The sequence below is a fragment of the Micromys minutus genome (genome assembly GCF_963924665.1).
Source record: "Micromys minutus genome assembly, chromosome: 19".
In the NCBI taxonomy this organism is placed as follows: domain Eukaryota; kingdom Metazoa; phylum Chordata; class Mammalia; order Rodentia; family Muridae; genus Micromys; species Micromys minutus.
The window spans coordinates 30,514,140-30,802,497 of record NC_137954.1 but is presented as its reverse complement, the minus strand read 5'-3'; the positions used below and the strand labels follow the sequence as shown (position 1 = coordinate 30,802,497).

Below are 288,358 nucleotides of genomic sequence, written 5' to 3'. Positions count from 1 at the left end.
TGGATACAAAAATTGTGGTACATTTACACAATGGAGTACTACTCAGCCACCAGAAACAATGACTTAACCAAATTCTTAAAAAAATGGATGCATCTAGAGAATATCATCCTGAGTCAGATAACCCAGTCACAAAAGAACAGACACAATACTCAGTCACTGATAATTGGATACTAACCCCAGAAAGCTCTGAACACCCCAGAAACAACTCACAGACTATATGACTATCAGTGACTGCGTATTGTGTCTGTTCTTTTGTGACTGGGTTACCTCACTCAGGGATGATATTCTATAGATGCTTCCATTTTCTTAAGAATTTCATAAAGTCATTGTTTCTGACAGCTGAGTAGTACTCTATTGTGTAAATATACCACAATCTTTGTGTATCTGGTTTAATGTGGTCATTGAAATTATACTTCAAAAACTGCATCTCAAAGGAGTGTTGAAATATTAAAATTTAAGGAAGTTATTATCTTAAAGTAAATAATTATTAAGGAGAAAAATAAGCCATTCTAACTAATTCATCACAAAGCTTAGGAGAAAATAAGCCTGTAGGATTTTATAGGTGTGATATATTAAAAATTCCACAAAGTAATGTCTAATTATGACCATTGCAAACATTTTGACAAAAAAGTAAAATTGTATGCATTTCAATGTGTATAATATATTCCAATAGTAATACTGATAAACAGTATCTAAAAAGTTATACAATTGTTATATTTGGCATAAAGTTTAAAAGTGTAAAGTTCATTACTCTGAATTGCATTCTGTGTTCATAAAATTATAATTAAATCATGTTTATCCCAGAATTATAAAGGGTAATAAATTCACTTTACAACTTAATGGCTGTGTGATAAAAACCATATGACTTTCTTAATAGGTGCTAAGAAGGCAGTAAATATAATGATGGCTTAACATGAATGTGAAACTAATACAGCATGACAAATAACTTAACAGAAAGTGTGCACATACACACATACAGACATACACATGTACAAACCTACACACATACACACATACACACATATACACATACACACATATACACATATACACATTCACACATACACACATATACACATAAACACATACACACATATACACATATACACATAAACACATACACACATACACACACATACACATATACACATACACACATACACACATACACACATATACACACAAACACATAAACTCATATACACATACACACATACATGCATACACACATATAAACATACACACATATACACATATAGACATATACACATATACATATGGGAAAATATTTGGTAAATATAAAGGCCAATAACATGATTTAACATATTAAATCATTCATTTCTCACTGTTACATAGTAATATACATTTTTTTTCATTCTTATTGCATGTTTATGTACATTTAATTCACTAAAAAAAGTTTTCTCTATGGCCATAACTAAAATTAGTCATTTAGTTTTACAATTACTGAATATGTTTTTGTAATAAACTAAAGAAGTGGTGCCATCATTCATAATTTCTTTGAATAAATTAGACCCAGCATACTATAAACAAGAAGCTTCAGGACATTATACTGAAGACATTGCAGCTGACACTCCAGCATAATAATTACAAGATTTTCTCCTCACTCATGGCATATACCTTTTGTATTTAAAAACTAAACTTCATTGGAAATTTTGTCAATATTATTCAATTAGTCATCTCTGAATATAGAAACGTCTTAATGAAAAAAATCTCATTTCCAATGATCATGAATTTTTTAAAAATATGTTTTTCCATGAAACGTTTATAGATGTATTATAAATATATGCCCTTTATATATATATATGCCCTTTCATTGCATTCAGCACATCTCTTTTCCAACACCAGGTCCATTCCTTTTGATCTGTTTTGAACCCACTGGATCTAATTAGTGCTTCCTATTATGTGTGCTAATATATGGAGCCACCCTCTGGAATGTGAACAAGCAATCCACCACATCCCCAAAGAAACATGGCTTTCTCTGCTCCAGCATCCCGCAGCTGTCAACACATTCTCAGGGAAAGGTGTTGACATCCTCTGTCTTCTGTGTTGGCATTTTAACTGGCTTGCTCTCCTTCAGGTCTTATGCTAATAAACAGAAATACTAGGACATCCTATGTGCAGTGACTGGCTTGTTCCGAAGGTACCATTCCTCAGCGTTAATCCTGTTCTCATGTGTTTCAATTCTTTCTACCCATTATTTTAAAATTCTTTCTGAGCTGTGGATGGATAGAAATTAATGCAGAGAACCCAGCTAACACTGAGCACACAGTGTACTTACTCTCAGCCCTTTACCAGTTACACATTTTCTCATTCACTGCCCACGGTATAAAAACAGAGAAGATTCTTTCAGGGAGGCTGATAGATGTAGGTGAAAAATTACATGCATGTAAATATGAATATTTGGAGAACAGTTTGACAACATGAATTCTTTACCCAACAACAGTGGGCTTCTTGCTAGGACCCATGACCTCTCAAACAATGGACTTTTGATCAGATTTTGAGTACCAAATGTGATTTTACTCATACTGAGCAGGTCTCAGATCCAATCCATAACTAAGTCTTGGCTCTATTGCACAGTGAGTTTCATCTTACTAGGAAGGTCATATTTGTAAAAATGTCCATGCTCGGTAAATTCATTGATGACTTTCTTCCACAGCTGATGGCACAATACACTCTGATACCCTGAAAGCTTGTCAGCAGGGAAAGAACTTTCTAGTCAGCTTAAGATGTGTTTCTTTATGTCGTACAACCAAAGTGTGTGTTGTCTTCAGCAATGACATCTTAGCCATGGAGACAACCAAAAGCAGTGGCAGCTCCCTCTGTTGGTTTGGTTATTGTTGGGGCTTATCTGATTAATAACTTGCAGCCATGTAACCTATTTCTGGTTTGTAAATAGTGGCTTATATAATCTGCAGGCAATGCTATCCACCTTTGTAGCAAACCTCTATCCAAATGCTTCAAGGTTGTTTTCATTCCTCTCTTATTTCTTTATTTAAATATCTTGTCCATTCCATAAAAATATTTTATTTAAATAGAATTACATCACTGTCCTCTTTTCCTCCAAGTAATGTTCCTCCACCAGCCGTACTCTCCAGTTGATTACTACTTTTTATCATTGATGACTATTGTTGTTACATAATTGTGTATGTTGGAATGTATACGCATAGAAAACAAACACACCTCGCTAAGTCCATTTATGTTGCTGAAATTATAATTTGCTTAAAAGCAAGGGAGTTTTTTTTAACAATTTGAAATAGGATATCTTTATTCATAATAACAGTATTTGTTGGCATACATTTAAAAAATGTTTTACACATTTTCTTATTCCTGGCATGCAATTCTTTAGTATTTTTGTTTTTTATTAGATTGGTTATGTATTTACATTTCAAATGTTATCCTTTATTTCCCCTTCCCCTCACCTACCCCTTCTCTCTGCTTCTATGAAGATGCTCCCACCCCCACCTACCCACTTCCACCTCATCTTTCTAGCATTCTCCTAAACTGGGAAAAGGAGCTTTCACAGGACCAGGGGCTTCTCTTTCTATTAAAGCCAGACAATGCCATGCTCTGCTACATATGCTGCTGGAGCCATGGGACCCTCCCTGTGTACTCAGTGGTGGGTGTTTAGTCTCTGGGAGCTTTGGGTGGTTTAGTTAGCTGATAGTGTTGTTTTTCCTATGAGGTTGCAAATAGCTTCAGCTCCTTCCATCCTTTCTCTAGCTCCTCCATTGGGAATCCCATGCTTGGTGTGATGGTTAGCTGCAAACAACCTCATCTGTATCAGTAAGGCTATCGCAGAGCCTCTGAGAAGACATCTATATCAGGCTCCTGTCAGCAAGCACTTCTTGGCCTCAGCAATAGTGACTGGGTTTGGTGGTTGCATATGGGGTGGATCCCCAGTTGAGGCAGTCTCTGGATGGCCTTTACTTTAGTCTCTGCACAACTCTTTTTCTTTGTATTTCCTCCCATGAATATTTTGTTCTCTCTTCTAAGAAGGACTGAGGCAGACACATTTTGGTCTTCCTTCATCTTGAGCTTCATATGGTCTGTGAATTGTTTCTTGGGTATTCTGAGTTTTTAGGCTAGTATCCAATTATTGGTGAGTGCATACCCTGTGTGTTCTTTTGTGTCTGGGTTACCTCATTCAGGATGATATTTTCTAGTTCCATCCATTTCCCTAAGAATTTCATGTAGTCATTGTTTTTAATAGCTGAGTAGTACTCCATTGTGTAAATCTACCTTTTTTTTTTCTGTATATATTCCATTGGTCAAGGATATCTGGGTTCTTTCCAGCTTCTGGATATTATAAATAAGACTGATATGAACATAGTAGAAGGCATGTCCTTGTTATATGTTGGAGCATCTTTTGGGTATATGCTTAGGAGAGGAATAGCTGGGTTTTCAGGTAGTATTATGTCCAATTTTCTGAGGAACCACCAGACTCATTTCTAGATCGGTTTTATGAGATTGCAATCCCGCCAACAATGAAGGAGTATTTGTCTTTCTTCACATCCTTGCCAGCATCTTCTGTCATCTGAGGGTTTTTTGTTTTGTTTTGTTTTTGTTTTTGTTTTATCTTAGCCATTCTCACAGATGTGAGGTGGAATATCAGGGTTGTTTTGATTTTCATTTGCCTGATGACTAAAGATGTTGAACATTTCTCTAGGTACTTCTCAGCCATTTGATACTCCTCATTTGAGAATTTTTTGTTTAGCTCTGTTCCCCATATTTAATAGGGTTATTCGATTCTTTAGCGTCTAACTTCATATATATATATTATATATATATTGGATATTAGCCCTCTATCAGATGTAGGATTAGTAAATATCTTTTCTCAATATGTTGTTTTGTCTATTGACAGTGTCTTTTGCCTTACAGAAGCTTTGCAATTTATGAGGTCCCATTTTTAAATTTTTGATCTGTTTCTCTGTTGGAAGATGTGATCATCATTCTTTTCACAATTACTACATTGATATCTGTGTATGATTTGACAGGTTCTCAGAGACTAGAGATTCCTTCAATATTGTGTGCGTATTTGTGTGTGTGTGTGTGTGAGTGTGTGTGTGTTTGTACATCTGTTTGTGCATGTTGGGGAAAAAGAACAAAAATCCTTGGGAATTAGCACACCTTCATCCTTATGTTTTCAAGAGAAAGGGCACACGAACTAAGGTGAGTGGAGAGACACCCAAGTGCATCAAAAACAAGTCTCATATTGTCTCCCAAATTCTTCCAAGACTGCTAAGTGAGGCTCATTTGATTTCAGAGTAAAAAAAGCAGTTTTGACTCATAACAACCTGAAAAGCTGCTGGTGTCGTTGGATTTTTTTTTTTAAATAGTAAAGACAAACAAGACTCTTGAAACTTGAGATAACAGTTTGAGTTCCTGATCTAAAAGACTAATAATCACAGACATTATCAATTTCAAAGGGCTGGGCTCTAAGGTGCAGTGTTTTTCACAGTGGAGTACAAAAGGTGTCCTGTTTAAGAACATCAGTAGAAATCAATCACAGTTGAGACCTTCCTTAATCTCTTTATCACCTAGCCTCATACACTTCATTTCTCTGGAACAATAAAGTTGACATTTTATTGACTTAGAGGTACTCCTTCTCCTGGCATTTTAATTTCTGGAAGCCAGGTGGAGGCCTTTGTTCTTAAGCAGTGGGTCTCTTTCATACAGAATCATCAGGCTCAGCCATCTTAGGAGAATTGTGAGTTGCAAGAAGACTCCAACATATTCATGTTGCATTAGACCTTTGACAATTAACAGCTACCCCCGAGAAACCTGTACATTGATCAATACTGTCATTTTCTGTGATGTAGCCATGCTGGGGAGTGCTGGCCACTCTACTCAGGAATGTAAAGGTAAGAGTTGCTCATACAGTAGGATGTTCCCAAAGATATAAAGATATCATGCTGTAGAGCATAAGCATGGCAAACAAAAACAAAAAGCAAAACCCAGATTTAATAATATTTACTATCTGTATAATGCTCTATATAATGTTTGCATTACTATATAACGTTCTAGAAACTGAAGAGCTACAGAAACAGAGATGATTTGTACTGAAAACACAACTCACAAAATGTTGGCCAAGTTGTAGCCCCAGACATTCTAATTAATTTGCAGAACTCTGGAAAGTAAACACTTTAGATCTTTCCCTGGTGAGGTTACAACCATAACTTTATACTCGTAATTTTAGAAGTTTTAACACATCTTACTTTTGCAATTGTAAATATTAGTAAACATACCCTTAAGTATTGCTGATATAATATATAATATCACCTATTAGTAAATTAAAGTATAATGAAACTAATCTTATCAAAGTAATGCATTGAGTGATATATAATGCTATTGTCACTCAATGCAGTGGTTTGTTTATGTTAACTTTCTTTGAAGGCCAAATCATGTTGTCTAAGTTCATTCAGGATCATGGATAAACACTGATCATCTCATGTAATGCACAACCGTATTAGGTAAAGCCATAACTTTTTAATAAAAAAATTGGTTTAATTGAGTGGGTAATAGTTGGATAGGGATACTCTAGCAACTAAGAGAACTTCAGATAGCAGGATGCATACAGAAAGCATCTATTACTCCTACTCCAAAGAAATGCTTATAACAGTGTGATGGGTGTATTTTGTCTCTCAGAACTAGACCACAGAATAGGTATGATTTGATATTAATATGTCTATTGCCAGAGAAACAAATTAAATAGTCCCCATCATGTAATGGTCCATTTAATTTCCTTTTTCTGCTTTTCTAGTGTCAAATTCATCCATCATATTAGTGCTGGACTCAATTTCTTTATGTCTCAATCTCACCCAACCAAAAGCACTTTATGAAACCTATGTACCTATAAGGAAAGCAACAACTTCCAGTCTTTCGGCATGGCATAGATTCTGTCTGTTCCAGCACCTTCGTCAACTGTAGCCTGATTTTTATTTACCACTTTAAAATTTAATTCTCTGACTCTCAATTTTAATTGTTACGAATAGAAATAGAGGAAACCCAGTGGCTTCTTATCAATCATATAACATGATACTTAATATTGGGAATTATAAATGTCACAAGCATGAGGATTGTGCAGTAACTGGGTCCCGCTCTGGGAAAGATTCGCCAATTACTGGTTTAATGTTCAACTCTCACATTTCTTAGTAATTTTATGTTTCAGCTTAAATTTGGGAGTCCCAGAGGATAAGGAAGCACATAAATGAGGAGGAAAATGTTGATTTGGTGTACTTGTATGTGGGTACGGTGAACAAGCTGTTGGAACCAGTGCAGCTACATAAAAGAATATCATGTAGAAGGGAACATAAAATAGACACCAGAGGCGGATAGAGGGAGGACACTAGATGGGAGGCAGCATGAGCAGGGGAATCATGATGGAGGTCAGGTGTAGGGAGGGGCAAAGAGTCTGAGAGATAGAGCAGAAATCAGGGGTGGGGCAACTCTGGAACTAGCAGAAGACATGGGGTGGAGGAGGCTCCCAGGAGTTTGTTGGGGTGACTCTAGCTGCAACTTTTAGCAACTAGGGATATAGAAACTGAAGTGGCCTTCTTTTATAACCAGGAAGAACTTCCACTGGAAGGAGGGGACATCAACACACCCACAAAACCTTCAACCCAAAATTTGCCCTGCCTGCAAAAATGTACAAAAATATAGCAGGAATAGAGATTCAGGGAATGGCCAAACAATGACTGACCCATCCCATGGAAGAGAGCAAAACCCTGATACTCTGCTACGATTATAGACACATGCCTAGCATAACTGTTTTTTAAGAGGCTTCATTCAGTAGCTGATGGAACAGACCCACAGCCAAACATCAGGTAGAGCTTCATCAGTCTTGTGGAAGAGTGGGCAACAGGACTGAGCAAGAAGTGCTACAGAGTCAACTAACCTGAACCCATGTTGGTTCACAAATGTGCTATCTCTGACTGCTGTCTGTCATTGAATCCCTTTCCTCTAGCAGGACTGTCTGGTTGGGCCTCAGTGGAAGAGGATGCACTCAGGTCTGCTGGGATTTGTTGTTCCATGGCAGGCAGGTAGCCCTCTCTGAGGAGAAGAGGAGAAGGAAATGTGGGAAGGATTTTGTGATGGGCAGACAGAGAGGAGAGTGGGAGGGGCATGACTGGATTGTAAAATGATTAAATAAAATAACTAATAAAAAGCAGAGACGAAAATGAAGAAGACAAAGATGGGAGACAGGAGGAGAAGGAGGGGAAGAAGAAAAAGAAGAAGATGAGGAGGAGGAGGAGGAAAAAGACAAGATTATGAGAAGAAAGAAAAAGGTGGTTAACCCTACATGCCTGGCCAGAAGTCAAGGGGAAAATCTCTGTGGTTCTGTTATGAACCCTCTCTGAAGAAAACTTATCTGATGATTTGAATGAGAGTGGACACCATAGCCTTAAATGTTTGCTGGGAAGGAGGATTAGGGGGTCCAGTCTCATTGAAGATGTCACCCGTGGGTGACTCCCTGATAGCTGAAAATCAAGATGCAAACACCAGCTACTTCTCTAGTACCGTGCCTGCCTGCCTCCACACTCCCTGACATGATGATATTGGACTATTCCTCAGAAGATGGTGTCTTCTATGAGTTGTCATGGTCATAGCACCTCTTAACAGCAGTAAAACAGTAACAAAAAATATGAAAATTCCAAGACTCACATCATTTTTTTCTATGAAGCCTTTGCCCAATAATACATGAATTCATTAATTTGACTTTTGAGCCCTTTGGACCAAGTAGAATTCTCTTTTGCAGAATGAATATTGGATGTTATATGATTAGGGCTTGGTGATAATTAATAACTCATTAATAATTGGTATGATGTTTGCCTTGCATACACAGAAATCTTAGCTTCATCAATAGCCCTGAATAAGAATTACACTGTGACAAAAAAAAAAAAAAAAAAAAAAAAAACATGTAACTTTAAGATTTGAAGACAGGTTCTATTGGAGGCAAGTTCAGAAACAGCCTAGGGCATAGCAAAGGAAGAATCCTCTTTCAAAATCAAAACTACATGGACTGGGGAAATAGCTCATCAAAGAAGCACAAGTATGAGAACCAGAATTTCCCAAAAAGCTGGGTAGATATGAAGGCCCTTTTGTAATCCAAGTACTCAGAAACTAGAGGCAGGAGATTTCCACCATACACTACCTAGCTAAATTCTCTGAAATCTGTAAGTTCTGGTCTCCTCAGACAATTCTACCGCACATAAGATAGAAAGTGATCAAAGAAAGCATCTTTTGTTGCAGAGAAGGTGTAGTCAAATGGAAATCTTTATAAACCATATTAGGGGGAGAAATTCTGTGTATTGGGGTTGTTCCTGGCTTGCAAGCAATTTATTCTTGTTGAACATAATGAGACACAGCCATGCCCACATCTGTGAGTCTTTTCTTCCCATTGTCCCTTTGTCCTGGCCTGCCACCTGATTCCAGTCACTTTCATGTGAAATTGAACCGGTTTGAATCCACTGGAGAGCAGATTCCTTCCACTTGATTAAATTTAATATTTTTGTGTTTAATTCCTGGCTTCTTGTTGAGTGTTTAAATGCAGGTTTTGACAATATGAATTTCTTCCTCTGCCGTTTGTTTTCTTTTCTTCCCCAGTGAATTTCTTGAAACAGCTGGTGCCACATGTGTAAACAAAATCAAAATATTTGTTTAAAATTCCCTGAGATTTTAGCTCTACTGGACCTGTTTATTTCCAACTTGACTGTGAATGTTGTAATCAAGATTATATTGTCTGGGAAATGTAAGACAATTAAAATGGGGACAATTAAGGAACATCACCTATTAAGACATGATGCTGTAATTATTGAAATAACTATTAGGCTAGGGATTAAAGTTGAAAGGACATGGAACATTATTAATATAGGCAGCACATTATATCAATGTTTTGCATTAGGTAGTAAACTGACACTTAGAGAATACACTATGTCCTATGAGAGTTTGCTGAAACAAGCACACATCTGAGGTAAGTGTATAAGTGGCAAATGGTTTAGGAACAGATTATCTAGTGCCTTTTCAAATTGCTTCTAAATAATGCTCTCCCTTGTCAAAGCTTAATGATCAAAATCTTTCTTTAAGAAAGTGACTGGGTAGAGGATACAGGCAAGATAGAGGATATGTACTGGAAGAGAGTGGGCATTGGGTCAGGTTTCATGGTCACTAGCTGAATTTCTCATGCCAGTTATCTATATGTGTCACACACAGCAGGAATGCCAGCAGAAGGAAAGGGGCTTTTTTTTTTTTTTTTTTTTTTTTTTTTTTTTTTTGTCTGTGAGATTACGTAGATACATATTACACAAGCCGCAGAATCCTGTGCAAAGTGGCACCCGGGGATAATATTATAAAGGAGACTAATACAGTAAGATTGCACATGGTGACAAAAGACGGACTGCCAGGAAGAGACTGGAGGTCTGGACAGCCTCCGATGTATTTCAGCTTCTACATAAAAATCAAGGGAAGGCTTGGATATTTAGCAGATAGTCAAGCTTGACAGCCAATCAGAAAATGTCTGTGTGGAAGAGGACAAAAATTAGGGAATAAAAACAGTAACATTCTTCTTTATATTTTCCTCAAACCCTTGATTTCCCAACCCTAGATTCTAAGTGTAGTGGACATTACCAGGAACAACTAAGAACCACACATTCACACAGACACACACACACTCACAAACACACACAAACATACACATAAACACATATATTCACAGAAACAGGCATGCACACACACTCCTACATACTATCACATGCATGTACCATTTTAAACCTTTCCATTTAAAGATGTAGATGAGAACATCTGTTTGTCATTCATAGAAAATATCCACATGTACCTCAAAGTATGACTCTAGGAACAGCAAGGCCAAGGCTCTCTCTCAGGTCACACAGCTGTTCAGCCCAAGGTCTCTGTGGCTCAAGTGCAAACCTCAAAACAACTTAGGTTGTTCCTTCATTACCCTTGAGGAATCTGGCAGCAGTGCACAAGGGTAAGCCAAGAAGTTTTAAGAAGCATCTGTATCTGTGTCAAGAAATATATAGAAATAAAAACCAACCAAGCACTTGATTAGCTTTTGTAGGCTCTGACCATGGAATTCCATATCCTTGTGACTGAATATTTGTACTTTTTACTAATCAAAAGCGCCTGAGTGGAGGAAACACAGAAGCCATTTCCTAATTGAAAACAGTTTAGCAGTCTAAATCCTGGATTTGTTCTACCCTTACCCTCCCTAAGAAAGCATGTGTAGCTTTCCCAGCATATGGGATAAAGATTAGATACACGATAACATTATGCTGAGCTAACTATCAAATATGCTGGGCAGAAAGGGTGTACAACCCACTGCTTATTCTAGATTACACAAAATGTAAAGTCTGTCTGTGATCAGCTAGTAAAACAAACTGATAATTTGAGCACAGAAATCCGACTATAAGATAACTGAATTATTGGAGAATATACTCAAGGGCTAAACACAACTGTGTATACCTACTGAGTTTTTTCATTAAGCTCCCTTCAGAGCACACCAAGAGTCACAGTCTATGCTAGTTAGCTTCTATGGGCACAAAGACAAATGACACATAAATTTTGCTTTTAAGAAACTTTTATCCAAAGGCAGATGCGAATTGGATTGAAAATAGAAAATTCGATATAAGATTAATTTGAGTTGGTAGGGGTCATGTACTAGCCGAAGATGATTGGCTTCCACTGTGTCATAAACTCAGTAGCATATTTTTTTTTTGTTTTGGTTTTGGTTTGATTTGGTTTTTTGGGTACATGACGTGGTCTCTAATGACTACTTTAATGACTCAGTTGGGCTCTGTTTACAGTACTGATGAACAGATCAATGCCCACATTTCACACATTTCTAAGTTCTCGGAAAGTCAACCACACCAGTTAACTCTGAAGAATTTCCTATTTACTGTACACTGTTCCCCAAATTGAGAACAGCATACATTATCAGACACTAATGTAAAATCATACTTACAAAAAAGAAAGAAAGAAAAGAAAAGAAAAGAAATGAAATGAAATGAAATGAAATTAAGCTACCTCTTCTGCAAATCCAAGGAGGCCTTAATCCGTGTATTATCATTTAATAGCCCATGTAATTATATATAGGAATTTTAATGCTTTTATCCATTGCTTCACACACAGAGCAGGCAAATGGGATGATAAAAAAATAATCATGTTAATAATAATCCTATAGTCATCATATAAACATGACTGAAGATGGAAACTTCCTGAAGAAGTGAAGAGAACGTGCTATGTTAACATCTTTCAAAACATAAAAAAATAATATGAATAATGTTGATGTAGAGGTATCAAACACAACATATCACATTTGTATTCCTAATATTGTTTTCCTGTGAATGCTTCATGATTTATTGGGTATTCGTTTGAAATGTATCAAATGCATAACCTCCAACTTGATGACCCACTGGGTTTTTATTGGAGTCACTAACTTGAGTACGGCTAAGGGAAGAATCATAAGCCGCTGTTTTACAAAAAGTTCCAATCCCATCTCCTTTTATGAAAACTGCAACCCCGAACCTGTCTCTGCACCACCTGCAGCCAGCCCAATACTTTGCACAGATCCCCTTGCCACAGCATAGCTTGTCAATCTCCCCACACCAGCACTTCGTCTTTGCTTTTATAACCTTGAAGACACTTACCTCAGCTTTCTCAGACCCCTGAGTTTATCCCGGGAGCATCCCTCTCCTTCCTGGAAGGAATACTTCTGGTAGCAGAAAACCGCTACAAAACAGGGCTTCACTGGGATCATCTAGACCCAATGCCCATGGAAACAAAGGAAGAAAAAGTGTGCAGATGGATCGCATAGAAAGTCCCTACCTATTCTGAGATGTCAGTACTAACTAACCCGTATAGCTTTGCTCTCTCAACCAGGAAGCAGGAAATTGTGGTCTTCCGGTGGAGGGAGCCAATGCCCGCAGAAGTTGTATAGTGAATCTTTAATTCCTAAAGAGAGACCTAGACAGTGGGTCACGCCATTTGACACCCCTTCAAAAAACCCCTTAGGACATACATTTTTGTGTTCTTCAAGACACACAAACCAGGCTTTTATATCTCATTTCCAGCCATACATTATCATATTATGGTCGTTTTTCCAGACTTAACATGTAGAAAATACAAGATCTGAAGTTTTTTTTTTTTTTTTTTTTTTTTTTTTTTGCTTTCTCCATTTTAACAATGAAGTTTTTGTTCAGAGTGAAAATTAGGACATTACTCTCCTTTCTTCCACTCATCCACTCAGGGGTTTTGATTCCTGGACCACAACCAAAACAAAGTGAGACATAGCATACCCCAGAGCTAAGCCAAGTCAGACCCCAGTAGGCTGCTCTGCCCTTCAGGTTTAGCAGTACATGCTACAAAATCTGTGCTATTGAGAAAGGTGTGGGCAAATATCCCAATAAGACTAACCCCTACTACATTTTCTATTGCCATTCTTTTGATTTAATTTCCATTAGTTTGTTCATACTCTTGATTAAACAGGGATGTGCCCACATTTGTCACACGGGTGACAACATGATTGATTTTGCCAAGATGTTTGTACTTCTTTTATCAGAAAGAAAAGAGAGCTTCAGAATTACATTTAGAGACACACCCAATTTCCTTACATCCAACACTTAGTTGCTCAGTGATACCCTTAAAGAACAACTCTGTACCACACAATAGCTTAAGGGGAGGTAAGAGTAAAATACTTTATTTGGCCTCAACCATGGGACAATTAAGGAACTAAGGAATTTAGTACAAACCACCCCCCGTGTGTGTGTGTGTGTGTGTGTGTGTGTGTGTGTGTGTGTGTGTGTGTGTGCATGCACATGTGTTTATGAGACAGAGACTTACAAATATTAACCCAGAGTCCCAAAATAGTTTGAAAATATCATTCTCATATTTACAATAAACCCAAGTAAATATTTTCAGAAAATGTGACTCATCCTCTCCTTCCTTGCTTTGAAATAACATTTTCAGACCTTCTCCAAACCAGTAGTGTGACAGAGGCTGATGTTTCTGAGTACAGAAATTTACCTGCAAGTACAAGCAATATCTTCTCCCATTTGTTAAAGAAATCTATGAGGGTGGCCCAGTTGTAAGCTGTTTTACTTTTTTTTTTTAAACAGAAGTCTTATCAGTTTCTCTGATTAAAGTTTATGCCTATGTTTAAGTGACTCATGTTTTTCTTCTATGCTGTTCTTCTGAGTCACTTGGAAAGATATCTGCTGAGTTGAAACATTGTATATCAAGGGGCAGGTATTAGGTTGTGAGTACATGTATTTAAAAATGACAACATAAGCATGTAGGGACTGTTTGCTCTTTTACATAACCCCTAAGAACGAATCATTTTCATGATAGCTTCAATTTTCAAAGAAAAGAAATGAAAAAACACAGACTTTATAGTTTTTTTTGGTGTCAACCTCAGCTTTTAAAATTTCGAAGAACAAAAGGATACAGTAACAAGTATAGATGGGGAAATAGGATGATTAAGAAAAATAAAAAGTTAAAAAAAAATTAGAGTAAAGGATCCAGGCTAAATCCCATCCAGCTCATGGCAGGTTACTGCTGTCTGGTCTACGGACCTTTATGTAAAGTCCATGTAGGAAAAGCAAAGGAAAAATAATTGGTGCCAAAATCATTTAGTATTCAAAAAGGCTATATGCCTATGATAAATCTAACCACAGGATTATTTAACACTTATTTATCAGTGTTAATAAGATTTGTGGGAAGCACTCTGATGGAAAGACAACCTCTCTTGAGGGGCAGAGAGCTCAGAGGACTAGGTTTGTTACATGGCTGACTCTTTCTGTGTGCAGTGGTACTCAACCTTCACTCAGACCCTCCTCAACTCCAAGAGATGCCTGAAATTCAGAATATGTGAGCTGTACCTGGTTTCTTCTTTGTTTTCTTCCTGTAATTGGTGACTTCATTAAAAGTTTGACACTGATCAAGTTGTTACATATCTTCATAGTGTAGAAATAGATTAACAATAAACTCTCACTATGAGCTATTTCATTCTTCAGTCTCTGATGTGCAGTGTGGTCTTGGTTTTTTTCCTTACTCTCTTCTTTAGGTCACTATTCCTCTCTCACCAGCGATACATTTACCTCCCAATGCTCTTTTTTATGATTTCCCCCTCCACCCTCTCTCTTTGTATATATGTTTTTCACCATTTTAGCTCTATTCCATTTTTTCTCATATCCAAGTTGATTTTCAACAATATATAAATGCTATCTAAGTGGCAGACAGTTATGATCAGACAGCTATTCACGTCACATGTGCCTTTGTCTTTCTTACACACATGTACGTTTTTATGAAATAAAATCCACCCTCTGTGTGTCACTGATATAACTGCAATCTTTTCTCAAAAAGAAGAAATTCTTTTCTTGTCTTAAGTAACCATTTTTGGCTATCTTTCTTTATATTCTACTAAGCAGAGAAACCTAGGGTCCCAGGTTGATTCTGACTATGTAAAGGTCTCATTAATTGACACCACTCCCATCAAAGCCAGGATCTAAAACATTAGTTAGATCATTGCCCATTTTTTTGTTAACTATAAGATCCAAACAACCTTTCCTTCTGTGGGATAGCAGCTCTAGGCAAGGAAAACAGCTCATGTTGTTCTAGTGCTGGATGAAGATCACAGAACAAAGAGTAAGAGATGGAGATGGAGCACTGCCACAGAGCAGGGACATTCTCTTGGACCACTGGCATCTGCATCTGGTTTGTCTATCAAAAACTCAGAGTCAGCTGTGGACACTGGGGCTGGGAGAAGTAGAACAGAGTGGGCTGACATGCTGTGATGAGGTACATTGTCTGAACCTGAAGAAAATGCAATTAATCACTCCTCAAATTTTACCTTTAAGGTGATCTTATTGAGCAATGTGAAGCCCTTCCCTTTCCTAATTACAGAGTTATTTCTGGAATTGCATCAACAGCTTTATATTACATCCAGCATATCCCAGGGGTTTCTCATTCTATGTTAATAAATTCAAACACTGAGGCATTATTGGCAGACTCAGCACCACACATGACTAACTCAACTAAAACATTAAAGGAGTTGGATCCTGGTAGAATATGCCTATGATAAGCCAGATCATGACACATATTTGGCTGAGATTAGTGGCACTACTCAGGTTTCATTGCATCTTAAACATAATTTCCTTAAAAATGTTGCAGGACCTGACTGGAAAAACTTTCAGTGTTCAAAATAATAAAGTTTATCTGCTACAAAGACATAAGTAGGTCAAGGTATGTGGGAGTCCATGCACCTTTCCAGGTGGATTCAGAGCCAAGCTTGAGTATAATGGTTATTTTATCTTCTCATCAGAAGATTAAGATTATTTTACGAGTGTTCTGTTACTTTGAAGTCTAAGGATTGTTTCCCTTATGAGAAATTAAGAGGGAATCTCAATTAAACTGGTGAGAATACTACAAGCAAGCTTTTTCTCGAAAGACTTCACAGGTCAACCAAGATATTCATACATACACACAGACATGAACATAATCCACACATGTATGCATACATGTCTATATATGCATAATTTATACTGATATGTTTGTTACATATATGATAGATGGACCTTGATATTCTCATAGCTATATCATAGCATAATTTGATTGAATTTATATTAGAAGTTATACCAACCTACATTCTATGTGGTAACTAACACTTATATAGTTTATCTATAGTTGTTTGTGCTGGAGGGAAGATCTCATACCTTATTGGATGGTCCAGCAAGAGTCTAGCCTGAACCAACTAGAAATACCAGAAGTTATATTCACAAAGTACACCAAGACTTTTCAAACAAATATAACACCAACAAACCTACCAACTTGACCTACACAGGGACCCCGAAAAAATAAGGGAGTGACAAAACTGGCCCTCACCAGGGAAAAATACAACAGTTGTTAGTCCAATGACAAACACCCTTGCGAACATACGTACAAGTAACATTATATGAACAGATTACATTATTTTTAAGGAATTATGTCTTTGCATACACATATGAACACATTGACAATTAGTGAAGAAAGAGTACACTGAGGCGGGGTATACGGGAATTTTGCAAGACGTCAAAGAGAAGGTGGCAATATAATTAAATTATAATCTCAAAAATTAAAAAATAATACAGATTTTAAGTGTGGCCATTCAGTCTCTGCCTCCCCACCTGTGGCATACAGTTACCAGGTGGAGAGAGAAAAAAACACTCCTATTCTAGCCAATCTCAGAGCAAGATTTACAGGGTTTGGAAATGTCTTGAGCCCACTCTTACTCTAGGCTTGCTCCCCACAGGACCACAACAGTCAGACCCCACGGAGGTACCTATAGAAAACACAAATACAGAAGAATTTCACTAGCTACCTTCACTCTGTCTCTGATAGGCTCCACTCTTATTTTGTTCATATGTCAAGCTTACCTCACCTTCTCCTTCCCACAACCCCACCATTAACCTTGCAATATAGTCTTAGAAGAGCATTGTAGATTGACCAGACGCATTCAAACAGGACCTTCTTTCCTCTGAACTTCAAAGCTGTGTGATCCCAAAGCATACTGTGTCTGCATGACCCACACCAATTATGGCCCTCCTAAAGCTCTTTCTAAAAATACTTTTTCATGCTTCTTCTAATGTATATTGCAGAAAGACCATAAAGATGCTGTCATGGTGATATACAGAATTTTCTTAATGACAATAAGTAAAGCTATCCTAATATCATGAATATTTTGAGAATTCATTCTTTCTTCAAAGGAAGATTTTTGGCCACATTGTAAATTATTGCATCATGCTTCCTCCAGTTTCAGGATTGATCCTTCAGTTCACTTTTCTCAGGTTGTCAAATACCTGTCAAAATTACAAATGAAACAAGTTAGTGCCATTCTACTGATGAAACACTGTGGTGTATGCAGCTTGACAATCTTAGTTGTGTCACGGTGTAATTCTGAGAGCTAAGTACATGCCCATAATGCTGTCCTATTTTATACAGAGGGTTGTTTGGTGTCTTCGGTAGTGGGATATACTTGTAAGACAGTTTCCTTAACTGAATGATGTAAAGTAGAAAAACCCACCCTACAACTGAATCTTTCCAGTGAGGGAAGATCTACCTTCAATCTGGGCCACATCTTATGCTGGTAACTCATATAAGGACATATAAGAAGGAAGCACTTGCTGCTTACATGGTGACTCTCACTCTCACTGGTGAGTTTGTTCCTTCACTGGTATTAGAACTACTTCGTTGAAATTTTGGCATAATTAAAGAACGACTCAGACACCCAGGTTTGGGGACAGATCAACTACTGGACTTTTTTGACTCTTAATTGGAAACAGCCGTTGTTTGGAATAGTTGAATCATAACCTCTAAAACACTATATATACACATACATACAAATATATATGAAGGAATACACACACACACACACACACACACACATACACACACATACACACACACACACACACACACACACACACACACACACACACACACACACACACACATATATATATATATATATATATATATATATATATATATATGGCTTCTATAATCCACCAGGTCTGCTTCTATATAGACTAATACAGAAAGCTAGCAGAGAAAAGTAATTCTCTAGGGCAGTAATTCACTAGGGCAGGCACTCTGGATATCATAGGACTAAGTCTGTTTGATTGGTTTCACATCCAGGAGACAAACTTTGTTGAAATGCATCTACTCTGTCATATTTACTCCACCCTGACAAATTAATCCATGAGCCTGAAACCAAATAGTCACAGCAACCAGAATAGTTACCAACAGTAGAAACTGTTACCAAGAAGTGGAGTTGTTGCTGTGAAAACCTTGAACTTGTGGTCCGCTCAAAGGCTCAAATCTACCCATTTTTTCATTTCAGCTTACTTTCTAAAAGGATATTTATCTTACATTATATCTTGTTTGATTTCTGGATTTGAATAATTTAATCTTTAGTATAAAAATGCATTGCAGTATGTTTGAATAGCAAAAACAGATTATCAGTTACACCCTAGTATGTAATCAATATTACAAGAAATGTTTGCTATTAAAAGAAATGCTGCAAGTATATATATTTCTATGTCTTTCACATTTGTATAAAATAGATATTTCATTTATTTTTAAAAGTTGTTAATTGAATAATTTAATAGAAGGGAACATTGTCCCAGTACTGTGAAAACCTTCTCAGTTGCAGATTTTCTACTGTCAGCCCTGGCAAGAAGACACTTCCAGTATTTTTCCAGTGACTGCAATCATATGCCCTGTATAAAAGCATCCTAAGATGCCCATGTTATACATAGTTATCTGCCAAACATAACTCAAAACAGAATCTCTGCCACACCTGCTTTCTCTGGTTTCTAGAATGTGATTCATACCTTTTGATATTCTAAAGATAAGTTGTCAATGAAAATTTGAGGGGTATATTTAGGGACCTTAGAGTTGCCTGTTCTAGAGCATCTATAGTGAGAGCTTCCATTCAGATAGTCTATGAATCCAAATAGTCAGTAATTCTTGTAGCAGAGATTCTGTAGTTTTATAAACCTCAGTATTGATACCCAAGATTAATATTTATACATTTGTATTGTGAGCTCACTTCTTATCACTGAATATCTATTTAGGTATTATGCATTTTAAAATGAATAGGAATACATTGTATTGTATTCATTGAAGCATCCTTTGCTGAACATTGTTATTTACAGTAATATTGCTCAATCTAACTCTATGAGTAACATTCAACTGTCTTATTTTTGGCTGACAATTTATTTCTATGACATTTTGAATACGTGATCAGAGCTTAATCTATATTCATGCACATTTTCATTATTTATTTTTACTTTTATTTTATTTGGTATACAATAAATATGTTCACATTTCTTTCATTACCCTCAAAAGTAATAGATGGCCAACTTAATTTACTGAAAAATCAAGGGGAAACGTGTGAATAAAATGTGTTGGCAATGGTCTGACAATAGACAAGAGTAAACATGGCTATTAACTATGCTGTGATTCTCAAATGACAGCTTTAATTTTTTTTTTTTCAGAAAGATGTCAAAGTTTTAAGATAGAGGTGATCTTCACTCCATCCCACTAATTTCTACTTTTCTTAGTGTACGATCAAATTGTGAACAAGCCAGGCAGGACTCCTGCTGTCACCAAGGTTCAGAGAATAAGATAAAGATCGGGAAAGGCGGCTCGTACAAGCTGAGCAACTGTGACCTGGAACAGATCTTAGGAACTTCTGTTCCCACCCGAAGACGACTTCAGGACGCAGAGCGGACCCTGGCCCAGCTGCCACCCGGAACCTGGGCTGCCGGGGAGTAGAGAGATCTCTGCGGAGTGCACACGGAAAGTGTACCAGGGACACAGACCAGATACAAGGGAAAGGCAAGAACATATCACTGACAACAAAATGGCAAGAGGAAAGAGAAAGAGTATATCCCAAGGAAACCAAGACAATCTAGCAACACCAGAACCCAGCTCTCCGATAGTAGCAAACATCGGAATTCAAAACACTCCAGAGAAAGAAGACACAGACCTGAAATCATGCCTCAAGACGCTGATAGAGTTACTTAAACAAAAAGGGAGGAAAAGCAAAAAGATTCAGAAGCTTTTAAAGAAGAAACAAGAAAAACACTCAAAGAACTCAAAGAACGAGACGAAAACAGAACCAAAGAAATAAAAGAATGGAAGAGGGAAATTAAAACAGAAATTGACACAATAAAGAAAGCGCTAAAAGAGATAACCCTAGAGTCAGAACATCAAAAAAAAAAAAAAAAAAAAAAAAAAAAATCAGGAGTCACAGAAGCAAGCATTTCCAACAGATTACAAGAGATCGAGGAGAGAATCTCGGCGGCAGAAGACAACATTGCAAACATAGACAAAACAGCCAGAGAAGATGCAAAAAACAAAAAGCTCCTAACCCAAAATGTCCAGGAAATACAAGACACAATGAGAAGACTGAACCTAAGGATAATGGGAATAGAAGAGGGAGAAGAGTATCAACTAAGAGGCACAGTAAATATCTTCAACAAAATCATAGAAGAAAACTTCCCTACCCTCAAGAATGAGATGACCACGAGCATAAAAGAAACCTTCAGAACTCCAAATAGGTTGGACCAGAAAAGAAATACCTCCGGACACATAATAGTAAAAACATCAAGTGCCCAAAGTAAAGAAAGAATACTAAAAGCAGTAAGGGAAAAAGGGCAGGTAACATATAAAGTCAGACCAATCAGACTCACACCCGATTTCTCAACAGAGACTATGAAAGCTAGAAGAGCCTGGACAGACATCATGCACTCCTTAAGAGAGCACAAGTGCCAGCCCAAGCTGCTATACCCAGCAAAACTATCAATCACCATCGATGGAAAGACAAAGATATTTCAAGACAAATCAAAATTCACACAATATCTGACCACAAACCCAGCACTACAACGAATTATAGGTGGAAAACCCAATACAAGGAGGGAAAATACAGCCTAGTAAAAACAAGAAAACTCCTAAACAAGAAAACTAAAAGAAGAAAAAAACACAGACACAACTCAACCCAAAAAAGCAAAAATGGCAGGAAACAGAAACAATTATTCCTTGATATCTATTAACATAAATGGTCTCAACTCCCCAATAAAGAGACATAGACTATCAGACTGGATACATAAACAAAATCCAGCCTTTTGCTGCATACAGGAAACTCATCTCAGAGACAGAGACAGACACTATCTCAGAGTAAAAGGGTGGGAAAAAAACTTCCAAGCAAACAGCTCCAAGAAGCAAGCTGGAGTGGCTATTCTAATATCAAATAAAGTAAATTTACAACCAAAAGTTATCAAAAAAGATAAGGAAGGACACTTTTTACTCATTACCGGGGACATCTGTCAGGAGGAACTCTCAATCCTTAACATATATGCTCCAAATAAAAAATCACCCACATTCATAAAAGAAACTCTACTAAAGCTCAAAAAATACATTTCACCCCACACAATAATAGTGGGAGACTTTAACACCCCACTCTCACCAATGGACAGATCAGGGAAACAGAAACTGAACAAGGACACTGCAAAACTAGCAGAGACTTTGAACCAACTAGAATTAATAGATATATACAGAACATACTATCCTAAAGTAAAAGAATACACCTTCTTCTCACCACCCCATGGCACCTTCTCGAAAATTGACCACATAATTGGACACAGAACGAGCCTTCATCGATATAAGAAGATTGAAATACTCCCATGCATCCTCTCAGATCACCATGGTCTATGGCTGGTCTTTAACAACAACAAACACAACAAAATGCCCACATACACATGGAAACTAAACAATGCTCTGTTAAACGATAGCAGGGTCAAAGAAGAAATAAAGAAAGAAATTAAGGACTTTCTAGAATTCAACGAAAATGATAACACAACATACCCAAACCTATGGGATGCAATGAAATCAGTATTGAGAGGAAAACTCAAAGCCCTAAGTGCTTCCAAGAAGAAACTGGAGAGAGCTCACATCAGCAACCTGACAGCACAGCTAAAAGCCCTAGAACAAAAGGAAGCAGATATACCCAAAAAGAGTAGACGGCAAGAAATAATCAAAATTAGGGCAGAAATAGACCAAATAGAAACAAAAAGAACCATTGAAAAAATCAACAAAACAAAGAGTTGGTTCTTTGAGAAAATCAACAAGATTGATAAACCCCTAGCCAGACTAACTAAAGGGCAAAGAGAGAGTATCCAAATTAACAAAATCAGAAAGGAAAGTGGTGACATAACAACTGAAACTAAGGAAATTCAAGAAATCATCAGATCCTACTACAAAAACTTATACTCCACAAAATTGGAAAATCTGGAGGAAATGGATGAATTCCGAGACAGATACAAGGTCCCAAAGTTGAACCAGGACCAAGTAAACCATCTAAATAACCCTATAACACCTAAAGAAATAGAAGAAGTCATCAAAAGCCTCCCAACCAAAAAAAGCCCAGGTCCAGACGGGTTCAGTGCAGAATTTTATCAGACATTTATTGGGGATATAACATCAATATTCGCCAAACTATTCCAAAAGATATAATCAGATGGAATATTACCCAACTCATTTTTTGAGGCTACAATAACCCTCGTACCTAGGCCACACAAAGACCCTACAAGGAAAGAGAACTTCAGACCAATCTCTCTTATGAACATTGATGCAAAAATACTCAACAAAATCCTTGCAAACCGAATCCAAGAACACATCAAAACCATCATTCATCATGACCAAGTAGGCTTCATTCCTGGGATGCAGGGATGGTTTAACAAAAGGAAATCCATCAATGTAATTCACCATATAAACAAACTTAAAGACCAAAATCACATGGTCATCTCACTAGACGCTGAGAAAGCATTCGATAAAATCCAACACCCCTTCATGTTAAAAGTCCTGGAAAGAACAGGAATCCAAGGCCCATATTTAAACATAATAAAAGCAATATACAGCAAACCAACAGCCAACATCAAACTTAATGGTGAGAAACTTGAAGCAATCCCACTAAAATCAGGGACTCGACAAGGCTGCCCACTCTCTCCCTACCTATTCAACATAGTACTGGAAGTCCTGGCTGGAGCAATTAGACAGCAAAAGGAGATCAAGGGGATACAAATCAGAAAGGAAGAGATAAAAACATCACTCTTCGCCGATGACATGATAGTGTACTTGAGTGACCCCAAAAATTCCACCAGAGAACTCTTACACCTGATAAACAAGTTCAGCAAAGTGGCCGGATACAAAATTAACTCAAACAAATCAGTAGCCTTTCTATACTCAAAGGACAAACATGTGGAGAAAGAAATTAGGGAAAAGGTACCCTTCACAATCATTACAAAAACTATGAAATACCTTGGTGTGACTCTAACTAAGCAAGTGAAGGACCTGTATGACAAGAACTTCAAACCTCTAAAGAAAGAAATTGAGGAGGATCTCAGAAAATAGAAAGATCTCCCATGCTCATGGATTGGAAAGATCAACACCTTAAAAATGGCCATCCTACCAAAAGCAATCTACAGATTCAATGCAATCCCCATCAAAATTCCAACCCAGTTCTTCATGGAATTGGAAAGATCAATGTGCAATTTCATATGGAATAACAAAAGACCTAGAATAGCGAAATCCATCCTCAACAACAAAAAAAACATCTGCGGGAATCACTATCCCTGACCTCAAGCTATATTACAAGGCAATTGTGCTGAAAACTGCATGGTACTGGTACAGAAATAGGCAAGTGGATCAATGGAATAGAATAGAAGATCCAGAAATGAGCCCTCATGTATATGGTCACCTGATTTTTGACAAAGGAGCATTAACATTCAATGGAAAAAGGACAGCCTATTCAACAAATGGTGCTGGTCCAACTGGCATTCAACATGCAAAAGAATGAAAATAGACCTCTTCTTATCTCCTTCTACAAAGCTCAAGTGTAAGTGGATTAAAGATCTCCACATTAAACCAGATACACTGAAACTATTAGATGAGAAAGTAGGGAAAACCTTAGAACACATAGGCACAGGAGAAAATTTCCTGAACAAAACACCAATGGCTCAAGCTCTAAGGTCAAAGATTAACAAATGGGACTTAATGAGATTGCAAAGTTTCTGTAAGGCTAAGGACATCGTCAAGAAAACAAAACGGCAACCAACAGAATGGGAAAAGATCTTTACTAACACCACATCAGATAGAGGCCTAATATCCAAGGTGTACAAGGAACTCAAAAAGCTAGACACCAGAGAATCAAATAACCCTATTAAAAAATGGGGTACAGAGCTAAACAAATCATTTTCAGTTGAGGAACACCGAATGGCCGAAAAACATCTGAGGAAGTGCTCGACATCCTTAGCCATCAGGGAAATGCAAATCAAAACAACCCTAAGATTCCACCTCACACCAGTCAGATTGGCCAAGATCCAAAACTCAGATGACAGCAGATGCTGGCGAGGCTGCGGAGAAAGAGGAACACTTCTCCACTGTTGGTGGGGTTGCAAGCTAATACAACCACTCTGGAAATCTGTCTGGCGATACCTCAGAAAATTGGATATAGTACTACCTGAAGACCCAGCTATTCCACTTCTGGGCATATACCCCAGAGACACTTTAATACACAACAAAGATATATGCACCACAATGTTCATAGAGGCTCTATTTATAATAGCCAGAAGCTGGAAGGAACCCAGATGTCCTTCAGAAGACGAATGGATACAAAAATTGTGGTACATATACACAATGGAATACTACTCAGCCACCAGAAACAATGACTTAACCAAATTCTTAAGAAAATGGCTGCATCTAGAGAAGATCATCCTGAGTGAGATAACCCAGTCACAAAAGAACAGACATAATATGCAGTCACTGATAGTGGGATGCTAACCCCAGAGGCTTGCACTCCCCCAGAAACAACTCACAGACTGTATGAAGTCCAAGAAATAAAGAAAACAAAAATATACATATATTCACAAAACAAAAAGACTTTGACTATTTCCATGTTGCGTTTTGTTTTGCATGTACTTATTGCAACTAGTACGTTTTCAATGCATACTGTCAAGCCCTTGAAAAAAATCAAGTACTGACTAAAAAACATATTCACATGGTTTTATGTAAAATTTATTTTAATGTCTGAAAAAACAGTACTGACAAAAATGTATAATTTTAAGCAAAAAATGTTTAAAATTTTTACATTTATCTTTGTTTTGCAAAATAAAGTCGTTTTAAAAAAAAGATAAAGATCATCCCTACTGGGTGAACTATAAGATGTGCAGGGTGGTACAGAGCATCTTTTAAAGCAGAAAAGAGGGACTAAGTGATAGGATTCTCAGAAAAAGACAGTAAAAGCATTCAGACCTTAAAGACACAAACCAACGAGGTTTGGCAAACAAACAAACAAACACAAACAAACCAAAAACTTGAAGAAAGGACATAACAGCTCCAAGAAAACAGAGAGGAGATGCAGGACACGGAGAATAACAATGATATGTCCAAACAGAAATAGGAAATAATTATTTTAAATGGATTGCATATTAAAGTTATGGGATTACATTTTTAGCCAAGGATGGCCATGATTTTATTAAACTTTTAAGGAATACTATTAAAAAACAAACAAACAAGCATAGGACATGTATAGGTAGGGAAAATCAATGAATAATGACACTTCCATGAGACCTTGCAACTTCAGTTCAGTTCAACCTATAGAAAACATGTATAGGTGGATAAAGACGACCAGTTCCACAAGATTATCCTCTCACAAAGACTTGTACACTGTGGTATGAGTGTCCCCACTACATACACATTCTACACATAGAATATTTGAAAACTGAGAACTTAAGGACAAATTAAATGTCAAATGAACAGAGTTCCTTATAAACCAATGATATGTTAGGCAGGTATCAATCTTGGTTATTGTTGACATTTTAAAATGTTTGTGTTTTGTTTATATTTTTATTCTTTGTAAAAATCATCATTATGGTATACTTTCTAAAGGTTTTTTTCCAATCTATATGTTGCCATTTGTCCTAGTGACTATGTCCTTTACTGTACAGAAGCTTTTCAGTTCCATGAGGTCCCGTTTATCAGTTCTTAATCTTAAAGCCTGAGCCACTAGAGTTTTGTTTAGGAACACCCCCATCCTCCCTATGCCAATGGTACTTTCCCCCACTTTTCCTTCTATTAGATTCAGTGTATCTGGTTTTATGCTGAGGTTCTTGATCCATGTAGACTTGGGCTTTGTGCAAGGTGATAGATATGGATCTACTTTTACATACAGACTTCCAATTAGACTAGTACCATTTTTTGAAGATACATTCTTTTTTCCATTATATATTTTTGTCTTCTTTGTCAAAGATCCACTGTCCATAACTTTATGGTTTTATTTCTTGGTGTTCAATTCTATTCCATTGATCAACGTGTCTGTCTCCGTACCAATACTATGCAGTTTTTATAACTATTGCTATGTAGTATAGCTTGATGTTAGGGATGGTGATTTCTCCAGAAGTTTTTTTATTGGTAAGAATTGTTTTTGCTATTTTGGGACTTTTGTTTTTCAAGTTTCTTAGTCAAATGAATGGAACCTGAAAATATTATCCTGAGTGAGGTAACTCAGACCCAAAAGGACACACATAGTATGTTATCACTAATAAGCAGATATCAGCCAAAAAAGTACACAGTACTCAGGATATAATCTACAGAACTCAAGGTTGGTTAACAAGCCGAAGGGTTCGAGTAGCATGCCTCAATCCCATTTGGGAGGAATAACAAAGCAATCATAGTGGATAGAGAGAGAGAGAGAAAGACCTATATGGGAGAAGGTGCAGGGAGAGAAAAAGTGGAACATGATCAGGTATTGGGAGGAACAGGACTGAATCCCTGAGGGCCAACAGAAAGAATGGAAACAGGCAACCTCAGATGGTAAGAGGTGTGGGGACCCTCTAGAATGCATCAGAGACCTGGGAGGTAAGAGACTCAAGTGACTCAAAGGGAGGCACCTTAGATGACGTACCCTAAAGTAAAGAGAGGGGAATTGTAGAGCCCATCTCCAGTAGAAAAATGGCATCAAGTGGAGGGATATGGTTGCCACCCCCACAGTCGAAATCTCTGAACTAGAATTGTTCCTGTCTGAAAGAACTTCAGACACAAAAGTGGAGAAGAGACTGAGGAAAAGGAGGTCCAGTGTCAGGCTCAAATTGGGATCCAGCTCAAGTAAAGTTTCAAAGCCTTACACTATTACTGATGTTATTGTGTGCTTACAAATAGTGTCCTAGCAAGGCTGCCCTCTGAGAGTCCCAACAAGCAGCAGAGTCACATACAGATATTCACTGCCAACTAACAGTCAGATACCTGAGACCCCTGTGGTTGAATTGGGAGAATTCTGGAAGAAGCTGAGGCACACAGTGACCCCATATGAAGACTTGCAGTCTCAACTCACATAGATCCTTGGGGTCTCTCAGACATTGAGACACCAACCAGGCAGCTTACAGCAGCTGATATGAGGCTCCTGATACATATACAGCAGAGGACTGCCTAGTCTGGCCTCAGTGAGAGAAAATGCACCTAAGCCTCGAGAGATTTCAGGCCCCAGAGAGTGGGGAGGTTTGGTGGGAATATGGGTGAGGGGGGCTAGGGACATCTTCTTGGAGACAGGAGGAGGTATGAGATGAGGAACAGTCAGAGGGTGGATCAGGAGGGGGATAATGACTGGACTGTAAAAAATGATGATAAAATAATAATAAAATATATATTTTTACCCCCAAACATCAGTCTTCTTTTAGTCTCTATTTGTTGTTACCATGTTAATAATAAACGGAAACCTGAGTCTCCTGATGGTGTAAGGAGCCTTATTCTTCCCATGTCTGAATAAGGGTGCCACACAGGTAAATCACTGTAAACCTGTGTGGGTTTGAGGTTCATAGCAGATTAAATTAGATTGCCAATGAATGTGGATGGTTAATTCAACAATAACAGATGATCACAGAAAGAAACACCATGGGAAGTTCTTCCCGCATAGAAGAAAGTTAAAGAAAACAATCAATAGAATAGTTGGGTTTAAGAACCCATGATCAACTTGGTGAATTGAACAAAAGCTTGGTGGCTGTGAACAAGCTACTAGGGTTTTTTTTTAATTTCTTCTTTCCCTTTTAACAAAATAATCATTTGAAGAGAAAGTCACACAAGATTAGAGTAGTACATGTTTCTTTCAGTTTGAGAATGAAGTTTTTAGGAATGTATGAGATGGTTTGGCGCAATGATAAATAGCTTGTACTGTAGGTGATCAACTAAGTTAATCTGATTTTTCAATTACAAGGTTTATGTCTCCCATTTACTTATATGAAAACACTATAAAATTTCATTGCACTGAGTCAAAGGACTGTGACCAACCTAATATTTATTTGATATGCCATTACTTAGATTTTAATCCTAAGAACTCAAGGTACAATGTTGTAACCAGACGAACAAAACTTTGGCTGAAGAGAAATTGACTACATTAATTATAAAGACTATACACAATGTGTAAATAAATTAATGAGATCTTAAGAAACTTAAAATAAATTCCTTAGTTCTAAAGGGAGGTAACACTTAAAATGAGAAGTCCATTTACATGTTGGAAATAAGAAAGTTTTTCACTTCAGCTTTCTTTGAACTTAGTTATCTTCTTTGCCCCCATCTTTTGTTTCTTTCTTTCTTTCTTTCTTTCTTTTTTTCTTTCTTTCTTTCTTTCTTTTTTTCTTTCATCTCTTTGGGTTCTAGTAAAATCAGTTCATTCTAGTTATCTTGTTTAGGGGGCAGGTTTGGACAAGAACTACATTGTTGCTTCCCCTAGGTCTCCACCCTGATTTCTGCATGTCATGAAGCTTCTCAGTATCCAAAATGTGAATGAACATCTTGTAGTAAATCATTCTCTAGAGTATGCTAAATATAACATGTATGTTGATTAGTGCTAGTTATCAATTGGATTAACAGAATCCAGAGTCAACTTAAAGAAGATTCTCTGGGCTTGCCTTTGGGAGGATTATCTTGATTATTAATTGACATGGGAGGACAAGTCTACTGTGTTGAGAAAATTTCATGTGCTGGGCTGCTGTGACTTTCTACAGTGGTGAATTGGAATTTGAATCAAAATAAATGTTTTCCCCATTAAGTGGTTTTTGTCATTTTATTTTATCAGCCAGACATGAAAAAACTAAGATATAAGATAAGGTAGAACCTTTTTCTTTTTGACTTAATAATGTCCTGTTATATGTGTTTTTAATCAGAAAATAATATTATGGGTCATTAAGTTATTTTGATATATATGCATGTAACAACAATTAATAAAAAATAAGACAGGAATTTGAAGCAGAGCAGAGAGGGAGTTATATGAAAAGGTTTTTGGGGGGAGGGAAGTGAGGCATGATGTAACTATAGTACAATCCATAAAAATGAAATAAATCATTAAAAATGACACCACAAGGATGCTTATGATGGAGAATGAAAACACAAACATTTTAAAAAGTCAACCATAACCAAAATTGGTAATTCTGTCTAACATATCATAGGTTTGTAAGGAATTCTGTTTTTTTTTTTGACATTTAATTTATCTTTAAAGTTCTAAATTTGTAAATATTTTATGTACAGAATGTACATGTGGTGGGGACACTCATACACAGTGTACAAGTCTCTGTGCAAGGATAATCTTGTCTTCCTAGTTGATCAAACTCAAGTTCAAGTGAATCAAGGACCTTAACATAATACCAGATGCACTGAATCTAATAGAAGAGAAAGTAGGAAAGAGCCTGGAAGTCTTTGGCATGGGTAGGGCGTGTTCCTAAACAGAACTCCAATGGCTCAGTCTCTAAGATCAAGAATTGATAAATGGGACCTCATGAAACTGGAAAGATTTTATAAAACAAGCCAATAGGACAAATTGGAAACCTAGAGATTGAAAAAAAATATTCACTAACCCAAATTTGATAGAGGGATAATTTTTATAATATATAAAGAAATCAAGAAGCTAAACATCAATAGCCCAAACAACCCAATCAAAATATGGGGGGGTGGTATAGAATTAAAGAGAGAATTCACAACAGGGGAATCTCGAATGGTTGAGAAGTACTTAAAGAAATGTTCATAGTCCTGAGTGATCAGGGAAATGCAAATCAAAAGGACCCTGAGATTCTACCTTACACCAGTCAGAATTGCTAAATCAAAAACTCAGGTGACAGCACATGTGGCTAAGGATGTGGAGAAAGAGGAATACTCTTCCATTGCTGGTGGGATTGCAAACGGGTACAACCATTCTGGAAATCAATCTGGAAGTTTCTCAGAGAATTAGAAATAGATCTACCCGAAAATATTATCTTCAACAGAATAACAGAGCAAAATGATTTTGCATAGTGAGTTATAATGAATAAACCAGTCAGTATACATTTTTGGCATTGATTTTGCATCTTAATAGCACCAATTTTAAGAATTTCTAGACATTTGATTGTATAAAAATTATTATTTTTACCTCTGGATTGGGAAAGCTCAAGCACAACTGGCATTTTAATTTAAGCATGTCTAATAGTTATATCTGAATCAGGATGTTTAACATATTAGTTCAGTCATCTATTTGTTTTCATTAATTAACTAATTTTACAAATACATATTGAGGAGCCACTCAGAGTCAAATTACAGTCTAATCAGACACCCAATATTTATGAAATAATTTTTAAAAATCATCTCAACATATTGAATTATAGATTATCTTTTGTTCTATTTATTATGGGTGAAAATAATTTTTAGGACTTAATTAAGCAAAAAAGATATATAGGTTAATTTATTTCAATTTATGTGTATACGTGTTTTTTTTTTCTGAATGTATATATGTATACTAAATGCATACCTAGTATCTGAGGAGGTAAGAGGAGGTTGAATCATCTGGAACTGGGGTTCAAGATAATTATAAGCCACCAGGTAGCTGCTGGGAACTGAACCAAGGTTTTCAGTAAGAACACACTGAAGTATTCTTAACCTCTGAGCCATCTCTCCAGCATATAAGCAAAGGCATTTTTGCAGTTTTATAATTTTTAAAAAACTATTTATTCATATATTTTGTTATGACTTCTACCTTCATTTGGTGTCAGAAACCTGTGCTTCATAGAGCTGTCACCCACCTGTGAACACCCATCTCCCTCGTCCCCCTCTAGTGACCTTGCATATAAGAAGTCCTTTAATGTATCTAAAATACTAAGAGTCAGGCCTTTCGCAAGCTTCTGATCTGAAATCAGAACTATACTTTGGCTTCCTTGAGAACAGCTATTTCTAAGTACAAATTAAACAAACAGTCTTCAGTTAGTTACAAATGACCTGTTAATAGCATAGTTTTGCTCTTAGAACTCTAAGCTGCCTACAGTTATAAATAACTAGCGACTGATGCCTATCAGAAAAACAGAGATGAATAGAGAACACTTTACATTGAGAGAGTTAAGTGTGCATGTGTGTGCGTGAACGTGTGCTTGTGTCTCTATGTGCTGATTAACAAAAAGGAAAAGGATCAACGGGTTTTTTTTCTAAAATACTTCTCCTGCCTTAAAAACTGAAAGGCAACAGGAAAGAGATGAGAACAAAAGTTCTCAAGCTAAATGTTTGGATCCGATAGGACTGACATCCCTTGTCCCAGTATAATATATTATGAGTAATTACACATAAGCTAAGACATGCAAAATAGAGTTAGCAAATACATTGATGCAGTTTACTTTTGATAACAATCTTCCCCACCATAACTAATGAGATGATTCAAAAAAAAAATCTGGCATCTTTAAAGAATATATTGATGAATCTTTATGATCACATTTTAACCCACATATAATGACATATTAAGTCTAAGTACTTTGCTCCCACACTCAGCAGACAGAATTCCATCATCCCATCAACAAGGATCTTTAGCATTTAAAACGTTATCTTCTAGCACAGACACACATGCTTGTATCCACGTATTTTCAAAGTAGCAATGGAAATTTAAAATGGTCCAGAAATAGATAAGAATAAAGTAGTGAATAATAACACACTGTCTACCTTGTTTTTATACACCTCTCATGATTCATAAGGGCAAAAGGAGTTAGTTTTCAGTACTCTTGAGTGCACATATCCATGTGCAGAAAATACAGATGAAGAGACATAGATCCTATGATGGAATATCTAAGAGCTTTCTATGTACCTGAGCCAATCTTCTTTGGAGGTACAGTAAAAGGATCCAGACTAGTATATGTACCTGTATCCAAGATGGAACACAAAGACCCCAAGGTAATCTGTGCAGAGCTATATGCAAGTGGCAACAAACCTCCTTGCTTTTTAATCCATTAACATTTGGGGGGTCCTTTATCACTGCAAAATACACTGATCAGTTTTTAATTAATACAAATGTTGATATATAATTTTAATCCAACCATTTGCATAAATCACACCCAAATGTTCACACATGTCATGTAGTGGCAGCAAACTGACTTACACATGTGTGTCATGACAGTTTTTATGAGGACTTCCAGAACTGCCTTCTGAAAGATTTTATTGATGTGGTTTATTTGGAATAATCATGGGAATGGATATTAACTCTGTCTAAACTCTGTTATTTGATATGCCTATGAGTCATTTAAATTTTGATGTATCTAATGAACTACAGTAGCTGAATGTGGCATTTAATTTGCATTTCTGTTGAGTGATTACTTTGTGTGTTTCTCTATTAGTGTCTACTATGAATTTCCTGATGATCTATTTGTTGTGTTTGTTTTAATTTTTAAAATTTTCATACTGATTTCATTTTTTATGTATATGAGTGCTTGTCTGCTTATATATTTGTGCAATATATGCCTGACTGGTGCCTGCGGTGGCCAGAAAGGGATGTTGGAACCCCCTAGTGCTAGAGTTATAAATATTTTTGAGCATCTATATAGGAGCTGGGGCTCAAACTCTGGTTCTTTAGAAAATGGCAAGCAGTCTTAACCACTGAACTGCTTTTACAAGCCTTTGATCTCATTTTTGAGATAGGGTCTTGTGTATCTTTGACTAACCTCAAATTTTCTGAGTAGCTGAGGCAGGTCTCAGACTTCCTGCTTTTGAACTGATCTCTCATCCTCTACTTACTAAGTACTAGAATTACAAGCAAGCAACAGCCCATCTGACTTGGTTTTGATTGTCTCTTTGGTTGGTTTTGGTTTTTTGTTTGTTGTTGTTTCGTACCTATATCTTAGGCTTTATTTAGGTCTTTAAATGTTTAGGATACAAGCTATTTCTCTAAGTCTATCCCTTACCTTGCCACCTGTAGCACTGTTGGTTTTTAATTCCTTTCTTAGTAAAACCTATCCAACTTCAAGACAATGGGATCTTGGGTTATTTAAGAGTCCTTTACCACTCAGTGTTCATTATAAAATGAGGCACACTCTCTCACCAGTTAGCTTATCTAAGAAATTCTATGACATGGTTGGGGTTTTCTTTATGTTTTGTTAAATGATAGTTTCTTCTTATGGCCATTTATAGATATATTTTACTTCTCTTTGATCATTTCTATTCCATACTCCTGCTTCTTCTCTTTCTTTCACAGTGGTCTGCTATTTATGATGAGGCTTCAGTGGCACATTAGGAAACCAGTCAGGCACATTGCCCATATTGTTCATTTCAATTCCATTTCACCCGTCCTCGCACATCTGTAAAAGAATCCAGAGTCAACCAGTTTAATATGGAACTTTTTTGGATGCAATAAGATGCCCCTGGGGCTCCTTCTGCAGAGACGACTGGCCAATAACAGGAGAGGTGGTGTGGGGAAGTTCAGGTCTCCACCCTAAGGAGCTTGTTCCATGCCTGCTGATGAGTAAAGAGGGGCATTATCAATGCAGCACACTATGAGCTCTCTGACTTTCCTGACTTCATCAGGACATCCTTGATCCACAACATCATAAATTTTTGTCCTAGCTTTTTGTTTTTACCCCTCCATTTTACATTTATCGATCCTTTAAAAGATCTGGCGCTGGTCAAATAGCTTAGTGGGTAAAGACATTTACACATCAAACATCCCCAACTTAGAATGATACCTAGAATAAATGTGATGAAATGTGAGAACCATTTCTTCATGTTGTCCTTGGACCTCCGCATGCATACTATGGACACTTTTTATTCCAATGATAGATAGGTAGAGAGATAGATAGATATATAGATAGACAGATGATAAAAACATAAAAACTTAAATAAATAAATAAATAAATAAATAAATAAATGTAATTAAAAAGCTTCATATCTACAATTCTGCCTTTGTGTGTACTTTAAAAAATTTGAGCCCATAACAATTTATAAAGAATGTATATGTTTAAATTATTGTCTTCAAATTTCTAATAGGTGAAAAAAACTTTAGAATGGCTCTTCATTCATCTTCATTTAAAAAGTTACAGGAAGTGAATTTGTAATCAGTTTGTTCATACTAAAAACCTACACTATCCTCAATGACAAGTATCAAAGACTAGCAAAAGAGTTCATGGAAGTGTCAAGTTTGGTACCTTGTTGACTGAAATGAGGAAGTCAACAGGTTTGGGAAGAGAACGAAGTGAATAACAGAAGGTGAACCTGGGTTCATATCTTCTGCTCAGTGGCAGCCCACCTAACCATGTGGACAAGGAGCCCATCTCGTCATGTTTTTATATTTTCTATATATTATGTCGTTACTCCTTCTATGATTAAGGTTTGAAACTGAGAAGAAAATGTTTAATATATTAGACATATGTTAAAATTAATTTATTCTTAATAATTTTCCTCTTTTCAAAGTTATGTCATGAGATGATAATATATTTTAAAGCCAAATATCTGCTGTTTTGTGTGGTATGCACATAACCATAGCACATCAGAAGGCTTGTTCAATACAATTATGAAAGATATTTGAGCAAAAATATTTGTCCCAGAATGTTATTTACATGTCACCCCTCTTACCCCTAAGTAGAGTGAGGTGGGCTAAGAAGTTCTCGATCTCTCCCCTGTCCCCGAATATCCCTAATATAAAAGGAAACATAAAAGAAGGGAATTAAGTTCACACTTTACATTAACAGCATTGTACTTCTTAGCAATTTATAAAATGAAGTAATGTCTCAAAAAGATGTGTAAGGGACCTGCTAAGGTTTGTAAAGTCCTTCCTAACACATATGTTTCTGGTTGGGGTTAGCCCACAAAGCCTTGGGTGTGGCAGTGCCAGTGGACATGTATTCCAACATCATGCATCTGTGCACTATAGATGTGGGCTCCGGAGTCAAGATTATCTCTCCTTGAGGTTTACCTCTGCTTTTCTACTGAGTTCGGAGCTTGGCATCACTTTCCTGTTACCAAATGCTTTGAAGATCAGATATTTCATTCTATACCTGTCCATCATGGTGTTTTGGAAGCAGAAACTAGTTTTGATTTCATAGGTTTGCAGCTTTAGGTAATTTGCCTGTTTTCATCCTAAGAAACCTGGTTTCCCCTCCTCTAGCAATGATTCCTCCATTGAGAGTTTTGTGCTCCACTCTCCTTTCCATGTTGGGAATTTGTGTGGCTTAAGCTTGGACAGGCTTTACTCATACTATCCCAGCTATTGAGAGTTCACATGTACAGTTACCATCCTTTGTATTGAAAAGACTGTCTTTGTAGTAGTCCACTGCCTATTCTTACTCTCTCATGATCTGACTACTTTCTCTTCCTTATTGATCCTGAGACCTTGAGGGAGGATATATGATGCCTTATAGGGGCTGGACTTATGGCTGAAGATTTTTCAGTCTCTTATTCTCAGCACCTGACCAAGATGCCTTATTGAGAATGTTGTCAACTTGGCACAAGCTAGAATTATCAGCTAAAAGAGAAATGTGTTGCACAAAATGCCTCTATAGAATCAGCTTATAGGTCCATCCTTACAGAATATTTTCTTCATTAGTGATTGATGTGTGAACCATTGTAGGTGGGTCCATCCCTTCCTAGGTGGTCTTAAGTTATATAAGAAAGCAGGCTAAGAAAGCTAAGAGGAACACGCTTATTAGTAGTTTTCCTCTATGACTTTTGCTTTAGTTTCTTTTGCTTCAGTCCCTGTATCTATGATCATGCTCCGAGTTATTTTCCTGAAACCCTTCAGTGATGGAGTATAACCTGACATTTGTAATCTATTAGTTATGGTCGTTATTACAGAAATTTAAACCTTAACTAAGATAGAAATTGTTACCAGAACTAGAGAGTATTACTGTGACAGACCTGGTCATTTGAGAGCATGGATTAAGACAGGACTTTGCTAATGCTATGGTATATTTACAGGCAGGAGCCAAGCATAGCTGTTCTTTGAGAGGACCAACAAGCAGCTGTCTGAAACCGACCAATGGACTGAAGTCAGGGATCCCCATGGGTGAATTAGGGAAAGGCTGGAAGAAGCTAAGGAAGAGGGTGACCGCACAGGAAGACCAGCATTCTTAACTAACCCTGACCCCTGAGAATTCTAAGACACTGAGCCACCAACCAGGTAGTATACACCATCTGATCTGAGTTCCCTCCTCAACACATATATAGCAGGAAACTTCTGTTCTCAGTGGCAGATATGCCTAACTCTTGAGGCCTCAAGAAGTAGATTAGCCAGGTGATGGGTGAAGACATCCCTTTGAAGACATGGGAAGGGGGAATGGAATAAGGAACTGTGGCAGAGCAGACTGGAAAGAGGCAATACCTGGAATGGATAAACAACCCAGATATCCCATGACAGGAAAAAAAAATACAGAAAATGTAGTTATTTACACAATGGAATGTTACTTATCCATTAAGAATAAAGACATCCTGAGTTTTGCATGCAAATGGATGGAACTAGAAAATATTATCCCAAGTGAGATAACTCAGACCCAAAAGAATATGCATGGCATGTACTCACTAATAAGTGGACATTAGCAAAAAGGAAGTTAGAATACCAAAGATACAGTCCACAGAACTCAAAAAGGTGAACAAACTCAAGGGTCCAAGTGAGGATACCTCAGTCCTACTTGGGGGGAGGGGATAAAAAAGCAACCACACATGGGGAGAAAGGGAGAGACCTGGGAGGTAAAGGAGATGGGAAGAAGGAGGAGAGCATAATCTGGTATTAGGTGAGGGGAAAGGACTGAAACCCTGAGGGCCAGCAGAAAGACGGAAAACAGGCAACCTTGGGAGACAGAACGTTGGGAGGACCCTCCAGAATGCACCAGAGACCTGGGAAATGAGAGACTCTCAAGTCTCAAAGGGAGGACCCTAGATGAAATGTCCTACAGTGGGGAGAAGAAACTTGTAGAGCCTACCTCCACCAAGAAGACAGGGCATCAAGTGAGGGATGGAGTTGCTATCACACAGTCAAAACTCTGAGTTCTTCTTGTCTGAAAGAACTGCAGTGATGGAAATGAAGAAAAGTCTGAGGAAAAGAAGGTCCAGTGACAAGCCTGAAGTGGGATCCAACTCAAAGAGTGGCCCCAAGGTCTGACATCATTAATGAGGCTATAGAGCACTCACCTAAAAAGGAACCTATCTATGAAAAACCAAACAAGCAGCTGAAAGACTCAGATGCATATAGTTGCACCCAATCAATCAATAGAATTTGCTGACTCCTGTGGTTGAATTAGGGTAAAGTTAGAGGAAGCTGAGGCAATCCTGTAGGAGGACCAGCAGTTTCAATTAATCTGGACCTCTGAGATCTCTCAGACACTGGATAACCAACTAGGCAGCACACACCAGCTAATATGAGGCCCACAACACATACACAGCAGAGAACTCTCCGGTCTGGGTTTATTCAGAGAAGATTCAACTAATCCTCAAGACACTGGAGGCCCTAGGAAGTTTAGTGGGCTGGTAGAAGGGGCTGGGTGGGACATCATCCTCATGGAGACAGGGAGAGAATTGAGGAGGCATAGGGAGGAGGTATGATATGTGGAACAGTTGAAGGGTGGACCCAGAGAAGAATAAAATCTGGAGTGTAAAATTTTTTTAAAGTAATTTTCAAAAAAAGGAGAAAAAGACAGGACTTTGGGAATTTGGTCTAGAAAAGCCATTGAGTGTGAAGAGCTTAATGATCTATTATTAAAGGAACATAGAAAATACTGATTAAAATCACAACAATGGAAGATTGACTTTGGAGGTTTCAGAAAAAAAAAAATCTGGAATTCCTTAAAGAATTTATTGGGTCTATTAATATTTAGAAATAATGATCTTTGGTTCTAGTTATCTGGGGCTGAAGAATTGGCTCTGATTAATAAGAGTCCAGAACTACTGAAGTAAAATTTCTACCTCACTAGAACAATTGATACTGGTCAAGTAGGTCTAAAGAAACAGTTGAGGTTAAAAAGCATCAGAATCATTGAAGAAAAATATTATAGTAAGTGTTTCCTAGGGGTCAACACACAGAAGCCATCATCCAGAGGTTCACAAGTTTACATTGTACTGTGTGCTGAACTTAGCAATATGCTAGAATCACCCAGTGGTATTGGATTTGCAAGCATGAAATGACCAAAAAGAGCAATGGAGGCTTGGTACTGGGAGAAGCCAGGGCACCAGCAGAGACACTAGCATTTGTGAGATGACAGTACCATGCGATGACCATGAGGACAGCAGCTGTTGTCCACTGAAAATGTCTAAATTTGTTGTAATCAAGGATTCTGAATGGGTCTCACAACTATGACAATGACATTACATTGTTAGAGCTTGGAATTTTTTTTTGATTTGATTGTGACTGTGCCCTGCTTCTTCCACTGAGTAAAAATAATCACAAAACAAGAAGACTTTGACTATTCCCATGTTGCGTTTTGTTTTGCATGTACTTTACGCTTATTGCAACTAGTACGTTTTCAATGCATACTGTCAAGCCCTTGAAAAAAATCAAGTACTGACTAAAAAACATATTCTCATGGTTTTATGTAAAATTTATTGTCTGAAAAAACAGTACTGACAAAAATGTATAATTTTAAGCAAAAAATGTTTAAAATCTTTACATTTATCTTTGTTTTGCAAAATAAAGTCGTTTTAAAAAAAAAAAAAAAAAAAGATCAAGTGGAGAACACAGAGTCCAAATTGAAAGCCTTGGTAGACAACCTTTTCTAGATAAAATTAAAAATCATGTGTGATTCTCTTTCAAAAAAAAAAAATAATCAATTTGTCCTTTGTCTTTTGATTTTACAGAAGCCCACAGTTGAGAGAGTTTGAAGATTTTAGTAAGATTTTAGGAATTCTAAAAAGACTAAATTTTTTACATGTTTGAAATTTTAAAGACTGTGGATTTTTCATAAACATTTGAAATGTGCTTCATATTGATATTTTGATATTAATATAAAATTTTGGACATGAATGAGAAATGAAAAGTTATTAAATAGTGTTGGGTGTGTGTGTGTGTGCGTGTGTGTGTGTGTGTGAAGGTGTCAGGGTCCATTTACCTGTTTTGTCAACTTGAAATAAGGTAGAGTTATCTGAGAAGAGGAAACCATGACTTAGAAGCTACCTCAATGGGGGGCATGAGATGGGACAGCATTTGATTTAAATAAATAAAAAGATTGTTCTATAGACAAACCTGTTGATATTTTCTTAAAGATTGGTCTTATTTAGCTCAGTCCATTGTACGTGGCATCACCTTGGGTCAGGTAGTCTTGGGTCAGGTAGTCTTTGGTTGGATAAGAACACAAGCTGAGCAAGCCAAAGGAGTAAGCCACTAAGTGTCATGCCTCCATGGCCGAAATTCAGTTTCTGGTTTGAGTTCCTGCCCTGACTTTTCTCAGGGATAGGCCATGACCCAAGGCTCTTCTTCTGTGACCAACCATCTCCTCTTTTAGTTGCTTTGGTAATATAAAATAGATATGCTATAATAATAGAAACCCTAACTAACAAGATGTATTGATTTTGCGTACAGTAAATTTGGAAAATCATTTCTCTAAACTATATAATTTGATGCTGCAACATTTTTTTCTAAATTTTCTCATTGCATTATCCCTTTCTGTCACATGACTGTGGATATACCTGCATGTTAGTAAACATGCCTAAACTACAAATCACAATAAGAGAATAGGAATTGCTTACCACTCACCTGTTGCTCTTAACACAATTTTATTAGGGTTTGGGTTAACAAAACAAGGAATAGTGATTTAAATGTACTTAAGATGATGAAGAAATAACTGATTTAAAATATGGGGAACTTATCATAGACTGGAATGAAGAGAGTTTGGAGGATGGATGGGGGTTTAGAGGTGTGAATGGTCCTTTCTTATTACATCAAGAGGCAAAGTACTACAATGATCAGTTTAATACCTGGAAGAGCTGGGCTAAACAGTGGCAATGAATTAGATTCCTTTGAAGAAATGATTGTTAGAAGATGGAGAAACACTCAAAAAAGTCAGAGTGCTTTTTGTTCTTAAAAAGGAATCACAGCCCTTGTAACTTCAATTCCAGTGCATACAGTGTACTCTTTTTACCTCACAGGTACCAGGCAAACAAATGATTTACATACATATATTCAGAAAAAATGTTTATACATATAAAATTGACAAATATAAAATTAACAAATCTTAAAAAAGAGAACATGGAAATTTATATTAGCCATATAATTATTATGTAAGTGGTTGAAGAAGGCATTATAGATCATTAAAAATTACTACAAACATATACAATATATCATATGATATATGATATATGATATGTGTTATGTGATCTGTGTTCTGTGATATGTGATCTGTGATATATGGTATATGGTATATAATATGTAATATATGATATGTGATATGTTATATATGATATATATATATAGATACAGATAGATATAGATATAGATATAGATATAGATATAGATATAGATATAGATATAGATATAGATATAGATAGATATAGATATAGATATATAAAATCATTGAGCCCCAAATCATGAACTGGGTACTGAAAAATATTTCATTTATTGACATGATGACAACAGTAAACACTCACTCATTATTTCCTTCAGGTTAGTCCAGAAGAATGATCAGTAGAAAACATGACTCCATTCCACCTTGATAGATATGTTATCTTAAGGCATGGCTTGGGGTTGTTGGATTTTATTCCTTAATGTTCTAGCTTTAAACTAGACTGGTTTTAGGTGAAGATGGAACAAAATGAAATGTCAAAGTGTCTCTATTGTCTTGAGACAGAATCGGAATCATTCTGGTTGCATGACAGCAGGTGCCATGTGGCTGAAGAGTTAAGACCTCTAATACTTACCAGTGGTAGGCTTCAACGTTTCATATGATCTCACAAACAAATCAAGAACTTGAAAGAAGGTATGCTTCTTTTAAGTCTTTTGAACATGAATGTTTATTGTATGCTATTAAATGACACTGAAATTTAAATACATGTATTGAATATACTTATATTCTATGCTATTGACCTTTTACTCTTGCTTCTTTGTGAATAATTATGAGAAATGACAGCAATTTAATTTAAACTATTGCTTTTATTATAATTACACGGGAGCACAAATAAATAAGCACAAAATATCATAAAATATTGTCAATGCACTAGAGAGAAATCAATTTGTTTTCAAACAACATCTGGTTACTTCAGTAGTATCAAAGTACATATATAATTACATATTACCTAAAAAAATCAAGTACAAAAATTAAGAGACATTAAAACATCAGTGTTTATATTATTATGTATATAGAAATGCCTAGGAATACATGAATAGAGAAATCTGTTATCTAATGCTTATTTTCACAAATATTCAGGCACATACCTGACATTGCTAATGAGTTATGAAAATGCAATATGACATTCAGATCTTTAGATATGGTAAACATGTTAGTGTTGGAATGGATGTTTAATGGTTTTCTTTAAAAACCCTGTCTTTTAAAAACATAGTGTCATTATCCACTAAAAAACAGATTCATTTATATCATTTTCATAGCTATGTGTTTCAAATATCTGAAAAGTCGAGGAAGTAAACATACAATTGCTAAATACGTAAACACGCTTTTAGTGCAAGATAACAAAAGTGTGACTGTACTGTGCTTTGATTCTTTTCATAATCACAGTGCACTTTACACAAATTGCTACACTATAAATGGTAAGTCCAAACAAAAAGTGCATACTAAACATTGTCATATATAATATATACAGTATGTATTCTGTATCTGAGTGTGTACATGTTTAAATATAGATGTGCTTTGGGTGGACAAACCCAGTTATATTTGGGAACAAATGATTGTTTTGAAAGATTATTCATAGATTTTTTTTTAATTTGAGATACATCCAACAATATTTTTGAAACAAATCTCCTTAAATCTGAAGCTTCACCATAATTAAATAAAGTGTAGCCAGACAATTTTTCCAGAGTATATACATTTTGTGCCAATAAAAGTGACCCAAATATGAAAGGGCTTTCAGCCATCCAAACCTAAAACCACATTGTTTATATTTAACATGATAAAACAGTTATCATCCTTTTCTGATTTATACAGATAGCAGTACATATTGTAATGTACACATAGAATTTTACATATACACGTATGCTATACTCAGACATAAATTTAGTATATTTTCATCTTTTATTTGACTGTACACTTGACCAGAACACAACAAGAACACTGCATATAAGCACTTAAAGACTGCCAAACATGTGGAATTGTGTATACTATTGGAAAAAACTTGTTTTTCATTTTGAATATACTAATGATTGCATACTCGAGTTCTTTAATTCCAAAGACCATATCTATTTGAATGTTAAACTCTAAGTGTTCCTGAAACTGTATAATTAAATAATACCATGAATTTATTTTAAAAACACAATGGGTTGCTATCAAATTATCCCCATTTTGATATTCTCTAGTTATTATTTCAAATCTGCAAGGTGTTGCCAGCATTCCTATACAATGTATGTGTCGATTCTCTCTTCCAATAAAATTTAGGATACAGTGCATAAAGAGAGAATAACCTATCCTATCTACAGTCCTTTTTCATGTGAGACTTACAGCTCAACTCAAATTTCTTACTCCGTAAATTGCAGGAATATTTATTTTAATGTCAGGTGGAAACATAGTTAATTTCCAGGCCCTACATTGGGGATCTGACTGAGTTTAACATGTAAGTAATATAAAGATTGTATCTGTAGGTACATTATTTTGATGACTTTATTAGAACAGTAACTAGCCTGGACTGTTCAGGTGTGTTGACTCTCTACCTAAGTTGCTCAAAAGACTCAAAGCAAACTCTGGATATAGACAAGACTACACCTATGTCAATATCTCAGTTTTCTAGAAGTAGTCTAACAAGATCTTGTCACTTGTAAGCAGTTCCAAACAGCCACTATTTGAAAAGTGATCTTATGTCCATCCAAACAATTATTTTGCATTCAAAATTATGTTTCATAAATTAATACATGTTTTACCTCTTAATGTTTGCTTTCCTTGCTCAATTACTACATGACTGTAAATTCATTTGCAAAGATCACTTTTTACCTCAGATTTTTGCTTCAATAACATACTTAGGGAGATATTGGCAGTTTCTCTGTAAAGTGTGATTTCTCACGTAGCACTGGCTTCTGTGATGGGGAAAACACAGTATTTTACTCTTTCCTTCCATCATTTCTATAGAAATTTGTGTCTTCTCTACTGAAAAGTATTTCACACATAAAAGCGTCTTACTGACAGCCAATAAAAATCTGTTTCTACAACATTTGCTGCAAAAAGACTATTTGTCATAAGTATGAGTTCTCTTGGCCTGATAACCATGCTGTTATATGATTTGTTCTTTGGCACTGTTAGAAATATGAGCATTATCATGTCATCGTGTGCTGGCTGAAACTTCTCTTCCAGCCAGATTCATATGGTGAAGCCCTAATTTATTGCCACCAGAGAGTCAGCATGATTTTTTGTCCCTCTGTACTAATGATTCTTTTCTCACAATAAAGAGAAACTCTATATAGAGAAGAAGCTAACTATAGAATAGCTAATTGTCACAGTGGACAATTAAATATTGTATAGGCACAGAGTAACAGATCTTGAGACAAATCCAAGTGAAGCTGTTTTCCCAAATAGTCCAACTCTTTCTCACATAGAGAGAGATTTGGAGAAATAGTGGAAATGGTTGTCTAAGTTTAAATTTTCAAAAAAGAAGGCTAACTCCTTTAAAAAATAACACATTTGAAAAAGGAGTGTGACATGTGGCCATGGGCATGATCTTGACAGAATACACATGAATGGCTGAGTCTAACACAAATCACTTTAGTACCTGTTTCCTCTGAAAAAGTGAACATTAACAGTTATCCTCTGCCTAATTCAGAGTGATATGTATAAGATCAGCATTTGAAAGACACACTTAGAAATATACTTTCCTACACTTCAATATCAAGAGAGGGGTCCTATTTACTGCAACAACCAAAATACTCATGCACTAAGATCACAAAAATGCTGACAGATGGTGCCTTATGTTTGATTGGCTTAAATCTAGGAGGTCATCACAGCTCAAGTCAAGATAGCAACTTGGGCCATAAACACTTTTGATTTCAATTATGTTTTTATCTGAAAACGTTTCCATCACCTTTAGATCTGTGCTGTATTGGCTGCTGGGCTTGAACTGCATCGTCTCAATCGTTTCTCGATCTCTGTGGACAGCTGTATTTGCTATTTTGCCTTTGTTACCATCTTACTTGTATAAGCAGAGCTTACAACTTCTGCAAGCATTTTATATATACAGTTCTCCCACTGATTGTTCATACACACACACACACACACACACACACACACACACACACACAACACATGCTCCCACTTACTGTTTCCATTATTCTTTAAGCATTATAATTGGACATCAAAATATACATTAATTATAAAACATTAAAAAATTATGTTATAACATCTCAAACTCTCTTCAAGGAACTATTACTGATAAAGAATTACTAGATTTTTTATCAATATAGATTACAAAAATTTCTTAATTTCTGTCATATTTGGTTTTATTGAGCAGCATGGAGCTATTGCTGTCAATACCCTTCCAAGAAAAACTGCTATGATAACTTCAAACACACCTTTTTCTCTCAGGAATATAATACTAAATTGATTGTTACTGAAGAACCTCATACTGTCCATTTTAGGAAGCATAAATAGTAATTTAAATATACAAAATATATGCGATAGTTTCATTTTTATTTATCCGTGGCAATATTTATATTCAACTAACAGTTTACTTTTAAAAGATATATACCATTTTTTTTCTTAAATTAAATTTCTTAACTTAAATTTTACCACCACATAAAGTTGAGTCCACGATATCCTTTAGCCTTTTCATTTCCTGTTTCTTCCGTAAAACAAAATAAAATAATGAACTGGTCATAATTCTTTGGTCATGGTGTCATAATCAGTAAGAACAGGTACAATAATCATGCACAGAAGATTATGACCCAAAAATGTAATAATTAGCTTTCAAAGATTGCCATGAAACATTTTTCCATGAATACACTTAAATTTCGAGGAAGGTTGGCATGGAGTAGACTAAAATACACAAACTGGGTAAGTTGAATGTGTCTTTATTTCTTTTGGAAAACGATGCCTGAAAAATATTACTTAAAAGTATTGTGTCTATAATGCCTCCACTATCCCTCTCTTGGAAATGGCTGTGCTCTTATGTTTTGAATCTTTGTTACTTCCAATGTCACAGTGAACTCTGGTCTCCTGCAATCAGATCAATGCAGCAAGGTCAAATGTCCCTAAACCATATTTCTAAAAAGTTTTCTGCTGCAGTGCCCCAGTGTATCCTACTCCCTTCCACTGTAGTCTGACTTGGTAATAATAAGTGCAGACACAAAGTTATGAACAAAATCCTTGTGAAGTTACTATAGTAAAGACTGTCCAGGTAACACGGGCATTCAGACCAGTGTCGTGCTTTCAACCACTTCCAATTAGTCCCTCACAGACTTGGAAAGCAGCAGATAATCTTTACACACAGGATATTCAACTTCTGTATTGCTAGCACCAGATCACATATTATGTGTTTAAGTAGGACCTATACCTGTGAGCTCTTCTATAGAAACCAAATGTGGGTGGGAGGACAAAGACATTTTAAATGCAAAAATTAATGAGAAAAGGCATTCAGGGGTCACATATAAAAGAGATAACAAACCAGTTCATACCAAATTATATCATCTAGTAAACTTTTCTAGCATTTCTGCAACGTAAATATGTATAATGATTATTATTTCAGGTGTCACTCGTAAACTAGCAAAATATTTACAGGTTAATATATTCTGGATTCAAAATAATCCAGGATAAGTAAGTGTGCCTTAACTTCAAGGACAAACATATTTTATCTTGGGTATGACACAGTACTTACAGCTTCCTGTGCCATTCCACATCAACAAACAGTATATGGAACAATTAATCATCACAATACCAAGTTGACCTCCCCCTTGAATTAAGCAGTGTGGCGATGGAGCGAGTACGTGTTCATATGGCAGTATCCCAGAATACCGTTTGCTGTTTCGAATATGGTGGAGGACTGTACTTCTTTGCTGCTGCGTTCTTCTTCCAGCTGGGTAGGATTGGCATGCTATCCTGTTTGCAAAGGCCCTTTTCCGTTTTCTGTCTAGCCTTTATTTCTTTGCACAAGCAACGCTTTTTCTCAATCATCTCAAGCATTGTATGGTCTCCATGAAACCACGGCATGCATGCCACCTAGCAAAAGAAACAGAATGAATACAGAAGAAAAAGATGGAATGAAACCATAATTTTGCACTGTGCTAGAAGCTCTTTCAAAAACTCTCAGCTATTTCTACAGATATTTTTTAAACAACGTTTAATGTGCTTTAATAAAATACAATACTCTTTAACAAAGCCAAAATAAATTCACAGATGCTATAAATAAATATTCTATTAAAATTTGTAAACATAATGACATGATTTAGTAACACTTTGGACATAAATACTTCTGAAAATGCTTTTGAAACTTTCAGTAAAACCAATTGCATGGTTCAATAAGCAAGGATGCTTGTATCCAAGACCAATGACCTGCACTCAACTATGGAAAGTCTAGGGCAGGAGAGCTAACACCCATGAGTTATCCTCTGACCTACACAATCATTAATTGTGACATCTCTCTCTCTTCTCTCTTCTCCTCAACTCTTCTCCTCCTCCTCCTCCTCATCCTTCTTCTTGTTCTTCTTCTTCTCTGTCTCTGTCTCTGTCTCTGTCTCTCTCTCTCTCTCTCTCTCTCTCTCTCTCTCTCACACACACATACACACACACTCACACACACATACACACACATGCACATGTACATACATGTACACACACATGCACACACACATAATAAATAAGAAAATAAATGTATTTTTAAGACGACAATATGGAGAAAAAATAACTTTTATTTTTTTCTAAAAAGATTTCCAAATTCCACTTTTCATGTTGCTTCCATTGTGTTACTGTTCCCAAGATATTTAAATTCAAATAGAGCAACTATTTTTTCTATGACATGTTAGAAAGTTGCTAAAGATCATTTTCATTCTTGAGATGTATTTTAAACACTTCCATTTGTTTCTAAACAGAATCAAGTACATGTATGTAAAATAATTCCACGTGCTGAAGTGACTGTGGATATTTATGCTATGTTTGAATACATGCTCTGAAAACTTTTTTCTGGGCTATTTTTTACACTAGTATTGGATGCACCAGCAAACATCTGAGGTGAAATCACTTCCCTCTACCAAAAAGATAAAACAAGCAAGCAAGCAAACAAACAAAATTCTTAGAAAAGATGCGCCCACAGTTCATCAAATCAATTTGGTTAAAAACGAAGGGTCAGTGGGGACTACAGGTCAACCATACACTAATATATGTAATAATGAGTGCTAGTCAGCTTCACATTGAATATAGCCTATTGAAAACATCCTTTAGAACCAAATTTGTCACAGAAAGATAGTGACATGGTAGCCCATCATAGTTTCAAATGGGAAATTTTTGAAGCAGATATCCACCATGATTGAAAAATTAAAATAAGACAAATGAAGTCATCAAACTTGGCATTATGGATTTCGGGTAATATTTCAAACAGGTTCTTATCTAATTTTCTACATCTGATGACATTGTAGTGCTTTAATAACTTAATCCATTTCTCCCTTGCAAAAAATGCTGTTCTAAAATATATATTATATATCGCCATGGTGCAGTGCATGAAGCTTCCTGGAAACACATTTCCCACACCATAAGAGAGATCTGGGTACTTGGAAATCATTCAACTCTCTATGGTTGGAAGGTTGCCAACTCAAAGCCAGATTGTACTGTAAAATGCACTCACAAGCATATGCAGTCTGGTATATAGAGTATTCTTATATTAAATCTGCTGTCAGTCATCTTTCCTTACTCTTTTTCATTGGAAATATTTTATTTACATTTCAAATGGTATCCCTTTTCTGACTTTTCCTCTATAAGCCCCCATTCCACCCCCTCCCCCATTTCTTTGAGGGTTCACCCCCCCCCCGCTCACCCACCCCCTCCCATCACTGGGGCATCGAGCCTTTGCAGGACCAAGGGCTTTTCTTTCCACTGATGTCCAACAAGGCCATCCTCTGCTACATATGCAGGTGGAGCCATGGGTCCCTCCGTTTCTACTCTTTGGATAGTGGTTTAGTTGGATAGGGATCTCTGGTTGGTTGGTATTGTTCTTATAGGGTTGCAAACCCCTTCAGCTCCTTCAATCCTTTCTTTAACTCCTCCACTGGGGATTAAGAGCCAAGAGAATAATGTGAGGATTATACGAATGACTGTGTTATAGAGTGTGATTCATGTGGGAAGATAAACACCTTGATAATTACAGTTTACATAAGGCATGCTTAGGTACACCTTTGAATTCTCACAGTAAAACCCAGTAAAACAGTAAAACCCAGTACTACAGCTGCACACATAAAATCCCCTTATGATGTTAGGAAACTATGTAGTATTGTATATTTATCACATATATAAAATATATGAAAAAATACTACCTCTAAGTTATTTATCAATCTTGATTTATCTTTAGTAATAAAGTCCCTTTATCTTTTTAAAATACAGCTTCGAACTCCTATTCTGTCTCTTCCTCAGATGAATTAACTTTGGGGATAGAGTGATAAATCTAATTAAAAATCTGTGCACTAAAATCATTCTTCTAGTTTAGTTATTTGGTTATCTTGTTTCTTATATTCACTCCAAATATATCACACATATATATATATATATATATATATAGATAGATAGATAGATAGATAGATAGATAGATAGATAGATATGATGATATTACATACTTACATTATATACTTACATACTAGGAAATAATTATAATTATAAAACATTAGTCAAGTTGCTATGACCCAAATCATCTTTGAGGCAAGATTTTAATTTTAATGTGCATTGGTGATTTACCTGTATGTATATCTGTGTTATGGTGTCAGATTTTGGAGTTACAGTTGTGAGCTGCCAAGTGGAGTTTGGAAATTGAAACCAGTCAGTGAGTGCTTTTAACCACTGAGCCATCTCTCTAACCCCTGGGATGGGAATTTTATTAACATTAATCAATAAAGATTTTTGAATAATAAATTCATGGAGTATAATCAAGGGAAGTTTCCAATCCAGAAAAGTGAAAGGGTAATGTTCACTTCTATGTATGTGCCACACAGCAACAGCTGCGTCCTGCAGTGAAGAAAGTCAGTGGAAGTGGACTTCTGGGGAAATCCATTCTTAACCTTAGGAAGTGCCCTCCTTAAATTCTCATATTGAAATATTAACCTCTTTCCTGATGGTGTTAAAAATGAGAACTTGGCAAGAGGTAGGGGAAGATAGTTCCAGAAGAGGACTGATCTTAAAACAAAAGAGAAACTAAAAACCAAAAACCCAGGAAAGCTTCCTCCCTTTCACGAGGTGAAGACACACTAAGAAATGAGGAGATGAATACAAGCCAAAGAGCCTGTGATAAATACTTCATTTGGTCTATAAAGTACAAAGTTTATGAAACGGTTATATTTTCTTGTTAGTATGGATAGGTGCAATAATGAACCATGGTACCCACACATTCCGTACCTCTCCTCCAAGTACACATCTCTGCTAATGAGAAAATTATCAGGTGGACTTCACCTGAGCAACAGGCTGAACAGTATAACAGCAGCACTCGTATACTCCATCAAGGTCATCCAATATCAGTGATCTCTTACTCTTGCTGTCTAGACAAGGCTGAAAAGACCTCCTGACTAATAATAATCACGGTGTATATTTAGAAGGAAGTAGGAAGCAGTTAAAAAAGACATTAGATGAATGATAAAGAAAACAGAATAAAATGCAACCTTTATCAGACTATAATGTATCAATATTGATGCCTTAATTATGTTAAATAAATGATAGGACAGCAAATTACACACTATGTGTGATACAAGAAGTAAGTATTATTCTTGAGAATTCAGCGTGCCTTTTAGTTTTTCTTTACATCTAAAATTACAAGATTTCTTAAGTAAGAGAAACATCTTTCCAAATGCTAGTTCCTCTCTCTACGACCACATGGTAAAATAATAAAATTTAAATTATTTGGTTAGGGTGGTTCTAGCTGTGTCACTGAAAAGTAGTGTATCGATGAATTTTCTATGCGCTTTGTGAACTTCAGTCTATACCATCCCATAAATAGACATGTGTGTTGTATTACTTAACATATAACTCTGTGTACATGGCACATGCATAAGTTATACATCAAATAAACAATTACATGTGTATTATTTTTACATATTTGTAGGGAACACAGAATAACTCCTTTTTTTAAGGAATCATTTCACTTTTTCACTACCCTAGTTACCTTTTTTGGAAATTAAAATTAAGTACTTTCTGAGACTGAATATATTTTCTCGAGTCAAACCAATAAACACAATGTATAACAATTAATCTCTATATGTTTAAAAAGAAATCCCAAATGTGTAAAATATAAAACTAAACAACAAATAACCACTCTGCAATAAGCATTTGGAGCATTTCAACATTAATTAAAAGAGAAATGAGATGGATTATAAATTATGTTTACTTTAATGGCCGTACTAAGTAGCATGTAATATGTTATCAAATGCTTAGGAAACAGAATTCGATGTAAAAGAAGTACCTTCATGGCTATAAAATTGAGTTCTACAGTGAGGTCTAAAGACATGTCTACACTTAACTTCAGAAACAGAGGACATCCACCTGTTTTCATACAGCCACAAAGAAGATTTTTAAAGACATAGTTTGAAAATTTTAAACAAAAGACAAACAAAATATTTGATAGCACCTGGGAATCATAAAATCAAAATGACAGTATCTATAACTCACAATTTTTTAGCACATGAACATGATTATCTGTTGTCATACCATCTATAGGATGGGGTCATTGAGACAGAGACTCTGTGGCTCACCACAGAAGCAAGATTTACAAGTAGTTCATTTGTAGAAATTAAAGATCACACTATATAGGAAAAATACAACAAATTGATACAATAATAAGTAATCATTTTAGTACAAGGAAATTGGAAAGGAGAAGTAAGTACCATGTTACATGTATAAAAGTGGAGTGAGACATGATTAATACATGAACTAAACAAGAGAAAATTGAGGAATGAACCCAAATTGTCATTGTTATGACCAGTTACTGGAATTGGGAAAATGTTTGGTTACTCTCTCATCATACTCTTTCCCGTAGATGCTTTCAAGTTAAAATAAGCGTGTATTAGAACTATATAGTAGAAGATGGAAAAGAGACAATATCAATATTGTTGCTACAAAAGGCATGTGAAACTAAATACAAAGCACTGACTGAGAAAGGTTCATGGTGGTTTTTATATAAATCTGACCCATCCACTAAACCAGAAATGATGAAAAACAGATTTGCAATAACAGTAGAGAACTTCTTTGAGTGTGTTGGCTGTACACTGTGCTATCATATCCTTATAAGGAGAAGAAGAATGTTGCAAGTATAAAGTAGCTGGGTTTAAATTATCTGCATCAAAAACTGATTTTAGGTGATGTCATTTCATTACAGCAAGGAGCCATTTGCTCTCATGAGTCTTGAGATACCAATAGCAATAACAAGCCACCACCTCTCATGGGTCACTCTGGTGATTCAACCTAAGAATAAATGTTTACATTCATGACCTTTCCCTCAATTCTGCTCAATTATTTTGTGACTATTTTACCAAGTATATTTATGAAAAATATTATCAACATTATGAAAAAATACAATAACATAAACCTTAATAAAACTTAAAATCAATAATAACAAAGAGTCCTGGGTTGGATCGGAGTTGTAATTTTCCTGAACTTGTCCATGTAGTCACTGGAAAGACAACATTTTTTCATAGTTAACAAAACAAAAGACTTTCAAAGACTGTCATATTGATAATAAATGTGAATTGATCTTCCTGTCTTCAACAAAGTAATTTGTGATTTGAAAAAATACAGATGTAGCCCAACTTCATAGTGTTTTATGCTAAGTATTAAACCTTGTGACTTTACAGTTGCTTTATGAACCCTATATGATTAGCAAAAGTATCAATGTGGGGCTGGAGAGATGACTCACTGGTTAAAAGCACATGAATTTCTTGTAGAGGAACCAAGTTCAGTTCTCAACACACACAAGTGATTCACAATTGTCTCTAACTCTAGTTTTGGGGAATCTATTGTTTTCATCTGGCTTCCACAAGAATGAGACATATATGTGATTCACACACATATGTGTAAGCCAATATTTATATACATAAAATAAATAATCTCGTTATAAGTATAATATCCAGGGTGCTAAGAAGAGTGTAGAATAATGCCCTGTTTCTTTTTAATTTCATGAAGGCTATAATGAAGCCATCTGAACTGATATCATGAGCATTCTATATCCAAACAAGTAGAAGAATAATTGTTTCACCTCCATTATCCTCAGGCTGATCAAAGGCAATTGATATGATGTCATCGGTTTTGTCCAGGAGGAATGTGTTGTTTTTTTGCCTGACTTATTTTAAGGCCCAAATAGGAAACTGTGCTAAATTTTAGATTGGCATTATTTCTCCGTTTTAAATAATTGTTCTAAGATAGTATCTTACTGTGTATCACAGATTGTCCTCAAAGTTATCATGTATTCAAGGATAACCTGGAAGTATACCTTTCTTTGTCAGTTTTGCTGGAGTTGGAATTAGAAAACAGGATTGTAACCTAAGCATCATGCATACTAATCAAGTGCTTTACGTGGCTTTACACTTTGCCTACACAAATGTTTTCAGTGGGACTCATAAGAGTGGAGATGGACTGCCTTAGACTTTTTTTTATTATTAGATACTCTCTGTATTTATATTTGAAATTTAATCTCTTTCCTCCACCATACTCCCATCCCCCTTCCCAACTCGTCTTTATGAAAGTACACTCCCTCCTAATCACCCTCTCCACCTCATTACCTTGGCATTCCCCAACATTGGGAAAATGTGCCCTCCCTGGACCAAAGGCCTCTTTTCACATAGATGCCAGACTCATTGTGATAGATGAAGATGCTATCTTCACCTATATGTTCAGCTGGAGCCATAGATCTCTTAATGTGTGTTCAATGGTTGGTGTTTTAGTACATTAGAGTTCTGGAGGGTTTGGTTGGTTGATAATGTTGTTCTTCCTGTGAGGTTGCAATCACTTTCAGCTCCTTTAGTCCTTTTAGCATTCATGCAAGCATGCTCAGCTGTATCTGTATGACTCTGGAAGAGCCCCCGAGGAGGCATCTATATCTGGTTCCTGCCAGTAAGTAATTCTTGACATCAGCAATAGTGCTTAGGTTTGGTGGCTGCATATGGGGTGGATCCCCAGGTGATTCAGCCTCTGAATGATCTTTTCTTCAATCTCTGTTCCTCTGACTTTCTAACCTGCTCATGGGACCTGCTTCCTTCTACTAGGTTTCCTTATCCAGCCTAGCTATGAGTGTTTGTGCCTAGTCTTATTTCATTGCTATATTCGGTTGATATCTCTGGGAGTCCTGCTTCTTTCTGAAGGGAAAAGGCAGAGCAATGAATTTAGAAAAAAGAGAGCTGAAGAAGAAGAGTAAGTGGAGGAGAAGGGTAGGGAGAGGAGTCTGGGTTGGGATGTACTGCTTGAGTGAAGAATAAAAAAAAAACAAAGATGTACCCCAAACCCCCAAAAATTTACAGGAACCTTGGCATGCCTTTAAATTTTTTCAAACTTTAAAATGTGTGTGTGCGGTGGAGTTTGTGAATATAACTCTAATCTATTGAGTGTGTGATTCTTAATTATTCCCTTCTAGTTCTTTCTCATTTAAGAACATGTTGACTCAGAAAATGTGTTTTATGAAAGGATCATTAGGCAAGTCTATACCTGAGCCTTGGACTGAAAATTTATTGTTTATTCCCTATGTCTAAACTTAGTTTTGATGTATATCTATATTCACAAAATGATAACCACACCTTCATTTCAGAGCTATTTTATAGTACAAGATCATGGCTACACATTAATTCCTGCTTTTGTCGTTTTAATGTGACTATTCCCCTTGATATACAAATTCGGTCAGCTGCTAAGCATACACTGGAAATTCTGCATGTTGCATCGTTCAATTGTGTGTTTAATTCTTAATTCAACCCTATATGTTTCCTTTTCTGTTTTCTTAGGAGATGGTATAAATGAATAAAATTTTTAGGAAGACATTAATTTTTAAAATCAGTATTTACTATATCGGGCTCTGGTTAATTATGTGTTCTGTCAGCATATGTCTTTGTAAAGTAAAAATAGTAAGGCCTTGTATTGACACACCTGAAGGCAACAATGTGTTATTTAATAAGTCATAGATACCATTGTATGCCTTACTCTATATTCTCTAGATAAAGAGCTTTGAGTGCAAGGACCTTCCTGTTCATTCTGGTACCCTTAACTTCTCGAATAAGAGAAGTACATAATAAATGTCCTTAAAATTAGTGAATGCATGAACAAATGTATAGATACTTTATAATGTTTTCCAGAAAGCCACTTTTGGAGATTTTTATGTAATATTTCACTTTAAATCACGTAAATTCAACAATTTCCTTAATCGTGTTACTTGAATAATATTTTTTTGAGATGGTAGTCTCAGAAACATAGAAATGGGAATAAAAGGTGTTAAAAGGTAAATCTAAATAGCACCATATACCTTCATGGTCTAGTCTTCCTCTTCTCTCATTATTCTACTGTGTATAGAGTGCAAATAAATACTCATTTGAAGTTCTAGGTAGGTAATTTAATGGAATTTTGTCTTGAGAAAACTGTTGTTAAGTGCAGCCCTTCTATGCATGAATTCATGTGTCTGCCTGTATATTTATACTTATGTAAAATTATCATATCCACTCAGAGTAGGATACACCTAGACCTTAAATCATTAATAACTCAAGAGCTAAGAACATAGCCTTGCAGCAATTTTTGGTAGTTAAAAATCATTATGTTTAATCTTTACCCACCAAGAAAACTTAGACCATTTCCATGTTATGTTTTGTTTTACATACATGTTATAAACATTTTAAATAGTAAGATTTCAATGCATACTATCAAGCCTTTAAACAAATCAACTACTTACAAAAATATATTCATATATTTTTAGGCTGAAATGCTTTTAATAATCTGTACATGTGTCTCTGTTTTTATAAATAAAGTTGTAAGGAAAAAATAAATATGTATCTCTATCCATTAAAAAAATTACAATTGTTTCTATTAGTAAAACTTTCCTCAAACAAAGTAAAACAAAGCAAAAACAATGAATGTTGAAAGGTGGATTACACAGAAAGAGAAAATAACACCAATGTGTTTCAGAAGAATAGGAGGTAACAAGGAGCTATAATGACCAAAATACATCATGTACATGTATGAAAATGTAATGAACCTAAGTACTGTGTCTAATTACTATATAATAATAAAATATACTAAAAATAAAGGCATAAAGGTGCTAGTGAGTAACCTATATACTGACAATGTCACTGGCAAAATAGTCATAAAACAAGTAAAATCTCAAATAGTAAAATTTTTGATTGATATAATCCTTTCTGAAAATCGCTCAGGAAAACAAGTTGGTTAAACGTAGTATGTCCCTTTTATCATGTGGCATTGAAGTGAAGGGTTATTGACACTGAGTTAATAGTTCAAGCTATATCAGTAATATAACATAATAATATCAGGAATTTAGTGTCCTGGAACCTGTTTCAAGCAGTTGATGGGCACAACTATATCAATTCTGTAAAGCTTAATAAAAATTAGCCACACATTAATGCTTTTTTAAGTGTTAAGGCTATAATAACTAAATCACAGACCAAACACTGCAGATACTTAACAGAGGATAAGACTTGAACTGAAATTCAGGAGACTGAGTGTAGTAGACACAGATGGCTTTGCCATTAGTATTGCACTACATTGACTCAGAACTAGTTATGGTTAAAGTAACCCACAGCTGCCGTGTACATACAGAGAAGTGTTTATGGCACTTGTGCATCATGAAACCAATGGCATGGGGGAAGTGTACTGAAAGAAACAAAATCAGAGAAGTGTAAGGGTGAAAATTTAAAGGATTTTAATAATAAAATGCCTTGGGGGAGAGGTGAGATTTTCTGCCCATTTCTTATTGTCATGCTCTCATCCTTCCCATTTTAATCAAGGTTGTGAGAAAAATTGCACTGCCAGGCTCTCCCAGTGGGGACAAATTGCTATCACTACTATTCCTTGTTTATTTACCTGCAGTTCCCCATGTGATCACTATATTCTAGGCAAGAAAACCCAATTTAGAATCTCATAAAGTTCAGCCTGAGGAGTAAAGTGGCTGCCTATCAGACAGGCATATGTCTCTCCTGTTGAGTACTTTACCTGCAGCTCATCACACTTGCTTCTGTCCTTGAGAAGGCACCTGTAATGTCTATTGTGTTTGTGGATGGATTTTAGTAGCCAGTGGTTATTATTGGCTCTTCAGTATTTCACTGCCAATGGTTGACTTGTTGGCATTGAAAACACTTCCTGTACTGTGCATCATATTTAAGAAAACTATGTTGGAAGTTATGTTTTTCATATTAGTTAGCCACAGTGCGCTTTATTTCTTAACTTCACAGAAGAAAAAAATTCCTCAAATCCTCCAATGCATGTTTATGCTTCCCCAAGAATAATCACAATCACTGGGACATGGTAATGTCCTGACTAAATTTTACAAATGTGTTAGCTATTTAGAGTTTTATTAGGAGACAAAATCCAGAAGAATAGTTTCATGAGGAAAAAGGCCAGAGACCCATCTCATGTCCCCATGTAGAAAATGTCAGTGGTGATTAGTGATCATTTTACAAACACTTTGCCAGTAAATGTTGTGAGGCTAAAGAGAGTAGTGGGAAGGGGAGATAAGAAAAGTTGATGGTGGGCACTAGGTTGTAGAGAGATGGGAATAGATTCTGGTGTACTGCACAATAGGGTGACTAGAGATAAGTCTGTGTGTGGTGTGTCTGAGATGGCCAGATGAATACAGAATGGTTGGCCATGAAGAAATGAAAATTTGGGATACACATCTATTTATCCTGATTGAAGCATTATAGCATGTGTGTACGTGTTGATATAGCACACAGAACCCTGATACAGCATATTCAATATTAGCTACTAGTTTTAAAGTAAGTGTAAATATAATTTTAAAACTCCGAGGTTTTCTTTGCCTGATAAGAGGGCTCAATGATCCAGAGCCATGACTGCAGTTCCATGGGTTCGACTCCCAGGATGCACATGGTGGCTCAGCATGTTCTACAACTCCAGCTCCAGGGAAACTAAGCCTTTCTTCTGGCCTCTGCAGTCCCCAGGGACATACCTGGGGACAGGTGCACATACAGTCAAAACACCTATACAAATAAATTAAATTTACTTCTTAATAAAAAGGGCAGCTAAATGTTTTCTGCTCCTATTGCATGTAGCTTTTTACTCTCAGAAACAAATTCAAAGTGGAAAGTATGAAGTGTGCATGACTAGACATGCTTTAATATGTATTATCTGGTGATAGGAAGTGATTGAAAGTACAAGAAATGAATTCAGTCAGCCACGAGGGAGAGCTACACTCACAGCCTTACACCCTAGCACACAGTGCCCATGCAGGTATGAAAAGTGTGTTATACTCTGTAAAGGGCAAAGCATGGCAAAGTATTTGAAAAATAACATTACAAGCAAGTCAATTTTGTATGGCATTTTCATGTGTGAAGTCAATTAACATGATACTTTTTGTAAAAATTGTAGTAACTTCTTAAAGACATCTAGTGCAAAAATAGATCATGTGTCGAAGAACATAATTAACCCTTTGGAGGAAAACTGATTTATGCTTGTATATAGAACACATATGTCCACAGACTATATATCCTTAAAACTTATATGATTCAAAATTGGCCATGGTACCATTATAGGATTATACATTTTTGACTTTGGGAAGCAAAATATTTATACGCAAAATACAGTTTCCCAGTAAAGAAGACACAGAAGGATTCTCAAGAATTATGTCTAATAATCACCACAGAAATAATTACAGTTATTAATTGATTAAACTATTTTTTGTAATAAAGGAAGCCCTGAGAAATTTCTGGAATTAATTCGTATGTTTTTAAATGAGCGAGACATTTATCAGAGGAAAACTTTTAGAAGACATTCCCGGAAGGAAAGCACAGTGTTACAAGATAAAATTCAATTACAGGAAATGTATTGATGTTTTCTCTAAGTGTATTCTGTTAATCACCTACATTAGCATTAATTTAATTGCAAGTTAAATTTCATTATAAAATGCTAGCTTTTGATAATTTGTATATACCTTAGACCCAGCAGTCATTTAAGGGTGAATGAACCATAGATAAACAAGTCCTTTATTTAGAGAGAGATGGTTCGTAGACAAGCTGTATACTAATCCTCCAGGAGCTGACTGAATATAACCAATGGACTCTGTAAGACATGCTCATTCTTAAAACTCAGAATGGATCTGGGCAGAGACAATATGTTTTTCTCCATTGAAATGTCCTGCCTGTCACAAGTAGATATACACAGGCCACTGAAAGAGAAACAAGCAGTAACCATCAATCACAGTGATTTACTCTGGAGCCAAACTGCCCATTGTACTGGTTCTGTTGAATTCATTCCATGGGTCTGGGACTCAGGGTATAAGAACTGTAGAGCCCAAAGTGTGCAACAGAAGACTGAATCAGGCTTCTGATTTATAACTGAAAAAATTTTGAGTCCACACAGAAAAACAATAGTGAACTGAGGTACCATATATTCAAGGAAGAAGAAGAAGGTAGTGTGAGAAAGTGTCAATGATGACCAGAAACACCCTGACTTGAGGTTCTTTTGCATATCAGAGTAATTAAGAGGTTTTCAGGAACCATGTTTCCTCTGACTTCCTTAATAGCTAGTCCTTGCCACTCATCCTAGTTGGGGTGTAAGCTCAGTGCTTGGGAAAGGACCCACTGTGACTTTTGGCAACAAAACCTTTTGTATAGTAAAGATATATATACATATATATATATATATATATATATATATATATATATATATATATATATATATATATATCAAAGTAAGAAAAGTAACAACTCCCGATCTCTTTTGAGACAGATGTGGGCACGAGTCTTTATTTCTCTAGCCAGAACATTAGAACAAACACATTTTCTTTTGTTTTGAGATGCACTGTCTAGAAGCTCAAGGTCTCTATTACATCTCAAAAGCCACTACTCACTTCCAAAACAATGTAAATCACACTTGCAATTTCACCTGCATATTAATCGCAACTCCTCAAAAGAGATGATTTTTTCCTTCTGAGTTTATCCAAATATTTATGAGAACTTTAAGGGAATGCACAGGAATTATAAAATTATTAACAACAAACAAATCGGTTATGAACAACTCATTATGGTTCATGATTTACAAGCTAAGAGTTCAAAGGGGAGCCACCTTCCATCTACCCCTTCCTTTCTTCTCTGGCTTCTGAGCTACCTCTTATGTCCCTTACTCAGTATCTCAGAAGACACCGTCAGAATGTCTAACATGAGATACACACCCTCCACCCTGTCTGAGAGATGCTGTCTGTAATATGTGTAGAGACTAGAAACAGGAGTCCTATTCCTGTCATAACTGAAAGCCTTGAAACTTCATCTACAGAACCAAAGGCTTTTATTTCCAGTTGAGCTAGTCTCCTGAGCATGATTGGCTGCGGTTTGCTCAAGCACAAACAACCGAGAGGAGTTCCTTATTTAATGCTGGTGACTGCTTCTGGCATTAAGGGTACAGGCTACTTTCAACACATCTCTTCTAAGGTAATGTTCGCGAAAAGCTTCTTCAGTCATGACATGTGGATACTGTTTGGGTCTGAAAATAATTGAAATTTTTATGGAGAAAATGAATCTGTCATTTTAGGCACAGTTGAGAACTACCTCTCAAAGCACTCCCTATAGTCGACAGTTATATTGCCCCCTAGAAAGAATTTTTCCTCTAGAATTGTGGCCCAGTGTGAAATCAAACATGGGATATATCATTGTAAACTATGTGTTTAAAGAGTGTGCCTGTGCCTTTGTCATATGTTGATTTCCCAGATCAGAGATCGCACTGACATTTCGGATTTTTTGTCTCTGTACCTTTCAGCTGGATGCTAAAAAAAAAAAAAAAAAAAAAAAAAAAAAAAAAAAAAAAAAAAAAAGATGTGATAAGAGAAACATGAACCTGTTGGTCAATGATATTGTATCTACACAATCTAGGTTACTATGGAGACACGACAATATGGAAGCATGAATTTTTACACTCTCCTTGCCTTCAGTGAGTCAAAGAGCTCTTCCTAATATAAAATCTGAGCTCGGGGCTTAGAAGAAGGCTTAGCATTTGAGAGTTCACAGATACTAAGATCTAAGTTCAATCTCCTGTACCCATTCAAAACTCGAGGAATGGATGATGAACTGTTTTATGACATCAGCACTGTGGCACAGGGAAAGAATGTGAGGAGACACAAACTTCCTGAGAGTTGAAATTGCTCACTGGTAGCTTATTTCCTGGTTTAATGAGGAGACTGTGCGTCTCAAGATGAAGATTAACGGGGAAGTAACTCTACTTCAGATACTATCCTTTGTGAATACCTGCAGACATACACATGTACATACACCACATTTGAACACACACACACACACACACACACACACACACACACACATCTGAGTTCTCTCCAACATTTTGGGACCCATAACAATTCTGTTTCAAACAAACAAAAACTTCTTTCAGTTGAGACTGCTAGGTCTTCCCCCTAAAGTGCCTATTTCCTTCACAAATGTGAGGGATTCTTTTTGACAGCTGCTTAGCCCAATTCCTAAAACTCTGAAGAAGTGACCAATATAGCTCTCTGGATTATTCTTTTATAAACACTGTAATGACAAACCTTTCCTTCCAGACTCAGACCTAAAAACCGCTCCAAAATAAAATGCAAGCGGGGAAAAATGAAAATCGGGACAAAGGGGAACAGAGAGGATATGGGTGTTTTGTAATAGTTTGTAGCTTACAGAAGGCTTCAATTAGAGTGAGTCAGCCTGAGCACTCCCAGCCCTCTAAACTTTCATCTATTCCTTCTCATTTCTCCTGATTTTTTTTCATAAAATATCGATAACCCTCAAAGTATTCATTACATTGTGGTGAGAATGCATATCTTGCTCAAAAAAATAAATAAATAAACCTTTCTCTTGACTGTTCTTGGGGCCATCTAGGAAATTAATAAAAATCATATATTTAATAATCATACTATTTTTTAGATTATCTCCCTCAGGACCAATTTACTCTAACAATAAATGAAAATTCTTTTGGAAGTTGGTCAAGAAAAAACTATTCAAACTCATCTCCACCCTCTACTATAATTGGCTAGCTTGCCTCTTTTAAAGCAAAGATAACCAGGGCAGATTTCTTTATAATAGCAAGGATGATTAGAGTGCTAAAACAAGCTACCAAACGCCAAGATAAACTGAGCACACACACTGTCTCATAAGTGACCCTTCACTTAACCTTTTGTCAGTTTTGTAAAGCTGACATTGACATTGTGACCCTCACTGGCTTGACAGAACTGAAGTACGTTGGGAAAAAGAGTAACCCAGTACCATCAGCAGACGTGTTTCCGAACACCGAGTAAGTGAATCCTTGGACCAGGGGTCTGAACTCAGTTTAACTATGTGTGTACACCCCAGCTGTGCTAAGTGAGAGCAACATTCACTGGGGAAGCAGTGAAGATTAGGGTCATTTGATATTATACTCCTTGGAACCAAAATGTCACTGGTAAGTCTCTCTCTCTCTCTCTCTCTCTCTCTCTCTCTCTTTCTCTCTCTCTCTCTCTGTCTCTCTGTCTCTCTCTGTCTCTCTGTCTCTCTATATATCTCTCTCTGTCTCTCTCTGTCTCTCTCTGTCTCTCTCTGTCTCTCTTTCTGTCTCTCTCTGTCTCTCTCTGTCTCTCTCTGTCTCTCTCTCTCCCTCTCTCTCTCTCTGTCTCTTTGTCTCTCTCTCTCTCTCTCTCTCTCTCTATCTATCTATCTATCTATCTATCTATTTATCTATCTATCTCTCTGGGATAGGTGTATCACCTGCCCAAAGCAATTATCCATCTAATTCCAGAGTATGTGTGGCTTTCATGACCTTTCTTCATACAAAAGTTTCTTAGTCCTAAGTTATCTCTGGGACCATCCTCCCTCTTTGTACATCACTGATGTCATCCTGATACTTGTATGTATGTTTACTGTGACCATTGACTGGCGGATCTCTGGTGTCACACATAGCCTCACGACAATGGTATCAATTCAATAGAAAAGTTTCATAGCTATTTCTACCATTCCATAATTTATTCTTACCATAAACATTCTTTGGATTTAAAAAAAAATCAACTTCTTAAGATGAACCATAAACATTCTAGAAATATGTAAATTGCTGAGTTAAGGTGTTCATAAGCCAGTGGCTGAGGGCTGACACCATGAAATATATGTATATGGTTGTCAGAATCCTGCAGAGTGAGATGACACTTGGTTCCTACAGTAGATGAGATTTATGTGGTGGGGAATGAATCACAGCTTGTTGCAAATAATAATAACCTCCCCTCACTTACCACATACTTTTGCACTGACTTGGGATGTTTTCGCAAGGCAGGGCATGCAGGACCGAGAGGTCCAGACACATTTATAAACATGAGTAGCATATCTTTGCCTCCACCCAAGACCTCCTTTTCAAATTTGATGGGAACAAATTTTCAAGTATCAATTGACTTCATGACGTAAGGAACACAAGCCAGCAAATGCTTCCACGATAAACCAACTCTTCGTGGAGAAACTTACACTAGAGATTCCAAGAGCTGAAGTAAGTCTCACAATGTGTTACAAACCAGATGTCTTCAGATGTTGTACAGAATAGTATTGCATTTAGTCTAAAATATTCACACAATCATATTTGCTAAACTATTTAATCAATTTAAATTCACCTTAAAGTAACACCAAGAATAATTTTTACTGCTTATCCACTTTAAACTAGTTAAAAATATTTTCTGATTTTTAATGAATAAACTATATTTCCAGAGCTTGGTTGATTTTTTTTTAAAGGAGATAAACCAAAGCTGATTGACTCTTGAAAGCTGCCATCTTTCTACACACAAACACATGGAAATGTTAATAATACAATATCCTTTAAAATCATGATCTTAAAAACATTAGTACTAACAATTAATATGTTTCATAGTAATTATATTATTCAGGAAATGCTTGAAATTCCTCATCTGCCTGTACAAGATATGTTTTCCAAGGGTAGGGAGAGCATGCGTGCTAAGGGCTTTAAGTGAATAGAGACGAAAAGCGATAAAAATCAATATTAAAATAGACCTTGAAAACAAGTCTGAACATAGAAATACACTCATATGTTTATACTTAGAATATTTAAGTTTTCTTTGAAAATATTTTTGATGGGTTGATTTTTTTAAAAAAATCTTTATGTATATGGGTGTTTTAGCTTCCGAGTGTCTGTGTCGTATGTGAAGGCACTGCCTGCAGACGCTAGAAAATGGCCGGCACCAGACCCCATAGGACCAGAGTTACAGATGGGATGTGGGGAACCAAACCCAGATCCTCTGCAAGAGCAGCTGGTGCTCTTAGCTACTGAGTCATCTCTCCGGATCCTAATGTAGATTTACATAAAGGTTGCATGATTTTCAGATGGTTCTTGAATACTGTGAGCATTAAAGAAAAAGTTAAGAAAAGCCAAGGGAGATGGCTCAGCAGGTAAATCATTTACTATGAAGACCTGAGACCAAATCCCCCGAATCCCTAAAATGCACACAAAGTTGGCCATCATAACACTTATTTGAAATCTCAGTAGTTCTGTAATAGGATGGGAGACAGATACTAAAGAATCCCAAATGCTCTCATGCAAGTTTGCAAAACATATAAGAAGGAAGCAAGCAAGCAAGCAAATAACCAAAATAACAAACAAACAAAAAACTCAAACTAACAAAAAAGAAAAAGGAAAGAAAAACTGCAACTGTTTTAAACTGTAAATCTGTTAGGAGCTAAGGATGGTTTCCCAAAATTTTCCCCTGAGTTCCATTTTGGGACATGTGTATCTGTCTGTGTACAAGCACACAAATCTACTCACAAGTAAATCAAAAACTAAAGGCAATTCCTACATAAAGTAACTGATATGAAACACATTACTCGTTAGCCTTAATTCTTTTCTAGGTCATGATTATGAACTGTTTAGTGTTACTAACATTTTCATTTCTACATTTTTCCTTGACATAAAGTAATTGTTTTCCTGCAGCATTCCTAAACAGTAAGAACATGCCTCTGAAAACTCCTGTTATCATGTCCCTGCTTGCTGGACTACGTATTCCCCAAGCACTTGCCAAATTTCTTATGCCATATATTTGATCTCTTTCTCTACTCTGGAATCAGCATAAAATAATGTATTCTTTGTGCTTTGAGTATTGAGCAATGAAAAGAAAACCAATGGCATTGTTACCCCACTCTATCATAAGTTACCTTTATCATAGCTCATTAAGACTATAATCACAGCTGTCTCAATTACCACCACTTTCCTGATAGAAGCACCAGAGTCAGAGAGGTTAAATAATTTGTCCAGGGAACTCTGCTATGGCATAATTGCATCAGGATAAGACCTAGAGACTGCACATCTGCACGTTAATATCTAATCTCAAAACCCAAGGAGTGGCATCTTTCACAATTTAGAATCTCCCAGCTGGGGTGGCCATGGGCTCCTCCAGCTTCCATCTCACACCTTAGCATCTAAGTCACAAAGAATATAAGTTCAGAAAAGAAATAAAATAAAATCTTCATTTTTAAAGTTTCACTGTTGAATAAAATGCTATATAAGAGTGTAAGGAAAACGTGCCACATTCCCAGGCAATTGTAGAAAAGAACTGAAAAAGACTCAACCTCTCAAGATGGGACCATGATGTGTTCTACATTTTTAAGACAGCAATGAAAACTTTGTCACTGTTAGTAAACATAACTTGTGAAGATTCACTGGCTACCTGCATGAGTGGTGGGAGAAGACATTTCTTTTTGAAGTTTCAACAAGGGAAGTTGTGGATTATCATTAACTCTCCTTTGACATTAAGAATCACATCCTTCCTTTATGGTAGGATATAAAACTGACAATGCGCTCCTCAACTAAAACATTGTTGGTTCTACAATCAGTATGTTAGGAGTTCCAAATGATATCCATGCGTGGGGGCTGCCATGCCATGTTGGAGAGCTTCCCTTGCATGAGGAACTACAGTATACCTCTTCCCAAATGGTACTGGGTTTTAATTGCCTGAATTCTGATGACTATCATATGCTCAGTAAGTATCACGAAATTCCCACACTCTATGGTGACCGAATAGAACCTCAGCTTCTCCAGCAACACACTGTTCCCAGAAGACCAGATTTGGCACATGTAAGCAAGCATATGGTCCAGTTTTCAGTTGACTAACGGCAAATGCTGAGGGTCTTTCTGGTCTCAGATATCCAAAAGAGAAAGGCTCAAAGAGGTTGTGGTCACTGGAGGGCATCTGCTGCTGAATTCACATTACAGGTCTCAAATTTCCCCCAGCAAATCAGAGTCACCCCCATAGCACACCACTTCCCTTTTCATGGAGCCTAGTCACAGTCTCAGGGGGGCAAAGATGAATTCAAACAGTTCCTGTCAATTACTCCCCGAGAGATATCTCTTCCCATGGGCAGAATATGCTTTAGACAAAGGGAAACAAATGCTCCAGACAGGTGGTAACAGATGCTCACTGTTTTTAAGTTAACCTCACAAGTCATTTCATTTGATGACATGGGAGTGTATAACCTTTCTTAACATAACATCTCAGAAGACACTTTAAACCCACATGTTCAGCCCTCAAATTCACACAATATGGAATCAGCCCCAAACTGTGTGAGTTAGACTCTCTTTGAGGGCCACAATCTTCTCATCTAGTTCCCCTAGGGGAAAGGAAGGCTTAGCTTATCTTTCCTTAGCACTACCGAGCAGTTCTCAGAATAGACAGTTAATTACCGAAAGTCTGTTCGACCTCTCTCTGGAGAATTAGATCCTAGGCTTTGTAGCTTCACCTGACTGACTCCCTCTGCTATGAATAGGCTGTCTGTACACTAATGTGACAAAGTACCAGAGCATCATTCTGCAAGCAACCCAGCTGGACCAGAGAAGGCAGGCCACTTGTCCTCCTACTCAACACAAAATGGAGACAGAACTGCTGGTGGTGAAGGCTAAAGATTCCTTTGGTCTTTTCATCATCCCTACAGGAAAGAGGAAGACAGGACCAGCTGCTGGAGCACCAGGGCAGTCTTTCAGTTCTCAAAGGAGCCTCTGCTTCCTGACTCTCCTGCGGGTCTAATACTCCCTCCTTTGTCCTGAAATACTATTACTCAAGAGGTTACAAGACCATGGGTTTGATTCACATGAGACCATGGTGAGGCCCAAACCTCCTGTCACTGCCTGAGAAAAAGTGGCATTTTTCACTGACACATAAAGATCCCCGATCATTATGTATATGGTTACATAAAAATTTTTAGGAGTGTTAATCTTTAGCCAGATCTCTGCCATTCTGCAATAGAGTACAGGATAAATTGCTGCTTGCTGCTTCTTAAGCATGTGATGAGGAACCCACTGTAGGGTTTTAGGAGAAAAGCTGACTTAAAGGAGGAAACACCAAGGCAATACTGCCCTCTTGTGGCAATATAAGATTTTGCAAATGATGTGGCCATTAAAACATGCTTATTGGTATATGACATACTCATGTACAGTAAGTCACTTTTCAAACAACATTTGTTTCTGTTGCTTCTACTCTGATCTCTTCTACCTACTCCCATGCTCCCCTTGGGCTCTTCCCAGCCCGGCAGATCCCTTTCAAATGCTTTCATGATGCCTGTGCCCTTTGGCCCTCCCAGAATGTTAGCCTAGAATAATCTCTTATCTAGATTTCTAGAATATACACATTCTCACAACAGTCAGAATTTGTCTGTGTGTAGAAAAGAATATTTAGTGTTTCAGGTCACCTACAGACTCAAGTTGCAAGGGTCTAAAAACCCACTACCACCCTTTTCTCTGGCCTGGAAAAAGCCCACTGATGTCATTTCAACACTTTGGGAATCTGCCACAGTTCTAAAGGTCCTCAAAAAAGGATTCAATGACCTCACCTTCTGAAATATTCCAGAATTTTCTTGACATCTAATAAAACGTCATTTACACAAGCATGTGCCCATTTTTCTCTAGGCAAATATGACTGTGTGGTTGAAAGGGAAAGCAGCTTCTGCCATTTCTGCTCCTCTATTTACTAGTACAAGGTCAAAGCCAGGGAGACGGGGTCACAGCATCAGCAGCTTGGGTAGAGAGATTAATCACAGTTTATTCAGAAAACCTCACAGTCAGGACCAACAATGCTACATACACAAGCTGAGAAAAAAAATTCTGCACTTGGACAGATCAAAATGTGCAAATTTAACATCTTCATTTGACAATAGAGTCATCTTTGTCTTATGAACGCAGCTCCCTGATGCTTTCTGAGCTTTTATACAAACCCCACTCCTCAAAGGGCATTTCTAACAGCTAGAGGTTTGAATGGTTTTATCTATCTATTTAGCCCTTCCCCTTTTCCCAGGTATGCAGCCAGTAGATGGGAATGAAGTAAAACATTTCATTCTCTTCCTTTGTTACTTGAAATTTGAATATAATTGATTATTCCATACCTCTTTTCATTAATACAAAAGCAGCTTGATGTTTTTGTTTCCATTTTACATTTTCTAATCCCTAATTTCTGTTGTTTTAGTCTTGTAAGATTTGCTTTTATTATTTTTAATAATGTGTATGGTTTCTGTATGTCTGTGGGTATGTTCATATTATTGTAGGTGCCCACAGAGGTCAGAGGCATACAAAATCCATGAGGCTGTAGTTACAGGCATTTGTGACCCATCTGAAGTGGGTACAGGCAAGTTCAATGCCAAAGCACTCTCTGTTCTTACCTGTTGAGCTATCTCTTCAGTCAGTATATTCAAGTACTTTTTCTCAAATGTTTTGGGGCATGGGTATGTATAATGTTTGTAAATATGTGTGTCCTTATACATACAAATGTATGTATGTAAATGTGGGATTACTCATACTATGGCATGTGTCTAGAAATCATAGGGCAAATTAATATGTTAATCTGGACATTCCATCTTGGTTGAGACAGCATTTGGCCTATGAGCATATCACCCTGACGGTTCCAATCCTGTCTGATCTCACAAGGTGAGCAGGGTCAGAGTTGGTTAGTATTTAGCAGGGACATGAAGTCTCTTTATTGTCTTCTTTAGGCTCCCTGGCACAGAGGTTTGAAAGTCTCTCCTTTCTCTTTCTCCTATCTCTTCATAGGAAGTCTGAGATTACAGATCCTCACACTATAATCCTGCTATATGTGGGTTCCATGAACTTGATCTCAGGTTCTCAAGCTGGTAGAAGCATTTTTACCAGGTGATCACTGATCCCAGTGGCTTTCTGCTGAAAGACAATCTTTCTCAGCTTTTGCAATGGACTATAGAAGTCACTTCTGTCCCTATAAGGGATAGAATTCCACTTTATATGTTAAGGCATTGCAGCTTGTCTGCTCTCATCTACAATATACATAAATTAGTATATATGTATATGGATATGTAAGTTCAGTCTTAAAGACTTCCAAATGTCTTTTGAATAAGAATAACATTTTAAAATTGTTTTATGCTCTCTTACTTTCCTGAGAAGGCTAGCTCTGGAATTGAAATTTGCATTCTGTCCCAGACTCAAACATTTTTTTTCCTCCAAAGTATGTATCCTGAGACCAGCGGCCAGCTACCTGACTTTATGACAGGTAAAACAAAATAAAACAAAACAAAAACAGAAAAACAGAATAGTCTTGGAAAAGGCATGTTTTGCAGTGACAACAACTAAGAAGTAGCCTATTTCCTACAAAGATTACGAAATCTGTTTAATCTCTGAATTCTCCGCACATTTTTCTTGTTTTTTGGTTATTGTCTTTAAAGCACTTGTTAAAACATTAACACCCTGTATTTTAGGATTTGTAAGTTCTTTGAGTGTGGTTTAAAAAGAATGTATAAATAATTTTAATTTGCTTTAAGAAACCATGGGTTCACCAGTTGTTTGGAAAATGGCATGTTCTGGATGAGCTGATGTTGGAGTACCATGTGGTCTGATGTCATCTTGGCTAATGACCTACTAGCCATGTGACTAGACATCCTCTTGGCTGGTGACATAAGCATAGAAGCATGACATATGACTTTACTGCCATCTTTGTTAAAATGATCACATGGTGTTCCTCTACTTACCTTTATCTTCTCCCATTTTTATACAAAAGAGGCAATACCAGGTCTCCACAAGGATTTCTTTCATGGTCTCTATATTACAGAGGCAACAGCAGGTCTTCAAGATGTTTTAGATTAACATGCTTTTTTTATTGTATGATCATATTGGTTCAGAGAATGAAAAATAACAAATGAGCAAAAAACCATGAAAAAGGTCTGTGTAACATATATTTGATGCTCCATGTTTATAAATTCCTTAGGTTCTCTTTGTGGTTTTTATTGAGTTTTAACTATTTGGAGAAAGGGAATCATAAAACACAACTGCAATATTTTTTTTGTAAAAGCATATTGTAAAAGGATCTCAAAACTGAGGTTCCCACTTTCTCTGTGTAAACTCTTTTATGGTTTAGAATTTATTTTGACACTAACAGGTCATTAATTCAGAAATTATAAACTTTTAAGACTCAAATGTAATAGGGATGAAAGTCCTAATCTTATCAAAGGTACTAACTTGTTTTAAACTGTTAAAGATAAACTAATATAAACGATTCTGTGGTAAGACATGCTCAGTACAAATATAATTCATTTTCAGAGACAAGCTTGGAGGGACAGGCCAACTTTTATCTTTCATCATATAAGAAGTACTATGCATTATTATCAAAATCAAGCCTAAAGCAAATATTTCAAAACAAGTTAAAGTAAACTTATAGTTTGTTTAACATAAGATAATACTCCAAAATCAGATATAGAAAAAAAAATTGGCTATGAAAGATTATGTGGGAATCCAATTTAAAGGAACAACTAATTTTGCATTATCCTTCTGTAGAACTCTAGTACATGGTCCAGACAGTTGGACAATTGCATTTAACTCATGCTAATCTTAATATAAATGTTTTCATGCAACTTTGTCTCTTAATGTTTCTCACAAAGTTGTATAGTCACCTCCAGACCTGTGGTATAGATCTTTGCCAACTCTTAAGTTTTATCGAGATTACTTGGATGGACCCTCTTCTGAGGAACGCTACCTCTAACTTCAGCTCCTCTCTTCACCCTTCTGTCAGCTTTGAAGCAGTTACCAAGACACTGACACCCCAAAACCCTAAAAGCAGTTTTTGTGACCTCTAAGTGGAGACGAACGGGCCATGGACAACCCACTTTTTTGATCTTCTTGCCACTGTGACCATTGTTTTAGAGACTCAGAACTAAAACAGATGGGCTGAAGCCTCCTATGCATCCGTTAACCTCACTGCATCACAAGTTCTGATCAGATCAGCTTAACATCCATCAGAAAGAGTGTGTCTCCTTAACTGCTGTGGTACTCCAAGATCATAAAGGACTGGATCTGAATACTGGGGGTGGAATGTGTGCTCTCCTCTATGAATCCGCTGCTTGCAGGCCAGCATGTTGTCACTCATTTGAAATGAGGCTTAAGACATGGAGCAAAAAAAAAAAAAAAAAAAAAATTAACTAGAAGCCTTCTCTCAAGTATGGACTTCTGGCATCCTCCCCCTCTGGCTCCCCATCTTGATCACTCTTTTCTTATGATTATCCTAACACATACATTTCTACCCTTTCTTTTAAATCTGTTACTTACTAGACTCTACCATATAACCAAACATCATGTTCCAAGCAAGCTTTTACTATAGCTTTCACCCCACAGCAGGAGCACATGTTCGTGAAACATCTGCTTAAAGACCTTACAGATGCCATGGAGAAACTAGCTAAAAACCTTCATTCTTTTTACCCCAGGTCAGATGCAGTCCTATATCTATTTTCTCTTGCTCCCTGCTTCTGCTAGTTCATTTTAGTGCAACAGTCCTGGTAATGGGACCAGTCACTGTCACCCGAAAACAACTCCATGCTCATCCTCTCCCCTCTGCCCCTCCCTATCTCTGAACCTTCCCAGAAAATCCCCACTTACACTCTGTATCAGAACTACCTTCTCAGGGTCTTCTAATAATAATGTTTCAAGTCTGTTTAGGAATGTAAGACAGCAATCACCTGACCCATCACAGCCAATCAAGTCAAGAGCTCCCCTTGCTACATGACCAAAGGATCCCCTCTTCAATGGACCCAGATATAACCCTTCCAACAAAGACTCTTCTCAGCAGAAAACAGCTGTAACATGCCTGCCTTACAGTTTTTATATCATCTGGGAGTTAGGAATGATAATTTGCCAGTGATGAAAGAATGTGTTTCCCAGCTTCTTTGGAAATTACCATCATCTCATCTTTCTGTATAGGTATTTTGGCTTTCCGCACATCTGGAGGAGAAAATGCTCAGTACTCCCTAAGGTCAGACCAAACCTCTACTGCTTTCTGACTTACATCTCTTCACAGCTGCACTAAAAATAATGGAGCCATAGTTCATTGAGCCATCTTCCTAGCCCTCAACACACACACACACACACACACACACACACACACACACACACACACACACACATGCTATGGGGATTTTTTTGGCAATTTTCAAATGCTAGGACAGACAGAACTCCTTTCCAGTACTTTATGAAGCCCTGTGTTCACGGAAGCACATTCTTTCTTCTGCATTGCCCCTTCAGTTATTACAATTCTTTTATATTTTTTAAAATGTAAGCTTCTACTTTTGTCTTTAGGTAGGATTTAATCTTGTAGATAATAGCCAGTAAAAACGTATGAAGATTGGTTTCGCCCTATATTAGTTCATGGCAGTGAGTTTTAAAGGGATGAATTAAATATAACTATGTTTCACTCAATAAAGATAAAGCTGTAATGCAGTGCCTGGTACATTAAGTAAAGACATAGTCCTCAGAGACATATTTGGGGAAAGAATCTAATTTTAGAGTAATATGATATAATAGAAACCTTTATATTCCCCAATGATTTTTTAACCTTTCTTTAAGTAGGAAGAGACAAGCTTGAGCAAAATAGCCATGATTAATTTCATGTATCACATGGTTTATTCTTGTAGGTTGATGCTATATATTATAAAACAATAAGTCTTCTATACCAGTATAAAATTAAAAAGGAACATAGGCTCATATAACTGTATTTTAGTATACATATGTATTCTTAATCTTGTTACATTATATTTATAGTTAATTATTGTGTAATATACATTTAACTACATTAACATACAAAAGCAAAGGGACACATTTGGGAGACCGTGGGATTTTTATTGTTTTGTAGTTGGTGTTGGCGTGTTTGTTTGTGTGTGTGTGTGTGTGTGTGAGAGAGAGAGAGAGAGAGAGAGAGAGAGAGAGAGAGAGAGAGAGAGAGAGAGAGAGAGAGAGAGAGAGAGAGAGAGAGAGAGAGAGAGAGAGAGAGAGAGAGAGAGAGAGAGAGAGAGAGAGAGAGAGAGAGAGAGAGAGAGAGAGAGAGAGAGAGAGAGAGAGAGAGAGAGAGAGAGAGAGAGAGAGAGAGACTTAAGTTGCAATAAACTTGTGGCAAAGGCATGTTAACTTTGGTGGTCCTCTCTCGCCATCTAGTGGTGATGAACAGAACAGCAAAGTTGCACAAGGCGTTTGCTCCAGAGTGCTGTGGGAAGGGACTGTGGGCAAGGCAGACAGCACAGAGCAGGGGTTCTCAGCCTTCCTAAGGCTGCGACTCATTAATACCGGTTCCGCATTTTGTGGTGACTTCGAACCATCAAGTCATTTTTGTTTCAACTTCATTACAGCAAGTTTGCTGCCGTTATAAATTGTAACACAATTATGTGTTTTCTGATGGTCTTAGATCATCCCTGTGAAAGGGCTGTCGTTGTAACTCACAGACTGAGGATCACTGACTTAGAACATTATACGTAGAGTGAGAAGTGAGGAGATTCAGCCCCTGGACTTCTGTTCCAAGCTATATGAACAGGAGACTCTATATGGAAAAGCCTCCCAGGCAGCCTTCCTGCTAACTAATGTGAATGCAAATCTAGCTGCAATGGAAGTGTCAGAAAAAGCAAAACCAGAAAAGGACAACAACAACAAAAAATACATGCTTTGGTCTGGACAAGGTCACTACATTGAAAATGAAAAACATTCGTGATGGAAGCACAGCTGTGCGCTGCAGGGATTAAGACTGCTTGATGTCCATGCAGAGGAGGATGCAGGTTCTGTTCACAGCATCCTCTCGGTTCTCTCTCGAGCATCTGTTACTCAAGTCTATGTTCGCTTCTGACCTCAGTGAGCACCATGAAAACCCTGTTTTAAAAGTTCTTTATTTAAAAAAAGCAACACGGGTTGAGTGAGAGGGAGAGGGAGAAGGAGAGGGAGGAGTTGAAAGGGGGCCGATTTTGGATACTTTTAGGACTTTTGAGATTGGCCATTTTGAGATTCGAAAATAAGCATTGAATTAAACCCTAGAATCAAATAGTTATCAGTTACATAATTGATTTTTTTTTCTTTATTTTTTAGGTTAGTGGAGGGGTTTAAAGGAATTTTATGACACTGGAATATTCAGAACTAAATTATAATGTGACTCTTTCTGTTAACTATTATGCATATCCCCTCTATTACCAACATTACGAAAAGTGAGGCAAGCAAACACATATTCTTAGGAAGGCCACCCATCAGGGGTTCTTTGGAGCTAACAGTTTCATTTTTGTCACATGAATTGCTGAGCTTAAGGCTCCCTTCTCCAACCACTTTATTATCTGATCCTTAAAGATTATTCGAACAGGAATGAGCATTCCTGTGCTAAGGCACAAGCTCTTGGTGAATTCATGCTGAATATCCTAAGCAGGCAAGATGCTTTATAACAACATGGAGAAAGAATGACTAGTCTGTGTTTCTGGGGGTTAAGACATTTGTTCTTTGTCCCTTCTTGAGTTTTCCCTGTCTTTTCTACCTCAACATCTGTAACTCCCCTGATGCTGCTTGCTTGACTTTCAATGACAAATCACGTAGCTGACAGATCTTTACTCCTTTGCAAACCCGATGCCTGCTGTAACTCCCCCTCTATTGCACACTTAAGTGTGCACACACATGTACACACACATAACTGATCCCCTTATTAGGTTAAGATTCCTCTGAATATAAGGAATCGGGTCAACAGCTTTAGAAGCTAGAATACCTAACAGACCCTATGGTGGCAGCAACTTAATAAGAACCTGTTGGCTGAATATATGAAAACCATTTGTAAAGTCTAAATATTACTGAGAATTACTGAAAAACAGGCTAGGCGCTACACATTCGAGTTATCAAGGCTTTGTCAGTGGCACATAGGAAGCCAGACTAAACAGGAGCTAGTGTGTGGATAATTTTTAGAGTACAGGGATTTAGAATGAGGTCCAAAAATTAAAATGGACCCAGCTTTGCTTTTATCACCCATGCACTGTGTGGAGCTCCAAGTTGCTGGTTTCAAGCCTATGGCACATAAAACTGGTTGAGCACTATTCTGCCCGGGCAGGTCCCAGCATCCTTCAGGGACATCCAGCCAGCCAAGCACTTGGCCTGCCAGACAGTTGCAGAGTGGAAGGAGAAGTAAAGGTAAGGATAAAAAAGGTATATGGCTTCCTCTACTCCACCTTTTGGGGCCTCACTCCTCACCTACTTCTGCACCCTTGTTTCTGGGAGGGGGAGAGGTACTGAAATCCTCTCAACCTTGCTGGGACCTGGACAGTTCTTCCCCACTCACAGAAGAGATGGGAAAAGATGAAGTGTTGTCACCTCTGGGTGGTAGTGTGGCTTCCCTTTGAGTCACACTGAAAATGCAGATAACAGCACAGATGAAACCTGATTGGAGTCTGATCAGGAAGGTGTCACAGGGAGCCACTGTCTGTCTCTGAAATTGCAGTTTTTAAGTTTCTCCATTTGGCAGCAGAAGTATTCTTAAAAATTCTGCAAGCATGTAACGTAGGAGGAACCACCCAAGTAGCAAGTTTTCAAATGCCCGTGGCTGTCCTCTAAGGTTGTGATAGAGCAATTAGAGGGAGAGAGAGAGAAAGAGATAGACAGAGAGAGACAAAGACACAGAGATAAGACAGGAAAGAAAAAATGCAGCTTGAATTACTCTCTCTCTCTCTCTCTCTCTCTCTCTCTCTCTCTCTCTCTCTCTCTCTCTCTCTCTCTCTCCTCTCTCTCTCTCTCTGATAATATCCTGTCCTGAGTTATCTGTGGGAAATGCCCCATACCACCCTATTCTCGGGGACACTGATGTTTTTGTTCAGTGTCAACTGGTCCACATCAGAGATAATGTTCTGCCCTAGATCCACCTCTGTGTCATTTAAGTGTAGAATGACCTTCGATACTGGCACCAGTGAGTCCTTTTATGACAGAGCTCATTAAAAATATGCTTCCTGTTATATTAAAGAATGAGTTCGATGGAGATTTCTTCCCCAGAGGTTGCAGAACTGGTCACCTCTCTCAGTGGGCCTTGCATTTCTGACTTTTCTTGGTCAACAAGCAAATGACTCTCCCATTCACCAGCTGACAGAAGGATGCATGGGAATTCTGACAACCACTGCTGGGAGCTCCCATGCTCCTACCAATCAGCATCACAGCCTTCAGAGGGCTTATCTGTTACACCCTTACCATAAAAATGCCTTCAATACATACTAAGGCAGCTAGAACTTTCTAACTTGAAAATATATATCTGCAGTCTCAAGGAAGATAATCTACTGAAAATACTTATGGCTCCTAAATCTCTAGAATGGCTTTGTCAGAAAATGAAAATGTTAGTATAGTAGAGAAAGGTTCTCTCTCTGTCTCTCTCTCTCTGTCTCTGTCTCTCTCTCTCTCTCTCTCTCTCTCTCTTTCTCTCCCCCCCCCCCCTCTCAGAAAAAATATTGAGGCAGGGGTAGAGAGGGAGGGAAGGAAGGACAAAAGGAGTGGGGACAGAAGGAGACAAAGAGTTATGAGGATTTTTTTTTCACACTTTAGGAACTGGTATTTTAAGTGACAAGTCTCTTTAGGGTACAAGTCCATGACCTTAAGTAAAATCCTTCTCCAACCAATGTTTACTACAAAGCCATTTATGATCGTGAAAAAGAAAGAACACATGCTTACAATAGTAGGTACAGCTTCCTTGAAGGCATATTGAATTTAACCCTGACCAGAAGATGGATTGTTACTTGTGTGAAAACACTAGGAGCAACCTTTGTAGAGAGCCAAGGAGCACAAAGAAGTGAGAAGGGTTCTCTGGTGGGGAGTGTGCAGTGCACAGAAGGACTAGTTAATGGATATGAATAAGTGGTGGCTGGTTTAGCTGAATGACACCAGGACCAACTCAACAGGGCTTGACATGTGTAGAACAATATGACAACCCTACAGAATGTCACACAGGAAAGGGCAGACATAGTCACTCTTTTATAGCTGTTAAAAATAGGCCTGGAATAGAGATTGGAGCTGTAAAAAAAAAAAAAAAAATAGACTAGAGGCAATAGTCCTGTTGTGAAACAGCACAATTTTCTTCCAAATACATCTGGATCCAAGTAAAAGAGACTCAATGATTAAACAGGTGGTGTGGTTCCTGTCTCTCCTTATCTCCTGCCCAGTACTTTCTTCTCTTGATGCAAGCTCAGAAGTAAGAGCTATGTCTTTGCCTTACTTAATGATCAAAGGAAGGACATGATCAACAAAGGAGCAATGGAAAAAGAGCATTACTACTTTCCAACATTCTACTACAGGATATGCTTCCAAATACATCACCTATCTTTGTAAGAATTTAGAAATTAAAACATGTGGGGATTCCCTAGGCAGGTCAACACCATGATGAACACCATGTGAGGGTCAGAACATGCCAAGGGCCCCTTGTGTCATTATTTAGTGTTTCATTGGTAAATGGGAAAGATTGGGGATCTACCCAGAGTGCACTTGAAAGATAAGCAACTTTGGTTTCCTGGGCTTCTCCTGGAAAGCCTTCTTCACTTTCATGTGCAAAGTTGATTGTGTCAGGTAGGATTACTCTTGACACTCTTTGGTCCTTCAATTGACTTCCTCCTTCTCTAGGAACAGAGCCATTAAATGCAGCATTTCAAATACCAAATACTGTCCCTGTCAAAATAGCTGACAACCAAGGATTATTAACAAGCTTGAATGCAGTCTTTGCTTCACAAAAACTAATGCTTTGAACTGACAGTATGGTTATTTTCCCCCCTTTAAAGTGTCTGTTTGTGGGATTGCTGCAGAAATCCAGAAGCCAGGGAAGCCTTAGTGAATACATTATTGTCTGTTGTGTCTTGTTGGCTAAGTCTACATCCAACTCTGGCAACTGATACTTTTCAGTCCAGATGTATATTATGAGCTATTTCTTGTTTTTAGAATATGAAATTTATTAGGTTTTCTGAAGGCATATGTGTGTGTGTGTGTGTGTGTGTGTTTGTGTGTGTGTGTGTGTTCACACAGCACATGCACATGTATGCATATTCATATACATGTAAACATGCACACACTCTGAGCACTTAGGCATGATTTCAACACGGTCAGTTTCTCTTAACACTAGTCTACACTCCACTGTTGGAAGACCCTGCTATTAAGATTGTAGTTCAAAATATATGGATAAGATCTTTACGCTTGGTACAAAGTGGAGGAGTCTCTTTTTTCAGTCGGGCTTCCTCTTCTCTGCCTGATCTTATCTAAAGAGTGTCTCTAAGCACAGGTGTCTGCCCTTATCTAGTGGATGGTCCTGCATAAAGCTTCCCACCATGGCTGCATGACTCAGCACAGAAGAACTGCTCAGCCCTTCCTGCTGTTATTAGGTACTGTTTTATGACCAGTCAGCCTGTAATGCCTCAAACATGTCTGAAGAAATTCACATAGCCTATGGACAGATTTATGGGTTCATCGTTCTCTTTCCTGAGAAGAACCTTCCTGGCATGTGCTTGGAATTCTTCTCATGTAAATGAAGCATTCCTATCGTAGGTGGGCAATAAAGTATATTCACCCTGGAAATCCCCAAGATCTCCACAACCCTTGATCACTGAGAAAAGAGTTGAGCTGCCTCACTGAAACTAATCCTAAGTCAATCCATTCAGGCTTGGAGGTCACTGGGGTCAGCAGCTTGTAGGACTGATGACTAAATTTAGAGCACTCTTGATGATTGTTCAATAGAATGGGATTTAAATGATATCTCTTGCCCTGGAGGGGAATGGCATAGTGAACTCTTGAAAATCTGAAAGTCCACTAACATGTAACTACTTAAACTTTACACGATTACCCTGTAGCCAACTTTCTTCTCTGATACGCTTCAATATCTCCCTTAGGAAGAGTCAGTTTAAAAGGGGTCTACCAGCTACAGGAAAAAATACTGCAAAGAAAATTTGCATGTACGACATTATCAACCAATCAAACCCTCCACAACTCCTATGGACTAAAACAATGAGCACACATGGAGAGACCTATGGCTCCCAGGTGCATATGTAGCAGAGGATAGCAGTGTCTGGCATCAATGTGAGAAGAGGCCTTTGGTCCAGTGAGGGTGCCTTTTCCCAATGTAGGGAGATGCCAAGGCACTGAGGTGGAGAGGGTAATTGAAAGAGGGTGCACATATGAAGGAGGAGGTGGTATGGGAGTGGGACGGAGAATGTGATAACATTTGAAATGTAAAGTATCTAATAAAAACCTCAGAAACAAGCCCTAAAAGAAAAGAAGAAAAGAAAGAAAACTTGCATGCTCTAGAGACTTTAAAAGCTAGGTGAAGCTAATTGTAGTGGTTTGAATTTCCTTGAGGGTCTGGTGTTTGAATATTTAGTCCCCAGTTGGTGGCACTGTTTCAGTGACCTTGCTGACATAAGTCTGAGAGTGAAAACAGACTTTGAGGACTCAGTCATTCCCAGTTCATTCTCTCTGCTTCTTGCTTGCAGTTCAGTATGGGAACTGTCACCATCCTCATCCGACTGATGACTGGCTGCCATGCTTCCTTGCCATATCCCTCTAGAAACATGAACCCAAATAAGCCATCCTTCTATGAGTTGCTTTGGTTATGGTATTTTATCACTATGATAGAAGAGTAACTAATACACTAGCCTGAAATATAAATGGAGACTATGGTCCTTTTGTCTGTCATATACTTCCATAACATTTTTCTGAAAAAAATAATTCTGCCCTTTGAGTCTCTCCCAAGTTCTTTCAATAAAAACCACAGGAGTAGAAATTGAGTCATCTGACAAAGATAGTCACATGGCTAACCCCATTTTACCCTTGAGGATACTAATCTGAGGCAAGGCCCTTCTTAGTTGAAGTCCTTGAGAAATTCATTCTCTTTTATGTACATTTCATTTAAGAATGATAAACACATATGCAAGAGCCCAGAAAATCTGCATGTTTAATAAGCCAGTGAGTGAAAGAGGAGGAAGAGAGTGATTGAGAAAAGTATGAAGGAGGCAGTTGTGTGTACAGCAGGGCGTGAATAGGACAGTCTGGGCTTACACCTTAGCACCATGTGACTAGTCTCAGATTTGAGTGGACAGAGACACTCTGGCTTCAGTTTTATCACTAATAGAAATACTATTATTTCTTAATATATATGATATCAAGAGCACAAAGCACTGATATATGATATGAATATAGCAATGCAGAATTCAGGTAACTTTGGCAGTTGCAGGATGAACACAAACATTGCTTAAGATATCTGCTGTGTATAGCAAGGTGGCTTAACACAACAGGTAATATTTATTTGCAGCACAGAATAGAGGGGAACAAGTTGTGATCTTCAGTGTTTCTTCAGAAAGGCATGCACCCTGGGACTATATTTATTATTCTAATAAGGCAGAGGTTCTCAAAGTCTGAGTCGCAACCTCTTCGAGTGTCACTAATCAGATGTCCTGCATATCTGACATTTACATTACAACTTCTAACAGCAGCAAAATTACAGTTATAAAGTAACAGCAGAATAATTTTATGGTTGGGGGAATCACCACAACATGAGGAACTGAAATGTAGGGTCACAGCACGAGGAAGGTTGAGAGGCACAGGAGTAGAGCGCAGTAAAACTGTGAGCTGTATTATGTACAAACATTTCTTCATATTCCACTGGTCTCCAAAGTCAGAGGAAAGCTGACCCATTAATAAGAAAGAGCTTTTTAATGTGTGTGTGTGTGTGTGTGTGTGTGTGTGTGTATTAAGCTACTCATTTCAAAGATATTGACATCAGAAGAAAAGTTAAGACAGTATTCTTCCATTTATTGGATTAAACTTTCTTCCACAACCCCTGCCATTTTAATTTGCATCTGTTAAAGAAGGGTAACGTTTTTATTTTTCCCAAGACTCGGGTTGAATAGAAGAATTCATACGCTCCAACACAATCAGCTTCATCTATCCATTAAGATGCACAGCACTCGGAGGGGGCACTGGATGTAATTCCTTATTTTCCTCACTCAAAAAGGCATGTTTAAAAGTAAGACACCCCTATTTAAAACTACCCTTGCTTTTGAAGCGCAGGTTGTAGTATACATTTAGGCCGCTAGGGGGTGCCATGTATCTACTTTATTTGTTGAAGTTCTCCAAGCAGTGTAGAGGGGCCTGTTGAAGCCCCATTCATTACAGTTGTTAAAGGCGTTTTTCTACAGTGTGCATGCTGATATTTAAGGAAAACAAGATATTTGAAACTGAGGAGTGGTACATCTTAAAGCAGATTCTGACTACAGTAAAAATATGCCCCATGTTTCTGCATTTTCTTTCTCCTAACCAGAAGGGATGATAGCATCCTAGATCGCTATAGGATTTTCATTGCATGGATTTCTCATGGAATCCAGATAGGACAATAAAGAATTACAGATGATAGGGGAGCTGAAGGGGCTCCTGTGGCCAGTTTCCACTTCTATTGTATCCAAATCACAGTGGTAAGTATAGCAGAAGTAAAAGTCACTACTCTAGCAAATTCTGAGTGTTTCATGTCTCACACTCTTACACAAGGCTGGTAATACCGAAGTGAACCAAGCCAGCCACCTGCATTCAACTGCTTTGTTACATCATTGGTCAGAAGTCTCCTGAGCACTTTCCGGCAAGCAGAAAAATTTAGTATTTGAAAGAGTAAAATGATATAGGGCAAGAAGAGAAAGAATTAGTATTACCCCTAATCCTTCTCATATATGTGTGTGTGTGTGTGTGTATGTATGTGTGTATATTTATATTTAATATGCAATTATATTATATCAATCATAACAATATAATTAATATTTTAAATTTAAAATTATATAAATTTACAGTTCATATAATATAATATAAATGTATATTATATCATATATAACATAAATCTTATATATTTATAATCACATTGATTCTCAACAGTACTACTAAACAAGTAATACTTCTTATGCTCTACAGATAAAATAGGCCCAGAGGAAGAAGAAGAGGGATGGACTTTAGCATTTTAGTTTATAGATTCTAGCATGCCCTAAGCATGATACCCTGAGCAGTTTGTGTCAGTCACGTCACACGGTAAGAACACCTATCTGAGATGCCACAATACAGGAATGCTTAGCACATGTCCATGCGTGCCTGTCCCACAGGCAAGAAGCAGAGATGACAATAAACAGCGTGAGACTGTCACCGTGAAAACTTCACCTCAGATCCTCCTATAACATCTGTGCCTTTCACACACTAAGGAATATACTTCAAGCACTTTATAATTTTTCTGTAGGCCTAGTTTTGACTTTTGATGATAAGGATATAATGGACAGATTCAGGTAGAGAGGATTATAGGGCCAGGCGGTAGACACTCCCAGAATCCTTTGACCTAATTGCTAGCCCATGGGTTTGAGTCTTCATAGAGAGAAATCTGTGTTTCACCAGTCTGCTTCGTTCCTGGTCGTGATAGATAACAAGCTTGTTGGGAACGGGTATGAGTTTGCTGTATTCTGCTCAGGAACGGATTTCTTGAGATGCTGGCTATGAGACTGTTAACTTAAAAAGTGGTCTCTAAATATCTGTCACTTAAAGCATACAAATGTAATGACCATGCAAGTCTTATTATACCCCAAAATAGCCCACGACAACGTTGGTTATAACATGTAATCAGAACCCGTGCTCTCTGAATTCCTTGCACGAATGTAGAAGTCAAATAACTCCAACTTTTTAATATCTGTCGTCGTTTAAAAGGAACCTTTCACTCATTTAACTCTGGCTTTAGTTAAACAGAAAACGCAAGCCTGTGTTTTCTAAGTGGACAGAACTAATGAGAGCAAATAGGAAATGATGGGGATCTTCATTCTTGGATTTTACCACTACAACGTCATTTTAATGTAATTTCGTCACAGTGTAATAGGTTAATCTAGTTGCCAGCAGTCTTATTACTGACATGGATTTATCCCATATTTCAAAAAGTTAGATTCCCATCTTCAACAAATTTCATTGAAATAAACCTTATTTCTGGAAGGTACTCTTTGCTAATACAATTTCTTTTTCAGTAGGAAATGAATACAGAAGAAATAATCCCCCATTGTGAACTGACTCTGTGTAATGATCTTTGTGGCTGTATTGTTGTCCCATAAATACACATGTGCTGGGCTGATCTCAAGGCATACTAACATGAATGGCAGATGCTACTGGCCAAATCTCTGGCATGGCTTAAGGGGATCTCTTCTTGGTGTTCAGAAAGAGGTCAGCATGGAATGGAGAACCACTAGCTCTAGTTTGGTCACTCCTCTGCTTCTGTGTTATACAACATTAAACACACAGTCAAAACAGCTGAGTAACCAGACTGGTGGGCTACAGAGAGAGATGCCCAATTCTGTGTTGGAAGAGATTAATTTCGATATTACACTCTTCAATAGTTTTTCAGTTGAAAGAGATAGTAGAGAAAGGGTCTTTTGTCACTGTGACTTGGAGGAAAGTGTCCCCTGACAACTTATGCTGCACTCAGGATGGCTACATTTACTTACAAAGGCATTTGGTAGTTTAAATTAAGACACAAGAAATCCTAAATGGCACTTGAGATGCATCTGAAAGATGAGTGTTTGCAGACTTTCATATATACATAAATTAAATACTGTGCATAGCTTAGTAAGGCAAAAATGTTAAGAAGGACAGTGTTTCTCAGTACAAAATGCATTTTTTCTACTTAGCGATGCTTTTAAAAGATTCTGACATTTACTATATTTGATGAATGTGCAATTTGATGATCAGGGCTGGGCAGCTTCTTAGAAGATCTTGTCATTGGTTTTATAGCATCCTGTACAGTAGAGCATCATAAAGAAAACACAGGACCTGGGAAGCAGAACATCTATTCTAAATTCCTCTTCTCCTGCTTAATACCCATAATACCTTATGGCAACAATAGCTAAACCTCACCAACTAAGTGAAGGTATTTGGCTTCTATGGGTTGAATTACAAAATGATATTTGCATGTATTGATTTTCCTTGTCCTAAGCTCCCATTCGCAGCCATGCATCCAAATGAGCATCGAAACATAGCCTACTGTGAAGAAATAAGTTGTAGTTTAACTTATGCCTTTATTTCTTATCTCTTTTCTCCAAGTGATAACGAAGATCTCATTCGCCATGCACGGACACTTACATTCTCTTTTCTGAGAACATTCCTGATATTGTTGGTCTATGAGAGAAATGCCATTTATTTATCAGCTTCCCTTATTAATCTACAACTGTTGGTAAATATCTAAATTATCTGGCTGGCTAGTTTGTCTCTATGGCCTAAGGATGAATAAAGATTAGCTGCCGCATTCAATCTGAGGAGTCCATAGATATATGAGTAAGTATAAGAACATCAATATTGACATTGTCTTACAATCATGCTTTAAGCTAAACAAAACCATAAGTAGATTACCATAAATATTACAGTATAGCTCGATAAAGGTTAAAATGTATGTACAGATTCATTGACAACATCTGTGCAAATATTGTGGACAAAACATTGAAAAGAATTTACACAAAAGAGTAGATAAATTTATCAAGTGTTGATAAATTTTCAAAGACAGTATAAAACTACACAGAACATGGAAAAGAGAACTCTTTTTTTTTAAATATCCACGATTCCCATACATATAGTGAACATTTACTACATTTATATTTCAGAAGAATGGAAACCAGAGACAAAAACCATTCAGTAACAAACAGCAAGGAAAGTATCACCAATCACAAAGAAGAAAGACATTCTCTTGGAGATGAAAACACAGATGCTGAACTCCTCCCCTACTCATACACACAGAGAGAAAGCAAAGCAAACTCAAACGTTGTCTACAGCAACACAGGACAGACAGGTGGGAAGCTTTTGGGATGTTGCACCACAGGAAGTCAATCACGATTGGCTAACGATGATGGTACCTGGCTCTGTTGTAGATCGCTGGCTTGCCTGAGAGGAGTGACCGAAGGAGGAGGGACTCCTGATGTAGATGCAGACCGACCTAGCTTGCAGCTGATTTTAGGTTCTGTGAACAAGAGAGACAAAACGATTAGCTGTGGTGGACCAGAGCTCTGCCTCTCCTGCTGTTTGGAGACACATGAATATACAAAATGTTCCTGGTCATGCCTAATAGTTATCCTGGGGATAAACGTTTTTATAACTACTAATTCTCAAAGGCACTTTATTCACAGATGAGCTCCTGAGGTATAGAGTGAGAACCCTTCAAGCCTTGTCTCCACGCACAAATTACCACATTCGTATTAGTTTCCATGGAAGAAAAACACCACGTTCAGGAGAAAAGCAAGTGACTCTGTGACTGATCATTCCTTTTCAGCTGTAGTTCCTATGACTCCACGGCCTCAAAATGTCCTATCCACCATCTCCAAATTCCTCGTCTCCCTTTCTATTTCCCTCTCTTTTTCCTGATCGATCTTCTTTCCTTTCTTTTTATTCTTCCTTCGGTCACAATGCTTTTCCATTCTTCCCTCCTCCTCTCGTTACCTCCCTCCTTTCTGAGATGATATTATGCTTTCAGTACAAGTTTTTCAACTTCTCTCCACTTGCTTTCTATGAGCTGTTTGATGTGTGCGTGTGTGTGTGTGTGTGTGTGTGTGTGTGTGTGCTTACCATGCATGCACCTGGGCATGTATTTGAATGGAAGGCATAGAATAACTTATAGAAATTAGGTATCAGTCTCTAAGTTTGCCAGCAATTGTCTTTCCCACTGTGCCATCTCACAGGCCCTCATTTGTTTTGAATTTTATAATTATCTTCTAAAACACTTACAATCTTTTGAGTGTTCTTTATACCCCTATTAAATAACTATTAACTTGAGTGAGCACAGTGACCGCAATTCTCCTCTTACTGAAAAAGAAGTTGTACTTTCTCAAAGAGCCTAGACTCTACGCAGGAATCGGGTCTCTGACTCATAGAAGCAGTCATAATGAGTCTTCCAAGTGCATTCTGTATACACAGCACAAAACAGGGTGTGTAGGCTGTGTGTTAAAGGCAGAGAGTACCCAGACTCCAAAGACCTTTGATTCCACGAAGGCAATTGCTTTGTCTGCACTCATTGGGTGGCAATTTCTAAATTCATTAGGAAGGAGAAGCACAAGGCACTGCCATTCTTTTCATTTGCACTTCCTGGTTGGACAATGGGAAAGAAACAACCAAAAGGTGCTGCAGAGTAGGTGGCGCAGTATGATATGGGTAAGACTCTAGAACTAAGGAGGCCACTCAGAAATTCAAGACATTTCAGACTGTAGTGCTTCCATTCGCCATATTGCTCATACATCTATGTAAGTAGAGATCAGTAAAAGTGCTGTTTTCAAAGATACAGTTTTAGAGAACAATATTGGCACATTGATTTTCTTTGGTGGGATAAAATACTCAGATTAAAACAACTTAAGCGGAAACAAATTAATTTTGGCTAACAGTTCAGAGAAGTAGGAGGAGAAGCCACTGTCTAAAAGGCTGGAGGCCGCTAATCACATTGTGTTCACTGTAAAGAAACAGAGTGATAAAAATTGTACTCACTTTCTCCCTTCTACACAGCCCTGTATCCTATCCTAGGCACTGGTACTACCCAAGGTGAAGGGATCTTCTCACCTCAACTAACCCACTGAAGACAATTATCCACAATTATGCCCAGAAGCTTTTCTCCAAGGTGAATCCAATCTCATTGAGTTGACAGTTGGGAATAGCCATCACACCTGTATAATGTACATTCCTGGTGGCATTGGCTTTCATTGCCTCCAAGAACACAAATGCCCATACATGTACACATACATTTGCATACTTATGAGCAGTGATCCTCACTTCTATTTCCCTTCCATGTTTCATGAAACTGACTATATTTCTCTTTCCTCTTTCCATCTGTGACATCTCTCTCCATTCTGCCCTGATAGTTCTCTTTGTTCCTGTATTTTCCCCACAGGGCAACATTCCCTGTCTTCTGATACCTTCCCTTTGAGTCTCAAACAGACTCTGGTGCTCTGTTCTCTCCATGGCTCTTGTTTGGTCCTGAGTCTGAGTGCCTTCTGAGTGACTTGTTCATTCTCATGCCTTGGGAAGAAAAGACCAGTCCTCTAATGCCTTGTACCAATCTTCAGCTCCCCTTCAGCCCTGACTTCCCAATGAGTAGCAGGACTACTATTTCCATTTCCCAGGAAAATCTTGGACATTTTCAGTCCATTGTTTCCTCTCTTTCTGCACATGCATAATCCTACTGGAATTTTGGTTTTACTTTGAAATATCTTCTGTTTGCCTTATTCATATCTCTGAGATCTCTTTACTGGTACCCATAATATCTAAGTTCAAACCTACCTTGAAATCCATGTCAGACTAAATTTCCTAGGTTACTGCTGGTTTACATGCTGTTTAAATGTTTCCAATGATTCCATATATAATATCACAAAACACAGAAATTGTTTCAGAAGCCTTCTGCAATCTGATACCATTTAGGAATTTCTAATCTATTGCCTGTTAACCTCTCCTCATTACAACACAGACAAATCTGTCTCTGATTTTGTGTGCATAGTGATCTACCTCTAATCTTCCCCTCTAATTTTCTCAAGTATTAACTTTCCATCAAACCAGGACTCAGTGTTTGCTGAGACTGGGACCCATCATTTCTTTTTTGTTACTTTTCTATCTTCTAAATTTCCTTATGACATATTCAACACTTAAGCTTTCCTGTGCTTTTGAGCATTTTGGGTTGGCAGGAAAAGTAAAGTAGATGTCTAATCATTGTTTTTTTAATCACCAAAGATACTCAAACTCACCAAGATGTGCTCAGCACAACTTCCAAATCTATTCAAATGACGCACAATCTGATCTAGATTCCAGACCCAGCTCCATTTTACATTTGGGCAATAATTCTCACTCAGGAGACTGTGACTCTCTTTTAGATCCATTTCAGAAAGCTTTAGCTTTGTGTGTCTGTGACTTGAAGTTGTTGAAAGCCTCCATCACAGTTTTGGTCAGCAATGTCTCTGTAAGGAATCAGTTTGTCTACATATCCCTTTATTGGGATAGAAGATCTGGTGAAAAAGGATTATTTTAATCTTATAATAAGATCTTGCATATTATTTTTTTCCTTAAAGGTTCCTTTCAAGTTTGTAGTTATAATATTATCTGAGAGACAGAGATTGTCTACATACAATAAGGCCTTTTTATACTTTCCAATGTAACTAAGGTCTAGCTTTCACTATTAAGATTTTTAGTCCAAACCTGATGTAATCAGCATCTTATATAGTCACAATCTCTCTAATATGCAGAGTAAACATCACTACCATCCAAGCAAATGCCCATTTATGAATGAGGTAACCTGGCTTTGCCTCTGGAAGGCAGCCTAGATCATGCCAGGGTTATTCAACCCACTTATATATGTAAGTCACCCACTACCATTGCACATAGCCTTTAAAGCTACAAGTGAGCCATTCTATGGGCCAACTCTGAAGTCAGGTCACATCACAATATAGTCAAATGTTTGATATTAGCTTTCATCATGTGGGTTATGTCTCTCTACCTGCAAATTTTAGTAACCTATACCTCAAATGCACTTGGAATTTATTAAGAAGGAAGATAACACAAATCCTTATGTGACCACCGAGGTTTATGGGAGTAAAGAATTATATATTACCAACTGAAATACTTAGAAAAGATTTTAGCTGTAATTGGGCATCTTAGAGGTTGTCTGGGCTTATGGTGTCAAAACTGGACAATCTCTGATCTTTGAAAATGAAATGCTCTCTCAGAGTTACACGATGAATACTTAACCTTTCATTCTAATTCAATCCAATATGAGATTTAGGGTTCAGGGGAGAAGCTCTACAAACAATGAATCCAGCATGAAAATGTAAGGTGGAGTTGTCCTGCTTCAAAAAGCATTCATTTAATCAAGAGATTAATTATGAGCTGGAGGACAACTATTGTTTTTATAACCGAGGCGAAGTTTTCCAGTCCTTTGAAAACTCTACCAGTGATGCTACCCAAGAGAAGTTGGTGCTGCTTGTGTGATTTCAAGAAAGATCCAGTATAACAAGAAGAACAAAAGCAATGTAGGAGATGTAGAAACAAAAAGCGAAGAAAATAGAGATGGCAAGAAAGGAAGAAGAGGAGGGAGGTCCAGAACAAAAGTCCATTTCCACTCACAAGAGTAAGATGAGTAATGGGTTTTTTGGATTATTTTATTTATTCATTTAATGTATGAGTGCCCTACTCCATATATATTTTCAGGCCATAAAAATGATCAGATCCTCTTATAGATTGTGAACCAGCATGTGGTTCCTAGGCATTGAACTCAGGACTTCTGGAAGAGCAGCAATTGCTCTTAATTGGTGAGCTATCTCCAGTCCCTGAAGTGTTTTTGTTTTGTTTTGTTTTGTTTTGAAACAGAAATAATTCACCAAGTACTTGACTGAAGAAAAACAAAACCAGATAAACAAACAAACAAAACCCCATGTGTTAATATTGACTTGAAAACAGCTTCTGATTCTGAGGTTAACTTTCCTCCCTTCCTCTTCCTCTTTCTGCCCTCCTTCCTTTCCTTCCTCTCTTGTTCTGTCCCTGAGCATTGATATAAGAGAAGCTACAAGAAGGGTCAGCTGTTCCCCTGTGGATTGGTGTTCTATGCTTTCAGGAAGACACGTAACTACCTGCATAGCCTTAAGTGATGGTGAACATTTTCTCCTAAATAAGTAATAGATAAATAGTAAAGGATCTTGCTTTCATCTAGCTTCAAGGAAGAAAAATCAGTCAAATTTGGGGTGCCATCTTTTCTCCATTTCGAAAGTCCTTTTAGTAGAGCATGTACTGACAGAAACAACGTGCTGCTCCCTAAGTCAGTTCCGCGGCCTGAAGCTGCCAATCGATGGCTCAGCACTACATTGAAGTTATAGAGTAGCCTTTCCCCCTTTACCTGTGTTTACTTTAGACTTTTATTTCAGTTCAAGATATTTTTCAAAGTAGTATGTATGTTATTTGAGATAAATTGGTAACTTAATAATAAGAACTTGCAACAATTCCAAAGAGTGTTTAAAACTATTTGTTGCCTATCTTAGAAAAATATTAAGTTGACTATAAACTATGAATTAAATCAAAATTTTATGCACACACATATATAGTAATAATTTTTGATAATACATATCAATTATTGAACTTAAGTTAATCCTTTTAACATGTGATTTACTACTAGGCTAGGATTGAGCTCACGAGCCTTCTGCTTCACCATCTTCAGTCTGTGATTTTAAAATGTGTGTTACCAACCTGTCAAAAATTCTTAAATAATTGGACAATCTAGTCTAGAAAAATTCTCAAGCAGGAAGACATCTTTTTTGTTTGTAGAATTAACTTTTCCCCATGTCACACTTTTCTCAATTTTTACATTCCTGTTACTATTAACGCAGCAGATGTTTTGTTTGTTTGTTTGTTCATTTTGGAATGTGTCACTTACATGATAGAGTTACATTTTTCTTAGTATCTTTGTAGCTCTCTGAGCAGGTGACAACCTAGGTGTCATGGCTATGGCACTAAAGAGAAGACAAATCTGAAATTGTTATTGCCATTTTGTAACCCTGGAGAAAGGGGGAAATGTTGTCAATATGTAAAAAAAAAAAAAAAAAAAAAAAAAAAAAAAAAAAAAAAAAAGTCTTCATGGAGGAAGATATCATCTTTCTGTATATATCCAAGAAAGTTTCCTCTGAGACAACAAGAGAGACTTGTGAATCTTTGAATGACTCCCAGTATCCTGAAGCACGTTACTGCTATGAAGGGTTACAGTACAGTCACTTGGCTACAGCAACTGGTAGGGGTGTCCAAAACCTAAGTACCAAAGAATAGTGAAGTAGCCACACAGTGTGACATGTCTGTGATCGGAGAATGGTTGTAAAGAATTACATAAGAGAAAAAATCGCACATATATCCTGGTAGAACCAGTGTTTAATCTCCTCCTTGTAATGTGAGGGCTCAAATCCCCTAGTCCCCTTTATTAGTTTTCTAAGTTTTTGAGAGAGAATATTAGTCACACTGTTTCCTGTGTGGGGATGGTCAAGATGCTACAGCTTCCTACAGGGTGGAAAACTGGAATGTAGCAGGAACACATTTTCCTTTGTCAGCCTTGTTTCAAGTAATACATGATTTCTAACACACCCAAGGTGTTTACATTCCATCAGATGAATGGAAAATGTTTATTTATTTTAAATTCCTAAGTACATTAATATAAAACAAGATATGCTATCTAATGAAAAATATAATCTTTAATCATCTATAAAAATACCACATAATGCAAATCTACCAGCTGAAACATAAAACTCAAAAGTATATGATAAATTGAATCAGGATCTAAAATATATTGCCAGGTGGGTAGAGATTTCATTTTGTGCTATGAAATTTTAACTATAGCAAATTAATGAATAAGCCATCTCCCTTTAATCTCGTTAATACTGGGGATTAAACCCATTCCAACTATTAGAAATACAGTGTACTCTGCTGCAGAATAATGAAATATGGTAGTACTATAGAAGAAAGTGGCAGGTTTGTCACATTACTTAGCTTGTTGATGCAAAAACTATTTCCTTCTGAAAAACTAAAATATGCTCTAATACGAATGACCTTTTCTTTTTATTTCAACAGATTTTGTAGTGGGCTAATGAGCGAACATGAAAGTGTGAGCAGTTATTATGAATTTTATGCCCTATTAGAAACATATAAGTGGAAATGGAATGTTCTATTTCCATGGCCTGAGCCTCTGTACTGCTATGTTAATAACTATTACTGACCTCAACAGAGGTACCTGTGGTCAACTGAAGTACACTGCATGAGTGTCCTCATTTGACCCAGCTGCTTTAACTGCTTGCTCTTGTTCACAGCAGAAGTTCCAGGGATCCTATTATCCTTTAGATATCAGAAAGTGAGCACAAAATCTTTTTTTATGAAAGTATTCAGAATATTTATGCACAGTGTTGACAGATGCATCAAAACCCCCAAAGCGATGCTCAGACCTGCTGTCATTCAAGCCCGCCACAGCAGAGGTACCAGACTACCCCGTGCTCTTTTGCTTCCTGCCCCAAAGGCTTGGGTAAGGGCCACATATTTTCTTGAAAATTAATGTAACAATTCCATTGGTTCAAAAAGATAGTCAGTAACATTTATTGCCACAATCATAATAGTAAATGAAGCACTCAGGCGAAACAAATTTTAAACACCTGAACCTATCGCCATGAGCTTGAGAGAAATATTTGGATATTTTTCTTGAGATCAGTGTTGGTATTCATGGACGTAATATGTCGATTTTATAATGGAATGCCTCAGGATATGGGAGAACTGTACTTAGGACAGTCTTAGTGAAACAATACTTTCTATGCACATAGTTTATAAATCATGGTAAGTGAATGTTGTGCTTTGCAGGCCAAGAGAAAAAGATGGATTTTTAATATGACAAAATTATGGTAAGTTTATTGATATGCAAAAACCATTACAACTTCCCTTTCAAATACAACTGTTCACCGAGCTTGAGAAGAATGCTGAAGTGCACACAATTGTATTAAAAAAGCACTTAAATACTCTCTCCTCATCAACCACACATCTCTTAGGCTGCATTTCCTTCAGATGTTTAACCCTAGCATGGTAACCACTGGTTTCTGATAGGAAGTCAAGTATTTATGAGACAGATTATTTCAAGTGAGGTGATTATAAAATTTATTTTATAGTTCATATTTATAAAACTGAAGTTTCTCAATTCTTTAAAAGTGTCCCAGGATTCTTTTAAAAAAGAATGCAAAAATATACTGTGAAGCCTTTGAATTGAAGGAGGAGGATGAGGTCGAAAGAACCAGAGCACTCAGGGAGAGGGCTGGGAGGAAAGGAAGAGGGAGGGAGCATTGATTTGGAGTTTGTAGTTCCCCTTTTGAACAGTAGATAGCAGTCAAAACAAGCTTTCCTGTATTAGTTTCAGTGCCTAACAAGTCAGACTGCTATAGTAGTAATGTCTGCTATAGTAATGTCTGCTACGGATTTTCAAAGAAACAGCAAGGGCTTTCTTTGTGAATGGTGTTGGGACAGTATACCCGTGGGGACCTTTTCAAGGATAGCCAAGTGTTGCCAATAGGAGCATTATCAAAAAAGGCATCCCTAGAGGGCTGGGGAGAAGTCATGTGCCAGCACAATGCCATCAAGGTTCTCAGACGGCTCTAATCTTTTACTGAGACAAATAAAATATAGCTACCCTCTGAATCAACTGATGCACTATGTACAGCTGGTTACTTCTCAAGAGACTCCACTAAGATTAACTGGAAATTCAGGATTATTTTTTACAAGGATGAAATTATTATGAAATTGCATTTTTTCAGTATCTCTATGTTGTACCACATTGTGTTCTCTCTCTATTCGTCTCTCTCTATCTCCCTCCTTTTCCCCCTCCCCTCCCCTCTCTCCCCCTTCTCTCTCTCTGTGTGTGTTTTAAATTGGAAGTCAAGTATATGCAAAATATATGCATACAGAATAATATGTGAAGAATTACTTTATCGTTCACATTTATTAAACAGATTTTGTCTGTTTGTTAATGTTTATTATCAGAGAGAGGAGAAAGGCAGAGGGAGGGAGATAGGAAGGAAGACAGGAAGAGGGAGGAAAAGAAGGGCAGGGAGAGCAAAGAGGGGGAGAATATGGTGAGTAGCTGGCTGGCATTACAAAACTGATGAGGTAAGGCTCTAGAGTAAAACCCCAAGTGGCTTCACAGGCCTGTGCTGTCACAGGGACTCACAGATAGAAGTTAATACCGCCCAGCTCTTTGAGTTCAGACTTCTTTCTGGTAGCTGAGATCTTAAGGGGAACTACATCAAACTATGGGAAAACAAGGATGGGTGTCTCCTTTTATAGAATGCTGCTTTTACTGGCAACTCCTGGGAAAGCAAGAATGAGCTCCCAGATGCTATAGACCACCTTATCACCACTGCAGGACCTGTGATTTTTACAAATGTGTGCAGTTCTTATAGATGTGTGGGAAGAGTAAACAACCAACACACATGCAAGAAAGATCCTTTTGTTCAGGCTTTCAAGAATCAACCTAAGATGGTAACACAATCAACCACAGGAATCCTCCACTTAGTGACAGAAACAGAAATTGCACAGACCAAGAACACATTTCTCCTTTAATTTTATAAGACATGTCATTTGGGACAGTAGATTTATCTCCATAATTCTGTTGTTCTTGGTCCGGGAGGATGATAAATTATAGGCTCCTGTTGATTACATAAGCCCTGACTTTAAAATCTATAAATGGCTTCTTGACATTTTAAGGTAAGACTCAAATCACAAATACAGGTCTGGGCTGCCTCTCTGACCTCCTTTTAGCCCCTGTACAATGTGAACCATCCAATCTTAAGCTGTAGCCCTTCCCAGTCCTCCTGCTTGAATGTAATTCTTCCTAATTAGCTTGAAGGCTCAGTCTTGGAGCCATCAGAATGCCAGACAACATGCTCCAAAGAAAGTATTGTGGTTAGACTTTATTTCTGCCATTAATAACCCTTACTCCAGCTTTCCACACATAATGTTGCATTGAGTAAGTCACTGGACAAGTGCCCCACTGAAATTCAAAAACCTGTTTGAAGTCTGTTCCTTGCTTTGAAAATAATACTTACCAAAGAATCCTGAAAATTACATACTTTTGTTTGAGCCTTAGTATTATTTTTAAAAAGATTTAATAACTGTAGCTCATTAATGTAGATTCTTGTGAAATAGATATGACATGATATCAAATGTAACAAATTGACACACATGTGTGTGCATGAACACACAACATTATTTCAAATATGCCACAAAATATCTATAGAGGTAATCAGCTTTGGTTCTGTGATTTGTGCTAAATATCATTGGTAAGGCTTTTATTTATTTCTTCTAATTATCATGAATCCTATTTTCTTTAAAGTAGTGTAACTATTTGTTTAAGCATCACACATGTACAGTCACGTGCACATGCACAGGCATAAAAAAATCCCTTGTACTTACACATAGAATCATACTAATATGTATAACTCACACATATCTAGTGTCTATACATGCGACCAAAATATAATGACATGCAATCACATATGCACAGTGTCATACATATGTATCAGCATTGTGACAACCAGTAACAATAAAGCCACACAAGCACAATCTCACACTCATACAGTCACATGCATGTACTTGATCACAAGACAATCATATGCACACGACCACATGTACAGATCACATACACTCACACACGATCATATCCCAATCAAATATATTGAATTAGACAGAGTTACACACAAACACTCACACATGTAAAGACCTCAACAAATTAAACATACATGGGCACAAACCCAGACAGAAATCACTCCCAGTCACAAAGAAATCACACATATACCATCACACAAATTTCATACATACAAATCACCTACAATATGGCACAAATCATACACAACCATACATACAAAGTCTACTTAAAATCTTGTCTAATACTGGCTTCTGGTTCTACTTCTAATTGCCTTCTTAAGCTACAGATGAGAGTTCACATGAGGACACCAATACTCATTTTCTTAACCTCCTTTGCAAGTTCTTCTGTGATTTGGATCTTGTCTTGGGATATGAGAATCATTATCTTATATTATTTTGTAATTAGCCTTTGGATTTTATATCCTGTTTATTTCCATCAAAACTCTATTAGAAAACACTCTGACCATTTAAGATGTTTAACACACTCACTTTTTTTTTTCTTGTTATTTTCTGATGCTTTCTGAACAATATCAGGAGAAGCTCAAATAATACCATTTCTCTGGTTAATTCAAATTCTGGCAACAGAAACTATAGTTTTCCAGAGAGAAGTCAGAGAATCACTAGGGATATAGCTTACATGACTCTCCAAAGGCTCCACATGAGAATCTGGCCATGTGTTTACCACTAGAATTCTTAATGGGAAAGAGAAACTCCAGAGTGAGGGAAGAGCCAAGCAGCGTGAGCAAACAAATGTTCCCCGAGGAAGCAAGCAAGTTCGTGAGCTGGGAAGGGAAGTTTATGACAGAAGCTATCTTCCGGTGCACGAGCCCACTGCATGGAATGACAGCCTAGAGGGTTGTAAACACGAAGCCACAGCTGTGTGGGGCTCAAGTGGAGTCAGCAGGAAGCCAGTCTGCAACCCACAGCCAAGACCGTGTTACAGTGAGCAGGGAGATCGAGGAGAGTGGCTGCTGTTCTTGTTGCAGAATAGAAGGGGATGAGGAACGTAAGGGACTCGAAGTTCCTTCAAACACCTTATGCTGAAAAGCAAGATGGTGAGGCAATTTCACTTTCTTTACAAATGTGTTAGTAAGTATTTCTGCTTTACCATTGTTTTCCCATATTGTTACACAGCGAATTTAAAGCACTTCATTAGAGAGAAAGTCAGCGAATTAAAAAAATAACATGATGTTTATATCAATTATTTATGTTCACACCCTCAAACCCTGGGACTTGCTCCTCCATTTTGTTTGTAGGTTAGGGAGTTGGCTGGGCAGGTTGTGCCTTTTATTTGATTCTTGTTCATTCAGCCAGGTATGTGTTTGTGTGTGTGTGTGTGTGTGTGTGTGTGTGTGTGTCTGTGTTTGTGTGTGTGTTTGTGTGTGTGTGTTTGTGTTGTGTGTGTTACTTGTGTATGTGTTGTGTTTGAGTTTGTATGTGTGTCTTGTGTTTAAGCTTATATAGATGTGCTTTGTGTGTTTATATTGTGCTTGAGCTTGTGTGTGTGTGTTGTGTTTGAGCATGTGGGGGTGGATTGAGTATGTGTGTGTGTGTGTGTGTGTATTTGGTGTTTGTATGTGTATTGTACTTGAGCTTGTGTATTTTGTGTGTTGTGTTTGTACTAGTGTGTGTCTGTGGTGTTTGTATGTGTGGGGATTGTACGTGTTGTGTTCCTATGGTGTGTGTTTTTGTGTGTGTGTACATAGACACTGATTTATTTTCTCATGCATTTAGGTTGTCTGGCTAAAGCCTGGAAACCTCTGCTACTCTCTTTCCTGGCTTCACAGGGATGCTCATGTGTGGGTGGCACAGTTGGAAATGCTTCCTGGAAATAAGGCCATAAACTCATACCCAGTAACTTCCATCCTATCACGTTGGTTACATAAGACACGAGGTCAACACAGATTCAAGGGATGGGAAATGGACCTGTGTTCTTAGTAAGAAGCTATGGAAGCAGATTCCAAAGACCTGAATGCAGGGCATGGTAAGGATTCCTATAGCCCTAGCATGGCACCAAGACACACTGTGGGAAAAGGAAGAAGATGTTCTGTGGAAATTATGATATACTCACACAACAGTTAATCTTAGCAACACAGAGTTGTCTTCACCCACACTTCTATAAGGGAGCCACAGAAAGCAGCCTGTCTGCATGCTTATCTGCTCCAATTTATGGTGCTGGCTCCAAATTTGATAGCAAAGATTCCAGATGCCCGGAGAATTGCCTTTCCTTTAGCTAGAGGATATCCCCCACATCTAAATTGCTCTTTACAGAGTAAAGAGCAATTTTTTTTCCTTTAACAAATACAATCCAAAGAGAGTGGATGACTGAGTAAATGTCAAGCATGATATTCATCAGAGAAGATATATACATGCATGTATACTATTTCCCTGTGCATATTTCCCTGTCAACATCACTTTCCATTCTGAAGTGCATATGCTATGCCACGGATATGGAAGTCAGGGGCAATTTTAGGAGTCCATTCTCTCCTGCCATCTATTGGGATCTGATTATCAAATTCATGTACAAATTCTTTTACCTCCTAAGCTAAATGATGGTGCAAAATTATTTTTGAGAACTGTGTACAATGTAGAAACATATTGTGGTGCTTGCCTATAACCTTGTTTCTAAATTCCATATGCAGATGTATACTCAGTTGAATGAAAAATAGCTGTGAACATGGTCTATTCTTTTTTGAAACACACACACACAGACACACACACACACACACACACACACACACACACACAACCTAGCTTGGGGTAATGTAACCAGTGAGTACCTGTGTACCTAAGAAAATCGCTTGGATTCAATATGCTTTTTTTCCCAAAGAAAACATTCTGTCTTAATCTTAGGAAGAGAATTCAGAGAGCTTTCAAGTAAAGTTGAAAGGGACTCAAATAGCATCAGTCTATCAGCCACCTCACGTAGGCTGCATGCCAGACATTTCCATGCATTTTTAAAGTCCTTAATGACACAATGAGACTTCTTTTATCTTAGACTTGGATGAAAGCAGAGTGCTATAATTCCTTCAAGTCATTACCATCAATATATTATTTTATTAATAGTGTTACCCTTCATGGTTTTCTTCACGGAACATAGAAAGTTACACGTGTTCATTATAGTTTTGCAGGAATTATTGTCAAAATGCTGCCACAGCCCTTTACCCCATGATTCTCAGGTATGGACCTTCCTGCTACTTGTTTACATGTTTGCACTTGGGATTCTCCTTATTTACCAAAAGGGAGAATCAGGAACACCATTGAGTTCATCAGTGGGGTTTGCTGCCCTGTCCAACATCGCCAAGGGTGGCAAATATCTTATCCATTCCAAGAAGAAAGTGTCTTATTTATAAATCAGTGGATGCAATTCCAATGTTAAGAGCCCTTAGATTCATTGTGACCCCATTCTGCAATCTCGATTTCCTATTACAGATTAATAGGACACCATTGTCCTAGAGCTCCTTCCAGGATTTCTGGGAAACTCTCCAGTATCTGTGCAGTTTCTCAATATCCAAGAATGTTATGGGGATGAGAATGATAGTTGCAGACACCTTATGACCCATGACTTTGGTGTGCAGAGCACTGGTGCAGAAGTGCTCCATCTCCGGGAGGACATCACATCGCTCCTGCCTGGCTGCTCCTTTCTTCCTGCCTTTTGCCTTTCTATTCTCTCTCTGTCTGTCTCCCTCTGTCTCTGTCTGTCTGTCTCCACCTCCCCTCTCTCTCTCTCTCACCCCACCCCCTCAGATTCTGGTCTGTGAAAACTCATCTAAACTTCTTACAGGAGATGATTCTGTCTGCTTAGGTGAGAAGACCTCTGCAATGTCCAAGAATCCACATGAATGTATTTATTCATTGGAAATATCACTATGCTCTAGTAGCTGGATGTGCCTAAGCAAACCCTTTCCTTTCATTCTTTCTCTTATTGATTCATTTGGTTGTAAGACTAGCTTTTAACATCTGAGACATCTTTACATCCACCATCTTTAATACTAAAAGCATTTCATGCCAGATATTATTATCATCCATCTTTTATTAACAAACCTGAAGAAGATGGAGTCTGTCCAGTGTCACTGTCAATGTAAAACAGAATCAAGACTTAAATCCTCACTAGTTGGCTGCCTAACTTTCGTGGCCAACTACTGTATTAAGCACATGTGTATTTTTAATTAATATACAATTCATCCTGCAAATATGATTTATGAAATATAGCAAATTCTCCTTCCTTAAAATGAAACTAGCTCTCTGACTAGTTTTTAATTCTCTGAAATTGGGACTTCTTTTAGATACCAAAGGCAGAATTGTATGTGGTGGCAGAACCTACACCATCCTGGCAATGAGTTCTAAACTAATGACCCTTTCCAGTAGAGGAGAATCTATAATACCGCCCCTTTAATTTCTAGTTCACTATGGTTTTCACAGAAGAGTTTGTTATCCAACACAAAGAGACACACAGAATTCCATATTCAGGAGGGTGAGAGAAAATATAATGTATAAAGTTTAGCCTCAATGAAATTTGAAGGCAAATGTTTCTCCATCAATTATCCCTGTCCATTCAGAGCTCTTGGCACTTTGGCAAGGTTCCATAAAAGACTAGACTGTTGGTGTTTACTATTCATGGAAATCTTGGCCTGATCCTTTATTACACTTTCTCTCCCTACCTGACTATCTAGGGCAGTGGTTCTCAGCCACCCTAGTGCTGTGACCATTTAAGCTAGTTCTTCATGTTGTGGTGACTCCCAACCATAAAATTATTTTTATTACAATTTCCTAATTGTAGCTTTGCTACTGTTGTGAATTGTGAATATCTGTGTTTTCTGATCATATTAGGTAACCCCTATGAAAGTCTCCTTTGACCCCAAATGGTCATGACCTTCAGGCTGAGAGCCAGTGTTCTAGAGCTACATCTCTCTCATCCCTGTTTTTTTTTTTTTCCCATTACAAATTTCCTAAATTACTGTGGTTCCTGGAATATTCAGACTCAGGGGCTGAAATGTTTGTTGGCACTTCTGCTTCTTTGGAAGGTTTTGTGCTGAATGGTAGAACACATGACTCTGTTAGCAGTCAGGCTTGGTATTATCCACTGGAAACCACACATTGACAACTCCCAGGACATATGCAGCTGGAAGGAGGGAGTCATCGGCTTTATAGTTCTGACAACTAAACTATGTTTAAAAATGGGAGCTTTTCCACAATCACAACTAGATCTGGAAATTCTGGATGCTCACTGGCAGAGGCTGGGAAGCTTCTGTCTTCTTAAACGGCTTTATGACCTTAATCATGCCTATCCCTGATTCCTGGGATCCATCAACTTACAGTGACTTTTCTCCTCACTGAGAAGTATATTTCAATTTCTGTGCATTGAAGCAATGTGGAAATATATAGAATAGACTAAAGGGCACCATCCCTCAAGAAAAATGATAAAAACAATTTTCACTGTGAGAGTAATCCATTGTTTGTTGACTTGCTTCAGGTATGAGCAGATTCATGTCTGCTTTAGTAGAAGAAACCACTCCTGCTGTCATTGCTGATATGCCAGCCTCTCCCGTGAGCATCCTTGCTACCATTTCATCCCTGACCCATCCCATCACAGACCCACCCCATCACTGACACAACTCATCACTGGTCCATTCCATCCCTAACTCATCAAAGGCCCATTCAGCCCCCGATCCACCCCATCACTGCCCTAACTCACCCATGACTCATCCCTCACTGACTTCCTGTGTGTGTAACCTGAGGACAGAGAAGCTTGGGTGGTTTTCAAGACCACTGTTCCTCTCATTTATAGCTTTGTTCATTCTTGTCTAGGCATGAATAATTTGTTAGAATCTCTCTCTCTCTCTCCTTCCCTTCCTCTCTCCCTCCCTCCCTTTCTCCCTCCCTCCCTTTCTCCCTCCCTCCCTTTCTCCATCCCTCCCTCTCTCCCTTCCTCCCTCTCTCTCTTCTTCTCTCCCCCCTCTCTCTGTATGTGTGAGTGTGTTGGGGGTGAACAGAGAGAAAAAGCCAGAAAGGAAGATAGATACAGACAGACACAGACAGGCAGAGAAAGAGACATAGAAGCAGAAGGAGAGAGACAGGGAGAGACAGAAAAAGACAAAGACAGAGACATTTTGTTTTCAACTCAAAGATTTTGGTTTTTACTTCTAAAAAATGCTTCACTTAGGTCAGCCTGACAGCACCAAGCCAGAAGCATACCCAGCCTCTCTTTGTATATGTCCTATGTGCAAAAGTGTTCATTACTCAGTTTGTGATAACAATGGACCTTGGGAAAATCTGCAATCTCTGTGTGTCCCATTCACCCCATCATTGTTTTTGAAGGCTTCACATTTTTTATATTTTCAAAATGACTTTTAGATGTACATAGTAGATAATCATAAAAATAATTTATTTTTAGATAGTCAAAGTAATATATTATCAGCAATTCTGTGTCATAATAGAATAAAATCCTGGAGAGCTGACATCAACACATAAAGCCTGTTGTACACAAGCGTGAATGTGACATCCCCAGAAATGGCATTAGGTACAAGCTGTGGAAAACTGAGAGCAACAATAAGGTGTGCGATTGTGTTAATACCATATTTACTCACATACCTTTGCCCACATCCTCTCATTACTTTCATGACTATGTGGGTCCCAGTTTTCCACTACTTTCAGAAATCACCCTCTAGGGATTTTTCTGACTTACTAAACAACAGTAGTTTAATAAACTACTGCAGCAACCAGTGGCACTGTTAATTAGAATTGGGATCTCCTGATATGTTTTCTTTACTTCAGCAATTCCTCCATTCCTCAATAGGGCTGTTAAGAACAGCTATTTCAAGGAGCTAAACAACGTTGGGTAAAGCAATAGTTTATGTGAATATGTGTATGTGCAAGCACCTATGCTGGTAGGTGTATATATGTGTGTGAGTGTGTGTGTATGTGTGTGTGTGTGTATGTCTGTGTGTGTGTGTGTGTGTGTGTGTGTGTGTGTGTGTGTGTTCCTGTTATTGGCATTTCAGATTGCCAGAGGAAAGAAACTGACATGTTAGATAGAAGGGAATACTCTTCCTTCCTATGTGAGGTATGGTATCAGTAATAACCATGAAGGAGGAGGTTTCTGGATTACTCTTCTAGCAATTCTACCAAACCATTACTGGTCCAATGACTTAGCAAATTAAAGAAAATAATGAAGTGTACAGAAGAGAATGCAGTTACAATTAGCTCAATTTCTTCTCTTCCATATCAGCAAGTCCAGAAAGTTCTTTTCTTGCCAATATTTTCTTATTAAAAACCTAAGCACATTTGTGGGAGGATAAGATTGAGGTGTTGGCTAGCTAGCTTGAAAGGTCAAAGGTCAATAGGATTTGGTTTTTATGCTTGTCATAACTGATGCAACTGTGGGGTTTTATCAGGACATATGTCACTTATTTTAAACTCTTGCTATTCAGAAAAATAAAACTTAAAGCTTAAGAAACACTTTTTACTCTTTTTCATTATTACCACTCCTCTTCCCTCCATAAAATAATGGGACAATAAAGTAATTAAAAGTAACAGGTTTTTTGTGACATTACATTTGGAAACATTGGAAATTTTTTAACAGCACATAGACCAACAGTATTGTAGGAAATACAGTCTGACATGGATTCCAAGGTAGGTTTGAACTTAGATATTATGGGTACCAGTAAAGAGATCTCAGAGATATGAATAAGGTAAACAGGAGATACTGCAAAGTAAAACTAAAATTCCACTGGATTCTCTATGTAGAAAAAGGGAGGAAGCAATGGACTGAAAATGTCCAAGATTTTTCTTGGAAATGGAAATAGTAGTCCTGCTACACTTTGGGAAGTCAGGGCTGAAGGGGAGCTGAAGATGGTTGCAAGGCATTAGAGGACTGGTCTTTTCTTCCCAAGGCATGAGAATCAACAAGTGTACAGAAGGCACTCAGACTCAGGACCAAACAAGAGCCATGGAGAGAACAGAGCATCAGAGTCTGTTTGAGACTCAAAGGGAAGGTATCAGAAGACAGGAAATGTTGCCCTGTGGGGAAAATACAGGAACAAAGAGAACAATCAGGGCAGGATGGAGAGAGATGTCACAGATGGAAAGAGGAAAGAGAAATATAGTCAGTTTCATGAAACATGAAAGGGAAATAGAAGTGAGGGTCACTGCTCATAAGTATGCAAATGTATGTGTAGATGTATGGGCATTTGTGTTCTTGGAGGCAATGAAAGCCAATGCCACCAGGAATGCACATTATACAGGTGAGATGGCTATTCCCAACTGTCAACTCAATGAGATTTGATTCACCTTGGAGAAAAGCTTCTGGGCATAATTGTGGATAATTGTCTTCAGTGGGTTAGTTGAGGTGAGAAGATCCCTTCACCTTGGGTAGTACCAGTGCCTAGGATAGGATACAGGGCTGTGTAGAAGGGAGAAAGGAAGTACAATGTTTATCACTCTGTTTCTTTACAGTGAACACAATGTGATTAGCGGCCTCCAGCCTTTTAGACAGTGGCTTCTCCTCCTACTTCTCTGAACTGTTAGCCAAAATTAATTTGTTCCCGCTTAAGTTGTTTTCATCTGAGTATTTCATCCCACCAAAGAAAATCAATGTGCCAACATTGTTCTCTAAAATTTACAAACAATTGTTGTCCCATATTTTTTACTGATTCTTTTCTTCACAATTCAGAAACTTTATCTTTGAAAACAGCAATTTTACTGATCTCTACTTACATAGATGTATGAGCAATATGGCAAATGGAAGCACTACGGTCTGAAATGTCCTGAATTTCTGAGTAGCCTCTTTAGTTCTAGAGATTTGCCCCTATCACACTGTGCCACCTACTTTGCAGCACCTTTAGGTAGTTTCCTGGGCTCTCAAAAGTAAGTGCAAATGAAAGGAAAGGCAGTGTGTTGTGCTTCTCTTTTCTAATTGAATTCTCAAACTCCCAGCAAATGACTATAGACACAGCAGTTGCTTTCATGGAATGCAATAGAAGAACATAGAAACTTGGAACACCATTTACTTAAACTGAGAACTTCGTAGGAAGGAAGATTAAAGTGCTTCAAAGCATAAGGCATATGTTTACTAGTTCCTGTGCAACTTACTGTTCAGTGAGAGTCTGACTGTTCACTAGAGAATTCTATCATTCCCCTTCACAGTCTAGGCAGTTTAAAGTTTTAAAGATGGTCTCTCTGAATCCGTTCTTAACTGCCTTCTTTTTCATGTCTTCTCTCTTCTCCATGATGGCTCATCAACCTATGCTTGCAACCATTCCTACGTTCTCTAGGCTAGTACTGAAGTTCTGCTGAATTTCATGAGGTCCACATCTGCAATTCTAACTCTCTGCTGGCCCTTTGCTTAAATATTAAGGAGTATTTCCAAATTAAGTGTCAGAATTCAAGCTCCAGCTTCCTCAATGATTCCTTGCTCCACATCTCAAATATACTCTCTGTCACACAAAAAAAAGCTCCTCCTGTCACTCAAACTTAAAGTCATCATTGGATGCTTCACAATATAAGATAAAGTGGTTAAAATTGAAATATGATGTGGTAATTAAGTGTCTATGGTTATGTGAGTTCATTATCTCTACTAGAAGTGATCTTTCTCCTTTACTGATAGAAGAAAGGTCTTGCTTTCTCAGGGAAGGCCCTTTCTGTTTCAATCAGCAGTTGGTCTCACAGTCCTTTCCCAGTTCTGAGCAGTTGGATGAAAATGAGAAGACTACTGGGAAATACTGCCTAAATGGCAGTTTTAAACCCAGGGCTGTGAAAAAAAAAAAAAACAATCTTTAATGGAAGCATGGAAGATACATGAGCAGGATAGAGAGCTCCAAAGATAATGATGGCATCAAGTAACAGCTGTAGAAAACCTGTGGCTACACACCTCCAGTCTCAGTGCCAAAGGTGCTAGAAATTAATGTCTGCCACATGGTAGACTCTTGACTTGTGCATTCTGGTAGAAGTGTATCCAACTAATATGAGATCCCTTAGAAGCCCATCTACATTAGTAGATTCTCACTCCATTGTCTACAGTTCTTTACATTAAACACATTTTTTGCACCCTGGAGGTTTTCAAGTTTCATCAGAAAATATGCATTTTCATTCCACTCATTCAGGTGAGCCTCTAGAAATCACTCTCTTTATCAACTAAAACATCTGATCCAAAATCAAAGTTTCCCAGGAAGGATTAACTGATATATATTTCACATTTTAATTTTTATATTAACTTGACTGAGCTAAGGAATGTTCACAAAATTGGTAAAGTATTATTTCTATGTTTATCTGAACGGGAGTGTTTCTTTAAGGGATGAATATTTAAATCAACAGAAAATTAGTCTCACCAATGTGAATAAGCACCATGCTATTCAGTGAAGGTGTAAAAGGAGGACAGATACTATCACTCTTCTTGAGCTGGGAAAATTTATCTTCTTCTACCATTAATATGTAATTGCATTAACAATGTAATTTTCAAAGCTCTGAACTCAGACTGTTGCTTGTGCCTCTGAAGTTATTTGAAGTGCATTATGCCATGGGCTTTCCTGGACCATTTGCTTACAAGATCGGGATCTTTAAAGCTTCCATAATGCATCTCTTTCTAGACAATATATCTATTTGTTCTGTTTCTTTGGAAAACAATGTCTAAAATAAAATAGCTATATTACAGTATAAAGATCTACTTGTGTATCAATAGACTTTTAATAACCAACGTAGGAATATTTGATTGATCATTCTGATCCCTGGCCCAAAGGTGCTGGCTAATGTATCACAGGTTCTTAGATAACATTTTTTTTGTTTTTATAAAATATGTCTGGATTCTAAATGTATTACTCATATAATTTAGGTAGACATTATACAATTTTAGATGTCTATAAAATACGGATAAACTCTAAATTAGTTATTAGCTTTAGTTGATTAGTGTCTGCTATTCATATTTATATATTTTGTTTTTGAAATACTGTGTGATGTAGTCTCAAATCTGTTTTATTTTTGACAGCATGCACAGATAGTCTTAATTTCACTTTTAATTGTTATTACAAATACCTTAACAAAAGCAAATTTATTTTATCTCATAATAGCAGGTTAGTAAAAACTTGAAGCAGCTATTGACAACCAAAGTTTAAAAATAAGTGAATGTATGCAGGTTACTTATCTCACTTGATCTACTCATACAGTGCTCAAGGGCCAAGCCAAGGAACGGTGCCACTCACAGTGGGCTGAGTCTTCCCTTACCAACTAATATAATGAGCACAGTATCCCACAAGCTAACCTGGTGTAGACAGTCCCTCAGTGATACCCTTTCCAGGTGATTCTAGAATATGTCACATTGACAATTAAGACTAACCATCACATGTACCTATGGCCATTTTTTTTCTTTTTTTCTTTTTTTAACCATTTTATTTTAAAAAACAAAGATAAATGTACAAATTTTAAGCATTTTGCATAAAAGCATATAAATACATTTTTGTCCGTGCTTATGTTTTTTTTAAAGGTTTGATAGTGTGCATTCAGATCTTACTCATTACAATGAGCATAAAGTACATGTAAAACAGGATGTAACCTGGAATTAGTCAAAGTTTTCTTGGTGTGTAAGGATTAAGCATAATGGTTTTTTCTTTTCATTTTTTCTTTAACATAAATATCATTGAGAATTTATGCTAAATGTGTAGAATTTTTCTTCTATTGAGTTTTAACTTGTGCTATATGGTAACTTCTTCACAGTGTACATGGGATGGCTCCACCATTAAACTTCACATGGTATTTTAAATCCAAGAGGCTATGGCTGGGTCTTTCCCAGAAACATCCCTCTACAACTACAAAGATAATTGGCTCTCCAAGATTTTAACTTACCTGTGTCTGAGAGTAGACAGGTTAAATTCATGTAAATTGCTTTCCTAGATGAGTATCAAAGTCGAAAAAAAAAAAACATGAAAGGATTGCTCTTTCCTTCACAGTCCTAGTACTCTTTGGAAAATAGAAAATTTAAGTTTCTTGATTACTCACTGTTTACTTTCATTGACAGTTCTCTGTGAGTCCAACATGTAGACGAATCAGATCAAAGCAAACATATGCTGCCTTAACAATTTTTATGTTTAATAATACTGATCTGTTAGCCATGCAGGATTGCATTGCATATTTTAATCTCAAGAAGTGAAATTGAAAAGTACATTAGTGCTTTCTCCCTTGGTTTGGATTTGAGAGCTTTATACATATCACATGCACAGTGACTGTGTGACTAACAATAGCTTCTCCCTCTAGTGCCTTCAAATCATGATTGATATATTTATATCCTCAGTTATGCTACTGTTTGAATTATACCAGTTGTATATTTTTTAAGAAAAGATCCACAAACACTAAATCATGAAATTTTCATAAATTGCAGTGGCTTGAGTTAAGACCTGTAGTTATATTTTAAGACATTTGGTAGAGTTTTTTCTAAGTGTAGACTGCTGCATGAAGCATCCTTTTTTTTTTTTTTGTCATCTCTATAACTAGCTGTATCATGGTATTCTGGGTATTCCTATCCCTTAGTGCGGGTGTTTAGAGTGCTGGTCTGGGTGGACATAGACTGATCTGAGGTGGTGGTTCCCTAAAGGATATCTGTATGTGAGCAGCTTCTAGATTTATAAAGCCATATGGAAGGACAAGGTCATGCTTACCTGAACTGTGGCTTCCTGCCAACAGAGTGGGGCTCACAGAGCATCTGCCCATTCTGCTGGTGACCACAGGTGGACCTGGGGTTCCATCCCATTCTTGAGCTTTCACTGGCTCTCTTGAGGAAGATGCTCCGTGATGACCTCTCTCTTTGCTGTCCAACTTTGGTAACGGCTCCGTGCTGTGGCTTCGAACTTTCAGCTCCTCTGTGGATTCTGTGTATTAACAAAGTTACTTGTGATTAAAGAATTAGATGCTTCCTCACATAAAGTTTAGAAAACATTGGATGACTTTCTAAAGTATATGTAAGATATTGTTGAAAACAGAATTGTATTGGAGTATATAACAGAAAAAAAAGTCCCATGGGGAATTTCCTTTCTCTCTAAGGTGTGGCTACTTTAGTATCACCAGTAAGAAAACAATTTTCTCTCTTGATACAGAACTCCTCAATGACTCTTGGTTATTTTTTATTAAGCTCCTCCTTGGTTTCATCTTTAATAAATTCTTTTAAGAAGCATGTTATATTCCTTCCTAATTCATATTCACTCACTTTTACTTCGGTCTACTCTGGTACAAGTCAACTCAGCCATTTACAAGTACAGCTTTTCTTAAGAAAGTATAGTGAGTTTTTATTAGCTCACATATTTTCTGACCATCAAATCATCTACCACTGGTAATTATGTATTTGATAATTTTCATTAATTGATCCTTCCTTTTCTTTTATTATGTTCTGCATCAATCCCCGCTCTGTGTCATGTGTAATTTTCTTTTTCAAACCATTCTTTATTCGGTAGTTTTCCCTAAGCCACTATCTGTGACACTGTTCTCATTCACTATAGATTATTTGTATGATCTTTAGCTTTCTTGTTTCAACAACAAGTTCATTTAATTCTTAATGATTTTCCAAACTCTTCATCAAAAGATAAGCTTTCTTTACCCCTTAGTTTTAGATTCATTATCCAATGGATGCCTTATAGACAGACATATTTCATATTTTAGGTAATGTACAAATATGTACAAAATATACAAAATAATGTATAAAATGTACAAGGTAATGTAATAAAGCCTCAGATAATGGCTCTTCCTATCTATCCATTCATCCATTCTAAGAAATTACCTGTTCTGGTCTTTAACTGCAAAATATCAAATTTAAGTCTGCCAGTCAAAAGAATCTACTGACTGTTTCTGAGTCTTTTTCTCACCCATCTCTACTTAATATCAAACCTATCTCAATAATCCTAGTTTAAGCTATAATTAAGTTTCTTAATTTATCACAATTGGCTTTCTCAACTTTATCTGTGACACCCCAAGGTACAAGACAAAAAATCCATTTATAATGCACATGTGATCATAAGGTACTCCTGACAGAAATACTTAGAGGATTCTCTTGCTCACAAACCAATGTCTGAATTTATTTAAGAGTCTCTGACACATTGGCCTCTCCTTCCTATCTAACATGACACCCTCACCCAAGGAACAGTGTCAAAATGGCCATGTCCTCTGTCACACTCCTCCATTCCTGCTGCCTTCTTCATCATCAATCTTATTCCTCTGACTAAGTTGAAATGTCTTTGCTCTAGCTGAGCAAATGAACTCACACACAGTGACTTAATCTTAATGGCTTCTGAAGCTTCACCAGTCCACAGGTCATGCCTTCTGGTTATCTGTATTTTAACATTCTGTATTATCTTTCCATATGTCTATTTTGCCTCTATAACCAAGATTTTTGAAAGCCACATGCTTGGCTCTTGGTTGTTGTTGTTGTAATTGTTGCTATGCTGTTGCTGCTGTTTTGTTGGATTTGGTTTTGTGTTCTTAAAACTGGTGCCCCTGGCAGTAAGCATCCTGTTTAATAATTACTTCACTTAATTTACACAGCAGGTTTGTCAGCTCTTCAAATATCTTTCTACTACGTACAGATAATACATTATTTCTAATAGAACCAGATAACCAAATGATAATGAATGTATTAAAGTGGCACAAACTTGGTAATGCTTTTTAAAAAATCTGATCATTTGATGATGATGATGATGATGATGATGATGATGATGATGATGATGATGATAAATAAAACTCATCATACTGGAAGTTTAATTCGTGTAAAGTTTTTTTTGATAAACAATAATTTTAAAATGTGTTTTTGTCTTCATGTCTTAATTTAGCTTGAAATATTCACCAGTTTTCATCAGGATTGATCACCAATGTCATGTTTGGTTCTTTATAATCTTGCTGTATGGGGGTGGGGGGGTAGAGGCTTATATGAATTGAGCAGCAATGGTCATGGGTCTTAAGGCTTAGCAGGGCTTCAGTTGGAAGGGTGAGCAAGCAGTAATTATAGACAGGAAAGGGAAATGGTGGACAGAAATAGCACACCCGGCTATAGGGCCTGATTTGGACACGCTGTGGTAGTTGTAGCCCATGATTGGATGAAATGATGGGTCAACACTCTGCTATTTGCACAAGGGGGTGCTGTTAAGTAGGGGTCCAATTGTTTGCATGCATGTTGGATGATGGGAAAACAGTTGTAGGCCAGATTTCATTGCACATTTTTTTGCTGCACTGTTCTCCCACTCCTCTGCCTGCTGCGCGTGTCTGCCAAATGAAAGCTCTGAATAAACAGCTTCTTTGTTCTCATCTGTCTGGTCTTCTTTCATTTTCTCAATGCTCCATCCTGTTCCAGCCCTAAGAAGCTACACAGCTATATAATTACAAGAACTGCATTGTACGGTAGGAACAAACCAGACGAGTAGTTCAATCTAACAGCAATATCAGGAAGAGGTCATGTCTCCAAAGACACCTGTTATAAGCTTAGATTACAGTTACACTGCACTCAAACATAAGAAGTCAAAATATTTTAATGATAACACATTTAATCATAATCATTAGAACAAGGCCATTTAACCAACACTTGCTATTCAGTACTCCGAGACAAATGGAATTAAATTAGCATCAGACAAGATCAACATAGGCAATTCCCTAGCTGTTTATTAACACTCTCAAACAAAATGGAACTCTGACTTCAGAATATCACGGCCTCAAAACCAAGGGCTCCTCTCTTTTACCTGAATGTAACTTCGACAGAATAATTCATCCTTTGCAGTAATCTGCATATGAGTTAAGACTCCCTTCCCTCTGTCTTTTCCTTCCTTTCTGTCCTTCTCTTTCTCCCCTTCTTCTGCCACCTTCTCTCCAATAACTTGTCACATATACAAGAGCCCCTGAAGTTGGAACTTGCTCAAATCTAAATAAATGGATAAAGATCACAGATTTAAAATTGGATCCAATACTGTTGTTTCAGATATTTTAAATATGAAAGGAGAAGATTTTGGTGAAGGCATCTTTGACAAAGTCAGCCTCTTTGTTCTTATTCAAATCACTCTACTCAGATCTCATAGAGTGTCATTTAGTCCTCATGTGCAACTATTTAAAAGCCCAATACAGATTCGGAAAGAAAGAGGAACATTATTTTTCTCCTCGTGTCTTTCTTTGTAAGTGCCAAGGGTTCGTTTCGGTGAATGTTGGCAGGTGTATTTAGAGAAACTTGAACAAAATGATTGAAGACTCTGTGATGTTCAGGATTAAATGTGTGCACCTTCATGTATGCCTCGTAATTAGATGGCAAAGACCTTATATTAGTGAGAAAATCATAAGTGTATTATTGAACTTTTATTTTGTAATAAATGTTTCTCATGTACATATTGAAATGCTTCCAAAAACCAAGTAAGTTTTCTTGTTAAAATATCGAACTCCTCAAAATTACTGTCAAGAAGAGACAAGTGGAAAATGGACCACCAAATTTATTGGTCTAAGACAATGGAATAAGAACTATGCAATTAAGAAATATTGCAAGCTCAAAAAACTCTATTTAGGAAGTAAGGACAGCTAATCATATCTAAGTATTTTAATGTTGTTTAAAACCAACTGAAACAAGGATTGAATCTAGAAACTTAAATTGTCCATAAGATATTTCTTAGACTCTATATGGAAACTCCTTATAGAATCTGTGTTCTGCACACTGAATTCATCCAAGGAATGCCTGTGTTAATGCTAACCAGGTCATTGACAAAGTATAGATATGTTTTTCTTACATTGCTACAGCCTGAAAGTCCAAGATTGAAGGGCTCACAACTACTGAGAGTTCAGAAGTTCATCATCTCTTAAAGGTAGAATGGAAAGAGAACAAGCAAGAAAAGAGGGAGAGGAAGGGAAAGCAATGAAGAAAGAAGGAAGGACAAATATAGAGAGATAGTGAGAAGCAAACGTACTCTTTTATGAGAAATACCATCTAATTATTATTAATTTGCATGATAATTAATCCATACCTACAACAATCAATCCCTTCATAGTATACACAAAGAAGTGCTGAAAACCTCATCCAACATTACTACTGATAGATGATTTAGGGACATATGCCAATCACAGCAGTATGCTTGTTTCTGAAGCAAACCAGAAGCAGCTTCTTAGCTTCTGATTGATTTGGGTTGTTTGTTTGTTTTAGATAAACACCCAGGTAAATCAATACTGAGCTTACTTGTCTCCCCTTGGTCATGTCTTTGTTACAATACAAATGAACTCTCATTCTGTGTCCCCAATCTGAACTCTAATTGTATGTTACTGTTTCTTTCAAAACAGTTCTGTTTAGAGCTGATTGCTGCAAGACAGAGACAGTTTACCTATGAGTCTAGACAAAAAGGAAGTCCTCCTGTGACCCTCTGTCATCTCAATTCCTGCATCTCTAAGAGAGCAGAGCAAAATCTCTCCTGTCTCCATAATCAAAGGGCAGTGGAGATCAGGGGCAAACTTTTGTTTATCATCATTCCTTCACTCTTATGTGAACCTGTCATTTGGGGTCACTTTTGACATCCCAGGGATGGTTTCTTTCCAAATACATATACAGAAAGATAATAACAGCTCAGATGCCTGAAGATCTGATGTTTTAAAATAAATCAGAAAGTCCAAGTTTGTTTTTAAGAAGGCAGTCAATGTACTACCTTAGTAGTCTTGTACCTGTTGTACAAGAGGCACGTTGAAACATTAGTATGCACCAAAGTCTAATGAGAGGCTGTTCATACAGATGTAGTCTAATGTATTCCATCCATGGTTACCAACCAAACTGCTAAGTAGGCACAGACATTGAACTGGGTGTTCCCACCTCTATTTCTCAAGTGCTGAGATTACAAGTCCATACCATATCAAGATATATGAGCTACTGGAGATGAACCCAGGGTTTCATGCACACTACTCACACTGGATCAGCTGGGCTCGAACCCTATCCCAGCTCTAACCTTCTAAAGCAGGAAAGGCACATTGTACAACTCACCCAAGCTCACAAAATGACAGATGGCAACAACCTCATAGAGAATCAGGATACCAAGACACCACTTAGCTCAGTACCCTGAAACTCAGAAATCAACTGTTCTCTTTCTCATGGGTGCAGGAAAATCAATTTAACAATTATGTCTACTTTCCCAGAAAATTCTACTTATTCTTCTATTTTGGACCATGTTTGTTCTTAAAGAAATTATTTAATTGTACAAGCAGATGATTTAAACCAGTGACAGTTATCCTGAGGCAAAACCACAAAGTTATCTGTATCTAAAAGCCATTCGCCAAAATCACCAAGCAGCTTGGGAGTATCTAATTAGTATGGTAAAGTTTGTCTAAAGAAAGTGTAGCTTTAATAGTGTAGGGCTAAGAGGCAATATGTTGGAATAATGCTACTTACAATTGCCTTTGTGTGCATGGTATGAGAACTAGGAAGATCTCTGGGCAGAGACTACTCAAAAAATTGACTTGCCCTTCTCTCTGACTATGAACTGAATCAATCTCTTCAGCACTCCTTGTAAGAGGGAAAATGACATAACCCTATTCTAGCCAATAGATGCTGAGAGAGTGGTGATTGTTTCTTTCAATTGTGCTCCTGAAAATCCTGCAACATCTTTAAGCTACACCATCTCCTGCATTATGAAATTTGTTGAGGTCTTAAGAGCTCTTAGAGCCTACACATGGAACATCCCATTAACAGGGCCTCATCTTTCAATCCATTAATTGATTGTTACCTCATCTATGATAAATTTTTGGCCTGGAACATGCCTTATACACAAATCCACTGTATTGCATTAAACAATTCATTTTGTAGTTTGTTATTTTTGTGGCATTTAGACTATCCTCACACAGAATTTAACATATTAGTTTATTCTAACCCCTCTATTTAAAGCAGTCTAAATGTAACATTGTTGAATTTCTAATGAAAGAAAAGACTTTTGAAGTATACTAACAGGAAAATTAAAGAACAGTGACAATACATATGTTAACAAATTTATAATTTTTGATTGTTAGGATGGCTCTTTCATCACAAGCCTAAGGCTTAGGTCAGATCCCAGGAACCCACAGGAATGGAGAGAACTGCTTCTCAAATATTGTCCTTGATTCTCTGGACATTTGATATGATAGAGAAGAACACATCCACACATCCTCAGACATTCCATGTCACAACATTCACAGAAAGCTCAATCTTTCAACATTGCTCTCCTCCTTGCCTTAACTCTAGGAAAATGTGTTTATGAGATATATACTCTCTGATGAGTATTTAAGAAGTACTTTAAATGCCAAGCTTTTAATAAATTTATATTAAGTAGAAAATAAATATGTTGGAACAATCAACAGAGAGTTTACATGTATTATGTACAAGAAGCTGAATGAAGGAACTGAGACACCACATGTCCAACTCTTTGTAGTTGTCCATCTAACTAGCAACAAAGAAGTAGTGAAGTGAGTCTGATTTCTGCCATGATAGATGTCAACATAAGATTCTTAGAAAATGCTGAAAAAAATTCAACATTCAATATGAAAAAAATTTAGATATAAGCTACATATTAAGAAAAGATTAAACATAAGATTGTTGTTCCTGTGCTGGTGTCGGCTTGTGATGACCTGTAGTAGATACCCTGCTCAACTCTGGAACCCCCTGTGAATCGGAGAAAGCAATACTGACCAGTTTAGATTTCCTAAATAAAATGATAGAACTGAAACAAAGATGCCCCTAAAGACCCCTCTAATTGTCACATCTCTGTACCTCTACGACAGTTGTAGAGAAAATCAAAGTATCTAAGACTTCAATAGCGCCAAAGCTGTTCTTGAAAATACACCTCCCTTTAAAATGTAAAAGTCTTGCTCCATCTAGACATTTTCAAATCAGGCATTGAGATTTTGATCAATCAAACAATGAACTGACCTCATGAGTACCATGGAAAAGGGACTCTGTAGAATAGAAAAAAGAAGTTATATAAAGTAATACTGAATGACATTCTGACAAGATTCACAAGCCATGTGACTTTATCATCATTTTAAATGACAAGGAAACCAAAACTCACTCAGGTTTTACTACCAAGAAACACCTGACTGGTGAGCAATTAGGGGTAGATGTGACCTACAGTTGGGCTGACTGCAAACGCAGTGTTGACTTTAGTACTCTGGTGTAGTATCTTTTCTTTCTGGGATTGTCTACCTTCATTTCTGGCTATGTTGTGTAATACCAAACAGGGCCACTTTTAAAGTCCATTGCAAATCTCAAGTACTACCATGTTTATTTACACTTACTATCACTTGGTTTAAAGTATTTGATCTGAGGCAGTTACACCTCCTGCCTTGGCATTATCCCATGAGGATTTGACCTCTGATTCCTTTTCTATTGCCCCATCATAACAGTGAAGGCCATCAAGTCATGTGTCCTTGTCACTTCACTATATGTACAACTACACTACTTCTCTTGTTGCAGGACCCAGAATTCCTTGCATGAATAGTTTTGAGATGACTTCCAGATCTTTGACCACTCTTTCCCCCAGAATTGCACTGATGTATGAGAATCAATACCCAGACTCATAGAACATAGAATGTAGGTGAGTAAAAACATGAGAAATGTCCAGAAATATCAAACAGCACTGGTCAGACTTCAACAGTTTGGTAAAGAAGTAAGTTTTGTTTTGCTTTTAAGCTGAATTCTTTTATTTTTATTTTTTATTGATATTTTTGTTTACATTTCAAATGCCACCTTCTTTCCCAGTTTCCCCTCCGGAAAACCCCTACACCACCCCCACTTTCCAAGCTTCTATAAGGATGCTGCCCCACCCACTCCCTCCTGACTCCCTGCCCTGGCATTGCCCTATACAAACTAGATCCTCCAGAGCACCCAGCAGCTGAATCATCAACCAAAGAGTACACAAGGTAGAACACATGGCTCCAGTCACATATGTAGCACAGGACAACAGGATGGCATTGTAGTGCATCAATGGGAGAAGAGGACCTTGGTCTTGTTTTATTTCTTTTTTTTTTAAAGTACTCAATGGGCATGTGGAGGGGAGTTAAGGGGCAGTAGAGAGAGAAAAAATAAAAGAAAGAGAGAGAGAAGAGAGAAGAGAGAAGAGGCTGGCCATGAACATGTGGAAAGAGAAGAGGGAGGGGAATAGGGAGAGAAGGGGCAGAGAGCAAAGAGAGCAAGAGCAGGGGGCAAGGTTTTGGCCCTAGTGTTCTTTTCCTACTAAAAATACAGGTCTATTGGAAGCAGTTGTATCAGAGCTGATATATAAATATGCTACAGGTTTTACATTATTTCATTTTTGATAAACAGGAAAAGATGATGTTATTGCTTTTAAAGAAAAAATGTACCTATGAGAATTAAGCAAAATGAAAGCATGTGGAATTTTCTAAGTCAGAGGCTCATAATCATGTCTGCTTTATTTCAGTCCTCATGAAACTCACAGAAAGCCAAGTGTCTTTGCCTGAACATGAGTATGCCACCAAGTACTAGACTAAGCTTTGCAATGGGTTATGTAGTTATTTCTAAAATGCCAAGAAGCAGAACTACTAAATATTCACTGGTGTTTCATCTTTACACCAGTGTAAACAACTTTTAGTGTTTATATTTAATGCAGGTGAACTTATCGCAATTTGCAAAAGAAAGAATTTTTATTTGTTTAGAATTAGGAACACATCATGGGAACTTAAGTCCATTACAGAAGTCTTATTTTATGTTCATGTCTCCCTACTAATTTCCACTTGCTTTTGAACTAAAATGCTAACCTGTCCTAATCAGATTTTAAAACAATTAAATAATCTCTTTCCTAGACTCTTTAGTCTATTTGATTTTTATATAGAATGGATGTTTGTACAGAATGCTTTTAGCAACTGCCTATATCCAGGACAATCCAGCACCTAGAGTACAGTAGAAACTCTGGAGAAGTAACATAAAGATGAACAAATTAAAAGGAAATATAGGGCTGTAATTTTGGTTATTTTTCTTTAAAATTTTCAAAAATATATGGATTCATTTGAAGAGTTTCTGCTTACTAGTGTCATGAGAAAAACAATACAATAATTATCTGTTAAAAAGAATTCAAAGATTAATTTTTTGATAAGGAAAATTGTAGAATTCTATTGATGCCCCTGTCTACCTTCTCTGTTTTTGTCTACTTCTAAGTGATCAAAGCAGAGGAATCCTTTGAACAGTGGGAGACAAAGAAAATGACTAGGGAATGGAAGTAAACAATCTGTTAAAAATATTTTAAAAGCTAGAAGGAAGGACTTTGGTATTGGAGGGTGATTTTATATATTATCAAGACTATATTATTCTGTATTGGAATTACTATTAAGTATTTATGAATCATAATCAAGATTTCTGTTGCATAGGTTAAGCATAAAATTTAGAAATGACCTAAATGTTCTTAGAGAATATCAAGCCTATATTACTAATGCAGGACAGGAATTAACACCAGCAATTGTGAGAACTATGTGCAAATGGCTTACACCCTAGAAACTTTGATGTGGAGAGTCCCAGCTAAAGCATAGTATAGTGACGATGTTCAGGAATCGTCTTTGGAGCTCTAAGCCCTTAAATATCAGGTTGGACTTAGCCCCTAATTAACATTCAGACCTTTGGCAGACCATTGCTCTATTCTGTGTATCCATGTGCTTATCTGTACATGAAGCATTGAGACTAAAGAATCTTCAAGCCCATTTTCTCAGGATAAGTGTTAGAATAGAGTCTACATTAGATACTCTGATTCCTGAATTATTAAGACTTTGAGCTAGGGTTTTTTGTTGTTGTTTGTTTTTTATATTTTTTTTTTTTGCACTTCATGCTTGCACTACAATTAAATTAAAGTTTCTAGAGTTGATTCTCAGCATGGGTAATTTTAAACTCTTTCTTATTTATAATATTAAGATTCAGAGCAACTGTTTAATATTGTGTAAAATTTTTATGACTGTTTAAGATAGTTTGTATTGTTAACTTGGGTTGTCCTTTTCTTCGATGGTCTTAGCTATTTTTAGATAAAATTATCCTAATTATTCCCCTTTTTGCAAGAGAATGGAACAAGTAAAAACCATAGGAGCTGATCTATTTCACATTTCTAAGAACTTTATTTTTTTACATTAGAAAGTGGTATAGGGAGAGAAGGAAGAATACTTGATTGCTTCAAAATTGAAGATTATCTTTATAATTTATTTCTGTTGTGATAAGCCTTCCAATTCTTACATAAGGCAAGATAAGGCTTCCATATCTAAGAACATTCAAATTCACATAGTGGTGTGAATGGTATCTGATTATTTTATTGGTTGCTTTAGCTATGCTATCTTGTAATAAAAATAAAATAAAAGAACGCAAACCAACTCTGAAAAGAAGACAACTTCATTACATCAATGACAACTATTAGTACGTAAAAGATGCATATGATCTAAGGCAGACAGGAAGCAGCTCGCTTATTATTTCCAAGCATTTTTCTGTCTTGCATGCCCATGCCTTTTAAAAAGAAAGGTCATAGTTCAGTTCTTTAAATTTTGAAGGAAAGACAAGGCTTTGCCGCTGGTGAGTGGGAACAGTGTGGGGAGTCGAATGTATGCACAGGTGCAATGAGATTTAATTAAGCCTCAAATCATTTTAACAGACAGATGGGATTAAACCTCCATCTTAAGAGAATTAGAAACTCTGAAGCACTAAAAATATTAGTGTATGAGAAGAAAAATATCACTTCTTTTCTTCCTGAAAGATGTGACTCTGAAAATACATTCATAAATGTTTCCAAAGCAGACATCAAATGCTAAGAATGGCGCCCACCATGAACAGTACACACAATAAGCACGGCTTCTCAGAAAGCTATCTTCTAAAGTTCCCTAAAGCAAAGGAACAAGTGATACTAGAATACCAATTACTAACGGCCAGATTTGAAGATGACGTTCATATAAAAAAAATCTACAAAAATAAAAATGACCCTCCAATGATGATACTACTGATGTCTCCAGCACCAAAGTCACATAGAATTCCGGATTTCACTGTATCGGTTTTCTAGAAAATGTGGGCGGAGAGTGTATGGGTGTGTTAGAACCACTCTAGGGCAATAAAATATGCCAGAGTATCTAAGAAAATAAATACACATAAGAATCACCAGGGTTGTTAACCTGATTTGATATTTCTCCACAAAAGGACATTTCAAATGAACATATTTAAGAAACAAATCAACCTACTGGCCAAACCAATAGAAATATATAGATACATATGCAATATTTATTTTTCATTATTATAATATAATTACACTATTTTCCCTTTTCTTTTACTCCCTCCAATCTCTCTCATATATCCTTCCTTACTTTCTTTCAAATTCAGCCTCTTTATTCATTAATCATTAATTTTTGGCATATACATGTGTGCGTACATGTATCTATGTGTATATATTCTTAAATGCATAAGTATAACCTTCTCAATGTGTATAATGTTACTTATATGTATTTTTATATGATCATTTGGAATTGGATATCCAGTTGCCATAATATTCTCTAGAGAAGAGTATTTGTCTTACTCTCGGGTTTCTTAGTTACCTGTAGTTCTTTTTGTAGAGTTGAGGCCCTATAATATTAACAATATAATATTAATTCTTTGAAAATGCTATTTTATCTATTTTAATCAAATTTATTCTCCAAGTGCTTCAAGATCAACCCCTATACCATAACCAGCAACTTCATTCTCACTTCCTCTGTTTCTGTCTCTTTCTTACTTACCGTCCCACCCCCACATACACACACGTATGCACACACAAGCACACACAGTCATGGAAGACTCTCCCTTCTGAATCAACTAGCAAAGACCAATAGGTACCCACCTAGGAATAGGCTTCCTGCCCACTTTTTCTCTCCCATGTCACCTTTTGTGTGTGCAGGCCTTGTGTACTCTGTCTAGTTGCTATGAGTTCTTATGTAGAAAAGTCTTTTCCTAGAGGTCATTCTCATATTTGATGTCACTAAAATTTTTAATCCTGTCTTATCTTTCTTTATAATTAGTTAGCAGCAGACATCTTTTTGGGGAAATCACTTTGATTGATAAAAAAAAAAAAAAAAAGGCCTACAAAGGTTCTGTTATTCAGTCTTTGGGATATAAGTTCATAGGTTAAGAAAGAAAAGATTAGAAAAAAACATCTGAAAAGGGTTAAAAAGAAAAATGACATAGTTCTGACAGGATTGAGATACAGGGCTTGCAATATAAAACTTTTTAGATGAGGTCAGGACTATACTCAGACCCTCCTTGTGGATGCAGACATGAGCTTCTGAGTCCAGGAGATGCACCAGGAGATCCAGAAAGATATACTGTAATAAAGAGAACCAGACTTGTTTCTAAGGTGTTTCTTCTTAAGCCACCCACCCATCTGCTTTCCTGCCCTAGTCTGTGCAACGAAATATTTTATCCATTGTGTTTTTTCTCAAAATAGTGTTCTCTCTTTTATAAATACAACTCCAGTCTTCATTTCATTTTTTAAGATTATCTTACTTTGCAATATTCAAGAAAAACATTTGAATAAATCCTAAATGATACATGGAAAGGATATTTGAATTTAGCAATAAGGTATGAGCAACAAAATAAAATAAGCTAGAAGTGGCAGGATGAAAGAACAAGCTGTGGAGTGGGGACATGAGTTACAAGCAGCCTTGAATCTATAAGGACTTAATACTATACTAGGAGCTGAGTAAATGGTGCAGTGAGTAAGAGAATTAGCTGTGCAACTAGGAGGACCTGGGTTCAAATTCCCAGCACTCATGTGAAAAGCTATGCATGGTCATGGATGCTTGTAACCCCAGTGTTGGAAAGAAAAGAAGGGCATTTTAGAATCTGGTCAACCATCCTAGCTCAAATAGATTCTGCTTCAATGAACAGACACATCATTTTGAGGGAATAAGGAAGAGAGTGAAAAGGAAAATCACCCCATGTCCTCTGCTTTCTGCCTATGTGTGTGACTGCATATAGAGCATGCTTACATGCATGTGTACGTGCACACACACACACACACACACACACTATGTACTATGCCTAGATTATCTGTATAACATCCATGACCCAACACACTTAAATGCCCAAACCATACAACTCTAAATGGACAATATCTTGAGTATTGTCTTAGTAGGGGCTTCTATTCTTGCACAAATCATCATGACCAAGAAGCAAGTTGGGGAGGAAAGGGTTTATTCAGCTTATACTTCCACATTGCTGTTCATCACCAAAGAAAATCAGGACTGGAACTCAAGCAGTTCAGGAAGCAGTAGCTGATCCAGAGGCCATGGAGGAATGTTACTTACTGGCTTGCCTCCCCTGGCTTTTTCAGCCTGCTTTCTTATAGAACCCAGGTCTCCCAGCCCAGGGATGGCACCACTCACAATTGCCTGGACTCTCCACCCTTGATCACTAGTTCAGAAAATGCCTTACAGCTGTATCTAATGGAGGAATTTCCTCAACCGAGGCTCCTTTCTATGTGATAACCGCAGTTTGTGTCAAGTTGACACAAAACCAGCCAGTACAAGTATGCATTCCTCTAGGGATGATTTGTTAATAAGGTAATAAATATATACAGAATGATCAGCATTGTTGATCATTATGGAAACTCAAACCTGAAATACTGAGCTTCATAATTGGTAAGATTTTTAAAAGATTAACACGAGATTGCAAGACTTGAGGAATCAAAACTATTGTGCGTTACTGGAGGGATTTCAGAAACGAAACAGAATTGCTACATGACCCAGGACCTTCCTCCATTCTCAAGTGCTGAAGGCTTAGTCTAATCATATTGTTGTATATCCAGGTTCCTCATAGCATTGGTAAAACAATGAGGAGACAGAAGTATCCCATAGGTCCCTGAATAATGTACAGATAACAGTGCTGTATACGCAAATCATTAAGAGAAAGGAAATTGCAAGGTTGAGTCTGGAAGGCATTGAGTTGAGCAACATACTCAGGCACAAAAGAAATAAACTGTATCCTTGCATTTGGGTTAGCCAGAGTGGTCTAAGAAACCAGAACAATTGGAATGGTGTCAAGACAAGACTAGGGATTACTGTTTTGTCAAGTGTTCAGAAAGAACAAGAACAAGAATAAAGCAACAACAACAACAGTGAAAACGTCTCTGGAGATGGTCAGTGGTGATGGTTGCATATTGTGCTAATTTACTGACTGGTATCCAACTGTATTCTTAAAATTATTAAAGTCATAAGTTGAATGTTACACAGAGTTTTCCATAATAAACAGATACATGAGTTTGTACTTATGTGGTGTGTAGGATTGGCATAAGCAGATAACAAGTAATAAAGCTGATTCTTAACTTCAATACTTGCTTTTCTGCTATAATAGAAATTATTGGGCCTTTGAAGATTCCCATCATAGCTGGGCTTAGCAGCTGGATTTCACACTTTCCTATTAGTCTATTAATCTAGATTAATTACAATGAAGTTTAGAGGGAAGCTAAACTCCAGGATCTAGGGCCAAGCATTCATACTAACCCTCTGAGTGCCCATTAACCTTTGATGGGCACCTTACCTGCTCCCCTATATGAGATCTCCTGTTCACATGTAGACACTATTTGCTCCTTAGTCAAGAAGGACCATGACTTTGCCATATAGATGGTACTAATCTTGGTCCTACTCTGAAGACATTGGGACACTAAATATCTGAAAGCCAGCAACAGTATGGCTGTGTGAAAGGAACAGAGGGTTTAGGCCTATGGTCTCCTCCAGTGTCAGACTTAATTAGAAACCACTTCATATGTAGCTAAACTCACAACTCCCAGGGGACCCAACAATTGTGGCATGATTTCACTTCTAGGACTCCACACTTACTGCAGCCTTCTCTTGTTTTACAGTAACATGAAAGAAAGACAGAAGGACAGGGAACAGGATAAAATTAAGGGGTGGGGATAAAAGGGGATGGGGTAAGGAAGGAGACAGAAAGAAGAGAACTGATAACCTAGGTCTGGGAAACATTTACCACCAACACAGATTATGAGCTGGCTGCCTTAAAATGACAGCTGCTTACCAGTTCTCTGAAGCCCTCCATTGATTTCACAAGGAACTAGGTCAGGACTGCTTTTAACTGGGAAGCCTTGTGGTGAAGATTCCACTTAACTGTAAGGTACGAATATTAAAAATTGATGTGTAAAGTAAATCTCAGCTTAATGAGCATCTGGATAAAGTCATAGCAGGAAAAGCCATGGAAGTTAATAAATAAATAAATAAAATAAGAAAATGGACAAGTGTTTCCACAACTGCTTTTGCATTTTGACTTTGTCCTAATAAATATTATTCTGGAAGGCCATTTGTCATAAAGCCTTGGTGGGCCCACTAGTCTGCATTTAAGACTTTAGTGTTAACCCAATGCCTTTGTGGTGGCACATGTGCTTTAAAATAAAACTTGGATATTTGCTAGTTCTGACAATTCTGTTTTTCAAATTTTAAGCTTAAGTCTGAAGAATGGGGATGGGCATTTAATGTAAGAAAATTAAAAGAAAATGAATATATGTCAACTATTTGAAGAACACATCGACAGTTGAATTTCTGTGATTGTCATACTTCTAGCAACATAAGGTTTGGACCTGTATGTAACGAAGGCAGAATGCTTAGTCTTAGAGTTGCTACTTGGAAGGGGTGGTGGTTTCATCTATATGATGAGCATCTACCTCCCTCCCCTCTCCTCTTCCCTCTCTCTCCCTTCATCTCTCTTCACTTCCCTCCTCCTTTCTCCACCTCCCTCCTTCTTACTCCACCTCCCCCCACCTCTCTCCTATTCTCTCTCTACTCTCCCCACTTCTCTTCCTCTCCACTTGCATCTCCTATCTTGAAGACTTAGATTTCATTCAGCATTCTGCAATCAGTACAATTCCTGTGGGTGCAGAAAATGGCTGAGTTGTCTACAATTCCTTATGCTCCAGGATTCAGGTAGCAAGGTTATTCACTTAAGATGTCAGATCCTTTATCCAGTTCTAATTGAGAAGAACAATGCACAGACCATAGCAAGCATCTCTGGCAGATTTCACTCCATTCCATCTTAGTCTCTTACTATGAACTGTATATTCTTTCTAGATAGATCTGGGGTCCTGTGAGTCTCCACTTTAAACCACACAAACATTAATGGTTAATAAGTTACTTCCATGTATATCTTTTTTAATTGTAACAACCTTTAAGGTAAACTAAAAACAAAACAAATAAAAAAAAACATTTGCTATGAAAGTTTGTCTTACCTAAAATAACAGCAGTTAAGTGGAAATCTATCTGTTTTCCCAGGACATTGAAATGTTACTCTTTTTACACACCCTCACAGGCACACACTCACGCATGCATGCACAGATGCACGTGCACACACACAGCCACATATACATGTATATCCATACATATAGACATTTGTACCCATGCATAATTTGAGAGCCCAAACTATTTTAGACTATATTGAAGCAGTTTTAGAACTAGTACAACAATAAATATTTAAACAAATCGATGAAAACGAATATTTATTTTTATCTTATTTTATTTTCATTTTCAATTTTCTAAAATTGAAGCAGTAAACAGGTCATACTCAATGCCACCTGCAGCCCAGCTAAGTTCACCAGTTGCTGAGACTGCTTCCAGCAAACCTGAAAACCTGTGCACTGCTATTGTTGATAGAATTTACCTTAACTCTTATTTGACCTGAGACAGAAAGTACTGGTTTTCGTTTGTGTTGTTGACTGACTATTCCCATCATCTCTCAAAATGTAATTATCCTGATTCCTCTTTTAACTAATAAAACTTTTCCATATTTAGATGTATAAATTATTTGTATGTAAACTGGGTATAAATTTTTTAAGCCTATGTCTTCTATTTGGTGTCTGCTGGAATATCTGGTCCTTCACTATCTTAACTGCTATTCATCTTGTGTCCCTGCTAAAACCTCAGATTTCAATACTTCATAATGATGATGATACTTTAGACTGCTTTTAGAAAGTTTAGATTTGGAAAAAAATCAATAACTCCAATAATGTAATATACATTATATATACTAATATACTGTAAAACGCATTCAAGAAGACTATGCCCAGGAATGAGAAAAGCATATGACCCTTAAATTCAAACACTTGCTAGTAACTTATTCATTCACTATTCGTGTAGTCAGTGAATCATTGGGATCAGCACTCATCTTAAAGATCTCCCTGATCTAGAAAGAGTGTGAGCTCTTACAGTGAACTACTCAGTGTATCCTAATCATACCTTTACACATGCATCATACAACACTGCCTATTTTATGCCAGAATAGCTTATACACATAAGTAGAGGAAAAAGCTCGCATAAAGGAAGAAGAGGTAGAACTGAAAAAGATAAAGGGATGTTCTGTGGCGTGGGAAGTGGCGTAATGTCTTCTATAGGGAATCATTAACAAGGTCAGTGTGTCATGAAAGTTATATTAATCTGCTGTCTGTTGCACTGACCCAAACAACTTGGGTGAGGAAAGGGTTCATTCAGGTTACAACACTATGTCATAGTCAATAATTGAGGAAAGTCAAGATAGGAACTCAAGCAAAACCATATCGGAAAGCTACTCACTGGCTTATTTCATCCGGCTTGATAGGCAACATATTTTATAGTGCCCACACCCACTTCCCTATGGATGGCATCACCCACAGTGGGCTGGGCCCTCCTATATCAATCAACAAGGAAATGTACACATACATGCTCCAAGGCCAATATGCTGGACATAGTTCCTCACATTCTCAATTTCTGGGTTAACATTTCTCTAGTTAGCATCAAGTTTAGAAAGATGAACCAGGACAAGGATTAAGGGAATCAAGATGAAATGTACACCACAGTCAGAAAACAATAGGAAGGTTTGTATAATTTAGGTTGAGTAGAAAGGAACTGAGGTTAAGATGAAATGGGAAAGGGGAACTGTAGACACCACAGAGAGGGCATGCCCTTGGGTGAAAACCCACTTATAGATATAGAATTAACCCTTTTTTTTCTTTCCTTCCTGTTCTTCTTTTACTTTTTTCTTTTATTTTCTACTGAGACAGTAATGACATATTTTATTAACCTATATTAAGGCAAAGTTGATTCTTCAGCATTCAAGGAAAATTAGCTGTAAACTAGTAGAAAAACAATGTGAGGTGATCTGTTTGAATTTCCCACATTTGCAATGCCTCAGTCCATTTTGCCACTGACAAGCTTTTCATCTTCGACAGCTCTCTCTTGATGTTAATCGCCAGTAAGTGGCCTAAAAACTAATCAGTCAAAACACTAAAATTATTATGCAGGTGTAATGGCAAATTTGACATCTAGAATGTGATCCTCGAATAAAGCAATGCTTCATCTCACTTCTGCTCATTTGTTTTAGGGTTGCTGACAGCTAAATCCTAGCCATTTGGGTATTTTAGTTATGCCATGAGAACAAAAAAGTCAAAATGTAAGTACTGACCCACAGTTCCATGGGAGAGTTAATGTTAGACAATAAATTGTTGTCATGTTCTGATTTATACTTGTTTAAAATTATTATTTATGATTTCACTATCATACATATATATGTAAATATGTTTATATCATTCATCATACACATTGATCACATTATCTTCTCTCAACTCACTCCTTCTGAATCCCTTCTTTTTTCCAACAAATGCCCTTTTTGTTATTATGGGGTGTGTGTGTGTGTATGTGTGTGTGTGTGCACATGTGTGCACATGCAGGCATACATGATTTCACTTAATTAATTTTACACAAATGGGCATAGATGTGGGTTATTTTTACTTGAAGAAAGGCAACTTGAAGCAATGACCATTGAAGAACACGACTCCCCTTCCCCAGCCAACCATTAACTACCCAGAGCTTTTAAAGCTGTTGGTTCTTTATTCTTATTCCTTCTTTTTAGTCATATTAAATCCATTCGTAACAGAAAAAGGCACAGAGAAAATAGAAAAATGGTACTGAATGCAGCCAAAAATTGGAGCAGGAGAAAATGTAGGAGAAAGTTTTTCCTGTGTTATCGGTGCACAGAAGAAATGCTCTGCTGTTTTCCATTGGAGTCCCATGTATGTTCCCCGCCCCTCACCTTAGGTCAATTCTTCTGTGTATACCTAGCTAGACAGTATGCACAGATTCAAAATCCACATGACCAATACTTCTCCCTCTCCTCTCACGTACTCATTAGGATGTTCATTCCTTTCATTTGGGAATAGCCTTGGCCCAGATTCTCTAGTTGATTGGTTTTCTAGAAGGAGTGGAATGTTTAATTAACCCGACTTCCATCAGCAAGCTGCAATAATGAGCTTGCTTCCACCACGAATCACCATTTACTGTTACATACACCTTATTAAATTTGGAATTGTTACTCATTTACAAATTTCTGGGAAAGTGATTTTTAGAAAATATAAAAAAATGCTTAGAAAATATTTTATAAGCAAACTCAGTTTTCTTTTCTGAGAGCTCTCTCTCTCTCTCTCTCTCTCTCTCTCTCTCTCTCTCTCTCTCTCTCTCTCTCTCTCTCTCTCTCCCTGTGTGTGTGTGTGTGTGTGTGTGAGTGTGCAAGTGTGCGTGCATGCACCAGTTAGTGGTCCATCACAATGGTTTACTGGCTTTCTGTGTTACTTCTCCTCAAAGAGATGAAATGTCCTCCTTGAATTGGTTTTCTTTCTTCTTTCTATTTGGGTTCAATAAGGCATAATGCTAAGCACATTGGAATTCCTTCTTTAAAGTGTTACTCTCTTACTTTATTTTATAAATGCACCCCTTTAAAAAAATCTAGACATCCAAAAGGGAACAATTTTCACAGCTTGCTCATTTGTCTAGAAGCTGATGATGATCTGACATCCTCAGAATGGCTCACATTGAAATGTTTCATAGTTCTGGTCTTTATACTTTCTTACTGCAGTTAAACATGCCTGGAATAGACTGCTTCTCTAAACCAGGCCACTTAAGAGTGTAATCAATGGATTCAGCATTTGGACTCGCTTCTCTTACTGAATGAATGTATTGATTTCAATGTGACATTTTCTAGGTCATATAAGCCTACTTAAAAAAATGAATGGTTAAACATGTTTTATATAATTTCTTCTTCTTGAGCTCAATTGCCTTCTCAAGTTATAATGCACATCCACTCAAGTTCAATAAAAATATATCATATTTGGTTCTGAGAAATCCACAGCCGACCAAGTATTACAGGACATAAAAGGACTATTAGGTACAGCTTTGTCAGACCTGCCTTTTGTCATAGTAATTTTTTAAATTATGAGACATTAGAATAATCTACAAATCAGTACAGAAGTTCGAGGAAAGTATAAGAAGGCATTTTCATTGTAAAATTCTAAGCTGATGGAGTCTGGGTGAAATTGACACTGTCTTAGGGAGGTATGGCTCTGGCAGGCCTAGCCTTCTCCACCATCTCCTCTGCCTTTCTGAAAGCTGTTTTCATTTCTAAAGCTAGACTCCAAGGTCTACTCAGTTATTTGGCTACTTTATCGTCCTGAGGCTGACTACCAAGGTCCAGCTATCAAAGTATTGCAGTGCAGTAATCTAAAGTCCATTTTGGCTCTTTCAGTTAATTCCCATTTAAAATATACCACTGGATACCACTGCATGACAGACCTTTCTAGCACAGATCTCCCCTTTGTCTCTTCTTCAAAATTACACCTGCAAGGACATTTGGTGCTGTTTATTTTGCTTGACTCAGAAAGTAGCCACCTTAACTTTTCTTCCCTGCATAATAAAGGATCTCTCTGTGAAAACAGGTGCTTGGGTGTGGTTTGTGTTTAAGCAGAGATCCCAAAGGGAATTCCAGCTATAAGCTGTCTCCTTCAGGAGGGCTATTTGGAAGCTACTTCTGACATCTGGTCTTGTTCGAAATCCCTAGATCTATTAGTTAAGAAGAGGCCATGAACCAGGGACTGTAATATTGCACTAGAAAGCTTTTTACATAAATGTGGGCATTAATTAATTATATTTGTCAAAGCTTTCAAAATCCATCTAGTAAGTGAAATCCATATAATAAATTTCCCATCTCATCTCACTGAACAGGAAGGAAAGAAATAAGTTGTAGTATATTTCTCCTGTGTAACTTAGGAAGGACTGAGAGGACCGCTGTAGTTTATTTCTGAATTGATGATGGAACAAGATTTTAAAGTCTAAACCATCAAGGGTTCTTCTTAATGGAGAGAATTGCTGGTTAAATTGCTGACAAGGAATTGCACTTAAAGATTCAGAATCCAGTGAATGTAAACACTAGGGATAAACATGCCTGCTTGCATCCATCAAAGGCAGTGAACCCCCAGGAAGGTGAGCAATTATTTATGAAATTACATTTTCTTCAGTGATTTCGAATTGCAATTCCAGGAAAAACAGCATAAGGAAAACAGACAATGTCACCATCCCAATTAACCAAGGAGCCACGTGAATTTTCAAAATTAAGGAATTTGCGTTATTCTTTGATTAACCTTATCATCCTGAAAAAGAAAGGTTTTTAATTTTAAAATAAGACTGATGAAATAGACCAGCATATGTTTAACATACTATATTGTTTGCTTTCAGATTTTAAAATGAGTAGATGAACTCACAATCTAAAGACAAAGACAGTGGCTTTGGGAGCATTGCTTAAGGGTCTGTTGGACTTCTGTTCGCCAGAGTCAATTTTGGAATCATTTGTTGTGAGACTGTCATGGCCTTTAACTGTGTTGTTGCTGCTTACAAGTGTATGACATATGTAGCGTGTGTATGTGTGTGTGTGTGTGTGTGTGTGTGTGTGTGTGCATGTGTACTTGCAAAGGACAGAGGAAGACATTGGATATCTCACCTCTGTCACTCAATGTTTTATTCCCCTAAGACAGAGACTCTTCACTCCAATGGGAGGTAGGCTGATAAACAGCATGCCCCAAGGATCCTTTCTCTGATGCTCAAAGCATTCACTTTAAAGTGCCTCATCCCAGTCTTAAACATGGGATCTGAATACAGGTTGCCATCCTTCTGTCCCAAGCTCTGGTAGCTGCTGAGCACTTCCCTAGCCACAGCTAAGGTTTTGTATCAGTGTATTTGTTTCCCTTGACATAGTCATAAGCTATTAAGCTAGTGTACACTGGTAGCCATGCTATGGGCAGTCAAGCACAAGAAATGCTAGATTTCTGACGTCCACACATTTTGTGACAGGTCACTACTGAAAACATGACACGTCTCTGTTTAATTCGTGAGGTAGTCTGTGAGGACATTTCTCTTAAGATGTATTCATTTTTATTTTGAGGGTGAGTGTTTTGTATGAAAGTATATGTATGTCTGGTGCTCCTGGAATCCAGGGGAAGGCATCAGATCTCCTGCAATTAGAAGTAAAAATAGTTGTAATATAAATTCTGGAAGCTGAACTTGGCTACTCTTTTCTGTAAGAGAAACAAGTGTAATTGGCCTATCTATCCAGCTTCTGTGAGCGATTTTCTTGGTAGCTAATTGATTCAGAAGGGAACTGTTCATTATGGCAGGCATGCCCCCCATAGGGATGCCTTAGGAGGTAGTCCTGAGATGCATAAGAGTCAATGCTGGTGAAACAAGTAGGCCTTTCTTTAGGTTTCTGCCTTCAGTTCCTGCCTTGACATCCTTCAGTGCTGGACTGTGACCAGAAGTCTAAGCCAAATGGATCCTTCCCCTCCCTAAGTTACCTTTTGTCAGTAAGATTTAGCACAGCAACAAAAACTAAAGTAGAAAATGTGTCTCTTTTGGGCTATTAAAAGTAATATTTAAAAGCACAATTTCTATTTTACATTTCTTTCTTTAACCGATTAAAACCAAAATTGTAATTTCTTAGACTAAGTGCTTTAAAATTGCAGCCTCGAAACCCAAGCACTATTGCTGATGCCCAGAAGTACTTACTGGCAGGAACGAGATAGAGATGCCTCTTTGGGGGCTTTGCCAAAGTCATACAGATACAGCTGAGCATGCTTGCAGCTAGCCATCATACTAAACAAAGGGACCTCAATGAAGGTGCTAAAGAAATGACTGAAGGAGCTAAAAAGGGTTGCAACCGTATGGGATGAACAACATTATCAACCAACCAAACCCTCCACAACTCCCATGGAATAAAACACGAACCATTTAGCACACATGGAGAGACTCATGGCTCTAGATGTATATGTATCAGAAGATAGCAGTGTCTGGCATCAATGTGAGAAGAGCCCTTTGGTCCAATGAAGGTACATTTTCCCAATATAGGGGAATGCCAAGGCACTGAGGTAGAGAGGGTGATTGAGAGAGGGAGCACCTTTGTGAAGACAAGTGGAGGGGAAGGAGGGATGGGAGAGGAGGGGAAAGGGATAACATATGAAATGTAAATATAGAGAGTATCTAATAAAAAATAAAGTAAAAAAAAGGAATAAAACAAATGAGTAAAGGAGAAAGGAAAGAAGATAGCAATCTTAATTTATCCCAAAAATAGAAGCTAATCCTGGAATATTATTTAAGAAAAACTTATACTTAAGTCATGAATTTTTCACTACTTTGTGTCTCATGGTATCAACAGATGCTTACAAACCCTATCAGGCTTGGGTAAAGGAGAGAAGTCACTGAAGGTAATGTGGAAGAGCACTAATGATATTTTTTTCTTGATCACCAAGTAATATTTTTTCTAGTTTCCTCTAAAGTAAAAAAAATTAAATTTGAATTATTTATTTCTTCTCTTCATTTTACTTCTCTCCCATTTATATAGAAGGAAAATTGTCAGGGACAATGAAACTCAGAGTGTGACTTTCTGAAGGGTTGAAACACAGTGACAGATTATGGAAAGGAACCTAGCACTTGGCTCTCAAAGACTGCAAAGGACTCTGGGTCAGTCTTCCATGCACAGACTTTGCTTTGGAAGTATTCTCAGTCCTTTCAAAATCAGACAGTGGTATCTTTGAGACATAGCACATAGAATGATATTAACAAATTTTTTTTCTCCTTAAATAACTTCATTAGTTAATTGTCTTTTTTACACAGGTTTTCTAGATAATTGGCCCAGCTCCCAGCCAGAGGTGTTAAGTGTGCTCTAAGGAGTCTGATAGGTAGGGAGAATACCCGATAGTTCTACCAATCTCCTGTGAAACTCTTAGTAGTCTCACAGAACTGAGTATTTTATATGTAAATCATTTTTTTTATTTTCCTGTTTTATTACAAAACCATTACTGGATATGGATCTACCTTTTGGTGTGAACTAACCCCATCTTCTGTGTTGTAGACACAGCAACATTTGAGGATCAACCAGCAACTTTACATTGTCAAATATCCCCGCAGGCAAAAACTGTCTAAATTCTGAACTACTGCTCTAATAGAATATTCCTAAGAATTGTGTGTGTGTGTGTGTGTGTGTGTGTGTGTGTGTGTGTGAGCGATTTGAGATGTTGAGGTTACATACAGACATAGTTGTGGTTTTGTGTATCTAAGATGAATTATAGAATTCCCCTGATTCTTAAATTCAATTCTTGAAATAATTTAAAAACAATTAAATGCATGCATGTAAGTATAAATGTAAAGCAACCATGTCAGAAGCATTAAAAACTTATGCTTTTAAGTTATGACATAAAAGAATGGGGACAGGAATCATTTATTAATTAATGCATTTATAAATCTTTCCATGACAAGTGAATGAAAGTAAGGTAAGTCACTTATACCTACTAGTGGCTATGGATTATTTGTGGATAACATGTCATCTTCAGCATCAAAAGAGTTGGGGACCTCTTGTCTTCATCTGGTAGAACCATATAAAGAGATAACAATTGCATGGTGGGCTCATTTGACATATGTTGATTAAATCAGTTGAGGTGCCTAACACATTTTAAGTCAAACAGACAAAGCAAAAACTGGTGTGACTGAGTAATCCAGGTAGGAAGAAAATTGATCTGGATCTGCATGAGACTTTTTGTAGAGTTGTGGTGTCAGCCATGTAGGGTCATGAATGGGCTGGGCACCCAGAGACTGAAATTTCATGGTCTTTAAAACTCACTGTGGTAACAGTTTTTACACACTACTGATTTCATATACAGTACACAGCCATGGATCCCAGAAGAGTGTCCTAAACATAAGTCATTGTGAAGGAGCTTAAAGATTTCTTTCGGTGTGTGTGTGTGTGTGTGTGTGTGTGTGTGTGTGTGTGTGTGTGTGTGTGTGTTTCTGTCTGTCTGTCTGTGTATCTGCCTGCAGGCTTTAAAGTAAGCAAGGAAAAATGATCAGGGTGAGTTAAGATTTAACGTAGATCAGCCTGATATTGATAATGTGCTGGGTCAGCATTTCTAGAGTTAGTCCCATATCATGGTGCTGTGTGCTGTGAAGGTAGTGGTGGAGGTAGTGTATGTGTGTATGTGTGTGTGTGTGTGTGTGTGTGTGTGAGAGAGAGAGAGAGAGAGAGAGAGAGAGAGAGAGAGAGAGAGAGAGAGATAGCACTCGCATGCGTGTGTCTGTGTGATATGTAGTATGGTAGTTTGTTGAAGTAATTATTAAAAAATAGAAATTGGTTTATGTCTTTGCTGGCCCTGAGGTCTCACTCCTCAGGTCCAGTTTAGTTCTGAGCCCCAGGTACCTCTGGAGCCTGGTCTGAGCCACCAATACGGCCCAACTCGTCTCTGCAACTCCCTTCCCTGGGCGATTTTCTACCGCCTGTTCTCTGCCTCTGTCTTGGGGTATTTCTGTATCCCCAAATCCCACACAAACACAACTCTACAGCCTGATAGCTTTTCATACAGGTTTATATATTCAATTCCTAATCCACAAATCCTCTACACAACAAGAGTGCATCAAATAGAGAAAGATACAAACTATGAGATATTAGACCTGTAAATCCTTAATGTTCATAGCTTTTGAACACCAATAAATCCCACTTGGGTCCAGCTGGTCCTTGGGAAGCTCCATGTTGCCATGAACTCTAACCTCTGTCTTCTGATCTCCTCCAACCTCTCAGCCCTCTCTACTTCCCTTGCCCTACCCAACTAGCCAGCCCTTCTTGGGGAAGTGGAATTAACATTAAAATACAAACAACTTCAGAACAATGTATAGTAGTTGTCATGGTGGTGATGGTATGTTTGTATATGTACTGCATATTTGCCCATATGTGTACAGATGCCAAAGGCCCTAGAAAAGGAATTAGAGGCAGATGTGATCCACACAATATGCAGGTATTCTTAGCTGCTGAGCTATCTCTCCAGACCCTGCCATGGTGTGTAGTAGAGAACTTGTAAATCTATTCTAGTTGACAGTGAGGTGGAAGCCTGTGATAATATGAAATGTGTAGAGAGAACTATCCCCAACAACACAAGAAATATATTAACATTAACATATAACTTTCAATGCAGGGAAAGCAATCCAAAACTCTGCCCAGTTTGCTGTCCTTGCCACAAGAGTCCCTGACACAGTAAGTTGTCACAATTTAACTCTAAAGTGTGAAGTTCAAACATTGAATAGTTCCCGGTGTGAATTATAGATTCCTCCAAATCAGATCTTTTGCTATGGCATTCCCCATTAATCTTTTTGTGGCCATTGTAAGAATTTCAATTTTAGCCCTAACATATTCCCACCTTTGGGAGGATAGGATGTGCTAGAACTGGGCAGGCTGCCATTCTTCATCTTTGTACCTAGTCCCACTCAGAGCACACTATTTTTTTTTAGCACACCAAAAACTTAAAAAAATATATATCTTTTCAGTTTCACATTGGAATCAAAAGTACTAAGAAGCAAGACCCCTGAGCTTTGCATGTGAATAAGGGGCATTGCTTTGGTTTTGAGATCTGAACCAGACCTGGTTGCCCAACTTACTCTCTGCTGGCTCTTTGGACCTTCGGCCGCTGGATGACTTCCGCAGGAGGCTCCGTCCTGACGTAAAGAGGCTGGTGAGCTCCTCCAAAGGACTGGTGGGTGTCCTGGACCTGGATCCACTCTGTGCACTGCTGTAGGTGTTGACCGCAGCGTTGACCATCTTGGCCCCATCTTGTGACACGGGTCTGGGGGTCGAGTGAGGCACTGAGGGAGAACTCCTTGAGAGGCTGCTAGAATGTACAGCATCATAAGGGGGAGGCCTCTTGAGGCTCAGGGGCGTCAGGGACCTCCCCATGCTGACAGGGGATGGGGAGGTGGAATGACTTTTTGGATAGCCATGGGGTGATTGGGTTCTGTACAAGGTGGATGGAGGTGGAGGGGACGAAGAGAGAATAGACGCTCCAGGAGCAGGACCCAAGGCTCCTGTCTGGTCTTTAGCATGGCTGGAGCTGTGGGATGGCAGTGAGGATGGGCATGCTCCAGGTGGCTGTTTCATGTAAGATACATTTTCTAACACAGGAAGCTTTGTGACCTCTAGAGGGGTTAGCGGAGACTCATCAGAATTGGGAGAGCAGTGTACTGGGGCCGGTGGGAACACCAGCAGGGGTGGTCTGTGAGAAAGCAAGTTGGGGAAGGGCGGGGGAATGTCACAAAGCAGACCCTTAGGAGTACATGGTCCTGAAGACTTGACGAAGTCCAGGTCAGGCACCGTGGGAGTAGCACACTGCGAAGAACAACTGTGATGATCAAAGTCACATTTGGAATCATGGCCCAGGTCGTCGAAAATGGGATATTTCATCTCCTCATACACAGCCTCGCTCTGGTCATCATCTTCCTTCCTGAAGTCTCGGAGAATGTTCCCCACCATCTCGATGTACACAGGCTCCTCTTCTTCCGGGTCTGCCGCGGGGCTGCAGACCTGGGACAGCGATGAATCTCGCGGGAGCGAGGTCCTCCTTGGCACATGCTTTTTGATGTAGGTTTCATCGAAAGACGTGCTGAGTTGAGTGTTAGGGTTCCGTTTCGGTTTTGGAGGGGGGATTTTCTTTGAATATTCGTCACTGTGGGGTCTTGGCTTGGCGGACACTGCAAGGAAAGACAAAAGGTATTGGGGAGTAAAACAGATGATGTAAGTGGAAAGCGCTCAAATTTAACCCGTGCTTGGGGTTTCTATAATTTTTGATGTAAGGAGTAGTCAGCCTCATTCTAGTTCGTCTTTGATTAAAACTTAAACACACAGTTAAACAGAAAATCTTGAGCTTAGAATCTTATTCAATCTCTATCCCAGACTAATTATATCTATCTATCTAACACTGATAAGAACATTGATTCGGGACTGATTGGTTCCCTGCCATGGGATTACAAATGGAAAACTCATAGGTTAAGCTTCTTGGATAATAACACATGAAATTCTAATCAGAAGTTTTAAGTGAGACAGAATTGGTGTAGGGCAGGCAAGGGTATGATGATCGTTCACAGAAGTGGCCACCAAAAATAACAGAAATTTCAATATTCTACTGGTGTGACTGTGATACATCTTGCATTTCATTTAGGATTAAAAAAAAAAAGTCTTATACTGCTGGATTTCAACTCTGTGCTGATACAAATAAATAACTCCTTTAAAGATGTATCCAAGACTTCAAGAGAAAATGTTATGAGAATCTATGAGTCTGACAAGTTAATCTCTAGAACTCCTACTACAGTTTAGGGTTTAATAACTGCATGAAATGGAAAATCTGAGACAGATGTATGCAGCAATGAACCGCCTCCCTCTAGGATGGAAATCTTGTCCTTGCTCCAAAACCATTGACAGAAACCAAACTTCTGATGTCTTTCTCTAAGGTGCATTCCAGTGGAAAATGTATACAATTAAAGTCTCATTTCTTATGTATATTTTTGGGACCTTGTTATTATTACGTTATTGTGTAGACCAATATTTACAATGATTATCCCTTAATACAATGTGGCAGACCTAGTGGCTTAAGTAGATAGCAGCACATAAGGTAAACTTGATATCAGAGTTTATAAATACCAAACCTGGGGACATTAACTAGACTACTCTGTGACTTGTAGACTAAGACAGATGTTAAGCCACAAGGGGGTGACCCCATAAAAAGAGAAGCAGTCTCAACTAGCCTGAACCCTTGGGGTCACTCAGACACTGAGTCACCAACCAGGCTGCATATAGGAGCTGGTCTGAGAATCTGGACACATATTCAGCAGAGGACTACCTGGTCTGGTCTCAATGGAAGAAGAGGTGCCTAACCCTAGAGAGACTTGAGGCCCCAAAGATTAGGGAGGCCTGGGGTGGCGCTGGAGAGTAGAAACATTCTCTTGGAGACAGTGGGGAGTAAGATGGGATGAAGAGCCATGTTTGAGAGAGGGCCAGGGTGGGTATAATAACTGGACTGAATAACACTAAAAGTGATAAATCTTTTAAAAATCTAGAATGTGATAAAAAAAGAAAAAATACTAATTTTTCCTAGTTATGTGACCAATCTGTGCATTCACAGTGTTGTTAACAAAAAGAAAAAAATAAAGAAAACAAAAACAAAAACAAAACAACAACAAACAATAAAAAAACAAACAACCTAATATTCAATTGACTGTGCATTTCATTTGCCTGGGTGATTCACAATTTCAAATATTCCCTTCCACTTGCCGATAATGATGACTATCCTTAGTAAAATCAAACAGCTCTTTGAACATTTTAAAGAATGCATCTGAACTTTTTCTTTAAACCTTAGCACCAAAACCTAGCTGTCATTTCCCCAGGGACTGGCCTGGTGGACCTCTTTTGTCCCCAATGTAAAAAGTCTACAGACATAATGAAGTAGAAACTGGCTAGTCAATTCTTCTTCAGAAGGAACCAGAGAAAGCATCGACATTTCCTTTCATCACCCAACATGGGATGAATTTTATTGTGTTAAAAAAAAATAAATCATATTATTCCCATATACACACACTTTCTCACACAAACACACATTCACAGACGCTCACATATAAACAAACACACATTTACACACGCTCACATATAAACACACATACATCCATACACTCACACACACAGACACAAACACACACACACACACACACACAGACACACACATACACACACACTCACACAAAAATCCAAATTGGAATAAAGTAAAACTATCCATGAACAAGGCAGACTTAGTTCTAGAAGATTTTTGAGAAAATGAAAACTTCACTAAAAGAATACTCTACCCAGTATGTTCCTTAAAGTTTATTTCCTGTTACCTTCGACCACAGGGCATCACTTAAACTAATGATTCTCAGAATATATTTCATTTTGGTTTTTTGGATTCTAAAAGAAGTCTCTGTGAACAAAGAATCCTATGAGCAAGTGGTTAAGCTGAGCTTAGAATTGGGAGGATACTGAGATGGATAATGTCCTAAACTGAGAATAATAATAATCAGCAGAAGGTTTTCAGTATTCTCTCTTAAATCTGTGCAGAAAATGGGAAATTCAGGCTTCATACATTTTCCAATGTAGCAATGTGGACAGAGAATCCTGAAGGCAACACTGCGCTTTCCCATACAGGGCAAAAAAAAACCTTTGGAAAAGAGATTGGGGGAGTTATTCTCTGTTTCCCTCAAATTGTAACCAAATGCAAATAGGAAGAAGGATGAGCTAAAGACCTCTAAGTTCATGAAATGAATGAAGAAATTTCCTGTATCAGAAGAAAATATACTGTAATTAATTAAGCTAGAACAATCACTGTTAAGAAATATGGACACGCCTTTTAAAGCATGGAGGCAATTTAAGTTTGAATCACGTGTAGATACTCTGCACAAGGAAAACAAAATATACTACAAGAGTCTTCTGGTGACAGTGGGATGATCAAAACTGGCAATTGCCATTGAACTGGAGTCCTCTAGCACACATGAAAAGCCATGCGCAAGACCTCAGCCAATATCAACTCTCCAGGCGTTGGCCTGGAGAAACAGCTGGAGTAGGCATGTAAGCTTAGCAGGAGTCTCCAGAGTCAGGCGCCTTGTGGTAATTGGAAGAGTCCCTCCTCTTCTCCTTCCCTGTTATATCAGAACACAGAGGAAAAGCATCCATCCACAAGACAAGAAGAAACCCCTCAACAGAAGCTATTCACATAGTGCCATGATACAGGGCTTCTAATGTCAAGAACTATGGAAAAAGGAATTTCTGTAATTTCACTCATGCTCCTATTTTGTTATGTCACCCTAAGGTAGCTAAGACAAAAATGCATTTATTGACCACTATGTAAATCTGTAAGTACCACTTGTAGCTGAATAATGAGGGAGTGCGTATTTGAATTCCATCCTTTGGTATTAGGATAGTGTGAATACGTCTATTATTTTAAGATTTAATACAGTTCATTTCTGGACAGACTTTAAATTCTTTTTGTCCCTTGGTTTACAACATCTCACCTTCTTCAGGAGAGCATGTTTTTGTTGCACATGGCACTATTCAGGGCAAATATCCACCTGCAGTTTTCCACTGCCAGGAGGATAATAGTGATGGTTCCTTGTGATATGACCCTCAGCCTCTAATTTATGCCCATACATAGACTGCCCACCTCTGACCCACTTTCCAGATGTTTGCTGCTTATAGTTGATGCTTGTTTAACACATGTAGTGCCTGTGCTTCCTCAGCTCCCTACACGATGAAGTTGTTAGCCTTTCCAGGGACAACCCTCATGTATCAGGAAGCAAACTTCTTCCGTGGCCCCTTTCCTGATTCCTGAAGACTGACTAACTCCAGCAGATACATGCAATTCAGAGAATTCTTTCCCTGCTTCTCCTAAGTAACATTGTATACAAATATTCAATTGGGAGAATAAGAGTTTTTTAGAGAATAAATTATTACATAACTTACAAATAATTAAATCCATTCCCTCTAAATTGAAGGGAGGTAATTCCTCCGCTGCATCTTTATCCCATAAACCCCTGAATTCTCATAATTTATTTGGAAAGTATGATCAGAGGCTTACTTATAACCTAAGGTTCTAATTTTTCTCTTCATTTGTCTGTGTATCATTGGGTAGACCAATGATGCTGAGTTTCAACTGGTATATTTTTAAAGTTTGTTTATCTATGAAACAGTCTGAAATTCTAGGTAACATCCCATAATTTATTCTACTTTAATCTCTTTCTGGTAATAAAATAGTATAAAAATAATTCTTAATGATATTTTTCTTAAAACCCTTAAAATAGTCTTGAACCACACATATAGATGTAGAATTGTTACTAAAGTTTCTCTCTCTCTCTCTCTCTCTCTCTCTCTCTCTCTCTCTCTCTCTCTCTCTCTCTTTCTCTCTCTCTCTCTCTCTCTCACACACACACAGACACACACGCACACACACACACAGAGAGAGAGAGAGAGAGAGAGAGAGAGAGAGAGAGAGAGAGAGAGAGAGAGAGAGAGAGAATAAGAACTGTACTGCATTTTCATCATTTAGCTGAATTTAACCATAAGAAAGGGGTGATTTTATCACTTCTAAATGAATTTTAACTTGTTTCTAATAAGCCCAAAGATAGAAGCAATATACCCTGTTCAGCTTCAGAACACAAATCTTAAAGCTTAAAATAGTATAATTACAGTCTCACTGAATGAGCAGAAAGTGACATTTTGAAATGAAATACCTGAGCACAAAGGTTATGCATGGCTTTCAGTCATGCCTAGATGCTCCGTCTTTCACAGTTAATTTTGGAAATTCACCATGTCGCTTGTCAACTTATCCTTCAGAAACACGTTTTTGTGTTTTTTAAAAGGACTAATATTTAAAATACGCTTTAGTATGTGTCAGTCTGCAGAGCTGGTGAGATTAAAAAGTAGCACAACATGGGTCAGCATTTCTCTCCATTGGAACACCCTGTGGCCATAGAATTCCAGAGTTTGAAGGACAATCATAGATTTTCAGCCCAGACATTCATTCACTTAAACTCCTCTCCTCTCCCTCCCTCCCTCCCCCCCTTTGTGTGTGTGTGTGTGTGTGTGTGTGTGTGTGTGTGTGTGTGTGTGTGTGAATTGTGTGTGGGTGTACTAATAGATTTTTAATTCGTTCTTAGACAATCTCACATGTCTATATAATTGTCTCCATTCTTACCCAACTCTTTCACACACTCTTATCTTCCATGCCTAATCACCTCTTCCGGATTAATCTCTCATGTTTGCATCTGTTTATTTTGTTTTGTGACTCAATGAGTCCATGCAGAGTCCTTTGTGTGGCCAGGGGCTAGAGATACCAGTTAGAGCTTGGCAATGTGCACACAACTGAAGGCAATGTTTCCCCATTCCCCAGAATCTATCAGTGACTACTAATTCAAGAGTAGGACCCCCTGGAACCCTCCTCATTCTAAGACTGGTTGTCAGCAGAGTCAATCTTCTGTGAATCCAGTGTAGTTAACTATATATGTCTGATAAGAAAACATGAATTGCATATTACCTATGTCTTTAGAGTAGAATATCTCAAGTATAATTTACTATTTTATACATTTTAAGGCAAGAAAAGCCATGCAGGAAAGCTATATAATTCATTGATAGCTATGGTGTACTATAATATATTGTTTAAATGGTACTCATCCATATGATAAGCAGAATCACAGGGCTTTATGTCTTGCTGTAGAGATTTACTTACACAATAATTTAACCTGGGAAATAATGTCCACACTGTGTGACTCTGGCACAGGTTGATACTGAAGGTGAGAGACACATTTCCCACTTTCAAGGAGAATGGTGCTCACAATAACTCTCTTCACAACTCACAATTCAACAGCTTTGAGAGATATTTTTATTTTTACAGTCACAAGCTCCAAAATACTATCAACAATATTTAAGGGATGTGTGTTAAGGGATGGAAGTTTCGATGTCTTTGGCCTACTTATATGAGGGAAAATGAAGCATGGTAAAGGGACAGAGCAGACCAAGTTTGAAGTTGCAGGACCCATGTTACAGTTCTACACAATATGTCAAAACAAGCAGAGAACTCAAATTATCATTGGAGTGGATAAAAATAAACCAAGACTGCCTACTGGTTTAGCAAAGCATTCTGACTTTTAGAGACTTCCAGCCCAGTGATTCCTGAGAGGCCTGTCCTTTTCTGAAGGGAAACTGAGGAGGAATAGGTCTCAGGAAGAGGGAAAGTAGAGAGAGGATCTGGAAAGAGAGAAGGGATGGGGAACTGTGGTGAGAATGTAATAAATGGGAGATGAATAAAATAAAAAATAAATAAGAAATTTAAAAAGAATCTTGCTAATTCATATTCTCCTTTCTCATACATATCTCAAAATATGTGTGTACATAATTTTGCCAAAAATTGTTTTTCTTTGCCTAACTCCTTAATCTACTTGTAGGAAAATAGACTTAAGGTTTATAACTTCCATTTAAAGTGTGAGTTCGTTTCATATGACAAGAGTCAAGGTTGTATTTTGAAATCATAATTCTCACAGTTTGTGGTGAGAAATATTTAAAGAATATAAAATTAGAGGAGAAAAAGCTATGTTTGATAGCCTCCAATAACAGTTTCCTTTAGTTCTATACACACGTGGTTTTTTATTTTGTTTTGTTTTTGTTTTCTGGTCTGCAAAGTGTATTTCCACTGTCTCTCAAGAAATCCAGCCACCATGCAACATGACACCAACCCTCTTTGAGATCATTCTGCTGGAAGAAAGCCCAAGCTATATGTTGAGGAAAATTAGGACCAACAATGAAAAATCAGCTGGACGAGCTTGTCTTGCCCCCACCTCTGGATTATTCCATTTAAGACAGAATTCGTTCAGTTATAGAAAAACAATTCCCACGTGGCCTGGTGAATTTCACCAACAAACCTACAAGTAAATATGGTCATGTTTGTATTATGACTAATATAATACAGTAATGTGGTCCTCCCAGCCCTTGTAGATCACTGGCTGACATGATTCAAGTGGGCAAAGGGAGCAGACACAATGATGAATGGAGGGTTCACAGCCCTTTTAGTACATATGGTAAAGGACTACAACAGAACAGATCAACTTTATTTGTGGTGATTCAAGGTTTACAAACTTTTGGAAGATTGAGGTTATAAATATCCAGGATGGGCTGAGGGCTAAGAGTATCAAAATGCCTCATTCGAATTAGGAAGCATTTCAGGAACCTCAGATGCAAGCTGAACAGGTTTTGATCAGGAGAAAGGAATTTGATCCTGTAATTTAACTGAGGATATGTGACTTTCCTCAAGTAAATATATATGTGTGGGGATTTTGAATTTAACAGACAAGGTCAAAGAAGGAAAAATCCTGTTAATAAAAGGAGTACCCCCCTATGCACTGAGCCCAGAGGCTATCTAATCAATGGTGGACCTCAACCTTAATTAGCAAATTTTCCCCACACAATAATATTATTATATCAGGCATGTTTAAGCTGCTGTCTGTGAACGGCAGTTATCAGAGGTTAGGAATAAAAACAGCACACTAGAAAAATATAATTTTACTTAATATCTCCTGATTAAATTTCACAATTCTTCAGTGTGAACTTTGTTGATGACAAAAGTATTTTCTAACATTGTCAAACAGATACATGTGATGAGGATAGTATTTTATCCAGTGATGCTTAATATAATTGATACTTGAAATGAATATTCTGAGTGGTTCTGGTTTGGCCTAACCCAGCTTTGGAACACAGAGCCAGGAGAGGCTTGAAGGACAGTGTGTTGAAAGGCAGCATGATTGTAAAGTGCATTGGTACAGAAGGTGTGAAAATGTGAAGTCTGTGCTGCATGTTGGGGAAAAATTAGTACGATTGTTGTCCACTATCAGATAAAAGCATGAAATGTACATAATGAAATTAGAGAGAGTTTCAGAAGGATGTAAAAGCATCTGTGGGGTTCTTTTAGCTACACATGAGTAAGGACACCAGCGTAGATGGATGCTGAAAATGAAGCTACTATATCTTCAGTCAGACATGAAGGAGATGTTTTTGGTGCTATATTTTGTCTGAAAGACTATTCTGGGAAGCTAAACATTTTAAAAAGAAAAACAAAGACTCTTGAGGCTAATATTAAGTTCAGAGCTGTGCCAGCAAAATCTGACCACGAGAATAAAAAATCACAACCCACTGTTGAAAACTCTAAAACATCCTAGCCCATGATATCAGGTATATTAAGATTTTACAAGCATTTTAGAATAACCTAATCTTATTATCATGTAGAGAAGGGCTTAGGTCAATATGTTACTTTACCTTTGATTTAATGAAGTAAGAGCTACTTTCATTCATTGAAAGTTCCTTAAAAATATAAAGAAGATGTACAACCAAGATTTTCTGGAGACAAATAAAAATGTAAATAAAAGTATATTTGGGGAGCTAAAATGTGTAAAGACTGAAATTCAACAAAAACCTATTCATCAATACCAAGGGACTTCTTATGAACAGGTAACTTGTAAAGAAAATTTTATAAACCAGGGTACAAATAAAAAGCATAGAGATCTTAGACCTAGTGTAAGATCTAAATATCTTATGATCTCAGGGTATAGGCAATGCTTACAAGTTATTTTTGAGATGCCATAGAACTTTGAAGTTTAGTACCTCAACTTAATTTTTGCTAATGTTTATTCATAAGTATATATGGTAGATTACCTGCTCCTGATATGCCATTAGGGTGAGTTCATATTATACAGATAAATTTGGCTTTTTATAGTAGGAACTACAGTCAAGCAAGCATCTCTTCCTGAGAAGCTGAGGCAGAGGAGACTGGTTTTCAAGTCCATGTACTAACACAATGAAAATTCTAGAGAAGTCTTGAGAATCCTCTAGCCATTGGCACTGTAAACAAGAAGGCAAACTGTGGGAAATAAAGTCTTCATATATAGCCATGTTTACTTAATTTGCCCCATCATAAGCTGGACACAGACTTCCCTTGACCAATAGAAATTGGCAAATGGAACTTATTGCATCTCAGACTGAAATACTCTTTATTCTTCCAACTTGGATCCAGTGTCATATAAGTATGATCAAATAAAAGGCCATAATGTCACACAGATTAGAAGAATCATTTTTATAAGTCAAATCAATCTCAGAGCAGTGAGAAATAATGAATTATTGTCTTATCGGTGGAGTTTTGGGTCTGCATAGCATACAACAATTGTTAAATAAAATAATCCAAAAATTAATATCCTGTTCATGGAGATATCTCAGAAAAAAAGAGGACATTTCCATTTTCATAGAACTAAGGTACATACTATACTCTGAGGGTACAGAAAGCACTCTTCCTGAATATAGAAATTAAAGAAGTAAGATTCCTTCCTGAATATTATCAAAATTACTACAGGGTGATTCATGGAAGAAATATGAAAAGAACCTACATACTTTAAGAACCAAAGGCCTAGATTAAAATCAGAGTAAAGAGATTAACATAAAATCGAAAACAAGTCAGAACAGGGTTAATTATCCATAATGAATGAAAACATAAGACACAGAGCAAAGCTTGGTGGTTCAACAGAAGTTTTCAGCAGTTCTGAATATTAACCTTACTTATGCTATGGGCACAGGATGCTGGCTGAGACTTAAGTAATTATCTTTATAATTTTTCTGGGGCATTTGCTCCTTAATTTTAGTTTCCAATGTGGATGCACATGTATTTGATTTTAAAACTAGTATAGTCAAATTCTGCCTTCATACAGCCATCTCTTTCTGAGTTTAGTTACTGTGGTTAGTTGAATAGGCTTGGCCCAGAGAGTAGCACTATTTGGAGATGTGGTTTTGTTGGAGTATGGATGCTCTTGTTAGAGAAAGTATGTCACTCTGAGTATAAACTTTAAGACCCCTGTCCTAGCTGCCTGGAAGCCAGTTTTTTTTTCCTATCTGCCTTTGGATGTAGTATTCTCAGCTCCTCCTGCACTATTCCTGCTTGGATGCTACCTTGGTGATAAAGGACTGACCCTCTGAACCTGTAAGCCCACTCCAATCAAAAGTTATTCTTATAAGAGTTGCATTGGTCATGGTGTTTGTTCACATCAGTAAAACCCTAACTAAGACAGAAGTTTGTACCAGGAACTGGGGAAATGCTATGATAGGCCTGACCATGTTTTGGTTTAGAACAATGTGGACTTCAGGACATTGAATTGGAAAAACTATGAAATGCTTTAAATGAGACTTAATAAGCCATCTTAGTAGGAAAAAAGAAAGATTATGGTGCTAAGGGTGATTTGAACTATTTAGGCCTACTGGCTTAAGAGGTTTCAATGAAGAAGAATGTTAGTATGTGAACTATATATTGTTTTTTTGATATTTTGATGAAGAATATGGCATTTTTTCCCCATTTCCCAAAGGGTATTCCTGAGACTTAGGTGAAGAAGAGATTTAGATTAATTGTTTGACAAAGAAAGTTTCAAAACAGCCTGGCATAAATTCTGTTGTGTGGTTACTAAAGTTTACTTACATGAAGATCATTTTTAACAAACATAGGAAGCTTAAAAGGAAGAACTATAAATTGCATGGTTGAAGTACAAAAAAATCAGTACCAGGAGGTGCAATAAAGATGAATCCTATGTTTAAGGAGATAAAAAGATTAAGGGAGTAGGACCAGCCCAAGAAAAAGAAGCTTGTTACAGTCAACAAAAATGAAAAAGAGTTGGAGAACTGAATACTGTTTTGACCTCACACATAAAAATGCAGAGTTTGGAATTTGCCTATTGGTTTCCTGCATTGCTTTGGGGATTAGAAGTAAGTGGTTAAATAAATCCAGAAGACTTTGAGATTTGGACTTTTAACATTGTTGAGACTGCTATAGACTATTAGGACTTTGGAAGTTGGACTAAATGTATTTTGCATTGTGCTATGTTTAGGTATAGACATCAGAGACTCATGTTTAAACATGCCTATTGGGGCCAAGAAGTGGAATGTGGTGGTTTAAATATGCTTAGCCCAGGGAGTGGCAATATTTGGAGGTGTGGCTTTGATACAGTAGGTGTGTCCTCGTTGGAAGAATTGTGTCACTCTGGGCAAGGGCTTTAAGACCTAAAACCTAGCTGCCTGGAAGCCAGTCTTCTCCTGTCTGCATTTGGATGAAGATGTAGAATTTTTAGTTCCTTCTGTACTTGCTTGAATTCATCCATGTTCTCAGCTTGATGATAATGGACTGAACTGCTGAACCTGTAAGCTAGTACCAACTAAAGGTTGTTCTTATAAGAAATGCCTTGGTCATACTGTTACAGCAGTTAAACCATAACTTGGAAGCTACCATGACTTACTACTGACTGTCTGTAGCTTTTACACCATTATAAAATCTAAATACTGTAAGTGGAACTATATTGAACCTAAACATAGCTGATTCATTTAAATGTCAGCTCTTTAGAAGACTTTTCATGATTCCCACACTAGCTACCAATGGGAGTTCTATTAATTTCTTGATTCATTAAAGTAAGTTAGACATGACTATGCAAGTATTTTTCCTTACTAGGTTTAATTCTACTCTTTACAAGGCCATGAATGGTTCTATGTATGGCATAATCTCTGTGCATTCACTAAGATAAATAGGCTGGGACAATTACAAGCATGTCTCCAGTAGTATTTTTCACTGCTGAGTGAGTGTGAGACCTTTGACACTCCTATACTCGGCTTTGGGACTTCAAGTGTTCTCTGCTGACCTTAAAAATGATGAGCTCCCCTAGAGTATGCCATTTGTTTAGGCATTGTTTAACTTGATAGGCAAGACCATAAGACTTATGAAGAGTAATAACATTTTCAAAATAACTACATGAGTGAAAGATGTGTCACTGAGGGAAAACTTAGATTATCCACATGGCAGAATAAGGAGGGTTAAGTGTTTTATCTGCCAAAAACAATGGATCGCAGGAATGACAATGCTCATTTTCCTCAATCACCATTAGACTCAAGCAAACTTCAGAGAGAAGTATGAAGATACAGGATACAATAAAATGGAAACCAAGCTGGATTCTGTAGTGTAGAGGGTCTAAGGATTTGTTAAGCATTGTCTCGGGACAGGAATCAGGAGTCCAAGTGGCTTCCTGAAAAAAACTCTCTGTTATCATAAAACTGAATTTATTCAAACTACTACAAACAATAGAACCAATGTACTATATATGCCATTATAGCTGCCATCCTATGTGTGAGTGTGACATTTTACTGGAACCTGTGTACAGTAGGAAGAATAATAGAGAGCATGCCATCACCAACAGGATCTTTGCTTAACTAAGAGCATGGCAAATAGCTAACACACTCCTCAGCTAAATCTTTTGGGTTTTCACAGACATTGTTTTATTAATCTTGTGTCCTTCACATGTGCTAAAGGAGGCAGCCATTTCTTTATGCTTCTCAGCCATGTGTGTTCCCACTTCACTCACTGATTTTCTTCTTTGATGTCTTCCTGAGATGAAACCTTTTCCATTCTCTAAGGTCCAACTCAAGGGATACCAACTCCTCCCTTTCTATTTTTATAAATTCTGCTGTTTCATTTATGTTTCCTTCTCTATATTGTACTAGAACATCAGCTTCCCTTTTCTAGGCAGTATAAGTATTCTGACAGCAGAATTAGCTAATTTTAAGAGCTCCCATTCTTAACACAGCCCCAATGGTCAGTTAATTAATAATTACTACCAATAAGTGTGCAGTCACTGATAATTGGATACTAACCCCAGAAATATCTGAACACCCCAGAAGCAACTCACAGCCTATATGAAGTTCAAGAAAAAACAAAGGACAAAAAGAAAAAAGCAAATGAAAAATCATTATGCTTAATCTTTACACACCAAGAAAACTTTGACTATTTCCAGGTTACATCTTGTTTTACATGTACTTTATGCTCACTGTAACTAGTAAAATCTTAATGCACACTATCAAACCTTTAAAAAAATCAAGTACTGACAAAAATGTATTTGTATAATTTTATGCAAAAATGCTTAAAATCTGTACATTTATCTTTGTTTTTTTTAAAAATAAAGTTGTTCAATTTAAAAAAAAGAGTTCACCAGACAATAAACTACAGATAGATTCTTATTTTGAAGTTTCAAATTCCCTTTTCTTACATATACCTTCAAGTTTTCTGATTGTCTTCCATCTTTTGTTTTAGAAATAAAATTTTATCTTCCAAAAGTTTTGGGGTATACTTAATCTTAAATGGAAATATATTTAAAAACTGTTTTTAATAAATATTTTCACATATTGTTACAGCTTCTCCAACTAAAAGTGCTGAAAATACCTTTTTCTCTTAATACAAATGACCTATACCCAGGAGCCATCCAAGTACTAGAAACTTTAAGTTAGGAACAACACACACATTGAAAATTTAGGGATATCTGGGTTATTAAATCACTAGTCACATGTCTTCCCCCCCTTGCTTTGACCAAATACTCTTAAGCCATCCACTCTTTATCTCTATAAATTGACATTAGCTATCATTTACTGCATCTCTGCCTGCAGTGAAAAAAGTCACCAAATAAGTTGATTTCCTGTCTTGAAGGGAAGAATGTGATACCATCAAAGTGCCCATGGAAAATGCATGGTGCTGAGCACCCAATAGACGTTCAGTTAATTTGGATTTCACCCAGGAGGATATTATGTTAAGGGAACGTTAGATGGAAGAGAAATCCGATTAACGATTAGAACATTTCTCCTGTCCCTGGGGCGGCCAACCCTGTAGAAGCCAAGTCCCTGCAGTTCCACAGATATGGTCCCCTGGGGATTATCTTTTGTAAGTTTGTCCTGGTTGCGATATAAAGATAGAAATGTTTGTGATCTTTGTAAGTATGTGAGATCACAGGGAAAGCAGCTTGAATTTCCAAAGCTGCGAAGCATTTTTTTTTTAACCTCACTGGAGCTGTGCTGATGTTTGCTAACATCTGTAAAGGAAATATACCTTCAAAGATGAAAGCAATGCCATTAATATCATTATCATTGCAGAAATCATCAACTTGATACCTTATTTCTATCAAACAGTATATTTTGGCCAGATTATTTTTTATAATTCTCATCAGATCCCCATGCAGTAGACACTAGAGTAAACTTCATTCTTTTCTGACATTAAAACTTAGTTATTTAAAAAATTTGAATGACATGTCCAAGTTCGGAATCTGTGCCTTCACCCAGATTGTCTAGCTCTACTTGTCCTATAGTCAAAAGACAACTTCCTATAAGGATGCTTCACTTTAGTTTTACAAATACAAAGATAAATAATGTTATGTTGATTTTTCTTTCTAATGAAAACATTCTCAGCTGTTGGGTGGTTAGGGGCTTATAGGACTCAAAAAGCAAATGACATTTATGGGAAGCTTGTGCAACGTTGAAGACTTGAGCAGCTTACAAAATTCTAAAATTCAGAAGGATCCTGCCCAATATTATAAGAATAGTAAACACAATCTGGAATAGAGGTGAGTCTTCAATAGAATAGACTACAAGTTGGACAGAGTGCACCAAGAATGCCACCTTCATAAGCTGTCATTCATGTTGTTTTTGGCTTTTCTGCTTTACAGCTGCCTCTGAGATGTTCATATTCTACAATTATTTTTACATCCATGTTCGTATAAGTGACCCCAGGACACATATTGGTTCACAAACTGAGACTATTTTCTCAGTCTGCTGTTGATGTCCTATCTGTTACTAACAGATGTTTGTTCATGTCCCTAAGAAAAGCAGGAAGGTTTGAACCACTGTTAACACTGGTCATTTATGAATTGGATTAGTCTTACTTTGGATCAAATTTAGCAGTTGTATTACCTAGAAAAAGCAAAGAATGAATTCTTCCAGGCTCATTGAATTCAACTCTCAAATGAAGTTGGCAATGTTTCTTTATATGGATATGTGAGGATGGTAAAGGTGATAGAAAGTATGTATCTGTCATATTGTCTGGGAAATAGGAAAGACTCAAAACACAGAAGCAGTATCTCTTAAATTATTGCCACTTCCTCTATAAAGCTCCTCTGGCCACATAAAAATTGTGCTATGAGAACGGGTGCTTTCACATATACTGCATAATTGCTTAACATGGACCTATAAAAATTAATGGTGCCAGTATCAAAGTACCACGAGCTCCAGGAAATTGTAAAATGAGTGATTACACAGATAAACATAGATTTTACGTTCATTGAACTGTCAGATCAATATTCTGCTTTATTTATAAAATAGGTTTCAATCCTGTGGATATCCATATTTTAGAACTTGGTTTATGTGGAAAAGTAGGATATTCTTTTGAGATTATTTGCTGTCAGAGTAATGTCAGGGTTTCCCATCTTTATTTTTCTCATCTTGATGTTTTTGTTTTTTGGTAAAATGGAAAATAGAATTAAATATCATTATAAACATTGCCACACAGATTCTTGATAAAGGTTTAGAGAACAGGGCACAGCAACAAAAGAAATATACAACTCTTACTAATTCTTTGACAATTTCATACATGTGCAGAATTCATTCTGGTTACTTCTTTCCCTCTCTTAACTTTCTTTGCTGCCATCATCTCCCCTTCCCCTTCCATGCCTGAACTTTTCTCAAATTCATGATTTCTTGGCTTCTTGGGACTCATGTAAATCAACCATGGTTATCTGTGTCATCGCAGGACTGGGGAAATTTTTAGAGCTTCAATGCTGTCATGGGATGATATGAGATCTGATCTTTGTTCAAATAGTCACAATGATTAAATTTGCTTTTACTCAGTAGGAGTTTTACATTCAGGATTTAGTCAAGGGAATAAAGAGGATGAAATGAAGGAGCATGGGAAGCCTTAATGGACATGAATATCAATGGAGAAGCTGCTTTTAAGATCTCACCATTCAAGTAAAGTGGCCTAATAAGAGTATATAGAAGATCATATGCAATATAAAAGAAATTTAGAATAATAGTGGGACCTAAAGCTTAACAAGAGATGGGGACAGAGAGACTGAGATAAAGAAGGAGTAGAGGATGAGCTAACCAAAACCAAAGACACATGAAGAAGGCTTATTAAACTCCTTTACTTATAAGCTAATTAAAATATAGTGTATTTAAAAGTAAAATTACTTTGAACAGAAATATATATTGTGGTTTAAAACTATTACTAGGAGACAGGTTATTAAATGGAATTCCCAGTACTGGACAAGAATTATCTTTCTATTAGTTATTGTCCTAGAGGCCCCAAGGTACTCAAAATAATACTGCCTGTTTCCATTGCTCTTGGTTGATCATTATCAGTAGATGGTAAGACCTTATTGCTGAAGACACCACACATTTTGCTTTCCGGACACAAAGAAATCTATTTTAGACTAAGCAAGAAACTGTCCCTGTTGACTAGATTACATATTGCTAGAAGGTGCTTTTTCCTGAAAATAATCCAAAAATGATCATATACAATAAAATAAACACTGTATGCTACTATGTCAATCTGCCAGGCAAGATGTGCTCATTGAGACAATCGTGGCAAGACTTTTTATGGGCACAAAACAACTGTCCTCTTGACTGGAATTGAAGCTTATTTTACAGTGGGGAATTCATGTCTGGAACTAAAACCAAACAAAGTATGAACATCATGGGCCCTCGAGGAGAATGTATTGATATTGGTTTTATTAATGGTCATAGTGTCAAATTTATATACATAGATTCGTTCTGCTCTAAAACTCATTCAGAGAGGTCACAAATTATAGTGGATTAGTTAATAAAAAGATGAATTGCTCTTTAAGTGCTAAGAATAAGCGACCTTGAGGGGTCTGCCAGAAATGGAACATCTATAGTAATGCCTTTTAACTAAGACTCAGGAAACAACTTGAAAGAGGGAAATGGAAGGATAAAAATACCAGAGGATGGGAGCGTATAATGTTTAATGCCATGTTCTGGACATGACATAGCTCTTTATACAAAAATCCACATAGCAGTGCTTACCTGCACAAGACCTGCATAAGATCAGTTAAAAGTTCCAGCATGTGCTGGAGGAAAAGAGAGGTAGATCCTGCCACTCCATCCTTAGCTGAAGAGCTCCTGGCAGTTGATGGAGGCAGCAGTTACTATTTTTGTAAGATTATGGACACTGCAAGGTTATCCATACCGGATCGGCGGTAAATGTAAATTTTTATAGTAAGAATTAGACACATTGTGCTAAAAATATATTTTTTTAAAAATTATAAAATGATCTGAAGTTAGCAGATGATTGCTGTCAAGAGTTGAAAGAGGGAGGAAGAAGTGAATATGAAGAAGATACATGGTATTTATGTGTGAAATTTTCAAAGAATATCTTAAATATCACAGTAGGTACTCATTTATAAGGAAGCATTAGATATAATGTACAGGAAAACCAAGCAACAATTCACAGATCCAAAGAAGCTAAGTACCAATGATGGTCCACGGGAGAATGCTTGAATCTCACTCAAAAGGAGAAATAAAATAAGCATTAGAGGTAAATGGATGATGGAAACGTGGGGGAGGGTTCAGGAATAGAGATAGCAGGGAGAAAGAACAAAATTGGAAGGATGGCATCTTGGTGACATGGCAGTGACCTGAGAAAGGGAAGTCTCCAGGAAGTTTAAAGGGTTGACCCTAGACAAGAGTCCCAGCTATGAGCGATAATGAGCTTGAAGTGTCCACCTCCTGTCACCAGGCAGGACTTCCAGTAGAAGATAAGAACACCAATCCACCCACAAAACCTTCAACCCAAAATTTGTTCTGCCTACCAGATGTAAAAAACAAAGATGGAACAGAGATTGAGGGACTCATCAACTAGAGACTGGCTCAACTTGAGATCCATGCCATAGGAGAGAATCAACACCTGACACTATTAATGGTATTCCTCTATGCTTGTAGATAGGATCTTAGTATAACTATCTTCTGTGAGGCTTCATCCAGCAGCTGATGGAAACAGATGCAGAGACCCACAGCCAAACATCACTAGGAGCTTGGGGAGTCTTGTGAAAGAGTAGGGCAAGGATTGAAAAAGCCTTGGGACGGGGGTTCAAGGACAATACAAAAAAATCTACAGAGTCAACTAACTCTGGTCCATACAGGTTCACAGAAACCAAACCACCAACCAAAGAATATGCATAGGCTAGACCTAGGTCCCTTTCACATATGTAGTAGATATATCGCCTTGTCTTTATGTGCTGCCCCCCCCAAACTGGACCTGGACCCCTCTCTGACTCTGATGGCTGCCTTTGGATCCTGTTCCCCTAATTGTGCTGTGTTGTATGGCCTCAGTGGCAGAGGATGTGCCTAGTTCTTTCTTTTTTTTTTTTTTTTTCTTACAACTTTAATTTAAAAAAGGAGCTACATGTACAGATTTTTAAAAGCATGTTGGCATAGAACTCGATGAATATATTTTTGTCAGTACTTGATTGTTTTAAAGGTTTGATAGTATGCACTGAAATCTTACGAGTTACCATAAGCATAAAGTACATGTAAAACAAAATGTAACATGGGAATAGTTAAAGTTTTCTTGGTGTGTATGGATTAAACATAATGATTTATAAATGCCAAAAATTGCCACAAGGCTATCTTCTTAGTTCTTGAGTTAATGATTTAAGGTCTAGGTGTACCCCACTCTGAGTGCGTGCTATACACTTGCTGGGTTTTTTTGTTTTGTTTTGTTGTTGTTGTTGTTTGTTTTTTCTAGGAAGGGCTGAGGCTTCTACTTTTTGGTCTTTCTTTTTTTTTTTTTTTTTTGAGCTTCATATGGCCTGTGAGTTGTTTCTGGGGTATTTAGAGCTTTTGGGGATAGTATCCAATTATCAATGACTGCATATTATGTTTGTTCTTTTGCGATTGGGTTACCTGACTCAGAATGATAGTCTCTAGATACATCCATTTTCCTAGGAATTGGTAATCAGTCTGGCGGTTTCTCAGAAAATTGGACATAGTCCTACCTAAAGACCCAGTTATTCCACTTCTGGGCATATACCCCAAAGATGCTCCAACATACAATAAAAACACATGCTCCACCATGTTCATAGCGGCCTTATTTATAATAGCCAGAAGCTAGAAAGAATCCAGATGTCCTTCAGTAGATGAATAGATACAAAAATTGTGGTATATTTACACAATGGAGTACTACTCAGTTATTAGAAACAATGTGCCTAGTTCTACAGTGACTTAATGTGCCAGGATGGATTGGTAAGAACGGGGTGCCACCCATGAGTGACTGAATGTAAGGAGAGAAGAAGTACTGTAACCTGGATGCAAAGTAAAGATAAATCAATTGATGAAAAAACACAAAGATGACATAAATACTCAGTCTCAATCATAAATTAGAAAAAGTCATGTCATACCTGGACTGCAATACTGTTCCATTATTCTTTTCTGGTCTGTCCCATCTTAGTCACATCTTGGACTTCTAAGTCAATACCAGGTTTAACTATTAACACCAAGCTTAAAGTTCAGTTTATGAACATTTGATCAGTGGTGAAACTATAAGAATATGAGTCCAAATTTAATCTCAACACATAATCCCTAAATCATATAGGTGCACATATCTATATTTATGTTTTATTTATGCAAAAACTGTTTTCCGTGTGCTCATTTAGACATAGAGATTCTTTGTAAGATTGCAATTGTTCTGTTAAGTTACCTCTAGCTGGGTTGTGAACACACTGCATAGTTCACACTTAGCAACACCTTGGACTAATGTTTTGACCACCAAAAGCCTTTTGTTAAAGGATTGGGTACAGACCCTGGTTTCATCCCAAGGTGCTGGTTCTATTAAGAACTGGGATCTATTAGAAACAATGACTTTATGAAATTCCTAGGCAAACAGATGGAACTAGAAACTATCATCCTGAGTGACGTAACCCAGTCACAAAGAAACACACATGCTATGCAGTCACTGATAATTGGATACTAGCCCCAAAAAGCTCTGAATACCCAAGAAACAACTCACAGACCTTAGGAAGCTCAAAAGAATAAAGGCCAAAATGTGGAAGCCTCAATCCTTAGACGGGAGAACAAAACACTCAGGACAGGAGCTACAGGATCAAGTGGAAGAGCTGGGATTGAAAAGGGGATATTTCAGGGGCTGCCTCACCTGGGATCAAGCCCAAACACTATAGCTGACGCTCAGAGGTGCTTGCTGTCAGGAACCAGATAAGGGTGCCTCCTCAGGAGTTCTGCCAGAATCATGCAGCTGAGCAGGCTTACAGCTAACCATCAGACTGAGTATGAGGACCCTAGAGAGGCTACTGCGGTGGAGGGTGGTGGGGGGGGCGAGAATGAGGGAGATGAAGGGGGTTGTGGCCTCATGGGAAGAATAAAATTGTCAACCAACCAAATCCTCCACATCTCCCATGGACTAGATCAGAAACCATCGAGTATGCATTGACTACCTATGGCTCTAGTTGCATATGTAGCAGAGAATAGCAGTGTCTGGCATCAGTGTGAGAAGAGGCCTGTGGTCCAGGGAGGGCACATTTTCCCAATGTAGGGAATGCCAAGGCACTCAGGTGGAGAGAGTGATTGAGAGCTAGTGCACCTTCCTGAAGACAAGTAGAGGGAGAAGGAGGAGGGGAGCAGGTTGGGCAAAGGGGATAATACTTCAAGTGTAAATACAGAAAGTATCTATTAAAAAAAAAAAACAAAGAACTGAGATCTAAGGGAAGGGAGCTAGGTTATTTGGGGGCATATCTTTAAAGATATCAGGACTCTCTCTTTCTCTCTCTCATTTTCTGACAAGCACTAATTGCAAAACTTTCTCAGACACATGCCACTACTTCGATGTAAACTGTGGCACATAATCACAGACCTGACTCCCAGGAACTGTGAGCAGCAGTGCATATTTCCTGCTTTTGAAGTACTGGGTCATGGTGATGGCAAGCGGACTGTGATACCTTTGCATAATAGAATGAATTAGGGCTTCCACTGCCTTCCTCAGCCAAGGCTCCCAGAGCTTGCTTCCAGGGTAACACCACTGCAGACAGAGACTTCTATGCTGGGAAGTCAGACTCAGGAAGCCCTTCCATTCAAGTGATCTTCCAACACCACAGACTCATAAGCCTCTTTTCCTACTTAGCCTTTCAACTGCAGGTTGACTTTCAATCAAGGACTGCTTCCTAAAGTCAGCATAAGAACAATGCTCATTGGGATCACTTTCTGGTTTTTTGGTCACCTTCTCTAGAGGCACAAGTGTTGTGTTACTGCTGATTCATTGACCTTCTTGTCCTTTAAACACAATGTCCCTTCCTTATCTCTAGAGCCCCACCTTGTCCTTGGCATCTGCTTTAAAACAGAAATGGAAATTATATAAAGGAACAAATAACAAAATATAAACTGTCGCATTACTGCTGCATTCTCAACACCCTGGCATTAATGCTAATATAAAAACAGCGCTTAATGAGTGGAAAGGTAAGTATCTTATCCAATGACTAGGAGCCCTATCTATCCAAACAATAAATTTATCACAATGAAAATGAGGAAAATATTCAGTCAAGTAGAAGCTGAGCCTGCTTCACGGACACAAACTAAACAGAGGACTGCGGTGCTTGAAAAGTTTAGTTGGAGAAGAAATTTGCCTCAGTAGAAACAGGGTATGGGGTGATGCCTTGGGCTGCTGCACAGGTACAGCCTACACAGAACAAACAGGCACCCAATTTAATTGACGTCTGTACTGCCTCTTCCATTTCTGAGACTCTGAATGTTCCCAGGCAAATTTGCCCCCATAATGCTTTCCAAATACCAAAAAGACTCACAGAAGGAAGACAGACTGTACTCAGCCAATAATAAGAATTTAGTGTTACCGTGGAGCTAGAAATCCTTTTCAATCAAGTCTCTGTCCTCAAATTCTTCCACAATCATCACAAAGAACGCAGGATTTAGACCAGAGAATAAGAGCGTTCTAAAGGCACAGCACAGCAAGAGGGTTGAAACAGTAACAGAATGTCCTGATGGTAGGGGATAATGGAAACGTTGGGCACATATGGGGAAATGACAGGGAGCCACAGCCTCTAGAGGTCTGGATTTTCAGTGCATTGCTGTGAACAGATTCCATTGGGAAGATTTGCTTTTGCTCATCTGTGTATAATTTGTCATACACCCATAGGAGGCAATACCCAGCAACTGTTCTTTTCCCCCAGTGAATTTACCATTTAGAAGAGAAACAAAACACATAGAGTTCTTTGCTATCTATCAGCAAGTGAGACTCAAAACTGAGGAAATGAGCAGCAAGGAAAACAATCCGAGAATTAAGGTACTTAGTTTTGCCTTGCATTCTGTAGGTAAGTTGGTCACCTTGCAGCCCTACCTAAAGACGTCTGTTTCATCCAGAACATCTTCAATGTGATAAAATCTAATCTCTGCCCTTGCTGGGCTCTCCCCTGGAATACTAACCCCACAATGGCTCTGTCTGACTTCCCCTCACTTATATACTCAGAGTGTAGTCTGAGATTTCAGCATTTCAGGTGACTTAACATACATGTTGAATGGATGGATGTAATGACTCAAAATATGTGATACAGACTCTTAAAACCCTGGGTACAAAATAAACCCAATTTATCAGTCCTGTTTGCTCTTCCAAGTTCACTATGATCTAGTCACATTAGTTTTCTACTCATAACTGCCATCCTTGTTTTGGTCTCAAAATCTCAGTACTTAAGGAAAACACTCCCTCTACCTGGTACATTGATTACTCCTAAAAATCTATGTAATGTCCTTCTTTACTTTTTTGATATTCTGATTAAATGTTACCTAATTATTAAAGGTTTCTTTTTCCCTGATTATCTTATTAAAAATGGTTGTTTGCCTGCCCAACTTGCAGGCTAACTTGCCTGCTGCCCGCTACTCATAGATTTATTGGCTTTCCCAGCATCCATCTCTAATTGCCTTCTTATTTATTTATGTTTACTGGCTTCCCTCCACTGCAATGTAAATTCCCCAGTGGTAGAGATTGGCTTTTAGACATGACTATAATCCCCAGGCTGTTAGCAGTACCCATCACCTACTAATTGCTCAACATAAAGATGTGATAACATCATGAGAAACAATACAGAAGAATGCTTTGGGAAGTTACTTTGTTGCCTTTATGTCTTCCGTCTCTGCTTTGTACAAGCATTCATGTATAGAAACTAACTTGAAATATGTAGATAACTTATAAATAACAAACAATGGGGGACTAGACTGGGACCACCGCCTCCAACAACAACGACATGTATTAAAACCACACCAATCAATTCTTTGTCCACATTCACAAAATCCCTAAAGTCTGGCTTAGCAATACATGTAAAATTGTGCGTACATTACAAATCTCTTTCTAAGTCTTTCTTGCTCTAAAGAGCTTCTATTCCAATTGAACAATTACGCCTGCTAAAGCATCCCAATCATCTGGATGCAGATGCAGTATCTGTTGGGAGGATGAATGCCACTCAATTCCTCACAGAGACATTTTGCTATAATAATGGGTTTCTAAGAAAAAGTACAAATGTGTTGATGTACAACTTGCTGCAGTAAATATTAAAAAATGGATGTCTTATCTTTGTATTGGCCCCAGAGGTCTCATTCTACAGTAAACTGCTTCAGTATTGAACTGAACTCACGGACTCTGTCACTTGGTCCACAAGCTGCCCTCGCCACATGATTTCTTTCCCGGGCAGCTCACTCCGCCCTCCCTGCTGCTTCTGTTCGGGTAGAATTACCTCAACAGCATTTTCTTTCCTCCCATGCCCATCAAAAGTATTACTCCATAGCCAGGTTGTTTTTCATTATAGGTTCATATAATTAATTCTCAATCCACAAACCCTCTATACAGTAAGATTACATCCAATGGACAAAGACACAAACTGCCTTTCTATATGAGATAAAATGACCTACAGAAACCCTTAAAATATTTATACCTACTTATTGCTGATTAAGTCCACCTGGAACTAGGTCTGCTTTCTCCAGATCCATCTTGATTCTTCCTCTCTGACCCCTCTTCCATTTTTTTTTCTTTTACTTTTCCTCTGCCTATCTCTTCGCTGTCCAATTATGTATCACCTTAACATCAATCCACACAATGCAGATCCACTTTTCAAATTTATGATAAAATGTACTGTTTGCTTTCAAAGTATACCTGCAGGCATGGACTTCAAGGAGAAATTCATTTACATATGAAAATATGGCCAAGGCCGTATAAATTCTTGAACTGTTAAAATAAAAAAATAAGTTTAAAAGAACCCTTACAACTGTCAGGTATTGTATCTTTAAACTATGAGATACTTATAAAGAGATAATGATATATTTTATAATGGAAACAATGTTCTTATAATATGCCAGTTTTCAGCAAAAGTGGTTATGCCTTTCATATATATAAACCTGTGTGTGTGCGTGTGTGTTTGTGTAAGTGAAGAATGCACAACGAAGTACTGACATTTTTTAATAGACCATAACACTTATAGACAGTGGGCAGAAGTTGTTTATATTATAATATTCATAACATGAGGAGGTTCTATTTTTAAAAGTAGAATTATAGGAATACAAAACTGGAGAGTACATAATCCATGCTCCTTGAATTTATGCTATACGCTCTTAAGTAGAAAAATCATTGCACATGAATATTAGTTCTTGAGGGAGTATTGAACTATATTATGCTTTTGTGCAAAGCCTAAATATGCACATAGCACATAGATGGTCATTAAAAAAATAGATCTTAAGAGGCTCCCAATGAGATTATTAATAAAATATTGCTGGGAATTTTTTTTTCATTGCAGTCCAAATATTTAAATCTCATGTGTCTTTGATTTATTTTGCATCCAGTTGTCCTCTTCATTTCTAGTAAGTCCAAATTCAATTTCAAACATAAACCCCAAAGATTAAGCCATATTAAGGAAGGCAGTCACTGGATCACAACTGACAAGAACCTTGGGTTAAGGAAGTGTTAGTCCCAGTATCCTTAATCCTCTTCAAGCCCCTCAAAAGCAATCCTTCAAAGTACCTCCAGTGTTTTCTGATTGAGGCCAGACAATGGGAAGCTGTTTTCAATCCCCAGATATAGCGCACGCCTCTTTGGTTTTGGCATTCATACAGCATTTTCACTTAAGAGCACCTGCCCAGTGATAAGTGAGTGCTAAGCTTGGCAAGCCTTTCTTCCAAGACTCTCATATTTCAGGATTGTGATGTAACAAATAACATTATCAAATACAAAGCCCAACTCAGTTCCTGGAGTGAACAGAACTGAAATTAGAATATTTTTGGAGTTTCTTCACAAGAACAATTTGAATCCATCTCAAGGATAAAAGCACAGAACGCTGAAACACAGACACACACACACACACACACACACACACACACACACACACACACACAGTGTTATTTGAATTGGTTTTCTATGTATTGTAATAATACATTTCTCCAGTTCATCATAAAATGTGCTCAAGAGCTGATTGAAACCCCACTTACTAAAGTCCAAGCAGATGGAGTTTTATTCAAAGCACTCAGCCATCACATTTTCTGATTTCTTGTTTGGAAGCTAATTGATAATATCATATTACAATATTTTTGTTCTTTCTGCTCATTCTCCATAATCAGCTCCATTATCACAATAGTAGGGCATATACTCATATCAAATAGAAGCTATGGTAGGTAGAATAATAGCAAAAAGAGATGCTCATATCCTTGAATCTGGAATCTGGGAACACACTGCTCTGCATGGGAAAAATGGGACCAGGGGGACATGATAAATTTAAGGACTTTTGAGAAAGGAATAAGAGCCTGGAGTATCTAGTTGTGTCCAGTCTAACCACTAGAACCTTTACAGGAGAGAATCATTTCCTTGGTTTTGAACTCACTAAAAGATGGGCAAGAGAACTGGGGCAGAGAGAAGTAATATAGGGACATTATCAGATAGTGCCAAGCTCTAAATACAGAGGCCACAGATTAAAGGCTATGTGTGGCTGGTAGAAGCCAAAGCCCTGAAAAGGATTCTCCCCAATGTCTCTAGACAGATAACAGCTTGCTATGCTGACATCTTTATTTTAGTTCAGAAAGACTCACATCAGACAAATAACTGCTATTTTAAGTTACTCCGCTTGAAACATTTTACTGCAGCAGTAAGACCAAACAGTGACAAAGCTAAGGGAAGAAATTCAAAATAATCCATTATCAACATTTTTAGTTCTTAACTTTCTATGATTCAACCATCTTGAATATTGGTTAACATAGCCACCATCCTTTCCCCCTTGATTACACAACCCCATTGGAAGAACATATCACAGAATCAAACCAATCAGAACCTGTGTAGGTTTTGCATTACTAGCACAGTCCCCATGATGAGATGCATGAGACAGAGTAGTTTTGAAGGCTAAAGGCTTCCTTCTTGTTTAATTTGGAAAGCTGAAGTCCTAGAGTGTGCACCCTGAGGAAGTCGGCTTACACTTTGGACTATACCTGATAGCATCAGAGCAAGAGTAGATTGGAATAAGAAACAAAGGAAATGCCTTCTCCACAACAATTCTCTTATGAAACACCCCTAGTGAACTAAGAATTACCATGAAACTCCATCATATATGATGTGGGTGCAGTAGATTGAACACAGGCCCTCTGTAATAACAAATGCTCTTAACTGACAATCCATTGCTCCAGCCCCTGAACTGTATCTCTTAAATTTCTATTATTTCACCATCCTTCCCATTGAGGATTGAATTCCTTTGAGGGAGTCTGTAGTAAGAATGCTAATGAGTGTAACAATATGAAAACATCATGATCAAGAAGTCATATTTTTCTCTTTAATTATGTACAAACTGATAACTAAAAAGCCATTGAAAAAGTGTGACTATAACACTTAAAAAAAAAAAACAAAAAAAACCTAAGAACCTGGAATATCATGAAGTGCAAAGTTACACAAGATTCCCAAATACCATTCTTGAGACAAATAGCTAACAACTGAAACTTCTTTGGTAAACCACTGGAATTTAAATGTCAACAGCTGGATTTATTCTACATAATATGGTAAGCATATATAAAATATTATATGCAAATACTTATTATGGAATATGCCCCAAATTATTTTAAAACCAGAAAATGTTTCTATGATTCTAAAGGGATTTTCCTGAAAGAAGTCATCACATTCAAATACACATAGGATTCTAAGAATATGTTTGATTTAAGATAAATAGTACAAAAGGAGATCAAGGGGATACAAATCGGAAAGGACGAGATAAAAACATCACTCTTTGCCGATGACATGATAGTGTACTTGAGTGACCCCAAAAATTCCACCAGAGAACTTCTACAGCTGATAAACAAGTTCAACAAAGTGGCCGGATACAAAATTAACTCAAACAAATCAGTAGCCTTCCTATACTCAAAGGACAAACATGTGGAGAAAGAAATTAGGGAAAAGGTACCCTTCCCAATCGTTACAAAAACTATGAAATACCTTGGTGTGACTCTAACTAAGGAAGTGAAGGACCTGTATGACAAGAACTTCAAACCTCTAAAGAAAGAAATTGAGGAGGATCTCAGAAAATGGAAAGATCTCCCATGCTCATGGATTGGAAAGATCAACATCTTAAAAATGGCCATCCTACCAAAAGCAATCTACAGATTCAATGCAATCCCCATCAAAATTCCAACCCAGTTCTTCATGGAATTGGAAAGATCAATGTGCAATTTCATATGGAATAACAAAAGACCTAGAATAGCGAAATCCATCCTCAACAACAAAAAAACATCTGCGGGAATCACTATCCCTGACCTCAAGCTATATTACAAGGCAATTGTGCTGAAAACTGCATGGTACTGGTACAGAAATAGGCAGGTGGATCAATGGAATAGAATAGAAGATCCAGAAATGAGCCCTCATGTATATGGTCACCTGATTTTTGACAAAGGAGCAGTAAACATTCAATGGAAAAAGGACAGCCTATTCAACAAATGGTGCTGGTCCAACTGGCACTCAACATGCAAAAGAATGAAAATAGACCCGTTCTTATCTCCTTGTACAAAGCTCAAGTGTAAGTGGATTAAAGATCTCCACATTAAACCAGATACACTGAAACTATTAGATGAGAAAGTAGGGAAAACCTTAGAACACATAGGCACAGGAGAAAATTTCCTGAACAAAACACCAATGGCTCAAGCTCTAAGGTCAAAGATTAACAAATGGGACTTAATGAGATTGCAAAGTTTCTGTAAGGCTAAGGACATCATCAAGAAAACAAAATGGTAACCAACAGAATGGGAAAAGATCTTTACCAACACCACATCAGATAGAGGCCTAATATCCAAGGTGTACAAGGAACTCAAAAAGCTAGACACCAGAAAATCAAATAACCCTATTAAAAAATGGGGTACAGAGCTAAACAAATCATTTTCAGTTGAGGAACACCGAATGGCCAAGAAACATCTGAGGAAGTGCTCGACATCCTTAGCCATCAGGGAAATGCAAATCAAAACAACCCTAAGATTCCACCTCACACCAGTCAGATTGGCCAAGATCCAAACTCAGATGACAGCAGATGCTGGTGAGGCTGCGGAGAAAGAGGAACACTTCTCCACTGTTGGTGGGGTTGCAAGCTAATACAACCACTCTGGAAATCTGTCTGGCGATACCTCAGAAAATTGGATATAGTACTACCTGAAGACCCAGCTATTCCACTTCTGGGCATATACCCCAGAGACACTTTAATACACAACAAAGATATATGCACCACAATGTTCATAGCGGCTCTATTTATAATAGCCAGAAGCTGGAAGGAACCCAGATGTCCTTCAGAAGACGAATGGATACAAAAATTGTGGTACATATACACAATGGAATACTACTCAGCCACCAGAAACAATGACTTAACCAAATTCTTAAGAAAATGGCTGCATCTAGAGAAGATCATCCTGAGTGAGATAACCCAGTCACAAAAGAACAGACATAATATGCAGTCACTGATAGTGGGATGCTAACCCCAGAGGCTTGCACTCCCCCAGAAACAACTCACAGACTGTATGAAGTCCAAGAAATAAAGAAAACAAAAAAATATACATATATTCACAAAACAAGAAGACTTTGACTATTTCCATGTTGCGTTTTGTTTTGCATGTACTTTACGCTTATTGCAACTAGTAAGTTTTCAATGCATACTGTCAAGCCCTTGAAAAAATCAAGTACTGACTAAAAAATATATTCACATGGTTTTATGTAAAATTTATTTTAATGTGTGAAAAAACAGTACTGACAAAAATGTATAATTTTAAGCAAAAAATGTTTAAAATCTTTACATTTATCTTTGTTTTGCAAAATAAAGTCGTTTAAAAAAAAGATAAATAGTAAACACAATACTAGTAATAACTGAGTATGTAAAAATTTTGCATAATTTAATTTTGCACTCAGATTTAATGCATATTTTGATACTAGAGTTGAAGCATCTCAAATAAAATTACTGTTCTTCTAGAGTTTATATACTAGTAATATTTAGACAATAGGGGATGGAGAAGTGGATCAGTGATTAAGAACACTTGTTACTCTTGCTTAGAACCTTGGTTTTGTTCCCAGGTTCAACATGGCATCTCAAAACTATATGTAAGCAAATTCTGAAGGCTCCAGTGTGTTCTTTTGGTATCCATAGCCACTCAACACACACATGAAACATACATGCATGTATTTACATTGCATATGCATGTACATGTGAATGTGTATGTACATGTAAATATATTACATAAATCGTGTACATCACAGACACATACTTATGCATACATATACACACATATATCATATACACATACATATAATTACATAGGTGCATATGCAGTTTTAGTTATCTAGAGTGGGTACATATAGAAGCACTTATGTGCATCTTAATTCTTGGATGCACTTTGTAAGACAAGCTTCTGTGTGCTAAGGAACATTTCTTCCATTTTTACTTGCATGCTGGCCACGGTTTTAAGTTTATCATTTACTATGAGCAGCCAACAGAGAGCACAAGTCTGGCAATTTTAGTGTTACCTGTTAAACGTTATGTGATGGTTGAGACTATGACTAAAAGGTTTGACAACATGGAATCTGACCGTGATGGCAACTCTATGAAAGGGTCTCTCAGTGCTGATTAGTCCAAATTCAGCAACCTTTTTCCCATATAATTTCAAAATAAAGCAAGTGAGAAGGATGTAAATTTTAACTCAGGTGCACAAAATATATATTTAAAACATGAGAAACAACATATTCGTCTTTCTCCTCCCACCCATTGCTATATTTATTTTGTCTGCTTATACCACCTTCCAAATGTCTTGTAAAAACACAGGTTCTTCAGGGATATCATTTGAATATGATGATTTCGGATCACAAATTATTCTGCAAACAGTATTTTAAGGCAAGCACAGTGGCTCAGAGGTAAGAACGCTTAACCATCATGCTTGACAAATGTAATCCAATTCTTAGGACCCGTATGATAGAAAGAGAAAACAGTGAGTTTCAGTCTGACCTCAACGTCTGTGCTGTGGCATGCACGTGCCCACTCAAGAATAAATACATGCATAAACAAATTGAACAATCAATAAATGTGAAGATGCATAAATTGATTCGAAACCCATTAGCCCATTTTAGACACAAATTAATTCTAGATGAAAGATACAAAAAAAAATACTACAAAATGCCTACAGATTCTGTGTGTTGCTTTTCTGTTGGGTTTAGAAAACAGATTATTTTACAAATATGAATCAGACTTCTCTTAACCTGAACACTAGCTGTTGTCAAAATAAACATATTCTGACTACAGTTATAGATTTGTTTTTGGAATGGGGATTTTTTTATATATACTTTAAATACTTGATTTTAAGATCATAGTTGGAAATAAGAAATGTTTGAGCAACTTTAAAGATATATTATTTAGCAGATTGATGGTAATATCAGTTTGAAATAAAAATATGGATCACAAAACAAATTTTTTGTCATGAAAACAAGAAGTAAAATCACTGTGGTTTTCTAAAATGTCTAAATGATTCAAGAATTTTCAATTCTATGTGGCACTTTTATGTATCTTAAATTCTGACTAAACATTGATTTTCTTCTTCAAATTATCATAATCCAGTAATATAAGGAATGGATACTCTTCACCATTGGAACTTTTTAAAAAATTGGTCTAATTATAAACATAAAACTGATAAATACAGATTTAGACATTTTTAGATGGTGATGTTGAGGCAAAGGCTGCATCATATAAAGTCACAGAGACAGGTCCCCCTTTCTCTTTCTTCCCTCACAATACCACTGAAGAGAGAAAGTACAATGGTTATAAAGACCTCTCCCAGTTATTGATAGTTTATTACTGGCATTCTGCCTCCCCTTCCTATGCTCAGCCCTAAGACTCTGGGTTTGCACCCTGGACATCATGAATCCACTTGTCTAGAGTTCAAAGAGAAAACAATGGAAGAATGTAAACTCCTGTTAAGAGAGAAAAACTTCCCATTTCTCTGTGATGTGCTTTTTTTTTACCAACAGAAACTCCTGCCTCTATTTTTCAGGGCCATTGCAGTCTTCAAACAAGCTCCATCATGCTTAACAGACAGTGGCAGCATCAGCCTCCAGGAAGTACCATCCTGACCTCCTCATATCTGATACTTATACTGGGCTTTTATGATTTAATACAGCTAATTCTTTGCTTTGAAAAGGCATACTAACTTGGCCTGCTACAATAAAGAACTGTAGCCTGGGTGAGATCTGAAACCAGGGTTACAACATTGTCATCATTCTGTAACAAAAAATCTAAGACTTTTGCCTACTTACTCCTGGGATTGCTGCCCCAATGTTTTGCTTCATCAGGAATCATAGAAAACAGAATTTGAAAGGGGCTTTGTTTCACAGCTCTAGCATCTTGTCCTTCAGGCTCCTACAGTACATACAGTTTCTCCATGTCTACACCATCAAAGTTCTTTAAACTTAGCGTCTGAAATATCCCAAAGGCCTTAGATACATGCTGACCCAAAATCATCTTATAGTGGAGACTCTCTAGTTTAAAATTTCTGGCAATGCTCTTCTTCCAGTGCAGAGACTGGATTTCTTAATGTCTTCCTCAACAATGGCTTTCCAACAAGTTCTATCTGCATAACTCCTCCATGGGAGATGTCATTCCAATCCAGGGATTCACATTAGTGCCTTCTAAGATGATCTCATTCTGAGAACTGAGCTGAAGGTTGCTGTGTCTCAGCCCTAGGAACAATGATACTTCTTACATATTTCTCCCTTGTATCCTTTTCACCTTGATTTATGTTCTGCTAAACTGGGATCCCTGTTACCCAATCCTCAGTTTCTTCACAGAAAAATTTCCCTTTCCATCTTACTCTAAACCTTTTCTCTCCTGGTTTGACTTTACCTGATGCAATGCCTTAGACCAAATGTCATATTACAAGGACTTTCAGTCTTTGTACTTAAAGTCTGTCCTCTTTATTTGTAAATTCATTTCCCTTGCTCAGCATTCCTCTGCTTTATATGTAGAACATGCATTTCCTTCCAACACATAAACACATTTATAAATCTAATGTGTTTTTATTTATACACTCTTTTACTTCTGATAGGACATGCTCAATAAATTACTACTGAAAGGGCAATCATGTGAATTGCAATAGCCGATTCTGAAAAATAATTCATTGGTCTCAAAGAGCCTTTGACTTATTTGTACTGGCATCAGCCTGTTTATGCCCTTTGGGGATAAGAAAGAGGCTAATCCTTCTATTTATCCTGGATTGATTACAGGAACCCTTATGACACAATCCTTTTTTTTCCCCTTGCACCATACAAAAATGTTGTCTCAACACATTCAAATTCAGTTGACTATTCCATCCAAATCAGTAATTCTCTATTCAGTTGTTTTGGAATGTGGCAATTAATTTTACATGTAATTCCATTACATTTACAATCTGTCAAGCTATTTTGTCCATGTTGCTAAAGCAAGAGTTTACAAACATGTAAACAGTGGCACATTTCAATTAAGGCACAAATCTATATTTTTTTGCTTCCTTGATTTGAAAGCAAATATATAATTCTTCTTGCAAAGCAAATATATAATTTCTTCTTCAAAGTTATGTAGTATGTAGTGATCATGGCATGATTCAATAGCCAGACACAATTACGGAAAATGTTTAATTAAAATAAATAAAAATATGGGACTAGAAAGATGGCACATAGGTAAAGCCCCTAGTGTTCAAACATAAAGATCCTTTACATCCTCATTAACCATGTAAAATTCAGGTGAGCTAGAAAACATCTGTAGTCCTACTGCTATTGGATGAAAGGTGGTGACACTCATAACCCTGGAGCTCACCAGCTAAATAGTCTATCCAAACCAATGAGTTCAATGTTTGCTAAAAGACTATCTCATATATTAAAGTTACAAAAAATCAAAGAAGAACTGAGCTTTTGTTTCCAGTTGCATGTGTACACAGATGTTAACATATGTGCATGTCTTAACACCACAATGCATAGATAGACACAGACATATATGCACACACATGTGCACTCGCCCTCGTGCTCATACACACACGCACACATACTTTTTGGTACTATGTTTTGTGAACTCTATGGAAACATCTTTGAGTTTAAACACCAGTCCTGCTTAATCACAAATTGACCTCTCCAGACTAATAACAGGAGACTTTAATATCCCAGCTGACAATATACAGGTCATCTAGACAAAGATTAAAATGAGAAATGAATTTTACTTACATTACGAACCAAATGAATTCAACACATCTTTATACAATATTTCACCCAATTACAGAATACACCTTCTTCTTTGAATGCTGTGGATCTTTCTCTGAGACTGACCACATACTCAGATAAAAACTAAACAGATATGAGACAGCTGAAATAACATCATGCATCCTATCTGAACATCACAGATTAAACATGGATTATCAACAACAGAAACAAAAGAAATTTTACAAACTCATCCAAACTGAACACCTCACTACTGAATGAGAAATGAGTCAAGATTAAAAATTTAAAAAGAAATTAAAGACTTTCCAAAATTGAATTATAATGAATATATAATATGCTCAACAATATGGGACACAATAAAGGTACTTCTAATAGGCAGTTTCATAGTACTAAGTGACTATTTTACAAAAAAAAAAAATAATTGAAGATATATTTCTCATATTAGTATCTAACATTTCACCAAAAAGCACTTGAACAAAAAGAAGAAATCATATCCAAAAGAAGCAGATGGCAAGAAATAATCAAACTCAGAGCTGAAATCAATAAAGCCAAACAACATATATAAACAATAAAAAAAGCAACAAAACAAAGATATGGTTTCTTGTGAAAATCCTTTAGATTGACAAATTCTTATTCTAACTAACTGAAAGGAAGAGAGAACAGATACAATGAACAAAATTAGACATGAGAACGGGGACATAATAACAGACACCTAGGAAATCTTGAGAATAATAAGGCCTTACTTTAAAAACAATTGGCAGTGCAATAAATTAGAAAATTCAAAAGAAATGATTTATTTTCTAAATACATAGAACTTATAAAAATCAAATTAAGATAAAACAAGCAATTTAAACAGACCTACAATCCCCAGTGAAAGACAGTCATTAAAAGTCTAACAACCAAGAAAAGATTGGCCATATGGTTTCAGCTCAGACTTCCAAGAAAGAGTTAACCCTAATACTACTCAAATTACTCTACAGAATAGAGACAGGAGGCACATTGCTTAACTTGTGTTACAAAGCCACCATTAACCTGATACCCAAACAACATAAAGACCAAACATCAAAGAAAGGGAATTACAGACCATTTTCTCCTCATGAAGACAAATACAAAAATTCTCAATAAAGCACATGTAAAACAAATCCAAGAACATATCCAAAAAATTATTCATCATGATCAAATAGGCTTCATTCCACAGATACAGAGGTGGTTCAACATACAAAAATGAATATATGTAATCCACTATATATGATCATCTCATTAGACATAAAAGAGGCCTTTGACAAAATATATTACCAGCTCATACTGAAATTGCTGAGCGAGGCCTGGAGAGATGATGACTCAGTGGGTAAGAGAGCTAAATCCTCTTCCAGAGGACTTGGTTCAGTTGACAGCAATCACATGACACTCACAACAGTCTGGAATTCCAGTTCTAGAGTTTCCAACACACTTATGTAGATATACTTGCAGTCAAAATACCAATGCCCATGAAATAAAATTAAATCACTAAAAGTTATTTTTTAAAAAGTGCTAGAGAGATAAAGGATACAAGGGATGCATCTCAATAGTAAAGATAGTTTACAGCAAGCCTATAGCCAACATCAACTTAAATGCAAAGAAACTTAAAGCACTTGTCTGACATCAATGGGAGAAGAGGCCTTCATCCAGTGAAGGCGCATTTTTCCAGTGTAGGGTAAAGCCAAGGTGCATTACCTGTAGACAGGATGGTTGGGGAAGGGAACACCTTCATGAAAGCAACTGGAGAAGAGAGGGAATCATAGTGGTGGATAGATGATAACATTTGAAATGTAAATACAGAGAATATCCTATTTAAAAAAGCACTTGCACTAAAATCCAGAAAAAGAAAATGCTGTCCACTCTCCATGTCTACTTAATACAGTACTTGAAATTCCAGCTCGTAAAATAAGACAAATGAAGACCAAGAGGATAGCAATTACAAAGGAAGAAGTCAAAGTATCTTATTTATTTGTAGATTATATGATTTTATGCATAAAGACCCCAAAATTCCACCAAGAGATTCCCACAGCGGATAAACACTTTCAGCAAGGTGCTTATCAATGCTCACAAAAATTAGTGGCCATTTTATGTACAAATCATAAATGACTGGGGAAGTATTCAAAGAAATAGTACTTTCACAATAGCCTCAAATAATATACATTGTGATAACTCTAATCAAGCAAGTAAAAGACCTGTATAATGAAAACCTTGATGCATTGAAGAAACAAGATAATCAGAAGATCTCCTATGCTCATGGACTTGTAGGATTAATAGAGTAAAAGTGGTCATCCTGTCAAAAGTTGTCTACAGACTCAATGCAATCCCCATCAGAATTACAATATTATTTTCAGAGATTACAAAAAGAGAATCTTCAGCTTCAGATAGAAACACAAAACAATTCTATCTAGAAAAATTCAGAATAATGGAAGAAATGTTTGATGTATTAATAGCCCCATCCCCATCTTCAAACTGTACTACAGAGCTACGGTAATAAAAACAGTATGGTACTGGCAAAAACCAGACACATTGACCAATGGAACTGAATTGAAGACCCAGACATAAATCTACAAAGCTTTGGACATCTGATTTTTCATGAAGAAGCCAGAAATGCACACACACTAGAAAAGAAAAATGGTATCTTCAACAAATGATGTGGGTCAAACTGAATGACTGCAGGTAGAAGAGTACAAATAGATCCATACTTAATATCATGTACAAAACTGAACTTGAAATGGATTAAAGTCTTCAACATAAAACCAGATACACTTAGCTTGATAAAGGAGAGAGTTGGACATAACTTTAACTCATTTTCAGAGGAAAGACTCTTTCAATGGAACACCTTTAGCACAAGCACTAAAATCAAGAATGAATAAATGGAAACTTCATGACACTGAGCAGCTTCTGTGTGGTTAAAAAACTGTAATTTGGACAAATTGCAGCCTACGCAATGAAAATATTTCTTACCAATTCCACATCTGATAGGGGAGCAAACCTCCAAATGGCGCAAAGAACTCAAGAAACTAGATATCAAAGAAACAACACAATTAAAATTTGGGTGCAGGTATAAAAATAGAATTGTCAAAAGAGGAAACTCAGATAGCTTTGGTATAGGAAGGTACTCTGCATGCTACCATAGGACAAAACAGAGACAACCTATTTTCCAATCCTTTTATCTGTACTGGTATCCTGCCTGCCATATATGTTAGGACAGTGGTGGCACAAAACTTGTGGAGTAACAAACCAGTATTTGATTTGACTTAAGTCCTACTCTATTAGATGGAACTCATACCCAATATGGCTTTGGTGATCAAGAACTTAAGGCTAAAAAGTCCGGAAACAGGAGATAAAAGAAATATTAATGTCCTAATAAAAGAATGTAGCAATAGGTTGACTCCAAATGACATTCGTCTATACTCGTAGATCAGCATTTTGCTCATCCATCATCAGAAAAGATTCCTCCTGCACCAAATAGGAACAAACACATAGACCCACAGATGTACATTATGTAGGGAATGAGAGACTCTGGAACATTGAACACTAACTTCCATCAGATACTTTTAGGGGCTCAGGGAACTCTTTAAAATAGGATGCAGTGAAAAAGTGTAAGAGCCAAGAGGGATGGAGGGCACAGAGGAAACAAAGTCCATTAAATATAACAGAATGGACACACCTATAAACTCAGAAAGATCAAGGCAGCATGCACAGGGTCAGCATGTGAAAGCACAAGATGGGATCCTAGAGGTTAAAGGAAAAGTAGACAACCCGCAAACTGTCTTCAATTAATAGCCACTTGCAAATGAAAATTTAGTTTTCTCCAAGGAAGTATCACTGGGGAAACATACTACTCTTAAGGGTAGATGGCGAACAGAAAACAAACACAACAGCATCTTTGAAGGTTCCTTAATTTCAATTTCATGTCAGAATTTTTAAAAAATTATCTAATTTTTTAACTTTTATATTATATTATTTTATTTATATGCTACATATTCTCTCTCTCCTCCCTCCCTCCCTCCCTCCTTCTCTCTCTCTCTCTCTCTCTCTCTCTCTCTCTCTCTCTCTCTCTCTCTCTCTCTCTCTCTCTCTCTGTGTGTGTGTGTCTACACTACAGTTCTTTTAGATATATGCATTATGGCTTCCAGTTTAGTGTTCTTATGGGATTCCTAAATATGCCAAAGAGTTCATTTCTAAGTCAACACCTCCTTCTTACGTCCTGTCTTAAACAGTTTAAAATTTTATTTATTTGTTTTGTCCTATTTGGACATATTAGTTTTTTGTTTATCTTGTTATATTTTGTTTCATTTTATAATTATCTATTAGAAACTGGTTTATTTTCTAATGAGTGTGAAAAAAGTGTGGATCCTGAGGTGGCAGGGAAATGGGGAAGAACTGGGAGGACTAGAAGGAGGGGAAACTGTAATCAGGATACATTATGTAAGGGCAAAAATTAATTTGCAATAAAAGGAATAAATAAATAAATAAATAAATAAATAAATAAATAAATAAATAAATAAATTTTGTAATGAGCCAGGATGGCTTAATAAAATACTGAAATAGAAGAAATAATAAAGTTAATTTCTAGCAGGCATCTAAGGGAGAGAAATACCACTTCTTTGTAATGATGTGTTAATTGAGAAACACATGGTTGTTTTGGAGGTTGTAATGGTACAGGTGAAGCATTCTTTGATTGCATTTCTCAGTTAGACTAAAAGGTACGTGGCAAAATAAGTAAACTATTACAGCATGTCAACCACATATTCTGCTGCTACCTAGATGAATCTTATCAAGATTTAGGATTTCAAAACACCAAAGGAAATGCAAAGTTATATAAACCTATGAGTGTGCAGAAACAATCTCATCTTCTAAATCATCCTGAATGGCTATTATATCATATACAAAACCAGGACTGAGATATTGATGGAGGTGCCGTGAACTACAGGTTTGAGGATGGTGACTCACCTTGCCCTTCCTCTAAGCTCCCTAAATGCATGAGTTTCTTTATGTAGTAAAGATGTCTGAAAAAAAGGCATTCTTTTTTTTTTCAGAGCAGTTAATCTTCCAGAAGACTTATTTGTGAAACTGAAACTGAACAGAATAGAAATATATCACCATTCAGAATTACCTGTGAAACCAGACTGTGTGGTAAAAGATACACAGAGATATGTACAATTGTGGCCCTGTCTCCCCATCCCTTGAAAATTGTATTTTAGATTGTCTTCATATAAGTAAATATTTTAGAAAACCACTGTATTGTTTTATACTACCCATCACATAGTCCATGATTTTATATGTCTTTCCCTGTGTATCTTGGGGTTGGGGTATGGCTCATTGGGTAAGGTGCTAATGGTGTAAATTTACATCACCAGACCCTACATGAAGGCTTGTACTGACAGACATTTACTTGTAAATTTAATTTTTTTTTGCAATCTTCATACTCCTTTCAGAAAATGGGAGACAGACATGTCTTGAATCACACAAGCCAGATAGCCAGGAGAAGGTCAAAGACCGACACCCAAATTTGCCATTTGGTCCTCAAATGTGTTCTTAGTACATGCATACCTGCACTTACAACAATAGACATGAAAACACACACACACACATACATACACACCACATTATATGTGCATATAATATAATATATTAATTTTTAAAAAAGGATTAAATATCTCTAAAAGAAAAGAGTCAGCTTTTAGGTACTTGTCTGCTATCTTTGAAAAAAAAAAAAAGCAAAGTGCTGTGTATTCCAAAATTGCATCAAAGTAAATTTTAACATGACATAAGATTTGGCATGGACCCTAAGCCTCAAGTGAGTCCCTGGATCTTGTTTGTATCCTGAACAACATAGGGGATTCTGAAAAGATTTATATAACCAATGTATACTGTGAAATATTAATTAGGTGTTTTAAGCCACAATATTTAAACTGATTTGTTCCCAGCAGTAGAAAGCCTCAAGTTTGTGTCAAAAAAATACAGATCATGAGTCCTGCTTTGAGTCTTAGCAATGGAAATGTAGACTCAGTAAAAGGTATCTGATTAGACCATTAATAAGGCAGCTAGTGCTTTGTATTACAGCCCCAGTCATGACAAGAACAGTGAGTAAAACACATTACACAGGGATCTGTCTTGCAACACGTTTCATTCTTGAGCCTTGAAGTTCATTCAAAGAGCAATTACACATGGTAGTTGTACAGCCCCATTTCTATCTGAACAGTGCCTGTTTGACAGATGGCTTTTATTCTCGGAAGCCAAGCAGCATGTGATTCTGCTAACCTGGAAAGAGAAATCCAGGAATGGAGGCCTTCCATGATAATCTCATGCTTTCCACACTCATAAAATGAATAAGAACTATTCTCTTCTAATGGATGGAGAATTCACTAAGGATTTTTGTGTGTGTATGTTTTCTTACTGTAGGCAACATGGGTCTTAGTGCACTTCTTAGAAGGACACCAAGGACAGGTGCCTCCTGTTATTCATAAAAAGATATTAAGATGGCCAGAAGCAGTTATCTGGAGGAGGCAATCAAAAAGCTACTTCTGTACCCCGAATAGGAGCAAGTGTCCTTGGGAATTTTACAGGCTTTTCCAAATTTTTGAGTTTTGGGAAACTCAGTCCCAGACAGACAGACAGAGAGAGAGATAGACAAGAAGATATTAATTTGAGAAGGGATGTGTCTAGAAGCCTGAAATAAGGTGGGTTAGAAAATGGGAGCACCTATGATACAAATACATTGTGTACAGTATGAAATTTCCCTAATAAAACAAATTTTCAACAGTTGGAGTAAAAGGAAAGAAGAGTATGTAATAACACAATAAAAATTACTGTAAATCTGACAGGGATCCAAAGATAATCTGAAGGCTTCAGCATCAGTGTTTTCTGAGTCTCTATGTTTACAATTTATTTCAAAGCCCAGGAAGACTTGGTATTAACCAGTCTCTGCTAATAATGTAGCCCCTTCTGAGGGAGGAAACGAAGCATGGCTGCATTAGGAGCACGTGCCTTATTATGAGTCTGGCACTCCATGAACCCTCTTTCTCTCACTTCTTCTGCCAACAAGTTTGTAAGATGCCTATTTTCCTGTGGCTGATTAATAAATCATAAATTTGTCTGCTTTAAAAAGAAATCAATGTTTTTTCTTATCTCAAACTGCTACAGACCAGGACCCTGGGGACAATCAAAAACCAAAGGGCTAAGCTATGTGTTCAAAAACAGGAATCTTTAAATTGCCAGCAGCCATGGAGCAACAAACACAGAGATTAAAATGTGTGAAACTATTTGTTCACTGGTTAAACAAATGCAAAAAGAAAAAAAAAAAACCTTCTGTGGCTGTCATGGGAGGTTTTCTGGTTTTCAGAATCCTTCCTTTAATTATAACTCGGTCTGTGATTGGATCAAGTCAAAGAGACTGAGATGAAAAATTAGAAATAAAGTTGATGACAAATAATAAGGCTACTTCTTTTGGTTGAATCCACCCAATACAAGATAGTAGACAGACTCAAAGTATTTGCTGATTACGAGGAAGCATGAAAAATAACGTTATGGAAAGCTCTACTTTCCTGTGTTTAGATAACCCAGTGATGGGCTTTGCTTGGTTCTTAAGACTCTGACGAAAGACACGTCCTCATTCACTGGGTTTCTGGGTCAATGCTATAGTGGAGATCATTAGGAACAACTTAACAATATTGTAAGAGGTAGATTCCACTCCCATGTGTGAGTCAAAAGAAATATTTCCCACTGGGTGTGGAAACCCATGCCTTTAATGCCAGCATCTCCAAAGGGATGGACGTACTGCAAGGTCAAAGCTGTCTGTGCTCACACATAGAGCTCTAGGCCATTCCACAGTACATTAGATTCTGACAAAAGTAAAATTCAATGAGAAGCATAAATCTACCAATTGTTCATGAAAAAAAGCATCAGAAACTAGGATAGCTGTGCCAATTCAGAGCTGTTTTCTCATGGCTTTGTAAAGGAAGAGTCATAACGCCGTAAATAAAACATTAAAAACAACTTGAGGAAAAAGGTAAATGGACACTAAAGAGATTGAATTGTTTAGGGTGGTGACTCTAAGCCTGAACATCATGATGCCTTTGCAGACCTCTATGCCCAAAACCATATATAGTATAATTTATAATTGTAGCAAAATTACTGTTATGAAGGGTTGAATGTAGGATATAATATGCTGTAAGATACCAAATGAGATGATTAATATGACTGACTCAATGTTGGTAGGTTTTCATGGTAAAAATACTAACATCTGGACTGAGAGACTACTCAGTAGTTAAAAAAGTACATGCTACTCTTGTAGAGGACCCAGGATCAGTTTCCAGCACCCATACATTTGCTAACAACCATTATGTCCAGTTCTAGGTGGCTGGATGCCTTTTTCTGGCCCCTGTGGCATCGCACCAAGTGTTGCATATATATGTAATTAAAACACTAATATACGCTCATAAAATAAAAAATACATCTTTAAATGAATAAAGTAAGACCTACTACTTTCGGTGCTGTGTAAAAATATACCATAACTGACTTACAATTAATTAGCAGTGAATCCCTTTTTTGCTATTTACTCTAATAGTATCTCCTGGGAACAGTCACCCTATTCTGCTTCTGTTTGGTCAGTTACAGTGCCTTGCACAAATAAGTGAGTTGGAGTTGCACTTGTTTTTCAGTGATTACTTTATTTAGCTTAACATATTATCTTTCAGATTTTTCCATGTTGCACGGAAATGTTAATTGTTTGGTGGGGGTGGGGATTCTCTTGTATGTATACACCCTATTGTCCTTATTCATTATCAGCTTCCAGTCTTAGGCTGATCCCATAGATTGACAAGTATGAGCAGTGATACAATAAAGGTGTTGTTCTTATGTGTATATTCTGTACTGGGAATGGTAGATCCTGTTGTAGTTTTATTTTTAGTTTTCTGAGAAACTCCCATGCTTTTCTGATAATATCCACAGCATTTAACATAACCAGCAGTATATACAAAAAGACCCTTCTCCACATTTTGCCAGCACTTTTTATCTTTCATTTTTTAATGTGATCTTTGCTTGTTTCATGGTGAAGAGTGTGTGAACTCATCTCCTCTTCCCCTTCCATCTTGTTTGGAATATTTGTGACATGTCAAGCCAAGCACAACCCTGGTGTTCAGGACGGCTAATGGCATTTAGTGTTTTATTGAGCTTATATTTCTTCAGCAACTTATTTTTACCATACACACCCTTAACACTGATGCACCAAGTTATTGTAAACCTAGGAGGGTGGAATAGTAGCATCTTGATTTTGGGACTGCAGGTGTTATCTCAAAGGTAAAGAAACTGCCATTTTGTCACTCACATAATGTCAGAGTTTGCCTCTTGACTTTGTATAGAATTCCATTGCAATGCCCAGGCAGCATTTCATTGCCTTTAAGGAAGAGCAGGCTCACCAGAATAAGAGGATGACTGAGGGAGGCTTCGTAGTACATTCTTGGTTGAATAACACACAAGAAACAGCTCATGTGACACATTGTTCTTTATAGAGAAGTCTTTTTCCTGTTATTTCATGACAAGAAACAACTGCCATACCACAGATAGACAAAAAGAAAACCCAGCAATCTAAATATTTATGTGTTGATGATTGCCAGTTTATGATATCCACTGGTAAGTTTAAAGGCATAACTTTTGTAGAACTTAAGCTGGAGTGGCTAATGTAAATTTGAACGTGGTAGAGCAATAAATTGTAAAAGTCAAATTTTACTCTTCCTTGTTGTGTGGATTTTGTTTGTGCGTGTGCATGTTCATGTACATGTGTGTGTGTGTGTGTGTGCGTGTGTGTGTGTGTGTGTGTGTGTGTTTGTGTGTGTGAGTGCCAGCATGTGTGTGGGAGTCTATGTATATGAGTAAAGTATGTACGTGTGTGTGCTTGTGTATGTGTGTGTTAGTATGTGTATGTTGTGTAGTATATATGTCCTTGTGTGTATGTTTGTGTGTGAGTATGAGTTTATGTGTATGTGATTTGTGTGTGTTCAAATTTCTTTCCTTTTTCTTAATTCTGAAAGGCTATCTTGCTAAATTCCACTTCCTTTTACTTTTATCCACAGGGAAGTCATAATCCTCTCTTTAAATAGCAGCTGGTTACCATGGAAATCATTCTAATAACCCTGAATCAATATTTTGATTTTGCTGACATTTCAAGTAAAAAAGTAAAAGAAAAGACAAGCTAAGATGTATAAAAGTCACATTTTTTTTCTGTTATAATGTTGACAGCTTGGAGTTGGTAAAGAAATCATGAGCTGTATAATAAACTGCAGTTAGCTCCTGATTATAACAAACTGCAGGTTCATAAAAGGTCAACGTACATTTTTCAATAATTTTGGATTTGAGTGTGGATATATGTGTACATACACTGGGACTCCAGATTATTTCTCCCATCTCTGAACTGGGCCCTGATTCAGCCCTGCCTTTATTATCCTCATAACTTACTAGAAAACAGTTGGCAGTGTATGGCTTTGCAATTGTCCCTTTCTTATGAGATCTAAAGAGAAAGGTAAATTTGCATAGAGAATGCTGTTCTGTGTTTTATTGAATTCTAAGCATCATGCAGCCTATGTAAGATCCGTGTACACACACACAGCTGTAGGCTTCCTGGTTTATCCTGAGAATTCCTTTCTAAAGACAAATGTTAAATTTGGGCCTGGTAGTCCATAAGTTTCAGGACAAGTAATTTTAACATCGAAGTCCTTGTTACATGACCTGAGTCATTTTTCATGTCTGCCTTAAAATCAAAAACAAAAAAAAATTACTGAAGGGCTTATTTCTGTGTGATAACTAGTTCTGAGGAATCTTTGATGCTTAGTTGGTGAAAAGACCTGAGAAAATAAAGGCTTTCAGGAACTGACCACTCAATAGACTATAAGTAGATGAAAATCTGTTGCATTTTAAGTGATTGACAGCCATCCAGGTGTCTTCTGAGAGCAGGTGATCCTGACTGTGGTCCTAGTTTCAGCCTTTGCATTCCATTTTCCTTTCTTCATAGTAGGGATGCTCTATAGATATGGATCTCACACTCCTTCTAAGAGTTGGCTGCAAGGTATGGTCTGTAGCTGAACCTTTACCATCACTGTAGCTTGAGTTCTCCTAAAGCTTTCTTTGTAGCCCAGCTTGTCTTGAACTAAGGTTCTTTCAATCTGTCTCCAAAATGCTGTAAGTACAGGATGTTCCACTATGTCCATGCTGAACTGCAGTCAGGCCTCATCTCTCAAAGATTCATGTCCGAATTCAATAATTGTCTTTGGCAAACAACCTGGTCTACTTGATCATGGAGGCCAGTAGAAACAGAAGATGGTTGATGTTTGGGCACAAATAATGCAGAATAAAGAAAAATGGAAGGTGTCATGTTTAAATATTTGAGAAGACTTAAGAACAATGTTTAAAACTTAGAGAAGACCAGTCACAGCCTATATTAATAAGGAAACTCATGGTCTGTTGTTTTAAAAGTGTAAATGTGGAGTGTTGCAAGGCTTAAGACACACTTCCAACCCAGAACCACAAAAAGAGCTCCAAATTCTTATGGATGCTAAGAAGATAAAGAGAAATGAGTTTAAACACACACACATACACACACACAAACACAAACACACACACACACACACACACACACATACACAAAAAAACAGTATAACAAATGCCTGCTAACTTATTCTTTCCTATAGCTAATCAGGGAGGCTGTGCATTGAGGGTGACCAATAAGATAGACAATAAGTAAATCCTTGTGATGTAAGCTTTTCTATGTAGAAATAGTGGTTTTTTGAATTGGATTTCATGGAAATGAGCCACAATATAAACAATGATAATATAAGACCAGAAATGTAATGAGCAGCCTGGGCTGTGGTCTCAAACTTTCACACTTGTGTGCACATGTGGTTTGCTTTTTGCATATATATATATATATATATATATATATATATATATATATATATATATATTCACACAGACATCTAGATTTTAAACACAAACAGAATATTAAAGAATTTCTTCTTTAAAACAGAAGAAATTGTTCCCTTTTCAGGTATTTAGCTGTATTACTTATTAATTTACGGAGACTATCTCTAAGTAGCAATAAGAAGAAAGAGGTGAGAGAGGTGAAGGGGAGGTAGCCAGCTGTCCACAGACATCTTATGTCTCACACTGTGTGTGAACTGGGCAAAGAGTCAGACCAGAACCTACACGAGGAACTAGAAATGTCAGCTGTCAAAGAATTATCAGGTGAGAAAGGATGACATGGCTTCTTCTTACTGCAAACAGGTGTGAAATGTGATCTCCAGGGCTCGGGGAAGGGTGGAGCTGACATAAGACTAAACCAAAGGTTTTGGCAGAATTCTGCTCTAGACTCACCACTGGCCACTGGCAGCACTGTGGAGCTTAAGGGATGCCTCACAGCTGACAGCGGTATTTGATTGTTGTGGAACAAAGGACATAACGCTGTGTCCCTCGACAGTCAAATGCTGAAAACTTAAGCTTAGTGTGATGGCATTTGGGAAGAAATGTCTTTGGAATAGAATCTTCTGAGACAAGATTACTTAGCCTTTTTATACTCCCATCACATACAAAGAGAAAATATCAGAAAACAAGATTACAAAACCTGAGGAGAGATTTATTTGAAGATCATACTGGCTCAGAAGCTTATCAACAGAGCTTGAAAAATGAGTTGCCACTCTTCATAAACCAGCCATCAATGACAATTTGTTGTAACACTCTGCAGAGGGGGATAGCTGTGTCCAAGCTCACTTATGGCTCTACTCCAGTCAAACAGCTTTTGGAAAAAGCTCAGGTAATCTATGGGCCCTTTATTCAAGAAGGACTAAGGAGTTTGTGAGATATAAGACTAATGGGACCAAAATTGTGTTTATAACCCCAAAGTAGCTATGTTTGATTTATGTATAATGTAGAGGACAAAAAACTACAAAAGAAGAAACAAGACTTGTGAAGCTAGGACTGAAATACTTAGCTGATACAAATATGCAAAGAATGAAATAATGTCAAATGTGGTTATTTCTAAAAGGTATGATCATAAATTTTTCTTCATATATTGTTGACATTAAAATCTCCCCATAAGACCTAATGATTACCTAATATGTCTTTCAGCTATGTAAATTGGAATTTGATACAAGTAAGAAAATATAAATAGTAGATATACTTCTAGCCAAAAATAAGTTCTAAATTGAGTCAAAGCCTTAAATGGGCTATAAAGTTTATACAATGCCGTGCTTAGTTTTGTTTTGTACTGAAGACTGAATTTGGGGCCCCATAAATACTAGAGCAAGCATTCTGACTTGTCTGGATTTTCTGATTTTGCATATTAAGTGAGATTGGGCATTATTTGACAACACATTACAATTCCTCCTACCCTTGATGTTTCTTTCCTGGGACCCAGGGGAAGAAAACAGGTGTCCTGAAGTTGAAGCCCTTGGAGGTGAGTGGGAAGTAGGCACGGTGAATTTACCTTCTGTCCTCTCCAGAGGTCTTCCACTCTTACTGGCTGCAGTGCTGTTGACTGTTTCAGATGAGGTGCTAAGCTTGGTGCTGGGGTCTCGCTTGGGCTTGGGGGGTGGTTGTCTCCGTGATCCACAGCTGCCATCATCTTCAGTGCCCCCGACAGAGTGCAGGGACTGAGATCTCACAGTGAAGCCACTGGAGCAGGGATGTGGGAGTCTATCCTGAGGTGCAGGCATTGTCATGAACCCCATGCGGAAATGCTTGCCCACGTAGCTGGCGTCCTGGCTTCGGCCTACTTCTCCTCCTATCCTGTAAGACAAAGCACAGACCACCTGTGAGAAGGAAAGCAGCCAGGATATATATGAAAGCACAGATATCACCAGCCTGATTTTAAAAGTTGAAGATTCTCACTGATTGACTTACAGACCAGTCTTAAATGGCATAAGAGGAGGAAATAATCAAAGGCTGGGGAGGGGTAAAAGCCAGAGGAAGGGAGAGAGAAGGGGGAGAGAGGGAGGAAGGGACAAAGGAAGACAGAGCAGGAGAAGAAAAAGACTAGGAATGAAACCTGGGGTGGAGACATAAGCAGACAAAGACAGAGAGAGACATGGAGATAGAGCAGGAAGAAAGGAAGAAGAGAGTATGGGAAGTTAGAAACAAAGAAAAATGGAAGAAGGAAGAGAAAGGTTAAGAAAGGAAGAACACTGAATGGAGGAGGAAGAAGGAAAACAGGAACAGTAGAAGTGGGAAGAAAAATATTTCAAACTGATGACTTAATTGTCATTTCATTTTTTAGAAACATTACCAACCAATGATGTTTCAAAGATGGTGCCATTAGGTAGCAACCCCCACCTCACAGAGTAAAAGCATTTAAGGAAGTGTAAAACTTACCTGATACTGGTAGACCTCTGCTTTCTGAGGAGTGAAGTTGTTAAAACAATCCAGATTTAATATTGTTTGGGTTTCACATGGAAAAATATTTAGGTCTCACATGGAAAAATTTAGAAAGGGGTAACCTCAGTTTGAAGTTCAGATAATCACAGAGGAAATACTTCTTAGGGTCTCTCTCTCTACTGTACATAATGGTCACTCTTTATGAAGAAGACATCATGAATACATACATGACTTTTGAGAAAATACATTTCACTATTGCTTTTCCTCTATCAAGTTCATTCACTAAAAGAAAAACCTAATAGAAAAATCATGTATAGAATATTTACCTTTTACTGAAATGTGGCAATTGTGGAAAAAAACCTCAGAGTATATGAATTTTATAAACTTCTTGAATCTGCCTTTCTAGTATACAGGATTTTTTTTAAGTATTAAATGTTGATTTTATTTTAATTTCCATAAATGATGCAATTCAAAGTAAGATTTTTAATTCTATTTGCTGTGTCTCTCATAGTATACAATATTCATCATGCTGTATAATATTAGGGTTGCAGATATTATCTCACTCACTAGTCAATAGATGAGGCCCTGGGTTTAGTTTCAAACAGCAAGATATAAGCAAATAAATGAATAAATATGTAAATCAATTTTTTTTAAAAAAATATTTATTATATGATATATATGAGCATACTATAGCTGTCTTTAGACACAACAGAAGAGGGTATAGGATTCCATGCTGGGAATTGAACTCAGGAATTCTGGGAGAGTAATCAGAGCTCTTAACCACTGAACCATCTCTCCATCCCTAAGTAACTCAATTTAAAAAACCAAAATCCAATAGGATCAATAGGAAACAAAACATTTTGTGGGTTGATGTCTATATATATAAGATGAGGCAAGGTCTGTGATTGGGTAGTGAAAAGGAAGGGCAGGGGATGAGATTTTGAGAGGCAGGAGAGATAGAACAGAAAAAGAGGAAGAGAAGATGGTGGAGGAGAAGAATGACCTAGGCCCGTGTCATTTTTAAATACCAGCCGATAGCTATGAATATCTTAGGAGGAATGAATAATTGCAGGAAAATTTTTCTTATCTAGGTAAGCAGTTTATGTTAATTGGCTCTGCATTTATTGTGTGGACATTTTGTGGGGTGAGAATTTACTGATATAAATCTGACTAATAAATTGCAAGCCTCAAGAATTTTGATTTTACCTCAAGATGCACAGTTGTTACATGGGGCTGGCATGGTGGTGACACATTATGGGAAGTAAATGGACAGCTGATAATTGATTGAGCTAGCCATGGAGGCAAGAGACCACTGGGTACAGAGAGTAATAACTCCTAGCATGGAATGGCAACCATTATATTGTATTAATATTTACTGCTACAATGTTTTTCTTCTCCAAAATGAGAATTACCTCTGTATTGTGGGGAAAAGCCAGAAGACCCAACAAGATCTTGACAGTTTTATTCTAGCACTTACACACAAAATAATTTGCTACTCCAACAAAATTTGTATGTATGTCATATATGTGCACTTAATATATTTTGTGCATGTTAATGTCTAGGCACTACCCATGGCATCTTAGTACCATGGGCAGCAGTGATAAAGATGGGCAATGGACATGTGAAACATGTTGCTCACGTGACCTCAACATGTTGCTCAGTTAAATACAGTTTCCTATAGAAACAGGAAGCATCCAGTTTAATGTCTCTGTGCATTTTAATTTCTGCATTTGTTTCAAGAACATCAATCAAGAAACAGATGAGAAGCTTTCACAAAGTGTTTTGTGGAAAAATCATTAACTAGTACTCGGGAAATGGGCTTAGTGGTTGGGGAGGGGGAGTCTTGACAGTAAGAAAAGATTTTAGTTTGTGGTGCTTTGATGTTCCCCATAGAAAGTGAGATATTTGATTTCATATAACTTTGCTTTAAATTGTTTTTCATCTGTATGCCTCTTCCTCATTTCTGTTGTATCACTGAAAAAAACTCCTTTAAAGATTTATTTAGACAGCTGCCTCTTTGCCAGGAACATGCTCACCTAGGGAGATCTATGCATGTGTTAATACACATAGGCATTTATGAGACAGCTACTAGAGCTAATTGTATCAGCAATTTATTTGTTACCTTTGACCTAAATAGAACCTGTACCTCTTCCCAGACAGAAAATTAGCTCTGCAGCTTCATGTCAAGATTATCTTTTTATCAGCACAAAGCAATTTCATGCAATGCTGCTTTTGGTCATGAAGTTTTCTTTTATACACCGTAACACCGCTTGCAAGTGAAATACAATGTGTGCTTCAAACAACAGCTGGTAAAGATGCAAGTTGAGTTTGACCTGGCAGGAAATACATAACAAAAGTGTGGATGATAATGAACTATATGTGCATAGGTCTTTGTTCAAGTCATAGTTGAGGACAACAGCACAACTAATTTTAAGAAATTTGGAAGCATCGTGAGTCTAAAGCATGCTGATTGATGATCATGGAAGGAAGGATATAGTCAGCCTCTGAATCTGCTGAATATTTGAGGGTTTTTAACAAAATATGTTAATTGCAAGATATCCCATCTGAAGTGTAGGTGTTTGTAAATATGACCTGTGTGTCTATACCTTCAGAACATTATCTTGGGTTTCTACTGTTCACAATCCAGAACCCTGGAGAGAAGGTTTCCATCAAAGAGAAAATAGCTGTTATAAAGAGTTGCCAGAAACAAATGCAAAATGACTCCGACTTATCAGTCAGATCTTCTCAGGTTATCAGAAAGTGGCAATGATTCATTAGCTTCAGTACTAACTACATGTTTGTTCATGTGTGTTCTAACTCACACTCTGTCTTCATTCTACAGTCAGCCCCTGGTGGGTTAAAATGCTCTTTTCACATGAAAGAGTGGCCATGACTAAAAATACATTGACCCATAAGACTTAGTCATTTAAGGTGTGTAAGTTTACATTTACAATCTGCTAATTACAGCAGGGAATATACTTTGGAACAGGAAGGTGTTACAAGTTTTACTATGGTATGTGGGTATGTATGCCCCTCTTATAAGTAGGGGATTAAAGAGATCATATGACAGCAATAGTGGTGTGTGTGTGAGATCTCACATGATGAGAAAACTTACAATTATAGATGAAATTAATTGAGGAAATGACCACTTGCCCACTGGAAGACTTTTTGTTTCCAATTTGTTGTTGATTGGTTGCATTCTCAAAAGCACATGTGTGTTAGAAATGCAATCCCCAATTCAACTATGTTGGAAAGTATAACTAAATGGTAGGTATTTTATCAGAAAGTCTATTGAAAGGGTTTCTAATGATTATAAAAGGGTTGAAGGTTTGCAATATAGCATTATGTGCTCTTTTTCCCATGTGGCTGTAGATATAATGAAAACAGAAAGCCCTCATGATATGCAGCTCTATGATCTTGGTTTCTCAGTCTTTACAAAAGTAAACCAATTGTTGTCAGCTCCAGATTTAGGGAGAGATTGTGTCTCAAAGAAAGAAAGAAAGAAAGAAAGAAAGAAAGAAAGAAAGAAAGAAAGAAAGAAAGAAAGAAAGAAAGAAAGAATCACTGCCGGTTCCGACTGCTTAGTGTTTGTGTTCCCAGCTCTGAAATCATGAAGGATGTTCCAGCCTTCTTACAACAGAGGCAGAGCTCTGGGCCAGGAAAAGCTCCCATTTGGTACTGTTTGGCAGAGCTATACATGAAGAAGTTGTGGTATCAGTTGACAATTCACGTACTTGATTTTTTTTTTTGAAGGACCCATGCTTTGCTCAAGGAGATAGTTTCATTAAGCTTTATGAAAACTTCATCAGTGAATTTTAAAACAGGGAAAATAAATCCTTTGTTCCTGGTAGAAATAATTCCTCATGTGGTTAGACAGATGGCTGATCCTAATGTGGCTCTAACTTTTCTGGAAAAGACTCGTGAGAAGGTAAAAAGTAGTGATGAAGCCATCATCTTGTGTAAGATAGCATCGGTGCTCTAAAATTAAACATGGAAATCTGCAGGCTACAAAGGAAACCACTGAAGATGTTGAAGAGATGCTCAAAAATCTCCCTGGTATGACAGTTCACAGTCATTGCTATGGTTTCTCCAGTAAATACTATCCAACAATTGGAAAGCACATGTCCTACTACAAAGATGCTATACTTTTTCTTGGCTGTATAGATATCAAGGATCTGCCAATACCAGAAAAACAAGAGAGAGCCTTCACACTGGAGCTGACTGGACTTCTCAGAGAGGAAGTTTTTAACTTTGGAGAACTTCTCATGCACCCTGTGCTGGAGTCATTGAGGAACACTAACCAGCAGTGACTAATTGACACCCTGTATGCTTTCAATAGTGTTGATGTAGACAGGCTCTAGACACCGAAGTCTGCCTAGAGATGACTTTAATATGGTCTGCCAACTACAGACAACTTACTTTTGAAGAAATTGCCAAAAGGGCCAAAATCACTGTCAACATGGTAGAGTTGTTGGTGATGAAGGCACTCTAGGTAGGGCTGGTGAGGGTCAGCAGAGACGAGGTAAAGTAGCAGATTCATATAACATGGGTGCAGCCTTGAGTGCTGAATTTGCAGCAGATCAAGGAGATGAAAGACTGTCTGGAGCTCTGGTGAATTATGTGAAGAGCATGAGATGCTGGTGGAACACCAGCCTCAAGACATCCTCACCTAGTACCCCAGTGTCCTGCATACCCTGCCTCACCTTGCAAGGCAAGGTGACCCCTGAAACCATCAGCAGATATCTGTATTCATTTGGAATAGAGTTTGGAATTCTGCTAGGGGTGGTAACTGTTTTTGCTATAAAAGCAGAGATCTGTCACTGATGGGAATATGAGGACTTGGAGAAGGTCTTTGTAGCCTGCAAGCAGTGAGAGGGGAGCTTCAGAACTAGGTGATGAGGAAGGGCATGAATGGGAATGGAGACAGAACAGTCTCCACCAAAATCCACCAAAGTGGACCTTTCTTATTCTGGTCTGAGAGTGCTTTTATAATAAATGCCTTTGTATTGTATAAAAGAAAGAAAGAAGGAAGGAAGGAAGGAAGGAAGGAAAAAAGGAAGGAAGGAAGGAAGGAAGAAAAGAAGGAAGGAAGGAAAGAAAGAAAGGAAAGAAGAAAGAAAGAAAGGAAAGAGAACAAGCAGATACACAGTGACAGAGGAAAACACCTGATGTTGACATCTGTACTTCATAGATCCAAGCATAGGTGAGTCTGCATATATATATATTATACACAAATAAATAAAATGAGAAGCATCCTCTTAATCAATAAGAGTGCTGACCTTGATCATCAGGAACAGATAGGATGGCTTTTCCAAGCAATAAAAAAAAATATAAAACGTGGGTGATAGATAGTCTGTGGTGCTTCTGGAAGTTTGGGTTGTGAGCCTTAGCCTTTAATAGCTGAGGTATCTCTCCAGCCATTTTCAGTGTCTCTTGATGTTCCCTTGCTCACTTGTGAAGTTGAGAGGTCATGTGCATCAGACTTGGGTCATAGAGTTCACATTCACAGAAATTTCTAGCTTCCCATGAAAAACACTAGTCTTGTGACCACCGTAGCCAGCAAATGAGTATACAAGGATACAATTTATTAATGGCAATGCAAGAGGGGTATTGTGAGTGTAAACTGCCACCTCTATTCAAGCTGCAGTAATTGTGACCATAATTTACTGCATTGACTGAATTTCATTTTTTTCTTAGGATGAGACAGATGTGAACCAGCAAACTACTGGAGGGGTCCCTTCAATATTGTTCATCTTGAGGACAATATGTGTGAATCACAGATATGGGTCAATAGAAAATCTTCTCAGAGGTGAGCAGTTGACTTCCAGCATCCAGCTATAATATTCAAAATATACCACAGCCTTCTAGTCTCTGGAAAGCTCCCAGCCAATGGATAGACATGTGAGCTATGGGAGTTTCTTCCTACACCATATGGGGTATCATTGTCTCTGGGTTCCCATAGTTACAGCAGATTCTCAGGCTCTTCCTTTTCAAATGTCTGTCCTTCCCATTCTTTTGTAGATAACAACTGCACCAAGGCTGAGCTTGTCTCTCCACCTCTGTATCTCCTTCCTTTCTATCTCTCTCAGAAAGGCTCCTCAGTAAAACTCAGTTTCTGTATCCTTGGAGACCCTAACCTGACATATGACATACCAAAGCCAAATATTCTTCAGACCAGATGGTTTTACATAAAGCCTTACAAAATTAGCACAATTAAAAACATTTTGGAAAGAAGAGGGCTGTAAATATCTCTGGCCCTACTAAATCAGACCAATGACACAGGCATAGAGATACTCCAAAGTGTCTATGGGTGATGTATTACTTGTTATAGAAACTCAAAATAAATACTTTTATTTATGTATATATATTTATGCATTTGTGAATTAATGTATTTATTTACTTTTGTTGTACTAAGCCATAAATATAAGGCTTTACACACACTATGACAGCAGTCTACCAATAAGTAGGAGCTCCAGCCCTCATTATAATACTAATGCACACATGCCTGGGTGGAGGGTGAAGATGCTAATGATACATGTGACAATGAATTTGAATGTAGAGCTATAAGAAACAGCAAGTGCAGAAAAGTCCACACTAGACAGATGAGCCACCAAAGCCTTCCCAATACAACCCATAAGCACTGGCATTTGTACAGAATTATCATTAGACCCAGAAGTTTCTCTCTGTGTGCTGAGCCTTCTCCTACCTTTACCTAATAACCTGCTTCAGATGCAACAGGCTGTGTGTCTGTATTCAGTTTCTTACTTGGGGACATAAGAACCTGGAAACCCTCTGAGAGACCTGCTAAAATCTAATGTCCACTATTAGTAATCCAACCCATAAGACTCAGAAGCCAAACTAGTCACAACAAGAAAGCATAAAAACAAATGTGACACTCAAAAGGAAGAAATGCTCTTGTAAATAGGTCACTCCCCTGTTTCAGACTGAACATATATGTGATGCTGAGAAAGTGAGAAACCAGTTCTACTGTAGAACTACTTGGCTCAGAGTGAAGGCTACGTGGGTTGCAAAAAAAAAAAAAAAAAAAAAAAAAAAGTCATTTGCAGTAAGACTTCAGCACTCAAGATAGACTAAGCCTGACACATGTTATAAAAATAAAAACAAGTTTCATAATCTTGAATTTAAACAGGTCTGTTTCTTCTCACACAGTGGAAGTAAGGAAGCAAGATCAAGTTGTCTTTAGTCAGAATGACCACCATAAAATGCAGAGAATAAAGTGTGGCTTAAAGCAAAGGGTAATAGGTTGTTCTAGATGTAATGGGTCACATACTTTTTAAGCTTCTACCCTGTGACCTTTAATCTTAATTGTCAACTTGACAAGACTTATAATCACCATAGAAACAATTCTCTGGGCATGTTTGTGAGGGAGTTTCTTGACTATGCTGGTTGAAGTAGGAAGACCCATCCTAACATATGACTAGCACCATTCCTTGGGCTGGAGTTTCTTAATGAATAAAACGTAGACTGAGCTGAACAATAGCATTCAAGCATCTGTTCATAAATTGAGACATGAGTGACAAGCTGCCTCATGCTGCTTTACTGTGGCCACAAAATTCCCTCAATGATGCACTCTACCTAGAACTATGAACTGAAAGAAACCCTTACTTCATCAAATGGTCAAGTATTTTCTTACAATAATAAGATTAAATGGCTAACACATGTAATGAAGCAGATATTGTCTAATGCACAGGCCTAAAAATTTGAGCAATATACATATACATATATATATATATATACACACATACATACATACATACATACATATATACATACATATATATATATATTATACAGTATGTGTGTATGTTATATGTGTATGATATGCCTAAGTGTGTGTGTTCATTATATATTTTAAGATATCTCTCAGTAACTGAATATCTTTAGGTTCTGAATTTTTTGTCACTTTTTAAAATTTATTAAATACTTATATTGGTCCAACTAACTCATTGCCTATGCCAGAGGGGACCTCTAAGTTACCTATAGCATAAATTTGATATATGGCACATAACTGACCTCTTAGCTTTAAAGTGTTTTCTTTTAAGCTTTGTCCTACTGAATTCTCTTAAGAAGATCTCTACTTCCCTGGTGAGTCCACATATGTAAAGCACAGCATATGGTAACACAAAACCACCCCCCCCCAAAAAAAAGAACCCTTCATGCAAAGGAAATTAAAACAAAGTCTTATATTTAACTGTAAGTACCAAGACATCCTAAGCAAATAGAAGCCTTCTGTTCTGAACATTCTCAAAGGCTTGCTTAATTTTCTCAAAGCACTTGCAATTGTGATTGAAGAAGGAAATTGAGAAATATGAACCTTAAAAGTGTTCTGATCACCAAGATGCTCTCATCTGCCAATCTGTCCTGATTGGTATGTTTGAGAATGGCTGATTTTCAGATAGAAACAAACTTTTGGGAAAGGTTAGTTCCTGGGATCAGAAGTCAACTTTAAATGTGACAAAGGCATATGGCTTCTATGAATAATTTCAAAGCAAACATATCAGTATTTCATAATAAAGACATATTTGGTAACAACTGGTTTTAAAAAAAAGAAAAAAAACAGTTCTATTCTCTGTGCACATATATGCATGCATCTTTTTAAAAGTCTGTCTAAAAAAACCAGTAGGCAAACAGAAGAAGAGCTGCCTGTGTCTTTCCTAACTTTAGTAGATGCTTTCAGTTGCGATTCTGTACATCTAGGCTCAGAAATTCATTTCTGGTACTAATTCCAAATCTAGTGTATTTCTACCTATGCGAACTATTGAGGCGCTGGAACATTCTTTTCTATTTGCTTATCTGGTAACATAAAGTAAATGGACCATAAAGTAAATGAACGCATTTGAAGTAAAAGAAGAGACAATTCTGTAAACAACACAGTTAAGTTTGCCTGTGACCAAGTTGATCATTTGCCCTGGTAAACCCTGGGCTCCTTCACATCCGTATTTCACTGTGAATGAGTCACAAAGGCCAGGGTGCCAACATTCTGACTTCATTTAGGAAAAAAATTCCTATAGAGTCTGTGTTGGAGGTGCTCTTCTTTTTGCTTTCTATGTGCAAGAGTAAGTGCTGACCTCTGCCTCATTCTCAAACACTGCCCAGCCGACACTAACTGGAGCCTCCTGTTAAAAAAACAGAGCCCCTTCCTGTTATGATGTACAGAACTACCGTTGTCTATGTTTAGGAAAACTGGGCATACAAAGATTCATGAGGCTAACACATCATACATACGCTAAGGTAATAATGCCTTAAGTTGAAAGTCAGAGAGAAATAGGCATGGTTACTCATGGCTGGCTTAATGTTTGTCAAGTGATAACTGTAAAAATAACATTTACATACTCATAGTATGTAGTACATGTAATACTATATATGTTTGTATTACATATATATGGCCAGTCAGGACTAGTGAGCACAGTGGCTGTTCTTGGTCCCTCAACTCTAGCTGTGAGAGGACTCTTCTCTTCTATAGCCACAGCCATCTTAGCCTCTTCTGTTGTCATGATTTGGTACTCTCAAGAAATCAATTTCAGATGAAAAAGGTTTATTCTGACTCATGACTAAAGGTTCATTGATGTGGGGGAGTTAAGATAGTTGGAGCTCCAACATACAACAAAGACACATGTACCACAATGTTCATAGCGGCTCTATTTATAATAGCCAGAAGCTGGAAAGAACCCAGATGTCCTTCAGTAGATGAATGGATACAAAAATTGTGGTACATTTACACAATGGAGTACTACTCAGCTATCAGAAACAATGACCTTATGAAATTCTTAAGAAAATGGGTGCATCTAGAGAATATCATCCTGAGTGGGATAACCCAGCCACAAAAGAACAGACATAATATGCAGTCACTGATAATTGGATACTAACCCCAGAAAGCTCTGAACACCCCAGAAACAACTCACAGACTGTGTGCAGTTTAAGGAAAAAAAAGAAAAAAAGAAAAGAAAAAACCATTATGTTTACTCCTTACACACCAAGAAAACTTTGACTAATTCAAGGTTACATCCTGTTTTACATGTACATTATGCTCATTGTAACTAGTAAGATCTTAATGCACACTATCAAACCTTTAAAAAAAAAGCCAAGCAATGACAAAAATGTATTTGTATACTTTTATACAAAAATGCTTAAAATTTGTACATTTATCTGTGTTTTTTTAAAATAAAGTTCTTCAATAAAAGAAAAGATATTAGGAGCTTGAAGTTCAGACCCATAATCAGGTAACTGAGAAAAATTAATTCATATTAGGCATTTCCACAGGGAAAGGCTAGACCCACAATGAGTGGGTCTCACCCATAATACATAGTCAATACAATGAGCACAACACTGAAGGCATCTTCAGATACAACCTCCTAGGTGACTCTAGATCTCATAGAGTTCACAATTACAACTGGTCATTATGCTAGTAAATCCTTACTCACTGAAGGTAAAACAAAGAAAGTAAGTCTACCTAAGAAATAGTCAAATGGTGGATTTCTAGAGTAAACATACACCATTATTTTTAAGAGACAGTATTCTCCCCTACACAACTTGGTAGTAGAGCTTTACATCACCATGACTGGCAAATATTTCGTCTTGGGTAGAAAATGGTTACTCTCATGCACTGTGTTAGAAATTTAGGCCTTTTTGTGAATATGAGAGTTATTAATGGGTTACTGTGGTACAGCATTCTCCAGACCCTGAATCTAACTATGCTGGAAACTAGATCAAACCCAAGACACTTCAAGCATGTAAACTGCTAAATGTTATTTGTTTTGAAGCAATGTGAAATATTGCAGCATCTATGTTTCAGGGAGTCCTAACTGAACCAAGATGATGTTTTTCAGGCAGTTATAAGAAAGGAAAGGCTGATAACTTGACAGGAAAGGCAACTTGGGTCAGCATGATATGATGCAGAGAAAAGCACAGCCTACTAATGTATTGCTTTATCATTCTTATTTTAATACTATGCAATGAAATAATTAGCTATATTGTAATATATATAATATATGTATATTTATATATCATCATACAATCTATTCTGATATGGAAATGTGGCTCCTGTAAAATTAAGCTGTGTTCATATTTTCTCCCAAATTATACACACACCATTAACTATAATGTCATCCCTGAGCCCCACTTGCTCTTTCAAAGCTTTCCTGCCTTGGGCTAAAACATTCATTTCAGCACTTCATATCCTCTATGATATCTGTTTTCTGCTCTTTTGCTTCTAATATCTTCACCCTCCTATGTTCTTTTCCAGACATCAATTTCCTGTGTCTGTTTGTCTATTGATGCTTCTTGGAGGCTTATGCCAGGTGTTAAAATGTGGTTTTTATATATCATTTCATTCACTGTTGTAATAAACTATGACAGAAAAGATAAGATACATTAAAAAATGAAAAATTTTCTCCATTGTTTCCATTCATTCCACGTGTTGTATTTAACAGTATTAAGCATCAAATTTCCTTCTCCTTGCTGAAATATTTCAACTACATCTAAATATTTTGTATCATGAAAAATAAGAAACATGAAATTACCTATATATGACTGTCTAAATTTAGGTAAGAAAAAAACCTTTCTCAGTTCTCAATTATAATTATTTAAATAATGGTCAAACACTTATCGAGGGTATTGCAATAAATGTAAGCAGCACAAGAAATTTAGAGGTTATCTCCCAAGATGGCTGATAATAGGTGCTTACAGACAGAATGTTTTGCCCAATTTCATCTCACCAAACACCAGAGTACAGGCATGTGGAAGGGCTGTTTGGGAGAGAAGTATACCAGAACATAGATCTCTTATGTATTTATGTACTTACTAAAGAGAACAGAACAGGTCTCCATCACTGCTTCTGCCACATGAACACACAGTTATATGCAAACTCTCAGTGATCCAGAAAGCAGGTCATCTGTAGACCAAAAAACAGGACCACTCTGTGATCCAGGAAGCTCTTTGTGGATACTACTTTGTGAATCTACTACGAGAATGATGTTGGGTTCCCCAGCCTTCAACATTAACAAACCTGTTATAAGCTACTGAATCTTGTCAGTGCTTGTTTTTTTTTACCTCCTCCCCTATTTTCTCTCTCTCTCTCTCTCTGTCTCAGTCTCTCTCTCTCTCTCTCTCTCTCTCTCTCTCTCTCTCTCTCTCTCTGTCTCTCTGTCTCTGTCTCTGTCTCTGTCTCTGTCTCTCTCTCTCTCTCTCTCTCTCTCTCTCTCTCTCTCTCTCCCTCTCTCTCTTTCTCTTCCCCCCCATACCTCCCCTCTCTCTCCTAAGTGGAATAAGAACCTATGCATATATTATATAACTCTAAAATCTCCTTTTGCTCATTCTAAATTGCTAAAGAGGCAGGCCTATGATATGGTGCTTATTAAGACCCAAACAAATTTTACTCTCCTTAAGATTTATTAATTCCTGAACAAATTCCATCATCTTTATGACTTACTTAAAATATGACAAGTGCTTTTAAGATTAACATATGTAATTACCTAAGGTACTTTAGAATCTAAAATTAAAACATTTATTTCAATACACAAGTAAGATCTCCATGCTCTTTCAAGTGCTCTGGCTTGGGGAAAGAAAGGTACATAGAAAATAAGTCATGGTGTCCTGATTCAGTTTAAATGTTATTTATAGAAGTTCATACTGTGGGAGACCTTTTCCAACAATTCAACCCAATATGAGGAAGTTCTGGAACATGTTTTATTATGTCATGAAGACAAACTTTGAATTAGAACCTGCCAAGTTTCTAGAACTGAGCCTAGGTAGCCATATGTGGCTGTTTTTAGTTTTGTTTTTCCATTCTAGATGTAGAAACTAGAAAGAAGATGTTAATATAATGGCTTTGAACTTCCTCTGTGAAAGGGACTAAGTAAAGTCTATTTGAAGTACTACAATTGGTGTCTTAGCTAGGGTTTTGCTGCTGGGAACAGACTTCATGACCAAGGCAACTCTTATAGGGATAACATTTAATTCAAGCTGGCTTACAGCTTCAGAGGTTCAGTTCATTATCATCAAGGCAAGAGCATAGCAGCATTCCAGGCAGGCATGGTGCAGATGGAGCTGAGAATTCTACATCTTCATCTGAAGGCTTGTAGTGGAAGATTGTCCTCCAGGCAGCTAGGAGTAGGATCTTAAAGCCCACACCCACAATGACACACCAACTCCAACAAGGCTATATCTCCAAATAGTGCCCCTTTCTGGGCCAGCATATACATACCATCATGACCGGTTTGACTTTATAGAGCATAATTCTTTTGTTTATTTGTTTTACTTTGCTTTTTAATTTTGTTCTGTTCTAGTTTTCTTTTTTGAGATAGACCTCTCTTTATAGCCTTGACTGTCCTGTCACTCACCCTGTAGACCAGACCGGCCTAGAAGTCTGCCTCCTGTGTCTTGGGGATCAGATGGGGAAACTTTACTTCAGAAGTCATTCCAGTTGCTCACTAATTACAAAAATAAAAACTAAAGAAAATCCAGGTTACTCTCAACTGGACAATGAACAATGCTGATTGGCCTGGCCAGTGGCCTCAAAGAACAATAGATTCCAGAGTTATCCTGAACTCAGCATCATGTGGTCAGGGGTTTTGTAATAGGAAGCACCATATTCATACAAAGAAAGTAAACCTTGGGGCCTTAACCACCGCTGAGGATTCAGGAAATCTCATGACAGGAAGTAGCTTTTCAGCCCTTGCAGAACATGAGTGAGGCATCATGAGATGAAGGCATTGAGTGCTGACACTTGGGATCTAGAAAGCTCACACAATGTGACAGAGCTAGTTAGGCAGAACTTCATGGGACCTTGTTTCCTTCTGGCTCCATTGCTAGCCCGGAGTTTGGCTCAAAGGGACAGCTACTAAGAAAACACTAAATGGATGGATGTGTGTGTACTTATTTTTTAATAGTCAAGAACTTAAAGGAGTCTTAAGCAATGAACTGTGTGTTTATTTTACTTAATGATGTTCTTCATTTCTCCCTTTTATCCAGTTGTCATTTTCTCCATTAATGATGGAGAAGACAGAGATCTTTAAATACTCATACCACTGACTTAAATGCAGAGATCTGCATAATCCCCTCATCCACATCCCTCTTGTCCTGCTTTAGGATTACAGAGCTCATCACTTCTAGGCTAAATTAGTGTCACTGCCTCTTAGCTAATCTTTACCCAGTGATGAAAGGCTCATGCTTCCAAATGCAAATTTGCTCATGCCACTTGAAAAAAGACCCCTTGGAGACGTTTCTGGTTTTTTTTTTTTTTTTTTTTTTTTTGGACTAATACTTCACACTGTTCTGTGTGATATTAGGGCTCTTTTCAGGTCTATAGATAACCTATCTTTTTCCCATCCTGACCCTAAAATATTTCTAACAAAATATATTCCCACTCTACCACACCTCCAGATTAGAACATTCAAGAGCAATAAGATGACGAAAGGGGTTCAGCCTAAAGCAGAAAAGGTCAGGTGACTTATGATGTCAGCCAGCAGTCACATACCACTCCCTGGTGTTCCTTTGGCTAAATCACATGGAAAAGTTTTGTCCCTGTGTAGTTTCCTCTGAGGAAACTTTCTATCACTAGATGGGTTTTAGCAAGGCTAGATTCAAAGTTCCTTCTCCGCTGTCAGAGGATACTACTTCTCCTGTCCAGAGACAGAAATAATCCAACGATCCCCGTGCCATTTCTCAAGTTCTTTCTCTGGGTCTTAAATATTAACACACAAACCTACTTTACCTAATCTTTAGTTGATCACCTTCACTGATCATCAATCCCTCAAGGGCATTAAACCATGAATAACTTGCAGCAAATAACCAGGAGGAAAAAATGACAGAAACAAAGGGGAGCCATGGTCTCCTGAGGAAAAAAAAAATACAAGCTATTTTTCAGAACCTCCTGGTTTGAAATTCTCTTGGCCATTGCAGTCTCGCATCATCACTGAGAAGAAACTTCGAGGACTCTGATAGACAGGCAGAATTAGCCAATCTTTATTTTATTATGCAGGAGTCCTATCTTCACTTGCTCTGTCCCATGTCCCAGTAGCCAATTTGCAAATTCAACACACCTAAATTACAAGCTCTGCTACTGACTAGCTATGTGTCTTTGGGGAATTTTTTTTTCAATGTGACGTTTCTTATCTCAAAGTGGAGACTCAATTTTGCCTGTCATATGGTTTTTATAGATAATTTAGATACCTGAAATGACATAGTAGATTTTCTAAACACATCTTTGAACCAATCTCTAGAGTGGATCTCATTCTCCTTTAGCTTTGTAAAGTATCTTAATTGACAGCCATGGTATTCTGAGAACAGCAGTCAAGACTCGGCTCCTTGTTCTTCCCACACACTTATACTCTGAAGATGAAATCATACGCTTATGAGAGAGTCAGTTACCTTTGCACTCAGATCTCAAGGCAGCTTGCATGCGATCACTGGAGCAAGAATACACTCACCTGATAGAGCTAACGTACAGAGCAATGCCATGGATTCAAGGGGAGACCAAATGGAAGTGCCAGATATCATGATCTTCAGCACAATTTCACTATACACTATTTCCTCAGCAGTGTCACCTCCAATAAAATGGCATTTTGTAACTTTCTAAGCATAGATCATTTACAACATGACATCTGACACACATCACAAATAAACACCTCTCCATAACATCATGACAATCATCATAACCATCACCATCACCACCATCATTGTCACCATCACCACCACCATCATCACTACCACCATCACCATCACCACCACCATTGCTTTATGAGCAAACTAGCAAAATATCTACTGTATTTTGCATAGTCTGGATTTCCCATAATCTTGGCAGGAAAAGGATTGGTATGACCCAAAGTTATTTCTAGCTTCACATTTCACAGCCAGGAAAATGAGTTATCTTGGAATTTGTAAAGCTCCCAATTATACTGCCAGACATTCATTGACCTTCTAGCAGAGAAATGGTATAATTTGCCAAATAAAATCATAGGACTGGAATGAAGCAAGCTTTAATGTCAGTTCTGTCTCAAACATAAGGTGTCTGCCCTTCTCAGACCTCTGAAAGATGTGCTTCCTGAGACCAGAGTGTCTTGGAACACAATGGCCACATCAAATTTCTTGGTTGGAAGCTTAAAGACTGTGTAGAAGGCACAAGGTTACTTATTGTGCTTAAGCATGGTGAAATGCTACTTGCTAAATATTCTGATTAGAGTTCAGGGAATATTTTTTAAACTTTAAACCAAATCATGCAGGAGAGGGAAAAATGTGCCTCAAAAATAAAGAAACCATGGACATGCATATAAAAATTAACATTGAAATATGGCACTATTGAAGACTAAAAGTGTACCAGTTTCACCCAAAATAACCCAATGTCTCTCTAAAATACTGGTGTGACTTAAGATATTGACTTATAGTTACAACATTGCTATAAATCTAAATGCTCAATCCTAGTGATGACTGAAAGTTTCAAGAATAGTTAGTTTAGTTAATTCAAACCATAAGCACTTCAAAGAACATTTCACTGAGAAAAATACTTTGTTCTGGTCCCCGTCACTACTCTTGTTAACCTTTATTGAAACTGTCTTCTGTAGCATCACCATGCCCTCATTCATGGAGTTTAAGAATTTCTAAGCTTTTGCTCATTTCCAAAAATTTGGTACCTGTATTCTAGTGATATATACTTGACCAACATATAATAATTCCTTACTCTCCTATCAAGTATTCGCACATGCTGCCTGTTTTCCAAGCTATCTCCAAAGCTTTGCTATATTGCTTGCCTGTGGACAATGTATTGATTACTTTCATCATTTCTGGGGTCAAATACCAACCAGGATGCAAGTTAAGGGCATGAGAGGTTGTTCTATCTCATATGTAAAAGGTATTCAGTTCATCATGGTGGGGGGTGACTACAGCAACTGGACATGGTTCTTCACATCATACCCATAACAGACAAGCTCCTCTCACTGTGTCCACAGTCAGGAAGCAGAGCTTGATGAACTTGGGCTTAGGACAAATTTTACTTTATATTCAGTCTAGGGCCACAGCCTATGGAATAGCATCTTCTTCCCAAATCTTTCTATCTTTTTTTTTAACAACTTTATTTTCCAAAACAAAGATAAATGTACAGATTTTAAACATTTTTTGCTTAAAATTATACATTTTTGTCAGTAAATTTTTTCCGATTTTAACATAGTTTTTACGTAAAACTATATGAATATATTTTTTAGTCAGTACTTGATTTTTTTCAAGGTTTAATAGTATGCCTTGAAAACTTAATAGTTACAATGAGCATAACGTACATGTAAAACAAAATGTAACATGGAAATAGTTAAAGTTTTCTTGTTTTGTAAATATTTTTTGTTTTGTTTTGTTTTCTTTATTTCTTGGACTTCATACAGTCTGTGAGTTGTTTCTGGGAGAGTGCAAGCCTCTGGGGTTAGCATCCCACTATCAGTGACTGCATATTATGTCTGTTCTTTTGTGACTGGGTTTTCTCACTCAGGAAGATATTCTCTAGATGCAGCCATTTTCTTAAGAATTTGGTTAAGTCATTGTTTCTGGTGGCTGAGTAGTATTCCATTGTGTATATGTACCACAATTTTGTATCCATTCATCTTCTGAAGGACATCTGGGTTCCTTCCAGCTTCTGGCTATTATAAATAGAGCCGCTATGAACATTGTGGTGCATATATCTTTGTTGTGTATTAAAGTGTCTCTGAGGTATATGCCCAGAAGTGGAATAGCTGGGTCTTCAGGTAGTACTATATCCAATTTTCTGAGGTATCGCCAGACAGATTTCCAGAGTGGTTGTATTAGCTTGCAACCCCACCAACAGTGGAGAAGTGTTCCTTTTTCAAATCTTTCTATCTTAATTAATCTAATTAAGATTATCCCTCACAGATGTGCCCAGGAGCTAGCATCTTCAGGAATTCTAGATTCTCCTCAAACTGACAAGCAAATTAACCACAACAGCCACTCACACAGACTCTCTTGGTATTCCTCAGCATTGGGAAAATACTCCTAAGAAAGAAATAGGATGAAGTCCTCCTCTTTCTTTACAATCTTTGGAATTATCCGTAAGACAGAGCAGCTCCCTTGTAAGGCAACAGAGGCTTTGTACAACCCAGTCCAGCCTTTTTTTGCATTTTATTTTCAACTAATATGACCCTGCTGTGCTGAGGTCTCATCTTCAGAATACATCTCCATTCAAAAAAATGTATCTGCAATTCATCAAAGCCTATAATGAACACCAGCCTAGCTCTGAGACATCCATCAATTACTATTTTCTTCTACAGTTTGAAGGTCGTATCTATCGTCACCTTCTGTTTTCATCATATGTATGCAAACTTAAAATTCTAGAATTCTGGAGGGAGAGAATCAAATAATATACAATCCTTTGTCTCTTATATATCTAACATGCTTATATAATATAAAAATGTAACTTCTATGTGATCAGGAATTTAAATAAAATTCAGATCCACATTAAAAAAGTCTAAGATTAATAATTTCATACATTAAAAGGTTTCAACCTAAATGTCTAAAATGCACCTTCAGTAGTATAAATAGATAAAAAGCAAAAATAATGTAAAACAGAAACACAGAAGGAAGCAATAGGGCAAGATATAAAGAATTAAACGCCGTCTCAAAATCCCCATTTCTAAAGAGCGCAGTAAAGCCACTCTCTTTCCAGGAAGAAGCTTCAAAATGGAAAAAGTAAGTAAATCATCTGTAATCTGTATGTCTGCAGACAGGAGACTATTGATTGCTCCCCCCCCCCACTCTCCTTCTCTCTCTCTCTCCCTCTCTTTCCCTCCATCCTTTCCCCCACCCACTCCCCCTCTCTCTTAAACACACACACACACACACACACACACACACACACATTATGGTGCCATACCTCTTCTCTAACATATTTTTCCTTCCTAGTTAGAAAATTTTGTTTTGATTCTGCTCTTTGGATCGTGTGTGATGATTAGTTAATTCATTTGCAATAAAATTAATTTATTTATCTAACAGGGCTAGTAATCTCCTACCCAGCCATACCTCAGGATATTTGTGAGATTTAAACAAAAATGTAAATGAAGGTCAGGTTGTAGTCAAATTCATTTTTCCTATTCAAGAACAAAAAGTATTTTGTAGATCTTTTTATTATTTTACACATTACCATGGTAAACATGAGAGTTGAAAATACTTCCTGGCACTCTTGAAGTCCATTTAAAAAAAAAATCATTCATCTAACTGGAAAACCAAAATCTCCATCATTTGTCCTAATAGTCACTGACATGTAAATATGAATCATAGGAGATGCTGCTTAAGAGTCAAATATTTATTTGTGGATGGATTAGTTCCTGTAAATGGACCAATGCCCCATCTTTATGCACAACAGGTTCACATCTGCTTAATGTTCTCAAATGGAGTAATGGGACAGACTGAAATATAGATGTCACAGACAGCCTAGTCAGGGGCCAGAAGTCTGGCGGCCCGTTTTCCTGGAATGGTTTTCCGGGAACAATGCACTCTCCATGATTGCTTTCCTTTAGACAAAATAATTGAATCTAATGCTCTTGTGTCAATGAGAGCACTGGGATTATCCTCTTTATGCAGCAGTCGCTAGGGGCTCCAGGACCTGGTGTTAAACCTTGCCTTTGATTAAAGCTCCTCTTTCCCTATACATCTTTATCCATAGCAAATTAAAAACTGTTATCAGAACATATTAGCCAGAGTTTTAATATCCACAATGCTTCTAAAAATAAAACAAGGCTCCTTTATGATGGCTTCAGTATCTTAGTTGGCCTTGTTATAATATTTATCATCTGTTATATGTTGCACACAATAGTACAGCAGGCCAGTACTAAACAATATATAAAAAGATATAACCTCTTTGGGTCTTATAGTATAGTTGAGAGCAAATTTAAATTTAAAATTTAGTCTATTAAGATATAATGCTCCTATGCAGAGGATCAGGGAAATGTAAATTTATGGCTGTTTAATTGAAAGTGGAATTTCCTATCCACTACAGCATGGTTCAACTAAATAAGGACAATTAATTAAATGATTTTTTTTTGGGGGGGGGAGATTTTTAGGTTTTCTTTTACGTATAATTTCACTTATGAATATCTGTTTCATTTTTCTCTTAAATAACATTCACAAATCCTGGAAATACTGAAATTGAATCTAGCAACTTAAAAAAATAAATTATTTTTACAACATACTTTCCTTAAAAGAAAATAAAGCTTAAGATCATTGTGTTCTCTGGAAATACAATTTTGTAAAAAACTTATCTTCAGAGACAGCTTTTGCTCCCTACTTTGACCACAACACCAAGGTTGTAATGTGAACTCTGGGGTTGCCCAAACTTTACCCTCTCCAAAGCTTCAATATTAAGCATCTGTATCACTGATCGCCAATACTTCTCTCTCCAACTCACTTCATTTCATTGTTCAATTCATCTTTGCTATTAGTTTGGAATTTCTGTCTTTTCCGTGCACCTCAATGCTACAAATCTTGTCCCTCTCTGTGTACCTTACATTTTACAGTCAGTTACTATTGTCACTGCCCAGCACATCCTCTTAATATCCTTCTCCTTGTACTCCAGGCTCACTCATGGGATAAACACTATTGTGTCTGCTGCAGAGGTCAAGATCGGCCATTTCTTCTCTGTACAAAATGGTCTGAAGATGTCAAGCGATTGGACAGCTCTGAAATAAAACATTCCCTTGGCTCAGATTCAAACAGCGCTTGAATAAAACGGTTTTACTATATGCTGATGCTACACATGTATTCATTTCCAATGTCTATTGGTGCCCAATAAAGACACATCACATGACTGATGACTCAATAACTGGTTAGGTACTTTAAAGTAGGGCAACCTGTGCAAAGTGGTGAACTAGGCCATTATCATTCAGCAACCATGAATAAGATACGTTCTCTCAAAAGCTTGGAATGAGGTGATTAAAATCCCCATTATTAAAAATAAAGTAGATAGAAAGAGAAAAGGACGAATTCCTTTTTTAGATGGGAGAATGAATAAAGGATGCATTCTTTGGGTACAAGATATTTTTCCATTTTTTCACCTCTTCTAAAAACATGGAGTACATGCATCTGCTTGTGGGGTTTAGCCTCTTTGGGTGATAGTTTTCTTTATATGCTTCTACTTCCTAAGCTTCTAGACTTGAAACAAAAATGGATTCCCTGTAAGTCATTTATTACCTGTAGATGCCAAAGTAAATATTTTTGGTCTTTTTTTAAAAAATTGCTTGTTATATTTTTAGATGTTTCAAGCTTGGTCTATAACTTCTGGCCTCATGTGAATCTCTTGTCTCAATTTCCCTGTTCTGCTGTTACTAGAATGCCAACAAACTGAAATAACCATGATTCAAACTGAGAAGAATCGATGATTTTTTTTCCTGACAACTATTTTAACTTTTGATCATGGAAAATGAGGCTTAAATATCATAACTGACCTATTAATATTTACTCATTACTTTTTAAATTATGCACACATGAAAATTTTGCAAGATGGAAGCTTCATAAATTCTACTAATTTCATTCAGTATGATACTCAAACATACTGTTGTGAATATATTAGTGAAATTAAGAGTAGACACAATGTTATGATTTTTAGTTAGTATTATTTTTTTACTAGGAAAATAATGAGAACAATACATAAATAATATCTAGAGTCTTCTTCTGTCTTATATATTAATATTTTTGTAAAATCCATGAAACTAAGATCTTACACGAGGACAAAGTTTTTCAACTGATTTGGGAACACAAACTTTCCAGATAAGCACCAAACTATCCCACCACTTCCCACCGCCCCCAAATCCCTAAACGTCTTTAAAAATAAAAATTACCCAAAATAAACTACAGAGTTGAGAAAATAATACAAAGAGAGTGCATTCTACCTTGACATATTAAGTACATGCAAGACCTGTTTGCAAGCCAGCTCTCCTAAATATTCTTCAACTCTGAGAATAATGACCTAGAAGAAATAGAATTGCATACCTGGTATCTTTCTTCCTCAAACAAAAACCAAAAAGAAAAACAAAGTAAAACAAAAATCCAGCCAATCAAAAACCAGGAGATCTGCTGTGGACGGTTATTTGGGATAAGAGGTTGAATCTTGCAGGACTAATGGCCACTTCAGAGTAATGTATATGTGACTGATCCTGCTCAGTTAAGAGAGATGGATGTGATTAACTGTCTCAAGGCAAATGATTCATTCTTGCCACTGTAAGTCATATTTAAAGTCAAACAAAGCAGTACTTCCTATTTCCCTTCAGTTATAATGGCCATTCACAGTAAATCAGGTGACAGAGACTTTGATTCACATCCAGTTTTGTGGGGAAGACAGAGTCATTGAGTAACTGTCTAGCTCAGTAAAAGACTGTGTCACATTTTCTCACATCAAAGGAACTGCCAGTGTTCCCACAAACCTAGATTTATAAAAATTCGCTCCTCAAGAGTGCCGATTGCTCTCATGCATCATATATGATGTATTGCAATGGATGCAGGGCCATTTTACCATTCAAGTCATGGAATAGTAAAGAAGAAAAGTAAGCGTCGAAGAACTCACACTGGTAAGGAGAATACATCAGAGGTAACTTAAAATGTGAGTTTGATTCACTGGCATTGCAAAGACTCGAGTGGCCACTGGGAAGATTGCCAATTGTGTGCATATGCCCTATCACACACACTTGGCAGAGAAGCCTGGGTGCCTTTTTCCAACCAACACCAGTAAAATCTTGAAAATAGCTTCTGTGGAAATGAGAGAATCCAGCAAAATCCACTAGTCATATTTCTCTCTCCCTTTGTCTCTTTAAAAGGCAATTCTTGAATGTCTTGGTTGGTTTTAACAAAATAGTAACATCAACTAAGTGATTTCCAAAAGTGACTAATGGAAGTAGAGAGTGAGACCCCAAGTGAGAAGCTGAATCAGAGGCTGATGAATTAACAAACACAAGTGAGAGCTTAAACTTAGCTAGCAGTGGGAGAGGAAATAGGGAGTTCACTCGGACGTTTCGTGCTTGGTAGACAATTCCGTTGGCTTCTTTGGAAAAGGATAAAACCCCACATGTTATATACAGTCTCCTACTCTTTATGCTGCTCAAACTGTATGTACAAAGGTAAACTGGATTGTAGGAAAATCTCTCTTTGCTGATCTGAGAAGATGGCCCTCTACCGGCTCTGATTTGATGCTGAGACAGTGACGAGAGGGGCTGTTCTTTACTGATGCATATTTGTAGTGTGCATTTAAAGTCACTTTCATTTATAAAGGAAGATATGCTGATTTTATTTGAAACTATGGCAAACTCACTATGAAAATAATACCTAACAGAACAATGTGCAAGCACATGAAATGCATTTTTTTCTTCATGAAATAATATTTGTTACAATGTCCAAATGGTTATCAAGTATAGCCTTATTTTATCCATTTATGAAGAGGAAAAAAAGCAATGTGGTCTGTAAGCAGAGTGGGATGGCGTCAATTTTGAGGCATTTCACTTCTAGAATAATCTACTTCTTTTGGAAGATTCATGTAACTCATTTTTGTAAAACAGAAACAAGGATCCAGATCATTGATTTTATTGTATAACCCAATGTAGAGATTACATTGTTCATATTAGTGATGATAGTAATAAGAAAACAAAAACCATCCATATTTAAGGTACTACCTGATGTGTACACAAACCAAGAGACTGTGGTTATCTCATTTTGTTATTGGAGAGATGAATTGTAATTAGCCAGTTGCTTGTTACAAAATCTGATAGGTTAGATTTGGGTATTTTCTGAGCATATTTGCCTAATCCACTGCATTATTATTGAACATATACGTTTTCTTATTAAAGAAACAACTTTAGGGATAGAGTATTAGAACATTTTAAATTCTATTATTACTTGAGATTATAACAATTATATTCTCCCTCTGCCTTTTCTTTCATCCCTCCAAACCTACCCATATATCTTGGCTGTCCTGGAACTTGCTCCATAGACTGACTTTGAACTAAGAGATCTGCATGCCTGTCTCCTAAACACTGGTATTAAAGCGTGGTCCTACAAGCCTGGACTTAAATTTTTTTTCACCTAGAACTTTCTCTATTCTAGGCTGTCCTTGAACTCAGCCATCTGCTTGTCTTTGTCTCCTGTGATTAAAGGTCTGTAATACCATTCCTAGACCTAAACTTAGCTGGGTGGGTTCTTGCCCCAAGGTCACTACATCCTTAATTCAATTTCATATTCCTGAACACAAAATTCAGTTCCATTTCATATCCTAGTGTTCCTTTAATATTCAAACCCTATATTTTTTTCTTTCTTGCTCATTTTCATAAAAATGATCTTTGTAAGAGTGAACTTTAGTAACCACACAACAGAATTAACACCAGGCTATTTTGAGACTTCCTTTTTCAAAGCAATTAATCTAAATCTCTTTACTTTAGCCTCAGGCAGAATCTCTGGACACTGGCAAAAAGCAGCCACATTTTTCTCCAAAAATACCACAAAAACAGACTCTAGGCCACATTCTGAAACCTCTTGGGCTAGGTCTGCATAGTTCAAATTACTCATAGGAATAGTTTTCCATATTCTTTCTATGATAGCCTATTAAGTCCCACTTACAGCACTCATTGATTTCCAAATCCAAAGTCCCAAAATCTACATTCTTCAAAACAAAAGCATGTTCGGGCCTATTAGAGCAATACACCATTCCCTGTTACCAATGTCTGTATTAGCCAGGGTTCTTTAGAGTCACAGAACTTATGGCTAGTTTCTAAAGAGTAAAGTAATCTGTTATGATGATTTACAGACTGTAGTCCAACTCCTAAACAATGGTAAACTGATACAAGCATCTAATAGTTGCTCAGGCCCACAAGGCAAGCAAGCAAAGAAGAGCAAAGCAGAAGGTGTGGCCCAGATTAAAGGTGTGTACCAACATGCCTGAATCTGGGACTTGATCTCAGAAATCTCCTTGCCTTAGTCTTCTGAAACAGGAGCCACAGTGTCTTAAGATCTCCATGCCGAGATCCAGGTCAGAAAATTGTATCTCCCAGCCTCAAGATTTAGATTACAGGTGAGCCTTCAAACTCTGGATTATAGTTCATTCCAGATATAGTCAAACTGATAACCAAGAATAGCCATTACAGCCTGTGAATGTGTGATTGCTTTTGTTCCTATTATATAAGCCCACATAGATGCCTTTCAAAGCATCTCAAAGACATGCATTTACCATTGGCTTCTTTCACCTTGGTTGTAGACTCAGGTCACACCTCTATGGTCCATTCCACCTCTTTTACTTCAGCCTAACAGAACCCAGTTGTAGACTCAGATAGAAAGTAGAGTTCTAGACTTGTACTGCTGGATAAGAAGCAGACAATGCATAGAAAAAAAAATAAACATGATAAATGGTCCAAGCATAAACTCTTTACAGCTCAGGAAATTGATTATTTCTTTTAAGGAAGTATCCTATAACCATTGATTTTATAGGAGATGAAAAGTGTCATGTTTATATCAGTCTACAAGTATCCATTACCAAGATTCATGGCAATCATATCCCATGGCTTGAAACAGCACTGAGCACAGGGATAAGATACCTATCAGTCAACTATAGTAGACAGTTCTGCAACACAAGTGTAAATAAGATAGCAACTAATTCTTTCCAAAACAGCTCATTACTGGTTAAAAATATAGAGAACGTTTTTCATAACTGTATTATGTTTCCATGAATTTTCTAAAATGCTGAGAGATTACCAATGCTTAGCAACTTAAGGTGTGATTTTTAAAGCCATAAAGAAAGAAAAAATCAGCAAAGGCAGGGTTAATAGACAGTGTTTAACACAAAATGTGATCATGGATAACACCAAATGATGGGCTCAGGTATATAGAGGTATGTAGAAATTCCACTAACAATAGGATACTTTCTTTCAATACTGCCATACTACATGGCTGCTAAGTAAAGTAGGGACTCAATCCTATGTCCCTGAATCACACACAGCTAAGCACTCAGAAAGTTGTCATAATTTCAGCTGGCTAAGACCAAACAAGTGAAAGAGCTTATCTTTTCAGAAGTGCAGTTGGAACTGGGCAAGCTGGTATTGCTAATAAGAGGGAGCCTGTTCCTTGCAAACATACTAAGCTACCTATCATAGGAATGCAAATCATACAAGGGGGAAGCACACTGCCAAGATAATGATATTTTATATAGTCTAACATGTAGAAGCTTTCTTCCAGAAGCAAGGAATGTAGTAAAGGTGTACTGTAGAGTATCCAAGGAATCTTTGCCTAGACCACCTGTACTGAATGCCTCTGAGTCATCTTGTCAGAACAGTAGCCACTCTTTGTAATCTCTCCCTGGTAGTTCAGCCACTGTGGGATATCTGACTTTTTAAATAAAGTATTATTCCCTGTTAATTTCTCGGTTAGTAAGAAACCTTACGTCTTCCATTCCTCCATTGATTGTATGGACTTATATCACTGCTCCTGCACAGCTGGACTGTGGACACACGATGATAAATGGTGAAGAAATGCACTAGTTCTGCAAAGGACAAGTTCTTCAAAACTGGTTCTTGTATCTCAGAAAATACGCCACACTTTGCTTATATAATTAACCTAAAGATACTATTCTATAAGTAACACCCTCCTTCAGGTAGAAATTTTATGTAACTCATTTTTTTACCTTTATTTAAAAGTTCTATATTAAGAGCTATTTAGGCATCATTAGGAAAGTACACTCTACAGCTTAGATCGTATTTAGAAGACTTCAAATCATGTCCATCATGGCTTATACTGTATCTCCTGCATCTAATACTACTTGGAATATAGCTACCTTCATAAATTACTAGGTAATCAATGAACCGTAAGAATAACTTCATAACATCAGTCAAGAATATAATGTTCCTTCCAGATCAGCAAACTTAAAAAAAATAAACACCTCCATCTATCTATATTTTGGGTACTCAACCGTACTCAAAGTGGTATCAACTACTGCTAACAATTAGGACAACCTCTAGTAATTCCATGTTGAAAAAAGGCAAGTGTGCATCCAACTTGCATGTTATACTGTTACCTCGAGAGACTATACCTATTCCTCTAGACCTCTGCTCCAAGTTAACAGTGCCCAGACCCCATTTGAATCTCTGGGCTGGTAAGCAACACTGAGGCCCTTTGTGTTTACTAGTAACAACCTGGCATTTTGCTTGGTCATCATTTCTTCTACCCAAGAATCATACCTGAAGAACGGTAGACATTACTGTTGAAATTTAATTTAAAAAGAGAGTCAAGCAGATTTGTTTACATATACAAAGGAAACCCAGTTTTCTTCAAAGATTGTCTGTTCTTTCATATAGCAATATATGTTTTGGACCAATGATTCTAAGCATCATCTATGGAGAAGTCCTGGAAATTTTTTTCAAAGATAATGATTATGGGTCTCATGCATCCTTGCTAATGGAGCCAGCCGGAGTCTTTATGTTCTAAATATTCAAAAAAACTACCTTTGGGTATTACTGAAAGCTGAATGCAAAACAACAGAACAGAATGGAATGAAAGTTAAGTCTCAGAATTAGACACTGCCCAGAATGTCTAATGCATTTAGTTTGATAATTCTCTGAACTATTCTGGCAAACAAAAACTCCTGTAATGGTTAAGATATTAAAAACAGCAGCTTCATGGTTAAATTGGCAGGTTCCTTGGCTATAAGTCATATGGATTAACAGTATACAGATATATGTTAATAGCCAAGAGTCTGTTAAAGTTTTCATTATTTCTTATATATTTTGGAGGCAAGAATCTCATACATACATATTTATCTTCTGGGAGAAAGACTTGTTATTCAGTGGTCCTTACTTATGGCTGCACATTGGATCCACAAGGGGTAATTTTAAAAGGATTTCCTATGAGATGCATCACCAGAGAATTTTTTTACTTGGTCTAGGTCAGAGTTCCAAAGCACTAATGGTCAGCCTGTTTTCTTGGGCTCTGTATCAAAGCAGCCAGGGTTGAGAAGATAACTCTTGTGTGTGTGTGTGTGTGTGTGTGTGTGTGTGTGTGTGTGTGTGTGTGTGCTCCTAGCCTGGTACTTTTAAGAGAAAGATACCTTGCTTTATTAAACATCAGACATAACTAGAAAATCCTGTATTTCTGTATGAAATGGGGATCTCTGGGTAAATCAATAGTGCGATGGTTTACATATGCTTGACCCAGGAAGTAGCACTATTAGAAGGTGTGGTCTTGTTGGAGAAAGTGTGTAACATTGGAGGTGGGATTGGAGACACTCTGCCTAGCTGCCTGAGGATGCTCATTCTGTTCTTGGTTTCCTTTTGATGAAAATGTAGAACTCTCAGCTCCTCCAGTACCATCCGTGCCTGGAAGCTGCCATGTTCTCACCTTGATGATAATGGTCTGAACCACTTAATCTGTAAGCCAGCTCTAGTTAAATGTCATTTATAAGACTTGCCATGGTCATGGTGTTTATTCACAGCAATAAAACTTTAACTAAGATAAATAGCTCTTACTTATTTATTAAAAGAAAAATAAGTTATTTGATATGATTTCAGTGGACAGGTATGGATCTATATGATTATGAATATAGATCTATTAACTACTCAAAAACCCCAGAAAGAAAACAAACAAGGTAAAATAGATGGAAATAGAATAGATGGGGAAAGACTAACTATCATATGCTAATAAGGACTTGTGCTAGAGCTGGGAAGGCAAAGGAGCATGGCAAAGCATTTCTGTTGAGACCAGATTGTCTGTTACCATGCATTTTATAGGCATAGCTGAAACAGCTCTTCACCATAGCATCTCAACAAGGCAGGGCTGGGAAACATTCATTTCCAGCTTAGAGGCACACTTCTCTGTTCACGGTATGGATTGTATAGCTTTGAGCTAGTTTGTCCCTAAAAGAAAATCCCTGTCTCACTGCCACCACCAATAACATATTTGGTGGCCACAATGATAAAATTTGTCTGTGGCAGTTGAGTCATTTAATTCTGTTGACTCAGAAAACATACCCAAACCAGCTCCATTAGAGAGAAACAAAGAGGAAATTGCCTACTTGGAAAGTTTGAGGAAATAAAGTCCCATCAAAGAGATAAAATTAAAATATCATTAAGTTCATATTATTGACTTACAAAGTGAGCAACTTAACTTTTCCTCTAAATTAAATAAACAAACTCTGGCTCTTGTATTTTTAAGGCCAAGGATTATTATTTCTGGCATTTATGGCTTCATCAGACATAAGCTACAAAGCTTATGTTTGTTTGCTTGTTTGTCTCTCCTTTGAACTGTGGAGAACAATTAATATTTCTTCTGTTGTTCTGTTACTGAAGTATTGGTGGGGTTATAAACTGAAAAATCAATAAATTTTGATTCAACTACTATAATGGCCAATAGGTCAGTTGGAAGAAATTTCCAAGAAAATTAGAGAGAAAACCTTGTCCATACTGAATCTAAGCATTCTTTGCTACTTACAAATGCAACCCTTCCTTTCCCCTCAGATCAAGTACCCTTTCCATTTTATATCAAAACATAATTGATACACAGAGGAAGATAGTTTTCTATTTGTTTACAGTCACTACAGAATAGAAATGCTGCTGTTTTGTTGACTTGATCACACAGTTCTTTTGTTTCAGATTATGTAACAGTCTGTTAAGTTAAAATGTACCTGTAAGGACAACAGAAAGGAATCTGCAAGCTAAAGCTAAAGTCATGGGGAGCTGTGAAGTGTATCCTGACTCTAGGATCGGTCTCTCAGGGTTGTTCCTTGTGTATGAATTGTTAATTCCCTTTGGTTCTTACCAAAACTGGAATGGAATGGTGGTGCCTTTTCAGACTTTATCCCAGGACAAGACAGAGAAAACACCACTGTTCTGAGAATGACAAAGAAGTCACCCTTACCCTAGAGGGTCTAGGGGTGTGGAAACCATTGGAGTCAGAAGAAGCTGGCAGGTGACATTGGTATATAGATTTAGACTGTTGGACTTTTGTTGTACTAGTGATTTTAGAAATGCTTTTCATGTTTTCCATAACCCAGGGCTCTTCTATATGTCACTAACATGCTCTTAAGAGTAAGGCTCCTGAGTTAGGGGAAGAATTGAAGGAGCTATAGGGGTTTGCAATCCATAGCAATAACAACAGTATTAACCCCCCAAAACAGTAAGATTCCTTGTGTTACATTTTATTATTTATTTGTTTGTTTATTTAGTATCTAGGGAGCAACTGGATATCAGGCGTGCATGATGGAATGGATAATGGTTAACCTCGGATAGTTTACTCTAAAGAAGTAGGGCATGGGAAGCTGAAATTTAAAAGAAAGAACAGATTCTCCTCCAGCCACCTTACTTCCAAAAATAGACCCTTTAACTTAACGATGATTGCTTTGATATCAGATGAGGAGTTTAGGTGAGCTGTGTCCAGATATACACCCAGAGGTTTTATCAAAGATCCTTTATGAAAAGAGAATGTCTCCATGGAGAATGTTAGTGGCATTTGGAAGTAGAGATCATATTTGCCTGATATCATAATCCCAGCTCCACAGTGGCTCACAGACTACCAGTAAATACTGTTGATCCTCTGCTTACACAGACCTTCAGAGAATTCTCTGCAAATCAAAGCTTGCAACATCTACCACCCACAGAAACGTTAATAACTGGCAGTTTTCTATTCAGCTCATCTACTTCCACAACTTGGCTATTTTTCCAAAGTGAACTGTTGCCAAGAGAAGAGCACTAAATGTCCTCTAGACATCGCTCAATATTTCTCACTTCTTAGTTCTAGTCCATAAAAAGTAATGATGCTTCTCAAGAAGCCAGGGCTTTTTTCACTGCTCCGAGTCTTAAGAGAATAGCAAGAAAATGAGGCTCAGAAAGTAAGGGCTCCATCGTCTCTAGCATCAGTAATGTTAGACAATACCAACCCAAAAGTTGACCTGCAAAATGGGAATCAAGGGAAGGAATATTCAAGGTGCCAGTTCTCAACCAAAGGAGAGAAAAGTCTTACCTTCAGGAGACATTAATCAATGGCTAAGGATTTCTTTGATTGTCATACTTTGTAGCAATGCGTACTACTCTAATCTACAGATGAGAGGTCACCAATTCTACTAAACATTCTGAAATATACAAAACCATTACCACACAAAGAATTATCCAGTCCCAACTATCAGTTCAGTCTGTGTCTCTGCTAACTCTCCAGCATAGGCTGCCATGGACATAATGTCTCTCTTCAGTGTTGCCAAAGGCCTTTAGTTGTCTCCCTGGGAGTCAGGTCATGCTGTTCTGTTAAGAGAGAGCTGCAAGCAAATAAGCTCATTATTCTTTTCCTTTAAATCCTGAGAGCAACTTAACCTTTCAGGCTGTTGATCCTACTTCCTTCTTAGATGAGCTTTCAGTCAAGGTAAGTAGAAACTTGACTTTGAAGCAGAAGTTATGAGGCTTTTTGAAAAGTCACTGACAAAATGGTGTAAGGATGTCTATGTCGGTTGGAATCAGGCTGGTGGTAATATGTTTCTGAGAACCAAAACTCACCCAAAAGGTTTGGTAAAAACAGAACGTGATGAGCTTTTGCAATTTTGAATCACTGAGACTGAGCCCTAATGACAGCACAAAATAACCACATAAAATGCTGTGTTCTTAACTAAGTACTGTTTCTCGTGGGATTTATAAAATGGAAAGAAAAACTAACATTCCAGGCATTCAAAAGGATGCATCCGATAGATAAAACGCTAGCAAAAAAAAGAAAAAGATTAAGTTTGAAAAAAGCTTGTCATTACTGCTGGCTCTTTAAGATTGTCTGAAACAGGATTGGCTGAGATGGCTGAGTGTGTAGAGGTGTTTGCCACTAAGCTTGGCAATCTGACTTCCATGCCAGGAACCACGGGGTACAAAGAAAAAAACAACCCAGCCAGCATTCCTCTGATTTTCATACATGCACATATGCCACACATATGTCTACATATAGATACACACACACACACACACACACACACACACACACACACACACACAGAGGAATTAAGAAAATAAAAATTAAAATGTAAGGAACAAATACATCTCACAGATAAATGAATTCCATATGAAGTACCAAGTTATAAAAATAATTTTTATAAGTATCTACAAAATTAATTACTGTGATGGCCAAGGAAAACAACACTCTGCCAAACACAACCTCCAAAACACATCTTAACACATGGAATAACTCTTACAAATAATATGGAATTGTTATATAATTACATGGAAACTTATAATCAAGTTGCCTATGTTTATTTATTATTTTTCTCAATCCTTATGGAAGAGGAAGACTTTCAACCATAGTACAACTTCATATTATTAAAATTTCACTTTTCAGGAAAAGAACTTCCTGATCCTAAAATTTTGAGACAAAATATAACATTGTTCCATATTACAAATTATTTCATCAAAATACTTTTTGTCATCTCATTCTGGGAAATTAAGTGTAATAAAATTATTTCAATTATTTGTGTACCACTAAAACTTAGCTAGTACTTTGAGAACTAAATTAAGTATTGATTTAGTGGGAGTTTTCTGTTTGGTATACTTCTAACACTATTTATTTACACTGTATTTATTATATACCTGAATATGTTAATGTATTGGCTTTATATGTCTATATACTTTAGGCACAAGTAAAACATCATTATAAACAAAGACACTTTCATGGAGCACTGACATTTCATCACCACCTCTGGAGATGGCCAAGAAGTCGCAATTTTTCCACCTTAATATCTCTTTTCACACTAGGATGGGAGCTGTGTACTATGATTGACTAATTTGCCAACTGTGATTTTTAAATCTAATTTGATTTACAAAAAGCTGAACACATATAATTCCATAATTTAGACTTGGGTGACAATGGATTTATTCTTGGAAGACGAATCTATCTGTGACCCTTCCCTAATCTCTGAAATATCATTTGTCATACTTACATTTCTGATAAATACATCTGACACAAAACTATTCTCTTGACCAGATTTTCAGATATATAATATAGTGCTATTCACTGTAGAACAGTGCTATTACTTAGTTTTAAAACATTTGCTATGAATGAACCTTGTATTATTCATTGTTTGCATATAAATTAACAATGTATAAAACCTCAAAGGTAGACTATAGCAACACCACATGTACTAGACAAACAAAACAGGGGCTCTCCCTGGAAAGAGATAAAGTATTTACCCACTGTCAGAAGAGGTCCTGAACAGTCCACAGAATCCCTGAAATAATGGGTCCTCGGGCTTCACTCTTCTGCTATGGAGAATTTTCTCCATTTCTTTTAATCTCTTGTTTTTCCCATTTTCAGCAAGACTGCACACTTGTTTACCTAAGTCATTTGCTCAGGGTAGGGATGGCTGGGGACAAAGGCCCCTAGGGAATGCAGCTAGGAGACCAAGCGGAGGGAACTTGATGATGCTATATGGGGAGAAAGAGATGGCAATGGAGAGACATCAGGCAGCTAAGCAGCAAGAACATAAGAAAACATTCTGAAAAGCTTGGTTTCCTGTTACATTTAAGTAAAGAGAGAGAAATCCATCATGGGATCTCAGCATTATCTTTCCACTGAAATAATGGCTCTTTGCATTGTTTGTGGCTGTGGTTTCCTCTTTAACAGTCTCAGGCTTACTGAAGCCCTTGTTAAATATATTTAATACTAAAGATCTTAAAGAGTACCTTATTGATGGGACGCACATAATCTTTTTTAGCAAGGTAAGACAAGGAAAATCTACAGAAGGATGCAGAAGCAACAGAGAGAGAAAAGACTATCACACCAGCTTGGCATCCTGTATTTAACCATTTCTTGTCTCCAGCAGTCATCCAGGACATTCATAAATGCAAAGCACTTAACAAAAGTTTAAATAAATTAGAAAATAAAAGAATTATTTTAATAAATAACTCTCAAAGGGAGGGAGAAAGGGAAGAAGGGAGGAGAGAGAGAGAAAGAGAGAGAGATAGAGAGTGAGAGAGAGTGAGTGAGAGAGAGAGAGAGTGAGAGAGTGAGAGAGAGAGAGAGAGAGAGAGAGAGAGAGAGAGAGAGAGAGAGAGAGAAATCACACTGGTCTCTTAGAGTACAGTGCATTTGGACAAAGAATGCATCTAATTTTATCTACTTTACATATTAGTCTTCAAGCAGCAGAACTATTGCTTCATATGATTCTGGAAAGGAGAGGGCTGAGTCAGAAGCAAACATTCTTACTTTCAATCCTTCAGCTGAGGTTAGAAAAATAATTAACTGGTCATTAGCACTGTGGCTGCATTTTCATACTGTTGTTTTTTAATTTGTTCATTTCTTTATCAAACAGCAAAAACTTTGGTGTGCTAATTTAACTTCAAAATTTAGAACAAAAACTAAAACACAATGGAGACCTTGACTGAATGTAGAATGGTATTTTTACTATAGAGATTTGGCAAATGAATAGAAAATTCATTGAATTAGTTGATAACAACTAACTAGAAAAAGAAAGGGTACTTACTGTAGCCTGTCCATTTAGTGAGAATAACTGACTGTAGAAGAAAATACTGATATATCAAAGCCACCTATCTATCTATCTATCTATCTATCTATCTATCTATCTATCTATCTATATCTCTATCTTTTTCTCTCTCTATACACATACACATATATATGTACACACACACACACACACACACACACACACACACATATATATATATATATATATATATATATATATATATATATATATATGAAAAGACTGAACAAGGAATAAGTACCCTTCAACCAAAGTTCCACAGGCCTAGACATTATGTCATAAAAATTAAGAGTAATTCTGAGATGAGAAGAACCAGAGAAAGTTCTGTTCTGTGGCAGACACCACAGACAGTATCAATGAGCTGGAATACACGACCTAAATTTAAGAGAGTTAGTGCTGTCACATGGTTTTGAACTGAACTATCCCAACTTTTTAACAACTAGACACATTAAATATGAAAGATAAAAATCAAAACCTCATCATTCTTTTTCTAGTCATGCCAAACAAGTTTTAAGTCACCTTTACAGACATAGCTATATGTTGAATTCTGTTTATGGCTTAAATGTCCTCTTCATATAGGCATTCCATGTTATAATAAAACATCTACATCCAGATTCAGTTTTTATGATGAACATTTAGAAATCAGAGAAAAAAAATATCTCTCTCATTCTGTCTCTCTCTCCCTCCCTCTCTCTCTCTCTCTCTCTCTCTCTCTCTCTCTCTCTCTCTCTCTCTCTCTCTCTCTCTGTGTGTGTGTGTGTGTTTTCTTGGTTCCTAAAATATGTACTTGGCCAACCCTGCTTTTTCCCTTAACTCCTGTAAATAATATCTATTGAATCTATATATAAAATTAGCAAATTTGTACATGTCAGATGATCAGAAACAATGTTCTCAATTAAGAATTTACCATTTTAGAGCAGTTTAGACTTTGTTAGAACATAATAAGTACTTCGCTTTAACTTTTGCCAAGGTTACATGGTTGAAGTCCAAGCCTCATCAGTAGACAAGTTAAGGAATTAGAATTTATTAATATATATTTCCCTTTGGGACTGGTTGGAAATTGAAAATGGAATATGAAATGATATTTGCATTAGGAAAGTTCTTTTACACAAAACAGGGCTGGCGGAAAGGAAACCACAATGGGAAAATTTGGGTGAAATTATTCATTCTGAGAGGAAATGAGAGACTTCCATACATTAACAACTTACCTTCGACCTCTGAATACTTGAAACGTGTCTTTAGAGAAACACTGGTCACACTGTGTTACATTCAAAGTGGTTGCACAAGCGAATGCATTTGGGTAATTGCTAGTAAATTAAGAAGAAGGAGGAGGAGGGGAAAACAAAATACTTTGGAATTCTAGGCATTTCCACAGTCTGTTGGAAAAGATTCAACAAAGCTATTATAAGTTATTATTCTGGCTGGACTATGAGTACCAGCAGAAAGCTGAGCCTTTGGCAAACTATACTGTTTAATTAAGAAACTATTGATAAGCATAAAGAAACAGTCCCTTTTAACTCTCCCATGGGTTACTTAGGGTAGTTCAAACTGTCTGGACATTTTTCAACAAGTTATTTACTAAATCGCTAGAACATGTTGGTGTACTTCTGATATACTGAGGTTTTCTGTTAATTTAGGACAATATGTATGTTAAATTGGGAACAAATGACTACCATTTACAAAAATATGAGACTGCCACGCAAATTATTCTGAATTCAGATGGATGGGTTTGATAAGAGTGGACTTGCTTAACTGGCTGAAGGGTAAAGAGAGAGTCTGTCTTTTGAAATTTCTTCTGCTCTTTCAACACATGGTTGGATGTTCTTTGAATGGTTTATAAATATATTCCTTTCCTTTGAGTCTTTTCACATTTGCTACTGAAAGTTAAGGTATATCCACACACCAGTGCTAGATCTTTGATTTCCTATTTTTCTCTGTCCTTTTTCCTCCTCCTCCTCTTCTTCTTCCTTCTAATTGCATCTCCATTGTTTATCTTTAATGACTCCAATTCCATATTACTATAACTAGCTTTCAGGTCCTATGCATTAAAAACAAAACAAAACAAACAAACAAAAATATCCCCTCCTTTTTTCCCTCTCCTTCCTTTCCTCTCTCTCCTCCTCATGCTCTCTTTCTCTCTCTAACTCTTCTTCCTGTTCTAGAATTGAACCCAGGGAAATTTTTTCTACTCATAATCTATATTACCAGAAAATTTCTAATGTTTCTCTTTAGACAAGGTTTCACTAAGTTCCTCAGGCTAACTCTCAATCTACTCTGTAACGCGAGTTGGCTTTGCAGTTGAAATACCTCTACCTCAGCCTCCCAAGTATGCTCTTACTACACCTGGAAATCTATATTTTCAAAATCGAGATTTCTCCCCAAAGTTTGAGAGTTAAGGTCAAGGTCAAACTGCTAAGAATAATAACAATAAGACCAAGGATGTAGAAAGAAATAGTCCATTTTCAAACGTGCCAGATTTTTTTCTAATATGTCTGTAGTCAAGTACTCAGACACATGCACACACACACACACATAAACAAGTGTAGTAACTATTTCTGTAGCTTAACAGATTTGTAAACTGAACCATTGTATTGTCTCATTAGTTATGTGCCATCAGCAGTTGTGTATTTTAATCACTTCAACTTTGAGAAAAAAAATGGATTAATAAAATTTACATAGTTTGTTTGCATACCACACATTGTATTTCCTAATTATTTGACCAAATCTACTATAGTTTTGATTGTTCACCTCTACCTGACTTTCTGATATATTCACAGGGGATACTAATTCTGAGTGCTTTTGTAAATCCTCACATCTCCATGGTGCAGCAGGAGCTCAGCAAGAATGTGTTGCCTGATTTCAACAAATGAACACATTCCATATAATTTAGTCGTGTGTGTATTTGTGTGTATGTGTGTGTGCTTGCAAATGTATGTAGCAGCATTGTGTTATTTTTCTTTAATTTACTATTCTAAGAAAATTTAAATGGCCTTATTTTGTATCCCAGAGTCATAGAGTACAGCATGGAATTTTCGTATGAATGGAAAATCAATAAATGCTTTGCTAATTGATTAGCCCATAAAAAAATAATCTGACTGATAGGCAGGAAGAAGTCTTTGACAGTGTCTTCAGAGGTATTAAAAATTAGCATAAGGTTATTTCAGCCAAGAAAAGGGGCTATGGAGATAAAAGCCAAGCTGAGGAGATTGGCTGATCAATGCTTTGTTCATGTCAAACAAAAATTATCTCCATGGTATGAAAGATTAGAACATCTAGAGGGATAAGAACTGAGATGCTATCTAGATTCTTGCTCCTTCAAGCTCTGATTTTTCCGAAGTTCTCTCTGTTTTTGTATTTAAATAAATATGTGCTAAACATTGTTTTAAACAGGAAAATCCTAAAAGCTATTCCTGCTGCCTAGGTTCTCACTTGGCATAATTCCTAATCAGCTTCCCAATGGGGAGCAGAGCAAGTCTCACACCTGGGGCTTGGAGCACAACAAAGGATGCTGGAAATAAGAGAATTTAAAGTTTCCTGTTCTCTATTAATATCCTTATCCAAGTCCTCATTTTATCCCCTAAGTGGTGCCAGCATTCTCATTTTCTTAATCCTAAAGATGAAATATCTGGAATTTTCACACATTGTTCAGGTCACTCCCCCTCCCCTGCCCCCAAACACACAAAAGAGCAAATAAAGATATTTGCAAAGCCCTGTTCTAAAAAAAAAGGGGTGGGGGGATAAAAGTACAATGTCTGTCAAGAAGGCATAAATCTTTGGTAAATGTTTAAAGGAACAATGTTTTGGGGAAGTGGTGTGTTTGAGAGGAACGACAAAGGCTATATATAGACTAGTTGAGTTTAGTGTTGTTTGCTAGGAAAAAAAGAAAGCTTAGGCCATTAGCCAGGACACTATTTGCTCTGTAGATTAATTAATTGATTAATTAATCCAGTGCTTTCCACTGTGGGTGAGTCTTAACACGTCTGCAGAATAAGAATAAGGCGATTTTGTGCATAAGGAAGAAGTGAAAGCTGAAGAATATAGGAAAGCTTAGGAACCCCCCCAAGGGGAGACGTGTCAGAATGTGCAACAGTAGAATGAACCCACAGGTCATGACTGGGGGAGTTTAGAGTTTTGTCCTTTGTAGTATACTCATGGACTATCAGAGCCACTTTTTATGTTTTGAGTTATATACTCCATGACACAGAGCACCATTTTAGAATACACAGAGACCTAGAAAACACCAAGTACTATCAATTACTTCACGAGTCTGACCAAGAGATAAATCTCCAGTACTTTGAGAGGCTGAGGCAAGGGGATGAAGTTTGAAAGTGTTAAACTAGACTACTGTTAACATTCCCAAGGCTGGTCTCAGCTACATAGTAAGACACTGTTATAAAAGGGGAGGTGGAAGAGATGGCTGAGTGGGTAACACACTGTCCAAGAAATCAGGAGGAACTGAGTTCAGATCCCCAACAGCCACATGAAATCTGGACATAACAGTGCATTTATCTATTCCCTTAATGCAGGGAAGAAGGATCTCTAGACTGCTGGCCAGGTTAGCTGAAATGGCAGTCTCCAGGTCCTGCTAGAGATCCTGACTCATCAAATAAGATAGAAAGCAAAACTGGATAATATACTAAACCATACACTCTCATGAATATAACCACTACAGATATGTATGCACATGAAGAGTAAAAGGTTGTCAAAGGACACTGATTCCTTGCCCTAGGGATTTCCTCTGCCGCTCCCAGGAAATCCCACTTTCTTGAGATTTGAGTTCCCAAAATACCACAGAAGGTCCGGATGACCTCTGTGGAATGTCCCAACGCCCTAGGTGTGCCTGGGGGTGTACTGATAAAAAAAATGTATGATTCTTCCCCTTATGAATTTCCTCATTCCCCCTGTCCTCCCCCTCCTTTGTGATTTTTGCCTTTATAAGCCTGTTACAAGTTCAGGCCGGGGTCGAACTCCTCTACCCCTGCGTGGTGTATGAGTCTCGACCCCAGCATGCTGGCCTGAGATCTCACTCTTTCACTTTCAATAAACTTCCTCATGCGATTGCAGCAAGTCTGGTCTCGGTGCCTCGCTGGGTGCGCGCCTCTCCTGAGATTTGAGTGAGGGTCTCCCTTCGGAGGTCTTTCATTTGGGGGCTCGTCCGGGATTTGCGCGACCACCCAGGGGCCCTAGACCTACTTGGAGGTAAGGATTTTCTTTCCTTTCTTTCTTTGTTGTCCTGTTGTGACTCTGTGTTTGTGGATTGTCCAGATTGTGATTCTGTGTTTGTGGATTGTCCAGATTGTGATTCTGTGTTTGTGATTTGTTCAGAGGTCTGGTGCGATCGCAGTTCGGTATTCGCAAACGCTCTAACCGAGTCTGCTCTTCCAAGGGAGGAGTGGAGTGGACGGGGATAGACGTGTCCAGGGTCCACCGTTTGCTCGCCCTGGGAGACGTCCCAGGAGGACAGGGGGAGGACCAGGGACGCCTGGTGGACCCCCACGGGAAAAGTCAGGAGATCAGTTTTTCTCCTTGACGATCTGTGTCAGAGGGCCAATTGTGGGCCATCTGGCTCTTTTCGGGATTTCGGGTCGACTCGAGGTCGGCGACTGACTTTGTCTCTCTGTTTTGTAGTATCTGTGAGTGTTTTGTGTGTGTGTGTCAGAACTAGAAATGGGCCAGACTGTGACAACCCCACTAACACTGACTTTGAACCATTGGACGGACGTTAAGACAAGGGCCCATAATCTTTCTGTTGAAGTTAGGAAAGGACCGTGGCAAACTTTCTGCTCCTCCGAATGGCCGAGTTTAGCCGTAGGATGGCCTTCGGAGGGAACTTTTAATCTATCTCTCATCTCCGCTGTTAAGCGAATTGTTTTTCAGGCTTCAGGGGGACACCCCGATCAGGTTCCATACATCATCGTGTGGGAGGACCTGGTCCAAAACCCGACATCCTGGGTGAGACCCTGGACAGCGGGGGCAGAAACGGCAACGGTGGCCGTGGCCTCGAACAAGCTGGCACCTGCTCCATTGGCCCCCACGCAGATCTATCCTGAAATTGATGATGGTTTTCTTCTCCTCGACAACCCTCCACCCCCATACCCTCAACTGGCTTCTCATGCAAGTCCCCCACAGGCGCCGACTCCCACTGACTCCCAGACGGCCTCTGAAACAGAACCAGCGGCCGGCCAGGACCCGAAGCCCCCGGGTTCGAAGCCCAGGGGGAAATGGCGCGGGGCTTGGCTCTGCTATTGCCCTACCATTACAGGCTTATGGACCCGCCCCAGCTCCGGGAGAAGTAGTCCTGCTACAGTATTGGCCGTTTTCATCAGCCAATATGTATAACTGGAAAAATAACCACCCCTCTTTTTCAGAGGACCCCTCGGGCCTGACGGGACTCCTTGAGTCCCTGATGTTTTCTCATCAGCCCACTTGGGACAACTGCCAGCAGCTTTTGCAGGTCCTCTTTACTACGGAAGAGAGGGAGAGGATCCTCCTGGAAGCTAGAAAAAATGTTCCAGGACCAGATGGGACCCCCACCAATCTCCCTAATCTTATAGATGCAGTTTTTCCCTTGATCCGCCCTGACTAGGATTACAACTCTGCAGAAGGTAAGGAGCGTCTCAAGGTCTACCGCCGGGCTCTAGTGGCAGGTCTCAAGGGAGCCGCAAGGCGACCCACAAATTTGGCTAAGGTAAGAGAGGTTCTTCAGGGACCTGTTGAGCCGCCGTCTGTGTTTCTTGACAGGGGTTATACCTTGACCCAACCTCTGAGGGTCAGCAGGCAGAGGTGGCTATGGCCTTTATACAGCAGTCAGCATCAGATATTAAGAAAAAGTTACAATGGCTAGAGGGGTTCCAAAACTATACCTTGCAGGATTTGGTGAAGGAATCAGAGAAAGTGTTTCATAAGGAGGAGACTGAGGAAGAGAAGCGAGAAAGAGAGAAGCAGAAGGCAGAGGAAAGAGAGGACCGGAGGGTAGTAGACAAAAAAGGAATTTGTAGGATTTTGGCCACAGTAGTGAAGGGCCAGGGAGTTAGGAATCAAGTCTGGCACTAGGAGGGAGCCTCTTGGCAAAGGTCAATGTGCTTACTATAAAGAAGAAGGCCACTGAGACAAAAAATTGCCCCAACAAGAAAAAAAGGGGACACCAGCAACAGAAGCCCCGGACATGTGGCTCCAAAGTTTTAAATATTTATGGACTACCCGAAGATCTGTGGATCTCGGAGTGGGCCGGGTATCCCACTTATTCATTGTAATGCCAGACTGTCCCTGCACCCCGTTGGGGAGAGACCTCCTGACTAAGATGGGGCACAGATTCACTTCCACTCTGATGGACCACAGGTTAGAGGTCCAGAAGGGGAGCCTGTGCAGGTTCTAACCATCCAGTTGGAGGACGAGTACCAACTCTAAACAGTCTGCCTCAGATCAGACGGACTGGTGGCTGCAGGCATATCCACAGGCCTGGGCGGAGACTGCAGGAATGAGAGAGGCTAAGAACCAGCCCCTGCCCATATGGAGCTGAAAGTCCAGGCTAGTGGTGCGTTAGTACCCCATATCAAAGGAGGCATGAGACGGGATCAAGACACTCATCATTCGGTTACTCCAACAACTTCGTATGTGTCCATCATCCTGAGGTATGCCTCTCCTACTGGTGCGAAAACATGGAACCAACGACTGCTGGACAGCTCAAGATCTCTGGGAGGTAAACAAATTGGTGGCAGAACTCCACCTCACAGTACTTAACCCCTATAACCTGTTGAGCTCATTGCCCTATCCAGGACCTGGTGTACAGCACTGGACTTGAAGAAAATGCATCAATGGACTCATCTAGAGGTAGACAAACTTGTAAAGACTTGTCTTGAGGTCAAATTCTTTTGTGCCAGATTTGACTAGATAACTGTGTGCCATGTTAGAAAGCAAATGTATGTAGAAGGCTGGGAGGAGAGAAGATAGACCTGAGGTTTACTGAGAAGTGGATTTTACAGAACTGAGCCAAGAAGATATAGATATATAAGTATCTATTAGTCTTTATAGATACATTTTCTGGGTGGGTAAAAGCTTCCCCACAAAGAGAGAAATGGCAGCAGCGGTCATAGCTAAGAAGATTCCAGAAGAGATCTTCCCTAGGTTTGGCACCCCTAAGGTAATTGGATCAGACAATGGGCCATCTGTGTTGCCCAGGTAAGTTAGATATTAGCTTGTTTATTGGGGACTAATTGGAAATTACATTGTGCTTACAGACCCCAGAGCTCAGGACAGGTAGAAAGAATGAATAGAACTCTAAAAGAGACCCTTACTAAATTAGCTATTGAGACCGGCAGTAAAGACTGGGTGACCCTCCTCCCCTTTGCGCTTCTTAGAGTCCGAAACTCGCCGGGGCGTTTCGGCCTTACCCCTTATGAAATCCTACATGGGGGACTGCCCCCCTTAACGGAGTTGTGTGGGATATTGGATCCTGGCACTAACTCCCCCTCCTCCTCTGCTCTATTTGCCCACTTAAAGGCCTTAGAAGTTATTAAAACACAGATCTGGAGTCGAATCAAAGAAGCCTACACTCCAGGAACCACCGCGGTGCCCCACAGGTTCCAGGTCGGAGACTCAGTCCTGGTCAGACGACATCGCGCTGGCATGCTTGAGCCCCGGTGGAAGGGACACTACCTGGTGCTGTTGACTACTCCCTCGGCAGTCAAGGTCAACGAGATTGCTGCTTGGGTACAGTGGCAGCTGGTGACAATTCTCTTAAGCTGCACCTTCGTCGTAGCCCCAACCTTGGGTAATAACCCCCATGCCCCTCAAAAATTAACCTGGGAAGTGCTTAATGAAGTGGGCGACATCGTGTGGTCAACTACCCCTTGGACTTGGTGGCCTGATCTTGCACCCGATGTCTGTAAGTTAGCAGCCGGCTCTATGGCCTAGGATCTTTCCAGTTATACCAATTTAGAAAAGCCACCCCCAGAAGAACAGTGTGTCCCTCATGGCATAGGGATCACATTGGGGTGTTCAGGACAGTTTTACCGAGCCAACCTTCAGGCAGCAGACTTCTATGTCTGCCCCGGACAGGGACACACCAGGGAAATGAAGAGAGGGGCCTCAGACTATTTTTGTAGGAAATGGGGATGTGAGACCATGGGAAAAGCCTACTGGAACCCTTCCTCCGCTTGGGATCTAATTATAGTTAAAAAGGGTCATAGGCCAGGGGAGCTAGAGAAAGGGGAAAGAGATCCATCCAAATACCTGGCTTATAGGACTGGGTGTGCCTCTGAAAGCTCCGGTAGCCCTCAGGGACCGTGCAAAGACAGTTATTGTAACCCTCTGAATATCAGCTTCTCCCCATAGGGAAAACAAGATCGTCAGTGGGTAAGAGGAAACCGTTGGGGATGGAGAGTCTATACTGGCAGAGGGGACCCTAGATTCATTTTTGTTATTAAGATAAAGATAGAGAGTCCGCCCACATGACCCGTAGGCCCCAATTCGGTGCTTGATAACCCTGCACCCAGGCCTGAGAGTCCTCCTTGTCTCACTCTGTCACCAAAGGAGGACTCGTATCCCCTTTTGACCACACCCTCCTATCTCCCTATGAGAACTGAGGACCGCCTGTTCAATCTGCTTGATAGTGCATTTGTTGTTTTAAACCGCCGCTACTTTGACCTTAGCTGTCTTGTTAGGACTTGGAGTGGCAGCAGGAATTGGAACAGGGGCAGCTGCCCTCATCCAACAACCTTACTACTATAATGAACTCAGAGCAGCTATGGACGGGGACCTGGGAGCATTAGAACAGTCCATAACCAAACTAGAAGAGTCATTGACTTCATTATCAGAGGTAGTGCTACAGAACAGGAGGGGATTAGATCTGCTTTTTCTAAAGGAAGGAGGGCTCTGTGCTGCCCTAAAAGAAGAATGTTGCTTTTACTTAGATCATTCTGGTGTCATAAGAGATTCTATGGCAAAGCTTAGAGAAAGACTAGAAAACAGAAAAAAAGAAAGAGAAACATACCAAGGATGGTATGAAAATTGGTTTAACCGGTCACCCTGGTTCTCTACCCTAGTCTCTGCTTTAGTCGGGCCTTTACTCATTTTAATGCTAATCCTAACCTTTGGGCCATGCATCCTCAATAGACTGGTGACTTTTATAAAAGAAAGGGTGAGTGCTGCACAGGTAATGGTCCTAAGACAACAATACCAGATATTACAAGAAGCTGAGGGATCGCTCTAAGATTAGAGCTTTTTTACAAAAAGAAAAACGGGGGAATGAAGAGTAAAAGGTTGTCAAAGGACACTGATTCCTTGCCCTAGGGATTTCCTCTGCCGCTCCCAGGAAATCCCACTTTCTTGAGATTTGAGTTCCCAAAATACCACAGAAGGTCCGGATGACCTCTGTGGAATGTCCCAACGCCCTAGGTGTGCCTGGGGGTGTACTGATAAAAAAAATGTATGATTCTTCCCCTTATGAATTTCCTCATTCCCCCTGTCCTCCCCCTCCTTTGTGATTTTTGCCTTTATAAGCCTGTTACAAGTTCAGGCCGGGGTCGAACTCCTCTACCCCTGCGTGGTGTATGAGTCTCGACCCCAGCATGCTGGCCTGAGATCTCACTCTTTCACTTTCAATAAACTTCCTCATGCGATTGCAGCAAGTCTGGTCTCGGTGCCTCGCTGGGTGCGCGCCTCTCCTGAGATTTGAGTGAGGGTCTCCCTTCGGAGGTCTTTCACACACACACACACACACCCAAAGAGAGAGAGAGAGAGAGAGACAGAGACAGAGAGACAGAGAGAAACAGAGAGAAAGAAAAAATAATGAGGAGAAAGAGGACAAGGATGATGATGATATCAATAATTTTAAAATGGCTTATATAATGCCAAATTTTCTTCATAAATACACAAATATAACCTTAAAATAAACTAAAGCTATTCAAAAAACAAACATAGCATTTCAGTGAGTGGTCAGCAGAAACCAGCATATGTAACAAACAGAATGGAGTCCAAGGTCTCCAGCTCCCTATGCATTCCCATTGGCCATCTATTTCCCTTGTAAACAGAGAAACATCTGTATCTCCCACACTGCTCCCAGCCTGTCAGAATCACTTATGAAAAGCAGCATACAGTTTATTGTGGCACAGCAATATCTTGGTCATACTCTGATTATTTCCAGAACCAGAGATTCCACATTAACAAATACTTGCCTTGGTCCTAATTCAAAGGACCCAACAATGGTGAGTACAGAATTCTTCATAACAATAATGATTGTGGGGAAACCCTCCTAATTAGGTTGAAGTCATCATGTCTGGATATCTACTCTGATCTCAGCACAAAATCTAGGAGTCCCTTTATCAGCAGGGCTTCCTCTTCTCTGCTGTTTTCTAGGGAACCTGACCCCCCACAGCCTGTACTTGTGAAAGATCCCCCAGCCAAGTTCAAGCTGTTCTTACCTGGTAAGAACCCTTTCACCAAATACCTGAAATTCCTGGAATGCCTCTCCATACAAATGAGGGAGGCATCTACAGTACTTAAACCCCAGGCAATGATTTTATTCACCCTAAAAATGTCTCTCTCTTCAAAATTCATACATAGCCCTTGTCCACACAGAATAAAGTGTATGCCTACAAGCCCACCCTGAATAAAGCTGTGCACATCAGCTAAGATCATCCAGGAGAGCTGCATTATTAAAACCATTGGAGAAGGTCCCCCTTCCACACACATTTACCCTCCTCCCAACCCTGAATGGGATTCTGCAGACTCCATCTATTTTGGACTCAGCTTCATCCTTACAGCCTAGTGTGTAGTGTTGTCTGGATACCCTGAGGGAGGAAACAGAAGATATAGTGAAAGGAAATTAAATTCAAGGTCTAAAAAAGAAAAAAAACTCATGTAAGTTGGGGCAAAAAAAAAAAGCTTAGTTTGTGAGCTTAAAGGCCTAGGACTGAGAACTTTGTAAAACAAGTCCAGGCACGCCCAGCTAAACCCATTGTTAAAACATTCCTGTCCAGGCTGTCTTTTACAACTGAGTCCTCAGTCAAATGAGCCCCACCCAAGTTTATTCAAATGTAAATTAGATGACTTAGATAAGCATCCACCCCACCAGTCTCCTCACTTCCTAATTGAACATAGGCTACCCAATGAATGTTGGGTAAACTTTGTAAACTTTGTACTTCCCAGCCCTCAACCCTCTCTCTAAACACCCCCCACCTATAAAATCCCCCAGCTTTCGAGCCTCGTGGCCAATACCTCTTTCTCCTGCGTGAGATACGTAGCAGCCCGGAGCTCCATCATTAAACTACCTCATGCTTTTGGGACAAGAAGGTCTCTTGTGTTTCATTGGGTAACCCCATGTCCTGAGACTGGAGTGGGGGGTCCCCAGAATGGGGTCCTACAATAGGACTACAGCAGGACCCCCACGAAGCATACCAGAAATGAGACCTAAATTAAATATTGATGAGACCTCTTCATGGCTCAACTGCTTTTCAAATAAACTGCAATATCTTAGTTTTCTATCAGCTTACCACCAGGACCCTCATATCATTTATTCTACCTTCCCTGGCCTTCAACAAATCTCATCTGAAGGATGTTTTCTTCCTTCTTTGTGACTCCACTGTCTTTCTGCACATCCCCAAAGACAGATGATAATAAGTTATGACATCATTCAAAAGGAGAGTTTGAAATATAAAGAAGATATTGCTGTGAGTGTCATAGGACCAACATGAGCAGAATTTGTGGAAAGGAAGCAGTGTTGGGCAGATGATGAACATTTAACTTTCATTTATAGTTTCAGAGGGTTGGAGTTCATGAGGGCAGAGGAAAGGAAGAGGGGAAGGAATAGGTGAGAGATTTAGTCTTGATCTATAAGTAGGAGGCAGAGAGAGAGAGGAGAGAGAGAGAGAGAGAGAGAGAGAGAGAGAGAGAGAGAGAGAGAGAGAGAGAGAGAGAGAAAAGAACCAGGGAGATTCTTCAGAAACCTCAAAGCCATCCCCATTGACACACCTCATCCAAGGAGTTGCCTTGTAATCCTTCCCAAAGAATTCTGGCTGTGGAACAGACGGAGTACTCCAGTATCTGAGACAACATTCTCTTTGTTGAATACCAGTTCTACTCATGCTCAGGGTCTGAGGACCCCATGTTTCTCAAGTTCAGAGTCACTGGGGTAGAGTCAGTTGCTATTTTCCACACACAGCATCCTCAGATTTTTTTGAAGTGTGTCCTGCTCACAATCCACAGCAAGACAAACTACCGTACTAAACCAGCAATCACCTCCTGGTCTTTTTTCTTTAGTTGCTTTCTGAGTATCCTGGAAAGTACTCCATGAAGGATTTCTGGGGAAGAATGAGATTCTGTGCAAGAAAAGCCTCCAAGTGATTTGATTGAAGTGATCTCATCCACAGAATACAATTTGCTCAAATACTATAGACTAACACAGGCTGACAAGAAAATTAGAAAATCAGCTCAGCTTTTGTGGCAGGGTAGCTGCACATTCACAGGGGCCACTTTACTGCTATAGAAAAAGATAAACGGATTTTTAAAAAAAGGAACAGCCCTGAATTATAGACCAAATGATTCGTATTTAAAATGCTCATCAGAAATATGTCAACATTACAAATGTGTAAAAAACATGAATGATTGATGGATAACCTATTCAGCTTGACAGAATCACTTTCTACAGTTTGTATGCCACAAAATAGTCTACTGAAAAACAATCCCAAACTTCAGTGATGGTAGTGAGCCTGAGTGTTTTAGCCTAGCCAGTCAGCAAGCTTAAGGTTCAGTGAGAGATCCTATCCATAAAATATCATGAAGAGTGAAAAGAACAATATCTACCATCAACTTTGGACTTCTCTGTCCATATAAGAACACATAAGTATCTCTGTTTATATAAACACACATAAATATACATATATAACACATACACTCTTGCACACACATAATAATAATAATAATAATAATAATAATAATAATAATAATAATAAACCAGAATGTTTCCAACACATTTTAACACATATTAGCTCATGTGTTAAAGGTCTCAAGGTGGTGCTACTATAAATATGTGTGATTAGATTCCGGAGGATAACTTACAATGTGTCATTTCATTGATGGATTTATAAAGGTGGGGCCAACTTGAGGGAAGTGGGCCAATGAGGAAACAGTTGCGGTATAAATTAAAAAAAAAAAAGTATCTGTAACCAGTTCTCATGATGCATAATGACATCATCCTACATGTACCCTTTGAGGTGAGTATCTTACCCTATCATCTCTTTTCTTGTTTCTTTCTCCCTAACTCTGCTTCCTTGCTCCATGAAGTGACAGGCTTTCTTTGGCACATGTTTCTACTGCTGTGATGCTCTACTTTATATAGGGTCCAAGCAGTGGATGTAGCTGACCTCTAAAGCTGTGTACCAAAAGGTGTTCCTAACATTAAGTGGGTTTTCTCTACTATTTGGTCAGAGAGAATTAATTTGACTAATGTACTGTGAGCAGAAGTTAGACAATAGACTCAGCTAGAATGACCTCCTCTCCTTCACCTCTCTATACCTTCTCATTTCTCCCATGGCCTGCCTCATCATGCTTGTTACATGCCCACTATTAAAGGTTTGTCTGAGTTTAAGTCTCTTGCTACAGATCATGATCAATAGCAACCAGATAATTATAATCTCCTAAGAATATATCAGCTACTAAGAACAACCTGATGAAACAATCTGAGAATATTTAAACACACTTAAACTATATACCAAATGCTCCTGACAAAAAAAAAAAAAGAATTAAAATATATAGTACTAACTGAATCAATTTGAGGAGTTTCTAAATGAGATTCTGATCTGACTAAATTCAGAAGTACTGACAATCCTTCTACTATCTGGTATACTGATTATGATTTGATTCAGGTCATTTATATTGTAAAGGCAGGAATTTCATCATGGCTTATGGGAATCACATTTCTGTTGACCTGGCACAAAAAACTGTGACCTAACTAGATCTAGAAAATGGATGACAGAAATGCATCTCCTTTGACCCATACACAGCATGACCCATTACAGAAACATTTATTTAGACACTAAAATTGGATGCTGGAGTCCTCAAGTCTGGGTGGGTATATGTCATCAGAACATAGATAACATTTATCAAGACACAAAAGAAAAATGGAAGAAGTTGTTGTAACGATGCTGGAAGCAAGGGGAAGGCTAGAAGAGAACACACAACAAAAGTGCAAAACTGAAAAGAAAGATGAATTAATTTATTTTGTAAATCTAAATTTTAAGCTCCCTATGGCTTAAATCTTCTAAACAGTTTCTCCGAGTGAGTTTATTGTTAGCTGCTTTCATATGGATTTACTTTGAAATATGTATAAAAATGTACACAATAAAGTATGCAAATCATTCACTCTTCTTAGCTTCTCTGTTAACTATAACACCAGACTTTAAAATTTTGAATGAGAAGTTGAAGAAAAAAGAAATATGGTTAGAATGTATTATCTGATATTTTTTCAATAAAAAATAAGACAAAAAAAAAAAAAGAAAAATATTTAAGGGACTGGAAATGAAGAAGAGCCTGAGGAAAAGGAGGTTCGGTGACAGGCTCAAAGTGAGATCTAGCTAATAGGGAGGCCCAAGGCCTAACATTATTACTGAGACTATGAAACACTCACAAAGAGGGGCCTATCATGACTGCCCAACAAGCAGCTAAAAAAGTTGAGATGAAGATAGTTTTACCCAATCAATACAAGGAAGCTGCTGATTCCTGTTGTTGAATTAGGGAAAAGCTGGAAGAAGCTGAGGAGGAGGGTGACCCTGTAGGAGGACCAGCAGTCTTAATTTAACCTGGACCCCTGAGATCTCTCTGACACTGGACCACCAAACAGGCTGCATACAGTTGATATGAGGCCTCCAACACATATATAACAGAGGACTGCCAGGCCTCAGCACAGACACAAATGAACAATCTAACCCTCAAGAGGCTGGAGGCCTCAGGAAGTTTAGAGGTCTGGTGGGGTGAGTAGGTTGTAGACTGGGGAGAAGGAAGGGGAAGTATGGAATGTGGAACAGTTGGAGGGCAGACTGGAAGAAAAATAAACCTGAAGTGGAAACAAACAAACAAATAAACAAACTTTTAAAAGAATAATTGAAAGTATTGATTATTCAGAGCCTACTTAAAAAAAAGTGTGAATAAGTCTATTTAACATTAACTTTAAAAAAGACACTGGTTCATTGAGTTTTATTAATATAAACTCTGTAATGAAAATACTGAACTTGTGAGAAATGGACTTTATAATTAGAAGAATCCTTTAATTCGTAACTTTACTCTGGTGTTCCTCAAAAATAAAGATCTGTTAGAAGCTCCAAGACCTAAATATCTGGGACCAATGATAACCTGGAAAGGTTCTGTTGCTCGATTAAACAGCAAGACCAAAGCAACATAAGGAAGAAAGGATTCTGTTCCTTTGCTTCGGAGAAAAAAGAGTTTGTCCATCATGGGGAGGCAACAGGAATGGTTGTTGGAGCATGCTGTGGTGACCCAACATCATAAATCATAAATCCAAAGCAGAGAATACACTGGGTACAGCAGGAGGCTTTAAAACTTCAATGTTCTGCCCCCAGGGACATAATTTTTCCAGCAAGACTGCACTTCCAAATTTACCAAAACAGCTCTTCCAGTTGGTTCTCAAGTATCTAAACATGGGAGCCTATGAGAAACATTCTCTTTTTCAATTAATGTTCATTCCTTTTCAAGGAGCCCTCTACATTTTGGAGCTTATTCCCAGGAACTGATTTTTCACCACTCATTGTCTCTCACCATAAATGGCAGTTTATTCTCTTTAAACAGTGTTTCTCATTTTCTGCACAATGTTCAAAGGGTGCTTTGTAAAGGCTGAACAATGAAAAAGAATGTGTGCAAATTGAAGTGCACATCAGTGAAGTTAACAATTTCAACACTGCTACATTCTTATAGGAAGATATTACAATGTATTCCCAAGATCCTGGAGATTTTCAGTTTAGGACTTTGTGGGTTAGAAACTATCACAGCCCAACTAAGAGACCTCTACACATAGACAAAATGAGTAACTGTGTATAGCATTTGTTTCAAGGAAGCCAACATTTAGATTTAAGCAGAATGAACTCTTTGTGGAAAGCAAGGAGACAGTAAATGTGTGAGCAACCCCCACCATGTTTCTCTGTAAATGAGCAATAATCTTTTCTTTGGGAAAATAAATCATATCCACTTTTCTAATTTGTGGAGAAAGTAATCACTCTTTGAATTACCAGACTAAGTTTGGTCCCATCAATATGTACAGTAAAGCTACCTGTTTGTGCTTTATTTTCTAAGTGGCAATTTCTAATTCCAAAGAGGTGGTACAGCAAAAAGTTAGCTTTTTCTCCTGACTGTCTTACTCCAGAAAGAAAATAAGAAAGCCAAATTAAACATACTCATATAGTACCTTCCAATGGAACAGCCAGAAAATCTAAAAATGTCATACTTACCTCCATATGTACAGAAACAATGTCAAGAATTGGAGAAGATTTTGCTTTCTCCTTAGCATAAAACAGACTATAAACATATAATCAAACATGACTTTTTTGGATAAGTGTTTCAAAGAAATAAAATTTAAGAATTTAACACATTTGAAAGCTTGTCAAAATTGGAGTCAACCATTAATTAAAACCATAAACTACCAAAAATGCCAGAATAATCTCTAACCAAAAATATATCAAATTGATTACATAGTTGCTGCTTTATGAAATAAAGATTATCTGTAAAGGCAATTGTTTACATCTGGGAATGTTTTGAAAGCTAGTGTTTGTCACAGGCAGCATACATATTCAATTATTTGACATATTAGAACCCATTTCACACCCAACAGAACATGGATAAGAGAATACACCATCCTACATACCTCTTCACACTGTTAGCTCTTTCCAATTACAGTAACTTTCAAAAGACTGAGTTCACACTCCCTCAAAACATAAGCAGAAAACTCTTAATGCAAGATTAAAACACATATCTTTGGGATGTACTATATACTTGAATCTTTTCATTTAATATCTCTTACACAAAACTAATAAAATAAAAATTTCTTTGTCAACGTGAAGAACCTATTCTATGAGCAGAGAGAGGCATTTCTTCTTTTCTTTTTTTTTCTTGAGAGATACTAAGAAGTACTAGGAAGCATCTGACAGGGTCATCTGCTCTGCCAGCCACAGGGGATTATAAATATGGACAAGCTGCCCTATCTATAACGCTAACTTCAACTCTAATAGCAGCACATCACTGGGTAAGAAAAAGAAAGCTATATAGCAACAAGGCCACAACCCAGTACTCAAATAGAAAGCAGATGTCTAATACACACACAATTTAACACCACCACTAGCAACAAGTTAAATTGCTCATCTTTATTTGGTGGAAGTTTGGGTGATTGATTATGGCATGTATTCCTCAACTTCCATTTGTTCTGCTTAAGTAGTATATAACACCAGATATGGATGTGTCTAGGGCTATAGAAAGAAAACCTGGAAGAATTCTATGAGGCTGTGAACCAGAAGCAGAAAAAAAAAATCACTGAAATAGTTGATAATAGGATTCAATCAGAGCATGTCTTTTATGTTGGAGAAAGGCATGGCTCTTTGTACTCTTCATGTTCCTCTGGAGAAAAAGAAGTGGGTTTAATGATCAGTACAAGCCAATAAATATACTAGATTCCTGGCTATAATAGAAAGAAGGTATTAGACATTTATAGGTCAGTAAACTAAAATATGTTTCATAAGTTTTAATTTGCAAAAGCTAAAGGTTGAAGACAGTAAGTTAGACCCACGCACCTCCCCCCAGGGCCTAAGCACCAGCCTACCCAAACTTCCACATAACAGGTGAGATGCCTTCTCTGCTGGAATACAGGATGGACTAGCCCATTCTTTGATGTGAATCAGCACTCAGAAAGATATCTACCTCCCAAGCAAAACTCTCATGAATTTTACTTCTTGTCAGACAAAACTAAGCCCTTCCAACCTTCTATGAAAATTAAGATAAAAACTCTTTAATCATCTCTAAATAAAAGAATTAGATGCCTAATAACACTGATTTGATTTAAAAAAGTAAAATAATCTGAGCTATAGATTTTGACATGTGTTCTTAAATCATAAACAATGCTACAGAGAATGGTTACCCTACACATACTTTCTTAAGTGTGTCTTTAACTGCTTTCTTTGACATTTGCATTTGTTTTCATCTCTCCTTAAATATCACTGAAAATTAATTCTGTTGTAACCATTATCAGGTAACTAAGAAAAAATAAGCAAGTGTTAAATTCAAACCAGTTGTCAAATTTTTCTTAGAAGTGATTCCAAGTTATTCTGTCTCATCAAAAACTTTTATTGTACAAAACAAAGTGCACGAGTAATGTCACCACAGTGGATTCCTTTGGTTATGAAAAGTGTTGTTTTGTCCCCTTGTGGCCTTTAATTCAGAAAAGCCAATGTTTCATTAGGCATTGTCTTTTTTTCTACCTTCCTGGCATATGACCTTTGGTCTTAATTAACATGAAAATGAATTGAATTTACCTCTGTGTATTTACAAATGCACTCCTGGGGCCAATGAAATGGCATATGGCATAATTGAGTCATGTCTCATAAATAGTATTAGCTAAACACACTCATGATGGTAGAAATTGACAAGAGTCCATCTTGTTCCACAGAGCTCCTGCTTAAGATGGTTTTATTACTTAATTTGGGATGAACTACAGTGAGAATTTTAACAGTATGTACAGAACTGATCTCTATGGCTTCAGGATTAGGATCTTTGTCCCTTTCACTGATTTTCCATGGTAAGTACAATAAAACTTATAATGATGGGATAAGCTGAAGGTAAGGTTTTGTTTTTTTTTCCCTTTATCAGAAAAGGAGTGGATGTTGAAGAACCAGTAGCTTCTTCATTGTCTTACTAAGAAACATCTGTGTTCTTTGACCAAGAAAGCTGGGAACATTTTAAAAAATTTATTTTACTTCTAACTATATATAACTCTCTCTCTCTCTCACTCTCTCTCTCTCTCTCTCTCTCTCTCTCTCTCTCTCTCTCTCACTCTCTCTCTCTCTCTCTCTCTCTCTCTCTCTCTCTCTCTCTCTCTCTCTCTCTCTCTCTGTGTGTGTGTGTGTGTGTGTGTATGTGTGTGTCTATGTGTATGATATATGGTTGTTATGAGCTGCCAAGGATGGATGTTGAGGAACTAGACCTAGGTTCTCAGTAAAAGCAGTATGAAGCTGATGAACTATTTTTCAAGCCCAAAGACATTTTTCTTAGTATAATAAAAGTTTTAAACTCTTTTATTTTTTATATTATAATTAATTATATTTTTTCCTCCTTCCCTTTTTTCCCTCCAAGCTTTACATATCCATATACTCCTTTTTCTTTTTCAAAATTATGGCTTTGCTATTGTTCACACACACACACACACACACACACACACATGCATGCACACATGTACACACTCGCACATACACACATAAATTTCTCAGTCTGTATAATATCACTCATATGTTTGTTTCAGTCTTTAACATTTGTTACGTGGTAACTAGTTAATGTACTTTTCTGCAGGAAGACTCACTCCTGCACTCTGAATTCCTTAGTTGCCTTTAGTTATTTGTGGAGGGTTGAAGACTCCTAGACTTTCCCACATGCACATTGTAAAGGATTGTTAATCATTGTATTATATTCTAGTCTACACATTTTTTTGTGACTGAGTAGTGCCCAATGGGAGAGGAGTAATATAAGACAAGCAATGTGTGTGCACTGCCGTCACTCTGGAACAGAGGTGGATCAGTGTCTGGAACAAAATAGTGGCTCTATAGAGAAAGTAACAAACAGAAGACAAAGGCAGATTAGTGAACTAGGTCACACTCATGTACTCACTCTTAGAGCAGAGAAGCCACTGTGCCACTCAGTAGGACAAGGCTCAGACTTCTGTTCTGTGAAACAGACAGCTTGAGAAACTATTAAAGACATGGAGTCCATCGGAAGATACGGTGTCATGAACTAAAGTGTGTGCCAAGATGAGCAATATTGATGTGGCCATTTCTCATTGATGCGGAGCATTGCCCAAGCAGGGTGCGCCATTGCAAATTTGCTAGGGTAAACAGGATGTGCAACCTTGGCCAGTATCTTTCATCTGTGCTCTCCACAGAAACAGTCATGAAGATTAGTTTCCCTTTCAGACACCAGCCTGCCAGTGGACAACTTTACTGAGTTTCACATGAACCAATGTTTCTGGAAATCTTAAAGCCACTTTTGTGGCTCCTGATTAAGAGAATGGGCCTAGTACTACACTCTCAATTGTATTTTCTAATGGTAGGTCTTTGTTTCACTTAGCTCATGCTAACATCCCAGGGGCTTCTTCAATTAAACCCATCAGTGCACAGCATTTCAAACATTTCCATGGGTTGGTCTATCACTGAAGAGAGGTGAGAGCATTTTTTTTTCTGTAGAAGAAAGGAATTATTGTATTTCTATTTAAGAGTCATGTTACTTCTTCATCTTCTCTATACAATCCACTTAAAGATACAAATATAATGAAAGCAGAACAGCATGGTATTCTCGCATACATACACTATAGCATTCTTGTAAGGAAAGGCATGAATCATTGACCATTATTATTCTGGCCCAAATGAAATAAATGTTGTGAATAATCATGAGGCGACAGCTGTTGAAGTATATATTGGAATATATATTAAAAGACTGCACCTATTCATTCTCAGGTGGGAGCATTAAGTGATGTGGTACGCTGAGTGGACACACCCATGTTTCACTAAGAACACAGACATAAAGATGAGAAGAGGGCATCAGTGTATATTCTAAGCATGTAGCTCGTGGCCATGAGTTAAAAGGTATTCAGCACGCGACAGTCACTGGTTATCTAAAGCATCCATAACAAATAATCACAGATTTGGAGGCTTAAAGCAATACAGATTATTTATTTTCTCCCAGTTTGAGAGTTTCAAAGTCTGAAATGAGGCATCACAGCTAAAATGGTATATATTTCCACTCAGAAGGAATCTTTCTTCTTTCTATTGGAGCCCCCTAATGCTTTGTTTTCCCAATCCTTCCAATAGCTTCAGAGCCAGCAATGGCCAGTTAAACTATCAGAAGCTATCGCTTCGATGCATTGCTCTCCTTCTTATCGAAAACAACCTGCTACTACAACAAGAGCACCCTGAAAATTCAAATAATCCTCTCATTTTGCAGTCAGAAATTTTGAAAGGTTCAACCCATCTTTAGTCTTGATTTCTCATTGCTTTATAATGTAAATATATATTTTCATGCACATTCTGAAGGATTTGATGGATATAATATGGACATTCTTGGAAGCTATACTTCTGTCTACAAAGAACGTAATGCCACCATTAAGACTGAGTTCCTAAGCCAGTTCAGTGGCACAGATATACTACAATCCTAGCACAAGGGTGGTTGAAACAGAAGTATTGGAAGTTTAAGGTCTTCATCAGCTACATAGCAGTTTAGCTGCTAACCTGAGACCCTTTCTCCAAAAAACAAAGTAACTGACCTCTTAGAATACAAAAATAAATTTACTATTATTTTTTAAAAATGACCGAAGATATAATTCGTACACCATATGAATATCAAGGAAAAGGAAGACTAAAATGTGGATGCATCAGATCCTTCTTAAAAGGGGGAACAAAATACTCATGGGAGGAAATACAGGGACAAAGAGTGGGGCACAGACTGGAAGAAAGGCCATCCAGAGACTGCCCTACCTGGGGATCCATATCATGTGCAGCCACCAAACCCAGCCACTATTGTTGATGCCAAGAAGTGCTTGCTGACAGGAACCTGATTTGAATGTCTCCTGAGAGGCTCTGTCAGAGCCTTACTGATACAGATTAAGATGCTTGCAGCTAACTATCAGACTGAGCTCAGGAACCCCAATAGAGAAGTTAGAGAAAATACTGAAGGAGCTAAAGGTTTTTCAACTCCATAGAAAGACCAACAATATCAACAACCAGACTCTCCATAGCTCCCAGGAATTAAACCACCAATCAAAGAGTACATATGGGAGACCCATGGCTCTAGCTGCATATGTAGCAGAGGATGGCACTGTCTAGCATCAATAGGAGGAGAAGCCCTTGGTCCTATAAAAGTTCATTTTCCCAGAGTAAGGGAATGACAGGATGCTAAGGTGGGAGTGAATGGATCGGAGGAAGAGCATCCTCATAGAAGCAGGGGAAGAAGGGATGAAATATGGGGGAACTGGGAAAGGGGATAACATTTGAAATGTAAATACATAAACTATCCAATAAAATGATTAAAAGATTATTTTCTATTTGCTTATAACAAACCTACTAGTCAAGTTTTAAGTCATATATTATAACACAAGAATATTTTCTGTCGTCTAATATTAATAGATTAGATCTTTTAACAAGTTTGTGGCTAAGAGGATCATATTCTCGACTTTGTAAATTCATACTGGCTAGGCATTTTCCCAATCCAGATTTAACATTTCCACCATAGGCTCTACCTGAGAACTTACAATACATAATGGAATGTGAGGACCAAGTTCACTGAGACAGAATCTGAGTGTCTAGAAGGAACATGCCCCTGACCCTGCCCCCACCAGTTGGGAACAAATTAAAGTCTGAGCGACAGTGATTTGAGCAGTTTCATACTTAATATAAACATTGGTATTAGCTGTCAATATGCAGTCCTATTTATCTCATTGCTTGACAGGTTCTTGCTAGTGTTTGGGTGAATACTATGAACAGATTTCACAATCACGCTTCTATTTACACAACAATGAATCAACATTTATACTCCAAATCACTGGTCGGATTTTAATCTGTGAAGTCTGAAGCTGTGCACGCTGAGTCTCAGCTAGAATATGTGTATATTTGGAAGTGGAAGTTCAGACACAAAATGCAACTGAATAATGTCCGTGAATAACTGAGCGTGGTGTGCTGATTGATTTTGAAAGTCTCCTGCAATAATTCGTTCTGGTCAGTTATGAGTGAATGTAGAAAATACAGGGAAACAGTCATTCTGTGACTGCCTTCCCAGGCCAATCTAATAGCTATACTCTCTCCCTCTCTCTCCTTCTTCTCTCTCAGTTATTATAACCTTTAAGGCAATGTTTTATTTATGCATATGTGTGATAGATTATGATCTGTATGGAGGTCAGAACAAGGACCCTGAATCCCTTGGAACCAGAATCATGGGTCTCTGTGAGCTGCCAGACACAGTTTAGGGGAACGGCACTCAGGTCTTCTGGAAGTGCAGCTAGTGCTTTTAACAGCTGAGCTCCCTCTCTCCGTGCCCCAATTTTATTGTCTTTTAAACTTAATTTGTAAAGGAAAAGGAAGCAAACCAGATTAAACAATAACAAGAGAGTAATCAAAGTAAAGCATAATGTTCTCTTGTGCTACTTAGAAAAACCCAAACTGATGGGAAATGCCAATTGTTTGTAAGTATTTGGGGAGAAAAGAAGACAGAATAAGGTGTATCAAAGGAAGCTTTCATGGCCAACTTAATATCTGTGCAACAGAAAAGATTTTATTCTTCTTATAAAACAGTATTCTAGTCTTCTTGGAGGCACACCCTAAATCCAATGAGATTCAGGAGAAACTAGGATGCTGTTCTTGCTCCTTTTAGGTGCCTAAGTTTGGGCAGAGAGACCAACTCTCGTCTAAATCAGGTGCCTCATCTCCATATCATCAAGACTGGTTCATGACAGTGTTCGTATGCACATGACTTTTAAAAATGAAAATTACATTTGCCTGCTTCAAGTCTAGCTTGTCAGTAGCAATTAAAAACAGGTATGTGTGTATGTAATCTCTGGAGGGTGCACACACGTGTGTGTGTATGCATGTATGTCATGAGAATGGGGTAGGTTTATATGTGGTGAGTACATGATATGTGTAGGTATGATATATGTGAATCTGCAGTGTATAGTGGTTTTTAATATGGTGTGATGTGTATGGAATGGGTGTCTGTATTGTATGTTTGTTTGTGTGTGTGTGTGAGTGTGTGAATGTTCATGTATGGTGTGTCTGTGGTGAGTATATGCTGTGTATGTCTGTGGTGTGTGTGTGTGTGTGTGTGTGTGTGTGTGTGTGTGTGTGCATAGTGTATTGCATCTGTAGTAGCTCTGTGGTTTGCATGCTTACTGTGCCTGTGTACACGCATGCTTTTGTGTATGAATATATACACGATATGTTCTGTCTTGACATAAGGTGTGTGTGTGTGTGTATGTGTGTGTGTTGTGTTATATGTGTGTATTTGTCAAAGGAGAGAAGATAAGATGTTGTCTGCCTTCTGCAGTCTTTGACAGGATTAAACAAATTAATATAAGACAAATGAAGTGAACTTGGTTTAGAAGAAAGTCATGAAGTGGTTGCTGACTAGATGTTCAAATGAACTGACATTTCATTCTTATTAACATATTTTACAATAGAGTTTGAAACTAAGAAACATAATGTTTGATCCATTTTTTTAATCTAATAGTTCATAAGTGCTGCCCAATTAGTACCTGAGTAAAAATGAGTAATGGGGGTGATGTGAGATTTGAAATAGAGTTAGCAGCGGCTCCAATCTGCTCGAAAGTGGTCCACCTGTTACTTTAAATTACAATCTCAGTAATGGCTTCTGTGAAGAATACATCATCTGCTAAGTCTTATTATACACACACGGTTTTAAAAGGCAGAGCAGTAATTTCCAGCCTGTAAATTACTCTTACAGGTAGTGATGGCACTTTGCCAAGTTTAAATTATTCAGGTATAAGAAAAACCTTATCGTCATCCTTTGCTACAACGGAATAATTTTCTATATAAAGCACTGTTTGTGTCCCCCTTTGGATGTTTACTGTTCATGAAAAAAACAAATATTGAAAGATCAAGTACACAAAGGCTTTTGTCACTCACTGTGGACAGGAACAGATGGAGTTCTCACCGTGCTCCGGGCACCTGGGGGTTATAATTGGTTCTTCTGCCCCAAGCCTCCCTCACTTTGTCTTCCCTCCATTACTCACAATGAGAAGCCACCACAGGCTTTATTCATTGTTTTTTTTAAACCACTCTTATTAGGGACCACAGCAGTTTATTTATTTGCTACTAACTCTTTTGTCCACTTTCACAGGACCCTGGTACCCATGTTCTACATTCTGGAGTGTTCTCCTTCCTGATTCCAAGTGCTGTCTTCTCATACACCCTACACATATTCTCATAGTGTTTGGTCACATATTAAAGATTTCTGACCAGAGCGGTTGTTTTTAAAAAGATGAGTCAGAGGCATGATTAAAAAAAGACACTTTTCTGCTGGACCTCAACGAGGAAGATTTTAGGTACATTGCAAATCCTGAGAGATGGAAAGAGGTAGCTGATATGTATTTAGAGGCTTAATGAATGCACAACTAATGCTACTAAAATATAGAGGGATGGCTTAGCTGGTTAAGGACTTGTTGCTTTCTCTATACATGTGAAGACTTTAGTTCGATCCTTAGTACCCATATGTAATCTCAGTTCTGAGGAGGCAGACAGGAAGTTCCCTGCACATCTCTGGTCAGTCAGCTAGCCAGTCTAAGAGGTAAGGTCCAAGCTAATGAAATACTCTCTCTAAAACAACAAGGATGAAGCCAGAGGAGTGGCCCCGGAAGTTGACAGCTCACCTCTCTACACAGTCACATACATACCCATACACACATGAACTTGCACACACACACACACACACACACACACACACACACACACAAACACACAAACACACACACAGCTAACTGTCTTCACTTGCAGGGTATTTTATTTGGCATATTATTGAGCATGATGTGTTTATGTGAATACACAAGTTTGTCATAGTGGTCTTAAAGCCATTTTACAGTTGAAGAAACTGAGTTTCATGACATTAAAGGGTGCCAAGGTTAGGGTTATCACTGATTACTATTACTGTGCATTGTCTTTCTAAATGCCTTTGGTTGTTTGAACCTGAAGACACCTCTCTTGTTGCCGTTCCTTTTTCTATTATGATGCGTGTTTGTTCATTTCTACAAGTGTGTGCATATCCATGCTGCAGCCTGCCTCTGAAGGTCAGAGGATAGTCTCAGATGCCAGTCCTTGACTTTCCCTTGCCTAAGATAAAGGTTCTGTTGTTCCCCTGTGTGCACACCAGCATAGTTATCCCACGAACTTTAAGGGCTTCTGTATCTCCATCTGATCTCACCATACAATACAAGCGATGAGGGTACAGATGTGTGCCGCTGGGTGTGGCTCCACAGGGACCCACGCTCAGGTGGCTGTACTTGTACAGGATGCATCTTCATTAACAGTGTGCCCTGTTTCCTGCCCCTGTTGCCATTTACAGAGGGGAAAAAAGACTATGATATTTTAGTTTGGAATCAAAAGCACTTTTGTGTTTCTCTGACCTTACAAACATCCATCAAATTTATTTTCTCAGCTGACAAATGAAAATGAAAAACTTAATTTCCTATTGATGTTATATGGCCAACCTGAAGCCATCCTCTCTGACTCTAGTAGGAGCTTGCTTTACCCACACCAACATCTTCCTGAGGATTTTAAATTCTGTTTCTAATGTTTGTGGTATCTTTTCCTAAAATTATGTATGTTTTTAAAGTAGGGGTCAATACGATATATTCTTTATCTTTGGTTCCTCTGGGTCCACATTAAAAAGTAGCATCTAATACTTATTTACAAGGTGGTAGATACCTTGATATAATTATGATACATGAAAACTTGTTTCTCCAGGGCAAGCCCCATACTCAGTAATAGTCGAATGAAATCAGACTCCATGTGTATGCAGTGGCATTTTTTTAAAAGAGAAATAAAAACACATTGGAGGACAAGAAAGAATATGATAAAAAAACATCCTGTATATAACCATTAAATAATAAATAAAGGATAAGCAAACATAAACATCTTGCGTGGAGCTTAAGACCTTTTTATTGACAGAATATTATAAAAGCCTAATGTTTCAACATTAAAGTGGATTATGTTACATTTTTATTTTACTTTATATAAATTTAAAGATCTTTGCAATATTATTTATATTGTTTTTTGTGGTACATCAAGAAACAGTTTTATATCTTGACAGGGTGGTTTACAGTTATAGTTTTAGGTCCCAGAAGACTGAGGAGAGAGGATTACCAATTTATATCCTGGGTTAAATTGTGAGATCCTATTAAAAAAAACTGAAAAAGAAAGAACTGGTTCTAAAATGGTCTGATATTTACAATAATATATGTAATCACTAATAGGATACAATCCATAGAACTCAAGAAGGTTAACAGGCTGAAGGGCACTTGGGAGGGAGAAGAAAGCAATCATGATTGGGGGAGCAGAGGGAGGGAGGGAGAGACCTGGGTGCAAGAGGGGAGGAGGAAGGGAAAGGGGGAACATGATCAGGTTTTGGAGAGGGGAAACAGGGTTGAAGCCCTGAGGGCCAGCAGAAAGAATGGAAATATGCAACCTTGGGGGTAGGAAAAGGAGGTACTCTCTAGAATGTACCAGAGACCTGGAAGGTGAGAGACTCTCAGAACTCAAAGGAAGGGACCGTAGATGAAATTTCCAATAGTGGGGAGAGGGAACTTTCAGAGTCTGTTTCCTGTAGAAAGACATGTCATCAAGTGGAGGGATGGGTCTCCCCATTTCACAATCAAAAACTCTGACCTAGAATTGTCCCTGGCTATAAGAACTGCTGGGACAAAACTAGAGGGGAGACTGAAGAAAAGGCTGTCCAGTGACCAGCCCAAACTGGGATGCATCTCAGGGGCAGCCTGCAAGGCCTGACACTATTATTATTGATGCTATGGTGGCTGTCCTCTGAGAGACCCAACAAGCATCGAACAGACAGATGTAGATGTACCCAACCAACTGACTGAAGTCCAGAGAATCCCGTGATTGAATTAAGGAAAGGCTGAAAATAGTTGAGGAGGAGTGCAACCCCATAGGAAGACCAGCAGTCTTAATAACACAGACCCCTGAGATCTCCCAGATACTGAGCTGACAACCAGGCAGCAAACACCAGCTGGTAAGAGGCCCTGACACATATACAGCAGAGGACCGCCTGGTCTGGCCTCAGTGAGAGAAGATGCACCTAATCCTCCAGAGACTTGAGCACCCAGGGAGTTGGGAGACCTGGTGAAATGAGGTAGGAATTGGGGGTGGGGGTTATCTTCTTGAAGACGAGGGCAGTGGAATAAAATGAGAAACTGTGAGAGGGTGGACCAGGAGGGATAATGACTGGAACTTTAAAAAGGCTAAAGATAAAATTATATTTAAAAATAACGAGTAAGTGTATAATAAATACATGTATAACTTTTTACATAGTAAAATCTATACTGGGTATCAAGAATTTTCTTTGAAAGAAAGCGGGGGAGGAGGGAGGAAGGGAAGAAGGAAAGAAGGAAGGGAGGGAGGGAGGGAGGAAGAAAGGAAGGAAGGAAGAAATGAAGGAAGGAAGGAAGGAAGGAAGGAAGGAAGGAAGGAAGATCTATGGAGTCCACAGTAGTTGTAGGGAACTTGGAGATGGGAAGATGGCTGGAAAACAAAGATGTGTCCAATGCATGATTTCATTCATGTCTCTTATTGTTCTTCTACACTGTACTACTGCTGCACAAGGAAGATGAGCTTCCAGGCTGACAGCTGGTGAGCGAACAGCAAATTCTTCAAGGTCAATTCTTATATTATTCTTGGGTGTTTTCCACTTGTGTTCTATTATTTTAGGACCATGAAAATATGTTATTTGATAAGTATATGATAAATATATATTTATGTATATCTAATTTTACATGTGCATTTTTAATCATTTTTGTTAGTTTTTTTGAGAATTTTGTACAATATAGTTTCACCATATTTTTTGTCCTCCTCCACGTCTTTATATGTCCTACCGAACTTGTGGCTGCCTTCTCCATCTTCTTCCTTTTTAGCTGAATTCTCAAGGGTGCATCTATCACATCCCACCCTCCCAAGGCTCAGGGACCTTTCTGGAAGAGGGGTTAGAAAGATTATAGGAGATATAGCTCGTAGATGACTACAAGAAAACCTTTTGCAGATGTAGCAGGGCAATTAAAATACATATTTTCTGTAGTGGAGACATCATGGGAATGATTTATGCAAGTTCCAGCCAGACAAAACTCCAGTGTAGAGAGGAGAGATGGACACAGTGTCACCCCTAGCTAAGGAGCTATCTGTCTTTGATAGCAGCTGGGAGAAGGAAGGTCAGTTTTTTTTAAGAGCAAAGGTTGACCATATTTCAGTGGAAGGTCACACTCCCAAGAGTATATGGCAGCACCTTCCATACTTGCTGGATTTAAAACCTCTCTTCCATAATTATTAAAAATATAGGGGATCTGTTATGTTGAACTCTACACTGTGCTGCGAAGTAACAAAGACACTTTAACTGGCTCCAGGAGTTCACCACACAGTTGGTACAGCAATTACTTGCAAGAACACAATTGTATCCTTTTACTAATCAGAGTGGGTGTAGATCTGGGCATACATCAACCAGGAGGGTAATGAACAAAAGACAAAGCTCACAATTTGCTAACTGACTTGAAAATTAACAGTCTAAACTAAGAACTTCATCAGTGAATCCCCACTGCCTAATACTGACTCTGGTGCATGAAAAAACAAAACAAAACAAAACAAAACAAAAAAACAAAACAATGCTTCTTCCCCACTTAGTGCATCTAACTAGTGAGGATAATTGGAAAGCCTAGAAATTGCAGCTTAATGTGTGGTTTCTCTGGAATAGGAAGGAATCTAATCTACTACCGCTGGTGTTATTTAAGCTCGATTGTATGCATTGTATGTGTGTGCATCCATAGGAGGCAGAATGCACACAAATTAAGTTTTACAAATTAATCCTTTTGAGGCATGTGACCCACAGCTTTACTGTAATTTGTTTAGGACTAGTTGCACTGTGTAGTTCTTTTAAAACTATTATGTGTCAAATGGACACATTGATTCAAGTATCCCATAGAGGGGGAAGAGGAAATGGGGGTAGCCACTAGAAAAACCCAGATGCCATGGATCCAAGAGATTCCCAGGACCCAGCAGGGAGGACATTAGATGAAATACCAAACAAAGGGGAGCTAGAACCTTTAGAGACCATGTCCAGTAGATTGGCACTGCCCTAGGTTGAGGGATGGTTCTACCCACCCACCTCAAAAATATTTATCCAGAATTCCTCCTGTCAAAAGGAAATTCAGAGACAAAGAATGGAACAGAGACTGAAGAAAGGTCATCTAGAGACTGCCCCACCTAGGGATCTATCCCATCTGCAGACATCAAACCCAGACACTATTGTTGATGCCAAGAAGCACTTGCCGACAGAAGCTTGGTATCGATGTACCCTGAGAGGCTCTACCAGAGCCTGACCAGTACAGATTTGGATGCATGCAGCCAAACATAGGACTGAGCGCAAGGACCTCAAAGGAGAATTTAGGGTAAAGACTGTAGGAGCTGAGGGGGCTTGCAACTCCATAGGAAGAACAACCACATTAACCAACTAGATCCCCCAAAGCCCTCAAGGACAAAACTACCAACCAAACATTACACATGGCGGGGGAACCCATGACCCCAGCTGCATATGTAGCAACGGATTGTTTTATCTGGCATCACTAGAAGGAGAGCACATTGGTTCTATGGAAGCTTGATGACCCAAGGTAGGGGACTACTAGAGTGTTGAGGCAAGTTTGGTTGAATGGTGAGAGAGCACCCTCATAGAGGCAGGAAGAGGGGATAGGGGATTTACGGAGGGGAAACTGGGTAGGGGAAAAACATTTGAAATGTCAATAAAGTAACTAATAAAATGGAAAAAGAAAGGTTTTTCATACAAAATAAAAAATAATCATCTCCCAACAAAGAAAAATAAAACTACAAAAAAAAAAAAAAAACAGTCTGAGGATGGAAAGATGGCTCATTAATTATGGGCACGTATTGCTCTCACAGAGGTTTCAGGTTTCGGTTCCAGCACTGACAAGATAACTTGCAACAGTTTGTATTTCTAGTTCTAAGGGGTCCAGTGTATTCTTCTGCCCCTCTAGGGCACTGGATGCCTGTGGTTTACATACTACAGACATGCACAAAATCATAAATACACATACATACACACACAACTCAAACAAATACATAGGCTTGGACTTAGAAAACAGACATACTTCCCTTCAGACTCTCTTCTTTAGATGTAAATGCTTCCCCTTGGTTTCCAATTATTCCTTAATTATCCTCAATCCCATTCATCCAGTTTTCTCTTATCTATTGTAGTTATTTGAATTCTAGCTCCCATTCTCAAGAGCACTGGGTGGTATGTTAATTGGCTAGAGCAATCCCAGGTCCTCCACTTGGCTCACTCTCTGTACATCTTCTCCAGATATCTGTCTTTGTTTTGCATCCTATCATGGTAGATCTCTGGTACCAACCTTTCCTGTGCCACAATACTTTACCAGCAAAGCTGGTAAGCAGCAGGAAAGTTTTTGGTGGCAACAAACTAGGATAGGTTCTCAGGTTCCTTTGCTTTTTCACTATACTTTCATCTTGCCAAATTCCACTTTAAATGCAATTCCCACCAGCATTCATTTTATACTAAAGGTCAGATCCAACAACATCTACAGATTTTGTCTGTTTGAACAGCTGCTTGGAACTGCTCTTATAGTTGTCAGAATCTTCTACTATAATCCTTTGATAAGGGAGCTGTAAGTTCAAATTGCTTATATTGAATTAAGCATAAATGATATATTGGGATGTAGAAGCCATTGATTTTACCATTCCCAGGCCATTTCCAAGTTCTGTGTGCTTCAGTGCTTTGGCATCACAATTTACTATGTTTGATCTTTCAACCTCTTTTTAGCTATCCATTTTGTCATATTCCTTTATTCTTTACAGACTTAAAGAATTGGCAACAGATATGAGGTTCTAAGCATCAGTTTGAAAAATAGGATTACCTTGCTTTTATTTATATATATATTTTTTGTGTTTCTTCTTCACTCCTGTATTAGATCCTGTCGGTTTGTAACAAATTCTTTTGTTCACAGGCAAATCTTATTGTGCCAATACAGAAATTTATATTTATCCAGTAGGTTAGCATTTGTTGATCATTGGTATCAAAGGACATGGTGTTTTAAGATAAATTAATCAAACAGAAAAGTCCAGTTATTAATAGAAATTAAACATTTGTAAGAAATTATAGTCAAAACAAAATTACAGTTCACATTCAAACAACCTGAAGGAAATTGAAAGATTTGTTTTAAGAATCAAAGGACATTAGGGGCCAGCCTATGAGGGTCAGAGAACAACTTAGAAAATGGAGGTGAGCCAATGACTTTGAAGGTCCACTTGAACCATATGGGTCAGAGTAGCTTGCTATCTTAAGGACTCTTAACAGAGCATGCTCTAAATTCTGCTGAAGTGTGGTTAGTGTAAATAATCTGATAAGGAGTTATCATGAGGTGACTTCTCATTAACCTTACTTTCCCCATTCTACCTCATGCTATAGATATTCAATTCCCTGTAGTTCTATAAAAGAGATTACCTGCTTAGTGCTGAGTTCTCAGTGTAAGAGCAGTGCACTGCCAGTTCCTTAGCCAACTTGGTAGACTTGTCTTGTCAAACTAGTGACACTAAGAATGGATATCATTCTGATGTGGCTATTATTGTCTGTATAAATAACGAACCTTCTGAATCCATTTGCTGCCTTGTTCTCTGTAATAGTTAAAGTTGACAGCTGCAATACTAATCCTGTAGTACTATTAATTAACCTGCTACCATACATAGACTTTCTCACTCAAAGGGGAAATTTCAATTTCTTTGAAGTATATGATGCCTTTGATATATCAATATTGTACAACTTCACTTCAGGATAAGTTAAAAACTTTCAAACTTATTATACTGGGGCACATAAGTAACAGTTCTTCCAATTTCTGCTATAACTTATGTCAATCACTATAGTCTATACTTCTGTTAAACTTAATTGACATGATTATTTCAGATTTTATTTATTTTATGTATATGAGTGTTTTGCATGCATGTATGTATGCCTGTTATGTGTACACTTACAGAGGTCAAAGGAAGATACTGGACTCCAGACAACTGGACTGAAGGATAGTTGTCATACCATGTAGGACACCAGGAATTGAACCTGGCTACTCAACAAGGAAAGATAGTACTGTTAACCACCAAATGCTCTTTCTTGCCCTTTCATGTACATATTTAACTTAATCATAAAAGCAGTTGCTTTTTATGAGTTTTTGTTTTGATTCCCTAGATTCAGTAGAGTAAAACTGATATGATGGATGGATGGATGGATGGATGGATGGATGGATGGATAGATGGAGATGATTTGGTGGATGGAAGAAAAATGGAGATGGGTGGGTAGATGGACAGATAGATGGATGGATGGACAGACAAACGGATGGACAGATGCATGTATGTATGTATGGATGGATAGATGGATGGATGGAGATGATTAGATGGATGGAAGGATAGAAACTCGTAATAGCTAGCATTTATTTTATATCTCTCAAGTTTCATATGATTTAAATCATTTAATTACTAACTCAGATGAAAAACACTGCAGGGTTTGTACAGGATATTATATCTAAAGAAATTTAAATACCAAAGTAGTGTGCAACCCTAGGCAAAAATAAAAGTCATGATGAGTAAGTGAATTAATAAAATATTTTATCAAAACCTAGGAGGGAAAATATCTGGATTTTGCATGTACATGTTAAACACATCCTTCTATTTAAAAATGTTTTATTTTCAGAATCTTTGTAATATTTAACATGCTATATCAATTTCATTTTATTCTAGATCTAGTGGAAACTGGCATGCTTCTATTTTTTTGTTTTAATCACTTTTCATTGAAGTGCCCTTAAAACAAATCGCAGATTGTATAAATTATATATCTGAATCATTTGCATCTGAACTAAGTTAATGCAAATACCAGCATACAAGAATCACACACACATTCACACACACACACACACATAAGCATGCATGCATCACATGCTATTTTTTTCTGAGTACAATCTTGAAAAGTTTCATTGTTGCTGTTTTCTTATGTTTTGTTTTTTTAAACTTTGGAAGTCTGATGAAGGTGATAGTTTGGCAACCTGTGTAAATGTAAATTGTCATTCTCAATTTAGAATAGTTGTTCTGTAACTTTCTAAGCAACCCAAGCTTGATTTTAATATTTTCAGCACCAAATATCAGAGATATACTTCTAAACTATTTTTTCTCCAAACAATGCTTTCTGAGGATAGCTAAATGAACGTTGTCAAAGTGGAACTGCTGAGTGAAACAAGATTTGGTGGTAACAAGAGGGCATAGGGATTTTAGTTCTGCTCTTTATCTTTCCTTGAATTAGGGATAAAGAAGAAGAAGTCCAGATTCTCAGTACTTTTTTTGGATTCTAAGAGTGGCAGTGCTTAGTGACCTAAACAAGTGTCTTAAAGTGACATAAAATAGGATGTGTGATGTTGCATCCCACTACTGTGTCCAAAGAAAACAGAAAAGAGTTTATGTTTCTGAAGCTCATTTTGGTTTTTGCATGCTATTGTCACTTGGCACACATGTAAAGGAGAAGGTAACACTATTCAAGTCATGCCTAGCCTACATTTGATAGAATGGACCAAGACATCTACATAACCTTTATCACTAGAGAACAAATACATAAATTCACTAAATGAAGAATGAAGAAAACTTTTGCTTGCTGAAGTTTTATATTACTTTGTGTATATAGAAACTCACTTATTAATTTCAGGGATATATAGACTTCTATACAAATACTTATGAGATTTCTATTTTTTAACAGCTTTTCAGCTTCTCGGTATTTTGTAACACCACTAAAAAGTTACGATCTGAGCAAGATTTCTAATACGACAAAACACAAACTTTGGAAAAGCATGGTGGCTGGTATAACTTGTATTGACTCCAAATGTGTTGATATGGAAACATCAGAGTACATGGTAAGTTTCTATAGGGACTCAATAATTATAATAAATAAAGGAAATTCATTTCTTCAAGAGTTGATGACTTTCCATACTAGTTGGCCATCAGTTGAATGTATAACGTTTTAGCCTTTAAAAATATTATCAGAATTTTCCAAAACTGAACTTAAGCAGAGAATATACAGTATGAATTCAAATTATTCACTATGAAAGACAATTAACTGGAATTACCTGTATCTACCTGAAACTATTATCTTAGTTTGATGTGCAACACAAAGGGATGCCTAAAACTTCATGTCAGGTGTTCACACATAGCTAGGAATTTTTATATACACAGAAATTTAATCCTTCACATTTTTATAAAGCCATTTTCTTTGGATTTCAAATTTGAGGAAGTATCTCACAAAGTTGAATATCTCAGACAGAGAAGAGGAAGTGATAGGAATGAGGTGCAGACAGCCACATTGTTGGGAAGCTGGATGGCCCATATAGACTAACTTTTGGAAACATAAGAAATGCAGAATCAAAACAAACAAACAAACAAACAAAAAAAACCCAGGTCTATTTAACTGTACAACTTCTAGAGCCTCAAATATAAAAATAATCAATATGATCATCAAATGTACATTTTCTAATAGCTAAAAATAAGCAGAAGCAAACAGAATAAAAACCAGCAAACTTTTATAAACATGGATGATCCACAAAGAACTATAACTTCAGAGAATGAACACAATATGAAAAATAAACCTCATAGTGACTGGACCTGTAACAATTCAGGTTATTCTCCTAAGAGTAAGCTACTACACTAATGATCTTAGCTTTACACTGTTTTTTTTTTTTTTTTTTTTTTTTTTTTGAGGCAAGTTGTTACTAACTTCACCAGCTATTCCATCTGCTTGTACAGTCACAGTCTCCTACCCATTTATTTATGTCCCTTATACCATAAGCTTATCTGTTTCTCTCATGAGAAATACCCAGTCCCTACATATTCTCTTTTGGCTTCATCATGTCTTCAAGTTGGACTCCTCTGTGTGCAATTCCTGCAGGCATTTGTAATGCTATACCTTCTCATTAAAACCTGTACTTTCATTTAGTATTCTATATGTCCAGAATATTTGCAATTAAGTCCTATTTCATTCTGTCATTTGTTCTATTGACTTTTGGTCACTGGCTTGTCTTCTCAACATTAACTGTAATGCTTGGTCAGTAGTTTCTGTGTTTTAGATTTAATCAATTATTACCTTTTATCTTTAGTTATTTTTTTTTATCACTTTTCAATCCTTAGATACCCCTCATAGACACACGCATCTGGCGTGTGTTCTGATGACTTCTGGCTCATTGCCCAATTCATCATTTATGTTCTACTTTTTACATTAGTCGTAGCTTCATTTCAGGACTCTAGTTCCTCCTCTTTGGCTATCAATTCATTATGCTTCAAGGTCCTAATGCATACACTCTGCATGCAATTTTTATATTTTTCACAAATTTAGATATGTTAATTATTAAACTATCATTAAATGGGTCATGTGATTTGCTTTATTTTTCTTTATAGAAGTAATAAATATTGAAAAGGCATAGCTGCTTTTAAAAAGAATCATATAGGACAAGAATCAATTACAGATCTAGAGAGAATGTTCAATGATTAAAAGCACTTGCTGACTTCCCAGAACATGTGTACCAAGACCAGTGTCACTCAAATGCCTGTAACTCCATCTCTGAAGGATCTGATATCCTTAGGTAACCTCTGCATTCATAGACATCCATGAATGCACATACTCACATAGAAAAGTAATGCATATCCACACATAAACATTTTTATAGTCACTATTAACTTTTTATCATTAACTGCATCATTAGGATGCAGCACCAAGAAAACTATTTCTGTCAGTTACAGAGCTGCAGGTTGGTCTGAAAGAAGAATGGAGCGACTTCTGTGAAATTGTCTTTCACCTGGAAAGTCAGCTTCTCCAGCTGGCTCAGCACCAGCGTGGCATGCTAGCTAACAACTTTCCCGGAACAACACTGACTGAATCCCACTCAGGTAAATTGATGTTCATCATTTAAATTTCTCATTTGGCAGGAAGAAGCCATTTGGATGCCAATCTGAAGAGATGAAAGTAGGGCATGACCAAAAAGAACATTCGGGAGAAGCATCTTATGTTGTGTCAAGTCACAGCATCATATAATTATAGTTTTACTCTAAATATCACAGATGAGACCTGATACATTAGAACTCACATACATTACAAATACATGATATTTTAATGGTCAAAATTCCCAATGAATACCCAGAAGTTCAGAGCTTTGATCCATAATGACCCAATGCAGACCAGATACATTCTGACAGGGTGTCATGGTAATGCTTGGCAAATTCACCAAGATAAGGGCATAAGTTTCCTTTCATATGAACAAACACATCTATCCTTTATGTTAGAGGCTCAGACTACAGATAACATGCAACTAGTTAAGGTTTTGGTTTCTGGTCTTGTGAATAATGTAGTAACCATTGTGAACTACACACTGTGCAAAGTATGTAAGCTAAAGGATAGTTATTGAAGACTTTTCCAATTCATAACTAACTTGACATTTAGATAGGCTAAAAATATTGTCCCAGGTCAATTATCTGGCTAGTAGCATAATAGGTCTCTGAAATAAAACGTTTAGATCCCAATATTCACATGTTATCTTATTGAAACTTTACTTCTCTGATTTACATGGAAAGATCAACTAAGTCCCTGCTTTGATACTGACTCATTAATTATTACGGTTGATTTATTCTATCAAAGGCAACTATCTGTCAATTTACAAGTTGAACACTGGAGAATATTCTGAGTGAATGTAAGTATGGGGGAATATAGGAGTTGTCTACTACTTCAGATCTCAGTCACCATCATCTCAATGATAAGCAGCCAGACTTTAATTGACATCTCTAAAGAGAAGTGATGACATCAACCAGAAAGTCAAGTCATTCAAGAAGGGCAGTTTTGAGAAATCTGGACAAATCTGTCTATATCTGTCACAAAACCTATTATTTTAGCAGACTTAATGGTTGGGTAAATTTCATCTCTCATGCTTTATAATCCTAGTATCTCCACATAATGCCTCAGATGTAACAATGGACCACAAAAAGCCACCTTTGCCCTATTTCTAAACTGTTGTCATGCCACAGGATTTTGCCTGAGGTCACACTCTCTGAACTGATTCTCTCAATTTACATCATTTCTGTCTTTTAATCTATTCTACCTAGCACTCTGTAACCCTTGCCCAACATTAATAATCCTTTGTACATTGGGTTATTGGGAGTGTTAATATCCCTTAGCTTAAAAGAACAAGGAGTCATGGAGGAAAGGTGATATGTTTCATTTTCATTTATGTAAAGAGTGGTAATGAAGTCATAAGGCTTCACAGTCTAGGTGTGCTTTCTATCAGTTTCCCCAAAATGCATATTACAGCATTGTCTGAATTGCTAGAATTGTTTTTCTTCTTTCTTTCTTTTGCTTTTAGAGACCAATGGAACCTCTGTATCAGAACATGAAATTAATTAGCCCCTTGCTATCTGCATGATGCTTCTTTCAGACACTTGGTCAGTCAGCATTATAAAAAATAATGGCTGGACCGTGGAGTACGATAGCATCATGTTAGCTTTGTTGCTTGTCTTCATCATCAGCTGACTATAAGACAGTGAGATCTACTCTACTCTCTGTCTTGCCATCTTTCCATGTATCCCTGATATCTAATGGAAATAGATTCATATGAGATTCTTACTTCGCTTGTCTTCCTCACTGTCAATGATGTCTTCTCCTATTTGATTCTTGTAACCTACTTCTAAAGGCAAAGCCTATTGACCTGCAGTAGCTTACCCGCTTCCATACTGGCATAATTATTAGATATTTTACTCGGTGATCATAACCTTCCAACCCTTTAGTTCTCTGAAGTATTCCTCTTGCTTATTCTACTTGTGTGTTTTAACCTGAATAACCCACTAATTTTTTTCCTAGTTGAAAAATAGGTTCTATCACTTCAATAAAGTACATCTACTCTCCAACAATTCTTTTAGAAAGGGCACATAAGTATACCTTTGTGCTTTCATCTTTTCATAATTTAACCCAGTATCCCATGCACTATTACAAAATACCAGTATACTGGGACAATAGGATGGCATTCTGTATTCATAGTGTAACCTCTTGGTCCTTAGTGATGCCACAAAAACATTGCGCTTTAACTTGAATGACTTTTACTGGTCACAGTGTTCCTCAATTTGCTTCCACAAGAAAAAAATACATGATCTGGATATAAAAAATGTATCTTTCCAAGGCACATACCTTTCTCCATCATAATTTTGCACGCAAAACATGGTTGGAATGTACTTGCCGTTTGCTGAATGAATGAGTAGGTAGGTTGATTCATTATTTGCATGGTATTAGCTTTATCTTTGTTCTTCTAATGGCATTTTGTGTGTTCACATGTGTGTGCATATGCTTGCGCATATACCTTATGTATACAGATGCTTGTGCAGGCCAGAGATCAACCACAGGTGACACACTTCAACAGCTTTCCTCCTTGTTTTTGCTATAGGATCTCTCACTCTAAGCTTCTTGGTTGAGTAGGCTAGTTGGTTGGTAAGGTTCAGGGATCTGCTTATCTGTACCTTCTCATTTATGGAATTAGATGTGTGTACTACCACATCCAGTTATTTAGTGGGGTCTTGGGATGCAGCTCCCTATGTTGTTTTAAAACAGAATTCTCACCATCCCTATGTTGTTTTAAAGCAGAATTCTCTGGCATTGGAATACTTCATTCTCACTTTGTTGTGCTGCTTGAAGGGGCTTAGGAGGTAGCCTTTTGGAAAAAGTACATCACTGAGGGTAGGCCTTGAGAGTTGAAAGACGTAATGCACTCTTATTCCTCTCTTTCTGCTTGGTGATCACAGTTCTAGACATGAGCCCTCAGCTTTGGCTCTAGCCTCTGTGCATGAACTTGCTGCCTCTACACATCATGATAGTCAACCCTCTGAAATCATCAGCCTGAAGAGACACTCACTTGTACCAGTTGCTTTGGTCATGACGATTCATCACTGCAAAGTAACTAATACAGTCCTCAAAATGAGCAAGTTCTAATCTCCAGCACCCCAGAATGATCACTGAAGGCCAAGATGGACTGTGTCTTTATTCAAAAACTGATGTATTTATTCGAAGGGATATTTAGACAGGAGCCCAAAAAGAAGAACGCTATGAAAAATGAAGTTGGAGTTCAGAGTGACGCTTCTGAAACCAAATGAATGCCAGGGGTTGATAGAACAATCATGAGAACCTAAGATCAAGTCATGGAATGGTTTATTACAACTCTTAGAAAGAACTGACTTGCCACAGCTGTAAAATCGTGAAGTTATACATTTCCATACATTAACCAAGCCAGATTGTGGGACTTCATTGTGTTAACCCTGGAATATAGTACATTTTGAATCTCATATGAAACTTTAAATGGCTTTGCTTTTGTAGGCAAACAAGGCAAGCAAGCATCTGCGAAGAAATGAAATAACACCAGTAACTATGGCCACTAAGTTTTAAGTGGACCAAATGTAAGATGAGTCAACTGGAGATTGCAAGCAGTTAACACTATAGCACAAGTCAGTGCATCCAGTGCTTGGAAAGTGACCCATGAGTAATTGCATGTGTGTGTGTGTGTGTGTGTGTGTGTGTGTGTGTGTGTGTGTGTGTGTGATTAAATGTATGTATGGTATCCATGTGCATAAGAGAAAAATAAAGCCAAGAAGGTTTATTGATATAATGTAAATTCTTCCCTTTAGAATGTGAAATTGAAGCAGATATTTTACATGGAAATTAACTAGAAAGACTGGCATGCAGAAAACTTAGAAGTATTTAAATAACTTGAAATGATATAAGATTTATTTTGCTAAAATAAGACTAAACTGATAAACAGGTCATTGCTATAGACACAAGAAGATTTAAAATTGTAACATTTGACCAGTCAAGTGGAAATTAAACAATTAAACCTACTTAGAGTACATTTTCACTGCATGTTTTGCAGCCTGCGACTGATGTAGAACATTATTTGATCCTTGGGGTCTCTATTTTCACTCTCATTAGTAATTACAACAACAGTTTCATTACACTTACATTCTTGTCTCTGTATCTTTACAGAGGCCACTTTCCCTTCTAATATGATCACTTATTGCCTTAGGTATTAAAGAAAATGGAAAAGTACTATGAATTAGTGACAGACCAGGTGAGTTGACTTTCAGTGTTTTTATTTTTTGTTTTGTTTTGTTTGTTTGTTTGCTTGTTTTTGGTTAGTTGGTTTTTGTTTTTGTTGTTGTATGTTTGGTTTTGTTTGTTAATTTTTGTTTTGAGGAGATTTTTTTCATTATGGAAGATCATTGAGAACCAGAGGTCACTCTGTCAGGAACAAATGTTTGTGAAACAATCAAACACAAAACAAAAGATTATACTCATACAATATCGCAAAGTCATACACCATGAGCAACCATGACTCAAGATATACAAATTATAGAAACATGAGCTAAAGATCCTGTCATACACCAGGACTCATTTCAGCATTATCTCAGGGAACTCCTTAGACTGTTTCATAACTGCTTCAGAGATCTAAGGAAGGATTTATGCATGAATGGTGCCGCACATAGATATGCAAGTATGGTCTTACTTGAAGAGTCTCAATTTGATAGACCAACTTTTGCTCTTGTATATGTATTTCTGTGTACATAGATGTGTACCATCTATAACAATTGCATTGTCTCTATCATAAAATAGCAGTGTATGATTTGAAGAGAAGATTCAGAGATTCATGCTTATCAGGAACATCAGCTGGTGTGATAAAAACACTTTCTTGTTCATGTTATATACTCTGTTCTACAGATAACATGGGTGCAGGAAGGACTATTAAAGTGTTGAAAGAAAACATTAATATCTATAAAAAAAGATACTTGTCTAACCTGCAAAGCATTATTTTGTTCTCAAAATTAGATTTTCAATTGTATGTGTCATGCTTCTGCATTCTAATAGCAACTTCTTGACTTGACATATTCCAGAATCTATTAGAATTCCATGAAAGAAATAGACTTATTTCTTCTACTTCTATTTAGTAAGTGTCACCCTAACTACAGGCAGACAGAAATTCCTAATCAAGGTTTCTCATGATGTAGCATCACCCACAATCCTGCAGATCTTGTCTCTTTCTCCATGACTGTTCTGTGCACACTTCAAAGTGCTCTTCTTGTTTTGTTAATAGGAGAAAGTCATAGAATGTCCTGATGTTAGTAGATATTTCTATCAAAATTGATCTATCTGTGGTTCTACAATTAAAGATATGTGTTGTTCCCATTTTTTCTCTTCATAGTCACTACTATTCCCTATAAATTCTAATATTGAGAAAAATTTGGTGGATGAACTCGCTTATGCTTTATATTTCAGATGGCCCACTATGACAATTTAAAAATAATTCATTCAGAGCCATTTAATATATGTGTATAGAGATATGTATTAAACTAATTGTAGAAAAGGGTTGATGAATCCAGGAAGGGAGGGGTTGATGGAGCACTGGAGAAATTTGAGAGCAATGAGAACATAGAAATTATTTAAAAGCAGTGTAATCATATAATAAAAATTTAAACATTATTTAGAGGTTATACAATCACCTGGTTTGCAATATTTTAATTGTACTCCTATAGAAGAAGCTACAATGAATTTCACTGAACAGTGTTAATCAAAGAATTTAAAAACAGTTTTTAATTTGTCTTTGAACATGTTCAGCTAGGTATTTATGCTCAATATATGGCTAGATACATTGTAAGAAAAGAATCTAATATCTCAACAAAAGGAAGAAGTGTAGTGTAAGAATTGTTTTCAAAAGAAGTGGCTTTTTAAAAGAATATGACACATGCCACAGATACCTTATTAGGGGCTTGTTCAATTAGAGTTAATACATTTTTATGTCATAATCAATGATTTTTTAATCATAAATATTTTCTAGTCCTTGAGAATCTAATGCATCCTCAGTACTAGGGGATATATTCTCTATCCCTAGTAGGTCTGTGGTAGAGACTTACATTATTATTCAATATCCATTTTCTTGTCTATCTAAAAACCACATTTCTCAGCTTCCCTTACAACTTATGGTTTGAGTGGACAGGCATTGTACAATTTGCGGTTATGCTTTAAAACAAGTGATTCTGATTACATTCTTTGTTTCTGATGAGCAAAATCTAGTCAAAGGAGGTGAATAATAGGTATCATCTGAGAACACAAGAGGGAGTCCATGGGAAAACAGGAGACAGACTGAAGGAATTTAGAGTGAAAACATGTCAGAGATGCCTCATTGTATGATACTGTTCATGTTTGGACCATCATGGAGACAGTAGGAGAGAGAAAGTAACATTAGTCTCACTTAAGCTAAGGTTATTTGACTATTTGTTACAATAATCAAAGTGGCAAATAATTGGTTTTTTAGAAGAATAAACAAAAATGATGTGCACGATATTACTTGTATTGTCTTTTCTATTAAATTTGGACCTGCATACACACACCATACAAATCTATAAAGTATCACACATTGTTGCCTCTTTAAAAATTATCTGGAGTTTTAACGCATACCTTCATTACAAATACATAGAGTTGTCACTAGTTTCATGTAAATTCATTAAATTTGCTCACTAGAGAAGGAACAGTTGCATGACCCTTCCCGTTGAAATCCTCAACATTTCTGTATTCTTAGTAGATGTAACATAGCTTAGTTTATTGTAAGTGGATTTTTTAATGCAGAAATGCATTTGCAAATGGGTTCCTGGAACATGTTAATGGTATTTTGTTTTGGATCACTTCCAAAGTGATTGCATGCAATCAAGTTACTATGAGAGAGAGAGAGAGAGAGAGAGAGAGAGAGAGAGAGAGAGAGAGAGAGAGAGAGAGAGAGAGAGAGAGAGAGAGAGAGGCTGAGGGTTGAGGACTGACTTGAGACAGACATGTATTCAATAGCTGTTAACTAAAAACATTTGCACATAAATTTGATTACTTGGGCAAAAGCATTGGAGTCTGATTGACTGATACTGGAAAATGAAAATGGATTCCCTTGAAGTTCAAAGCTTTATCACAAATCACAGATGCATTAATTACCCTACAAAGGGTCTAGGGAGGTGTCTGTTTATAAAATTGGCTGCCTTTATGTTCTTGAACTTAACCTAGGAAAGCAGAGTTCCAGCAAATAACTAGAAAGTTTAATTTTGTCAATTAAACCATCATGCAAACAGAAGTCTCAAAAATGCCAAGAGTGTATCATTTGCTGATGAGGTATGGATTCCTAGTAATAGCAGCATCTGAACACCAAGCAACCATGATGTGTTTAATCCAAGTGGATTATAGCACTAGAAAGATATTGAAAAAAACCTTTTGAAAAGCCACACAGCTACCACTGTCAAGAGGTAGAATCCAAATGTATCACAGAATTTGAAACATGTTTGGCTTCCTTATTTTCCTATGTATATTTGATATCATGTATGGGGCACTGTTTGTGTTGTTTAAATCACGAGCATGTTGATTACTGAAATCCTGTGCCCCATTTTCCTTATATTTGGAGCAGAGTGATAATCATGATCTCCTGTGTGAGATCTTATTGTATGTAAATCACTGTTTGGTACCAAGCTTACTGTTGGTGTGATATAAATGAGATATATACCAATAAATATACAGTAAGCCCCAAGAAAAATTTCTTAATGGAGCAACAGAGTAAATGCAAAACTAAATTTTCACTTAATAAGTAATATTGATGCAATTAAAATACTGGCTAAGAAAATGATATCTCCTTGTGAAATAAAAAAAGAAATCTCAAAAACTCCAGATGCTTTATTCTGTGGGTAGTTCATGACTTTCCTCAGTCTGTAAAGACCTGATGTGATTCCTGTTTCAAGGCACCAATGGTGAATTTAATAAGGTCTTAAGTACTGTAAATTGTTTTTATTCCAGTTGTAGACATTTCAGTGGAAAGCCTTATTTTGAGAAAACCTAAGATGTTGAATAAGCCTTTAATGATCACATTCTTATCCTACACAAGGGAAAGTACCAGCAAGAGGGAGGCATGGAAGAAAGACAAAAGAAAGAGGGAGAAGCAAGATGAGAAACCAAATGAGAAGAGATTGGAGCATTGTAGAGTCAGATTCATCCACTGAGTCAGGTTCCACTGACACATTTCTCTGGCCATACACGCTCTCTATAGGCAAGGTTACATGACCGAGTAGAATCTGGAACATGTGTGTGTGTGTGTGTGTGTGTGTGTGTGTGTGTGTTTGTGTGTGTTTGTGTGTGTGTGTGTGTGTGTGTGTGTGTGTGTGTGTGTGTTTGCATGCTGTATATGCATGTGAACTTGTGTATGCTCACCTGGTTGTGCATGCACATAGTCATTAAGTAACTCCATTGAGCTCTTTGGCTTCAGACTAGTATGCACAATTAATGATGTGGATGTTATCATTGAAAGCACATAGGAAGCAACTAATTTATGTTTGCCTAATATGCTGCTGGAGCACAGACACATCATAATTTAGGTTAATACTGAAAGAAAAATTACTGCAAAAACATGAAGTTTTCTTTAAACATTCGGCAATACAACACAGGGACCATTTATATACTACACGCTAATATGCTCCATCCATGAATAATTTTTCTTCAATCATACTTTTCTCAAAATAATTGAGATATTCAAATTTATCATCCACAAATTCACTGTTTTCTCGTCTATGTTAAAGTTTGGATTGCTAAAGTTTCTGTATAAATATTATTTTTAAATAAATTTTCTTTTTAGTTTGCAAAACAGACATAAAAAAATCACAGACATAAAAAAAAATTCCAGTATGTATTTTTTTGAAGTTCTATGCCAGAGACTAATCATAATTTGGCTTAGATTTATTGTTAGGTATGAAAAAGAAACACTATAAAAGTTACATTTTAGATAAATCAAGTTATTCAGAAAGTTCTATGAGAACAAATAAGAAATAAGACATTAAGAAAGGATATCTATCTGTGAGGACCAGACACAGCTTCAAAGAGATGCTGCATGGGCCAAGCTCTGAAGTCTGACAATGGGATTTGAAGACACAAAATGTAAGAAACCTGTGAGGGGCAATTTGGCACTGAGCTTGCTAGAAGGTACACATCCTCCTCTGAGGAGATTAGCATTCCCCTAACAATAATGTTCATCTAGTCAACCCTTTTGCAATGGAAATGTGGAGTTTGTCATTATTTTGATTGGTGTAGATATTGGAGATACTGTCAAGTTAGCTCCTTTGTGAAGACCATGGCGAGCATTAAACCATATTGAATACCCAGTGAATCTTGACATCTCCTAACATCCAATAATCTACTTTGAATCTTTATGCAAACTAACTTAGGAAAGAAAGCTTTCATGTTCTAAAGTCTTTTAATACCTTCTTAATTTACATTTTGGATTCTATTCATCACCTGCTTTCTATGTCCATAGAAACAGATAATTTAATCCAGCTACTTTATATCAGTAGTATCAGGAAACTAGCCACACCTCACTTTTAAGAAGTAAGGAGTCCTGTAATCACTACAGGGAAAGGTCCATTTTCCTTGCTTCCCTGGCATTCTATATTACTTAAAATCTAAGAAAACTTGCAAAATAGTATAAAATACAGGGGTCATTCCTTTCAGCCCATAATCATTTTATTACCCATGTATGTATTTTATTGCTACCAAGAAGATATTTTATAAAATAATTCTCTGTAAGGCAAAGATGGCGTTCACCATTAGGACCATGTTACTATACAGTTTCTGAGGGTCCTCTCAAAATAATGTGAAAATCTGCAAACCAAAATATTTTGATATTTGTGACATGTCAATCAGAAGAATTTTTTCCCCCATGGGTAACAATTTAATAAGCACTTCCTGGATTTTTAGCATGCAGCTAGGTTCCAATACATTCATAAGTAAGACCCATGATACAAACATTAACTGAATCCTCAAATATTCATATTGAATATTCATCATTATTAGTGTGAAGAATCAAGCAGATACAGACCCCTGCTCTTAGAGAGGGCGGTGATTCAGAGAATCCTCTAGGCCCTTGTATTCAGTTTTCTCTGATTAATATTATTAATGTCTTATAGCGTTCTCAATGGCATGCATTGTTATGAACACCAGAATCAATTTAACACGAAGAATATGTAACCTAAAGTCTCAGTAACTTGTCAACAATTTCAATCCAAAATAAGGTCAAACTCTGGCTCCAAAAGAAACCTCATACTGTGGACCATACTGTCATACTGAAGGCACTAAATAACTAGAGAGGAAAAATAAGAAAGGTAAGTTACACTGTGCGGAATTCTATGGGTTGGGCTAGATATTTCTTGTGATTTCATTATTAATAACTAATTCCTGGGAAAACATTCTAATTTTTAATCAATCTTAATGATTCCTGCAATGATGAAACAAAATCATATGTATTAAATACATTACACATATATTCTATAAAAATTCATTTTCATCCAAAACTCTGACAATAGTAAGCCATTTTAATTTCCCCTTTCATATTTTTTCTCATTACAGAGTGTGTCAAGAATTTAACTGTAGCATGAAATTAACCAGTTATAAAATATTGCACTCATGCCCTTGCCTTCTAAAGTAGAATGCACTAAATAATTTGCTTAATGGCCTCTAACATGGGACCTCAATTTAATAAGTAAAGTGCCCTTACTCATTGGATAAATTCCTGGTGAGAAGTGCTCCGTGTAAAATCCATCAAATCATTAATGGATCAAATGCACACAAATATGCACACACATGTACCTAATTACACAGAGTTATGCACACAAACCTAATATATATAATATACATAAAAATACAGCATACATTCACAAATATAAACATGTATACATACATATATGAATATATACATATATGTACATACACAATAATCCACACATACCTAATCACCACAAGTCACATATACAAACATTATGCACAGACAAATGCAATTATACAATATATACATATACATACAGGCACAAATATGTATTTATACATCAACATATACATAGTATGTACACACATACACAGATACACACATTATATACATAAAACAGACACACTGCACACACATATGTACACATACATACACAAATATATATATATATGTACATACAGACACACTAATTCTACCACCACAACTCATCACAATCACAGAAAATTAAAACATAGACTCTGACTTAGCAAGCTGTTAAGTTGGAAGCAACTCTGCCAAGCCAAATATTATATCATTTTTATGAATGCACAAGCTACTAATCTCGTAGCTGCGGTTTAAATATGCCTTATTGACTCAATAGTTAATGAACATGGTTGCTTCATATACATGAACCCAATATGTTTCTATCCCTTTATCATAAAAACACTCTCTCTAAAAAAAAATTAATTGACTCACTCCATTTGGAAGGGAAGTGGTGATGATCTTCAAGGAGGTAGAGGAAGAGAAAATCAAAATATAAGGTATAAAAATAATTAAACTTCTGCTATTTTAAAATATGGAAATTCTTCTTTTATACATTCTATCCTGTCCACAGTTTGTCCCATTCCTCTTTTCCCTGCCTCTCTCATCTCCCCTTTACCCCAGAACTACTCCTCCTCGATTTCCCTATAGAAAAGAACAGGCCTCCCAGGGATATCAACTAAACAACATGTTACACTTAGACCAGACACAAGCCTTCATTGCAAAACTTGGATTCCAAGAGCAGGCAAAAATTTAGAGATACTTCCCACCCTCTCCACACACATACACACACTCCCACTGTTAGGAGTCCCACAAGAACATCAAGTTACACTATAATATATGCAGAGGACCTAGAACAGACCTATGTAGGCTCTGTGATCATCAGTTCAGTCTCTATGATCTCCTATGAGACCTGTTTAATTGATTCTGTGAGCTGTATTCTCCTGATGTCATTAACCCTTCTGGTGCCTACAATCCCTCTTCCTCATCTTCTATAGGGTCCCCCTTGTTCCATCTAATGTTTGGGTGTGGGTAGTTCTGGTTTAGCTTCTAGAAAAGATGGCTACTATAATAAAAGGAATACCAGTTTATATATGAAACTGGGAGTTAATTAAAGTTCATTGTTGATTTTACAAAGTTGCTTAGATTGTTTTTCATAACCATGCGTTGTAAGCATGCAGCAAACCTATGTACTCAGAGACTAAAGTTAGGATTTAAAATATATTTTGTTTGCTTTTTGTTTGTTGTCTTGTTTTTTAGGGTTTTTTTGTTTTTTGTTGTTGTTATTGCTGTTGTTGTTTTAGAAAATTGAATAAAAAGTTTGTGAGTTCTGTACCTCTTTAACAGTTTTCTTTTGATGAATTTATTTCCATCTATTACTACAAGTTTATAAAAATTAAGAGGGTACAAACGGCAAAAGACACTGAAATAAAAATGAATTTAAAGTAAAAAAGAGAAAATTGTAAATTGACATCATTCTAAAGCTTTAGGTTGGCTTTCTGTGATTTAGACAAGAGAATGTTAGTAATGGCATTATGTATTGGGGCATTTATAATGATTACATTGAGAACATTTAAAGATAAGAAACTAACATGTAAACATATAGCAAACTTTTAGATTTCAAAGTCCAACATATAATAAGGACACATGCTCCACCATGTTCATAGCAGCCTTATTTATAATAGCCAGAAGCTGGAAAGAACCCAGGTGTCCTTCAGTAGTTGAATGGATACAGAAGTTGTGGTACATTTACACAATGGAGTACTAGTCAGCAATTAAAAACAATGACTACAAAATTTTTAGGCATATGGATGGATCTAGAGAATATCATCCTGAGTGAGGCAACCCAGTCACAAAAGAACAGACATAATATGCAGTCACTGATAACTGGATACTAGCTCCAGAAAGCTCTGAATACCCAGGAAACAATTCACAGACCATATGAAGCTTAAAAAAAAAAAAAAAAAAAAAAAAAAAGGTCCAAAAGTGGCAGCCTCAGTCCTTCTTAGAAAATAAAATACATGTATAGCTCCCATTCAGAGTATGATACACCTAGACCTTAAACCATTAATAATTCAAGAGCTAAGAATGTAGCCTTGTGGCAATTCTTGGTATTTAAAAATCATTATGTTTAATCTTTACACACCAAGAAAACTTTGACTATTTCCATGTTATGTTTTGTTTTACATGTACTTTATGCTCATTGTAACTAGTAAGATTTCAATGCATACTATCAAACCTTTAAAAAGTCAAGAACTGATAAAATATATTCATATATTTTTATGCTAAAATGCTCTTAAAGATCTGTACATTTATCTCTGATTTTTATAAATTAAGTTGTTTAAATAAAAAATTACAATTTCTATGTTAATTTTCAACCACACAATATTGAAGGATTTTTTTCAGCTCATAAGTATTATGTTATTTATGTGGCTCTGTTCTGTGCACCATGATGATAGTTGGGGTTTGAATAATACACATTGAGACTAAAAAACGCTTGGAGGAAGTATGAAAATCAGGTATTTAAGTGGTTCAATATCCTTATACAGAATAACAAAATTAATTTTTTTAAAAAACTTTATTTTTAATGGTTGCTGCCCTGTAACAGTTTTTAAACACAAAGTAATGCTTTTAGTTCAATTACTTGAGCCTCTAGCATGGGATCAAAACGCATGTGGATCAATAGTCTTTTCCCCAAGCCTAGATATGAACGTAGACAGAATAAAGCATTGGCTGAAAAGTCTAGCTCTGACCTTAAATTCACGTTGGTATTTTTCACTGATAATCTTAAGAATGATATTAGACATATAAGGATTAAAATGGTTCTATGTGCCCACCTGACACAATCTTTTAAATGATCATATTTTTCATCTGACACATTCATAATTCAAGCAGTTTTCATTAACTAAATGCACTGTCAAGGAATTGAGACTGGTGAATATATCCACAGCATTCTGTTTTGTTCCCTGACCAAGTACACTGCATCTTCACTATCATCAAGCTGAAGATTCAAGCTGCGTGTTTAGACAGTCATTGCTTGAGGTTCATCATCCTGAGCCTGATTATTACAAACAAGTAATGATATCCTGCTCATATGTTATTAAAGGTTGCCATTTCAAAGGAATGTGCACATGCTGAAGTGTGACAGTATCGTGTCCTGATGTGATAGGTTTCTCTCTTCTTCCCTAGGTTCACATTGTATTGTGTTCCTAGGTTATCTCTGCTGCAGTAGTTCAGACATGCCTTCAAACTTTCATTAAACTCCTCATTTAGCTCTGGGGTGGCAAAGGTCATTCTGTTCTCCTCTTAACTAAATCACGGTCGGTCTCAAAACAAGATCACCAATTGCACTGAGCTAAATATAGAGGCTCTTTGCTGGAGGGAACATACACAAGGGGCTGTGTTGATACCTTTAAGCTGACTTCTTTTTACAATTCTAAGTCACATTGAAATGGAAAGACTCTAGCAGATAAGGTCACTGCATTAAGGGCAAATCCCCAAGCAGTATTCCTTCCTAAAACCCAATAACATACTAATCTTTCATTCCTCTACTTTAATACAATCGTATAACTATGCAGGCTTAGTGTTTCCCACTCATTTCAAAATGCTCTCTTATATGCACAATATCTCCTTAGAGACTTTTAATCTTTTGCAAAGTGACAGAACACTTTCCCTTTGACTACAGGTACAAAAGCAGGTGCTTGTTTTTTTCAGGACACATGTGAAATTGATTGACTCCTTTAGAAAAAAAAATCCCATAGTGTCTATTCAAGTCCGAGTCTCACAAAGGCACATTGTATTGGGCTTGTAAAAAGTATCTGTTTGTAACAATGAGTACTCCTGACAGCTGCTCATTGGAAAGAGTATTAGTCATGGTCCTCATCATTAAATACATCATTCACTGTTAGAAAACAGGCTACAACTATGTAATTCATAAACCTCAAGGAAGCAAATGGTTACTCTATTTTCCTTCTTTTCTCTTCCCCTCTCATTCTCTATGACCTAATGTTACCTGGTGATGGATATCAGTGGGCCCTATAGGAGCAGTCTTGCTGCAGTTCTCCAGCTTGAAATTGGCTACACATTTCCCTTTCCTTTTAGCTGACACTTAACAATAGTGCTCAGCTATATGATGCCCTGCCAACTTAGATTAGATTGTTTACAGAAAGCATCCTTTATGTTACTGAATCTCTATCTAGTTAGATACCTTTTCTTTGTTCATTCTTCTGTTATGCCTGTATAGTTTAACTGTGAACAACAAATGCTGTGAATCAGGGAAAATTCAACAAGACACATATTATGGGCATTGTGATTGAGTGGCAGCCAACCGACACTTAGAGAACAATTTATCTACCTGAATTGGGCTAGACATCACTAATGCACATGGTAGATTGATTGTGCAGCTTTAGTGGGTGTATTCTTTATTAATGAGATTCAATATGATTCGCTAAAAAGCCTTTTACTGGGCAGTCACTTTTATCCCCTCCCCCCATTTCTCTTTATCCCATTTAATCTGTTGAACTATGTACTATGTTTTAAAATGTGTTCTTCTCTATTTTTGCTTGAAATGCCAAGGCTTTTAAAATAACTACTGGGGAACTGAGCAGAACAATTACAAAATTTAAAAATAAATACTGAATAGGAATGAAATATAACAATGGAAACCTAAAAAATTAAATTAAAATCCCAAAGAGACATTAAGAAGTCATGAGAATATAATTAGAAGAAAAAGATGAACCAATCTAAGAAAAATATTTGACATCTGAATTAATTAACTTCTCAAACTGAATGTTTATACTAACAAGGCTCATGAACACATCATCAGGTTTCTTTATAAATAAAATAAACCATTTTCATTGGTATGCTGAGACCAGATAGGCTTTACAGACTTCAAAGAGAATAGCTATCTTTTAGCTATTTGTTTAATCAACCAGAGGCAATGTGGAAGAGATAATCTGCATTGATTATGACCTTGTCAAATACTGATACCTTTCTAAAAACTTGTCTGGATCATCTCAGAACCCTTTATCACCTGAACAAAATATTTCTTTATAACAGGAAGGAAAGGGGACCCAAAGATAGTTTACCTCTTTTCTCATGAGAGAAGGATCAGCATGTGTTGTGTTTAATACAATTATTTCTCAATTGTCTTCTGTTAAATTCTTTTACTGCTGATCTCTATTACACTTCTTATAAGTCACAAAATATTCTTCACCTAAATAAAAGTGCCATCTTTTTTCAATACTTGTATATTTCAACTATTATCATAAATACCAACATTTTAAAAGTTATGTATGAAAACTGGCAACAGGAATCCTTGGAAGTAAGCATCGCCCCAGGAAAATTTAAGAAGCTCAGGTTCCTCCATGGATGTGTCGTACATTTTGTCAAAACGCTGAACATGTCCGAGTTACAATAACTGCACCAAAGAAACAGAAAGAGCTCTTTCCCCAGTTAAAGGGCAGATGGAAACATGGCAGGACCAGCCTGACCAACAGCCCCAAATTCTTGCAGGCTAAAGAAAGGTCTTGGAAGGAGATTATACTCTGGCTCTGAGAATAGACTGCCTACCAGAAGAGGAAGACAAGTGCCAAGCAGTACAAGGCACTGCTTTAGACGTGAGCTCTTGAGATTCATGGGAGTTGTCTTATCTCAGTGCTTCATTACTGATGAACTCCCCCCTAGCTACAGCAAAAAATATTACAGCCCTAGGGAAAAAGAATACATTTCCATTAAAAGATAAAATATATTGGTAGTTCACACTCCAGGAAGGAAAATATTTAAGGTGGTTCTGTTAAATATGTGGAGGCTGATAAGCAGATTGTATGGTGTGTTTTGTTAGATTATGTTACATTAGCACAGTAGAGAAGCGATCACAATTCGCTTTGAAAAAGGTTAGAAAACTACTCTGCATAGGAGATGCTAATCTTTTCTCTTACTATCAGTTTAATAACTAAGATTTAAACTGATGGATGACTGACTCCTTTTACATCCATCTATATGACCAACTTCTTTTCCTCATACAATCTTAAGAATTTTAGGGAAAAGAACAAGATATGTGAATGTGATGAAACAGGATGTAAAAATGTGAAGCTTTTGGGGTGATGTACCATTCACTAATGCCCAGACACAGATACTTCTATATTGGATTTTACTCTTGATGACAATATAACAGCTTTGAATATGGAGGTTTAAGTAATGAATTATGGGGCTGCCTTATCTGATAAAGAAAGAAAAAGGTAGTTACAGAAGCAAACACACCAATAATGCACATGAGGACAAAGGATGCCAGCCATGGCACCTGTGTCTGCTACCTCTCAAGCCAGTGAGCACCACATGCTGAGTGTACCTGTCCTGTCTTTTAACAGCTGAACAAAACAAATATCATTTTTATCGATAAAAAATAAATGAAAAATGAATACAATTGAGAGAAGTGCTACGGATCTCACTAAATCTAGCAAGTAAAGACCCTAATCTCATCTTGTGTTTAGACACCCAGATTTCAACACTTTTAGAGTGTGCTCCACCGTGATTGCATACACAGCAGGGCTCCAAATTTCCTCCTTACAATGCTGTAGAAATTGCAGGTTTATCAAAAGACCTTAGAACAACGAATGTGTCCTACATACATCAATTATAATACTAATTATTCACTTCTCCACAGTTGCCAAAAGGCAGTAGCATTACCAACGGTAATAATGACTGAATCCATTCATTTATAAAGGCATTGTTCCCATTTGAAGATGTCAGATGGCACACAGGCCTCCGCCTGCGTTTCATCTTGCCTCTTAAATTATTGGGTTAAGACTGTTAGCATTAACCTACATGAGAAACCCCCAGACTCATGGATCACATAGCTCTGAGAAACGAGATCATTGACTCCAATAAACTCACAACAGCAATTCCTCTAGGCAATTGTCCATTTGCTCTAGTTGCCGTAAAAGCTCCCCTCATTTACTCTTCAATGACTAGGAGTTTCAGTTCCCACAATGCATTAGGGATTTTTCTGAGTGAAATTACTATATTATACATTGACAAAATGTTAGGAGGGTAGATAGAACCTATGTCCACTATTTTAATAATAATAATAATAATAATAATAATAATAATAATAATAATAATAATAATAATAATAAACTGTAAACTTTCTATGAGCTGAAATACATATGCATATATTTATGTACCTGTTATCATTTTTAAACATTTGAAATGTCTTCAAAGATTTTCAAGTTTATACCTACATTGTTGAAAATAACCTATAAATAATACTAACTTCTTAAATCAATGACAGCCCAGTAGACACTTGCAACTCAGCATGTATGACATGTTTTGTCAGTGCCACTTTTCTTGTCCTGTCTCCTCAATCCCTGCTAAGATTACTATCCCCCCTGAATGGTGTTCACACACTCCACATCCAATCTGAGTCACAGTTGACTTATCCTACCTCAACTCCTTTTCTCCAGGCCACAGTTTTCCCTTAACTTAGTGTGTTTCCAGAGCTGGAGCACCTGCCTTTCTCCTTCTTGATCAGAGCAGCTAAGAGGTCATCTTTACAATTATAGAGCCAGATTTCTCAGTCTTCATCTCAAATGACCCCAGTAGCTTCCCATTTCATAGTGGTTTTTCTGAGTCAAAGTCCTATGAGTAACCCCAAGCTCCCTGCAAGACCATCCACCACCCATGCTGATCCAATTACCTAGCCTTCTGAACCTTGCTGGCTTGGCCCTGCTCTAGCTACCCCTTTGAGTTTTCTCTCTCTTTACAAAAGTGCTTCTCTGACCTCTTCCTCTAGTATCTGTAGTATCTCTCTTTCTTGTAAGCCTGCTTCTCCTGGTTTCCCCACCCGGTCAGCTCTTAGGTTATATGTGACATGCCATTTGAGATGACCTGGCAACCTGGATTAAACTATTCTCTCTACCTTAAATGCATATCTCTCCCTCTCTCTGTGTGCATGTGTGTGTGTGTGTGTGTGTGTGTGTGTGTGTGTGTGTATGTGTGTGTGTATCTGTGTGTGTGTGTGTGTGTGTGTGTGTGTGTGTGTGTGTGTTTCCCCACCCAACGTTGTTACTGCCTTCACTAGACATGGGGAGTAATGGTTAACATAGAAGATGCTCAATAATGGAGTGATCAAAAACTAATATAGACACCAAATAGCTGTATAACACACAGCCTGATAGAAAATCACCTTTGCTTGGTGATGGTCATTTTTTTTCCAGTGAGTCTCTTCATTTCTTATTCTAACACTGAAATTTACTGAATGCGTGACTTAGTGCCAAAGCAAAGACTGAAATGCAGTTTACTAATTAGAATAATGGATTTTAAATGTTGGCCTATTTCGTGTTTTTATAAGTCTTGCTGATACATTGTGCTGAAAGTACTTGTTTTTTAAAACACAGCAAAGGAGAGCCCATCTGCCCTCAAGCCCCCTGCATATTATAGCAGCCTGGAAATGTCCATATTCCAGCAAGGGCATGAACATTTCCAAGTATGAGCATCACAGAAAATAGCTTTTAACTGGAGGCATATGTCCCCAGAAAAAAATTTGAGGGGAAAGATTTGATTTGCCTTCTACCAACTTATGATTATAATTAATTTTGAGGTAACCTGTACATTTGTAATGTGGTCATTTTCTTCAGGCAACCTCAAAGTTGAACTGACACCTCAGAGGCGATTTTATTAGCATGTTTAGTCCCTACTCGGGCAATTTCATTACATCAGACATGATCTCCAGGAGCTACTTCAAATTTAGTAGGAAAAAATACATCCCTGATTTATATTCTAGTTTCACAATTATTCCTTTTTTGTATGTATTATTTTTAAACATTTATAAATGCCATCTTTACATAAAAGACTGAGAATATCTCCCTATAGCTTAAACTGTGTAACAAAATAATATTAGAAATAGAAAGCCCCCATAAGAAGCTATAAATAATTTAGCATTACCCATTAAGGAAAGGGTACCTTCACCTTCACAATGAGCTTCCTTTAAGTCTCTCAGTTGTTTTGGAGTTGGAATTCCAAATGTCCATTCCACATAAGGATTTTTCTCTGCATCAGAAGAACTCATCCTGGGAAGTGCCTCATCTGGATGTGGGCGTCTTCTAAACAGCCCTACCTTTTGCTAGCATCTATTTCAGATACAGTTACTGATTGCCTTAAAGCATAAAGCCAGAAACAAGTCAAGGCTATAATTGAAATAGGAGCAAGAGAAACCTAGTTGTTCTGAAATCAGTCTGTGAGAAGTTGAACTAGGCAAAACCTAAGCAAAATATCTGAAAGACCCCATTAGTATGGGCTCTAATCTGTGGTGGCAGGTGACTAAGTAGAGCTATTGGCTGGCCACTGTCATTACAAATATTAGCATCGTGTAAATCACATATTGTGGATTTGTGATATATATATATATATATATATATATATATATATATATATATATATATATATATATATATTAATCATCTTAGGACAAGGATGACCTTTGCTGAAAACTGTGGGATAGGAGAACCATCAACATTTGCATATTACCAAAGTGCTCTCAGGTATTCAACAATATTGCCTTCCATCACCATCTCTGAAAAACGCAAAATAAATTGACATATATATATATATATATATATATATATATATATATATATATATATATATATATATATATATATAGTCATACTTGTAGAAATTCATCCTGGATTAATAAAGAATAGTCAGCATAGGATGATCAAGTCTGGCTGTTGAAATCTTTTCTTCTAATCCTGGGGTTCTATGAATTTAAAGAAAAAATCCGATGTATTTGGGAAAGTAACCCAAATTACTGTTATGTTTGTATATCTTATTGGACTCAGAAAAGACAATCTAGATATATAGTTTTTACTTCAAAAATAAGCAGAACAGCTTGTGGTACTCTGAAATGATTAATAGAAAAGTGGTTTGGATTAATGACATTCACAAGAGGAAGCCAAAATTAGAGAGGGTTATTATGAGAGTGTCTGCTGTTTAATCTCGCTCTGTATCAACACATTAACCTTGTTTTCTCTGCCTGAACACTAAATCCTACAGCAAAATTAGGTCAGAAACTCACATTAGATCAGATCAACAGATTCATGGCGACTCAGGCATCTGACAAGCTGAGTATGGCCAAGGGCTCAACTCCAGTGTTCTTCTAAGCCTGGAAGCAATGCCTAGCCAGGGGCTATCCCCAAGCTACCCACAGACAATTTCTTTAAACTATAAAGCTAGCTGTAGAGCTTTGTGATTTTGAAACTTTGTTCATTTAGCTGTCTTCACTCTGCTTATGAAATGATATTTTGAGTATCCTTTCTGATACAAAGACCGGAAACTTCACATCACTGCATGCCTGCCATGGAGCAAAGCCATTGAAGAGAGTTATATGCGACCAGATGAGCTGCTCATTCTACACCCAGTAGGCATAGCCTTCACAAAATGCATATCATTGCATTTTTCTCTGTAACCACAATATTTTTGTCCTGTTGTAAATAGAATTCTAACTCACTATTATTGGTACAACTGAACATACTTCCCTGATAAGCATCCCCTGTGTAACTCTGAGATTATGTAAATAAAATGAATTTATTAACAAATTTGTTATCACAACTGTTTCCTTTTGGGGTAGTAGTAAACTTGCAAATAAAAAAAATTAATGTTTTTATTTTCATCATATTTTTCTTCTTAAAACTTTGAACAAGAGGGACAGTAGCAGTCTTTTGATTCCCTTTGCATAACAAGAAACCTGAAACTCTTAAATCCATGTAGTTTACAAGTGCACACACGAATATACAATGGCATGCCCCTTTAAAGGGAGCCATATGTAATCCAATTTCATTTCTGACTGTCACTTTTAAAGAGAAAATATAACCTTATATAGATCCCCTGAGGGCACCCACAGGGAATAGAGACACTGGTAATCAGCCTAAGTAGTCCTCTGTGTCAGAACCACTTTGCCAAAGTCAAGAGCTGTCTTCCAGACTCACAATGTTTGGAGAAATTTTGCTAATGTAATGTTTCATTAATGGGGTGTGCACAACTGCTTCCTACAGTAAAAACTGTAGTTGATGAGACTTGAGAATTTCCTTTTTTGCTTTTTATTAGGGGATGCTACTTACGTTGGTTTCAAAACAGCCAAGTGAGGTATGAGTAGTCATTCCAGAATTCAAAAAGAATTATTGCTAAAAGGAATCCCAGAGCCCTGTGGTGCCTTTTGTGCAGAAAATGGCCTTTTGATTACCCATTCAGTGAATGTTCCTATTCGATGACCTAACAAGGGGTTACATATAGACAGAAGACCTCTAAAGGAAGTGTGTTTTAGAGATGCTTGCAGATGTTGCCCTCCAGGTCAGTTCTCATTCATCACCTTCTTTCTTCTCAGTGGCCATAACTGTACACACAGACCACCAAAGTTTGTTCCTCACCTTTCCCTCTATTTGCAGCCATTTAGGGCATGCTAACCCATCTAGAATGAACTACCATGTTGAAAGGCAGTTTTGCATATTTTTTATGGGCTACTGAATAAAAACAAATCTCATTTACTAGTGCCTATACAAAGCTGCTGGGATTTTAAAATAGCATAGACCATGAAGCACCAGAATAATTGCTTTCATTCTCCATTAATTTTCTCCTTTAACCATTTCTCTGTTTCTTACCAAATATGACTTTAAACTGTTAAGAAACTCTCTGGGAACATCATTTCTTTTTCTTCATTTAGTATTTCTTTCTCACCAGCAAGTCTTTTCAGAAAAGCCCATATGACAGACAGAAGAGAAGAAGCAAGGAGTTAATAGTGACAAGGTCTCAAGTTGGTTCGAAAATAAGGAACTGGGCTCAGAAAATCTAAAGGACTCAGATCACAGAGCAAGCCAGGGGGATGGATGTTGTTTGTCTAAGGGCTCTGTGTTTAAACTCCTCAGCTTGAGCACAAAAAACATTTCAGCAGTATGTGCTCCAGAGAGTCAATCCCATAAAATCCGATTTCCATGTTTTAAGCATGCCTTGGCAGTCTGCACATTTTTGAAATTGCAACTGGCGCACTTCACAGAGAATTATCATCAATGCCTTTTCAAGGTCAAATGTGCTGCCTTTTAGAATTTCTGGCATTTATATCCCATATATTAAATCACAGAATATATTTGAAAGGCACTCAGCAGAGAGATGAAGTAATTTCCATTAATTTGATGGTGTTCATTAATACCTTGTTGAGCTTTTTCTACTTTCTATTAATTGAAAGGTTTTTTAAAAAAACAAACTGAAATATGTGTTAGATTTAAATATGGGTGGTTTTTTTTTTTTTTTTTTTTTTTGCCGGTATCCTAGAAGCACTTAAATGACAGCTTGAATAAAACCTAGTTTAAGGACTTTGTAAATGACGGACATGTCTCCTTTGGAATGTTGAAGTGAAGAACACATTGAAGAGAGATTATCATTATTTGAAAATTGTTGTACACTCATGACACTGCACAAAACCAAACCAAAATCAGACATTACTATGGTACCTAGACTCGATTGCTTTGTGGAGAGGACACAGACTGTCCGCTCACAAGGCAGTGAGGAAGGCCTTTAGACTCCTCCTCAAACAGATGCATTGTTGGCCTGTCTTTGTTCACTTTTTACTCCTCCGAACCCCTCCCGAATCACACCCAAGGACATCTATGCCATTTTGCTCTACACTGGCTTTTGCTTTTGGAAAAGAAAAGTGATTTGGAGAAGTGTCAACAATCTTGGGCACTCATACGATTCTTACACTTCCAAGATATTTACACATTAAACTAGAATTTCAGAAAAAAAGATTTTGGGCAGGGTTGAATAAGGAAGAACTGGGTTTATAAATAGCAAGACACATACTGTATCTTTTAATTCCTAAAACATGCAACTATTATGGGGGAAGGATTAAATGTTATTTGGGATATCATCGTCTTCACCTAGGACCAGAGGATGCCTCCTATTCCTCTCTCTGATGTGTACTTGATCAGTTTTATATTACCATTGTGTCTCTACTAGGTGTGGATGATTCCCAGAGGGGTAACATCTGTGAGCTGTTTGTCAGCTACCCCTTTCAGATCTGCGGTGGGATACTCCTGCACCTTAGGTCTTTCCCTGGCATTCTGTATTACACTGAAAACTGTCCCAAAGGTCTGGGTCCTGCTGTTTGTCTCAGTCTTCATCTACAGCTACAGTGAAGCTTTTAGCAGAGCAGAGAGAAGGGCATGCTCAGTGAGACTGCCCTGCCATTTCTTTCCATGCTAGCTCCCCTCCAATGCTCAACAAGGCTCCAACATTGCTCAGTCCTCCTTTGTTTTCTAATCCTGTGAAGTTTTAGGTGGCCTGGGAAATATTCTTGGGATGCTGATCACTTTAAAATTTAAGTTCTAGGTGTCCTCATTGTTCTGAAAACTCATGATTTAAAACTTACAGGAAAGATTAAGGTGACTCTCACTACTGTGGTACAGAACTCTTACTATGAGCTGTACCTAAAGTCTAGGTCTTTTACACAAGTGTCCATCTAAAATCTCTACCTGAGTAATTACAAGGCCATTGAACATCCACACATAAAAATTGGCTCTCGTTCCCTGATATTTGCCTTACAATTGTTTCATGTTACGTCTTGGCCATTTCATGAAGTAGAAATGTCATCCTGCTAGTTCAAGCAATAGTAACAACACACAACCCAAAGCTCCTCGACATTCACTCCCCCTACTCAGTGCCTAAGTATCATCAATCAGAAAGTTTAGCTACTGTACCCAATTTTACTGCAGCCAATCACCATCATTCCTTGTGAATTAGAACAGGACAGGAGAGTTGATTTACACATGGTTTTTACTTGGTTATCAAAATATGTTAGACTTAACTCTAAAGTACAAGGTGGAAGTCAATGCAGGCCATTTTTTTTCAGCTTAGTAAGTGATCTGTGCTTTGTAATATAGTCTTAGGAAGTCATCTTAGTCCAGCAAATGAGCTCAACCTCATACAACTATATCTCTGATACATGGCTCATCATGTAGCAACAGAATTTGATGTATCTCCATGTATTTGCACCCAAGTGCCTTAGCGTTCAGATTTCCACCCCATTTTTATGGGTGTCTTTCTAAAACATGTGGCAGTAAAAGTCTTTGAAATTTAGCCACTACTGTGGCCATTGCATTTGGATATTTCTACAAAGGCCTATTAAAGACCTTTAAAAGTATACATTGTGGTGTTCTGAGGGACCAACACAATGTTGCAATAAAGAATTCTATTTGTTTATTTGTCAAAAGAAATAATTGTTGACTTGCAACTGTAAGAGTGCAATCCTTTAGATTGTACTGCATTAATTCTTTACTAATCATGTCACCCACCTTCTTTTCTTTGAATAAAAAAAAACCCTCAACATTAAAAATTAAAGTAAAACACACATGTACACAAAGAAATTTGTCAGAGATTATACACTGGAAAATTTGTGTGAAAAGGTACTTAGCCTACTCCAGCAAAAAAAAAAAAAAAAAAAAAAAATCAGCCTTAAGCTTAGTAAATTTTAGTAATTCAGGGATAGAACAGTGTGCTCTTTCTAAAAAAATTTGTTCTAGTTTTTTTTCTATCCTCATTATTTGTGGATTGCCCTAGTGCTGTTTATATTTTGATGCAAATTCTACTTCTCAGGAAGGGCTGTCTAAAACTCGAACTGAATCAGTATCCAGGTGAATCCATTGAACCTTCTCCCTATTTTAACCTATAAAATAAAGGCTAGAGCCAGTGATTGGTCAGGGGAAAGGAAGGTGGAGCAGGAAAATTTGGGGGAGAAGAAGTAAGGAGAGAGAAGAAGACAAGAACAGAGGAAGATGGGGTAGAAGGAAAATGAAGCTGAATTACATGGCCTGGAGAAACTGCAAGTTATAAGGGATCTCATGGCTGGGGAATAGTGTAGTGGTAGATCTGCCCAATCTAGGTGCACTGCTTGTATTCATATTAATTGAGTTGTGTTTTCTTTGCACCAGCTTATTTGGGTTGGAGAGGTAACTGCAACAACTACTCTTTCACTTTATCCCTCCTTTTTCCTTCCTCTATCTTTCTGTAACACATGAAATATTTTCTTAACAGTACTAGTTTTGTGCAACATTACCTTACCACTTTATGACCTAAACAATTGAACGTGAAAAAATATTTTCATTTCCTTAATACTGTAATCTTCTGAGAGAGTATGGGAATAACATTTCAGATAGAAAATCCTCTGTGAACTATCCAAGCCTCCAATCACTGCTCAGTCATGCAGATAACTGAAAGAAGTAATTTCCTACATTTTAAAAATTTGAACTTAGCAAATCAATTCCAGTGATCAAACAGGATTCCATAAAACACAGTGTGCGATTGCAGGGAAACATGCTCACAGGGAGAAAAAAAAAGCTTTACTTTTAGCTATAAAAACAACAACAACAAAAAAAAAAAAAACAAAAAAACAAGCAAGCATTAGTTGTATTTATTTCTTTTGTGTGCACACACTAGGAGCTTAACCTCTATTTGGAAGACTGCAGTCTGAGACTCATTAGTTTGTCACTAGTAGGCATTACATCATGAAAGCAATTTCATTTGAACAAACCTGGGACCCTTGGTACCAAACCAAGAGGTATAATCACCATAAAATTGCACGGGAGCATACACCAAGGATTCCAACTGCCTTCAGAGGCTCATGAACATCTCATTATTCACTGGTCTTGGTCATATTGTAGGAAGAAGATGAACTCTATTTTAAGGTAAGAACTATAAACATAGGCCATTAAAGGTGGACATTCTCATAAAACTTTGGCTGTTAAAATGTGTCTGTGCTCCCTGGTGTTTTTATAAGAGAGGTTGTTCAACACAAGCGTTTATGGGGAGAAAATTGAATTCTCACCTCATCCCATCTGTACCGCCATATGCACAAAGCACAGGCAAGTAACTGCTGTTAACGAAGGCCAGGATCTGTCAGCAGGATAGATGAGCTTTCAGTAGAGCCCAGGTGCCAGTTTCACTCTGTATCCCGCCAAGACTCTGACCAGCCACTTCTTGGCCAGGTGTCAGCTACACAGTCTTAGCAGGATCTGTATATGTCTCCCCCCACCCCCATGAAATGCAGTGACTTATGCTTACCGTTTGATTGTTTCTTCCTGTCGTCTACGTTTCTCATTCTTCTCCTTCAAGTAAGCCAAGTTTGTCTCATTTCTCAAGCGATCATTCTCTCGAGCAATGTCAGATGCATTTTGAATAACTAGGCCATCATATGCCTTCATTCCCATATCCTCAATATATTGGAAAAAAGTGTCCAAAGGGTCTTCTTCAGGATTAGCACTCATCATCTTGGAAGGTATCATGGAGACAGGATGCTTTCTGCAGATTGACAACACATCGTACCCTAAGCAAGGGGATTAAGTTTCATTCCTAAAATTTTGTCATCTCAAACCTCCAGTGAGTTACCAGGCTTCTTAGAATACCTGTAGCCCTGGTGAGTTAAAACCTTGAAGAGTCATCCAGATGGCTCAGTGGGTAAAAGAGCTTGCTGGCAAGTCTGAAGTCCTGGATTCTAGTCCCAGAATTCATCATATGGAAGAACATAACTGACTTTCCAAGTTGACCTCTGATCTCTACATATCACCATGGCCCACCTGTGCTCATCTTTATATAGTACTATTCTCTAAATATATTGACAAATTCAAAATGTATTTATTATGGTGAGAAAAAGCATAAAGTTGTTATAGAAGACCATCAATAAAACTATTAGAATTAAAAAATATGTTCCATTTATACTGTTTTAGACTTCTCTGTTCCCTTTAATGAAGCTTAATCTTATATAAATAATTAAAACTTATCCATTTTAACATAGGTTTTTTATGATAATGGTAGGACAATATCATTAGGAAGTATAGGTGCCCAAAGTATTTGGAATAACATGAAATGAGTGTTATGTGAGAATCAAATGTGTCATCAAAGCAGCAACATCAACAGAATGAAGAACCACAGTTCTGCCCTGCCACCTGGGAATGGATAAATATTATATTTGAAGATATTTGATTTGCATAATTACAGTCATGTTTTTTGTTTCTGTAAATGTGTTATTATAACACCGTAAATCCAAATTCTGTATTTTCCTTATTCTGATGACATTTTATGCATATTTAAACTAAAATTAAGTGATGCTAGAGAAAAATTGAATTACTTTTTAGATATTTAAGAGAAAGTGTATCAATCTAAAATATCCATACAAAATATGACAACAATCAGAAAAAAGCAATTTGTCATCTAATTTGTATACTCTTGTTACCCTGTGTTATTTTTAAAATGGCCCTATATAATTACTTTATAATAAAAATTACCATGACACATATTGTGTATTATCAGAACCATTCACATTCCCAGAAGTCTGGTAGCAGTAGCTTTGATACCTTTATAGAATTGTGAGTTAAAAGTCTTAAGTCTTTAAAATCTTAAGTCTCAGGAGCAGTAACTGACAAATCAAAGGAAAATACAGCCATATTTTAAAAATGGAACTTTCACCAAGTGCATCTCCTCACAGATCCCATCTGTAAAGTGAGAAAGACAAAGTTCCCACTAGTTGTGATTAATAGAAGGGAGGGTTATAAAGAATTTAGAGTAGAATTAACAGTTGTGAACAATATCAGTGTGTAGTGGATATGTGATTTGATGGATGGCTGCATTCATGCATAGACAGATGAGTTGATGGATAGATGAGAGCATGCATACAAAGATGGATGGGTAGATATATGGATAATGAATGGATGGATGGGTGGATAGATGGATGCATACATGCATACATACATGGATAGTTAGATAAATAGATGGATGCATGAATACATGACATGCATCGATGAATTGGGTAGATGAATGGGTGCATATAGGTATAGATGGATGGGTAGATGTAATCCTGAATAGATGAATGGGTACATGAATAGATAAATGCATGCATAGGTGGATGTATAGACAGGGGGATGCATGCATGCATAGGTGAATGGCTTGATGGAAGGGTAAATGCATGCATAGACAGATGAACAGATGGATGGATGGTTCAATAGGAGATTTTAGAAATCACTAGGTCATGAAGAACTTTTCAACTGTTCAAGATAAGGTAGGGAAACTGCCTTAAGAAAAAAATATATTTAAAAATTTTTATCTTCTATGTCAATAAGACTTTTAAAATTTTCCAATCCCTGTGCTGTAGAAAACTGATAGAAGTGTGCATGGCACATGTCTGTCATGTAAACAAACTAAGATCTATATCCTTTGAAAATCATAGAAATGCTGATCAGACCATTCATTTACTGCAAAAAAATCCAGAAGTTTGTATTTAAAGTATACACCATAATCATTCTGAAATGAAAATCATACTTCATATCCTAGGTTGTAGTTATGAAAATTTCATTTCATATCATAATTTATTAGCCTTTTAGCTACCAGTTAACCCAGATTTGAATCACATTCCTTCCCAGTCTCTGACATTTTATAAATTGAAGGTTATTTGTTGCCTTAGGATCTTTATGTTAAATTTTTTATTATGTTTTGTTTGATTTGTAAGCTCCAGTGGGTTAAAGCTGAGTAATCTTTTAATTCTAACCACATAACACAATTGAATTGTATTTTTACACCAGTCTATCAGATTAAATGCTTAAATGCTGGGCATCTAGAAAAGAAGAAAGTTACTACTGTGAATGAATTCCATTTTGGTGAGAGGAATGCAGGAAAGTATCTTTCAGTTATCTAAAGCATTACCTTTGTCAGGAATTCACTTATATAAAGAACATCCGTAGTAGGTACTTCAGGCTAAAAAAGGACCAGCCTAAATTTATGACAATTAATCTTGCCTCAGTCAAGCAAGCCAGCTCAGTGTTATAAGCATGCTAGAGGTAATACCTCAGGCTAGAATGATTCCTCCCACTCTTTCCTCCAGCAAAACTGTATTTCTTCAAGGAGCAAGAAGCATGATTATCCAATGGGCTTTATTTATTTATTTATTTATTTATTTATTTATTTATTTACTTACTTACTTACTTACTTATGTACTTACTTACTTAGCTGAGGTTTTCCACCAATCCTAATGATTTTGTGCAGTCTATACATTTTAATTATTTGCAAAGTTAGTTGATCATTTTTGAACACTAATTATCACTATTAATTACCTGTCTAATTAAATGGAGTTTAAATAGTTTTCTTCTGAGAAAATGTGAAATAATTTCATTGCTAAATATTTATACATGCAAAAGATATTTTTAAATCACACGGATTTATTTTTTGAAATGAGAATCAACCATATTTTCAACTTAAACTTTATATTGTAAAAATGTGTTGCATGTTTATGTATGTGTCCATACCTCTAGGAAGGTATTTGGTTATATGAACATCCATCTATTTAAGATTCTACTGGGCACCTGTTACCAAAAAGGCACTGATAAATGTCAAATTGCAGTAGAAGACTAGAATGAATAATGCATCTCGTCTAATTCTGGTACTGCTTATGTCACCAGCTGGCCTTGCATCCTTTACTTTCATTATTTTTGAGGATAAATAGATAAATCTTCTCAAAATTTACACATGTTCTTTAAAATAAGATTAACATCATATCAATGATCCAAATCAAATTGTCAAGTTTGCTATCTAGTGCCTTTACCAGATAACCCGTCACCAACCTCCTCTTAGTGTTAAAACAAAACTTTGTTTAGAAAATACCTATTGATTGATATTTTTGTGTGAGTGTATGTGTGTGTATGTGTGCATGTATATGTGTGTGTATGTGTGTTTGTTTGTATGACTGCATGTCTGTGTGTGTATTTGTATTCAGGCATGGTTGCCATAGAATGATAGAGGTTAGAGATCAACTCTTTCTCCCACCACCTGTAGAATCTGATCTTGGAACTAGGATCAAAAGGCCACACAAAGTTGCCTCTACCTCTGAGCCATCATGCTGGATCTTCTAATTTTTAACTATGGAAGTTACTATTTTTAACAACATAGCTTCTTGATAAACTAATTCTTCTTTGAAACAGGTGGGTAGACTATTTAAAACAATACTACGTCCTTCATCAGAAATGTTCACATGAGGGCCAAGTTCGAGGTTAATATATTTCTTCATCAACCAAATAATTTGTAGTCAATACACTTATCCATGACCCCTCTTATTGCACAAATATAAAACACAAGGGTACTGGATTTATGGACCACAAGCCACATTCTAATCCTTTCAACTTGGCCTTTCCAAGGTGAAGGATTACTTGTAAACAAATGAGCCAAAGCTCTCTCACAATGAACAGAGTCCATAGAAATTTGAACTTTTTATTGTCTACCTACCTGGCTACAGCTGTTATCACTGGCTGCAATAAGCATGAAAATCTGGTAACTCATAAATGTGTTTTCAAGGTGTACACTTATGAAAAAGATAGATATTCCTTAAGGCATAGTCTATATCTAATCCATCAGAGACTTATGCTTCCTGGATCTTGAATTACAAATCTGTTTAAACAGAGAGTAAATTTTTGTTGGT

General features: G+C 37.4%; 1 protein-coding gene and 1 pseudogene across 3 annotated transcripts; one reads left to right on the top strand and one right to left on the bottom strand.

Annotated features, from left to right (window-relative positions):
• Window positions 1-46,943: 46,943 nt before the first annotated feature.
• NYAP2 (neuronal tyrosine-phosphorylated phosphoinositide-3-kinase adaptor 2) lies at window positions 46,944-284,183 on the bottom strand (the record flags this gene model as incomplete). 2 transcript variants are annotated; one of them, XM_080932764.1, is made up of 6 exons in its annotated part: window positions 46,944-47,171; window positions 85,487-85,590; window positions 108,443-108,652; window positions 135,513-136,598; window positions 183,543-183,844; window positions 283,963-284,183. In XM_080932764.1, the coding sequence occupies 6 exons, from the start codon at window positions 284,181-284,183 to the stop codon at window positions 46,944-46,946; spliced, it is 2,151 nt and encodes a 716-aa protein (XP_080788890.1). The 2 variants fall into 2 exon arrangements, with proteins under 2 accessions (XP_080788890.1, XP_080788891.1); XM_080932765.1 differs by lacking the exon at window positions 46,944-47,171 and having other exon boundaries at window positions 85,457-85,590; window positions 183,447-183,844.
• LOC308432961 (26S proteasome non-ATPase regulatory subunit 13-like) lies at window positions 188,040-189,102 on the top strand (annotated as a pseudogene). The gene has a single exon. The product of its transcript is annotated as a 26S proteasome non-ATPase regulatory subunit 13-like (transcript).
• Window positions 284,184-288,358: the final 4,175 nt, after the last annotated feature.